Here is a 288,358-nt window from a genome sequence, read left to right as displayed (position 1 = left end):
TTCACAGAGACTGCACATGTTCAAATACTCCACTGCACACGTATGCATAGACACTGAAGTGCACACAGTCACATACACACACAATACAGCAATCTATAATTCAGTGCATGAATAATTAAAACGCTTGTACAAAGTTATTGATGTGTATGGCTGGCAAGCTGGCTCCCTCAATACAGTCCTGCACCATAATACATTACGTGTTTGTGTGTGTAAGTGTGTGTTCATTTGTGTGCCTACCTGCCTGCCTGTAAATGTGTGTTTATTAGTGCACTCCTGTGTGTCACTGTCTCACTGTTCACAGAGGTAAAAATGACTTCACTACACATGACTGGATTTGTGTTTTCAGAGAACAGCCCCTCACATCAGTCTGATCAGTGCAACATACCATGATACAGGTGGGAAGTGCTGAAGCAGGTTTACACAGAACTGCAATAAGACGAATCAGATCAGATGAAACTTTAATGATCCAGAGAGAAAGTTGGGTCTTTGCAGCACCCAAGGACACAGTACAGAACGAATAACTTCAGTTAATGTGTGTTGTCTCGCTAATGCAGAGTTCTTATTGACTTTAAATAATGTGAACTACATTTAAATTAATCAATCGCAGATTAAATTAGATTTAGGAATAATATAAATAATCTGTTTTGTTGATCCCAATTTATTTCATATTCCATGATTCACATTAAAGCTTGGATATAAAAACCAAGATCATTGGTAATATTGATAATTAATGTCATGTTTATCACCATATTGACAAGCAACAACATATACCATACAGACAGGTTACCTAGTAATGCTATTTTTAGAGCTGTGCCCACAGACAGAGGGCAGAAAAAAGACAACAGTATTATGGTGTCTTCAGACAGAGTGCATAGTGAATTTTTCACATGGCACAATTACATGAAAAGAAATGAGTAGGCGCAAATTTGTGCCAGGCAATGCAAATTGACATGAATAAAGTTGAAAGAAAGTTGAAAATGTTTCAACTTGAGTGAAAAATTCACTTTATGAATGTACTTCATTAACGCACAGAGGACGAAGGATTTCAGTCAGCAGCTAAACTGAACACAAACACACATAAATGTTAGCTAGCTTACAGCTAATGTATAGTAATGTATTTTGGCTGTTTGAGAGGGAGTGAACACTAATCATCCAGCAGTCAAACTTGCGCAAGTAACACAAGGCGAAAACACAGCTTTACAGATAGTGCTGGGATGTTTGAGTGTTGTGTTGCATCCGTATATCTAGGTTTGCATCTCTTAACATATAAAAAGGATAATAATTCGTATTGAGTGGAAGTAAAGCAATTTATGCTTTACTATCCCTCCACTAAATTAAGTGGTAGACTGCATAAAACTGATAAATTATTAAATTATATTGTGTTTTACTTTACTCCATGTTTTTCTTGTAAACAAACAAAAATATAACTCACATTTGTTTTAGCATGACAGTAGCAGAAATATACCGTAAAGACAAAATATATTATAATTATTTCTTTTTCAAATTTATTTTTAAAATATATATATATTTTGTATATTATTATGAGCATTCTTACTGTCAGGATTGTGTGTGGCAGCGCTTTCCAAGGTGCTGATGCTGCTGTTGGGAGCATTTATAGAGTAATCCTGGTGCTCTTTCCTCCACCCATTAGTGGGAGGGTTGCCCCCATGAAACTTCCAGCTAAAAACCTACCTGGAAGAGTAAAGAAGAATAATCTTGGTTCTATTGTTTTTAGTGCAGTAGATTGACACTTACTAAATGAGACTAGTTAGAAAGTCTTGTTGGCTGTAGTGTTTTTTTGCTTTGCCCAGACAATAAATGCGTTAACACTGCCTCAGTCTCCTCCCTCTCAATGTACTATGGTCCTCATTTCATTCTTACACTTAAAGGCATGTAGGTTCTCTTTAGTTTACACACAGACAGGTGTACTGTACATACTTCACAGTATATTGAGGATGCACTGCAAATGTCTAGAACAGCGCTTGCTTTCACATTTTGGGCACATAAAGAATGAACTATTTGACCTGATTTCCAAATATGATACACAATTTAAGAAAAAAATGCACTATAGTGACATAGAGAATATATGAATATCAAACATAAGGATGACTTTAAATGTGACACACTTATCATCCATGTTTGTAAGTTCTCCACTGTGTTTATACTGTTTATCATAGATTACATCCATCCAGTTGATGATTAAAAGTGACTGGAGCTTTCAACACTCTCTGAGTGATTGACTTTCTGGTTTGCAACACAAAGTCCTAAATATTTATTTAACATTCAAATTTAACTTTTAAAAAGTTAAGTAACTGGTGAGTCCTTAGTAATGATCAACAACCCCATCATCCCCTGCAGATATATAATGGCCATTCTGTGCTATGGGGCAGTAAAATCTAACCTTATGCATCTTTAAATAGATATCATCCCAGCCAGAGTGATCTACATCTGATGAGATAGAGTTTCCTCCCAGACCACAATAAGTTACCACAAAATATTTTAATCAACAGTCCATATTAACTCTGCATCAGCCCGCTACTAAACTAAACTACTACTATTTGGCTTTCTTTATCCAAATGCTCTGCCTGCTGTATTAGATTCTCCTGCACCCTGACCTGACAAGAATGACCTAAATGAGTAACCAGTATGTCTTCAACAGACACTCCTTCCTTTCAGCTTTCTCTTGGCTTTGACAAATCTGTCTCACAGATACTTCCTCTTTTGCTTGCAGGCATTTTCATCTCTCCCAAGGGTTTGTGCGATATCTGTCACCAGGAGTTTAACACCATGAGTTTCTTTGTATTCCTTTAAAGACAAAGTGTACAAATGTGGATAATGGCACAATGCACAACCTCTCTTCAAAACAAGCATCCATTTTGTTTTTCTGGTGCATGCGCAGTCAGCGCATGGATGTACCCTGTGGCGACGCAGATGCAGAAAGCACGAATTGGCCTTAGCAAGAAAATGAATAACTATATTTCCTGAAACAAACTATTTTTCTTTTAAATATTGGGTTGTTTGGTCTAATTTTACTGTATTGTCTTTTGAACTCTTGTCATGTAAATGCATTTTTTTATTGTCTGAAACAAGCACCTTGACCTACCAGTGCATAGTCAAGAGATAACCATCATTATGAACAGCTTCTAGCCTTTTGGCAAAGCACTTGCCAATGCACATGGTCGTCATGGTTGGTGTGATGTTGCATGGAAAATTAATCTTGAAGGAAATGATCTGAAACTCAAAGTGATAGAGCAGCAGTACTTTTTGTCTGTCAGAGACCCTGTTCTATCCTATTCTTTAGTAGGCCTACTGTTTGGGGGAGGAGGAAGGAGATGAACGGAAATAGATTCTGATTTAGGTCTGTCATTATAGTTTGTGTCTGCAGGGCAGAGGGAGGTCCTGTTACACAATATATCTTTTAATGTGGTCATGTCATGATACACATAGCCTCTCAACATTTTGACTTAAATAGAATAAAAAATATGAAGAGCACTGTTCTGCAGCTGGTTCAAATGCTGTGCTGAAATGATAGTTTTGTAGCTGCAGGTCTGGAGGTGCTGCATTGCAATGGGGCAGGATTACAGGTTTAGAGACATAGTACAGTTCATGAATAGTTTAAGAGCAAAGGTCCCCAGATATGTGTGCTCAATACCCACCAAGATGAAGGCACTACAACACTGTTGTAACCTAACATTACCTAAATGTGTGTGTGAGAAAAAAAGAGAAAGGAATCCATTTGCTTTTCTCCTCATTTGGCAGCAACGACAATGAACATGGAGGAAAATGAAAGTGTGAGGAAAGAGGAATGCATGAGTCCACATAAGCTCCCTTGAGAGGACAGAAGAGACAAAAAGGAAAAAAGAATTCAAAGAAATGGGTTTTCTAGTCCCATAATGATCATACTTTTTCAAGGGTAGATGGAAAATAGTTCATATTCAACCAAAGAATATTAATTGCCTGTATAATCAGTATGTTACAGTAGATTGTATTGTATTGCATTTTGTAATAAAAAGCCCTGAAATATGAATAAATGCAAGAAAAAATACTAAATAATTATGTTCAGGCTGCACTAATCAATGTTTTTATATTAACAATGGATCACATCACAGAATGACTGCCCAGCTCTGCCATTTCCCTCAGCTTTATTTTAGTTTAGCCTCTTTTCGAGCATTGTTTTGGCGTAAAGACATATTTACTGTTTAGTTCAGTCTCAGAACAGCAGGCAGCTGTTCTCAGTGAAAAAACTCTGATAAGCCCACTGTATTCTAGCTGCTAAGCACCAAACAGCAGGCAGATACAGTCAGACTAGCTGGTGAACATAGTGGAGCATTTAGCAGCTAAAGAACCAGATATTTCCCTCAGGAGCTGGCAGACATCATAACAAAGCTAAAGGGAGAGTGAATACTGGACTTCCATTCAACAGGTGGACACAAATATGACTCCTCATGAATGTTGATCAATGGGTATCAAAGCTGTGTAAGAGCTGACAGATGTAACACAATAGACCTAAACATCGAAGTGTCATTTGAAACAGCAAGTTATTGCATTTTAGAAATGGTGCCTGTAAACATTTCCATGTTAAAGGATACAGCTGGCCACAATCTTTATTCCTCTTACGCTTAACAAATCCCATGAGAGAGCTAAACCAACAATGTGTTAGTCTGTCTCTATAGATACTCTTTAAAAAGGCTCAGTAATTTCCTAAAACAGCTGGTCACTGTAGTTTTTAACAAACATTACTCAAACACAGTGTTGTGGGTAACAAAAAGTAACAAAAGTAATGACAACATTCTAAGTGATAGAGACAAAATTAATCACCTGCCCTTAAACAACAACGATTTACAATCAAACACAGGAACCTTGGAAACAGCTGTAAAACCTCATATATATTTAAACTGTTTTTCTCCAATTGACCTTCCTGAACTAACTTCAGCAATCTCTTCATCTAAACCATCAAACCATCTTTTAGGCTGCTTAAGCCTTAGCCTTAGCACTTCTTTACTAGATATGATCAATCTGTCTTTATTAACAGGCTATGTACCCCAGTCCTTTAAAGTAGCTGTAATTAAACCTCTTCTTTAAAAGCCTACTCTTGATTCAGGCATTTTAGCCAACTATAGATCTATATTTAATCTTCCTTTCTTTCAAAGATCCTTGAGAAAGCAGTTGCGAATCAGTTGTGTGGCTTTCTACATAACAACACTTTATTTTAGGACTTTCCGTCCGGATTTAGAGTGCATCATAGTACAGAGACAGTACTGGTGAAAGTTACAAATGATCTCCTGATTGCATTGGACAAAAGACTTCTTTCTGTACTTGTTAGATCTTAGAGCTGCATTTGACACCATTGACCATCACATCCATTACAGAGACTTGAACATTTAATTGGCATTAAAGGAACTGCCTTAACCTGGTTTAAATCCTATTTATCAGATCGATTTCAGTTTGTACACGTTAACAATGAATCATGTATGCACAAGTTAGACATGGAGTTCCGCAAGGTTCTGTACTTGGATCAAAATGATTCACCTTATATAATATTAATTTTAGGTAATATTACTCAGACACACTCCATAAATTTTCATTGTCATACAGATGATACCCAATTATATTTATCAATGAAGTCAGATGAATCCAATCAGTTAACTAAACTCCAAGCATGCCTTATGTACATAAAGACCTGGATACCTGCAATTTTCTGCTACTAATCTCAGACAAAACGGAAGTTATCGTGCTTAGTCCTAAACACCTTTGAAACACATTATCTAATGATATAGCTACACTAGATGGCATTACCCTGGCCTCCAGCATCACTGTAAGGAATCTCAGATTCATCTTTGATCAGGATATGTCCTTCAACTCCTAAATAACACATATTTCACTGGCAAGGACCACACCACCAATAAGATGCATTTAAATGATTTATTAAGGAAAACAATTGATGTTCATAGTTCTTCCGCTTGCTGATTGCGTTGTGGGAATGCTTATGGGGGATCCACCATAGCACCCGGACAACAACAGACCCCCTCAGGACCCTACAAAGAAGAGGAAGAATCAGGAAGAGAGAAATAAGGGGGGCGGGGCGCAGAATACAAGAGCGAAAGAGGAAGAGAGGGTTAGGCGGTATTTATAGCAATGCCAGAAGCGGCATAGTTGAGATGTGGTCTTGCTCCTGAAACTTGGCTGAATAAGCTTCAATTCACTAGCAAGGACCACATCATCAACAAGATGCGTTTGAATGATTTATTAAGGAAAACAATTGATGTGCATAGTTCTCCCACTCGCTGACTGCATTGAGGGGAAGCTTATGGGGAATCCGCTGTAGCATCTGGGCAACAGCAGACCTTAAAAAACCTCAAGTTACTTAAGATAAAATTGAGGAGATCTGAGATCTTTGAGATCTGAGTGGGTGAAGCAATGATATATTTGGGAGGAACAAACGGCCCATGAGTCGTATGAAGTGCTTCGGGATGCCATTATGTTGATCCTGAAGGAATGTCCAGTGAAATGAATGAGAGAAATGCTAGACAAGTAGACTATATGGTAGAAATGCTGGTGGAGCCAGAAACAAGTAGCCACTTGTATGGATTCAAAGATGAAGAAAGGATCTGTCAATGATAAACTCTGGGATTCTGGAATTGCAAGGAAGGATTCAGCAGAGATTGAACTTTGAAGTAAAACTGGGTATGGCTGACTGGATTGATCAGTCTTAGTTTGTTTTAAGTAGTCAAGTCAGTTATCTCAGTTATCTCATGACGTGTTTCATGTAGAGCAGGTCAACACCATACTCTTTAATCTACGGAGACTCAACATTCCCCCATGAGCAAGCACTTGGCGATGGCATCAAGGAAAAACTTCCCTTTTACAGGAAGAAACCTCAAACAGAACCAGGCTCTATGTGGGTGGCCATCTGCTTTGACCGGTTGGGTTAAGAGAGAGGGAGACGGTGTCATCTGAGAAACAAGATAAGTCTGAAAAGCAGGCGTGGCAGCTTGGGTTGGAGTGAAGAGTTGAGGTGGTGAATTCAGAGCATATGAGCAAACCAAAGAATGCAAGAGAGAATGTGACTTCTAAATTATGAGCAACATGAGAATGCAATATCTGGAGCAGATGGTGTGGACACTGACTGACAGCAAGTCGACAGTAAGAGGAAGGCGGCAAAGATTTTTTTAGCTCACTCTTGGTGAGGTCCTCTTGGGAGTGAAATTAAATGGGAATGGTTGGAGACCAGGCCCAGCTGCGGGTTTGGATTTTAGAGAAGAAGCAGATACCACTAAGGAGTTCAGAGAAGAAGGTGATCCCGCTTATGTAAACACGGATGGTATTCTGTGATGTGCCATAACAGAAGGGGCATAGGTAACAAAACGGTCATGGCGATGAGATCGAACAATGGGTAGGTTATGTTGTTCTTCTTGTGAGAGCAATGACTGGGTATATCTCACGACTGGGTATATCTCATGAACTGCTGGAGATGTTTGAAGAATTTTCTGCAAGCAAGAACTGCGTGATCTTGGTTGGCCATTTGGCGGAAAACCATCATCCACCATGGAAGCCCCCAAAACTGGCAGAAAGAACAGCGTCTATGTAGAGGTGATGTTGTCTGGGTCTGTGTCTGCTGCAATTGCTGGGAGTGGGCAGCAGGGGACACTGGCATAAGGTGACAGTGGCCCCGGGTGAAATGAGCTGCAGGGATTGGTGAAGCTGGGGGATGGGGGATTCTTGCAGGAGACAGGAGCCCCAGCTATAGCAAGCTGCTGTGGTTGCTGGATGTGGGCAGCGGGGGGGGGGGGGGGGGGACAGCTGGCATGCTGGTGCCAGGTTTCCTTGCTAAGGCTGGCTGTTGTGATTGCTGGAGCTGGATGGCGGGGGCACTGGCATCCCAGTGCGAAATTCCCCTGCTAATGATGGCTGTTGTGATTGTTGGAACTGGATGGAAGGGGGCACTGGCATCCCAGTGCCAGGTTTGCCTGCAGAAGGCCAGCACTGATCAGGCATTTGGGGTTTGCAGGGCAATCAACACCTTTTCCCCACAGCTGGTTAAGAAGACATGAGCTGCGCAAAGCACAAGAGGAGCTGAACCTCCCTCACACACCTTGATCATGGTAACTAGAGAAGTGTAACTAATAACTAACTACCAAATAACTAGTAACTAATTTCAATATTAAGTGTGAAATTTACAAAATGTAAAACCAATAATTTGCAATATGCATACTAAATAGCTTTGCAAACAAAGCCATTAAAATGACACAATAGTCTGTTACACCAGTGCAAGTGTGTGAGCAGCCGATGTGCACACAAACATGAATGACTAACCAAGCTTATATGTTAAGGTGATTTGACGGTGATCACCACGCCCAAGGCTGAATATGTTTTCTTGACAGGACTGTGCAACACGATGGGGCTCAAAACAGTAAATGGTGGAGAGAATACTGGAGCAGGTGCAAGCTATTAAATGGGTGTTTGCTGAGGACAAATCAGTGATGGGACAATGGCATTGTTCATGGGACCAACCTTAATCTGAAGTATAATAAGGTCTGCAGTCCAGCAGTCCATACAAATAACTGGTTTTAGGTAGTAAACTGCTACCAGACCCTTAATAAATTCTCCTTGATGTTACACTTGGTCTCAGTAATTATTTTATGGTAAGCTGAAGCAGTGGTTACAACTATAGTAGTAGAAAAATTTGTATAAATGCATGGCATTCATTTTGATTTGGCATGTTGTGGAGACTGGAACGGGGGTCGAAGGCGGGGGTTTCAGTGCTCATGTCCCACCCCTAGAACCCCCACACTTTTAAAATCACTGCTCCACCCCTGAGTAGAGGTATGAACAGAGAGGGAGGCATGGAGAGGAGAGACTGGCTGTGACCACAAGCTTGAAGCAGAGAGAGAGACAGAGGAAGAGAACAGAGAAGAGGGACAGGCAAAGAAGTGAGAGAGGAGACGGCAGAGAAGAAGAAAATCGCTCCTGAGGCAGTTGGATGCCACAGCTTATTTCCGACTGTCTGTCAGCTGAGCCAATGAAACATGAAATTGAATTATCTTCTCAATAAGTTACAAAGTCAACGGAGCTGAGAGGGGTTCAGGATGGAAGAGAGTGAGAGGGATAGGAGGGTGTGGAAAGAAGGAGAAAACTGGAGGAAAAGGGAATGGTGAGAAGAGATAGAGGATGGGATGAGGGAAGGGAGGGAAAGAGGAATAGAAAAACTCGGCCGCTGTCATCTCTCTTTGTTAGTCTCTCCCACAGCATTGTTGATTCACTGGCTACTTTCTGCTGTCAAACTTAGTTCTGAGTAATATGTCATGTGTAATAGTGATCTTCAGAATCATATGTCACGTGGACACAAAATAAGGTCTAACATACAGAGCTTAAAATTACATTATTACTATAGAGGTGGATCAGATGGAGAACAGACATTAAAAATATGAAACTTGAAACATGGAAAACTGTACAATCAAGGGCTTACAGCAGCTGACAGCAGTGTATGTGCTTCACTGGTGAAAATCAGATAAATCATCTGAGCGCTCTTTTTAGTTTAATCATTTATATGTTGTGTTATTTTAAAGCGGTTCTAGTAAATAATCATTTTGTCACTCATTTTTCTCTTCACCTTCCATCTGTTGTGCACTGTATTGATCAGCATCTTCTTGCAATAGAAAACAACTTTTGGATGGAAGGGCCCGATGGACCACTTTGGTCCAGACTGAAGTATCTCAACAACTATTGGACAAAATCCTGAATCTGACTTGCTGCATAAAAGATTACAGAAACCACTTTTTTCATTAATGATCTGACTTCAAAATTGAATGTACTTATTTTCTTTGGTGTAAACAAACCAATCCACAGTAGCAGCAGCAGTAGAGAAGGGAGGGACTGTGAATACTTAAAAGCAAGAGACATGACGTCCTATCAATATTTAACCAAATACCACTGTATAGTCACACCAGTAGTTGAGCTCTGTGTGTTCTTGTAAAGTATGTCTACACTGTATGGACTTAAGATCATTGTGAGGTTTCCCAGCAATCTGAGTCGTTGGTTGGTTCTATGACGGTTCAAAAATAGCTGTGAAATGAAAGTTGTTTCAACATCTGGAACGTTGCCTGGCTGTCAGCTGGATGTCGTCCCTGGGTGTTCCACCAGTGTCGATATATGTTGTTACCATCATCAACGAGTCTATTTAGCTATTCTGCTAAGATATATGAACATGGTGTGTACTCTGCACCTTTCAGCAGCTTTTCTTATATGTCTAGCTCACTATGCTTTCTAAAATGGTCCAACCAACGTCTTCATCTGCCTCTGTCTCTTGGCTATTACAAGACATACAATAATTTTTACAGAAACAGACTAGACAGTATTGACTAGAAGTCAATACTATCATGCAACAATACTTCAGAATGAACTGAATGGAATACAGCTTCTTGTTGGTGATCTAACAGTTCTTAAATCTTTAATTCCATCCGATGCACTTTGCTCCAGTTTACACTGAGATGCTGCAACAGGCGAATGCTAATGCTAACTGCTAACTCCAGGATGTCAAACAGCCACTGACAGTCCTCATTGGAATTCTGTAAGGAAAACAAAGGCTCTAAATCACTGAACCTTTCATCCACAGGAGCATTATAGAACATAGACCCCAACATAAAAGCAAACTTTAAAATCAAACTTACCCCACAATGTTATTTCTGTACCGTTTCTCTCCTCTTGTTTCTGTTGCTTTTCAAACTCAGCAAGTGCACAACTCCCATCTCATCTCAGCTAGGCATATTCTCTTGAGGCGGGATGATGCTTCAATTATATCACACACGAATGAGAAAATTGTGAAGATATATGATTCAATAATAAATCCTTCATAACTCATATTAACCCAAATAAAGCTTGCATTGCATTGTGGGACTGATATTTTTAAAGAATATCAGTATAAAAATAACCTCAAATAGTACTCCTAGTAATATATTTTATCCACAGCAGCAGAAATCAATAAGCTAAAATATTTTAGCTTATATTACATCCTATGTTTATGCTGTTGTCTGTGCCTTCATCTCATCTTGCCTTGATTATTGCAATTAATGTACCTGCCCATAGTCTGCAGAACAAGATCTGTGACAAACACTAAACACAGAGACCACATCTCTCCATCTCTTGGCTGGATTATACAGGCAGAGTTCACTTTAAGATTCTTAAAGTTTCCTTTAAAGCCATTCGTGGTTTGTCACTGTTATCATTTGTGATTTTCTATCACCTTATTCTGCACCAAGTCCCCTCAGGTCTGATAACTAAATCCTGTTAAAAGTTCAGTTTTTATCATTTAGGCTGTTTTTCCAAACAGGTTTATGTTGTTTTAATTTTCAATGTTTGACCATTCACAAGTTTTTGTGTATTTAATAATATTGCATTCATATGTGCAGAATCTTGCCATTGACTGGGATGAACCATATCTCCCTCACCCACAAGGAGCTGCAAAAATTGAGGACTTCAGTAGATGAGAACAGGGTGATTTGAGCCTGTGGGGAAGTTGAGCCACCCCCTGTTTCTAGGCAACCATAGACAAAATTGATCATATGGCCACACATTTTAGAGTCATTTTTTTGCCATTCAAATTGATTTTTTTACATTCAAGGAGTCATGATTCTTGTATCTGAACAATTACAGACACAAGGCGTGTGGGAACCCCCACTTATGATTATTATTAAAGTATTACGGTCGCAGTTTATTTTACAGGACACTAATAAGACATAATAAGCCGTACTTTGTATCAAATTAGACAAAAACTAGGAATAATATATTCTTTATTAGACAGTAAACAAACACAGTTATACCCTAATTAGACACCATACATCTAAATTATGCTGTAATTAGAAACTACATACAATGCTGCATTAGACCAAAAATATACTACCGTATTTTCTCTAATAGTGGCTGGGGCCTTTATTTACCTCAACTGCAGGGGGTACTAGGCCTGGAAGCAGGCTTATATTAGAGAGAGGCCTTTATTCCTAATTCCCTTGTTTGATAAGTATATTTGCTCATATTTTAGTATGAAGCCTCCCTGTTTTCTGATCTGCTTCCATTTGCTCAGTTAAATTTTTGTTTCTGCGTTATGCTATTAATAAAATTGAAAGCCTTCATTTCCCGACTTTTATTGTGAGACATTACACAAACATTTCAATATAACTTGTGTGAAGTTTGACCGGTCAAGTACAGGAGGGGAAATATGGCCAGTGTCAGTTAAAAACTGAGGTAATGTTATGCTGGATATAAACATTAATAGCCAGTTAACAGCACAGTCAAATATCAAATATCAATCAGCTGTCTCTCTAGCTCCCAGCCAGCTTTCTTCCTCCCACCTCCAGCTAGCCGTGCTCTCCTCTTGTCAGCTAACAGCAGCTCTCGATTCTGTTTTTTCCAGTATCTGATTCTTTTCGGGTCAGTGTCAAAATATCTTGCAGTTTTGCTCAGTAATTTTCCGCCGCATATTGCAAAACTTTCTCTTTGAATTTGACATCAAACTTACATCTGGTGGGTGCTATGTTCGCTCTCTACAGTGTTGTGGCATCGGTGTTATGGAAAATTTAGTCACTGACACTTGCACAGGTCCTATATGCTACTTCAAATATAGCTACTGCCATCTTGTAGCACTTGTACAATACTACAAACCACAGTCACATTATAACAGGCACCAAGAGGAGGGGGGCGGACATTTCTTTTCATTCGATAACGTTAAAAGTAAAGTTAGGCTTTGCTGTCAGTCTCCCAACTCATTTTAAAATAAGACGAGAGAAAAAGAGGGAGAGGGGGCTAGAGAGTGAATGAAGAGATGGAGCTGGTACGAAAGCAGTGAACCAGATCAATAAAAAAAAAATCTAATCGTTTCACAAGGATTACTTTCTAGAGCACAAATAAAAACACGCACACCACCGCACAACCCTGCAGCGGTGCGCTGCAACACCTGATTTGGTCTGAATACGGCCTTAATCCACCTTTGTTTTTTCCCTCTCCGGCCTGTATTTGGGGTCGGCCTTTATTTGTTTGTGTCGACCACACCCCCAGCCATTATTGGAGTTTTGAGTTATTTGGAGGCTTTTAATTGAATACCGGTCACTATTAGAGAAAATACAGTATACTTAGACACTATTATACCAAATAATAATTATAAATTTTTAACAGTTTAGCAACGATGTGATCTTTATCTGGGTTAATAAAAGTTATGAGGTATTATTGAGTCATATATCTTCATCATGGATGTATTATCTTCATACTTTGGATATAATTCATGTTTGATGAAGCAGAGACACATCCATGTCTCATGAGAATACACACAGTTCACCACAAGAGTTGAGAACTGAGGCCGTACATGCTGCTCGCATCAGGACCAAGAGGACAGAAACCCTGTTGGGTAAGTTTGTTTTATGTTGGCATGTATGTTCTATAATGCTCATCATGATGAAGTGTTCAGAGATTTAGTACCTCTGTTTTCCTCAGAGAGTTCCGACGAGGACTGCTGGTAGCTGTTTACGCTCTGAAGTTAGCATTAGCATTAGCATTAGACTGCTTTAGCACCTTGATGGAAACTGGAGAAAAGTGCATCAGATGGAATTAAAAGAGTTAAGAAATCAGCTGTACTTTTGATGGTCATTCTTGTCTGTGTTGTTTATCCAAATAAAATACTGCTGCATGTCAATATTGACTCTGTTTCTGTAAAAATGATGCATATGTCTTGTATTAACTAACATACTTCATGTGTTTTCTGTGTGTTTTGTTATATATCATTTATTATCAGGATTATCTTGAAAGTGACATGTTGTTAAGATGTATAACAGGCGACCGGATCTGACAGGATGTTGGTTAGACAATTTCAGAACATAAAGCATATTAAGTCATTAATCTGGACATATAGGATGTATAAACCTGCAGAATGCACACTGTGCTCATAAACTTTAGCAGAATAGCTGAAAAGGCACGTTGATGATGGTAACAATTAATTTTGACGTTGCTGGTAGACCCAGGATTGACGTCCAGCATGGGACCAGCTTAAGAAGGTGTAGATATGTCTCAAGTAGCAGATATGTGATTTCACTATAGTTTACGGTACAGTTCTGTTGTAATGTGTCAAATTACCCTCTAAGACACTCTAATAATGGTCTAACAGTGGGAAATAAAGATGCAATGTCCTGGCAGTTTCCATAGCCTAATGTTACTGGGGTTGGATAGTGACATGGCATTAAATGATCTGATGTCATAACTGGTATGGGAGTAAAGTGTCGAGGAAGCATGTATTAGGCCATGTATTACTACCAACAAACCCCATGGGACTCCGGAGATTATCCAGGCTACAAGGGACGTGTAAATTAGTAACCAGATGTGACCCAATGTGGTTTGACTTCAGTTTACGATAGTTTTCTTTCAATGAGCAACAAATGACCCTGTAAGCTAGGCCAAATAAATGTATTGTCCTCTGAGGTCTCAGTGTTTTAAATTTGTCTAATTACTAATTCATTATTAGTAAGGGTAGAATAGCGTATAACTATTGCATATTTTGGATCTGATATGGCATTGTATTTGATTTCTAATTACACTATGATATGTCTAGTGTATTAGGATCTCCTTTTTGGTTTCTAATTAGAGTATAATTTGGTATAATAGTGTCTAAGTATAGTATATCTTGGATCTAATACAGCATTACATGTGGTTTCCCATTACAGCATAATTTAGGTGTGTGGTGACTAATTAGGATATAACTGTGTTTACTGTCTAATAAAAACATTTCTAGTTTTTGTCTACTTTGATACAAAGCGCAGCTTATTACGTTTTATTAGTGTACTGTAAAATAAAGTGAAGTTTTACTTTAATTTAATTCTACTTTGCATTCTTACATTTTATCACTGAAATGATGTGGCATTTTGAATTTTAGACCAAAAACCGTCATTCCACGCTTCTATAAACAGAAGACAGGGCTTCAACTCCTTTTTTGGATTGTGGGAGTGGGAGAGGTACAGAATGGGAAGTCAGGTGGCAAGGGACATAAAGATCGACAAGATGACTTTAAAACAATACATGGATATAAAACAACTAGGAGAAGTAAAAAGAACAGGGTATACAATGTTTCATGGTCTAAGTGCCATGAAATGTCATGAACTGGCATTTGAGTTGGCACAACTAATCCCAAACCTAACCCTAATCCTCTTTAAGCAGCCTCTCTCGTAAGTGAGAGGTTGCTTCACTAACCCTAACCCTAACCCAAATGTTTTATATAGACATTTTAATCAGCATGGCAAAGAAAATCTTGAATATAGAGGCTTAGAGAGCAATGTTCATTGGTCAAGAGCCCAAAGACAAAAGGCAGAAAGGATGTGGATTAACAAATTAAATACTTTCCACCCAAATGGACTGAATAAGCGATAGAATATTGTATTAGTAAGGTTCCTTCTGAGCAAGAATTTAGCCACATAGCACTTATAATTGTGTGTTTTGCTTCCCCTTGTATATACTTGCTTTTAGCAGGGGACCCCTACCCCTCCTATATTGGGTTTGTGTTTTAATTTTTGATTTACAGTACTTAATTCCTTTTGGGACTTCTCCTATAGACAGCTGTTGACTGGGATTAGAATTTTGATTTTTATCCAGAAATATCTACTAATATGTTAATGACATATTTTGGCAATAACACTACACCTATCAATACTTGAAACCAATTAGATACAACATTACCTTAAACCCCTACCTTCTCTTGGGGAAGTGGTCTTTTGGGTCTGGTGTTTTGTTAGATGGTCTTGGTACAGCTGATCACAGATAAAGTGCTCTTCTTGTATTTGCTGCTCTGCTGTGTAGGACTGGATGTCTGGTGGCCCTTGTGGGCAGATGTTTGTGATCTTTAGATATTGTTCTCAGTGCTCCACCTGGGGCCTGAGAGCAACACACTTTGCTGTGGTGTTGCCATTCTGTCATCTCACGCTAATTAATCCACAGTCAAGACCCTGTCATGATGAAAGTGGAGGGCCTGGTGGATGTGAAGTGTTTTCAAATGGTGAATAAGTTGAAGAAACTTGAACTGTGTCAGAGGGTGGCTAAATGATTGTATTTTTGGAACTGTCTGCAACCTCTGAAGGCTACAATTGTAGTTGATGCTCCAACATGTTCCTCCTGCATTTGAATGAAATTAAAATTACCTTGTAGCCTTTGTATTCAAGCTGCTAACTATCTTGCCAGGTTTTCACTCTCTTTCTTTACAGGCTTATGATATTGTTATGGCATGTCTAAACTGGGTTATATACTGTTACTTCCAGGATACAGGTGGGCTACTCAGGCAATGCTATCAGTTGCCATGTCAGGGGTACTATACTTTATTAGAGATCTGATGAGTTTCATTTGAGAGTTCTGATGGCTTTCATTTTGGATCTGGTTCTAGGTTGGCAAAATACCTGATTTTGCTCAATCCTGACACTAAGAAATCTTTTATCTTACCTCAGACCTTATCTTACCTCATGAACAAACAGCAATAGCAGCTTATCATTTTTAACTGACTCTTGCAGTCTCTGTTCAAAATTAAAAAACATCAGCAGCAGATGATATCACCTTTATCTAATTAACATTAATTTTGGTGTTGTGCATGCTCACTCACTGACATGGTGTGTTCACACTATGTAAGATGGATGAGAAGGATCAGAAAGATGTTACCACTTTAGTAGACAGTAGATGTGTGGTTCTATTCAACATGTGTTCATACTGTGTGGAACCCATTCATGAGACAGCTGTCATCCTGCGTCTCCCTGTTAGCAGAGGCTGCAGTCTGCTGTGTAGTTCATACACTTCACTGATAAACCTGAGAATTACATTGACTAATTAGCAGATCAAAGCATAGTTTTCATTTGATCTCTACTTTCTATTTCTCTCTCTCTCTCCTCCTTTGTCTCTCCTTCACATTTCACGCCAGATCATGAAAGCCGGGCAGCCTCCGACCCACATTCAACCCTGGTCGTGAAGGAGGGTTGGCTGACCCATACAGATAGAACCATGTCACTGAGGTAAAGGTTGTCCGGAAGAACACAGCGAGTATTTTTCAATAGAAACTTCTCTGACGGCAAAAAAGTCTGCTTTTATTTAGAGTTTATAAATTATATTGTTTTTTAAAATGCTGATGTGGTTAGGTATATAGATGACTCAACTCGGTTCTGTGCTTCACCATCATAGAGACATAAGAGAGAATCTACTGTACATGTTGAGCTGCAAACTATTACTAAATGGGTAAAAATGGACAAATTAGGATTGAGCATTGAACAATGAACACTAAACACATTGTGTTTGGTAGTGAGAATGTTGCTGCTCAACCCACTCAGCTATTTTTCATACATCTTCTGATGCAAATGCTTGAACACATCATCAGTATTGTATCCTGAAGTCAGGTGTTTCGAGTCTTGCAACAGACACCCTCGTCCAGGTGACCCGACCAAGGTTGATCAAGCCTTGGGTTGTGTCCAAGTGGCATTCTACTGAACCCACTGGTCACCCTTTTTCAGCCAGAGCTATCTAGATGCTTTCTCTGCCATGTCTATGTTGTGGTTGATGGCTCCTCTCCTGCCTGCTACTGTAATGCTCAGGGTTCTGTAGGCTTTGCTGAGGGAATGACTTGCAAACCCCTAACTGCCCACCTCCACTGGCATGTACCTGGTCCTCCACTTGTTCCTGTGGCAGTCCTACACAGCTCCTGGTACTTCACCTTCTTCCTCTCTTGTTCCTCCTCCACCCTCTCCTCCCAGGGCACAGTTAGCTCCAGTAAGATGAGCTGTGTTGTGGCCTCAGAAACCAAGATGATGTCTGGTCTCAATGAGGACTGGATGATATGTCATGCAATTTTTAGCTGCCTCTCCAGGTCACCTGTCATCACCTAGTCTCATGCTGTGGAAAGCAAACCAACAGAGCAGTTCCTGGGTCTCTTCTTCGGCTGCTCTCCCTCCTTGACAAACACAATCATCCTAGCTGTAACGTGGGCCTATCTGCTGTCACTGATCCCTTTGCTGATTGCCTCAGAGATGGTCTTGAGGACCTGGTCATGTCTCTAGTGTTAGCGCCCCTTGCTCAGTGCTTTGGAGCAGCTTCTCAGAATGTGTTTGAGAGTCGATGTCTTGGAACACAGGGGTGCGAGTGCGGGTGTTTCTACTCTGCCCCATGTGAACAGGTTGAATGGGCTAGGGAGGACATTGTAGATCCCCTGAATCAAGAATTTGATCCTCTGGGGTTTCCACTTTCAGATGTCCTGCCAGGTGACATTCCACTCCATTGCCTGTTCCCACTTCATCCAGGCACCCTGTTGTTTCATTGCCACTGTTCTGCTTGCTCGCTCTTCCTCCACTCTTCCACCTCTCCTTCCTGCTGGCAGTGTCATATTGGGTTAATGTTAAGCTCTCAAGTCCAGCCCTGCCCTTTGCCACATTCCCAAGAAGGGCCTTTTGCTTCAGCTTAGCTCCTGCCTGCTAGACTGCCCCATCTTCCTCACAGTGATCCCTGCACCAAACACTTTGGTGTCCCTAAATCTGGTGTGCTGCAGGTGTTCTTGTGTCCATGCCATGATGAATTCCTCCCTGACAGAGCTGAATGGGAGCCTAAGCTTATTGCTGTTCCCGTACAGCACAGTGCTGCTGAAGCTGTATGGCAAGCCCAGCCATCTGCGGAGATAACTGCTCACCTCATATTCAAAGCCTTCCACTACAGTCATAGGGGGCAGGGGCCAGAGGATTCTTGGGAGGATCCTGTGCTGGTAGACCCAGGCCTTGAATCTTATGGGGAGCCCAGACTTGTCTACAGCTCTCAACCAGCCCTCCTGGTCAGCGCTGATAGCCTTGATGGAGTCTATGTGCTTCAGACTGCAGTTAAAGACCTTCCTGAGACGCTTCACTGGTTTTTCTGTGACGGACAGGATCTGGTCTAAAGTGGCATTCTACTGACCCCACCTTTTTTTATCTCAATTTATCTATTGATGGTCTATCAATGATGACCAAGTGAACATTTCACAAAAATCAAATTATTGGGCAGAAAATTTGAATATTTACTGTCTTGGTAAGATCATATATATTACATTGTTCTCTGTAAGAAGAAATGGCATTGTGGTTTGTTTTTATTGAAAGGTTATACCTTCCCATCTTTTCATATACAGTATAATTTCCCTTATTTTGTGTGGCATCAAGGAATAGTAGCAACTCATTTGTGAAGAGAATGAAGAATGCAGTGCAGTACCATAGCTACCAATGAATTAATTCAGCATAACAGTAAGAGCTCCAAAAAAAACAACAACAACAAAAAAACATCCAAAAATCCCAGACCAAGATCACAATTAAATATAAGCAAGTGATGTTAGCACAAATGACCACTGAACTTCAGCCTGATCTGAGGCTTTTAAAAATATAATCTATAAAAACATCTCTATTAATCATTGGTATAATATGGTGGGAATTCAAATAAAGATGTCATGCATTGCCACATACTACACTCACCATGTGTTGTCTGTTCACAACGTGGATTTCCTGCTCTATAAGTTAATTAAATGGTGTATTTTATCAAGTAGCCGAAGTCAGACATTAAAAGATTTTTTGTCTTTTCATATGAAGCAGAGAGACAAGATGAGAGCCTCCAATCTTTTGATGATATCTCCTTTGGGAGGTGTTTTCTCCAGGGAGATTGGTGAGAAGCAATTACAGTGACAGACACACATACACACTACATTGCTACAGACATGGTTATATAATGTATGCTTTCAGAGCAAATGCTTACAGATAAAATACCACTGTAAAATATATGCTTTGTCACTGAATGGTTAGGTTTTCAAACCAACATATACACAGGGTATAAGTGTTGTTTTGAAAAGGTTTTTAATGCTTAGAAATATGATTAGTGATAAACAGGAGTGCCAGCAAAGTAAGTGAAAATAACAAAGGTATAGACAATCCCATAGAGAACTGATAGACACACAGCACAGCACAGCACAGCACACATGAAGTCAGATACAGGCAGAACAACAGAAAAAGAGACAAAGAGAGATGCTTTCAAATTAAAAGTCAATTCCCTGAAAAACAAGCAGGCGTCCCCCCAAACCCCCCAGGTCATTCTGTTTCCATGATAAAGCTCAAGCTGGGCTGCTGTCATTAAAAACACCAGGACCCAGCCTTGTAATTATATGGCTTAATGATTAGGCTGCAGCAATTTCATCTAGCTTATTTAGCTGATAAAGGAATTGGAATGAACACTCAACCTCCCATATCCACACACACACACACACGCATGCACGCACACGTACACACACACACACACACACACACACACACACACACACACACACACAAACAAACTGTTAAAACAAACACACATATTCAGACTGCCAAGTCATGTATACACAAACACTCACATAATAAATCACTGGTCAGACATGATTTCATATACTCGTATGCAGACATTAACATATAACATATGTCGGCTCATGTATGCACATGCCAAATTTCATTATTCATGCACACATGCAGACTCGCATTGTGTCTCAGCTCCTTCTTTGCTTAAATATCTCCTCTGTAAGTGTGATGAGACAAATGTCCGACTCATATTTAATCTTTAATCATCACATAATGCATTCATACAACATACTGTTGCATCCACATAAAACAAGCATCAATTATTGGTAAAAAATAAATAAATAAATAAACAAAACCTTGTTACCTGAATGAAAAACTTTGTAAGAAAATAAAAACCTAAACTGAAAAAGCAATGTGTCTACACTAAATTGCCAAAACAACAGGAAAATGGTTGAATCTCCTCAAATACTGAACTGTAGATCACAGCCTACATCTTGTAAGGAATGGGACAGTCAGTAATCTTATCACAGGTCATACTACCTGTTAACCAGGTGAACAGAAATTCCTGCACTGACATGTTGATCAAATCTATATTTGTTGATCTTCTTGACAAAATGAACATAAGTACAGCTCAACCCTTAAATGCATGCCTCAGGTCTCACACTGTGTCCAATTTATTCAATTCATTATTATATTTTAATTAAGACCTCAACTCCTCTGTTGATTTTTTTTAACAGTGGTTGAATGTTGGAAATCATTGTTTTTCTTTGCTTTTCCTCTTACAGTAGCTCTGAAGATGAAGATATAGCTGAGGCTACTGATTATGCAAAATTTGTTTTTGTGCAAAGTGATGAAAAAGATCATGTAGAAGCAGATCTGGAGTAAGGTCCCAAGAGAAGGACTGATGATGAAACCTCATATAATTATCTCAACTGTCACAACCTTCCCACCATAAATGTGCAAGTAGTTTTCCTGCTTGGGAAGCCAGAAGATCTCCCACTTTCCTGGAAAAACCCCATGCCACAGCTTCCCAAAGCTGAAAGTTTTTGGTTTCTCCAGAAACAGAGCTGAGAAATTCCCTCATCTGTCCCTCTACACTTGACCATAAAACAGAGGAGCGGTTTGCGATAGCAATGTTGGAATGAGCAATTTGTGCTGTGCTGACTAATTAATGTTTGTTAAAAAAAAAAATGCAGATAAAGAACTCAGTCTAAAAAACTGCTGCTTCTTAAAAGATTTGCTCTGCTTCTGTTTTATGTAAAGGTAAATTATACACGCACTACTACCAGAGAAATAATAATTGTAGAGCACATAGGCATAACTAAACTTGTAAACACACCAATATGACAAAAACTGTAACATTAAAATCACAATTCAAAACACATCACTGCTGCATCCAAACTATAGTTTCTCAAACATCTTGGGAGTCTTATGCAAGGTGTCCAGCTGATCAGTACATAACAGTAAGAAGCACACATGCAGAGAGAGAGAGATGTGCTCATTGACTTAAATGTTTGTGCAGGATACACTTTTGTTAATGTTTTATGTTCTTTTACAGGTGGTACTCCATTAAATTGGCACACTTCCTGCCGCAGTACCACAGTGATGTCACAGCGGTAAAGAGGGGGGTTTAATGCAGGCTGGACTTGATAACTGTAGACGCTAGGTGGCAGCAGCGTGCTTAAATCCTGTTGACAGCGGCTCAGGGGAGAAGGTAATGGCTGCAGCCTGTGGGAAGGTGGAGTCAGACGGTACACCGACCCATAAAATTCAAGCATTAGGACTGGCCAAGCGTCCATGCTCGCACTGCTAGCCTGCCATTTCCTAACTGTATGTACAGTGGGTGTCTGGTGTTGAGTAATAGGAAATGTTAATTCTGAAGGACTATGACTTAACGGTTTGAGTCAAGCATAGAGGCTGTATTATGTGTAGTTTGGAAAATATGGGGCACTGAATTTTTCTTTCTTCCTTGTCAGATCTCTCTTCCCGGGACTGCTGCTACTGCACCAAGGACCCACACCGATGCATGCTGGCCACAGTGCACCACAGGAGGGATAGACATGTTGCAGAGGTCCGCCGTTTGAAATGCAGTTTCAGGGCGTTTTGGAGGTTTGCACTGTCCAAAAGTAAAAAAAATCATGGGGCAGCTCGGTGTGGTGTCGGTGCTGGGAGCTGAGGCAGGAGCTGCCGGTGCAAACCTCCAAAATGTCCTGAAACTGCATTTCAAACTGCGGACCTCAGCAACATGTCTATTCGTCCTGCGGGGTGCTGTGGCCGGCGTGCAGCAGTGTGGCTTCTCAATGCAGCAACAGCAGGAGTCTCAGGAAAAGAGATCTCACAAGGAAGAAAGAAAAGGGCAAAACGGGATCCATGAGCTGCCAGACAGTCGCCTTGCCTCTAAAACAGCTGACAGCTGCTTTCCGTCTGTTGTGCTAATTCTTGTCTTATTTGTGGTCAGATAAACAGTAAATTCATCAAATTCAGAATTTGACTTCTTGCCTACATTATGACTTCTCTGAAAACTGTAGCCAACATATGAGATATTTGTGCCTTTTTAAAGTTTGTGGTGAATGAAACTTGCAAGACTTTTCTTTATTCGAGCTGATATTCATCTGCTGGCCTTCAGTAAGGTTGTCCCTGACATTTAATCAGCTGTTTCTCTACTGTGGAACCGGATGAACGGTAACAGACAATGTTGTCATATTCATAACATAACATTATTGATAATCCCTCCATGTGATGACATTGGTAATATGAACTGGTAATAACAACAACCAACAATAACAAATGTGACTGACAGTAAACCACTGTAGCATTATTATCTTTCATGTAGTCAGACAGATAAACTGGTTCAGATAAACAAAGCCATGTCAGGCTTTGTCAGATAAACAGTAGACACAGGTGTGCATGATGTAACTAAGTAAATAAATGATAATGATAGCTCAGTGATATTTAAAGTGTGAGTTATATCAATGAGTTGTGTGGGAATTCTGCACCTTGTTGTCTGAGCTGTCAGAAACTGATCTAGAATCTTTCCAGAGTGATACTGACACAAGACAGAGGAGTTAGTATAGGGTTTGTGCACACTGAAAATTAATTAAATTATTGAGATTCTACATTGAAATGTGTTATTTTCATTTAATTTCTCTCATCTTTACACCCTATCCCTAATTTCTGTCCTCTGTGTTCTGATAACAGGCTGCAGGTTCAGTAAATCCAGATTTTGTTAGTTTTGTCTTTCTCTGCCTGAAATCAGTGCAGTTCAGGTCCATTCAGCTGCTGAAGAACTATGAGGCAGCATGTGGAGCGGCAGGACTGATTGATATGTTGTGAATGCATTAATGTATTTTCTATCTGTGATTATATGTTTTCCTGGTAAAACCAGAGTCACAGACAGCAGGATGAAGTGGCTGCATCCGGAGCTACAGAAACAGCCGATACCTGCTCAGCCTTCTCATCATCACCGCTGACCCTCAGCAGTGGCCTTCACTCAGGTCTGATGGCTGCAGGATGAGGATGAGGATAGCACACTGGGTGAGTACTTAGTTTCAGTTCAGTATCATGCTTTTTCCACAGCTGATCTGTACTGATCAGTGCTAACAGTCTAACTGGGTTGCGCATGTTTTCTTTACAGTCACCAGAGACCCAGCCTGATCTGAACCCAAAGGTTTTCTGTGATCACAGCGAATGGACATCATCTGTGACATCATCAGGTGGATCAATGGACCTGATGCTGCTTGTCATGTAAATATGCACAAGTCTTTTCAGTTAAGTAATGTTTATTTTGCTTGTCTGTGTGTGTGTGTGTTTATTAGCCTGGTAAAAGCTCCTGTGTCTCTTTGTACTGGTCTCATCTTCTGTCTTTCAGTGCATCAGTGCAACATGGTGAGAAATGAAACTTTTACTGCTGTTGGTTCATAAACAGACAGTTTATGTTCATTATATCACAGTCGTCTCAGTCGTATTGACTTCTGTCTCTCCAGAATCTGTCCAGACTCTTCTGGTTATCCTCTTTCACCTCAGACCTCCATACTAGGGATGTGCAGGGGGCCCAGTATTTGTATTTGTATCTATATTTATTGAGGCAACAAAATATTTGTCTTTGTATTTGTATTTGAATAAAAGTGGAAAGATGCTTAAAAATCCTGTTTTTGTTTTTGTTTTTATTACACTTTTAATCTAGAAAATTAAAGTGTTAGAATAAGTGTTCATGAATAAACTACCTTAAAAGGAGGTCCCCACACTGGATCTCGAACTGGAGTCTTCCAGATCATAGATGACTGTGCTGACTACTGAGCTAAAACTTAACTCATCGCCTCATTGCAGACAGACCTCTATCTATTTATACACCCATAACACAGAGACAGCACAGCATGTAACGTGTAGAGAGGAATTTCAAAGGCGATTCTTGCTTTGCGCTTTTCATTTATTGCCTATTTTTTACAACCTAACTTTGTGGGAAGGAGAAGGGGAACAACAGGTTATAGAGAGTCCCTTGGGAGCACTTTGCATGTGTCAGTAGCTCAACTTTATCTCTGGGGAACACCCCCAACTCTGGGAGTGATGTCCAAATTAGGAAATGTGCGTCATGTAGCAGGTGGATGTGACTACCCTTGTTGAGACCTGCTGATAGGTGTAACAGCAGAGCAGATGACAGACTGAGATAGCAATATAACTGACCTGTGCACTGGTATTTGTCATGGGGTTTTTTTTCTTCCCGAAAACAAATAATTTTTATAATACCTGTGTGAAACAAATATTCATATATAAAAAAAAACAACAATATTTGTGCTTTGCTGAATAACTTACTGTATTTGGGCACACCCCTACCCCATACATCCCTCCCCTGGTCAGACTGCAGCCTCAGCCCCCAGCTCTGACAGTACTACAACCAGTCAGATTTGTTATTTGCCATGTCTGTGTTTTCTGTATTCATCAACATCAGCAAAATGTGCTTAAGCAAATCATATTGGCTGTTTTATGTATGATTTGATAAAATCTATTGAATTATAAGACCAATAAATGTCTTGATTCTATCTATTGTCTGCCTTAATTTGTTGTGTGAATAACAATCAGTGGTTTTTACACAGACTACATCATGTTTATCAAAAATGAAAAAGTTAAGAAAATGTATGTATGAAACGAAGAGAACCTAATAATAATTAATAATGATAATTAGTAAATAGTAATGATCATCGTCACTCTGCACCAGACACTGCTGAAAAAGATTGTTAATCTCAATAAGGCATTTCAGGTTAAACAGCAGACCGCTACTTGCCGGTCAACATCCTGATCATAATCAGCTGACTTGTCAAAGTCATTCACATCTCATTCAAGAAATAAAGAAATTCAAATAAAATGAAATCATTTTTTTCTCAAGGTTGAGAACATCACAAACATGACAAACACTGACCTCATGGACACTGATGGCATGACCCCATCCCAGAGGCGGATAAGATCTTTTTTAGGGATACTCTGGATACTCTGCCACCGCCAAGCCACTCTTTGATCTGTTGAAGGGTGAGAAAAGAAAAGGCAGGCAACACAAAAAGAAACTGTCAAGCAGGAAGTTGTGTGCATCTGACTGGACACCAGAGCAGGAAAAGGCTTTTGAAAACCTGAAAGTTTCACTGGTTTCTAGTGTCGTCTTGGCACATCCTGACTTCACCCGTCCCCTCATGCTGTCAACTGATGCATATTTGGATGGCATAGGCGCTGTGCTGTCTCAAATTCAAGAAGGTGAATCACGAGCCAGACCCATTGCTCTCGCCAGCAAGTCGTTATCTCAGTCCCAAAAGTACTACCCAGCTCACTGTTTAGAGTTTCTGGCTTTAAAATGGTCAGTCTGTGACAAGTTCAGCCACTGGCTGAAAGGCCACAAATTTACAGTCTGGACAGAAAATAATCCATTGACTCACATCCTGACAAAGCCAAAGCTGGGCTGTTGTGAGCAACGCTGGGTAGCTAAGTTGTCAAGTTATGACTTTGATGTCAAGTATGTCCCGGGTCAGCAGAACATTGTAGCTGATGCCCTAAGCCGTGTGCCATTTGTCAAGGAGAGTGTTGGCCACAGGCTGCTCACGGAACCCTATGCAGGTCCTCTCACTGAGGTCAAGGATGTGTCATGTACTTCTGTGCAAAATGCCTTCTGGTCATCCAGTGGTCACAAGAAACTCTCTCCAGACGAGTTACAATGCCCAGTCCACATGCAGTCCACTTCGTATGCATGCTCAGTCTGTTGCAGTGGAGGATGTTACTGCTGTACTACAGTCACACATCAAGTGGGATGCTGGTCCGAGGGCCCGTGCTGTTGAAGTGTTGCAGTACCTACCTCAGTTGGTCCCACCTGGACTGGACACCTTACCTGCTTACACTGAAAAAGACCTCTGTGATAAGCAGTTGGAGGATAGAACTCTCTCTTGTGTTCTGCCCTATGTTGAGAGATGTCGGAGGCCCTCTAGGAGAGAAAGATTTAAATAGTCTGTATCAGTCACAAGATACTTGAAGCACTGGGGTAAGCTCACTGTGACCAATGGTGTGCTGTACAGGATTTCAAAGGACCAGAAAACCAAGGCAAAGCGTCTCCAATATGTTGTCCCTGATGGTGATGATGGTGATTGCCCAGGACCATGCTGCAAAAGAGCAGAATAGACATGCTCAGCTGTACAACAAGAAAGTAAAGGGATCCAAAATCGAAATAGGTGACAGAGTGCTCTTGGCCAATAGGAAGGAAAGAGGTAAAAAGAAGCTTGCTGATCGGTGGGAATCAACCATCTATACTGTGGTGGACATGAACACTGAGACACACATATACAGGATTCGCAACACAATCACCAGACAGGAGAAGGTGATCCACAGGAACCTGCTGATGCTGGCCAATTTCCTCCCTGTGGGGGACACATGTGACATGTCTGACTCTGCTTCATCTGTGCCTGTTACAAAGTCCTCTGCTCCAGGAACTGGAGAGGCAGGAGAGACCTTATCTGAGAGAGAGTGACACTCTTTGTGGAACTAGTGACAGCCTTGACGCTGAAAGTGACAGTAATTCACCTGTTACTGTGGGCGAGGGACAGGACCCCTTGACTGATCCAGAGCCTGTGGACTCTGAGAGGAGGACCATAGAATGGATTACACAGTTGTCTATGCCAAGTCTGTCAGAGGCGGATGTTACTGACCTGCCAAGTGTGACCTCTGACCCCCAGGATACCTCAGTCCCACCAGAGTATCACATGACTGATGAGTCTGTGACCTGTGATTGTAGTTCTGTGGCTGCTGTGGACGTTTCAGCACATGTGAAGCAGCCAGACCCTGGTCTCAATACCACGACACAGACAGACAATACATCAGACACTCTGTATACTGTTGATCAGACCCCACACACTGTGGTCATCCTAATGTTCAGACACAGGTCAGGTTGAGATTCGGTCGCCTAATCAAACCTGTGAACAGGCTTATTCAAACCATGTCCAGGCAGGATGTTGTTCAGGACACGTTCAGTGTTAGGGCTGTCTGCAAATCTATGTTCCAAGCTTTTGCTGACTAAAACCTTAATCAGATAGCCTGTGCCCTTGTGGGTCCACGTTTTTTTTTTGTCTTGGTATGATGTTCCATTGTTTTCATTTCTTCTCTGTCATGGGCTTGCACTACATTATGTGTTAGGGTCTAGTGGGGTGTACAAGGCACCCTGTTGCCAATTGCTGGGTTGAGGGATAAGCGCTGCTCTCATACCACTTCATCCTTATGGGATACTTTTGGTGTTGGCCTTCTTGATGTTGACCCTTGTAATTTGTTGATTTGTAGTGTTTTCTTTAGTGCATACTGTGTAGACAGTGCTCAAATTTAGTGGATGTAACAGAGTTTAAAAAAGGCACTTTATGATCCTTAGTTTCACTTTGTGTTGTGAATTTTATCTTAATGTATAATTTTTATTTACAGCTTTATTAATGTTTCTTGTGGAAATAGATTGCTGCACATCGCCTCTTCTGTACCTCCTAAGCTTCTGTAGCCCCCCCCTTCTGTCCCTCACATTGCCGTTTTGCAGTGCTGAGGGTAAGTTGTGCGGAAAAATGCTGCTGCACTATTTTATTGTTTTTTTTGGAAATTTAACCGTTTATGTTGTAACATTTAATGCATATTGTTTATTGTCAATACTATTACTTTACTTAGCTGTTTCGTGTTGTTTTGACCGCTAATTTGAGTTTTGTAGATGTTTTCATTTAACTTTCTTGGCGCCATGTAGTCAACGTAGCTCAGAGATATTAGCATCCATTTCTGAGTGTAAATTTCACTATTTTGCAATGCTGAGGCGCTGAGGGAGCAGATGTGCAGCATATACTAGAATGCAAATTATATGTTACATTGTCTTCTCCAGGTATGTGTCTTGTTTCTCTTAAATGTTATAATTTTCGTTGTCTTTGTTTAATCATCCAACCCCCCACGTAGTTGTTTACTTTACCCACCAGGCGGCACTCTTTGTCTTTTTGTATGTTTTTATTGGTTCAATTTAAGTTTTGAAGAGCAAAGTCATGAAAGTTCAGAATTTGTTGTTATAATTTAGGACAAGGAAAAGGGGAAAAGAAGAGTATCCTGTCAATTTTAATGGCACTTGGTTAGAAGTTTAATATTGTGTTGATATGTGTAGGTGTGGTAATACCCAATTAATGAATTTGTATACTTTATTTTGGGAAATATAAGTCAAGTGAAGTCAAACATTGTCGTTTTGCTGAAGGAGCAGATGTGCAGCATATACCAGAAGGCAAATTATATGTTACATAGTGTCACACCCTGCCTGGACTTTGGGTGTTTTTTGGTCTTTTTATGTTCTTGTGTTCTTTGGGGTCTCCTGGTTTGCACTTCTGTTTAGTCCTTCGGTTCCTATGGGTTTTCTTGTTATATTTTGGTGGTGGGTTTGGACTGCCTTTTGTTGTTTAGCCTGGTGTGTTGTATACTTTAGTTTAGGTTCATGATGGTTCTTGGACAGGTTGGTGTGGGTTGTATTAGAGTATTGTGTTTTCTGGGTTTTAGTTTTGTTACTGTGTTTCCCTTGTGTGTTCATGTACTCCTCCTCACCTGCCCTGCTTCACCCTCGTTAACCCTGCTGTGCTATATGTCTTCCCCACACCTGCCATCCACGATTAAAGGAGATTTTTCATCATATCTGCATTCCGGCCTCTGCGTTTGGGTCCACTCCTGCTTCCCCACCTGACACATAGTCTTCTCCAGGGAGCTAATAAAAAGGCTGGAAACCCACCCTCTGAGTCTTCTCATACCTGCCCTAACCTTCACCGTTACATGAGCTCCCCCCCAACCCTCCACCCAAATTACCACTGCAGCAGTCATGCCAACTGAATGGAGTGACATCTGTAGGGTCAATTTTGCTGTTGTGTTATTATGAGTTTTGAGAGACTTTTATTCAGTCTTTATGGACTTGTTATTTTGGTGCAATTCCCAACAATGTGAGTAGGTGGTAGCAGGACATTGGGAAGCCAACCAGAACTGTTTTGCGCTCTTGTTGGCTGTCTTGTCATTCTGCGACGAGGAATCAGTACAGCAACAGCCTAACATAATCCTGTCATTGTCCTCATCGACCTTTTTATCAGGTTAGAGTTACGTATAAGCATGAAAAACACTTAAGTATATGTAAGAATATTTGAATGCATTTCAAGGGGCCTGTAAATCACTTTTGAGTAGTGTTTTGTTAGTTTTGTGCCTCTGAACTGTAGTCCATCAACATGGGCAGGTCTTACTATCATGGCGGTCTCACAGTTTGTTTACTTTGGGTGTACCTGCTCCTCACTTATTTGGGTAGAAAACTCAGAGCTCCAGGTTTACTAGACTTATATTGCATGTTAAATTGATAACTAATATACTGAATTCACTAAAATATTTGTTTATTCTGCACATTTACACTTGTTAATACATTTTAAAGCCTGAAGTTGCATAAAGTAATATGTAGGGAATTTAATGTATTTTTATATCGTTATTGTTGAAAAAGTAACTGTTAGGCTGTCTCAAGTATGAAAATACAAATAAATTCTGTAACGAGGAGTCAATGCAGCTACAGCCTAATGTTGTCCTGTCTGCTCATGTAACCTTTTTAGACTACCTGTTTCCATGGTCGCATGCCTGGAACCTGCAAAACACACAATCACCAACACACACACACACATATTCACTATAGGCTAGCTTTTCTAATCTGTGTGCATTGGGTCATTACAATATTGTTATGCTGAGCCCTTAAGAGGGTTAGAGAGGCACCCTGGTATTGGCTGGGATTAAAGGGCTATTACACCAATAAATCACTGTAATGAAAACACAGGGTTGGCCAATTCTGGAGGAATTGTAATCTTCTTGGGACAATAATGAGTAAGTCCTTATCTAAATGTTTACCGCAGAGCAGACACTGGCCAGCAGTTAGCTTAATCAGCAGCATTCTCTGTCCTGGCAGATTAAGATAGTGTTTGTCACAGTGTGGGCTGGGGGCCAGAATGTTGGGGGGCGTGTTGGTCATTTCATGGTAAGAGGACAAAGATGAGATAGGATGGACTGTTAATGGTTCTGCTAGGGACACTGGGTTAGTGCTGCAGCAAAATAGTACTAGGATATCCAAACATGGACATACAAGCAACAATAACCAGTTAGAAAAGTTGTAATGGAAGTTTAAGGGAAAAATACTGCTCTGTATTCTGATTGCGTTCAGCGTCTTCACAGTTCAGATGTTAACTGGAAAGGTTTCAGAAATGGAGCATCAAATTTCAAGTGCGTTGTCAATAAATTTCAGGATGTTTTCACCACACAAACTTTCCCAGGGGACCAAGAATATTTTGAGGAACTCATGAACTAAACCTGCATTTCAACTAGGGAAGCAGGGACTAAACATAGTTCCTGTAGGACAGTTCCAGTGTGAACCTCCGGCAGAGATCTCTTAGTAATTCCTAGGTCAAGGCTAAAAATGACCTGCTGGAGGAGATAAGGGAGGCTAGCTCTGTTTCCTCTTTTAAATCTCTTAAAAATGCACTTCTCCAGAATTGCTCTCTCTTGAATTGGTTATTCTTTTGTTTTTACTTTACTTGTTTTTACTGTGTTTTAGTAATTCATACCTTGTCACTTGTCAGTATTACTGCATCAACTCAACTTTTATTTTATATTTATCTGGTAATTTCTCTTGTTTTTATGTCTTTGTAAAGCATTTTGTAACTTTCTTTTTGAAAAGTGCTGTATAAATAAAGTTATTATTATTATTATTATTATTATCACTGTATATCCGGTATCTTTATCACTGTATATCCGGTATCTTTATAAACTTTGAGGTCTCCACTATATGTGAAATGGAATTCAGTGGGTCGGAGCAATATGTGTCAAAATAATGAAGTTTGATCTAGCAAAATGAAAGGTTGCATTGTCTCTGCTACACAGTACAGTACAGTACAGTTGTTACCGCAGAATTCAAATTGAGGAGGGTTTCTCAGCAGAGCTCTGACAGTACCAGAATGTCAAAATGTTCTCTGCGTTTCATCCAATGGCACCCTCTTTACCCAGACTTTCACATGGCCAATCTAATCTTCATCTTTACTAAACTGCCAATTTGGCCCCAAGAATGTTGGGTACAAGGTTTACACTGATGTCAGTGAGGATAAGAAGCCGCTTATCTGCCATTACTTTGTCACCTGGCTGCCGGATGGTCAGCAAGCCTGACTCCTGAGTAATTGTACTCCTCTGAGACAGCCTTGGTAGAGGTTACTGACACACTTTGGATCTGCTGGCTTCAAAGTGGAAAAAAGGCATTGATGTGTTACAAACAAAAGAGGAAGAGGCAGTGGCTGTGTTCTTTCTCAAAGAGTATGCTTGTGTGTGTGTTTTTGTTTTTTTTAAATGATCATTTCTTACAACTCTAGCTGCTGACCTTAGGTTCAGAAACTAATCCTGACATCAGTTGGACTACAGCCCTTATGAAAGCACACCTTAACCCTCTGATGCACAATATATTCAAAACCTTTTAATGCACAACATGGGTGAAATATCTAAGCAAAATTATGTCATCACCAACACCTATTTTGAGTAATGATTAATTACTTTGTTTTTTATTATTATAACTTTATTATATTCATTTTTCTGTCTTGCTATGTAGAGAAAAAAATGTTGGCTACACATTTAATTGAAATTTGCAGACATGGCTCAAAAATGTCCCGCCAGGATGAAAGTCAACAGTATGCTTTTTTTCTAAAAAGAGACAAAACATAATCGTATTTGTTTCAAATGTATTATTTTTGCAACAATTCTGACTGTACAAAAACAATTAATACTACAATGTATTCATGGCGTGATTCAAGACAGGTACATCCCCTGTCCTACACAGCCAATGACATTATCCAAAGGAAGGGGAAGCAAGGCTTAGCCCAGGCTGTTTTCAGCAGGGGTGGAGAACTGCTGACCTTGACTGGGGACATTGTCGGGCAGTGGAAGGAACACTTTGAGGATCTCCTAAACCCGATCAACATGCCCTCTGTGGAGGAGGCAAAGTTGGATGACTCGGGGGAAGCCTCACTCATATCCCTGGCAGAGGTCTCTGAGGTAGTCAAAAAGCTCCTCAGTGGCAAGGCGCCGGGTGTGGATGAGATTTTCCCTGAGATGCTGAAGGCTCTGGACATTGTTGGGCTTTCATGGCTGGTATGCCTCTTCAGTGTTGCATGGAGATTGGGGACAGTGCCTGTGGACGGGCAAACCAGGTTGGTGGTTCCCATTTTCAAAAAAGGGGACCGGAAGGTGTGCTCCAATTACCGGGATATCACACTACTCACCCTCCCAGGGAAAGCTTATGCCAGGGTGCTGGAAAGGAGGCTCCAGCCAACTGTCAAACCTCAGATTCACAAGGAACAATGCAGATTCCATCCTGGAACCATGGAATCCATGGAACAGTGGACCAGCTCTTCACCCTTGCAAGGATACTTGAACAGTCATGGGAGTTTGCACATCCAGTCTACATGTGCTTTGTGGACTTGGAGGAGGCTTACAACCCATGGGGCACCTTGTGGGCAGTACTGTGGGAGTATGGGGTACTGGGGCCATTGCTGTGAGCCATTTGGTCCTTACACAACCACAGTGAGAGCTGTGTATGCATTCTCAGCAGTAAGTCAGACTCATTCTCAATGGGCTTTGCCAGGGTTGTCCCCTGTCACCGATTCTGTTTGTGATTTTCATGGACAGAATCTCAAGGCGCAGCCAGGGGGAGGAGAGTGTCCAGTTTTGGGACCTCAAGACTGCTTCTCTGCTTTTTGCAGATGATGTGGTTCTGTTAGCTTCAACACACTGTGACCTCCAGCAGGCACTGAGACAGTTTCCAGCTGAATGTGAAGCGGTTGGGATGAGAGTCAACGCCTCCAAGGCCATGGTGCTCTGCCAGAAAAAGGTGTACTGCGCCCTCTGGGTTGAGAGTGAGTTACTGCCCCAAGTGAAGGAGTATCTAAGGGTCTTCATGAGTGAAGGTAAGATGGGGCATGAAGTTGACAGGTGGATTGGTGCAGCATCAGCATTAATGTGGGCATTGTACTGGATCGTTGTGGTTAAGAAGGAGATGAGCTAGGGGGCAAAGCTCACAATTTACCAGTCGGTCTACAACCCAACCCTACTTATGGTCACAAGCTTCGGGTAGTGACTGAAAGAATGAAATCGCGGATACAAGCGGCCGAAGTGAGGGTGTCTGGGCTCAGTGTGAGAGATGTGGTTTAGAGCTCAGACATCAGGGGGGAGCTCGGAGTAGAGCCGCTGCTCCTTCACATAAAATGGAGCCAGCTGAGGTGGTTTGGGCACTAGGTTAGGATGCCTCCTGGACACCTCCCCCTGGAGGTGTTCCACGCATGTCCGACTGGTAGGAGACCCCGGGGCAGACCCAGAACATGCTGGAGGGGCTACATATTTTTTCTGGTCTAGGAACACCTTAGGATCCTCCAGGAGGAGCTGGAGGGTGTTGCCGGGGTGAAGGATGTCTGGGTTTCCGTACTTGGTCTGATGCCACTACAATTCAGTCCCGCAATGGAATAGAAACTCTACTCAGAGAACCTGAGTTACAATGTAACTTTCCAATCTGTAGAATAGACAGAATAAATAGGCTATATAACACAGTTTTTAAGGAAAATGCAGGTGCTTATTAAACAGTTTAGGGGAAACACATGCAAAGAGACTAAAAACACAAATAACACCGCTGGCAGTGGTAATTGTGTGTCCAGTACATCAAAAGTCTCCAGAGCTGTTACAGCCAACTGACAGTTGATCCAGCTGTGATCCAGCTGCGATCTAGCAGTTTCAGCGTCACTAGAAACTGCCATCATGGAAAACAGGATGCAAAATAAGGGAATTTGTATGTACCCATATTCTGCAAAAGGCATGGTGTGCCAGTATTTCCGGTATGGATGCTCCAGTCAGTTTCTGTCTCTCAAGTTATTTAAAATTTAAAGTAAGAAATGGTCTGAGTACTGCTTTTAAATGTACATTTTGTGGGCTTCCACACGATACTCTACTACTAAAATATAAGGTGTCTGTGGGTGGCTTATGTAATGGGAAAGTGCTGGTCACTCAAAAAACACACAAAGAGAGCATTGTTAGGTTATGAAATAATGTAAATAATACAATCAGAAGTATAATGCATCATAGTTCTGGAGACAAAGATACATACCACCTAGCTATCTTTTCTTTGTCTGAAAAGTTGGCACTTAACCAGTCCCTTAAATACTACTTGTACAGAATTTAAGACATCTGTTTACTAACCTTACAGGTCAGCAACCAACCCTCAGATAGAAACACAAGTCAAAAGTTAAACTAACCTAGGAACAGTCTTTCTTCACGACCATATATGACAGTATATGACAGATAAGCATGCACCAAGTAACATCACAAAATAACATTACTACTCTATTAAATTAAGGGCAAACCACACGATCTTCTAAAAGCTTATCAGATTTACACATAAACATACTACATAACTATAGTTTATCTTATCACTGGCTCAGGTAAAAGTACAACAGAATAAACTAACTGTTAAACACACAACTGCCTCATCTCACACAGCAAAGAACTAAGTTTAGAATAGACATAGCACAGAGGAATCTAGAACAGGTGTGAAACACAAACTAACACTAAACTGAACTTAAACACTATCTGAAACATGTATGATATATACAAGAAATACATCAAATGATAACTTACTATTCAGTTTTCTTTCACACTTACAAGAGCACCAAAACAGATACTGGAACTGTGATATTGAGTTCAGGACTAGCCAATATATATGAAAATTAATTTGAATTTTTGTCTCTGAACTAAATTAAATGAATATCTAGTTATCACAATGTGCACAAAAAGGTTACTTTCAGTCAAAAAGTAGAGTCGATAATAACTCTCTACATTAGCTGTCTGGAATCACAACAGTCACAAGAAGTAATAGTTCACATACAGTTACACTACACGTGAACTGCTGCAGTTCACTGGTGACTCCAGGTGGCTAGCTGTCTCTGGCTATCTCATAGTAAATTTAACAGTCACATCTATGAGACAGACTGAAAATGACTGCACACTGATATGTGCTCTCAGTTTGTGTTAGTTGACAAGGTATCATCTCTGGTTAAGAGAGTTAAAGTTCTGGGATTCAACTGAACAGTTTCCAGATTTCTCCAGCTTGTCCATACCTGCTGGGTAGCTAATGCCAGCTAGCAGCAGTCTGCAGATATCAGGAATTGATTGATTGACTGATTATTAATCTATATATGATCTACTTAGTTGAAGCATCTGGTACTGACAGTCCATAGCTGTGTCTGACAACCTGTACTTTATGCAGACATTAATTATCCATTATAGAGATTCTGGCGATGCACAAAAAGATGTACTGTATATCACAGCATATTTATTTAGGCCAAAGGACACAGAGGAGCTAAAACAAACAGAAGAGGAAAAACAAAGAATTGAGGCAGAAAGGCAACAGGACCATCAGGAAAGTCAACGCACAGTAACGTTTACCTCACAGAAACTGCCACTGTTCCTGCAGTCACTGCTCTCCTCCTCTGCCGAATGAGGCAGAGTGGGACTTGCTGCTGTCAGACTCTGAAAATCTAAAAGGGTCTACCGATGTAATATATATCCCAGCTGTGTGACCACTACAAATGGATTTATCAACATAGTCATCCTGTTGTCCCGACTGTTTCACCTCCACAAAACCAACTGGAAGAAGAGAGCAAGGCCAGCTGAACCAAACCTTCAGCTCCACATGGTAAGAAAAATGCGATTACAACACATTAACTGTGTGATGAATTACTGTATGTAAGTCTCTATCATCCAGCAGTAGTCCATGAAAACTGCACAGTGTGTATCATGTCATTTTATCCTTGCAAATTGGAAACTTGCAGGCATGAAGAATGTTATTTCATCTATTAAGTTACTACTTCTATAGCAGGAATTGTTGCTGACCTATCCACAGCCTCAGACAAAAACAAAACTAATGTGCAAGCTGCTCCAGATATATATCCATATGCAGTTAGCCATAGTGGCTGCTACAGGTGGCTAGTTTTTGTGTTTACTTTTGTCAGACTCAGAAAGAAATTTCTGAAGCATTTCATGTAAAAATTCATGTTTATTTGGAAAGAAGTAGGAGGCTCAGCAGCTTGCCCCAATATTCATCGTTGTGTGCGATAAACGTTTTTTTTGTAAATCAGTGGAACCTCTATAATGGAGCTAGAGAGAGCAAAGTTAGCATGACACATAGAGCCACAATGGCCACATATGGGAAATACATCAGGTTGAAATAAACTGTAATTTTCCATTAAGTGAGGATGGAGAGAAATCCTACATATGTGCACTCTGGACAGGACTGAAATCTCTGACCAGTGCATGTGACTCTTTACTTTTTCCAGCTTCCAGCTCCATTAGCTGACTGATCAGATCAGGCCACAGCCTCTCTGAACCAATCGCTGTTGTCAAATGTTAAAACTGTTCCTCTCTCTGCTGTTGTCACAGGTGTCCGTGGAGGTTGTGTTGTGAGAATTAGAGGGAAAGCATTCTCTTGTCCCAAGCAGAAGCTTCCATCTATCCATCTATTCTAGCACATTTAAGCTATCTGATTCCTCTCTGCCCCTCCACTTCCTTATCTCTTACCAGTGACAGGTTAACAGTGATAGTGTCAGGTGATAATGTACACCTGAATGAATATGACTGTATGTTACTTGGCACATGTGAATGAATGGTTGTGAAGCATAGCCTATTAGAAATCAGCCAACACAAGTGCTCTGCCTGAATTAACACTATCTTCATATAATACTAGAAACACCACAGGGTCAAATGTACCCATTTTACTTTTTTAATATACGTGATTAATCAGGCCCATATATTGTTATTGTCATATATTTTAAACATATCCAAAGGTAATCCAGTTGTAGAGCAAACGAACCAAAGTATTAAGTACCCCGTGGGTCACACTTGGAGTATTTCCCCTGTGGGAGACATGGCACAGTGAGACCTCAGAAGCAACACAACATAACAGGCTGACGGATATCTCTCTGCTGCTTCTATGACTATCACTGTGCATTTCCTGAGCATTATCTGATGGATGTGTAGAAGTATTAATACTTTATTAATGAATTACTTCATTATTGGGGCACCACCTCCTTTTTGGTTAGGATTTGTTAGTACCAGGAGGGAGCACTAACCCTTGTTCAACTTAATCAATGAATCAGTCTCACAATCGCAAGTTCTTGTCCCAAACAGTGACCTCTGTTTGCTGCAGCTCAAAGAAACACTTTTAGGATAAATGAAGAAATTTATTGATAGCTAAATGTCTTGAGGATACATGATAAAGTATAAGATAATGTACAGACGATAATAAATAAAAAGTAAGTAAAATAAATAAATAAATAAGATCAATGAATGATAAAAATAATAAAGAAAATTATTCAGCAAGCGTGGCTTGAAGTGTATGACTTGAGGCTTAACGTATCACATTGGGGAATGCTAAGGGGACACTAATTCATCTTCTCTAAATAAATTATTTTAATTTTAACACTATTCGACATCAACTCTTGATCACAAAGCCATGTTATGCCTTACTGTTGAGGTGTCTCATCATGGTAGAGGTGTCATCTTGGCGGGTCCAGCGTTATTTGACGCAGCATCACCAGCAGTGTTGCAGTGAGAGAGCCCGGATCAGCTGCGGGTTGTGGCACATGTCCGTAGATGCATAGAATCAAGCTGTTTCAGGCCACTCTGAAAGAGTCTTTTGGCTGGCTAATCTTGTAGTTTGCAATATTGCTCTCAGGGAGCAGGTAGAGGTTCAGTTTCAAGCGTTCTCCTTCTTCTTCTTCTTTTTCTTTTTCTTCTTCTGGAGTTTAAGTTGAAGATTCAGGGCCCTATCTTACGCCTGGCGCAAAGCAGCGCCAAGCACAGCGCAAGTGTCTTTGTTATTTTAAGACCGACGCAGTTGTCATTTTCCCATCCAGCGCCCACGTTGTTAAAATAGTGAGGGCACTTATGCCCATGGGCGTGTTGGTCTTAAAGTGAGGTGTGGTTACGCGCATTGTCGGCACATTGCTATTTTGAGGCAGCAGAGAGCAAAACCTGGTCTAAAGTCAATGGCGCAGTGTTTCACTGTTTTAAGGGCGCATTATCAAGACAGTAATATGCGGCTACACAACATACACTCTGCTTGTTACACACACAGGATGCGCAGCAGTGCACAGACATGCAAAAGGTAACAAATAAAAGGATTACAATGTGAAAGATTATTATTGTGTATATTAACATATTTTAAAAAATACATGTCATAATGTTTAGTCATAATATTTATCAGAATTAACTAATTTCAGCAATGACGGATTAAATTGTCTAATTATTTGACCAAATCGTGGCAATACATGTAGGTAATTAAACAGACGGACAACAACGGATCAGACACAGATCGACTTTCCTGCGTCATCAGTACATGATGACATGAGGAACACATGAGGAAATAAATGAGGTGAAAACAATTATTAAACTAAAAAAGGAAATAAATCTGCACATCTTCTAGCTGCTGCCAGCAGCAGGATCAGAACCTTGGAGAGCTGATCAAGTCCTGATAACTGTGTTGATGATTCTTCTTTTTCTTTCTTTTTCTGTGTTGATGTCATTAAAAAAAAAAACCTTTTCAAAAATCAAACAAGATAAATTTGCAACAAATTAATGAACAGGATCTTAAACTGGTGGTCTGGGGCCACGGGAGGGTCCAGGAGCAGCAGGGGCCAGTGTGCTCATTATGGATCGTGCACTTTCACTTTGCGCACGAGCAGATCCGTTTCCTCTGCAGAGAAGCGCTCCTTCTTACCACTTGGCAAATGTGCCATTATAATAGTAATCCACCAAGGTGCAAGCGCACCTGGCTCTTAAAGGGAATAGGAGATGACACTGTGATTGGTTTATTGCATGTTACGCCCAAAAAACACTCATGATTCATTAGGAGACTATGGACAACCCCTTTGAACCATGCGCCTGGCAAATCGACCATTTTTCCGCTGTTAAAATAGCAAAAGTGGATTTGGATACACCCTAAATGCAATTGCGTCATGTGCTTCAGACTGTGCACTTTAGATCGTTAAAATAGGGCCCTAAGGTTTTTGGTTGGCTTGTGGAAACTTGAGTTGAGTGTCGAATAAAGTTCAGTCTGACTACGCTCAAATCTTCAGCGGTGTCTACTTCAAAATAAAATACTGTATGTGTCTACTTGAAATTAAATTACTATACGTGGAAATACGAGACTTAATGTTTCTAATAAAACAAAACAAATTAACTTGTTGCAATTATAGATGGATATATTTAGTTGAAAAACAAATAGAGGAGACGTCTTAAGAATTTTCTCAGTGCTTGGAGGCCAGCTTAAAGAGGAATCTCTTTGAGGCTGTTTTTATACATTAGGATAAAACGGGAGGAGTTTGGATGTGTTCTAAAGGGTTTTGTGCCGAATTATTGATGAATATTGAATTTCTTTGTTCTAGGGGCTTTAGGTGTGGCTGATGCTTTGCAGCCTGCATCTCCTGGAGTAAAGGAATTTTGTGGAAGTCTAATTCTGAGTTTTTACATGCAAAAATCACACTTCAGTGTCACTGTGGCCTAATATTTCACATTAAAGCTGTAAATACATTCTTTTCATAATTTCCAAGCATTTCATGATATTTTCTGATTGATAACAGTTAAGGTGTCTACATATGTTTCATTATAAGTCAGTTTTTCTAATAACAAACATTAACCTTCAGATTAACACTTCATGATGTTTTGTTGTAAAGCCCAAATATAGAAAAAAATGAGCAAATTTTTTTTTCACCTTTTCAGATGTTGTTGTAGGAGGCCTCTGATGCAGAAATTAAAGGGTTTTTGAATTTTTTACGTTTTAGTAAGTTTTTAGGGAAATGGAAACAACGTTGGGCCTAGGTGGGAGCAGAATTTCTGTATTCTTACTCACATTCTCTGAACAAATATACAGAACAACTAAGGGTTAATTTGCAGGGTTGACTTCTTATTTAGCCCCATAACAGTATATACCATGAATAATAATCACATAATAGTCATATTTTTTATGAATAGTCATTTATTAATTTTAAAAAAAACAGAATAAAATTGTATTTACAAAACTGAATTTCATCTCCATCCCAGTGTTCAGCCATGTTCATTTGCAGTGATGGTCCCAAAAACACTTCTTTTCTTCTGAAAAGTAAAGCTGAACATCCCACTTGCTGCATAATGTGTTGGTTTATCCTTTATTGCAGTGTCTGCAGCGTCCTCTCTTCATCTTCACTGGAAAATGTGCAATTTTTCAGCAAGCGATACCTTGTCACAGGGCTTGGTGTGTTTGTTTGATTGGGGCTCAATGATAATCACTGGCTGGGAAGTCAGTGGGTTGTTGGGTTTTTTCGTCCACTTCACTGGCATCTTCATCTGCCTCTTCGTCACTTGCATCAGTGTTGTCTGATTCCATTTCAAAATCACTCTCTCCATTTTGGATGGCAACAGTCACATCCTGCACATTGTATAGAAGACCTGTCTTTGCTGGTTGCATTCAGAAATGGAAAAAGTAAAAACAAATAATAATAAATATATGTATTAATGATACATATAAGTATTACATTGTATGAGATAACGTGAAGGAATAGATAGGGTGGTGGACCAAGTGTTCATGATTGAGAGCCAAGTATTTTCCAGGCTAAATAATATCAGTGCAAATTACTCCTAATTAATTTACACATTTCACTAAATTCACACAATACTGTCTGACTGGCCTATTATGCTCTCTTCTTATCACACCTAAAGGAGTACTTGCCTTACCCCAAAACATTTACATCCCCACACCAGGACCATTCACACCTGTCCCTGAACAATGCAACAACCATCCCCAAAAACATTCAGAACAATCAGAACTTGTTGCTAACTAATGTAACAGGCAACTATTTGGGCAAACAAACAAAGCCCAGAAAAAGCCCAGGATCAGATAAATCTATTTTAACTGATAAGTTACAGATACAGTTTCTGCTACAGATAGAGCTTCAAATACTGCAACCAGAAACAGTTCATTCATTTGTTCAATTCTTGTCTAAACTCAAAATTTTAACAGAGAAAACAAATTTAGAACTTAGTTATAGTGAATCATCAAAGAAATTATATTTCCATAGTATTTTTTCCATATGTGAACATGTGAGAAGTGCAGTGTCCCCATGTCATGTGTAAGGTGCACATGCTATTTTGACTACCACTCTAACCCAGCATTGTAGAATTACAACATAGACATAACAAGCTCAAAATCAAGTTTGATGAATGTATTCCACAATAACTAAGTGTCTACATGTTCTAGACATTGTAATCATCACAAAAAAATATTCAAGGCATGTTACTTACTTCTTTCTTGACAAATCCGGTCCAATAAAAGAAGAAGATGAGCTTGACAGAAAGTTTGCAGGTAGTGTGAGTTCATGGCCAGATGGCCGGACCTATAAACGCATTTACTATCCAATGGCATGGCAAGGATAAACAATAGAACCCACTAACTATGTAAATGTGGTCTGTAAAAAAAAAAAAAAAAAAAAAAAAAAACATTTACAGATTTTTTTTAAGGAGAGCTAAAAGTGATTGTTGTAATATTGCAACAGTGGGCTTTACAGGGTTAAGCCATCTACTGAAATGAAGTTTAATACTATAGTGAAAGGAAATAAAGTTAGGTAACACTTATGTGATAAGATGACTTTCAGAAACATATTTAAATACAAGTTCAACATAACTCTTACTTCATAACATAAAAACATTCAATGTGACTATTGTTTAACAATAAAAGAAAATTCTAAACTCATATCATTCAAACATTATATCTTTACATTCCTATTACTTCACAAACATTCATTAACTCTTCACATAAGGGAATTTAACCCTGGTCAATAGAGGTCTTAGATCTCTTTGGTACACACCTGGTCACACCTATGAAAGTTATACCATTCTTCTTGTATTTACATGAAAAATAACATGATATAAGTTGCATAATGATATGACATTTAATTTACATGAATTTCATGTTTGCCTCAGATTTACAGGGAGGCTTCACAAAGTCCTCAGGAATGTGGGTTAGTTTGTGGCTTTGGTGACAAGAGTCAGTGCTCCATCTTAGGTGGGAGTTGTTTCCCTCCAGTCCAAGTGGCCTTTAGGGTCAATTCATGTTTTTAATTTGTGTCATAATTCAACTTATTGAAATGGCTTCTTAGGAGGTCTTTCTGAGTCTGTTGAGCATCACTGATCAAACCTCCTAGCTAATATAACAATAAGTCATTACCACACCAGCATCAATACACTTATGGTAGGTTAGGCAGGGGCCATCACATTAAAAGGTGATTCTTGTTAAGTGTGGTCCATAGATGTTGTTATAATATTCAAAAGCTAACATTTGATGTTTTAATCTGTACTGTCACATCAGTATGTATCCACTGGAGGTTGTTGTGACACAATGATGTTTCATTTTCCATTGTTATTTGTTTTGGCTCTCAGGTGGTGTAGGTGAAGCATACAAAGCAGCAAAAAGAAAAAGAAAGTTGTATGCTTTAATGAACATACAATATTTGTCTATAAAATGAATAATCATGTAAGAAATAAAATTTGGAATCTAAGATCCACTCTTAACCACTTACTGAAATCAAAATATCATTCGAATATGAACATAACGAACAAAAACTAAATGAAACTTTTATTTATTTATTTTTAACCCTTAGAAACCCACCATAGACATTTTTGTCTTTTTTAGGGGGGGCAGGGGATCTTTGGGGGGAGATAGCAGATCAACAGTATATGCCACATAGAAGTAGTATACACCATCTGAAAGCTGAGACACAAAGATGAATTTGAGATATTCAACACTGTGTGTCAAGTTTTTCTAGCCATGGATCTGTAATAAACATTGTGTTTTGGTTGTATATTAGGGCTTAGAACATTATAATGGAAGTAGTTATTGCAGCAATTTTGATTGATTTGATTGATGCAATTTGTTACACAGATTTGGTACAAAAATCTAACAATTTTTGACCACTCTACAATTGATTAAAATGGTCAAAAATCCCTCCAAAATACCACATTAAGACACCAAGACCTTGAGGCACACCAAAGAAAAGTTCATGCTGTGATTTGGTATCAAAAACTTTTGACATTTGGAAATTTCTGTATGAATTGCATTTTTTTGGTGACTGGAGTGTTATTAAGCACTCTTTTCAACAAACTAGCATGACATGGTTGGTACCAATGGATTCCTTTGTTTGTCTAGTTTCATATGATACCAGTATCTTCACTTTAGCTTTAAGCCTCGTAGACAGCCCCACGGGTCTCAGAAGGGTTTATAGTCGTGAACGTGCAGGTCTTCTACCATCCACCAGGGAGTGCTGCAGCACCCTCCCCATCCCTACTTTCCACAGCCTTGAATTAGTGTAGAATCACTTGAAAATAAAAATAATTGTGTTTCCTTTACCTTAGAGTGAGCCCTTTATATCTATATGGAAAGCAGGTCCTCTTCCACAGAGCCCACCATGATGCACCGCCATGTTTCTACAGTAGCCCAGAATGGACAATCCAAACACTTGCTCTAGAGAGGGCCTTTTGCATTTTTTGCGAGTTTCGCAGCCACCGTAGGTTCTCCTACATGCTTGGAGAGGGAGGAGGAAGGGGGGGGGGGGGGGGGGGGGTATTCAGTTGGTTGCAATCTGCAACCTCACCACTAGATACCACTCAGTCCTACACACTGGTCCTTTAACTGCTGCTGCTTTCACTTCTCCGCTCTGGCAGTGACTGAAGAGTTCCCCCTTGTGGATGCTTTTCAGCCTGAGTGGGCTGAGTTTATGAATTCATGAGTGAATTGCTATCCAGACACATAAAGTGCTGTGTGTCTAAAAATAGCACACTGCAGACTGGATGGTGTGACTCACCCCTCCATACTGTGTGCCTCTATGGCATAAACAGTGTTGAATGATTTTAAGATTAAGTGCTCTTCTAAGTCCTGTTATCAAAATTCCATGTGAGCTTTTGTCATATTTAGACAACTTTATCATTATTTTTTTAAAATAAAACTCTGGAGTATTTAATCTTGTCTTAGTGAAAGAAAACTATGAACATTTGAATTCTAGTTTTATTCAATACCAAGTATGAGTTGTCAGCTATTTTTCAGGAATAATATCACATTGAGATTTAGACAGTTTTTGCCTCGTCTCTTTTGTCTCATCAGTGCCTGTAACAAAGGTATAAACAGTAACAAAATCAATGAGAGGTGAAAGTTGTATTTTAAAGTGACAACAAAATGAACAAAACACAAATTATTCCTTTATTTTAAATTTTACTGTTCTGAAAACAAACTTCATATCTGATTCAGAATACAAACATAGTTATTATTAGTGCTTAACATCTTACATGTATGTCACTTTAAAGTTACAGTTGCAAACCTTTCACACTGAATGTTCAAACATGCACAAACTGAACTAACATACATACACATACAGTATCTTTCAACAGGGGCCAATGTGTTTGGCCAGGATTAAATGCTCCCTCCTGTATCACTGCTATCTGTAAAAATCTCACACAATGAGAGAATAAGCTTTTTAGGGATTAAGGTGAGAATGATTATTTTTCTTCCACTGCTGTGATGTTCTTTTAAAATTATGCATTTCATCTGTAACAGCTTGTGTTTGCTAAAAAGCTTAGAAGATCACAGTCTTCAGTTAAGTGGAATATGTGCTCGCATATAATCCTAGATACATTTACACAAAGCATTATCCTTCTCTTCAAACAAGAAACCAGAGTGCAGGTTTGCCTCCATGTGGAGTCCCGGGAGGAGCTCGGCTTTGTTCAGTCCCCTACAGCAGCCTGACTGGCTACCACAACAGTGACTACAGCCTGGTTCCAGTCAGAACATGACACATGAAACACTCAACTGTCACTGAATGCAACTACATGCACACTAACATTCATTATTATTATCCGCCCAAAGTCTTATTTGGGATACGTGTTAACAAGGGAGTAGCAGTAAAAAAAGAGTTAGATATTAGGGGTGTATTCACAAGATTCACAATAATCGATTCACAAGAATCATGATTCTATTCAGTTTTAATGTAGGAAAAATAAGATGGGCTTGAGAACACCCCTTACACTTTTTATTGGGACTATTATTATCATTAGAGTTTTTAAAAAATAATTTACACTTGGGAATGAAACTCTGTATATGTGTGTGTGTGTGTGTGTGTGTGTGTGTGTGTGTGTTTGTGTGTGTGTGTGTTTGTGTATAGAGTGATTTCTCAGCAGCATATAAAGCATACAACTGAAACACTGCTTTACAATACAATACGTTCTGCTAACATTATATTAAACCTTTTCCTTTGGGTTGTGCTAGAGAAAAAGAAATGGGTTCATTAAAGACAATCTGCTGTATGTATAATATACTGTGTGCAAATTTGACATTGTTTTGTGGCTGGTGTCTGAGGAAAGTGTCCATAATGAAAAAGGTTCATCCTCTGGGTGTACTCACTAAACTTAAGAGAAATCAGGGGTCTCATTTATAACCATTGTGTAGACACAAAACGGGGCCTGAAAGAGGCGTACGCCACTTCCCACGCAAAAGTTGTGATCTATAAAAACAAACTTGATGGGACAGTGTGCGCACCTGTACGTAAACTCTGACCCATGCATACGAACATTTTGGAGACGGAGGAAATCGACGATGCAGATGATGAGATGAGGTGGTGAACTGAAGCCAGATTGTATAATAATCTTCTTACACATTTAATTTCACTTAATAAAACACCTGTGTGCTGGATTTTGGAGTAAATATAAAGGAATACGTGTTTATTGTATTGTAGATATTGAGTGTGTGGTGTAAAAACTACTTATAGCCTACTGGTTCATGGGAGCTGGCCCGCTGCAGGTTGTGGTGAACATTTAACCAGAGGTGTCTGACTTCACGATGCACAGGATGTTTATTGAAGTTGTATACGGTTGTTTTGGGTTACACACATAACTTCAAGACATCTGAAAAAGGGGAAATAAAACGGTAAAAGTCCGGTCATGCCCTCTGTGGTCCTTCCTCTGCTGCTGCTGAGCGCAAGTGACTAGAGAGGGTCTGATACACTGACTCTCGACACTGATCGGCTAGGCATCTAGAGACAGAGAGAGTGATTGGTGTGGCGATAGAGACACATATACATCAATAGTCATGAATGCTTTTGCATTGACCATTTATGGTTTAATGTGGCGTGTGAAGGGCTGGATATGAGGCTGATCCATGTGCGCATATTTCCAGGTGGACTGTGATTTATAAAGGGAAATATACGTGCATTCGTGCGTACGCATGGTTTAATAAACGCCATTTTTGGCCTTTGTGCACACATATACTTTTAGTATGGATCCTATACACTGTTTTATAAATGAGACCCCAGATCATTAGAATTTTGCAGCTGACATTTTGGTAACGTGGTTCCAGACCTTTTTCATCAATTCAAATAGGTCCAGTGCTGTGCTCATTGGTTGCTGTTTTCTATGTTGGAAAAACAACAAGGCCAATTAGATTTTTGTAGGCAGGATTAAGAATGTCATCTCTCTGTGCCAGAGCCAGAAGAAAATGGCACAAAAATGGTGACAACCATGGAGGAGATGGGCACAGCAGTACACATATTTGTATGTCAACTCATGGATATAACAACTCTTTGATGTCTACAGCAAATTTCATTGACTGAAGTGTTGGTCAAGGATGGAATTTCATTTGATGGTACAACTGGAGGAAGGATATGAGGGTAACAATAATCATAAGAATCACCCACCATGGAGATCATGAATATCTGTACCAGACATTATCAAGATAATTAAGAGACAGACACCACTGCCGGGCCCCACCACATGTGGGAGAAATACAACCACCTTTGTCATGTGGGGTGGTGTCAAAAACAGTCAACAACCACAGCACTGCACTAGACCACACATGAGCACTGAATTAATTTTTGATTCATTATTGCACTACACTATATTACAATTTACTGGTACACCCCAACTGTATACAGAGACAAAGTCTAACATTTACAGGTTTCCTGCAGCACATCATTGTGACTCTACAGAACCTGTTCTGATGAACACCAGCAGATCCTGGTTCACATACTGAGGTTCCTTCTATTTGGAAAACGAGTGTTTCCAGGTGATTTGAAAGAAGGTATGGTGTTTACATGTGTAAACTCACAGTGGAAAATTTGATTATACAGAGAATGTTAATGTGCATGTACGTGTAACGGATTATATATCAACCACCTCAGTTAGTCTCTACCCCATACCCTGATGGAAATGTACTCAACACTCTAACTTCAGGTCATCATTTGTAAACAATAAAATAAGTTATTTGTGTGTGCATTTTAAAATCCCTGTGAGTATTTACTAATCCTGTACCTTCTCTGTTAAGTCTGGTTAAGTTAAGGCAACTAAAACACAGTAAAGAAAACCAATATTGATAGTTGGCAGTTGATAAAGGATGGGATACACACCCAAGCCTCTAGTGTTGAAATCACACTTTTTACACCCATTCATCAAGTTGACCTCCATTCTCTTACTTTTTGCTGCCCCAGAGGAACACCTAATTCCTACTTTGGCACAGCATGTAAAAATACTATAGGTTACCTTGAGCTATTTGAACAAACAATCAGTGTTGTTGTTTGTGAAGGCACCTTCATACTTATAAGTATGTGGATTTACAAAGTATACACAGCAGAAATACTCAAAACTACAGTTCAATCTGCTAAATACAGACCAAATACAACCAAAGACCAAACCAAACTACTATAAATGTAATCCAAATCCTGTGCACTCAGACAGAAATACACCAAAAGTCATTTGATTTTCAACTTCATTAATCTTTTACAATATGAGATCACTTCAAGTGTTCGTGGTTAACTAGGTAGTTACTTAGGAATAACACTACAGTATACTGTAATACTACTGAACATCTAGAACACACCGCCAGCTGGTTTTTCAGCTTCTTGGTTCCCACCCAATCATTAAAACAGACAAAATAAAGACCACAATCAATCTAAGGTTTGCAATTATTTCTTGAAAGATAAGAAAAGTTTTATCTGCCACTAGCTGGCAAAAACAAAAGAGCTACTTCCTCATGAGAAAAAATACTATGTAGCATGTTGCTAGTTATACAGTTACATTATCTAGAATGCTATCATGTAGCTAGGAGGAATGACCTCACTCTATTTGTTTGTTGATTGGTTGCATGAGACCAATCCAAACCATTAAGACAATAATTGACCACCTATAAAATACTGTTGCATTGACCAATGGTTAATAAATCACTGAGAAGCTGGTTTCCATTCTGGGCTTTTTGAAATGTACTGTAGTCTGACATCTAGTTATTAAAAGGTATGCTAGCATTGTTAGCTTTCCTCACTGAGAGACAATTTACATACTTTGTTGTGACTTGAACGTGTGTTGACTTGATTTCAGGTTTGATTGAAATCATTACTTTAACAAAAGAGATTTGAAATGCACAGCTCTTAAAAGAATCAATAGCAATTTGAACGTAGAAGTTCATTTCTGACTGTGGTAAAAATATCTCAACCACTAAGTCCACTTATAAGCTTTTTTCTTTTGAGCTTTTAACCTTATGCCAGACTCTACCGGGCCTTGAATTTCAATGATTTAATGATTAATTTAAATTATTTATATTTATTATTTTTATTCATAAATCTTGGCAACATCTGTAGTGCTAAGCATAATTTTCCCATCAGGCTTTCACTCCCTTCACAAACATTCATGGCTTTGTTTGTGTAGGAAATCACTTGCCTCTTCCTGTGTTGTGCTGTAAAAAAGTAATTCCTTTTTGAACTGTAAAGCAAAAGTTGGAGATAATTATTGTAGTTATTGTAATGCCTCAACATTATTGTGATAACTTGAAAGTGAAAGTTCATTCTTGACTTTGGAAATAGAAGTTTGTCAAAATAATCTTAACTGAAGTTCCACTTACTAGGTTTTTTTGGAGCTTTCAATAGCATGTCACATCTTCATCGTGACCTAAGTATTAGACTTAGGTCAGATGATGTTTCCTGTGTGCATATAAAATATGCTATATGCTATGGAGTCTTCAAGTCACAATGAGTCACAACTTACCACAAACCACTCAACACACACGCTAGCCCTACTCACAGTATCTACTGTGAAGAGGTCAAACGTCATGGAGCCAGTGGACAACCAGAGAAAGATCAAGGAGGACATTCACATTTGACACCAGAGACAGGAGTTACCATTTCTACCCATATACCACCGCCTGTTATCACATGATTGTTCCACAGTTCCACTCTATGGTCATGTGATGACTGATGATGATGATGGCAACTGAGCAAACTTCATTAAGTGATGAAAACTGAGAAGCACATGAAAGCTCCATAAATAATTGAATTTCATATTAATATTATTCCTTAAGCTGGACTTCTGGTGTAATATTTTAGTATTCTCACATTTAGTTTTCATCAGTTCATTTGAATTTCTTCTCTCTCTATAAAGCAAGGAATCTCTGTCTGTCTGTCTATATGTATGTTTGTCCTTTGTATATCTTGCAAACCGTTCATCCAATCTACTTCATACCTGACAGGTGGTTTGCTGGGAAATCCAGGAAATGCAATGTCAATGTGTTAAGTTATTTGGATGAGCGGTTCTCGAGAAATATATGAAAATACCTCATGAACAAGATTTGCCTCTTCTTCTGCCTGTGGAGTCAATGAATGGAAATACGGAAAGCACCACTCTGTCATTGTGGTCAGAGGTGGGATTACATCCATAGTGTTAGTGATTTGAAGAAGTTAAGAGACTTAAGCTCTACTATTGAACTGTGTACTGTGAACGAAACTTTGCATGTACATTCAAGACTTAGTGCTGGATGTGTCAGGCACCTTCAGAAATAATAAAAATAAAAATACCTCATAAACAGCATTGCTTCCACAACATTGATGCTTCTTCTTTTGTCCGTGGAGTCAATGAGCAGAAATATGGATAGTGCCACTCTGCCATTGCAATCCACATTGTGGTTGGAGGTAGGATTACATCTGTAGTGTCAATGACTTGAAAAAGTTTAAAATTGTAGTCTCCAGATATTCTGTGTAATGGGCGTTTAGGGAGCATCGGTCAATTGTAGCGTCTACCAATAGCCTGCATGTGAGGTGTTTAGGGAAAATGGGTATTTTATAGCCTCTACTGATAGCCTGCGTGTGACATGTTTAGGGAACAACGCTAAACTGTAGTGTCTACCAATAGTCTGCATGAGAGGTGTTTAGGGGACAGGCACTTTCTCTCTAGCTATTGAGAAATCAGCCTGTTCCGAAAAGGCACGTTTTAAACAGGCACTGCCCTAGTTTTACAAAACCTGAATTTAATCATATATTTAAACTGCGTTTTATTTAGGGATCAACTGAGTTTCATCTCTTGGTGCCTTTTATCTTAAGTAACTACTGAGATTGGATGATAAATGATAAAACCTCTTTAATTTAGTTTGTGTGTATCATCTACCTGGGTTTATGTTCAGCCAGTTGGAAAGCTTACAATGCTTATGTCTAGTAACAACTTAAAATTCTGTGTAATTCTTTGGAATTTTAAATTTTAAGTATGTTTTATATATATATATATATATATATATATATATATATATATATATATATATATATATACACACACACACACATACAGACAGGTGACAAATTAAAGGAAAAACCTTCAGTACAGGCCGGAATGCTACAGTGAGGGGATCTGGTGGTTCCGTTATGCTGTGGGGGGCATTTTGCTGGCATGGTTTGGGTCCACTTAGAGGGAAGGGTCACTGCAAATCAATACAAAGTTGTTCTGAGTCATCATCTTTATCCTATGATGAAAAATTTCTATCCTGATGGGAGGGGAGTGATCTCTTCCAGAATGACAGTGCCCCAATTCACAGGGTGCAAGGGGTCACTGAATGGTTTGATGAGTATGAAAATTATGTGAATCATATGCTATGGCCTTCACAGTCACCAGATCTCAACCCAGTTGAGACACCTATGGGAGATTTTGTACTGAGGTGTTAGACAGAGCTCTCCACCACCATCATCAAAACACCAAATGAGGGAATATCTTGTTGAAGAATGGTGTTCATCCCTCCAAAAGAGTTCCAGAGACTTGAAGAATCAACGCCAAGGCTGAGGAACACAATTCTTCCAAAAGATGTTCCCTCATTTGTTGTGTTGATGATGGTGGTGGTGAGCAATGTCTGACACGTCGGTTCAAAATCTCCCATAGGTATTCAATTGGGTTGCGATCCGGTGACTGTGAAGGCCATAGCATAACAGAGCCACTGGATCACCTTACTGTAGGGTCAAGCATTCAGGCCTGTACCAGTTTTTCCTTTCATTTGTCACCCGTCTGTGTGTGTGTGTGTATATACATATACATAAATATATATATATATATATATATATATATATATATATGAAAGTAAATGGGAAAGTAATTAGCAGTATGAAGGATGAAGCAGGATGGAATCTTCAACTTGTGTTCTACAGCTGTTTAAATCCTGCTTCCATAGCTGCTCCCAAGTAAAAACAAGTATAATAAACTCCTCTCTTAATTTGGGCATTTTTCCCACAGCTTTCAAGACTTCAATGGTAAAACCTCTCCTTAAGAAATCCAATCTAGATTACTCTAAGCTAAACAATTACAGACTCAATTCTATCTACTTGTAGACTTGTAGAGAAATTGTTTTCAATCAACTACTTGTTCATTTAACCAACGATGGCATTTTAGAAAAACTTCAATCCAGTTATCAAGCAAATCACAGCACAACATCAATTACCCTTTTTATGCTGACAACACACAATTGTATATCTCTGTATTCCCAGATGACCCCAATGCACTGCATGTTGTTTTTGCCTTTCTCACTAACATTAATGTATGGATGGGTACAAACCTTTTAAATTCAATGAGGAGAAAACTAAAATTATTTTAATAGGTCCCAAAGCAGCAAGAGAAAAACTGAAATCAGTGCCTGGTGATCCTAGCAAACAGATTTAAAACACAAGTCACAAACTTGTGAGTGATTTTAGACTCTGATTTAAATTTTAATTCTCATTTTAACAAGGTTAAGACATCCTTTTTTTATCTCAGAAATATTGCCAAAGTCAGACCTTTTTTTATATCAGAGAGATGCTGAAATGTTTATTCACAATTTTATTACTGGTCATTTAGACTATTGTAATTCCCTTTTTTACTGGATTAGCTAATGTCTATAAGAAAACTACAGCTAGTTCAGAATTCTGTGGCCAGAGCCTTAATTAAAACAAAGAAAATGGATCAAAAAACCCAACTGCTTAAGACACTGCACTGGCTACCTGTATCTTTCAGAACTGACCTTGCTCCTCCCTACATCAGAGATTTTCTTTCATTTTATGTTCCAGCCAGATCACTAAGGACCTCCACCACCTCTCTTTTAAAAGTTCCTTATGTGTGCCATAAAAGTACTGCTGAGGCTGCCTACTATTTTATGGAACACACTGCCTCTGGATATTGGAATAGCAAGCTCTAAAGGAAATCAAAGACCTATCTTTTTAATCTGGTTTTCAATTTGAAGTAATGGTATAGCTTTATCTTTAGTTTTTAAGTTTTAATAATTGTTTTTTTTATCATTGTATCCCACAGTGTTTATTTTATTGGCTTTTATTCTATTTTATACTGTTTTCAAAACTTTGTTTTGTTGTTGTAATTTTAAGTCTTGCAAAATTGTATTTATTGTTTCTTTTTTGCTTTCATTTATTTTTGTTTGTCTGTGTTGTTTTAACCCTGTCATGTGAAGCACTTTGGGCTGCATGCTTGTATGAAAAGTGCTACATAAATAATGTTGAGTTGAGTTGAATATTCCTTTAACTCAAGATTTGTCCATCAGTGATGTTCACACCATTACACGTATTTCTTTTCTCATTGAGTGTCTCAATGGACGCCTCTGTGATCAGGTGAGGGAATAGGCGGCTCTTCATGCTTGACTGCTGTGACTGGCCAACACTGCCTCGCCGTTGTTGTGCTCCCTTGTGTCCTTCATCGCTCTCCTCCTCTCCATCAGCGCTGTCCATGTTGCTGTTGACATCTGAATCCAAGTCAGTGCCTTTAAGCATGGGACAGTCTATGGAATATTCAATCTCCTCGACACATGGAGGCTCATCATCTTCAAAACAGCTGCATGAGGGGAGAGGAGAGGAGAGGAGAGGAGAGGAGAGGAGAGGAGAGGAGAGGTAAATCATTTCTTTTACTATTTATTCCATGTGTTCCATCAGTTAGCAGTGTCTCTTTACCACCCCACCTTAGCAAGTGTTAAGCAGATACAATAATACATTCACTATGTTCACCATCTTAGTTTAGCATGCTAACATTTGTAATATTAGCAATAAACACAAAGTACAGCTGAGGCTGATGGGAATGTCATTCATTCTGCAAATATTTGGTCATAAACCAAAGAATTGGACAAAGAAATTTTACCTGATGGTGGTGCTAGATGAAAAGTCAGGATCACCAAAGTTATTGGCATCATTGGGAATGTCTGTACAAAATGTTCTATCAATCCATCGAATAGATGTAGATATTTAACTGAATAAGTGAAAATTTTGACCTGCTGGTGGCACTACATAAAAAGACGAATGAATGAATTCTAAAGTCAGTGGGATTCAATATTCATGAATATTAGAAGTTTCATGGCAAACCATCCAATAGTTATTCAATAGTTAGTTTCAGCTTGGACCAAAGTCATGGACAAACATATCGTCTCTAGAGCCTCACTGTAAGCATGGCTGAAAAACATACCATTATACTGTATATCTTAATCAGAAATATAAAAGGACTGGGGAAAGATCAGTAAGTCACTTTATCCCTCACTATATGTAAATATCACATATATATTCTGTTCCAACATGTCATGATGTTTACACTGATTGAAATATTCATGACTAAGATGGAATGTTTGTATGGCTGCACCATTCCATCCAGTAGAAATGTTCTGTTACATTATTCTATACACATTTCCCAGGATTCACCCTGACATATTCGGTAGCTTTTGACACTTTGAGATCTCCACTAGAATGTGAATATGAATTTTATGTGACTGAACACAGCTTGGCTGCTCAACCTGCATCTGTAATGATGGACAACACATCTAACAATTTGTTGCATGGTGTTTGCATTTATTTCATGTTGAGGTGACCTTGAGCTCAGCTACAGTCACTGTGATTCACAGCTGATAGAAAGCCCCAGTAACCAATAATCTAATTATACACACACTTCGTGGGAGGCTGTGTGTGTGTGTGTGTGTGTGTGTGTGTGTGTGTGTATGTGTGTGTGTGTGTGTGTGTGTGTGTGTGTGTGTGTGTTAGTCAAAGAGAGAGCATGTAGAGACACACTGGGACTCTGTTGGGACAGAGAGGATGTGACAAGCAGACTGATCTTCTTCTTACTATGGGGGAGAGAGACAGAGGGAGACAGACAGGGAGAAGAGAGAGCGGAAGGAAATGAAGGATGTAGAGAGAGAGAGACTGGAGATTGGGGAGGCAGGAAAAGGTAGGGAAGGGAAAAGAGAATGAGCAGGAGTAATAAACAGAAGTGAGAGGTACATCTAGCATACTGATGATTGTGACTCGTGTCTTTGTGTGTGTTTGTGTTGTCTGTGTGCTTTGAATGGCAATGAGGCAGGACAGCTTGTCTACAGTGTGTAGTCAATACAGTGCAAATGCTGATTCTCTGATGGCCCAGTGTGTAATTGCTGTAAAGCACTGACTGCAGCTTTGTTTACACACTGATTTATTGGATGGGATTGATTCTTTTTTCATTCTGAAATTCATCATCGGAGCTGTAATATCAGAACCGGCAGTGTGTAAAAGCTGTGCGTGAGCTGGATATCCAGTTACACGACGAACAGAGCATTGTAAAAAGCCTGTCTGTGTCAATAAAGAAGTCCTTATTTGATCTTGGAGGTTTGAGAATGCAAATCTAGTCTTCAGTTGTGTTTAGGGGGTTAACAGTATGCAATGCTAAGTTAAAGAAAACAAGAGTTTATAGTACAGTACACTACAGGAAAGGTCACATTCGACCGCATCCTATGTGGAGAAGGAATATCACAGTAAATTTCAAACCAAACCCCCTCAGCAAAGCATCTCTCACTCCCAGTCAGTAAGCCCCCCCCCCCCCCCCCCCCCCCCACCCCCCACCCCACTTGCTGTATGTACTAGGGATGTGCAGAGAACCCAGTATTTGTATTTGTATCTGTATTTGTTGAGGCAGCAAAAATATTTGTATTTGTATTCAAATAAAAGTGGAAAGAGGCTTAAAAATCCTGTTTTTGTTTTTCTTACGCTTTTAATTTTAGAAAATTAAAGTGTTACAATAAGTGCTGATGAATACACTACCTTATGAAGGAGGTCCCTATACCGAGTCTTGAACTGGAGTCTCCCAGATTATAGATGACTGTGAAACTTTACTCATCGCCTCATTGCAGACAGACCTCTACCTACTTATACACCCATAATACAGAGACAGCCCAGCATGTAATGTGTCGGGAGGAACTTCAAAGGTGATTCTTGCTTTGCACTTTTCATTTATTGCCTATTTTTTTACAACCTAACTTTTTGGAAAGGAGAAGGGGAACAACAGGTTATGGAGAGTCCCTTGGGAGAACTTTGAGTGTGTCATTAGCTCAGCTTTATCTCTGGTTAACACCCCCAACTCTGGGAGTGATGTCCATATTAGGAAATGTGCGTCATGTAGCAGGTGGATGTGACTCCCCTAGTTGAGATGTTTTTTTTCTTCCCAAAAAAAATTAATTTTAAAAATATCTGTATGAAACAAATCACATAAAAACCCACTATTTGTGCTTTGCCGAATAACATTTTTGTATTCAGGCACACCCCTAGTATGTACTTGAAGTCGCTTGCTCACACACAAACACACACACAGAGGCTCCTGCTGTGCTGTGACAGCTGGCCGGTGACAGCCAATCTGCACTGCCCAACTCGCAAAAATATGCATTAATCAACCACCTGAACCTGACCCGACCCGCAAACCGCCAACTTTTTTTTACCAACCGTGTTTACTAAACACCAGTAGGCTCAGTGAGCTGTGAGGAACAACACGCATCAAACACAGTGACATGTCTATCAATTAAAAGATAAACAATTACTAAATCAAATATCATAAAGTAACTTTGATGTCAACATACAATTCATGTGACTTGTTCTTGTGCAATATGCTCTGTATCAGAAATGAGGCACAAATCAATTTTTAGATCTTTTTCTTTTTTTTTCATATTGCCACCAAATTTCTATTTAGCAGATTCATGGTTCAGACTTCCATGGACAGTGGAATCCAGAGCTTTTATTTTGACAGTTTGACTAAACTTGATGTGACATTTTCCATTAAACCCAGGGCCTCAGTGTTTGGTGAATTGCCCCAACACTGATGATGCAAAGCTATCTGAGCCTATTCTTTTAGTTTTGTGGAGAAGGGGTCATCTAATTCTTCAACTCTGCTCATTTTCCTAGAATGTGGGCATACATGTGACTGCCCTGACCCAACTTGAACATTTTAGAGCTGTTACACAGTCATTCAATAAGGCAAAGTGCGGGTGACCTACACTCAACATTGTACCTGAACGCCTCCTGTGTAGTCACCCTGTGCTGATCTGCTAAACATGCTGCTAATGCTATGCATTCTGTCTAGACTCAGGGTCAGAGTGTCCATTCTTTAATAAAAGCTCTGTTTTTGCTGTCTACTTTTCTCTCTTTAGCGCACTTTTCTCTGATTTGTGTCACGCCTCGTCTTTGCTCTCTCCTTGACATGTGGGAGATGTCAGTCAGCAGAGCCCTGAAGCTCCACCCTGCCCCTGCACAGAGCGGAGCAGCTCACTGATGGTGGTATTCAAAGTTTATTAATATTAAATGTATCATTTGTCCAAATTGCACCAAGTTTGACACTGCACTCCCTTTGTTCTCCAGCAATGCACTCGCCAAGTGTGGAGTCAATTGGATGAACAGTTCAAGAGATTCGTGAAGGACATACAGATATATAGAGATTCTTTCCTTTAGTGGACAGATACTTCCACCACAGCTCAACAGGGAAATACTGTCCAAGGAAACACAAAAAGGGAATTTGATGCTAAAAAGACTGTAAATGTGGCAGATATCCACTTGATATGACTAACTCAGGATGCTGAAGCCTCATATAAGCTTAAGATCAACTTTTAAATGCATTTTTGCACAAAATGATTTTGGTCCCCAACACTTACATTGAAATCACATTTGAAGGAGATCTTTTAATAATCAGTATGAACAGGAGGAATAATTACAGCGAGGAAAACCTCTTCCACTGTTCATATGGACACCTGACCTGTGAACCTATCCTTTAAGGATAGCAATGTCAATTAGCATTGGTCAGTCTGTCTGACCAACACTGTTACCTGACAGTTTGGCTGACAGTTTTTGTGTTTCATATACTGAAAATATGATTGCAGCTCATTTAGATGGTAATAGTGACAGGTGCTTTGTGGCTGGACTTTGATTTTTACTGTCCGCAGCACACTGTCTTTCCTAAATAGTGTATATTTTGTTATAAAAACATCTGCCTCTCTCCATTTTTTACCTTCTCTTTCTCACTTCTCTCTCTGTTTCTTGCTACTTAAAACAAGAAAAACTACTTTTGTATGTGTTAAAACAACATCTAATAATATATATATATATATATATATATATATATATATATATATATATATATATATATATATATATATATATATAATTCAGAGTCAACTTTCAATAAATAAGTACATTTATATTCACAAGTGAACTTAAGAAATGTTTTAGAAAAAAAGTGAACAAAATTAACAGTCAAAGACAGGACAAAGAATGAAATGAATATGTAAGCTTTGTCAGTATCTATGACTCATGCACTGGAGAAAGGCACATAATTATTGCAGTGGACATGCTCAGTTTCAAACAACAGCAGAATGGGAATATAGTGGGCAGGTACAGGAACAGTATTTAGAATACAATCATAACTTTTGTCCTACAAAGTGCCTGGTGTCTGGTTCAGCAGTGGAAAGAGAGTCTCAGGGCAGAGCTAAATGTATTCCATCGAGTACAGCAGGTTGTAGGCCCTGGCAGGCTGCCATACTAGTTATGAATCATAGTGCTGTGCTAGAGTTCTAACAGTGTTTTTTCAAAGACACTGAGAAACTCCTATGGGTGTAATAAGAGCGAGAAAAATGCAGCAAAGAGAGGCGGGGTGAGAAAAGAAAAAAAATGAAGTGGACAGAGAGTATGTGGCATACATACAGAGACAGATGCATGAGAGAGACAGAAACCCTGAGAGAGAACAAGAGAGGCAGTTAGTGTCTTCTGTGGCCAAGTGAGAGAACAGGAGGGGAAGGCACTGGAGGCTCGGTCCTTAACTCCACACTCAGTCCCAGCTAAGACTTTTTAAATATCTCCTCCTCTCACAAAGATATCTTTTATATCCTTGGGTCTGCTTCCGCCAAAAGTTTCCCAAAGCTGAACTCTCAAGAGATCCTCTGCTCAAACAGAGAGAGAAAGTTAACAGTCCAGAGGTATCTGAACAGACTGGAGGCTAAGACAGAGTGGTGTTCAAACCCAGCAGACGATAAGCAAACATGGATTTTGTGAAAAAGACAATTTGGTAGATTCTGTAACCACTACTTGCTATGAATTGGGCTAAGTGTCAAATAAATAGCTACACCAATATCTTACGTACAGGCCCTTTAAGGAGGATGATAAGCAAAACACAAGTTCAACTAGTGAAAATAGAGAGAATGAGTTTATTCCACACAGGGAAAAAATTTAAACCAAGATTTCTTTCACATTTGGCCAATAATAAAATAAAATAAAAAAATATATATATACCCCTTTAAAATAAAACAATAGACCAAATTAAATGTATTCATTTTTTCCAGAGCTCTTCAACTGTTAAACCAAATAAATAAATCAATAAATAAATGAAATGAAATTGACCACCCTTCAGTCCTTTTGTTAATATCATATTCAGTTCAATACAATTTTTTAGTCCTTCTTTATGTCCTCCTCAGATGCAACTAGTTTAGTTTACTTTATAGTTTTGTTCAGTTCAGTTAATTTAAGTTCAGGGGCCCCCTTTTTCCTTTTTTTTCTTTTCTGTATTTTGCTTAAGCTTATCTGTAATCACACACACTGGACTCCGTTCATTTGTTTTTCTGCCTCTCTCACTCCCCCTCCCCCACCTTCTTTCTCGTGCGCATCGCTACTGACAACAGCTCATACTGCAGGCGCTTACCGCCACTGTTTGGACTGTTAATCAAACTACAACAATAACTCTAGCATTGAATTTGACTGAATATCGGTTAAATGTAAATAAATGAGGGTTACATATGAATCAGTGTGTATACAAAAAATCAATGAAGGTTTAACTAACTTTCTTATGCCACTATAAACACTATAAACAGCAGAGTTTAGAGTCTGTTAAATTCATGGGGGTTACACTTGCATTGAAATATTTCCAATTAATAGGCAGCTTCACTGTTTTCCAAGTCGGTTCCTATGGTCCTAATGTGAGAAGTGCTTATATGTGAATGACTATTCAGTGCCTATATATACTTTCCTCTGTCTTCTTTGTATTGAAATATCCCTCTTCATCCAGCTGACTGGACTGGAAATGCAACACTGAGGCTGTCTACAGCAAGGGACAGAGCTGATTGTGGTCAAAGCTGGATGCAGCTGCATTCCAGGTAACACAGTTGCTGTTGTTCTGTATTCAGAGTTAAAGTCTATTCTATTCTGTCAGAAAACGAAGTCAGGTTTACCAAAACACTGCAAAGTTTGTTGCAGCATGGAATTTTCTGTTCTGTCTCCGTTCCCTCTGCACAGGGCACTGGTTGATGGTGCAGCTGCCTGTCCGGCTGCAGGCACGTCTCTCTCAGCTGCCGCTGTAATGTAGCTCTGGTCCAGTGGTTGCTTCCTCCTCCACAATGTGTTGTGTCTGATTCCACAGCGCGACATTCGGCCTTGTATCATATCATATCAAGTATTTAGTAGTATGATATTTTAGTGTCTGCTTTTCCCTATCGCTAGCATAACATGGTAGGCTGAGTGTTTTGGGAGACCTGCTTTTGACTGTCCTTGAAGGCACCACTACTGATATAGCCTGTAGTTCTTCGTTGCCCCCAACTACGTCACTGTACATTTCAAAGAACAACAAATTTTGTAACTGCACCCCAGAGACACAGAGAACATTAAAAACAACTATTGCTGTTTTTCACACTATATTTCTCCCTAATTTGGATAGACAGAGATAAGCTGAAAATTGGCAAAGTGGTCCTTTAAGTAAAAGTACATAGTAGGTATTATGAGCTTGATGTAGTTAAAGTACTGCAGTAAAAGTAGTGGTTTGGTCCCTCTGACTGATATATTATTATATATGACATCATTAGATTATTAATAGTGAAGCATCAGTGTTAGAGCAGCATGTTACTGTTGTAGCTGCTGGAGGTGGAGCTAGTTTACACTACTTTATATACAGTTAGCTAGTTTAGTCCAGTGGTTCCCAACCAAGGGGTCAGGCCCCTCCAAAGGGTCAGCAGATAAATCTGAGGGGTCATGAGACAATGAGAGTTCTGATACACAAATCTGTTCTCAGCTTTTCCACTTTTTCTCTAATCTTTGATTTTTGGTAAAATATCATTTGAACATTTATTGAGATGAAATCATGTGATGTAACATTATAATCACATTATAATGACTTATAACAGTGATTATAATGCATTATAATATGATCAAAATGTGTTACAACTATAAGAATTATAATGTACTAAGGGCTAAATCCACAAAAGGATTGTACAGCTTTTGTGGCCTCTAAATCTGTGCAAATGAGACAAAAATATAGCGTGTAATTCACAGAGCAAACTGAACTGCCGAGCAAATAGCGTCATGGTGTGCCTGTGTCATTTGCATGTATATAAGTTAGGTAATATTCATACATTTGGTGCAAAATTGGCCCCTTTTTATGCCAATAAACCTGGTTGCAAAAACAGTCTAATTCACAAAGACCAAGCTAATTGCCACACGCAGTTAGGGTGGAGTTACGTGTAGTTAACTGTGCGCACATTCACTTCTCACTCACTCTCTCTGTTTCTCTTGCTTTCCCTTCAAATCTTCAAGTTTGTGAGGCTTGAATGATATCAAATTAATATTGAATGATATCAAGGGTGAAATCTTCAGTCAGACATTGGGGGGGATCAAGTGGGTATGAGGTAGTAGGCTTATCTCAGACTTTCAGTTACTTAAAAATAAAAACGTCTTGACAGCTCTGATGGAGCTAAGGATTCATCCATAAGGGATTAGATTAGAAACAATTCCATCATATAAACATGGAATCTGTGTGTAACAGCTGACCTGTATAGATGTGTAGCAGAACACAGAACATTAATTACTGTCAGATCCTGACTGATCTGATGTTGATGAAGTTACCACTGCTGTGCTGCTGTGTGTGTGTGTAAATGCGCACAGCCTCTCTCTCAGTTTGGATACACACATATCATTTTAGCTGCTGTGTGATGCTGCAGCCAGCTGTGACACACAGCCAGCTGTGGGCACAAAACAGAACATCAGTGCTGATGTTTCTGCGAAATCCTGGATACATTCAGTGACACCTGAACAACATTATTGATTCAGACATTACTCTCATTTCAGACCTGAGTCACTTAATAGCTGTATTTTGACATTTAACTTCAGCAGATCATGTTATAGATGCAAAATACTAGAGAAGTAAAATAAGCAAAATACATGAAAGTTGGTTTGTGATTGTGGAGAGCTCTGTGTGTGTGCAACTCTGCTAATTAAAGACACACAACTGCTCCGCTCACTCAAACAGATGCAAAACAAGGGCAAATTGCACTCAGCTGCAAAACTTTATGGGTGTGTTTGAGCCATCATATCATTACCACAAAATCTTTTGTGAATAGGACCTTAAAACAGGGAAGATTGCAGGTGCAAATGCTGCGCAATTCACAGTGCTATTAGGGACTGTTTGTAATTTATCAGAGGGAGGGGGGTGCCTGGGGTGTGACTTTTATTTTATTTTTTTTATCTTGACCCCCCCTGGAGGTACAAATATTTTTTCTTGAGCCTCCCTAGGTGACTGGGGAAAATGCATGACCCTCCCTCCACCATAAATAACCATATTTTATTATATTCACATCAAAGATAGGTAGTATCTGAGAACATAAAAAGCAAAGGCTGCCCTTTTCAAACTACATTTAAAAGCAAATCGTGACTCTTAAACCTTGGCCCTCTGACGTCCCCTCCCTTATTGGGAAAAAACGCAAACTACCAGCACAACTTACTGCGTCCTCTCCTATAATACTGCAAAAGTTACCTACAACAATTCCAGCTCTGAAAAAAAAATAAGACGCTAACTTACTCCAGCCAATGTAACGAGCAAACAGCATGGAGGGAGTGAGCGCTATCACCAAAGCATCTAATTTCTTAAGAAAAATGCATATCCTCCTTACAAATAATCACATCATCACACAAACTGTGCACTTCAGCGGAATGAAGGTGCATGACAGCCACTCGTCCTACCACACAAAATCAACATTACTTTGACCCCTGCTGATTTGACTTTTTTGATCCTGTCTGAATGCAGCACCCCCTCATGTTTTTGCCCCCTTGATTTCACCTACCTGAGAGTTGAGGGTTCCCTTAAGTCTAACATACTACAATGCCGAATTTGGTTCCCATTCAATGAGTAAAAGTGCCCTACAGAAAGTACTGTATGAGAGAAAACATGGTGAAGTGCCATTCCAGTGAAGAACATGAGATACTTTGCCCCATAATATGCTCTTATGATGGAGTAAACTGGCCGTTATGGTAGAAATTAATGTATGCTTTATGTATGCTTTATGACCGTTAGGAAAAAGCACCCTATTAAATAATTTATAGTTGCTGACATTTATAGCTGACATTATTCCGTTCAGTTGATTTTGGTACAGTACTACTCACTAGTTTGCTCATTCACACCCCCTTTAGATTGTTTGGGTCAGTGCAGTCTAAGCTGTAACCTTGATACTACTACGGTTTGTGAGGTAGGTCACATAGCAATTTTTTAAATTAAGTCAGGTGTATGGATTAAATATTTTTAAGGATGCATAACTAATTTATGTAAAATGTATTTAAGTTGGTTTTATGTTTAGGCCTGTACAAAGCTGCATAACATGCTAAACAATAGGCTATATGGATAGTAGCTAGCTAGCTAGATACATACTCAGCCATCTCTATACTTAATATTCAACAAGTCCTCCAAATTAAATGACCACATAGGTTGTTTATACCATGCACTCCAGAACGACCCATTGGAGTGTTTTCAGAATGACCCATTGGAGCGTAATATGCCACTTTCCAAAACCGTTACAAATCACTATTAAAAATAATGATGTTTTATGGTGTGACAACATTGGTTAAGGTCTGGTTAGCTTTAGGCACAAAAACCACTGGGTTATGGTTAAGGAAAGATCATGGTTTGGGTTAAAATGATCACTTGAAACGTGGTTAGTACTTCTTTAAAGTTAGTCAACCTTCATCATGGTAGACGGACAACACAGTGAAAGACAGACAGGGCAGTGTTCCTCCTCACAGTGTGAATGTGTCTGAATTTAACAGTCAAATGTTCATTGGTGGAAACCAACTTATTGAGACAGGCTACTTTGTTTTAGTTTCAGTCAGACTTTGGATGCCATTATTTAGATATGAGGATATTTTGCTCGGTGTAATGATCACTCCTTTCATCCAGCCGCTCAGAGCCGCACTTTTTCTGTCTGCAGCAGAGTTTACATTAGCCGGCATATGCTTGCTTTTTGCTGATATCATGTGTTCGGCAGATGAAAATATCAACGGCCAAAATGTCCGGTGGGAAATATGCCAATTGCCAAATAAATAAATAAACAAACTCATTAATAGCATATTGAATAGTCTAATATTGTGTGACCCATAAGATATGTCTTCTGCCCCTGTCTACCACTGCACAGAGAGGTAGAGTTAGAGAGAGTATTACACAGGGAGAGGTAGGCAGTCACACATCAATGTCACAGGCAATAAATGCTTCAAGCGTAGCATGTAATTATCTGAAAATGACAGAAATCAGTGATGGATCTTATTTCATTCACATTTAAATGGTGGATGACATTTTATGAATAATACTGCTTAGCTGTTCTGACAAGCATTCAGCACATCTAGAAAAATTTACATGTTGAAAGAGGACAAAGGACAAAGGAAGACAAACAAGGAAAAGTGGTAATCTGTCAGATTACCACTTTTAGATTACTACTGTCAGATTACCACTTTTCAAAAGCCAAAAGAATGTGAGAAAAAAGAAAGGGAGAAGAAGAAATGGATGAAAGAAAGACAAATGACATTAGAGGACAGTGAAAGGATAAAAAGAGAATAGTGGGAAAACAAAGAAAAGTACTGAGAGAATTAGATGAATTTAAACAACACATATATATCAGACGTGTATTGTATTCAGGTGAGGAGATCTTCCCACTCTTGCTGTCAGAGCTCACTGGGGAGATTGAACAGGCATCTGAAAATCAATAGAAGCCATTCAGCTCTACTTTAGATCCACACATCAATCAGTGCGGTAATGGATCCACAGTACAGAATATCTGAACCAAGATGTGTGTGGACCAAATGCCAGTGTTCATGTCTCATGCTATACACACATACACACACACAAATTATTCTTCTTGTTCTTATTGTTCCTTTGTTGGTGAGATGTTCTCTACTTCAAGGGCCAAGAAAGAGCTTTCACATGATGGGAAAAATATGTTGCATCTTAAATTGTTATAAAATGATATGCACTGACATCACTTTTCCATACCCAAGACCAAGCGGCATTGGAAATTTTGTACAGTCGGTAGAACCAGGGCCTGACAACCTGTGAAGAAAAATGCACTGTATCCTGTTGAGCTTATGCACTTTACCGAATACACATGGCAGCTTCATTCTATTTTACCCAGAACCCCAGAAACCAACCAGTACTCCTACCCTAGAGTTAGACATGTGTGCTGTATGTCAGTTAGTTTGTATTCAATCAATAAATACAAATTCATTTATGAATATACTCCATGTATGCACAATGTCTACTAAAATAATAAAGTTGTGAAGAATCACACAGAACCCCTCTGCAACACAAGGCTTCAAGATCAGGTAAAGTCCCTATCATTTCTGTATATTTTGTGCTGTAGTGGTGCATATTACTGTATTCTTTGATTGTGATATTGATTACATTACCTCAAAATAACTATTGCACAGTGAACTCGGGGCCTTTAGAGCCCCTGAGGGTAAGAGATCCCTAGGGTAGTTGCCCACTTGGTAATCCAGTCTTGAAAAAGTAGCTGTCAGTGATCTGTGGATAGTGAAGTTTGGTACATTTAAACCATACATGTTACTATTCTTCTTCTTTTTCACAATGAATTGCATTTTTGAGTGGCTAAACATCTTGAAAACTCTTGAAATTTTGCACATGCATCAGAAGTGGGGGGAAATTGTATCTGTTGTAGTGATTGGGCTTGGGCATGCAGGCTCCGTAGCGCCCCCAAACACAGGGCCATTTTGGAAAAAGTTTCTCTAATGTTCATGAATTTTGATGGGATCATTGCTCTCATCATTATTCAATTAAATTCAATTTTATTTATATAGCACCAAATCACAACAGAAGTCATCTCAGAGCACTTTTCACATAGAGCAGGTCTAGATTGTACTCTTTAATATATAGAGACCCAATAGTTCCTCCATGAACAAGTGCTTGGGGACAGTGGTAAGGAAAAACTCCCCTTTAACGAGAAGAAACTTCAAGCAGAACCCGGCTCTAGGTAGGCGGCCATCTGCCCTGACCGGTTGGGTTGAGAGAGAGAGAAGAGGTTGGGGGGGGGGGGGGGTTGATTCTTCTCCGGGTATGCTGTGTATGGTTCTTCCACACACTACTGAGGCTCCTGTTTGTTAAATGAATAAATTGTTAAATTGCCAACATGTCTTGTTTCTTCAAAGTTCAATCATCCTATCCACCAAACACCAAACAAGAGTCAATGGCAGAATCAGCTGTTTGTCATTGGCAGAGAAGATTTGGCATATTTTTCATGGGCGCAACCCACATACTCATCCCACAAATGCATGTTCCTTACTAATGTGGCACCATTTAAAAGGGAAATAAACAGGCTTTCCAACGGTATAAGGTTTATTGCCAAGAAGCATTATTACAACGAAGAAATAATCTACCAAACACAAATTTCCTTACTTTTTGTGCTATCCTTTCGCAGCTCTACACCTGTAACATACTTGGACTGATGATGGTGAGCACTTCAGACACATCACAGTACATGTGTCCATGAGGGCATTTGTATTCAACTTTAATTACATGTGATAATGCTTAGTTAGTGATTACATCAAAATGTTTACCTGTGTTCCCTCTGATTTAGTTTATTCAGTCAACTGCACAACAGCTCTTTACCATCTTCGCAATGTTTTTCATCTTTTTTTACAATGTCAGTATAGTATATAATGGGCAGATGCTGACTGTTGCAAGTTTAACACTTACAGGGGAGTGCCCCCTCATCTATAGTGTCCAGTAGCACCCTTAAATCCAAAAACTGCATTTTGCTGTGGGGGTGGGGCTTTAATTGCAGTAGTCTTAAGGTACATTACAATTTAATTCATGTAACACTCAGAAGTGGCACAAATACATGCAAATCAAAGGTGCATGGATATGGCACAAACTAGGGTAAAGATTTATACATTTGACTCATCACTCTGAACATCAAATGTCAACCTCATGATGGGACTAGAGGACAAGTCAGGTGATCACTAAAGTCACTGGGATTCATCCTCTGGACACCATGGATATCTATAGCAAATTTCATGGCAATCCATTCCTCTTTTGCTGAGATGTTTCAGTTTGGACCAAAGTTTTGGACTGACACAGACTGACATTGCCATAACTACAGCCATGCTGCTAGCATGGCTAAACATCAAGTTATCTTGAGTTGTATGACTCATCATTTCAAAAGCAAAAAGAAGAAGGAAATGAACCAACTGGAGTTCCTAAAATCAGACACACACACACACACACACACACATACTAATACACGTCAGTCAGAGAACAATGTTAGCTAGCTGTCTGTGGTGAATAAATAGACTGATCAAATCAGCCATCTGAGTGCTGAGGTCGTGAGGAAGGCACAAGGCTTTGTGTCATATTTAAATGCAGTTTTAGGCTCACAGGCTTCTGGAGCCACTTGTACGGCTGAGTTTTAAACCACTGATGGTGAGCTGGAAGAAATAGTTGGGAATCTCACACTGGTATCACTGATGTATGATGTTCAAGCATTCCAGAAATTTCCTGTAAAAATGTTGTGACTGTGGTGTACCAACTTTAGCCTGTCGCATTTATCCCAACATGCTCCATGATACTGGCTGATTCAAATCATTTAGTGAAGAGGACAGAGATCGATCTGTGAGCTGCAGTGCATTCTGGTCTTGAGGCTGCTTTCAGTGGGAAAAGCAGGAAAACTTCCCCTCTGTGCCCCCTAAGCAACCCTGGCAAGGTCTCCTTGAACTGAATCCTAAACAGAAGTCACTGATCTCCAAGATCTCCAAGTCACTCAATGAATATTCTATAAGTAAACAAGGGAGGCATGGGAGCATGAGCAGGGCGCTGACTTCACTAATGAGGGCTAGAGGTTCTATATAGGGTTCACTTTTCTAAAGCTTTTCCTCTTATGAAGTCTTATAAATGTCCTTGTCAGGATGGTTTCTTACTTGTGTGACTTGTGGTCCATGTTGATGTGGTTGATGAGTTTCCTGCTGTACAGGGCCTTCATGTCTTTGGTTAAAGACAGCAGACTGTGGCAGAACTTCATCCCCATCTCCTGCAGCTCCCTGGTACCTGTCTGCAGGCCCTACACACACACACACACACACACACACACACTCGTTTAAACACAATTTTACAATTTACTAGAACCAGAGCTGTGTGCTGGTAATTTGTGTATTTTCTGTTCTTTGCTACAGCTACAGATTTTGATAGATTACCACATACAAAACATATTGTCTACTGTCTGCATTTATTCTCCAGTATGCCTTTAATATTTTTTTGTTTATTGGGTCCCTCTTTTTTCTTGTGTTTTATTTGTGAATCTATGCTTCACCAGTTTACTCCTTCATTGCATATTCTGCATTATTGCCCTTTCCCTCCAGTGACCACCCCCCTTTTCTTTATCTTCTGCTTTTATATTTCATTGACTTTTTCTCCATCCAGTGCCTCCTTCCTCTTTCTCCACTTCTATCCTTCTCACCTCCCACTCTCCAGAAAGTGGTATACTGCTCAGTGGTCTGCAAGGAAAATGACATAAGGAACACTACTGTATGTGAGTGTGTGTGTGTGCGCACGCGCATGCATACGTGTGTGTGTGTGTGTGTGTCTGCATGTGCATTTGTGTGTGCCAGTGCTGGTGTTTTTAATTACCTGTCACATAAATTCTTATTCTCAGGGTATCAAATACTGACTATTGAAGCTTTGCGATTGACTGACTGGAGGCACCACTCAGAAGTATTTTACTCACTGTCACCGTGTTAAGGTTTTCTTTTAATGATATCTTTCACATTTCTTAACACAAAAACACTAAAGTGTCCTGGATAATTCAACAATAGGTTAATGTTAAGGCCATCAGTTTTAATTGCTTCTCCTTCGATTCTGAGAAATTCTTATTGATAGCAGAAGGGTAGGAAAGTGCACTGAATTATAGGCTGACTTGGTGCATTCGACTCCTGTTTTGGCTAAAATATCTGACATAAACCAATGTCTTTCCTTTTTCTTAACATAGATTATCTAAATGCAGTGTACTAACTAGTTCAGCTGTACTAGATATTTGATATATTCTGTAGATATATCTTCTTATGACCTTATTTAGAACCCTACTTTGCAAACCGGGAGAACTACACCTGTGGTGTTGATTTGTATCAAGCTGAATGGTGTAGCTCTAGGGAACTGTAGTTTTTAAAAAATATTAGTGTTTTTTTTTTTTTCTACAATTGGAAGTTGTAAATACTGAATTAAGAGTAAACTGGGGAGTTTAAGGGGATGGTAAACAGATTTCAAATTTTCAATTGTTCAATGGGTGAAAATTAATTTTAATCATATTTTACCCATATTTGACAGTGCCCCCAGTTGTTGACTATACTCCCATGATAGCTGAGGTCTATAACACTTGGTCCCATTGGCTTGCTCTTTTAGTTAACATGAGTTAAGTTTATGATATTGCACTGCCACACTTCAATGATGATGGCAAGAATAGCATGCATGGCGGCATCTTTATTGAAGTGAATGAGTGATGAATCACTCTTCGTGCATGAATCACACATCAATAATAGCTTAATTTTACACATGATCCATGATGGTGAAAATACAAATACATGGCAAAAATAGCATACCGTCGATATTTTAGAGAATCCCCAGAATTTCATAAATCATGTTTTCAGGAGAGCTCACGTCTTTAATAAGAGGAGCCAAGCTCCCCCTGGCTCCCCTGTAATTCACACCTTGAATGAACTGACTGTACAAAGGAAATATGGACTGTGCTATGAAAAAAGAAATGAAGTATATTAAATATATGAAGGCGCCAAGAGAAAAGATTAGATGTGCATAAATAATTAAATTATCTAACAGTGGAGGTTGAATGCAATGCACAATCTAAAGTCCAATTCGATAAAAAAAAATATATGACAGTGACAAGTGCAGGGATTAAATGAGGGATGTGAAATGTAAAGTCCAGTCTTCATCCCAATTATATATGGCTATGGTACAAGATTTGATTTGATGCACACACACACTCAGAACATTGGAGTGCTTTATTGGATGACATGGCTCAATATTAATTGAGCAAGACTCTATTGGCAAAATCCACAAAGAATGGATTGTGCCCGCTAATAGCACTGTATATTGTGCAGTATTTGCACCCGCAATCTGCCCTTTTCTAAGGTCCTATTCACAAAAGATTTTGATAATGATATGCCGCCGCAAACACTCCCATAAAGTTTAGCAGCCAAGTGCAATTTGCCCTTGTTTAGATCTGATTGAGTGAGCGGAGCTGTTTCCAGTGTTTCAGGCTTTTCTCCACATTCTAGCACACGGATTGTTCCTTAATGAGAACTGCAGAGAGCACAAAAGCCTCAAATGGTGTGTCTTTAATTAACAGACGTATGCACACACAGAGTTCATGCAACATCAAAAACCAACTGTCATGAATTTTACTTCTTTTACTTCTCTAGTAATTTGCATCAGTAATATAATCTACTATAATGTCAAAATACAGCTATTAATGTGACTCAGGTCCGGAATGTGTTAGATTAATGTCTAAATCTTACAATAATGTTCAGGTGTCACTGAATGTATCCAGGATTTCACAGAAACATCATTGTTCTGTTTGTTGCCCACAGCTGGCTATGTGTCACAGCTGGCTGCAGCATCACAGCAGCTGAAACAATAAGTGCGTCTCCAAACTGAGAAAGAGGCTGTGCACATTTACACACGTGGCACAGGATCTAACCGTAATTAATGTTCTGTATTCTGCTACACATCTACACAGGTCAGCTGTTACACACAGATTCCAGGTTTATGCAGTAGAATAGTTTGTAATAAACTTATAGGTGAATCCTGAGCTCCATCAGAGCTGTCAGGACATTTTTATTTAAAGTAGCTAGAAGTCCAAGATAAGCCTAAAACCCCATACCCACTTGACACCCCCCCCCCACACACACAATGTCTGACAGAGGATTTCATCACTAATATAAATTCAATATCATTCAAGCCTCACAAGCTTGAAGATTTGAAGAGAGAGAGAGAGAGGCAGACAGAGAGAGCGAGTGAGGATTGAGTGTGCATGCAGTTAACATGAACTCTCTGAAGATGCTAATAACTCCACCTTAACTGCATGTGGCAATTATTGCTGGCTACAACAAGGCTTATTTGTATAGAAAAGGGCCAATTTTGCACCAAATGTATGAATATTAATAATAAATAATAATTTACATGCAAATGGCACAGGTGCATCACAACGCTATTTGCTTGGCAGCGCAGTTTGCGGTGCGTTTCATCCTTTGCAGGTGCTTTGTGAATTACACGCTATCTTTTTGTCTCATTTGCACAGGTTTAGCAGCAAAAACCATGCAATCTTTTTGTGGATTTGGCCCTATATTTTAAGAAAGATGATTTCATATTAAATATCCTCAGCCACATATTCTTGGAAATATAAAATGAAATGAGCAATGTAACATTTTACAATCACAGGCTATAAAATGCCTTTTCTTAACAGAGATAGTGGTGTTTGGATTCAAGTTGCGGCAGACAAGCGGCAATTTGAAATGGAATGAAGCCAACTGACGGCAGACAACCCAAAACAGTGGTCAAACGCGCCAAGTCCACCCACAACACAATACTCCTCCATAGCCCTCTGCTATCAAAAACTGAAACAAACAAACAAAAAAATATATATATATTTTTCAGAATTGAAAGAGAAATAATTAAAACACACAGTGGGGATGCACCAGCAGTCAAGCTATCCAAACTATCAAGCTAACATTACATTAACATTACTGTAAAGTGGGGTAAAGCAACAACACAAGATAAATTGGACGGTTAAAACACTAATGTCAGTTTAAAAAACTTAAGCTCCACTTTTTGCTGAAAAGTTTTTGCTAGCTACTTACTTTGTGGTCCTTTTTCTGACATTGTTATTTTATGCTGCACATATCAGTTAGTGTCATCAACTCTGATTCATTCATCTGTGTCATGAAAGCGGCTCCACTCTGCCTGCTAGCTTCAGCACAAAGGGTTTGTTTGATTAAAACACCCGCATAGGAGGGGTGGGTGGTGGATTGTTGGTCACCCCTTGTTAACAGGAACAGCTGTCTCCGTGTCTCATACCAGGATACAATGTTCAATCGGAAAACAAAACCAGCGCTCCTAGAAGATACAACAGAAGCTCCGGGCCTTTGACAGCTGTAAAGGGATGTCTGCGTAAACGCCATTTGAGAAGTGGCTAAACAGCGTTGCATTAGTTTCCACTCGACAAAATAGGATTATCCATAGTCATATTCTTGGTCAGGGTGGCATTATTTAGCATTTGAACACCTTTCTGGGCTTTTATCTCTTGTAGTTCTGAACAGTAGATCTTGGTTTATATTTTAACATGAGAGGTTATCTTGTCTTGAGAAGAGTCTGGTATCAATTTCAGTTTCAACAATTTCAGCAATTTGTTTCCACGTCAGTCTTGATTTTTAAGAATGGTGGTGAGTACTGGGAAGCTGGAGACCTCAATGATCAGCTGTTTCTCCATTTTGTTCTTTGTTGTTCCATTTTCTTTTTTTTCATTTAAGTTCTTTCACACATTTGAGTGGAGTAGTAAACACCTCTGTGCTCCTGTGTCCATGTGAATCAAAACAAGTTTGCACTCCTCTGGTTGTCGCTTGCATCGCTTCAGATGACATTTGCATAAAGTTGAGCCTTATACAGCTCTCCTTTGTTATGTAGCTGCAGTAGTTGTTGAGTCTGTATGTGTGACTTCCACTGTGCATCTAAAGATCATCTTCTGCCTTAATATAACTGTGGATATTGAGATAAATCAAAGCTACAGTAAAAGGGCTGCATGGCTGTAGATGAATGTGTCCTATAGAGCAAATAAACAGAGAAACCAAACTCAGGAATAGACTACACGTCTTCTGCACAAAGTCCCTCTGAAATTGATTGTTGTCTGTGCACGGTGTGAAGCCAAGATGTTGACTTGTACAAGACATGCTGTTCAGTAACATAAACACTAATGTGACTTTAATAAGCACAAGCTGAGAGAGAACACACTGAAACATTAATGATATGGGAGGATTTGACTCTCTTTTTATCCCTCATTCCCTCTGTTTCCTCAGCTTTGATGAATAACTTAATAAGAAACTGACTCCTGGCTCTGTTCACATACACTGCACAGGAGGATGCACACACATATATGTACTTCTGGCTGATGTCCTCATTTGTCCATTGCAATGAGCTCCTAGATAAACATGACTATATTTGCGTGTTTATTACAAGCAAGTGGAATAAGTCTTTTCACCTAATCTTCATAATTATTCTAATTTCATTTCATTTAATCATAGTGTAGTCGTGTTTGTTCTTGAGGTGTCATTTACAAGAAAGACATGAGACCCAAGACATTAATAGAACTACCAGAAAATGCTAATGGTGCAGTCCATACCGAGCCTCAAAGCTCCCCTACCCCAACATATTTAAATATGTCCAGTCTATCAAATCCATTATGTATAATCAAGGTTAAACTGAAAAACCTATCCACTTATTCTGATGAATACTTTCTCACTATTTTATCATTACATAAGTGCTAACTAAGTTAAGGTCATCCTGTATTTGTAACAAGACAGGTTGACAGGATAAGAGCACAAATCAATTGTCCAACTGAGCTGAGAGAAGGAAAAACACATCAAAAAGCCTCTTCCCTGTCCTATGACTTCATGATCTGTTCTTCCTGTATGAGTAAAGAGGAGCTAATAACCCAGTTTAACTCTATTTGTACAGACATCTTGGACTCTGTTGCACCACTCAATATTAGAAAACCTAAAACTAAAACTCAACCATGGCTGAACGACAATACCCATGCTCTCAGGCAATTATGCAGAAAAGCATAAAGAAAATGGAAAAAAGACAGACTTCAAGTTTCATACGAAATGATGAGAAGCTCTCTCATTATCTATCAACAATCTGTTAATGCCGTGAGGGCAAAATACTTTACTGACATAATCTCAAGAAATTCCCACTCTCCCAAAGTACTCTTCGACGCAATTAACTCTGTCCTAAACCCTGCTGATACTGGTCATCTGCCAACCGCAATCACCTGCGATGAATTTCTCAACTTAAGTAAAATCGATAACATCCGATCTGCTATTTCACCTCCTGCCTACAACGCCCCCGTCTTCCCTCCATGTTCTGCTGTCCTTAGCAAATTTGAGCCTGTGTCCCTTGCTCATATCATAGACACAGTCACACACACTAAGCCAACTTCTTGTCATCTGGATATCCATTTTAGGGCCCATCTTATTCACCTTATGCATGCTCCTTCTTGGCTCCATCTTCAATAAACATAATATCTCCTATCATTGCTACACAGATGATACACAGCTATACCTCCCATTAGAACCTGGTGATATCAATAATAACGCAGTTAGGTCCCTTCTTGACTGTGTCCAGGATGTACAAAATTGGATGGCACAAAACTATCTTCAGTTAAATGCTAGTAAGACAGAAGTGGTTTTATTTGGTCCCTCCAACTCCAGTGGGGGTATCAATCAATCAATCAATCAATTTTTATTTATATAGCGCCAAATCACAACAAAAGTCATCTCAGGGCACTTTTCACGTAGAGGTAGGTATAGCAAATCACTTAGGGCCCCTGGCCCCTAACCTTCATACCCATGCCAGAAATCTTAGTGTCATTTTCGATCCAGCTTTAAAATTTGACAAACAAGTTAACTCTGTTGTCAAAGGTTGTTTTTACCAGCTAAGAAACATTGCTAAACTGAAACCGCCCCTCTCATTTCCTGATTTGAAGACTGTCACAAATGCTTTGATTTCCTCTCGACTGGATTACTGTAATGCCCTTTATTTGGGTATTAGCTACTCATCCCTGTCTCGCTTGCAGCTAGTGCAGAATGCGGCTGCTAGGCTACTAACTGGTACAAGGAAGAGAGACAGCATCACACCTGTACTGGCATCCCTGCATTGGTTACCAGTCAAGTATAGGACTGAGTTTAAGGTCCTTTTATTTGTTTTTCAGGCTCTACACAGCCTGGCGCCCCAGTACATCTCAGAGCTCGTCTGCCCTTTTCCAACACCAGATCTCTGAGATCCTCTTACTAACTGCTCCTTGCTGTCCCTCGATCGAGGCTGAGGGGTAAGGGTGACCGTGCATTTGCTGTAGCTGCCCCAAAACTTTAGAACAGTTTACCTTTTGGAATTACGTGTTCCCTTTCAGTAGACACGTTTAAGGCCAAACTTAAGACCCACATGTTCTCTCTCTTGTGTGTCCTTAAAAAAACTCAAAACTTCAAAACTCTGTGTTGATTGGCTTTTAGTCTGCCTCTCCTATCCTATCCTACATTCATAAGTTAGAAATCAATTCCACGCTGCATCAACACATCGGTCATTAATGTGAAGAGGTTGAGTCCTTGATGATGCAATCAGAATATGACACCAGTGCAACCAAATATTTGTATGCTGTTTGGTTCAAATGTTCACTCCGTTGTTCCTCTGAATGTTATTTTCTGTACAGATCGCTTTTTCCTCATGTGTTTTGTCCTTTTTACTTATAACTATCATCACATTGCTATTAGCAGCTAGACTAATTATTCTGGGCTTTTGCACTTACTCTATAATATGCTGAAGACACTTTATAGCTGCAGTTTTATGTGCTCAGTTAACAGTTAAGATAACAGTTAGAACTGGTGACTGGAGGCTACCTCTACAGTACAGTAAGATACATGCTCTCTGAGGCCGCCAAGTGATCAGCCTGAGACTTAATTATACCCGAAAGAGAAAGAGAGAGAGAGATGTTAAATGTTTAAGACTGACAGGATGTCTTTGGGGCTCTTGCACACAATCACAATCACAATTGCACACACCTTGTATATTCCTTGATTGCACCCATTGTAAGTACTCTCCATGGTGTAACTTCTCAGTACGCCCATTTCCCTCCAAACAACCACCCTGGCTGTGGAAGAGCGAGACTTCTCCACCTGATGAGTTCAAATTAGAAATTAATCTGGAGTCAAAAAGAGAAAAGCTCAAATATGATTTGATTTAATGTGACATTAGTTGTTTTGTAATATTACTGTAAACAAATTCAGAATACAGGTAAAAATGAATTAAGCCCATATGATGTAAATGATATTTAAAGGATAGAATCACAATTTTTCAAGTGTCTTAAAACAACAGTCAGGTGTCCATAGTAACAGTGAAAGAGGTTTTCCTCGCTGTAATCATTCCTCCTGTTCATACTGGATATTAAAAAATCCCTTTCAAAGTTGCTTTCAATGGAAGTGTGGAGGCCAAAATCCACAGTGTGTCCACTAGGGATGTACAGAGAGCCCAGTATTTGTATTTGTATCTGTATTTGTTGAGGCAGAAAAATGATTTGTTTGTATTTGTATTCGAATAAAAGTGGAGAGAGGCTTAAAAATTTTTGTTTTTATTACACTTTCAATTTTAGAAAATTAAAATGTTACAATACGTATTTAAGAATAAACTACCTTACGAAGGAGGTCCCCACACTGGGTCTTGAACTGCAGTCTCCCAGATCATAGACGACTGCGCTGACTACTGAACTAAAACTTTACTCATCGCCTCATTGCAGACAGACCTCTACCTATTAATACGCCCATAACACAGAGACAGCACACCTTGTAACATGTAAGGAAGAACTTCAAAAGTGATTCTTGCTTTTCACTTTTCATTTATCGCCTATTTTTTACAACCTAACTTTGTGGAAAGGAGAAGGGGAACAACAGGTTATGGAGAGTCCCTTGTAGCACTTTACTTGTGTCAGTAGTTCAGCTTTATCTCTGGGGAACACCCCCAACTCTGGGAGTGATGTCCAAATAAGGAAATGTGAGTCATGTAGCAGGTGGATGTGACTCCCCTTGTTGACACCTGCTGATAGACATAACAGTGGAGCAGAGGAGAGATACTGAGATAGCAATGTAACTGACCTGCACGATGGTATTTGACATTTTTTGTCTTCTCGAAAACAAATAAATTTGAAATACTTGTATGAAACAAATATTCATAAAAAACCCACTATTTGTGCTTTGTTGACTAAAGTATTTCTATTCAGACACACCCCTAGTGTCCACACAGTCATTTTGTGCAAAAATGCATTTAATAGTTGATGTGTAGCTTATATGAGGCTTCATCAGTCTGAGTTAGTCATATCAAGTGGATATCATTTACAGTCTTTTTAGCATCAAATTCCCTCTTTGTGTTTCCTCAGACAGTGTTTCCCTGTTGAGCTGCGGTGGAAGTATAGTAACAAAAAGAGGGACTTTGGCACTAAAAAAGACTGTAATGTTGAAAGATATCTACTTGATTTGACTCATTTGGATGACTGAAGCTTCATATTAGCTTTAGATAAACTTTCAAATACATTTTTTCACAGAAGGAGGACTGTGGATTTTGTCCCCATCACTTCCATTGTAAGTGCATTATGAGGGGATCTTCTAATGGTCAGTATGAACAGGAGGAACATGTTTCAATGTTCATTTGGATTGACATGGATATACACTAAATGTTATAACAGTGATTTTGATGGTGATGATAACAATGAGGATGATGAGTATGATGAGGATGTAATAAGGATGAGGATTATAATGATCATTCATATACCAAAACCAAAATTATTACAGACATACTGATTATGCTAATTGTCAAAGACATTAATTCAGACGTATGATAATGATTAGGATGACAGAACCTATTACTATCATCATTATAACTGCTGTTATTAATTATTATTACCAAATAGTTGCAGCTGTTGAAAGAGAATGCCGGTGAGATGCGATCCAAAGTCTTTGCAAGGGTCTAGAGAAGACAGACAGACGGACAGAGAGAGAGAGAGAGAGAGAGAGAGACATTTAGAACCCACAGCAGAAGCAGTAGCAGACATTGTTCAGCCATTTCCATGGCTTCAGACCTTTAACTGCAACTGTTGCAAATGCAGCAGTGGGACATAAAGAGAGGACCACACAGCATTTTGAACTGAAGCCTCTATGGTTGTGTGTGTGCATGTGTCTTACTCTATATCCAGGGTCTTCTTTCAACCCTACAGTGTCAACAGTAGAGCCAGACTGCCAGAGAGTCTCCTTCACACTGCAGCCATACAGAAAGACATTCTTCTTTCGAGAGTGGCCATGGTAGTCACAGAAAACCTGACAGACAAGCACAGGGAGAGAAACAAAGGTTTGTCTGGAACACACGGCGGAAAGAATGGCCATAATCAAATGTTTACATCTTTGAATATGAGAAAACAAAATCGCTAACTGTAGTTTATGGTTGTTTATGTCCAGTGGATGTAGATGTTATGTTACACATACAAAATGTTATAACATCAACATGTACTGACATGTCTAAAAGCCTTTATAATTCCCATTAGGTCCTTGTTGGCTAAAATACTTGTGCTAGCATAAACTCTGCTTGTAGAACATGCTCTACAAGCAGACTTATTTTTATTCTCTGGCTTTTAACTGTGTTTAATCTTTTTTATTTCAATCAGGTTTTTGGGTTTTAATTTGTGCTTAAAATATTCCTATTTTACTCTTGCTCTGTTTTTTACAGTTATGTGTTATGCACATATATGTCTTTATGCTTGTATGTGTATACATACGCCTGTCTTTGGGTGCAAAACCTGTTTGCTAAATAAATAAAAGAAACTTGAAAACTTGAAACTTCCTGCCAGCTGTGGAAGATACAAGCTAACCATCATCAGTCAGAAACATAGTAGATTTGGGCAGATTAGGTGATTCAAGGGCAGAATCTGTCGTAAAATACTCAGAAAGTCCTTCAAACTAAATAACTGAAACAACCTCGATTAATGTTTATTCACACCTTTTGTGTGTGTGTGTGTTTTCTGTATTAAATCAAGACCATGGTCTTTCCCTAACCTTAACCAAGTGCTGACAGAGCCTAAGACCAAAAAAAGAGATCAACAATGATATAGTTACTATCAGATATTATACTGCAAGATCAGATCATTTGCAAAAAACAAGAAATATCATGTTACTTAACATTTTAGATATACATTAAGTATCAACATATTTGCAACTTGCCAGATACATTAACAACATTCTCTCTTTCTGATGCAATGTAGTAGTAAACACAGTTTCTAAGAGACAGGGTTGGCAGTGAGCACCACTGGAGAGCATGCTTGGTCCTCAGTATACTTGCTTGCAGGTCTAATTCTGTTGGTCATTGACTTCTAAAATCATGACAAATGACACAAATGCAAAAAGGATTGATATAAGCTTTTTCTGATCTGCCACAAGGTTTGTTTGGTTTACTCACAAAAACTACTTGGTTAAAGTCGGGGATAAGATCGTGAAAATAAAACTGTTTGAATGAAGGAAAACTATGAACTTATTACTGCATGGGTTTTATTCTGTTGCACTGGCCATCATTTCTCTTCAAACAACACTGAATTCACCAGAGTAATTGGTAAGATCTCCAAATGTGGCCAAATAAAAATAGGTCCAACGGGTCGAGAAACACAAGCAGTCAGTCAAACTGATTTGGAAGTGATTACCCAAACTATTAGTTTTACTGTAAACTGTTTGTCTGTCACACTTTTCAGACCCACTTCCTGCTTCAGATTTGGCCTACAGTACTGTCCTTACCACAATTTCCTGTGCTATCATTAAAATTTACATTTTAGGTGTGTTCACATTCAGTTTAACCTCCAAATAAACTGCTTTAGATAATCTAGATAAACTGTTTTATGTGTCAGCTACTCAGTTATTCTGTCCCAGCTACTCACTCTCTCTCAGTTACTTTGTTGAGTACAATGTTGTCATAACTGATAGAGGTGCTGCTAGTTTAGGGAAAGATCATGGTCATGGTTAATAGAACTCAATGCTGACAGCTGGTAGGAACAGTATGTAAACATCTGTGTCAAAGTCACACACTTTGTTGATCTGTCCACCCTGATTACTTCCCTGAGAGGTTTCATGGCTTTTTAATATCACACTACTTCCTCCTTTGCCTCTGAGAGACAACAGCCATCATTTGCGACCACAAGAGGTTCCTCTGCTTAAAGCTATGCAATTCTAAGCATTGTGTTTTTTCAAATGCAAATCTCCAGGCAGTGAAAAGGTTAACAAATCCTTGATGATTGAAAGTTCACATGTTTTTCACCCTATGTCAGTCTACAGCAACAGTTAATTATGTAAATTAGCCTGAAAAACAACCTCACCACTCTAATTTGGAACAATTAAATAAGCCAATCAAGGTCAATTCATTATAGGTCTTTCTCATTAAAGCCTCATTACATTACATTTCAGTTTCAGCAAGACACATACAAACACACACTTACAAACGGCACGCAGCACACATTCACACACTGTTAGTCTTAGTGTTTGGCTCAATAATGTGCTGCAGGTATTGTGAGGGGAAATTGAAATGATCAGGCATTAATTTTCTTGATAATTAGGTTCCCATTGATTTGAAAATCAACTCTAATTGTTCAGCATTGCATCTGGAATCAGGAAATAATAGTTATTGCAGGGGTAGGCTCCGATTAGTATGAGATCGTTCCAGCACAAAAAGAGAATTTTAATTTTTATCCAGACCAAAACTAGACCTAAAGAGACCGCAGAGGGACTCACCAGTGGAGTTCGTCCTATACTGTTGAGATAGTACAGGAAGCCCTTGGTATGGTAGATGGTTGGACTGAGGACGGGGTCTGGTTTACACCATTGACGATTCAGATCCTCACTGTTCAGATCACAGCGATTCCTGAGAGGACATACAGCAAAACAGACGGACAGGACATTTACACTGAATGTTTTTTGCTCAGCCTATTTACGCTCACAGAAGGATGGTAAATTGTTATTATGTGCTTCTTTTAGACTCCGGGACTTATTTAATTGAAAAGATAGATAGATAAACGTGATGCAGGTTAGTTGAAGAGCAAATTAAACTCAGTCTCTTCCAGATGTAGACTGAATAAAAGAAGACTACAATAAACATGCTGCAAACACAAATACACAGCAAGTTCTTGTACTTCACATATGGATAACAATGGTTATATAATGAGATCATCTCCGAAACAGTTCGAAATGATAATCATATTTCACATTTATACAAACAGATATTTTAACAAATATAATACATGACTCTGATTATTGAGATCCTTGGTGTTGTGGTGAATCAGATGAGTACTAGCTAATGGTTTGCAGAGCTTGTAAGGGCTGTACACACCCAAGGCTTAACTTCTTGCCTGAGAAGACAACTTCAGGGGACATAAAATGCCTCAAGTATGAATGTATTTACAGAAAATGTGGTTTGTTTTGGTCAAGGTTTGATTTAACTTCTCCTGGAGTTGTAACTGAGGTTGTAAGGTAGATTATTTGATGTATACAAGTGCACTGTTTCATAAGTTTTATAAGATATTTGATGTGTTGACACTTCTTGTAGGTTGGTTGCTCATCAATGAATCTTCTATTGAATTCTCTCAATACCAGATTTGCTGTTAGGTTGCAAATTCCTGGTTGGACTGAACAGTGGTGACTCAGGGATGTTTCTTGGAAAGAAATAACAATTGTAGTGATTCTAGTTCTGGAAATAACCCAGAAGCCTGTCTGCCATGTGCTTTGGCTGCTGAAACAGAGGTGGGATTTTACATGGTCTTCTTTGGCACCGGAGCCAGTCAGCCAGTTTCATCATGAATATTTATAAGCTGGTCTGGAAATTGTCCATATTCCTGAGAACACATATATACAGACACACAGTGCAAAATATAGAAGTTCGAGAGAGAGATAGAGAGGGAGGGGATACATCCTTTTAAAGATCTATTTAGCCTCTATAGAATAAATGCCTATGACAGTCATTCTTCTGTAGTATTGAACAGGTTTATGCCAGAGAGATAAAGAGGGAGATGGAGGGAGGGACAGATAAAGATAGATAAAAGATAAAGACAGAGGCCAAAGAGAGGATTGAGAGGAGAAAAAAAAAATTAATTTAAACATTGTCTCAGATTTCCCACAAAAGGTTTAATGAGGTAAAAGAAGAGGTCTTTATTCCGTCAGCCTTAAGACTATTTGTCCACTATCCCAGTCCATTAAAACTCAACCAATTACATATTTGTGGGCCCAGCATGATACTAACCTAACAGCAAATCTGGTATTGAGAGAATTCAATAGAAGATGCATTGATGAGCATCCAATTCATATATAAAATCATAGTCAGTTCCATGAATTAAATGATCGTTTTAGCAGTTTGAACGTGTAAGAATTATATACACTAATTTTAATTCCAACCTTGTCATGTAGACATTTTTTATGTTTTTTAATGTAAGAAAGTTAGCTCAGTTTTACACGTTGAGAAGTATGGATGAAGAGATGAAAAGATGAAGCCATGACTGGAGTTTTCAGTCATAGAGGTTCAGGTGACTGTTTATTTGCAGTCGAATGAACCTGTACTCTCCAGTAAATAACATACTAAACATATACATTCGTATACATTCACTGAACAAAGATTATGAAAATCAAATGCAAATTTCTTGCTAGAAATGTTATCAAAATGCATTTCAATGCTGAAAAAAATAAAATAAAATCTTAAAATATCGCACTTTCCACTGAGAATAACAGGAATGGCAGCCATTTTGTTTGTTTTCGCTGAAGGAAACATGACAATCACGTGACATGGACGCAGACTTACATAGGGGTTGTCCCTGCGGTGATCCAGCTTATCAATAGATGATCAGTGATCAACCACATGAATAGATGATAACAGCTTTCTGAACCTACTAGCAGGTGTAGCAGGCCCCTTCTAACCCATATCTGAGGCTGATAACCACTGATAACACCATTCAATTGAGCAATAACATTCGAAGCAGGTGACAACATATTGACAATGTTGGTATTTGCAGAGCCTTACAGTTTTTTTTACAATTGGTTACCTGCATGGTTCAATTCTGAGTCCACATCTTCAAAACTCTCCACATAGTCCACACAACAGCAACATTTATGGAGCAAACTGTGACACATTTGCATAGTTTTCACACAGAAAGCATTCAGTGACTACAGCCTCAAATGTTGTGAATACTTTTCTCACTCAAACACGAACAAGCAGCAAAACTCTGTGGATATACAGAACATTTTACACGCTTCCAAACTCTTCAGTTTATGTTCAGATACTGTATATACACTGTACACATGTATTCATATAGACAGCAATCTGCCGAATCATAACCACACTGATATACATCTATATTCAACCAAAAAACAAGACGTTGGTTTCAGAAATAAAGCCCATTGAAAGCTTTCCTGCTGCATTTCTATGACTTGTCCCTGTAGATATACTGTAGTACATTCTATAGAGAGCTACACATCTGACTGTATTTATACAATATACACATTGCTAATACTATCAACCTCTAAAAACTACATATATACAATATACATATGTCTGACACTATCAACCATTAAAAAACAACTTATGCACAATAAAAGTTATTAAACTTTGACTGCCATAAAAAGATCATCTGTTAGTGTTTTTATCTCAGTGTGCTCTGACACGACTTGTGTTTGTGTCTGCTGGAAAGATTTGCTTTTGTGTGCAAAATGAGCAGCTGTGCCCAGCAGTGTGTTGGTAAAGTTGACTGCATGAAAAGTTTTTGAGATGCGGACTCAGTATTGAACCAATAGTAAAAAACTGTAATAGTAATGGGACTAAAAATATACATTTCATTCTGAGGGTTGACAATCAAAGGGCTTTATCCCCTGGGGAACATGAAGGCACTCTATAAACTTTACAGTAATCCGTCCATTAATTTATGAGATAATTGACAATTTAGTCTGAGGGTGGTGCTCGATAAAAACCTTATATAATCTGGGGATGATGAACTCTTATTCTTCCATATTTAATGGAAATCCAGCCAATAGATTTAGATATCTTCTCATTTACTTAAGTGTTGGACAAGGGGACATATTTTCCTGCTGGTAGTGAGGAAAGGTTAGGGGGTCACCAAATCCATATATCATCATCCTCTAGGGACAATAAATATTCAGGCCATGTTTCATGGCAGGCTGGCAACAACAGTATAAAAATACCCCATTACAAGTAAAACTCCTGCATTGAAAATCCTACTACAGTAAAAGTACGTAAGTATTATCAGCTTGATGTAGTTAAAGTATTGCAGTAAAAGTAGTGGTTTGGATTATTACAATATTTCTCGATTCCTGAGACACATCTTCTTGAAAGTATGCTCCATTTCCCAAAATCCTAAACACAAATGCATAACTGCACACTCATCTTCACAAACTTCAAACTTCCATGTCAAAACCAAACTCTCCACTCAAGACCATGAAATCTTACATCTAAACCAAACTTTACCTTCAGACATCACACAAAAGCCATCAAATACACAAACACTACAAAATAGGCATCACACACTGATGAGATCAATTCAAAACACAAACGTAAAATGAATAATGGCACTTATGGTTTTCCCCTCAACAACCTCTTTATATGATGAACACAACATAAAGAAAAATATACATTTTCATTTTTTTTAATTCCTCAATGTACTGTAGTAAAATAAACTGAAACTGAGTGAAAAAGTAAAAATATGCAACAGATAAAAAAAAACATAGAATACAGCAAAATAATTGCCATGTATTTACCAATATAAACCAGTGGGATTGGTTTATATTGGTACTGATTGGTGTGTGAACAATTTTGACTCCACCTGGAGAATTGTGTGTTAATTGGTTTCCAGCTGTGATGACTTGACTTGAGTTAATGATATCGAATACCAGTGCTTTCTAAATGAGCACATGAGTGAAAACAGGGGAATAGTGTTTATAGGTTTGGGAAATGGGTCTGTCTTTTGGAAGATGGTGTCATAGTTTCGGGTGTTTAGTTAATAGGCCCAGTTAAAGTGTGTAAGCAATCAAGAAAAACTTAATACTGAAGCATCAGTGTTAAAGCAGCATGTTACTGTTGTAGCTGCTGGAGGTGGAGCTAGTTTCAACTACTTAACATACAGTTAGCTAGTTTAGTCCAGTGGTTCCCAACCTAGGGGTCGGGTCCCTCCAAAGGGTCAGCAGATAAATCTGAGGGATCGTGAGATGATTAATGGGAGAGGAAAGAAGAAAAAACAAAGTGCTGATACACAAATCTGTTTTCAGTTTTTGGACTTTTTCTCTAATCTTTGATTTCTGGTGAAATATTGGATCATTTGAACATTTATTGAAATGAAAGCATGTGAGAAGTTTAGAGGGAAAAATCACTATTTGGTGGAGCTGTTAACAACTCATAGACATCTGAAATGTGACCCTGACAACACACTGCTTTTTGTAAGACGTCAAAAGCCAAAAAGGATGGAAACCACTGGTTTCATCTTTAACAATGTGTTGTATTTTAAAAGCTTGTTATATTATCCATTGTGTCAAATCTTCATCTGAAAAGTAACTAAAGCTGTCAAATAAATGTAGTGGAGTAGAAAGTACAATATTTCCCTCTGAAATGTAGTGGAGTTGAAGTATAAAGTAGTATCAAATGGAAATACTCAAGTAACGTACAAGTACTTCAAAATTGTACTGAGGTATAGTACTTGAGTAAATGTACTTAGTTACTTTCCACCACTGATAGTTGATGATATCTTGCTCAGGAATTAAGAGCTGGATGTACAGACCGACTGACCATCTTCACAAAGTCCAACACAAGCAGGGTCAAAATACTAAGACTTTGTCTCCAGTAATGTGTTACATAACACAAGAAGATAGCAATCATGACACATCTGAGGACCTTGGCTACTAAATATAGCTAAGGCTGCTGTACACGAGACCAACCAGGATACAAGGGTTTGAGCCCCCTTTCAGTAAGACCCTAATGCTATACTGCAGTGTAAGTGACAGTGATAAATGTATTTCAGAAGGGTGGACACCTGTGTTTGTGTATGCATGATGCATTGATGCATGACAGAGCATCCCCCATCTTCCTCCTCCAAGGAGTCTGTCTTCTCATGGGAAACAGTTTTTCTACTTGCATTTAAAGTATGTGTGCATGTGTGTGTAACGCATCAGCCTGCCAAAGCTTCCTTCACTCTGAGGGAGGAGGTTTGTGTCACATTACAGCATAAAAAATCTACATTCTGACAGCTCACATTCAGAGCCACACACAGTTTTCACACTGCAGATTTGTATTGCAGAAAGTGGAAATGATGTGTATGCAGAGTATATGTGTACAATTGAATTTGTACATGTACATGCTGGTGTGTATTGTACAGGTGTGTGTGTGTGTGTGTGTGTATGTGTCAGTTGGTAAGCTTGAGTGAGCTGAGTTGAGTGTAATCAAAAAAAAGCAAATAAGCTGTAAAACTATTTAAACAAAGTGTATGAAGTTAAATTAATGACTCCCACACAAGAGATGAATGCCAGGGCTACTAAGCAACAAAAAAAGGGTCCTGAAAGGGAAACAGCATTCTGTTTTACAATTCCCACTTTTACAAATCCCCTTGCTATGGCGGGGACATTTCAATTAATAAATTAAGTCAGTTGGTGAACATGAACAGCCTTCTCTGGAAGCCAAAAGAACACAGGAGCCAGACCTATATCTGTGATACAATCCAGACTTTCTCAACTACATGTTCATGAAATGACAGATTTGCTCTCCATTTTGAATACAGAGGACACTGAATAGCATAATTTGAAGTTAAATTTATTATTTTGGAGCTGAATTCCAGCAAACTGAATGTAATAACATTACATGAAATTTAATTCACTTGGTCTGAAACTGTATTTGATCTTCATTGAAAATTCAACTCTATATACTCAGGGTCTCCGCAAGTGTAGCCTAGTTTTTGCAAGCCACCGCTGAGCCAAATGATCGGGAATTTTTTTATGTATTTACAGCGGGGTGGATCTGTTGGAAACATAGATGTAACAGTTGGAAAGCTACTTAATGTAGCTTAAAAGTTAAGGACAGAACTTTTTGTTAGCAGTTGTGTTATACAGCAGTCTTGACAGTTTGAGGCACCACTCGTGTTTTAGCTGCAGTGTACAAGCTAACGGCTAATGGTAAGCTAGAGGAGTGAGTGAGAGAGCGGTGTGTGGCTGATGTCAGGGCGGACAGAGGTGTTCTGATCGGCAGAGCTGGGTGAGCAGTATAAACTGTGAATGTAGCTGTACATGTAGGCTATGTTATGATCCACATTTTACAATAAAAATAAATTATGCAGTCCATCAAGCAAAGCAGAGTTCCTGAATTTTGTATAGATACATTTTGCTGATGGTAGTGACACGAATGAGCTGCAATTTATTCCATGGAGCAGTAAAAGTGTCTCAGAACTTTTGAACCAGATATGGTATAAACTTTGATTATTTATTTTAATTTATTTTGTTGTTGAAATGTGCCCAGCAATCCAAAGCTGTAAGAATCAGTAGCCAAATGTATGTAAATATGAGTTGAATGGCCTTTGTTTAATTTCACTTTCTTGCAGGGTCATTTGTTGCTCATTAAGAGAAAAATGTACTGTAATCTTAAGTCCACACATCTGGACACTACTGCATACATCCCACCTGGATGTTCTCCGGAGTCCTGTGGATTTTGTAGGTAATACATAGCATAGTACATGCTTCCTCAATGCTCAACTCCCATACCAGTTAAGACATCAGACCATTTAATGTCATGTCACTATCCACCAGGACATTGCATCTTTATTTCCCACTGTTCGACCCTTATTAGACCTTCTTAGAGGGTAATCTGTGACACATTACAACAGAACTGTACCATAAACTAAAGTGAAACTTTTCAACATGCCCAAGACTTCAGAAAGTGATAAAGACTTGAAACGCATCTCTTATGTCTTTAGGCTGGCCCTCAACAAGTTCTTGAACTGTGTCTTTATTTTACTTTGAGTTTTACTTAGACATCTGTTAAATTAAATTTAAATAAATTTTGTTCTTCAAGTATGAGCACATTTTAATCCTTTATTGAGAAATGCAGTTATATTTCCTTTTATAATTCTTAACAAGAAAGCTCACGTTTTAACATGTAGTATTTTCCTTTTGAAGTTCATCTGACCAAAGTAATTACTCTAGCCAACTAAAGAGTAAGAACAGCCAGAGTAAATTTTCCAACACTCAACAATATCACAAAGACTCAGCAAAAGCCTGAACTCAGCACTGGCTCACGTTGTTCTGAAGAAGACAGCAACACCTCAGCCGGACCTCTGGTTGCCAGCCCAAACTAGACAGCCACACGGACTGAAATTACCATCTGTCAGGCTCACTAGCTCAGCGACAGACTCTTTCACTACGTCGACTGGGAGCTCAGCCAGTAACAACTGCTCAGCTTCACCCTTGGTCCATCATCCCCGCCCAAAAAGCCTGCACAATCCGGACCTGCAGAGACGACATCAGCTACAACGAAACTCCTCAACAGTAAGGCATAACATGGCCTTGTGATCAAGGTTAATGTCTGATAAAATAAAGTGATAAATAATTTCATTAGATAAGCTGAAGCTCTCTTAGCATTCCCCGTTGTTATAGCATTAAGTTAGGTTCAAGTCACTCACTTCGAGCCACTATTTCCTAATATTCAGTGTTCCTACTATGATTTAAATTTATTATTCTTTTGTTTTATTATTCTCTTTGTCATGTACTATTACGATGTTTTGTTATATTAATAAATGTCTTCATTTATCTTAAGAAGTTGTTGCTGTGGTTTCATTTGAGCACAGCAGACAGAGGTCACTGTTATGAAAAGAATTTAGGATTAATTTGAGACTGATCAATTAAACGTTTCCTTCTAACATGAAAAAGGAGGTGGTGCCCTGACGAGTGAATCAAAGAATAAAAGTAGAGATTGACCCCTACACTGTGTTTGTTTACTGTCAAATAAAGACCATATTAATTCTAGAATTTGTCTAATTTGTACAAATTAGACAAAAACAATAGATACAAAGTACGGTTTATTACGTCTTATCAGTGTACCATAAAATAAAGTGCAACTGAGATTTATTTGTCTTCTGTGGCAGTAAATACAACACATGGCTCCGCTGCCATCTCAACTATATTCAGAGTTCAACAAGATATTTAAGGCTGACAAACAGTAACGTTAACTTAACAATGATTAACAGCAGGACTATGACTACGAGCTGGCACTTCCCCACAGATACACACAGGCTTGGTCTGGCAATCTGGCAACTCTGACAAATGCCAGATGGGTCAGCTCACCTAGTGGGCTGCAAGGCTACCAGCAATGTGGGGAAAAAAAATTGTGGGGAAGAAAATTTGACCTGCCGGCCGCAGCCCACCTGATGTTGGAACAGCCCATCTGATTGTTGGTTACGCGGTCCCAATTGTCAAAAGGCTATGTACCGTAAGGCTGGTGCAGGAAGCACTGCTGTCATCCTTCCCTCACCCCTTTAGTGTCTATATAACGTTAATGTCAGAGGTCAAGCAGGAAATAATCAGATCAAGAAGACAGAAAGAGTGGACTTTGAACTGGAAAATACAGCTAGGTGATACAAATGGATAAAGGTCCCAAAAAGTGAAGGTGGAGTGGAAAAGGTCAGAGAGAAAAAGAAGAAAAAAAGCACAGTTGTCCATGAGTGAGTGACTGAACAAGTGAGTGCCTGAGTGAGTGATGAAGTTACACCACTGGTCGGCCGGCCCAGTGTTGGAGTTTCCCGATTGGCCGTTGCTCTTTCAAAATGAATTGATCGAGATGATGGAAGCAGAGGACAGCAGTGTGATGCAGAGTGACTGTGTTTCCTGCTCCAAGCTCTGACACTCTCAGCTCTGGTGTTAATGCTGTGAAGTTGGCTAAACTCCTCTTTAAACAGATACGTACCAGCATCTCTACTGTCTCCTCCTCTACTGTCCAGTGTGATCGACTTTCCGGCTGACAGTGCTGTCAACAGCCAGCAGCAGAGACACTTGATTTTATAACTGAACTAATACCAGGATGCGTTTTCATTTCTCTGATGTTTTCACGTTACAAACAATGAAGAACAGCATTAAAACAAGTTTTGCAGGTTAAACATGAGACTCATGTAGCTGTTATATCAGGTTAGTGCGGGGCAGCTGCTCTGCAGGTGCGCTTGATTTGACTGTAACTGCGGTAACCAGGCAGAGATGAGCCTCCTGAATTGTACCCAAAGTGCTGTCAAAAATTTCATTATAATTTTCACCGCAGCCTCCATGATCAACGGGAAAGAGGCAGAAAAAAGGTGCATGCACAGTTCAAGCACAGTTAAAGCACTCCAAATAACCATCACTCTGACAAAACATTCAGTGCAGAGTGAAAAACCAGAGACATCCACAGAGTGAAACAGATGAAAGAGCAGGGGGAGTTAACAGATAATTAGAATAGTTACAATTAGAATTAAAAGAAGGTCTCTTTCACATTAAACATCCCAAGATAGGAGTGGAAAGTATTGTTCTTGCAACTGCATTTACAACCTTTTTTTTGACTCAAATGTAGTTTAACCATGTCATGTGATATGCTACTTCAGTACACTACCAGCAAATATTACTGGAACAGAAAATTGCAGTTAAACATTCAATATCCAGGAATTCACATTAAAACACTACCGCGGACTATGCCTGTGACAAATTGGCCACAATTCCACACACTGATCATGCACGGTCCAGCCATATACTAGGTTTTTGACCTAGTCTTGTTTTTGAGGTTTTTGAGATTTTTGCCTGCTCCCTTGGATTAATTTTCCTCAATTTCTATTTCTGACCCTGTTTCTGCGTATTAGCGAAATTAAGTGACTTTTGCTTTTCAGTCCACCACACCACCCAGTCACTACACAGTTTTTGCTTATTATTGTTTTTAGACTATTGGGGACCACTGACTTCATGGATAATGACGCATTTATTCAGGGTTTTTCTCCTAATATCAAGTTCAGAACAGTTTCTTGAGTCTGTCTCATAGTCTGTATATGAAGATGGATGTAGTGAGGTGTGATGTCAACCACTGGTTTACATTGGAGCCAGTTTGAGGCTCGGAGTTGTAGCTTATGGTCTGTGTTGTCTTTTCCATCTGGAGCCACAACCTTCTAAATGAAGGGTGTGGGGTGTTGCTTGTCACACTCTTCGAGGTCCTGAAGTGTTTGAATGATTGAGAGTGATTGAGACCATAATGACACATTGTAAAAATGATTGACTTAGTATTTCTAGAGAGAAGTTGAGGCTTTTTGAGCAATTAGAGCATCTAGCAGCCATTGGTGGCATTGCACTTTAAGATACCTCTGCATTGGCTTCAGTCTCAAGCCATAGTAGCTGCTGCTTGGTCTGTCTTCTCTCTGTTTCTGTCTTGCGCTGATTGTCTCTGCCTGCTTTCCCTCATCTTTCGTTTTTTTTTTTTTACTCTGTTTCCCTCTGTCTTGCTGTAATCCCTCTCTCCCTCTAAATCTCTTGCCTTGTGCCGCAGCCTCCCAGCCTCAGCTGTGTCCCAGGGCAGCAGACACAGGGATCTAACGAGTTAAAACTCTTTGTAAACTGTTACTTTCTAACACCCCCTTTGCCTAGCACTGCTGCTGCCTGCCCTCAGGCGTGTGTGCATTTTTGTGTGTGTGAGCGACGGTCTGTGTGCATTTGTGTGCGATGTCATTAGGAATTTGCTGCCAGATAATGTTTTATTCTATGAGCTTCAGTTCAGCCTATAGCTCATATTAATTTGTTATTTAATTTCAAACAGGCAGCATTCAATCACTGTATGTTTATCCAGCCTTTATGTGTGTTCGTGTTTATCAGTGTAAAAATTCACTGTGACATTCAAATCTGCCTGTATAGATGGATCCCAGATGCTCTTAGAAGTACAGTGTGCACTGTGTATTAGTCATTTGTTGGCTTTTGTTGCATGGTATTGATGGCAAATGTGCAAATGAACACATGAATGTAACTACATGAGAGCTGTAATATTCCTATAGTTTTCATAAAGTGCTAGTGTCTGTGTTCCTGTCAATAAGATATCCACTGCTCTCTAGACCTTCAGAGATGAATCACTGTCAACTGGAAACACTCCTCAACACCTGAGAGAGTAATTAAAAGATTGAGTGAGTGAGTGAGTGAGTGAGTGAGTCTCTGTGTGTGTGTGTGTGTGCGTGTGTGTGTGTGTGTGTGAGGCACACTGCCTCTGCTCCCTTTCAAACCGACTCTTCTGAATGAATCACAGGAAACATCAGTTACTGAGCCAGAGATAGTAGAAGTTGTGAGCCAGAGCCAGAGTCCAAGTAGTTGTTGACTTTTTCAGCATTAAACCAAGACCACCATGTTTCCCTAACCTTAACCAAGTGTTGGGAGTGTCTAAACAAAACCATAAATATGTTACTGCCAGCAGATATACTGCAAGACTGTATGAAAACAAATGAAACGCCTTATAAGTGCACATTTTCAGATACGTTCACTACGAATAGTTTGCAATTCAGCAGATATGTTAATTAAGTTAATTGGTTTTCCTCACTATATTGGTCAAAAACAATCATAATATTTCATAAAAAACAGATTTGCTGTGCAAAGGATTAGTACATAGATGGTTACCTTCACATAAACTGTTTACAGCTGTATAGTGAGAATTTGTGCATTACGCACTAACCCTAACCCTAACCCTAACCCTAACCCACTTCAGATCATTATACACATGGTTTTCTAGAGTGAGGATGAGATGGTGAAGTGGAAATGAATATAAAATCTCCAGTCTCACTGTGTGTGTGCAGTGTGCGGGAGCCCAGAGGCTGCTTCTAACACATTCTGATATTGAGGCTACTTATACATCTTTGTGGGAGAAAGAAAATGCAATTGCATCATACACTTAAAAATAAGTATGAACTGCAGTGCTATTATGCTTTCAGTGTAGAGTGTCACAACAAGTATTTAAGGATCCACCATAGTAACGTCCACAATAGGCTTGTGTCTCTTACCTCATGTTTCCAATAGTTATAGAGTAATGATCAGTATGCTTAAACAAGGACATAGAGATGATTATTTCACGTTTTAATGTTAATTACACTGTCATCTTGGCAATATCAAGAGATAAATCAATTGAAAATCTTGAAGTCTATTCTACCATATTGTAAATGAAAACAAAACATAGGTTATTGTAATTTTGGGCTTGGAGGGTTATCTGCATCAGATTGAGCTGGGTTTGTATCGGCTCCACCACTGTAGTTAAGTTCAGCAGGAAGTTACTGTACCATGAGATTAGTCCTAGGAAGGACCGTAGTGAGACTAGGTTGTGTGGGGCTGGGGCATAATGGATGGCTGATATATGATCTGTGTCAGGCAGAATTCCTTCTTTGGAAATGACATGGCCCAAGAATCTGAGGCTTGATTGTTTGAATGAACATTTTTGTGTGTTCAGTTTCAGGCCTGCATCAGGAAGAATACCAGCTTTCAACCTTGAAACCAAAGATCTTTGGCTTCTAGATAGACAAGATGTAACATATAAATCAAGGCCAAAATTCTGTTTGATATGAATAGATGTTCTTAATTTTGGCTTTGACAGAATGTTTTCAAGCCATTTTTCTTCAAATTGCAGTAAAAGCTAATGGAATTCACATTGCAAGCACAGATTATTCCTGTAGATATACAGCGTATCCACTTCCTCTAAAATTGAGTGAAGCTCCTTTGCCCAACTGTATGATTTGCTCCACATAAATACTTTCTTATTTATTTTGTTCTCTGCCATTTTGATTAGATGGTCCCACAGTTGGATGATTTCACATTTTCGTTGTACAGATCCTGGTACCCAGCCCATGTCTCCCTGAACTGCTGGAATCGGAGCAAATCTATGAACCTCCAGAAAACATCTTATAGCTCTATTCTGTATGGAGTCTATAGTTTTAGATTCTTTTAAACCGCACACCCCTGCAGCATAATTCAGTATGGGGGAGACACATGCATCGTGGAGTTGGGTATATGTAGAATAACCAAGATCATTACATACTTTCAATTTGTTAATAACTGATCCCAAAGCTCTCCCAGCAGAGTCAGTGAGGGACCCAGTTCCAACCTCATAAGTCATAAATTCATCAAGAAAGAAACTCAAGTATTTATAGATACTAACATATTGTAAAGCGACTGAACCAAAACTAATTATTTGTGTACTTCTTTCCATACCTTTCTTTCTGAAATGCATTATTTGTGTTTTGCTCTAATTTATTGTTAATCTCCACTCATAACACCACAACCTAATCATGTTTAACATATTCTGTAGATCAAACTCAGACTCAGCCTGTAAAATTATATCATCCATGTGTAATAAAATACCCGATTTAATGTCATCTATACATACGCCTAAATTAGCTTCCTTAATCTGTAGAGCTGAATCATTCACAAATAATGCAAAAAGAGGTGGAAAAAGTATATCATCTTGTTTTACTCCAAAAGGTGTATCAAACCAGTCAGTAACATATCTTTGATCTCAACACAGGCAACTGGACAACTATACAGGGTCTGGATTGCTCTATAGAATCTACCATCCACACTCACTTCCATAAGTTTAAAGGCAAGCAAAAGCCTTTTGAAAGTCAACAAAACATGTGAAAGTAGGTTTGCCTTTGGCAATTCTATTTCTAATAATACTTGATACTGAATGTGTATGATCAATACAGGTTTGTTTCTTTCTAAATCCATTCTGCTCATTGACAAGATACTTTCCTATTTCTAAATGTTGTGTGAGCCTTTTGTTCAGTATATTAGAATACAATTTGTAAGGTGTACTAAGGAGGCTGATGCCCCTATAATTGAGGGGTATTATGGGATCATTTTTTGATGACTTTGGAACAGGCTTAATAATGGACTACTGTCAAGATTATATTATGTTCTAAAAATGTCTTGAAAAGAAAAAAAAAGAGGACCTCTAAGAGATGTGGAGATTCCCATTCCAGATGCCTTATTCAATTTTGCTTTGTTTATAGCCCTTTTAACTTCTTCTATAGAAATATTGTGGTTCAGAACTGTATTTGGGCTATATCCTGGTGTATTCATAGCCATCTCCAGCTTACATTTTATAGCACAAATATATAAGAACGTGTCATCAAAACCAAGTGGAATATGGTTTCCTAGAAATAAATCTACAAAATCTCTCTCCCATTTTCCAAATACTACCTCTTTTTATTTTCAATGTCACCATTATCTAGTATAATTTAATTAAGATTTTCTTTAATTTCAAAGGGCCAAGTTTATTTATTTATTTCCAAAATTGTTGTGAGTTATTTTGTAATCAATGCAGCTGCACTGCTTGTCCTTGTCTAAATTGCTTTTTATAGATCTCTATAAAATAAACTGAGTTTGCCTGCATCGTTCCCTAAGTTGTCTTTGGGTCAGTGGGTGCTTACATTTTAGAAATTCCCTCTCTGCCTGTCCTTTATTATTCGACTCCATATTAAGTTTTTTTAGTTCTGCATTCCAATATGGCTTAGTCCTACCCATTTACTGATATGCCCCTTTTTTACTTGAGACATAAGTTTTTGTCACTAGGTATATTGCACACTGTATCACAAAATAATTAGACTATATTGCAGCTCCTGGTGTTCCATACATATTCCTATTATCCATGGTCATCCATGGTTTTATCCATCACATTTATTCTAAAATGTTCCAACAGATAGTTTTTTAACCAAGGTACCAACTCCTCTTGAGGCTTTTTTGGCTCTTACATGTAACTTCCTATTGTTACCAAACCAGCAGTAGTCTGGAAAATCAATCTGATCATTGCGTGATAGATGTGTTTCATTTAATGAAATGATATCAGGGTTTAGAGTCTACAGTAGTGAGATTCTGGTTGTCCGTATTTTTTTTTTCAAGCAAGTCCAGTTGTGATTTTAATAAATGTGTTGACAGATTTGTATTGGACCTGATGTTTTTATTTATATAATAACTATATCGTGATATTTAAGTCAATAAGCGAACTAATGACTTTTGTAGTCTACACAGCTTTCTATAATCTGCCAATCAATGGTGCATTCATCATATTTGTTTTATCAACTGCTCTTTGTAAGCTCAGTTTGATTAGTTCATTGAGCTTTATTTTGGTTTTCCTTTATTTCATCATTTTATTTATTTTCAGTTTTGCTCTTTTTATTTTGTCCTCTTTTGTGTTACACTTTGCAAAAATGATTGATTGTCTTTTGGGACTTTAATAAGATATTACAGCTGATAATGATGAATTATGCTTTCTATAAATGTGTTGTGTGACACAACAGCTGCTCTGTTGTTACATTTTGACACAGATTGTTTTTCTTCTCCGCTGTTCTTTTCATTGCTGTTGTGTGTCTACAGACTGGCGGAGAAGGTAAGGTGAGTGATTTTTACTCCTTCTTATGTTGTTTATTTGTAGAGGCCTGATATGTGCACAATGACATAATGATAGATTTATCAAACAGAACCATGTATACATGCAACTTTATTAATCTGTTACAAACAGTGCATATGCTTATTCCTGTGTTTTATGTATCTGGTACTGTAGTTCAGGGCTTTAGAATAAAAAGAGAAATGTGAAAAAGAGAATGTGATTATCACAAATCAGGAGCACAAATCATATGGCATGTGTTCAGTTTCATTTGAGTGAAAGTATCTATGTCCCCAAGTCTCACTTATATATAACAAAGAAGGGAGGGCTGACCACATTGAGGGAGAGGAGATCACATTTCCCTGTCAAAGCTTCAGACACATGGGACTATATTTTTGCAGGCAAAACAGAGAGGCAGCCTGGCACAGATGCCTGTCTGCTCACTCACTTCTCAGCTTCATGTAGCCAGATTCTGTTCTGTAGACTCATTTTACAGTTCCACTCACTGTTTTCATGGTCATGTTTTTTTTTTTTTGTACTGTTTAAAGTAATTTAAAATGTCATACACCAGTGTTTCTCACAATGAGCTTCATCATCCTCAAAAGATCCAGGGCTGGGCACAAAGACCCTCAGCACTATAACTACATCACATTGGTTCCACCTTTCTTTCTGAGGTACACACGTCATTACTCGCATGAGGTTGCTTGTTCAGAAAACATGAACATTATTATTCTAAGGATTTAAACAAAACACCAGTGCAGTTATTTTTCTCTGGATACAATCTTGGATAGTTATATATAAGACCTCTCAAAGATATTTAAATAAACAATCAGAAGAAAAAAATCATTCTCTGATTAAGCTAACAACAAGTGTTATGCAATCTGTGACCAGGGGTCACAAGTCACAAGTTCAAGGACTAAGCTGTAGTATATGTGTATTAGCAGGGTTCTATCATGGCAATAATCATACTTTGCAGCCAAATATACAGCTGTATAGACTTTGAACTGCACAGATTTCATTCTTTTCTCATATTTTCCACACATAATTTCACAATTTCAGACTAGCGGAAGACGTAAGTGAAACAAACAAATAAGGCCTTACAGACATGACAGAATAACGGGAGCTATTGTCGCTGCAAATCTTTTTTTTCTCTTGGCACATAACATGAGAAAATGAATCAAAGAAAAGGAAAAACATATACTCAGCTAAAACTTATGAGAACTCCCCTGCTTCAAATGGTTCATATGCCTTTAAGGACTCAAAATACAAACACAAACCAACAGGGAATGGGATCTGAAGTAGCAACCTTTGTTGATGCTTTGGAAACGTTGTTCCAGTTTCACACTAAATTCAGGCTCAGAGAATTGACCTGAGAGACAATGAGAAAGTCAGAGGAGAAATGAGAGATGGAGGAGACAGAAAGAAACCTGACGGCAGGATGAGTGAATCCCTGCGGTGTCCAACTTAATTCCTGTGAAATGTCAGACTTGTATTGCAAGACTTACATCACACACACACAGACACACACACATACTACTAAACAAACATGACTTCCAGAGAGCCAAATAAAGAAATAGTCAGGTAGAGACAGATTCAGGTAAGTCAGGCTGCTTCAGGTCATAAGGACAGAGCATTTTGATGGTATATTGCTCATGTCCTGTCATCTTATTGTTTTTTTTTTATCTCCAGTTGAAACAGGGTGTTAACGCTAGACACATCATGTAGAGGGAATGCACTTAAGATAATTTACGGATTGATTTGCCTAAATTACAAAACAAATTACAAGAAAAAACTTGAATGTATCCTGCAACTACAGTATGCACTTGCTACAGTACCTTGTGGCATGAACATAGTTTTTGTCATAGGTGAGTAGGTTGTGAGAACTTTGGCTGAACTAACCCTTTAAACAAGAAAAAAAACATCAACAGAGAAAAAGCAGAGTAATTCACTGTATACCTGACATGTGTTCCACACAGCAGGTTCAACAAACTCTGGATCTAACCCTGAGTAGACTAACCCTGAGATGAAACTCCTGAACAGGCCCATGGAGTAGTTTGTAAAGCTACTTTATCTACTGTACTTCACCTTTGCTGCTCAGTAGTCAATGTGGCACTTGTGTGAACTGTTTTTAACAATCCATTTGTTGTCTGTTTGTGTCTTCAAAACTCCCTAGCTTTGGCCCATACTGTCTCGTAATACCACTTTGTACCACAGGGGTGATAGTGAGTCACTGTAGTGTCCAGTCTGCCCTCAGTCCAACATGAGAGGAGGAAGAAGTAGTGCTGCCCTGAGCCTTGGCAGTAATGGCGTAGCCAGGTTGAAATTTTCACTGTAGGACTCTTAATATGTCACTTTATTGAGTTTTTTTTTTTCAGGCGAGAAAGTAACCATGTAGATTCCCAATATGTAGTCAGTTTATCCATTTGGAAAGTTGCACATCTATAGAATAGATAATGGACTATCCTACTGAACTGGACTCTGTACATATTTCTGGGACTAAGTGCAATATATAGACTATTTTATCAATTCACTTTTTTTAAGTATATATTCATACTTGTTTAATAATTATTTATGTGTGTAGTCTTAAATATGCAGTGCATGTGTCTGTTGAAGATTCTACTGCTTGTGTTTTGTTTTATCTATATTGTATGTAACGCACAAGGGACACACTAAATTTTGTTGTACAGCTGTGCAATGAAAATAAAGGCATTCTATTCAATTCAATTTTATTTATATAGTGCCAAATCACAACAAAAGTCATCTCAGGGCACTTTTCACATGGAGCGGGTCTAGACTGTACTCTTTAATTTACAGAGAGAGAGACCCAACAATTCCCCAATGAGCAAGCACTTGGTGACAGCGGTAAGGAAAAACTCCCTTTTAACGAGAAGAAACCTCAAGCAGAACCCGGCTCTAGGTAGGCTCTAGGTACAAACAGTTGTGGGCAACAAACAGAACATCAGTACTGATATTTCTGTGAAATCTTGAATTACATTCAGTGATGCGATTATTGGTAAGACTCATCTAACTCATTACAGACTCGGCTTTAATCATGTTAAAAGTTATATTTTAACTGACATTTCGATCTGTAATCCATGTGGATTGTAGGGAAAAATGAAACAGGTTAAAGGCCAAACCAACAATGAACAGATCTACTAACAAGTATTGTGTGTGTATCCAGAGCCTGATAGATCTTATTCCTCTGTGCCGTAGACCTCTGATGTTGTCCAAAATATATTAAAAACATGTCAATGAGCCACACCGCTGCACTGGCATGTGCATGAACATGGTTCCGTTTACAGAGCTTTGCTAGCTTGTGCTAACACAACGTCTTGACTTTGTACTAAAGGTTAGGGACTGAATTCAATACTAACCGTCATTGTGGTTTGCACTGTATTTATTGTTATGAAAAGAAAAATAACTTATTTTAAAGGGGGCTTATCATGCACATTTCCAGGTCTATATTTATATTCTGGGGCTCCACTAGAATATTTTTGCATGATTTGAAGTTAAAAACTCTTTATTTATCTTATACGGGCCCTTTATGCAGCCCCTCAATTCAGCCTCTGTCCGAAATAAGCCGTTTTAGCGCCTGTCTCTTTAAGGCCCCCCCTCCTGATGAGCCCACTCTGTTCTGATTGGATAAGTCCCTGAAGCCGCCGTTCGGCAGACTTCTATGAGAGTAGGCAATGTGAACAATCTGTGGAACAACCTTAGCAACCAAGGCTACGAAATGGACGCTCATTTGTGGGCATGTATGTACGTATATTTTATATTATGTCGAAGGGCTTCAGTCCTGCTGTGATATTTTTTGAGAATTTTGTGATGTTCTCGCAGACCGTCTGCGTATGTGAATCTTTTATTTTTAAATATAATAATAAATCTGACTCTCTGCAATACTGTATCTGCACTTGGCAACTAGAGGATGAAGGTTAGTGAAAGATAATGGTCCTGTCAAATAAATATGGTTCAGGTTTGGTTAGGAAGGAAACTAAAATTTCATAGTTTCAAAAGTCTTGCTTGGTGCAGCTTGATGTCATCAGACATTCAGTCATGTCTGCACAGCTGTGTAGCAGCCAATTCATGACATCCCTGGAGCTAACAGGTTGTCATAGCAACATCTTTTCAGTATCTCTCCAATTCTGTCTCTTTGTGTCTAGATCTGAGGTCCAGAGGTATGATGCAGAAAGTTGAAAGTGGGAAAAAGGACAGATTTTGTCCACTCACACAACAACAAACTGCAACACCTGACTAATGACAATATTTGCCTGAACCTCATCTTCATGTATCAGGCTTTGCCCCAAAATGTCATTCTTAGCAGCCATACTCGCATGTGGACCAACCAATATGACTTTTCAGACACCATGCCAATGTATATTTTTCTATTATTTTTCTCTCTTCTTCTGGTGAGTTTCTGTCTCTTTCTCACTCTCCTGGTTGTCATTCAACATTCATAGATTTCCAGCATCTCCATCATTTCCACTTCCACATGCTGTTATAGCTCTCCATGTCCCATGTAGTGTATACATAACACCAGTCTACTCTTTATTCACAGATTTTATTAGCTGAGTGACTGGAAGATGCAGATATTAATATTCCAATGCTTGATCTGTCACTCCATCTTTCAGATCAGGCACCCAACAGCTCTCCATCACTGCTGTGTTCTTCAGACTGCTCCCATCATCCACCTGCTGGGTCTCCAACATCCTTATCTCTTATCTTCATACATTTATGAAGCAAATTCACCACCAAATGTATTCTCTATATCTCTATCCATGATGTTACCACTCTGAATAAATCTTACCTCATTATATTTACACATGGCTATTATTAGAGTGTGGATGGAGCAGTCAATAAGTGATGTTTTTGTTTTTTTATCAATCTTTATTTCTTTGTTCTGTATGTGTCATTTGTGAGTTATTAAATCAGAAACTGTTGGACACTGAAGTATATATGGGTGATTGTATACATATTCTAATGCATAGTACTTCTCTCTCTGATCTGACATCCTTATAAGAAGGACGATTTCATTTGTCTGTGCCTTCAAAAACTCTTCCAAATCACTACTGAAAAATAAATACAGTATGTTTTATGATGTGATGACAAGTTTGGTTAGGTTTAGGGAAGCGTCATGGTTTGGGTTAAAATAAGTCCTTTGTTAAATTAGGGGATGATTGTGATCAATCAGTGTTGACTAATGGTTGTAAACAGGAAGTTGAACCGCAATCTCTATTGTTTAAGTCTGATGTTTTGTTGATCCATCCAACCCGACCTCCTTCCTACATGGACTCTATAATAACTAGGGGTGGGAATCTTCCAACAAGGTGCAAACTAGGCCATGGCTTTCAGGGGAGCTCACTTTTTTACTGGGGGGGGGGGGGGGGTTTCTGATCTTTGAGTTAAAGTGAGTTAAGTTTATGATATTGTGCCACCACGCTTCAATGGTGATGGCAAGAACAGCATGCATGGCAGTATCTTTATTAAAGTGAATTAGTGATGAATCACCCTCATGCATGAATCATACATCAATAATAGTTTAATTTTACACATGATCCATGATGATGAAGATACAGAAAAATAGAAATGCATGGCAAAAATAGTATATTGTCAATATTTTACAGACCCCCCAATATTTCACAAATCCTGTTTTCAAGAGAGTTCATGTCTTATTAAGAGGAGCCAAGCTCCCCCTGGCTCCCCTGTAGTTCACACCCTGAATTCCAATTCTTTGGTGTCTGATTCAATTTGAATTGATTCTCGAATAAATGAATAGGGGGCACAATTTTCAGTTTCAGCTCTTTCTCCAGTTAGAGGCAGATAAGATAAATGGTCCACAGCCTTTTTATTTAAAAAAGTTAACTGCATTATTTAATGATTTAATTAATCTGGAAGCATCTTACAGTCTCCTGCCTGTATGAGAATGACAGAATGAAGGGGAGGAGGAGGGCTCTGCTGTGTTGTTATTAATGTCATGTCTCCAGCAGTGGAGAGCAGCCTCTCTGCTGCACCGTTAGCTCCGGGAAAAGATATCGCTGTCCAAGATATTTTTGAGGTGAAACAGACTGAGCACTGAGTTATTTTCTGCACCTGAGAGTTGGTTTAAATTGTTTAATGCTGCAGTATGTGCTGGTTAGCCAGTCTTGTTTGTTACTGCTGGAGTGACGGCGTAAAAGTATTCACAAAGTACTTCATGTTTGTCTTGCAAAGGTAATTATTTAGTCATTAAATCAAGAGGAGGAGTCTTGGGAGGAGAGATTCTATGTGACATACCTCTCTTGCAGGAACCTGCAGTCAGTGAGGGTTGTTGGCATAACATGGCGGCACCTGTTCAGCCTCCACCAAGCTTAGAGAAGCCAGCCCTCCTCTCAGCATCTCTCTCTAAGCTCCATATCTCCCACTCTTTGGTTTGGTTTGATTTGTCATTTTGCTGCCTTCAAGACTGTCACACACATTATCATTTATCCGTACAAGTAGGGACCCAAAAATTCATGGAAGCTATCGATAGCACTGGAGGAGAGTGTAGTTATTGGATTTGCCACTAGGTGGCGTATGCCTACAGCTTGGTGAAACTAAAATTGGGACTGAAAGGGAGAAGAAATCCAGGAAGAATCACAGGGGGCTCCAGACACATTGACAAAAGATGGCTGCAGGAAATGGGAGATGCTCTGGGACAAGTGTATCACATCTCAAGGGGAGAACTTTGAAGGGGATTATAAAGCTACTGCTGAAAAAATTATGATGACAGTTTTTTAACAATTCTGGAAATGTTTGGGTCCCCCCTTGTACAATTCCTACACTACTGATGCAATTGATCTCCACAACTCATGGTTATCCTTTTGTAAATAGTTCTGTTCCTTTATTTCAAATAAAAAAGTAGTAATGTGATGTTCTTAAAGCAGAAAGTCTTGAAAAGCAGGATTCATACTTTAGACTTTAAACTAGGCTTCTTTCATAGAATTAAGGGCTGTCTGTCTTTTTCAGTAATGTTGTAATGTTGTGTTTACAAACACCAACTGACAAATCCTGCATAGTATACTTTTAAGAAAATTCCCTCCAAATTGTAAAACACATACAAAAGTGAAAACACAAACATAGAGAGCTATAATTGTGCATTTTTGGATATGAAGCAAATTTTGTGCCTTAATTTTTGTATGTGTATAGTCCAAAGCACAGTGGCCCCAGTGGATAAGACAGAGATATAGCTTGAATAATGAACACTTCTCAGCCTTAGAGCCTCAGGCTGAATTGATCAGAGACATTTTTTATACTCCATGTAATGACTTTTTTTCCAGTAAGAGAGAAGATAGTAAAACTGACTTGTCTTGATTTCTAATGGGAAGACAGCATGTGTACCATCATTTATTTAAATGCACCATTAAAACAGTGCAAGAGACTGCTGTGTAGGAGAACCAGTACTGTTCTCTTTGTTTTCTGACATTCTCTGTTAATGCCCAAAGAAGAATATGAATGTATATTCAACTTTGTCTGGAAGTGTCTTCAAAGGTAAACTGAGAATCCTTTCTCCACATTAAAGTGTCAGTTTTGACCCTCCACAGGACCATCCCCTCTCACTCTACCTCCAGACACTCCCCCAACTGTGTGGGATAAATCAAAAGTGAAATTTATGACACAAACTAAAAAACTACTACATTCTTTATCAACTCGAGTTTCAGAGAACACTGAACTAAAGGACTTTTCCTTGGAAAAATGAAAAGAGACTGTTTTACCACAATGTAACCTCATCAGTTTGTTTGACGAGTTAGGACAATTCTATCTATTCCAAATTCTATTTTCTCTTTCTAACCCAATACACACACACACACACACACACACACACACATATTCCAAAACACATCTTTGTTTTTCACTCTGGTGCAACTTCAGATAGTCCAGACCTGTGTCTTGAATTTCTGTGTTCCCTGCCAGAAGTCTGATCCAATGTTTCCTAAGTATATAACCATCTTGCAATCTATATATTATTATTCACAAAGTAATGCCGGTCAAAGTGGTCTAACTCTAGCCCTGTTTACACCTGGTATTAACATGTGTCTCGGATGATCCAATCACAAGTGGACAGTTCTGAATACAGGTGTAAACGCACCCAAGACGCATTGAGGATGGATTGAGATCCGATCACTCAGACCACATTCGGAGGTGGTCTGGGCCGCATGTGGCCACATTAATTTAGTAGTGTAAACGCAATGCATCTTAGGCCACATTGAAGGACCGCTTACTCAACTGACGTCCTCTATTTTCCGGCAGAAGAGGCACAGGATATAAAATATCAACATCTAATCTAAGACAAAATATGTGGTGTGGATATTTCAAAAGTGTTTCTGCCTTCTACTCACGTGCCATTGATGACTCCGTCTGGGTTGAGCATGGGGATGATCTTGAAGACAAAGGCCTCCCTCAGACTCTGGGCCACTGGGTCACTGCTGCACAGAAACTCCAGGGTGCCCTTCATTACCCAGCTGGCATTGGACTCACCGGGATGGACACGGCCTGTCAGCACGATACAGGCACGATTACCTGGAGAAAGACAGATAGAGATCCATCATTGTGCCTGTTGATATAATCTATTTGGAGAAATAGAGATCATAGAGTTTCAGCATCTTGCCAGGTAACATTACTTGAAGTTTTCAGGGATCATACCTGTGGAATCGTGGCTACAAGACTGCTTCTAACCCCCCACTTGTCAATCACCACTCACTACAAAGCTGCATCTATATTGTTATCTGGTTTCCTGTTTTCTCTGAGTGGCTGGCACAATTCAATTATCCAGATCAGGTCTTTAATTAAAGCTGTGCTGACATTGTGTGCTCTACACCCATCACAACAATCTAATAAGCCCTGTCAGTGATAGTGACAGCTGGGCAATTATATCGGCAACCAGAGGTCACGAGTGATAATTGTACTGTTGTGCAAGGGTCGTCATTAACATTTCTGAGTGTCAGTGATTACAATGTGAATGTTGAACAGATAGCATGCCAACAGATGGGACAGTGTGTGATAAGTCAGGGTTGTTCGAACTCAGTGACAGTCTGCTACTGCGGAGATACTCAAGTGTGTGAATGAGCAACATGTGGACAGAGAATGGTCTGTCCTGGTTCATCTGTAATACTGTAAATGGATTGTATTGCAGTTGTCAGTTTACAGCTAGTTCTGGCTAGTATAGATGAGGGATTATTACAATTCTTCAGACATGTTCGAAGTGATTTTACACAAAGATTTTCCATAATGCTTAGGATCCAGAATCACCTCCAGCTCAGGTCAGTCAAACCTATTTAGAGACAGAGCGACTTCCTGTTTCAGCCTTAACCTGCTGTACATACTGTAGTTGTGTGTTTTCCTGTGCAATGAGGAATTTCTCAACATGTCAGGTATGTTCACTTTCAGTTTGACTTCCAAATAAACTGCTTCACATAATCTAGATAAACTGTCTGATCCTCTGACCGCTGGCATTCAGGCTCAGACTTTGTTTAAGGAATGTCACAAAGATCAACACCCATATTATCTCTGTGTGTCCAAGATAGAGCATATAAAAATATGTCAGTTTGGAATCTGTTGGAAGCACCTGAATCCAGTGGTTATCTGGAAAAAAAAAAACATATCCAAACTTCTGAAACACAGCAGCATGGTGTGTTAATTGTGATGTAAAGTCACTGGTATGTTCCTTGGAGGCAGAGTCCAGTCGCACCTACTGTCCTGCCAGTGTCACATGGGGGGGCTGTGGCTCAGGAGATAGAGCGGGTTGTCCGCTAATTGGAAGATTGGTGGTTCGATTCCCGGCATGTCGGGTGTCCTTGGGCAAGATACTGAACCCCAAGTTGCTCCTGATGGCTGTGTCATTAGTGTATGAATGTGTGTGAATGGTTAGTTCCCTCTGATGGGCAGATGGTAGCCCCTGAACCCATTCAGCGTATGAATATGGGTGAATGTCACTTGTAGTGTAAAAAAGTGCTTTGAGTGGTTGGAAGACTAGAAAGGTGCTATACAAGCACAGTCCATTTACCATTAACGCAATATCCCTCGGTTTGATTCCAGCCAGGGTCCCTTGTGGCATGTCATACCCATCTTTCTCTCCCCTTGTTTCCCGTTTGCCTCTTCGCTGCCCAATAAAGGCAAAAATGCCAATCAAGATAATCTTAATAAATAAAAAAGGACATGTTTGATGCAGGTGAGTTCAGTCATATCCTGAAGTCATTGAGCTGTATATCGTTCTGGCTGCATCATTTTCAGTAAATCCTCACATTCCCTTTTCTCTTGGGAAGGTATCATTGCCTCAGTTTCATACCAGCACAGACAGCAACAAAACTGCAGCTTTGCAATATAATAAGACATTTAATTGACAGTGATTTCTTTGTGATATGGCAAAACAACAGCACACACTGAGGACAGAACAAGGATACACTGATAAAATACTGAAAACATTTTCAGGGGATAGTACCAACAATCAGACACAGGCTGTTTAGAAAAACAAAAGTGTTCAACTGGTAGTGGAGAATAATCTCTTTTATTTACTGTATATAAAAATGTATGGATTTATTTTTTGTTGTCCATATACAAAAATTAATATACATTGAAATTTTGCCTCAGTGACATTTTTCCACCTTTTTCTGTTCTATTTATAAAACTGTCAAAACAAGCAAGTACTGAGAGTTGTTCAGTGTTCCAGAAACCTCTGATGTTTCTCTACTTGAGATCAATTTGACTTCAGGCCATTTCCGCACTGAATTATTTAAAGAAGTGCTTTGACAGTCTTTGACCTGATTTTTATCTGTCTCCGAAGCTTGTCCCCACAGAGATGTTGAATGAACAATTTTTACTGAGAGCACAAGAGACCATTCATGAGTGCGTACGTACAGCAGTTCAAATCAGCCATTGAGTATGTGGCCCAGAATGACAGCGCCAATGAGCTCAAAATTGTCCTCACAGCTTGCACACAGTGCTGAGACCCTCATCGTGGCATCTTGAACCTTCTATCAAAAGATAGCAGCATGGCTGTCATTGTTCCAGGAGCAACAACGACAAAGCAGTCATCCAGCATATGACCCATTATCATACTGTATTTTCTCTAATAGTGGCTGGTATTCAATTAAAAGCTGGGTCTCCAATAATGGTCAGGGGTGTGGTTGACATGAACAAATAATGGCCGGCCCCAAATACAGGCCAGGGAGGTCAGGAAAAAAACAAGGGTGGGTTAAGGCAGTATTCAGACAAAATCAGGCATTGTGGCGCACAGCTGCAGAGTTGTACGATGGTGTGAGGGGGTGTGGGCGTGTTTATTTGTGCTCTAGAACATAACAGTTGTGAAATAATCAGATAATGTTTTATTGATCTGATTCATGGCTTTTTTACTACCACTCCCTCTCAATGTTCACTCATTAGCTCGCTCGACCACAGTTGCTCTCTCTCACTCATTGGTGTTCTCGTTTCTCTCTCTCTCTTTCTCTCCTCTTTTTTAAAATGAGTCGGGAAAACCAACAGCAAAGCCAATTCATTTCAAAATTATCAAATGAAGAGAAATGTCCCTGCCCTCTTCCTGTTGACTGTTAACGTAACTGTTACATAACATAGCTGTAGTTAGTAGTAACGTACAATTGTCACAAGATGGCGGTAGCTATATTTGAAGTACCATATGGGACCTGTACAAGTGTCAGTGACTAAATTTCCCACAACACCCATCCCACAACACAGAGTGCACATGGTGCCCACCAGGAGGAAATTTGATGTCAAATTCAAAGAGAGAGTTTTGCAGTATGCAGAGGAAAATTCAGGAGAGAAAGCTGCAAGGCATTTTGACATTGTCCCAAAAAGAATCAGGCACTGGAAAAAACAGAAGTGTGAGCTGCTGTTAGCTGACAAGAGGAGAGCACGGCTAGCCGGAGGTGGGAGGAAGAAAGTTAGCTTGGAGCCATAGAGATGACTTTCAGAGTGGATTTACTCGGTGCAGGACAAACATAACCAGGTATCAAGAAAAATTATACAAAATAAAGCGAAGGAGATCTACCCTTCAGTGAGTGATGGAGGCAAGATGTTTGTGACTAGCAGTGGTTGGCTACAAAAATTTCTACAGTGCAACGACCTCTCACTTTAACGTCGCACCACCATGGTGCAGAAAGACCCAGATCCTCGCTGCCAAGGCTGACGGCACCAAATTCAAGCCATATATCGTCTTCAAAGGGACTGTTCATGAAGTGAAGGCAATGCAGCAGTAGATCTCCTGCGCAGTGATCACCACATCTGTGAATGGCTGGATGAATGATACTCTCACCGCAGATTGGCTACAATATGTGGTGGGAAAATTCAACTTCACTCCTGGTGTGGGACTCATACCATTGCCACATCAGTGCCGCCACCAAAGCTGAACTGAAATGTGGCTACAATATCACAACAGCAGTGATTCCAGGAGCCTGCACTTAATATATCCAAGCCCCTGATGTGATGTGGAACCAGCCCTTCAAGCAGAGTCTGCTGATACCTACGATCAGTGGATGGCTGGGGACACAGATAAAGAAAACACAGCTGGAGGTAACTTAAAAGCCCCCACCAGCCGCCTGCTTGTGCACTGGGTTGTCACCGCCTGGGACAAACTGAATGAGGATATGATCAGAGTACTCAGAGTTTGTGGACTGTCTGTGAAAATTGATAGGAGTGAAGACATCCTTATTCTCTGGTTCAGGGAGGGACAGCCCTGCGCCGCCGGACGGGAGGCTCTCACCTAGCTCCGACAGCGGGGCCAGGAGAACAGGTGCCAAGCGGCCCAGGATGAGGAAGATAAAGAGGAGCTGTTTAATAATGAATAATTGTTCTTGATGATGATGAGGAGGACAATGTTAATGGTGAGGATGGTAATTTTGAGGACGACGAGCAGGATAGTGACCACTTGTAATTGCACTGTTTCATTTATCAAGGTAAGCTTCGATTATGTTTGAGTTCAGATTTTGCTTGCAGCTCAACCTGATTAGATATTTGATTGTGCTGTAAACTGGCGATTGATGTTTATCCAAATTTGGTTTTATGTTGGCACACAATATCCTAATTTTTGAGTTTGGATTTTGCTTGCAGCTGAATCTGATTGTCATTTTATATTTGATATTTGTCTGTGCTGCAAACTGGCTATTAATGTTTATATCCGGCATACTTCAGATTTGTTTTGTGTTTATATGAGACTGGGCGTATTTACCCTCGGGTATGTGACCGGTCATACTTCACATAAGTTAAATTGAAATGTTTGTGTAATGTTTCACAATAAAAGTCAGGAAATGAAGGCATTATGTCCATGGGCTTTTAATTTTATCAAAAGCATAATGCAGGAACAAAAATATAACAGCGTAAATAGAAGCAGATCAGAAAAGCAGGAGGTTTCATACTAAATTATGAGCAAATATACTTATCAAACAGAGGGAAATAGAAATAAAGGCCTCTCTCTAAAATAAGCCTACTTCCAATAAAGGCCTGGTACCCTCTACAGTTGAGGTAAATAAAGGCCCCGGCCACTATTAGAGAAAATACGGTATGTACTTCTGTTGCCTTGTGGTTCTGAGGTTACCACACTGAGATGGAAGGAATCACACCAACATCCTTCTATTGCTACCATCTTCTGTGGTGGGAAACTGACACAGCAGTATGTATGTGATATGATGGCAAAAACTGAGTCACACTGCCTCAACTGGATCCACCACAACCAGAAGCCCAACAAAGCTGAAAAGTACAAGGTCATTGTTGATGCCCTCAACAGTGATGGTGAAGTGATACCTGGATGCCTGACCATCCTGCCGCCGCCAATTTATGGATCACCACAGTAGTATGCCAAGGAGTTCCAGGATGCGATGGCCTTGGTCCGAGTCAAGGGAAAACCTGACTTCTTCTTCTTGACCTTCACCTGCAACCCCATATGACTGGAAATCACAGATCACTTTTTAAGGCTCAGCCAGCCAATCAGAGACCAGGCATCATCGCTCAAGTGTTCCACATGAAGGTAGAAGCCCTCCTCACAGACCTCCTAAAGCATGACATCTTGAGGCACATGGATGCCCATGTGATGGTGAAGGAAACACAAAAGTGCCATCTTCCACATATCCACATGGTGCCTCATGAGAAATCCAGGACCTCGGCCAATATTCGTTAGGTCTCTGCTGAGATTCCTAACGAAGACACAGATCTGGAACTACATTGCATTTTCACATCACACATGATTCGCCGTCCATGTGGGGAATGGAACAATGACAGCATGGCAGACCAGAAGTATACAAAGGACTATCCCAAAGTCCTGTGAGAGAACACAAGCTTCTCTGCTGACTCCTATCCTCTCTACAGGAGACGAGCAGAAGCAGCACCTGGTGCTCCCATCACGAAGACCATCAGAGGTGATGTCAACACATCAGTCAACAATGCATGGGTTTTGCCTTACAATCCATGTAGTCTACTCTAGTACAATGCTCACATCAGCCTTAAGATTGCGTGTGCTGTCACCAGTGTGAAGTACCTGTGCAAATATCTTCAAAAAGTGAACAGATCAGATGAGGTGATACAATATGAACTAGAATGGTACATTACTGCATCTGAGAGCTACTGGCGCATGTATGACTCCCCCATTCAACACAAGCAGCCACCAGTGGAGATGCTGGCGATTCATCTGGATGAGCGGGTAATTGCATTCAGTGACGAAGGCGCTGCCACAACCTGGTGGACTCAGACCACCTTACAGCCACACTCACGCCTTTTTCAAAGCCATGATTCTACATCCAAACATGCCCCATGTTGTGTATCCAGATGTGTTTCAACAGTTCACCTATGTGCAAAAGTGATTTCAGTTGCAGAAGAAAAGACTGAGTTCTCAATATGATCAGATGGCTGATTGGTGGACGACTCCCCATGATTGCCTTAAACCCTCATACTGCTGAGTTGTACTATCTCTGCATCCTACTGTACCATGTGTCTGGGCCAACATGCTTCCAGGACCTCCGACATATTGGCCATAGGGTCATGTAAACCTATCTGGTAGCCTGCATTATGCATGGCATTGTTGACAATGACCAGGAGGTGGATTCTGTTATGGAGGAGGCTGCAAATGTTGCATCTGGCCTGGCAGTGCATGAGGTATTTGCCAACATGCTGTTTGTTCTCAGAGGGGAACACTTAAAGTTCTGGGAAAGGCACAAGCATGTGCTGCATGAGGACTTAATGTGCACAGCAGGTGTGAATGATGATGTTATTGTGACTCAAGAGCTGCTTGAGCTGAAGGACCAAGTTGAGAGGCATGGCTTTATGCTGAGTGAGAACTTCAGCCTCCCTGAGCCTGATACAGTTTATGTCCAGCGTCACATACCCCATATCTTTCAGCACAAGATAGAGCACAACATACTCAAATCACTGAGAGAGAGGATCTTCTTAATGATGAGCAGTGTGTAGTTGTCAAGACAGTGATGGAGAGTGTGGAAAAGGGGCTTGGCAAGATAATCACAGTTGATGCAAGTGGTGGGACTGGGAAAACATTCACATTGTCCAACATCCTTGACAAAGTCCGAGCACAGGGCAAGGTAGCCCTTGCAACAGTTGCAAGTGGCATTGCAGTGACCCTACTGCCTAAAAGGACCACCTTTCTTAGTAGGACTAGTGCCTTCTCATTCCCACTGACAAGCCTACTTGCAACGTGAGCGAAGATGACAGTACTGCAGCACTCATCAGAATGATGCATGTCATGGTGGTGGATGAAGTGTCAGTGATGGATCAACACGCATTAGACGCTGCAGATCACATTCCAATGGCTGCAGGGTTCAGAGAAGCCATTTGGTGGCATCACAATGGTATTCAGTGGTGCCTGGAGGAAGATCCTTACCATTGTGCAACATAACATGGTAGCAGCACTGAGATTGTAAGAAGGTGCTTGAAGAGCTCATGCCTGTGGAGGAATGTTGAGATTCCTTGTCTTACTGAAAACATGAGGATCACTCTCACACAACTTGTTGAGGGAAAGATTCCGGTGGTTCCAGAGGAGGGTGAATTTGCTGTTGAGCTCAATGAATCATTCACTCTTCTCGGTGAAAGACTCAAGAACAATGTCAGTTGGGTGTATGAGGGCATTCAGACCAACATTGCCAACCCCAAATGGCTATGTGAGCATGTCATATTGTGCGCGGCCAACTCTGTCGTTCACCATGTAGTTGATATGGTGAACGAGTACATGGCAAAGATGTTTCCAGGAGAAGAGCATGTTTGCATCAGTGTGGACATAGTGGAATCTGAGGGTCACCATGTGTACCCACCTGAGTTTCTAAATACCCTCTGCCCATCTGGTATGTCTCCCCATTACATCACTTTAAAGGTGGGAAAAAATATTTCATCTTCATAAAGTGAGATATTAACAGTCCTAGAGTGAAAATTACAACAGTCTGGCTCAAAATCTCTGCCATGATACCTCGCTCTGGGATATCCAATCTGCATCACATCGCAAGGCACACTGGGTAATGTAGGCCCAGCGAGGGCCCTCCTCCCTATGCCAAAATGGTGACAGAAAGTTGAAACTGAAAAAGAGAAAGTTGAAATTGAAAAAGAGAAAGTTGAAACTGAAAAAGAGAACGTTGAAACTGAAAATCGGTGACACTGAAAAAATACTGATAGCATTAAAGAAACCTGTCACTGACGAAAGACAGACATGAAGAAAAAATTTTAAGATTGACATTGAAAAACACATCATCATGCAAAAAATATCAATATAAAATATGATAATAAGATTGAAAGATTGTAATTTTTGAAAATGCCTGTGTTTTATTTTTCAGTGGAACTGTTTTCAGTGCCAATACTTGTTTCAGTGCCAATATATGTTTCTTTTTTCAGTGCAGATTTGATTTCAAGGCCAAATTTTATTTTTGGTGCCAAAATGTAAATGTCACTGTTCTGGCCCCATAGAAGGGCAGGTGGATGATTTTGAGAGCAAAACAGTGCGTTCAAGGTTCGACAGAAAGATTTCATTACAGTGGGTTAATGTTGAAGGTGGACAGGAGTCCACATCAAGTTCACTTAATATATTGTCAAAGTGCTGCTGAATCTCTATTGCTTTATTGTAAAAGTAATTAAGAAAATCCTTGCATCTCCCTGGGGAAGATTCAAGTGGCTGGCTAAACGAGGGACCAATAACAGAATTTACAGTTATAAAAAAGATTCTGGGATTATGACCCTGTTTCACAATCAGTTCTGAAAAAGAAGCGTTCCTTGCTTCTTTGATTTTACGTTAACATTAAATCTTTTAAGGAAGCAAGGGAGACACTGAGTCTATCCTTTCTACCATTTTCGTTCTGCCCTCCTGCATTGTCTCTTTAAAATCCTTACTTCTTCATTTAACCATGACAGAGAGGAAAGCTTCAGCTTTTTATATCTAACTGGAGCTATAGAATCTAAAATATTTGTGCAAGACCTGTTAAAAACACTAACAAGCTCCTCTACTGTGGGGGCATGTTGTTCACTGGTAGGTCTATTAAAAAATGTGTTTGAGGCAGTGAAGGCTTAACAGAAGCCAGGAATAGTGTATTTAAGGGGCGGGAGCGAATCACTGCGGTGATTTTAGGGTCAGGGGAGAGGAGTGGAACCTGGAAGAACACTGTGTTGTGATCAGAGACAGCAAAATCAACCAAGTTCACATCATCCAGACAGAAACCATGTGAGAGCACATGGTCAAGAGTGTGCCCTTTGTCATGGCTGGGGTGCTTCACATATTGGGTCAAATTAAAAGAATCTAAAAGTTTGATAAAATCAGACATGAATGAAGAAGGGCAACAAACATGAATATTAAAATTGCCAAGAATAAGAAATTTAAAACACATAAAATGGGCAATTTATTCTTTAAAATAAAACTCTCATATGTGGAGAAACAGCCAAGCAGGACTGGAGAACAACTAAAATCATTTCTGTGTGTTACTACAAGGCTACCCCCTCTATTTGTCATTCGTGGGCTCATTCATCAGGATTTATACAGGACTCAGTGATGATGAAAAAGTCAATATTGTTGGTGGTGATATAATCCTGGCAGATAAAAGACTGATTGGCAAGGGATCTTACATTGAGTAAACAGAATTGAGCTGATTCAACAGCAGGAATTAAGTAAGTGGTTTTAACTGTGATGAGATTGTTTCTGTGTGGACTGTGAGGAGATTTTGGTATTGCACACTGCCTTTCAGTGATCCTAACAGGAATGAATGAATTAGTGAGGGAGACAAAACCAGCACCAGCAAGACCCACATTGTCAGCGACAGGGCTATGAAATACAGAGCCAGGATGCTGAGCAGGGTTTTGTTGGGGAAACCATCAGGTAAGGCTAAAAGCAATAAAACTAATAAAATTAAAAATCAATTTTCCTGTTCCTTTTCTGTTAGGATGTAGTCCAATAAATTTAAACAGGTACCACTTCATCCAGAGTGAATCAGAATGCCTAATAAAACCAAGTCCAGTTGCAGAAATTTTTCATCCACAGGTACAGATTAAAAAGATGGCTAAAATGTTCAGAGCTCTTGGTCATGGTGGGAGTGGGACCAGACAGGACATACCTCCTCTCCAGGCTTTCAACTGTGAAGACTAGAGACTCAAGTTCATTATGCAGCTTAATAGAATAGATGACAAGGAGTCTGATAAGAGAAATACCAGAGCCCAGCCATAAAAAGTGACTGCATTCTTTGGTAATACACCCCGAACTTTTCTTATTGTTTAAGAATGAATATTGTTTGATTCAATGTTAATTAAGAATGTAATCATCTTGTAAGCCAGATAATGTCAATCAAGAAGTTTTTTCCACCACAAGGGTCCAACTTTGGTATTTCAAATGTAAAAATTGACCAAATTATTTTAATGTGATAAGTGCTTTATATTACCATGCAACAACATTACCTCCCAGTGACCACCCTTAAGGTGAGTTCATGTAAGACTGTGCTTGGGTTTCACTTCTGTTATCTCTCTATATAAAGCAAGGAATGTCTGTCTGTCTGCATGAGAGAGGAGGGGACGACATCTTTCTTTGTATGATAACATTAAAAGTAAGGCTTTGTTGTGAGTTTCCTGACTCAGTGACAGAGAGACAGCACTGGAAAGCTTTCTCAAAGAGAGAGAGAAAACCTGTGAATAACAGAAATACAATATTATTTTCTGAATGTTTCACAGCGGTTACGTTAGAAAGCACAAACAAACAACCATCAAAAACTCAACAGGTGATTTACTGTGGACACAGACGCTGTTTTGGTGCAATTTGGACATGCAATATGTTTAATATTAATAAATGCTGAATAAACTAGTGAACAGCGAGTAGCTCAGCTCCATGTCTGAGTGCAGCGGTGGCTGTTTGATATAAACACCATCACATCCCAATGGGCTCTGGGCTCTGACTTGCTGAGTGGTACAAAGATACAAGCCCTGCTCAGTTAAACTGCAAGAGAGAGAAGAACAATCACACATAGGAGAAAAAACAGAAGTGGAGGAAGTAAAACAGACTTTGCAACTTTGGGGTACACAGGAAAGGATGTCTCCTGGTTCGAGACAACCAGGATACATGAGGATCTCAAACTGCAGAATCATAATCAATAAGGGCTAAAACATACTCAGTCTTTGTTGGCACTGGTGGCTTCTTTCAGTTTATTTTGACTCAACACAGAAAGACAATAGACAGGATGACTGAGAAAGAATGAGAATTAAACTGGAGAAATAAAAAAAATAGTTCCAGACAAAAGAATGTGAGAGAGCGCACACAGTGTGACAGAGGGACCACCCTAGTCCAGCTTCAGCTACCTTGAGGCCATGCATGTCCTGCTAAATGAGATTATGTTTGATAATTAACAGCTTTCAGAGATGAGCTGTGATTGCACTGGAAGCTTTTTGAAATTAGAGACAAGAGGAATGAGGCTGCTTTGTCTAATCCATTCCCACTGAAGAAAAAGCTGGTATCTCCAAGAAACAAGTGAAAGATAAAGAGCAGAACTCATAGTTTAGGCATCATCACAAACTATTTTTAACACGAAGGGGAAATTAACGGTTTCACATATGTCAGTATGAGTTTATGAAATCAAAACATAGTTTTCACTGAAATGCAAGGTTACAAGGAGTTTTTCATTCAATAGGATATACTCTGCAGGATAAAGTCTGGACTAAACTAGCTAACTGTATGTAAAGTAGTTGAAACTAGCTCCACCTCCAGCAGCTACAACAGTAACATGCTGCTCTAACACTGATGCTTCACTATTAATAATCTAATGATGTCATATGTAATAATATATCAGTCAGAGGGACCAAACTACTACTTTTACTGCAATACTTTAACTACATCAAGTTCATAATACTTTACTTTTACTGTAGTAGGACTTTTCATGCAGGACTTTTACTTGTAATCGAGCATTTTTACATTGACGTATTGGTACTTTTACTGAAGTAAAGAATCTGAGAACTTCTTCTGCCTCTGCACCAGGGTTAGCAGATACTAAATGCACTGGATGAGCCACAGCCTGAACCTATCACAACTATATGCCTGTAGAATTTTTTGGTGATTCTAAGTTCTAATACTTAAGAATTCACAACAGAGATATCTGTTCCATCAAAAGCATGACTAAAAGATGTGGCTGCGTCGCAATTCTGCAACCCAGGCCGCCCTTGCAGCACAGCTTCTGTTTTAATGTCCACTAGAAATGTTTCACAAGCGGAGCCTCTGTTCTTCAGGAACCACATTTCTAATATAGTTCAGAGATGTTCTGCAACATTTTCCGGGTTTTACGAGCATGTTGAACACATGTTTACAGCTAGTTTAGATGGTTACAGATGCTTTGTGACTGTAACTGAATATGACAACCTTTGTTGCCTATAACTTCCTCTGTGATCACTCATTTTAACTGTCAATATAGCTGATCTCAAAGCACAGGTGCTGTCAGGTGCTTGTGTTTTTGTTCATTTTTTTCATGACCTTATCTGCAGCACACCAGCATGGTAATGACTACAGGTTAACATTATTAGTATTTATGAGCGGTGATGAAATTTCACACTTGTGCTGCATTAAAACACAGTATAGGTGATCACACCCTCCAGTTTTTTCTTAAATTTGCCATGAAATCCCTATACAATGTTATATAATCATAATAATAGATTTATATCATTTTGTAATGTTAGGATTGTTATTTATACTGTGTCAGATGAGATTCTATGTTATTTTTATAACTGTAGTTTGTGAAGTAGTGAGGTGGATGAAATAGAGACCACGACTTCAACAACACAGTACATTCTCAAAAATTACTATTTAACTGAGGCAAAACACAGTGAACTAAAATAGTATCAACCAAACTGGACATTGATAAGTAAGGTAACTGGTGATTATTGTAGTTCCATTTGTATTGTATTGCAATGCACAGATATTTGTATTTTTCAGGTTACTCTCTCGACACTACCTACAAGTATTAATGTATGATTAGAGTTCGATTAGAGTAAGCTGTTCAGTCAATATTCTATGAACTGACTGATTCATGTTAACAGACCAAATCAATAAGTTTCATAAAAACGGATTAATCTGAGGAAACACACCTGTTCATGTGAACATATCTGCTTCCTCTGAGAAGTTGAATCAGAGCAAAGGCTCATATTTAAACATTCCAATTAGATTGTTTCATATTAAAATGCATGAGTATCAATGGTGAAATCAACCAGTTATTTTCAATTCCTGAAATGCTGACAGTGTTAAAGAATTTGCAGGCAAATGACAAGATGAAATGGCATAATTTCTATGTGTAAATGCCCAGTGTGTAATAGAAACTACAGTGGTAGGGTATAATATTATGCTAATGTGGATATGCTATGATGAATCTCATACGCTTTTCTCCTAAACAAATTATTTTGTTTATATTTCCAACTGCTAAGGATCACTGAGTTTCAATTAAGCACTGAAAAATAAACAAAGTATGGGATATCTGTCTCTGTCAGGATGGAGGACTGGCTGTTTGTTTCCTTTTGTCTGCACACACACACGCACACACACCTGCATGCTCTGCACAGTGTGTTTGTGTAAGCATACACACAGCTATATATTCTGAACACACACACCAACACACACACACACACACACACACACACACATTCCATTAACTTGCTATCAAACAGATGCTTCCTTGGTTATATAAGCTACAGCACTCTGACCCCTCGTCTCAGCTCATCACACACACACACACACACAGACACACACACACACACACACACACACACACTCATTCATCAGTTTAAATTTCACCAATGAAAACTGATGAAAGTTATTTATTGATGAGCTTTTTTCAAAACAAGAACAAGATAAAACTAAATACAAAGTAACCTTTGAAAACTGTAATAAAATGTTTTACATTTTTTGTCAGTCGATAAAAATCTAATAGTAATGTAAAAGACAGATGAATAGACAACTGAATCATTATTGTTTTAATGTAAAGACTGACTGAAGGGGCTGCAGCATCTGTGGAATCACACACTGTAGCTCCTGAGTAGGAAAACTGTTTCCTCCAGTAGTTGATTTAGCTGTTTGACCTGTTGCACTACCGTTACAGTTATTTATGATTGGTAACTTGGGTCAATTCTAAGTCCACATCTTCAAAACTCTTCACACAGTCGACACAACAGTAGCAATTATGGAGCAAACTGTGACACATTTGCATTGTTTTCACACAGAAAGCATTCAGTGACTACAGCCTTCAAATGTTGTGAATACTTTTCTCACTCAAACACGAACAAGCAGCAAAACTCTGTGGGGCTTATTTAAACGATCTAAAATGCCCGGTCTGAAGGGTATGGTGCAAGTGCATTTAGGGTGTGTCCAAATCCACTTTTGCTATTTTAACGGCAGAAAAATGGTCGCTGCGCCAGGCGCATGGTTCAAAGGGGTTGTCCATAGTCTCCTAATTAATCATGGGTGTGTTTTGGGCGTAACATGCAATAAACCAATCAGACAATCATCTCCCATTCCCTTTAAAAGCGAGGTTTGCGGGTTGCTATTATAATGGTGCATTTGCCAAGTAGAAAGAAGGAATGCTTTTCTGCAGAGGAAACGGATCTGCTCGTGGACAAAGTGAAAGTGCACAATCCATAACAAACACACAGACCCTCCCGTGGCCCCAGACCACCAGTTTAAGATCCTGTTCATTAATTTGTTGCAAATGTATTTCCGTTTGTTTTTTGAAAGGTTTATTTTTTTTAATGACAGCTTTGGTTTCTTTAAAATCGTTTTGTTCAGTCATGGAGTGACAGGTCAAATCAGCGGGGTTTTAATTGCTGAAAGTATGGAAACCTGATCACTGTACTCTCAAAAATATTAAAGAATATTTATTAAATATTGTTTGAAAATTAAATCATTAATTTTAATCATGTAAAGAATCATTAACACAGTTATCAGGACTTGATCAGCTCTCCAAGGTTCTGATCCTGCTGCTGGCAGCAGCTAGAAGCTGTGCAGATTTATTTCCTTTGTTTAATAATTGTTTTCACCTCATTTATTTCTTCATGTGTTCCTCATGTCATCATGTATTGATGTAGCAGGAAAGTCGATCTGTGTCTGATCCGTTGTTGTCCACTTGTTTAAATACCTACATGTATTGTCACAATTTGGTCAAATAATTAAACAATTTAATCTGTCATTACTGCGATTAGTTAATTCTGATAAATATTATGACATGTAAATGGACTGTACTTGTATAGCTCCTTTCTAGTCTTCCAACCACTCAAAGTGCTTTTTACACTATGAATCACATTCACCCATTCACACACTGAATGGGTACAGGGGCTACCATGCAAGGTCCCAATCTGACCATTGGAGGAAATCTAATCATTCACACACATTCAAACACAGATGAAACAGCCATCAGGAGCAATTTGGGGTTAAGTATCTTGCCCAGGGACACATCGACATGTAGACTGGAGGAGCTGGGAATCGAACCACTGATCTTCTGATTAGTGGACGACCTGCTCTACCTCCTGAGCCACAGCCGCCATGTATTTTTAAAAATATGTTGATGTACACAATAATAATCATTCACACTGTAATCCTTTTATTTGTCATCTTTTGCATGTCTGTGCGCTGCCGCACGTCCTGTATGTGTGAAAAGCAGAGTGTACACGTGTTGTGCACCCGCCTATGTAGCTGCATATTACTGTCTTGATAATGCACCCTTAAAATAACAGTGAAACACTGTGCCAGTGACTTCAGACCAGGTTTTTGGTCAATCGTGCAATTGCTTTCCACTGCCTCAAGATAGCAATGCACCAACAATGTGCCTAACCACATCTCATTTTAAGACCAACATGCTCATGGGCGCTCAGAAGGGAGCAAGTGCATTTGCTATTTACACAATGTGGGTGCTGGATGGGAAAATGACAACTGCGTCTGTCTTAAACTAGCAAAGACACTTGTGTTGCGCTTGGCGCCGCTTTGCACCGGGTGTAAGATAGGGCCCTGTGGATCTGCAGCAAATGTTACACGTTTACATCCTCACTTCCAAACTCAAAGCAAAAAACAAGACGTTGGTGTTAGAAATAAAGCCCACTGAAAGCTTTTCTGCTGCATTTCTATGACTCGTTCCTGTAGATAAACTGTAGTACGTTCTATAGAGAGCTACACATCTGACTGTACTCACACAGTATTCACATTTCTGACACTAACAACCAGGAAAAAACAACATATACACAGTAGAATATTTAAAAAATAGAGATCACAAAGTCATTTACAACTTCAATTGTTAGTGTTTTTTTCTTTAATATCAGTGTGTTCTGAATGACAGTGAGTTGTTGTATTTGAGTCTGCTGGAAGGATTTGCTGTTGTGTGTAAAATGAACTGCTATTCCCAGCAGTGTGTTGGTAAAGTTGAGAGTTTTGAAGATGTATTGAACCATGCATGTAATCAATTGTAAAAAACTGTAATAAGAAGCATCTTGCATTCAGTAACGTTCTGCCTTTATCAGTAATTATATCTGACATTAGAACTTCTTGGAAGAAACAGATTTATGGGATTTATTTTTATCTTATGAGAATTAGACAAGAAGCAACAACGAAACAGCTCACAAACTGGCAACATGGCCACATTCATAAAAAGCTAAGCTAATGTAACATTATCAAGTTAATCTTACTTTCAGTTGGCTATCTCTCCTGTTGCTATCAGAAGGAATGAGTCAGTTCTAGAATTAATATTGGCAGTCAACCATCTAAATCTTCCTCTACATGTTCTCTAAAGAAATATCACTACATTATCCCACGTTTGAGCTTCTCCTCTGAAGCTGAACCCAGACAGTAACAGGATTTTAGCGAACAGGTTAGTGAATGATCAGCTGCTCTGCAGTGGAGGGCACAGGTAGCTGTGCTAATGCTAATGCTAAGGAATGTTCTGTTCAAACACAGAGGAGAGTCAGTCTGCTGTGTTACTGCAGAGCGCAATCACATGGACAACACTTCTTATAACCATGGTAAATGTACACAACAAAGATGGCAACGGTGAGAAATGAAAATGAGAATAAAATGTCACAGATGACAGCCAGACTAAATACTGAAAAACTAATACATTTTTACAAAAGACTGAAACTGAATCAGTATCAGTTGTCATAAGTAACACTGGTACTCACGCAGCTGGTGCAGATCTTTCCAGCCCCTGCTGGCAGGACAGGCAGTGATGGTGACCACTGGACACGAGTTTCCAGCCAAAGAGCAACAAAGAATCTGCTGCCGGAAAAACACCTTGGCAGGATCCACTGATTTCTGCAGCACATTCAGATGAGCCTGACAGACACAATATGTATACAAGAGTGTATATGAGTACATGTGTAGGTTCTGATGTATATATGCATAGATGCTTTAAAGCTCAGTTATCAAGATGTGACATCCACCATGTTTTCTTTAGTTTAGTCTCTGTTCCCAAAGACATCTGATTTAAAATGAAACTATGATGACTGAGAGCTGAATTTCATGTGTTTGGGGATAGTCACATCTGTAATGGACAGTTTGGAACACTGCAGCAGTGGCTGGTGATTATTTACCAGTGTGGGGCTACAGGCACTGAGGGTTTCTGCTTTCACACTTGCATTGCTGTCTTGCTTGGTGCACTAAAGGAAACTGTTTTCTCAACAATTTAATTAATTTATTTATTCAGAAAAGTAAATACACTTCATCCAACAGTTAAGCTTGGCTACTTAACTGTCTTATTCCTCACCAATAAGAAGGATTCTCTGGAAAACAACAACAACAAAAAGTCTTGGTTATCATATTCTGCTTTTCTGCTTAATACTTAAAGGCCTCCTGCTTCTGTGATAGTTGCACTGATGCAAATAGTCCATATAAAAGTGCCAACAGCCTACAGTGAAGCCTTTGGACCCTATTTTATACCTGGCGCAAAGTGGTTTGCTAGTTTAAGATCAACACAGTTGTCATTTTCTCGTCCAGCGCCCACGTTGTTTAAATAGCACATGCATTTGTGCCTGTCTGAGTGCCCATGGGCGAGTTAGTCTTATGAGGTGTGGTCAGGCGCATTGTTGGCGCATTGCTAACAGAGCGTGATTGCGCTATTGACCAACAAAAACCTGGTCTGAAGTCAGTGGCGCAGTGTTTCACTGTTATTTTAAGAGCGCATTATCAAGACAGTAATATGCGGCTACACAGGCGGGTGCACAACATACACTCTGCTTGTTACACACACAGGACGCACAGCAGCGCACAAACATTTAAAAGATGACAAATAAAAGGATTACAGTGTGAACAATTATTATTGTGTACATCAACATAATTTAAAAAATACGTCATGATGCTTAGTCATAATATTTATCAGAATGAACTTATCGCAGTAACGACGGATAAAATTGTCAAATTATTTGACCAAATCATGGCAATATACGTAGGTATTTAAACAGATGGACAATAACGGACAGACACAGATCGACTTTCCTGCTACATTAATACATGAGGACCTGAGGAACACATGAGGAAATGAAATGAAATGAGATTCCTACTTACTACTTGGCAAATGCGCCATTATAATAGCAATCCGCCAAGCTACAAGCATACCTGGCTTTTAAAGGGAGATGACACTCTGATTGGTTTATTTCATGTTACGCCCAAAAACACACCCATGATTAATAAAGAGACTATGGACAACCCCTTTGAACCATGTGCCTGGCGCTTCGACCACTTTTTCCGCCGTTAAACTAGCAAAAGTGGATTTAGACACACCCTAAATGCACTTGCGCCATGTGCCTTAGACCGTGCACTTTAGATTGTTAAATTAGGGCCCTATGTGCCATTTTGCTATTGACTACTCCTTTTTTGTCGTGTAATGTCGCCATCTGCTGCACTGCACCAGTGAAGCTAGCATGGCTAATACTGTGCTAATGACTACATGTAGCTTTTGTGTCCTATGGGCCTAGATGTTCAGAAAGAAGTCGAGTAAAGTCAGAACTCAGACTACCGCAATGTGTCCCCCTCATCTGGTAACACAAATATTAGACCTGATGTAATACAGTATTTCCTCCACTGAGAAATAAAGAGGCTAAATGTCTCAATCAACATGTTGACAGCATGAGAAATACAATATGTTACAGACTCCCTCTTCTGGGCTTTTGATTGGCCACTCAGCCATTCACTCATGAATCCCATTGTTTAATTGGTTTTAGGACGCTGTCATCTGCACACATTTTACATCCATTTACTTGTATTGGATGGAGGCAGATCAGGAGGAACTAGTGTTGAACTAGTGTGTATTGCAGGCTTGGAGAAACAGTATACTATGATAGATTCATTTATGCAGTTCATTTCTTCCAGTAGAACTTCATCTGTAGTAATATCAAAATGCTTAAAAAGTAAAAACTATTTCATATTTTCAAATATTTAATAATAATTTATTAAGCTTGCTGACTCTGAAGTATCTTTGGTGGGGGGCAGCTGAGATACTATACAGTCCCCCAGTTTTAGGACAATGCAGCAGAGCAATTATCCTTTACATATTAAAATTTCAAACAGAATGTTCAGTTATTCTGAAGGTCAGAATGAAGGCAACAAAAGTCTGAAACAAGTGAGAGGTGAAAATGGCATCTGTAATACAGAGCCGGCAGCATCAGCAGGGATCACACCTACAGTCTGCTGATGTCCAGACAACTCCTGTCCCCTAGGATTGGAGTGCTATGCATGAAAAATTATTCCTATACTGTTCATCTAATGTGGATGAAAACAACCATGAATTGAACCTGCGAGTCATCACTTTAACCTCCTAGACATTATTATATTTCTGTCTTCGGTCTTTGGTCTCTGATCCATATGGTGTATTCAGTGCACTTTTTCATCCTACATAAACAATAATCTTTTTTTACATGAAATGATCCAGAAAAGATTTTCTCTGATCACTGTTGCAGTGGAAGGCAGACAACATTTATTCTTTAATATACACATTTTCATTCATCTGGTCCCATGCAGGAGTGACTTGTTGGCTTTGTGGTCACCTCTTAATGTTTACTGTTATGTGGCAGCAAAACTACAAAATCAAATCAAAATGACCATATTGGCTACAGGAAATCAGTATTATAATTAATGTCCCATGACCAGTACACTGATTTCCTGATTATATTTCCATACCTGCATGTTTGTCTGAAACTTGGCAGGAGGAGATATGTGCATACAAATTATTTAAATAATTAAAGAGCAACTTTTGAAGTAAGCTACATCTATGTGGACAGGGACAGAAATCCATTAACTTTAACCTGCAGAATGAAGATGAAAAGAAGGCTCAGGCTAACATCTAGGGCCTGTATAACAAAGTGAGATTAGTGTGTGAGCCAGTTATCTTTGGACTTAAGTTAGGTTTTCTGGTATCATGGAGCTGGTAGATCACCATGGTAACCTGCTGCATGACTAACCTGCTCTAGACAGAGGATCAGATCAATACTGCCAACAGCCCAACTAATGACCAATCAGATCAATGGAAAAACTGAGTAATCATTCATATATTTTACATATACATATGTACATATACATATTTATTATATTATTCACCTTAACTCTTATTATTTTCTATTTTCTGTTGTGTCTTGTATGTTTTCAATGTTGTAGCACTTTGAGATTCACCACGAATGAAAAGTGTGGTACAAATTAAATGCATTATTATTATCATTCTTATTCTTATTTTTATTCTTATTCTTATTCTTATATGGGAATGAGAGTTTCAATAAAGTGACAAGTAATAAAGAGCAATAAATATTTTATAGATCAGAAAAATCACATTGCTCTCTATTATGGTGCACACAAAAGAAACATTTTTACACAATCATGTTCCCAGTGTGGATTAAAGCAGAGCTTAATCGGATTATAGCATAATGAATAACAATTGTGTTTGCCTTTTAACTGTAGTTAAGTGAGCTTCTTTCATTTCTTACAGGAATACTGACAGAGATTGATTCAGTGTTGATGCTTTTACATTGTTATTTATCCCTTCAGCTTAAGATCTCATCAGGTGACAGCCAAAAAAAAAAAAAGAAAAAAGGAAAGGAAACTGTGTTTGGAGCTCGCTTTGTGATACAGGCCACATCTTCTCAGACCCAAATCAGGTCCATGATTCTATAGAATCTACAGACACACAAGTGACATTTTAGTACCATGTTATAGATGCATGCCATTTAAAAACTAGCCTGGTGCATAGTAAGGATGTGAACTTCACTCCAGTTATATGACAGGTATTATTGGAGTTTACAGTCTGCATATTGTTAGTTTGAATTTGTTGCAGCAGGGGCTGCAGAGCAGCAGCTGGACAAACTACCTTCACCAGAAATACCACCAAACTATTTGTGTGTTGAATGACAACATTAATATTCAACAGGCTACACATGTACATTTCAGAGGGACACAGAAGAAAAACAGGGGCCAAGAATGTCTTTTATTCCCCCACTGCACATTTGTTGTTTATATAATTTACAAGTTAATGTATAGAAACTAGGAGGTTTGTGTAATTTGAATGCTTCATTAGGCAGGCAAGAGAAAAGAATGTGTTAAGTGTAAAAACTGGAGGTATTTGCAAATTCAGTCAGACAGATGAATGTATCAGTACCTTCAGAGCAGAGTATGTGTAGGGATAATGGTAAGCCAGGTAGCAGACGTCCTCATTGTGTTTGAAAGTGATGGTAAAGGTCAGAGTATAAAAGGTTGTTCTCCGTCTGCCACGAGCTGGACAAAAATGGTTTCTGGAGGAGAAAATAGAAGCAATAACAGACTATAAGTTATGTTATGTGCTGATAAAAGGTGCATCATTTTTGCATTGCACTTAAATTGTCATTCAGACTCTGAAAGCTCTTTGTCATTGAGCTCTCTTTCCTTGAGGTTTTAGTGTATCTGTAGATGAATCAATATTATTGCGCTTCATTCATACCTGAAATAACAAATTTCAGCTCCGGTCCTGACCCAGTGTGGTCTACCTTCCAGAGCTTCCCTTACTGAGTACAGCACCGGCTGCATTCCTGCACATACACATACACACACACACACACACACACACACACACACACACACACACAGTCAGCCACATGGAACAGACATGGTGTCTTTGTTAGGTCTGTAGTTTTACCTGCAGCAGTGTGTGTTCTCTCTGGTCTGATCAGAAATTTATTCATTATTTATTTCTAAAAGGAGAAGTGTATAGCAAGGACTAATGCCACATAACACAGTATTTGTAAGCTAGTTTGCAATGCCTGTCCTTAGATGGGCTTTTATACAAATGCACAAAACTCAACAAAAATACACACAAAACAACACAAACAATAATACAATAACATGGCCATAAAAGTCAATGACAAGCTCAAAATCATACATGACTGCATGTCAGATCACTAAAAACTGATTCAACTTGAGTTTTAAAGGATTCCGTAGTTTCACATATGGATCCACCTCACAGAAAAAGACATCTGTCCTAAGAGAGATTTACGTCAGAGTTCCCCACAGACATACCCCAAGCTACTGAGCCAGAAACCCTGAGAGGCTCAAACCATGTAGCGTTTAAAGAGCCTGCTTATACAGGCATTTGTGGATGAGTTTAGTATTAGTAAAATTAATAAAGCATAACATATTTAGTTTCTTGAGAAAATGGCAGTGATGATATCTTATCGGCTTCCTGTCCCATGATTACATATCATCATCAGAGGCATGATTGCATTTTTTACAAAAAAAGGCTGTATTTCTTTCATTACTGACTTTTACATGACTTTTAAAGCATGATAATACAAAATGCACCTGTGAGATTCATACTGCTTTGTCAAATAGATTTTAAACATAGTTTGATGTAGGCTTAAAGGTATACTATGCAGGATTTTCCTAAAAAAAAACAATGTATAGACTCATTCAAAAGTAATCCCATTCAATCATCACTTATGACCCGCCAGAAGTGTGTGGCAGTGTATGTTTCTGCTAAGACCCTGCCCCCTGCCTGTATTTTCTTATTGTGTTATTATTTTGCTGTGTCCGGGATATCTCTGGGCGTCAGTCTTTAGGCAGCAGGTGTGAAGCCCCCAGCCAATAACATCACGCAGGGTGTGAGGTTGGGACTAGGCGACTAGGGTACATCGCTGTCTCTGTCTCTCTCCTCTGCTCCGCTCTGCTCTCTGTTCCAGTGTCATGGATGTATAAAGAGCTGTATGTCTGTGTCTGCTTGACCGAGGGCAGGGCTGAGCTACACACATGCAGAGCAGAGAGGCCATAGTGGACAAGAAGAAGCTATGCATTCACACAAAATCCGGCAAGTGGCACCTTCCCGTCGGGTTGTGCAGAGGTGAGCGGAGGTGTGAGCATGTTTATTTGTGCTTTAGAACATAACTGCTGTGAAAGACTCAGAAAATAACCTTTTATTTCTCTGATTCACAATCTTATTAACTCACTCTCACTTGATTCACTCTCTAGCTCGCCTGACCACCGCTGCTCTCTCTCTCTCTTTTTCTCTCTCTCTCTCTCTCTGAGCCAGGGAGGAAGGGCCAACTTTGAATGCTGTGTGTTTACAAACACCAAGGGATAAATCCTGCATAGTATACCTTTAGGTGGACTGGTTTTGTGTGTATTATCTACATGACAAACCCTATTCAATCACTTATTTACCTGGCAACCAATACCATGAATTGATTCCAGCTGCTTTCTCTGACAAAAGAGCTGTATATTGTTTTTTGGTATGTTTAGCTAATGATATTTGGCACAACTAGCTTATTACTCCTTGCAAAGTGTCCCGTCATTCCTGCCTCTATCCATGGCTTACAGGGACAAATTATGGTTTTTGCTCATGTTACTATACTGACTCCCAGTTTATCCTTCTAATGACCGATATCTACATTCTCATGATACCCTTAAGGTGCACACAAATACAGTGCTGTAAATTCAGTTTACACGACATCCAACAACCCATATTAATCAGCTTTAACAGGACAATGTATCTTCGCAGGGGAAAAAATTTTTACCTTTCTAATACTTGTGTAGTTGGCATGCATGTGGGTATATACACTCTAAACTCACAAAGACACACAAAATTCACATCATAAGGACCCTTGCAACTACACTGATGCACTGACCCCTGGCTAGGGAAACTGTTTTTGGGTATATGAAGTGAAATCTCTCTGGTGGGGAAAGAGTTGGAGCTGGATGTGACCAGTACCAGCTAGATACAGTTAGACACAGCAAAGGTTCTTGACATAACACAGACCCTGGAACCAAAGTTGTGGGTTTTTCCTTTTCTGTTTACATGCTTTGAACTGGTATGTATGTATAATTGGATTGCACCAATGATATAGTTCTAGTAGGTGAATATTAGAATATGTTTAAATTTAGTTTGAACATGTTACTACAGGGCAAACTCAAGCCCTGGGTGTGTATAGTCTGGGCTTATCTTAATATGTTTCATATAAATGTGAAAAACAAATATCTGCCGACATCATTGAATCCCATATAATGTATTAATTGCATTGTTTAAATGATTAAAAAATGACTTTGAATGAGGTATACAAAATTTGCAACAGCTGTCATTAATGTTTACTTTAAAAAAAAAACACGCACACACACATACACAACCGCTCTCACCATAGTTGAACTGGCTGTTGCTCTTCTCACAGTTGATGACATTAAAACGGTAGGGGACGTCAGCCACCATGTTACTGACTTCAAAGTAAAACCACTGGGTGTGCTGGGAACAGTTAGCATCTGCATTCAATATGAGGTCATATTCATATCTACAGAAGAAAAGAGAATTTATTTTCTCAGTTAGGATATAATGTAACAAACAATGATTTTAATCACAGTAATGTTAGTAGTTTGTGTTTTCCTTTGTTATTGTACTCTTGAAACATCCAGCCTCATACACATCATGTGTAGGCACTATCCCATAATCTATAATGACTGTATCCCAGTTTCTTTGAAAACAGAAAAGCTGACTATTACTGCATACTTCAAAAGTTTCATTTAATTTAATTCATGAGTGTTTACAACACAAAATATTATTTTTGAAGTAATAATATTACATGAGATTCTCCTCAACGTCGTGTGTGTGTGTGTGTGTGTGTGTGTGTGTGTGTGTGTGTGTGTGTGTGTGTGTGTGTGTGTGTGTATTTCTGTGTGTGTCCATACCTGCGGACCTGAATAGCCTTCCTCAGGTTCCCGCTTTCAAACTTAGAGAAAAACCTAAGGGAATCTGGCCTATCAGATGGATCCTGTGGACTAACAAACAAACAGACAAAGAGATAGAGAGGTGGCATATTATAACAACACATTGAAATACAATTTTCACATGCTATTCAATCTGAATAAAAATTTAACATAAATGTAAACTCCATCTTGTAAAATAGCTTAATAAATGTTATGTTTGTGTATCCATGTGTTGTTTACCTACCTGCTGTCTTCCAGGTCAAAGACTACCTGGTTGATGATGTCATCAGTATTTAGGAAACGCTGGACATCTTCAAACACTTTCTTCCTAATAAAGACAGTCATATACATTGATAAAGTATTAAGATAAAGAATTAACCTTAAAACCTTTTTTAAATACCTTGTTGTGACATTTAAACCAGCTGGAGAGGGCAGAGTGAGGTTTTGTAGGAGTACAGGGAGGTGCAGAAGTTTCAATAAGAAAAAAGAAAGCATGAAAGAATGAAGGTAGGTAGGCCTAAGCACTTAAACTGCTCTTCAGCAGAGCCGCAAATAACACTGAACATCACCACTGTGAAACAAAGGGCCAAAAACATTACAAGCATTCAACATGTTACTCTAATAAAAGTATAGGACACATTCGGGCCTTGTCTTTAATTTCATGGGATAAACAACCTCAAATCAAATTGAGGAAGTGAGTGTATTCTACAGAGACATGGCTTGACCTCCGAACTGACCTCTTTGCCAAGTGGGGTGTGACAACATGACACTGACCAAAGTTAAACACTGTGACAAAATGGAGATTGAAGAGATCTTCTGAAAGGAAACTGGTGACCAGCAACTAAATTATGGCCTGAACTAAAAGCATGAATGACCTTTGGGGTCATCACCTCCTGCCCTCAACAGGCATTGATTTATCCCCAAACACAGGAACCTTAGAAACAGCTGTAAAACCTGATATATATTTAGACTGTTTTTCTCCAATTGACCTTCCTGTACTAACTTCAATGATTTCTTCATCTAAACCATCAACCTGTCTCTTAGACCCCATCCCAACTAGGCTACTTAAGGAAGTCTTACCCTTAGTTAGAACTTTTTTACTAGATATGATCCATCTGTCTTTAGTAACGGGCTATGTACCACATTCCTTTAAAGTAGCTGTTATTAAACCTCTTTTCTTAAGAAGTCTACTCTTGATTCAGGCATTTTAGCCAACTATATACCTATATTTAATCTTCCCTTTCTCTCTAAGATCCTTGAGAAAGAAGTCACTAATCAGTTGTGTGACTTTCTACATAACAGCTGTTTATTTGAGGATTTTCAATCAGGATTTAGATTGCATCATAGCACAGAGACAGAACTGGTGAAAGTTAAAAATGATCTCCTAATTGCACTGGACAAAGGATTTCTCCCTGTACTTGTATTGTTAGATCTTAGTGCCGCATTTGACACCATTGACCATCACATCCTATCACAGGAACTGGAACATTTAATTGGCATTAAAGGAACTGTATTAAGCTGGTTTAAGTCCTATTTATTGGATCGATTTCAATTTGTACACATTAACGATGAAAACGCCATGCAAGTGTAACCCTGTTAAAAAGGGACAATAAATAGTTTAAATATGTTCATGTTTGATAAAATGTGATTAAAAGTATTAAGAATGATATTTCATGAAGGTTGATAAAGTTTGTTTAAAAATAGTTTAATAAATAAGTTTAAAAAGTTTAAAAAGATTCAAATATGCACTTTAAGATATTTCATGTTATTTTGAAAAGTCTCAGGGTTAAAGAGGAAGTACCGATTGAGAAAAGTGTAATTCTGGTAATTAATTGGTTAAGATCTGGCTAAACAGGAAGTGTGTGTATTTTGTTGTGTGAGCGAGAAACTTGACATGCGAGAGAGAGCGCGCGATACGGAGCAGAGAAGGGAGAACTGCCTGGCGTTTAATATGTTACAGTAAAAAAATATGCAGAGTACGGACACTGTTTATGAATAATAGGTAGAGATAAACGGACAGTGAGTCTCAAAGGACTGTTATTCAGTGCAGCACCGTGTTCGAGTTTAAAGGAGTACTTTGGCAAAGAGTGTTCAACGAGGAGCACAGCTAACAGCTAATGTAGCTCACATTAGCTTAGCTACGGACTTCATCTGCGTGCAGCTAAACCAGCTACTCAACTGATGAAGTTAGCCTGCGGTGTGCCGGACCTGTTCAGTGTGATCTGCGGTGAGTTCTACCGGGAGAGTGGGAGAAGTCATCTGCAGCCGACGTGGCCGCAACACGCTGGTCCTGACAGGAGGAATCGTCTACCTCATCCCATGTATCAGCAACCCGCTGGTATCGCACAGGGAACGAGGAGTACGCCATTACTGCAGTGAGTTGCCATCTGTTTTATTTCAGCGCTTTAGCGTGAAGCAGCCATTTTGTTTCTGGCTACAACGCACACAAGCATCGCTTCAGGCCTGCATCATTAACACTGGGTACCCATATCCTTTTCAGTTAGTTATAACTGCCGGCTTTAGGTGTGTTTCATTATTTGGTGGTTTTATAATGAGTGCACTCAAAAGGGGTATTTGAATATTAAGAAATTGATCATTTAAAAGGTACTGAAAAGTCTTTGGAACTTGAGTGTTATATTTGTGTTTTATTTTCATTATTAAAAGAATATTTGTGTTTACATTTACAACAGTAAATCTTTAAAACTTACTTTTTTCTTGTCATTTGTATAAGTGTCTGAGAAATAGTACTGTTGATGTTTACCGACATATTGAGAGTACTTTTATTTCAATTGGCAAGTGTTTAGGAGAAAGGTATAAACTTAAAGGATACTTTAATTCTTATTTCATTTATCTACAGTTTTGATTAAAAACATTAAAAATTAGTATTAAAACATTCAGTGAGTAAATAAAAGTGTCTTACATTATAGAATAAATAGAACTTAGTTCACCAATATTATATTACAGTGTACTTGTCATTCAGTATTAGTTAATCTTAAAGAAAGAGATTTCTAAAACATAAAGAACTTGGGAAGCGTACCTCATAAAAATAGACCAGCCGTCTAGAGGGCGCTACATAAAATGGAGGCACCGCTGGGATTGTGGGTTAATTAATGCTGAAATTGGTGATTTGTGACTGTAAATTTCCTAGTGTGTGAACTATTCAACTGTGAAAAAAAAAAAAAAACTAAGAAAGACAAACAAAACAATATATGGTGATATTTAACTAACAGCAGCTAAAGTGTCACAATGTACAGGAACCAGCTGAAGAACTGGTGTCGAGGTGAAAACCTGGATGAGAGCCATGCCTTGCTGACCATCGTTCCTGAGAAGACAGAAACAGCACACATAGTAGAGACTTTGCAAACTGTAAAGTGCTTGGGACGGGTACAAGTGAGAGGAAGAATGTTAAACGAAACTACAAATGAAGTGCTGGTGCTTTGCGAGTGCAAAGAGAAATTGACTGATGCAGACGTCCCAAGTGAAGTTTTGAGCTCAGATGGACAAACTGCATGGAAAATATTCACTGTGGCTCAGAGCTCAGACCCTGAGTTGGAGTTTAACCGTAAACTGCATGCTCTTCTACAAGCAGAAGGAAAGTCCACAGAGGATGTGCAGGCCTTGCTGACCCCGCACATACCTCCCTCTACAGAAGCCATCCTTCGTGCTGTGGGCGATCTGTTTGATAAGACTGTCAAGCCCTCAGCAGAAAGTGGAGGATACCGCCGCCTGCGGATCTTTTCCGGTATTGTGCCTACACCAGCAGGAGAGGAACAATTCGACCACTGGTTAGAGCAAGCTTACCTGATGGTTGAAGAGAGTGAGGGTTCTGCTAAAGACAAGAGGAGAAAGATAATGGAGAGTTTAAAGGGGCCAGCTCTGGAAGTGATAAAAGCAGTGCGTCTCTCCAATCCTGACATTGCCCCTGACAAGTGCCTGGAGGCTCTGGAAAACGCCTTTGGATTAGCAGAGTCTGGAGACGATTTGTATTTCACATTCAGAATGCAGCAGCAGCAACCTGGTGAGAAGCTATCTGATTTCCTCAGGAGATTAGAACGTTGCCTGTCCAAAGTGGTACAAAGAGGTGGTCTCACTCCCCTAGCCATGGATGGTGCACGGCTTGAGCAGCTTCTGAGGGGTGCAGTTAATGCTGATCTGATGTTAATCCAACTGCGACTGAGGGAGAGAAGAGCTAATCCCCCAACTTTCCTTGAGCTCCTGAAAGAAATTCGTTCAGAAGAAGAATATGAATCTTCTCGAGCAAAGCTGAACCATTCAGTGTATACAGTTCACACCAAGCTTCAAGAAGAAAACAAACACTCAGAGATACAGAGTTTGAGAGCTGAAATTAAAGAAGTGAAATCAATGTTTGCTGCGCTCTCTACACGGGACAAAGAGACACAAAATGAGAACTTTCAAACTAAAGTGAGAAATGTCCCAGAGACTAATGCTGATCCAGAAGTGATAGCTCTGAGGAAACAACTGAAACAGTTACAACAAAAGGTGAACTCCAGATTACCTCAATCGTCTACACCTTCTCCCACAGTGATGACTGTAAACACTCAAAACAGACAAGGGGCTGAGACAGAAGAGCGTTTCTGCTATCGCTGTGGCGAAAATGGACACATGGCAGGGAAGTGCAAAAACCCTGAGAACCAAAGCAAAGTGATCCAAAGACTCATTCAAGCTCTCAAAAAGGCTAAGACCCATAGCACTCAACCTACTACTGATGTCCCCTCACCCAAAACTGACTGCACTGTGAGGAGGAGTGTAGTAGATCAGCTTGCCCCAACAGGCCTACCAGAGGGTCTAATAGGGCCACCATCTTTGGAGCCTCTGAAAGTTAATGGACATTTGTGTGATGCATTACTCGACAGTGGCTCAAGAGTTAGCATCATCTTTGAATCCTGGTACAGGAGACATCTTGCTGATACTCCTATTCGCCCAGTAAGTGACCTTAACATTTGGGGTTTAAGTGACTCTGATTACCCTTATCTTGGCTACGTGGCAGTGGACCTAGAGTTTCCCAAAAAGGTAGCAGGTACCCCAACAGCCCTGTCAGCCCTGGCTCTCATTTGCCCCGATCCACCTGGTCCTGATCAGACACCTGTGATCCTCGGGACAAATACCAAGGCTAACCTATCCAAGCGGCTAGCCCAGCTGCGTGACGATAGAGTTGAAGGCACTGTAGCCCACGCCTTTGGCATACAGAACACTTTCCCAGAAACAGTGAAAGAAAAAGCCATTGACTTGTCAAATGAAGAGGATGACGAAATAGGTTGTGTAAAGTTGGAGGGTCGAAGCTCACTTGTCCTACCTGCAGGTGGCAGCATTAAAGTAGTCTGCAAAGTGGTGCTTGGAAAGTCCCTGCCAGATGACATCTTGATAGTAGAGGCCTCCAGTACAGCTACTCTCCCATCAGGCGTCATGCTCCAACCTATGGCAATACCCAGTAATGCTGTGGACATTAACCGGCTGACAGTTGTGGTTCATAATGAGTCGCAGAAAGAAGTGACCATTCCTGCCGGTGCTGTCCTGGGTCACCTGTGTGTAGCTGATGTGGTTACCACAGTGCCAAAACAAAAGCCAGAGACTGAGGATGCTTTTGATGTCCGAATGATCGACTTTGGTGAGTCACCTGTCCCCGAAACATGGAAAGCAAGGCTCAGACAAAAACTGTCTGAAAGAGCAGATGTATTCTCTCTTCATGAACTCGATGTGGGACTCGCCAAAGAAGTGGAGCACACGATCCGCTTATCTGATTCACGACCCTTTCGTGAACGCTCCAGACGCATCGCCCCTGCGGATATTGACGACGTGAGGCATCATATTCAAAAGCTACTAGCTGCAGGCATCATTAAAGAGTCCAGAAGTCCATATGCATCGCCCATAGTGGTTGTGAGGAAAAAGAATGGGGATGTAAGGATGTGCATTGACTACCGCACACTAAACAGCCGCACTGTACCAGATCAATACACTACCCCACGCATCGACGAGGCTCTTGACTGCCTGTCGGGTAGTAAATGGTTCTCAGTGATCGACTTAAGAAGTGGTTACTATCAAATAGCCATGAAAGAAGAGGACAAAGAAAAGACTGCCTTTATCTGCCCTCTCGGGTTCTACCAATTTGAGAGGATGCCTCAAGGCATAACTGGAGCTCCTGCAACCTTCCAGCGCCTCATGGAGAAAGCAGTTGGAGACATGAACATGCTCCAAGTAATAGTCTATCTGGATGATCTGATCATATTCGGAAAGACCCTGGCAGAACATGAAGAGAGACTCTTAAAGGTGCTGGACAGACTCAGAGAAGTAGGGCTCAAGATTTCACTTGACAAATGTCAGTTTTGCCAAACAAAGGTCAAGTATGTGGGTCATATTGTGACTGCTGAGGGTGTTGCCGCTGACCCTGCAAAAATCGAAGCTGTGACCACTTGGCCCCAACCTTACAATCTCAAGACCCTACGATCCTTTTTGGGTTTTTGTGGTTATTATAGACGATTTATCCACAACTACTCCTCCATCGTCCGCCCTTTGACTGACCTCACTAAAGGTTATGGCCCCCCTCAGCGTAGCAAAAAGCCAGTAAAAGGGAAGAGAGATGTTTATTTGGATGAGAAGGAGCTGTTTGGAGACAGGTGGGACGAGTCATGCACTGAAGCCTTTGAAAAAATCAAACAGTGTTTGACAAACGCCCCTGTGCTCGCCTTTGCAGATCCTGATAAGCCCTACACACTGCATGTCGATGCTAGCCTTACGGGACTGGGAGCTGTGCTTTATCAGGCATACCCAAAAGGCTTGCGACCAGTGGCGTTCGCAAGCAGAAAACTGAGCTCGTCAGAAAAAAACTACGCCATCCATCAGTTAGAGTTTCTGTCGCTGAAATGGGCAGTTGTGGAGAAATTTCACGACTATCTCTACGGAGCCCACTTTACTGTGCGTACAGACAACAACCCTCTAACTTACGTCCTGACATCAGCAAAGCTCAACGCCACAGGACATCGGTGGCTGTCGGACTTGTCAGTGTACGATTTTAACATTATCTACAGACCAGGTAGAAATAACATTGATGCTGATCTGTTGTCACGCATAGAGGCAAGAGATGAGGAGACGGAATGGCAGAGCATCTCGCAGGCTGGAGTCAAGTCAATATGCCAGCGAGTCGGTGTTCTTGGCCCATCGGCAGACTCCCCCAAGTATGCTGAGCAGCTTGGAGCTCCACCTGACTGCATTCCTGACGTGTATGCTTTCCCCACACGTCTTCAGCTTAACTCACTGGAACAAATGTCCAGGCAGGACTTAATGGCAGCCCAAGCCCAAGACGGCTTGATAGCACCCACCATACAAGCTTTAAAGTGTGGCAAGTGGAAAGACAACCCAGAGTTACTCCCTATGAAAAGAGAGATGGGTAAGCTAGTCATGACTGACGGGTTACTACATCGGGTGAGCACATGCCACACAGGGAAAAAGACACAGCAGCTAGTGCTACCTGCCAAGTTCAAAGCAGTAGTACTCAAAACCATGCACGATGACCTTGGTCATTTAGGAGTGGACAGAGTCACTGACATGATCAGGAGCCGATTCTTCTGGCCAAAGATGTCAGTCGATGTAGAGCAATATGTGAAAAACTGCGGAGAGTGTGTGCTCAGGAAGACTCCATGTCAAAGAGCTGCACCGTTACATCAGATAGTGAGCTCTGGACCTATGGACCTCGTCTGTATTGACTTCCTGTCTATGGAACCTGACTCAAGAGGAGTGAGTAATGTGCTTGTCATAACTGACCATTTTACGAGATACGCCCAAGCTTTCCCCACTCTCAATCAAAAAGCTCTCACAGTGGCAAAAGTCTTAGTGGAAAAGTACTTTGTACATTATGGCTTGCCATCTCGTATTCACTCTGATCAAGGCAGAGACTTTGAGTCTCGACTCATTAAAGAGTTGTTAAAGATACTGGGCATACAGAAGTCAAGGACCACCCCTTACCACCCCCAGGGTGATCCCCAACCTGAACGCTTCAACAGAACTCTGTTATCCATGTTGGCCACACTCAACCAAGAAAAGAAGCGGCAATGGAGTCAGCATGTAGTGCACCTGGTGCATGCATACAATAGCACCAAGTGTGACGCCACGGGATACTCCCCGTATATGCTGATGTTCGGCCGAGAGGCTCGACTCCCGCTGGATGTATGCTTTGGGACATGCCCAGATGGCAAAGTTGACCAACCACATTCTGCATATGTTGCCAAACTGAAAGAGGATTTGCAGACAGCCTATAACCTGGCCACAGAGGTCTCTAACAAGAGACACCAGCAAAATAAAAAGGCATACGACAAGAGACTTAGGTTCCACAAACTAGAACCTGGCGACAAAGTATTGCTGAAAAACCTTGGATTGAAGGGAAAACACAAACTGGAAAATCGCTGGTACAATGTCCCTTATGTTGTAGTGGATAAGTTGCCAAACTTGCCTGTTTACAGAGTAAAGCCACTAAACGTCAAAGGGAAGGTCAAAACATTGCACAGAGATAATCTCCTTCCCATAGGAGATCGAGTGAGGATACCAGTGCAGGAGGAAATGGAGAATGTTCCAAAGAGACCTGTGACTCGAAGTCGTGTCCCCAACCGACACAAAAGAAACTCCACAGATCACACTGTACAAAGAGAAAGCCATACCTTGAGTGATTCTTCTGATCTGGAGTGTGAATGGCCGACCAAACCCTATAGGGAGTTCATGGGAAATCTCTTGCGAAGGAGAGAAAGACATAGTGCTGAAGGATCAGAGCAGTTGGAAGTCCTCAGTCCTTCAGAAGAGAGTCACTCAGAGAGAGACCACTCTCCTGTAGAGCATATTCCAGATGTCCCTCAAGCAACCGACTCTGAGTCAGGACCACTCTCCAGTGAAGATGAGCAACTACCCTCGAGCTGTTCTAATGTACATGTGACACCAAAGCCAAGTAGGCCAAAAAGATCATTGAAACCAGTTGTAAGACTTACCTATGATGAGCCAGGAAAGGCCAAAGATCAACCCATTACCATTGTACATAGAGGGGTTACTATAAAAATTGGTAAGCACTAAGCTGGGTCTCATAATCTCACCCTTAATACTTTGAGTAGAAACTTAAATTAAGTTTTGTAATCTGATGAGGACATCAGACGTTTAAAGGGGGGAGGGTGTAACCCTGTTAAAAAGGGACAATAAATAGTTTAAATATGTTCATGTTTGATAAAATGTGATTAAAAGTATTAAGAATGATATTTCATGAAGGTTGATAAAGTTTGTTTAAAAATAGTTTAATAAATAAGTTTAAAAAGTTTAAAAAGATTCAAATATGCACTTTAAGATATTTCATGTTATTTTGAAAAGTCTCAGGGTTAAAGAGGAAGTACCGATTGAGAAAAGTGTAATTCTGGTAATTAATTGGTTAAGATCTGGCTAAACAGGAAGTGTGTGTATTTTGTTGTGTGAGCGAGAAACTTGACATGCGAGAGAGAGCGCGCGATACGGAGCAGAGAAGGGAGAACTGCCTGGCGTTTAATATGTTACAGTAAAAAAATATGCAGAGTACGGACACTGTTTATGAATAATAGGTAGAGATAAACGGACAGTGAGTCTCAAAGGACTGTTATTCAGTGCAGCACCGTGTTCGAGTTTAAAGGAGTACTTTGGCAAAGAGTGTTCAACGAGGAGCACAGCTAACAGCTAATGTAGCTCACATTAGCTTAGCTACGGACTTCATCTGCGTGCAGCTAAACCAGCTACTCAACTGATGAAGTTAGCCTGCGGTGTGCCGGACCTGTTCAGTGTGATCTGCGGTGAGTTCTACCGGGAGAGTGGGAGAAGTCATCTGCAGCCGACGTGGCCGCAACACGCTGGTCCTGACAGGAGGAATCGTCTACCTCATCCCATGTATCAGCAACCCGCTGGTATCGCACAGGGAACGAGGAGTACGCCATTACTGCAGTGAGTTGCCATCTGTTTTATTTCAGCGCTTTAGCGTGAAGCAGCCATTTTGTTTCTGGCTACAACGCACACAAGCATCGCTTCAGGCCTGCATCATTAACACTGGGTACCCATATCCTTTTCAGTTAGTTATAACTGCCGGCTTTAGGTGTGTTTCATTATTTGGTGGTTTTATAATGAGTGCACTCAAAAGGGGTATTTGAATATTAAGAAATTGATCATTTAAAAGGTACTGAAAAGTCTTTGGAACTTGAGTGTTATATTTGTGTTTTATTTTCATTATTAAAAGAATATTTGTGTTTACATTTACAACAGTAAATCTTTAAAACTTACTTTTTTCTTGTCATTTGTATAAGTGTCTGAGAAATAGTACTGTTGATGTTTACCGACATATTGAGAGTACTTTTATTTCAATTGGCAAGTGTTTAGGAGAAAGGTATAAACTTAAAGGATACTTTAATTCTTATTTCATTTATCTACAGTTTTGATTAAAAACATTAAAAATTAGTATTAAAACATTCAGTGAGTAAATAAGTGTCTTACATTATAGAATAAATAGAACTTAGTTCACCAATATTATATTACAGTGTACTTGTCATTCAGTATTAGTTAATCTTAAAGAAAGAGATTTCTAAAACATAAAGAACTTGGGAAGCGTACCTCATAAAAATAGACCAGCCGTCTAGAGGGCGCTACACAAGCAAAAGTTAGACATGGAATCCCACAAGGTTCTATGCTTGGACCAATAGTATTCACCTTATATATGCTTCCTTTAGGTTATATTATTCAGAAACACTCCATAAATTTTCATCGCTATGCAGATGATACCCAATTATATTTATCAATGAAGCCAGATGAAACCAATCAGCTAAAGAAACTCCAAGCATGCCTTAAGGATATAAAGACCTGGATGACCTGCAATTGTCTGCTACTAAACTCAGACAAAACAAGTTATTGTGCTTGGCCCAAAACACCTTAGAAACACATTATCTAATGATATAGCTACCAGTGGTGTAACAGAATGTAGTTGATCTATGATCCACGCAGATCGCCCCCCCACGGTTCGGCACGCATGTGAACTGCGGATTAACTGTCAAATTTAATGTATCATTGGAGACCAAGTAAACAAACTGCTGTAAGTACAAGTCATGGACAGACAGGGTATCACTAAAAGGGATTTTGAAGTGCAATGACCAACCCAGCATCTAACAGGTCTGTAGTGACATCTGCAGATATGTTTACACGCTTTTTAATGTGCTGCAGATGAGCAGTTAATTAGCTATCTAGCTGCTAACTGACATTAGCGGTGTACCTTTCCCCGGTGAATGTTTGTTTGGTGGCTCATTCAACAAGCTAAGCTGTAGGACAAGACGTGTGTTCATATTTGTAAGTTATCATCAAGTTTTGATGAAGTTTCATTCACTACTATGCTTAAGGGAGGAAAGTATCATGCCTCCCAATGCAATTTAATTTAACAATTGAGGTTTGAATATTTTATATATTTTAAGATTTTAATTAAACATTGGACATCTTGTTGTTTTCTTTTAAGACCATGAGCAAAAGTAATGATCCAATCCATGACTCAAATCCGTGATACGATCCGAACCGTGAGTTTAGTGATCCTTTGCATCCCTAATAGCTACTCCAGATAGCATTGCCCTGGCCTCCAGCACCACCATAAGGAATCTGGGAGTTATCTTTGGTCAGGATATGTCCTTCAACTCCCACATTTCTTCACTTATGTAATATTGCAAAAATCAGGTCTCAAGAAGATGCAGAAAAACTAATATATGCATTTGTTATTTCTAGGCTGGATAATTGCAATTCCTTATTATCAGGCTGCACTAACAAGTCTCTAAAGACTCTCCAGCTGGTCCAGAATGCAGCTGAACATGTACTGACAAAAACTACAAAAAGGAGAGAATTTAAAATCCTTCTCACCTACAAAGCCCTTAATGGTCAGGCACCATCATATCTTAAAGAGCTTGTAGTACGCTATTACCCCACTAGAACACTGTGCTCCCAGAGTGCAGGCTTACTTGTGGTTCCTAGAGTCTCCAAAAGTACAATGGGAGGCAGAGCCTTCAACTATCAGGCTCCTCTCCTGTGTAACCATCTTCCAGATTCTCCCTGGGGGGCAGACACCCTCTCTACGTTTAAGAGTAGGCTTTAAACTTTCCTCTTTTGATAAAGCTTATAGTTAGGGCCAGCCAGGCTCGCCTTGCCCTTAGTTATGCTACCATAGGCCTAGAATGCCAAGGGACTTCACGTGATGCACTGAGCTCCTCTCTTCTCCTCCTCCTCTCCATCTGTATGCATTCATGTACAATTAATGCATGTTTCTAACTTGACTTCTTCCCTGGAGTTTTTGTGCTTTCTCGTCTCACAGGAAACTCCAGAGCCTGTGTGATGATAGCTTGGTCCTGCCTTGACACCTTCTCCAGCTATTATTGCTATTATTGTTACTAGTCATCTCTATTATTATTGTTGTTGTTATTGTAATTTATATTATATATAATAATATATAATACATATATAATAGATATATAATCATATTATGTAACTGATCATTATGTAAATCCTGTGATGTTGTTTGTTATAAAAATGATAAAGAATTGTTTAACTTTGATAACTATGCTATAATATATTGGGGAGATATTAATTTTTGATTTTATTATCAATATTGCCCTCTATTAAAAGGTTAGGAGTTCATATTGAATTTCAAGTGTTAAACTTGTGTATCACTACTAGAATGTTAATGTTTGGTATATCGCTAGAAGGATTAACTTATGAAATGATTGTATAATGCTGAACTGTTTTTCTGTTACTGTTAAATTTAGTAATTTAATTCCTCATTGTAGAAAAAGAATTTACCATCTCAAATCAAAGGCAGCCACACCGTAAAAGTACTCCAGAGCAAAGACATTGAATATTCATCAGAAATTTGTCACAAAAAAGTTTAAAATGCACCTAAAACTGTATCCGTTTTATCCAAACTCATAAAGACAACCTGAGAGGGATTTCCCTTTGAGCTGATCTCCAGAAACTCATGAGCACTCATGAGCACAGAAACTCAAGACACAATTCCTATTAACACTTATTTCTTTCCTATTAAGAATTTTTTGTTTTTCGACAAAGTATGAGCATATGTTAATCTTTTACCAAAACAAATTCAGTTTGTTTTTGTTTATTTGTAACATTAAGTCTCGTGTTCCCACAAATAGTATTTGCTTTTGAAGTCACGTCAACTCATATGGAGTTAGTTACTTACAGAATAAAGATTTGAGTGTAGTCAGATTAAACTTTATTCAGCATTAAACTAATATTACAAGAAGCCAGCAAAAGCCTGAATCCTAAACTCAACTGATACGTTGCTTTGAAGAAGACAGAGATATTTAAACTGGATCTCGGCCCGCTTGCTGAAAGCAGCACAGCCCAAACTGGCAGTATAGCCGACAGAGACTCTTTGATGGCAGCCTGGAACAAGGCTTAACCCCTCTTCACCAGTGGTTCAACACTGCTGCCTCCACAAAGACTTGCCCACAGCCCACAGCTCAATATGGGCTGTGCAACTACTAAACCTCGTTGGTGACTATACACCACTGCTAACAATGGCTCAACCCAAACAATGCCAGACCTGCTGAGACAACATCAACTATGACAAACTTGTCAACAGCAGGTCATAACATGGCTTTGCGATCAAGAGTTGATGTCGACTAACGTTAAAATTAAAAAGATAATTTCTTTAGAGAAGTTGTGTTAGCTCTTACGTTAGCCTCGAGTCACACACTTTGAGACACTATTTCTAAGCAATTTCCTTTATTATTTTATATTTTATGATCATTTAAAAGCCCTATTATTCTTTTTATTTATTATCTTCGTTATCATGTATCCTCAAGACGTTTAGATATTAATTAATTACGAAGTTGTGACTTTTTTTAGCACAGCAAAACAGAGGTCAGTACTTTGAAAAGAACTTAAGGTTAGGAGACTGATTCATTGATCAAATTGAGAATTAAATTGAAGCTTTCATGTTTCCTCCGGACATTAAAGGTTCTTTATAGGAGGTGGTACCCTGCTTATATGAGGTTTTATGTTGATCAATGCCTAATTTTCCTACACAAGTGTACTTGTACATAAAAACATACATAACAAGAGATAAAAACACAAATTTTTAGCAATCTGGTCTGTGTCAGTGTTATTATAAATTGCATTATTATTACTGATAATGCACCACTACACTGAAAATATTGTACTTTGTATTCCACTACATTTATTTGACAGCTATAATAACTTTGCAGATGATTTTAAAAACCTGTAATGAGCATATAAAATGAAAACATTGTTATACAGTAAAATTAAACAATTAGTTACTTCACCTCCATCCAACATTAAAATGATGTTTACATGTTCATACATCAGTAATATTAATTCAATATATAATAACACTGACAGAGACCAGTCTGCCGCACAATGAGTACTTTTACTTTTGTTATGTAAAGTACATTTTTCTGATAATACTTTGTGTACTTTCATTTAAGTCTGTGTACGCATGTACATGGTTTCCTTTTTGATATTGGCAGAGAGATGACAGGAAATTTGGAGAGAGGAAGGGGTTAACATGCAATAAATGTCTGCAGCCAGAATCAAACCAGGGATGTAAAACCCTTAATAACCACCAAGGCACCCCAAGTAACATAATGAAAGGAATGTTAATGGTTGGCTGCTTGGATAGTGCAAAACTGCACCAAAAATCTGAACAACAACAACAACAAGACCTCCCAAATAGTTTGTGCCTTCCAAAGTGCATACTGTGTGACTGCTTCAAAAATAAGCCATATAACTATTCTCTTATGGTTAGGACAAATACTGCAACAAGAAACGGATATTTAGTGATAGAAGGAAATGGGAAATGAACAGCAGTCTGCCATGTCAAAGTCACATGTTTTACTGATCCTTCCATCCACCCCATCACCTCTCTGAGAGAGTTCATAGTTCTCACAACAACATGACAGTACTTCTGCCTTTGCTTCTGACACACTGTAATCAGCTGTAATTCACAAGACAACTAAAGCACTGTACTTGTCAAGTAAACTTACACAGGTCATTTAAGACATTTGAAAATATGACAAATGCTATCATTTTTCTTGTTACGGCAGTCTTCTAAACAAGAACAAATCAGTAGGTTGTAATATGCAGGTCTGAAATATGAATTGTCCTTTAATTGATGAAAAGAAAATACATTTAATCAACCACTAGCCTCATGAACATGATGTTGACAAAACTCAAAGGCATGATTAAGCTATTCATTTGATTTCATAAACTGACAACTGCTTAACAATATCAGCCCTCAAAGAGCAGTGCAGTAGCCACTTTCTGTCCTCTGGGATTCAGTGTTTACCCTCTGCATTTCCATAGCACAACTTATTAACAAATACAGCATTAACATCAATCTGACCAGTTTAAATGTGATGTTACCATCTTTTTGAACAAAAGACTGCTTAGCTCCATGATGAGCAGCCTGCTCTGTAAGTACTTTGGAAAAGTATTTTACAAAACCAAAGTAGTCCCAGAGCAGACAGAGGCAGAGTCAACTGGATGAGAACATTTGGGTTTGAAATGAGACAGAGCTTAAAAGGTCCCTTGCATTAGGCCTAATCTTATTCTACACCCGAGACAATTTACTCACAAAGCAGCCCTAACAAAAATGGCATTAACATTAGTTCTGTTAAGGGACTGCCGACTCAAAAAATGTTCTCTTTTTAGAGGAGCACCAATATACTGGCAACATAATAAGATTAAGTTCAGAGGGAAATTGCATCTTTAACATTTTTAAATGTCAGCGTCTGTTGGCCTCTTGAAAGTGCTGAGAAAATGTCTCAGACAAGCGACGTTGAAAAGTGCCGTACGTACCGCACACACACAAATACACACACACATTTGTCTACATACACACATATATTTGTCACCACATAGATGCAGATTTAAAATACACATGCATACACATAACCACACACATTTCAGAAGGTGAAATAAAAACGAAAATAAACAAAGTAAATGAAAGTTCAGTAAATGTTCATAATGATAATGGTGATAATTTGCTCTGACATTCTGTCAGGACGACACATTCTCAGCATTTCTCACTTCCCCCAGGTGCCTTGCTCTTCTGCATCCTTCTACCAACAATCATGTTTTCCCACCAGTCCCAGTCACCTGACTCCCACAACATTCCCCTGCCAGAAATACTTACTAGAGCACCAAATGTGGATTAATCCACGGCTGAAAATAGTCCCCAACAAATGCACTATTTCCTCCTGTCTGAGTTTATTCAAGCTTTCTGTTTTCAATTATTCCTCATAATATCCTCGATTTGAAATACCATGGCCATAAGCTTCTCCTAAAGACATGTTTGTACAGTGCAAGAGAAGCATGTTTGTTTTGCCATCTCATCAGCAAAATCTGACATTATCAAATTAATGCAAACAGAAATGTCTAGCCTCGTTGTTATTTTTCTGCCATGTTTCTTACACAGACAGAAGGTAAAACTCACAGAAAGTAAGGCAGTAACAGCATATTCTAAGTCAAACTTCTAACTATGTCCTACTAGCAATGAAAGTGTAGCTGTAGTATCAGCCTAGTTTGACACATATTAGCCAAGGCAGCCACATGTTTCTTTACCTATTGCACTTTATCTACAGTAAGTTGCATGATGAATGTTGCTGAAATGACAAATGTCCAAAATGGAAAGAATTTCATGACATTCAGCCTATTATATTCTGATATACCTTGTGTCTATGGGGAAATATAGGCCTGGTGCACATTCATCCCTTGGGGACCATGAATACTCATGGAAATCTATTTATTCATTTCAAAATCTTTGTCAAGTAGAAAATATGATGTAGCAGTAGTGCTACAGCAAAGAAAGGTCAGGAGGTCATAGAAATCAGTTTCTAGTGAGAATAAATATCCAAGCAAATTAGAAAGAATGTGGCCAACGGCTGTCAGGATGACCTTGCTCTGGAAAGTGATGGACATACTGACATCTGTTTACTATGGTTGGGACATCATCATTGTTGAAGTGCTTTAAGATGAAATGCCAAGAGGAGCTTCATCTTGAATTTGACTGTTTTTGTTGTCTGCATGTTTATTCACAATAAACAGCCACTGGACGTGCTCCCGAACTAATAGGACAAGCATCTGCTATAGTTCCACTCTGACGAATATTATCCTCTCACCGGGGAAATCTATTCTTGACAGGGTGGAAAGCCTCAAGAACAACATCTAAACTATCATGTTTACATGGGCACTTAGGTGAAATCTGAGCAAAATGATAAAATCTGTGCAATTTCTAATGAATTCAGGTTAAGGTGTAATGTGATGATGATGCAATGTTGATGTATAATCTTTTCTTGTTTACAACAACCTGCTGGTACTTAGGGACTGAAATGCACAAGTTGAAGTTGACTCTGGTGCCAGAAAAAAACAGTGGTACTCACTATCAGCAGCAATCAGCATAGAAATGGAGAGGGCCTCATTGAAATGCAAAGAACAGTGTGGAGAGTTTTAGACACTGGTTTAAACAAACATTTCTCTCTGCTCACAGCTCAGCCTGTCTCCTCTTCTCTCTGTCATCATCATTCCATTCAGTTTGACTTATACACAAAGCACATTTCCTCTTACATGCATCAGGTGTGATTATTACCTGTTGTAAACATGTAAGTTCAAATGAATATACCATTTAAACATGTATCAGAGCAATCTAGTGTTTAATCACCTATTTCATCTAAAGTTTATGTGATCTCATTACTGTCAGAAAGCTGTACAGCTCTCAGTGCTGCCATGTATGATTACAAAAAGACATATAACACACTCAAGAAAGACAAGCGGGGTAAAAGAAGGAATGTGAATAAAAAAGAGCAAAGACAGAAAAAATGAGAGTAGAAATAAAGAAAGAAATAAACTCACAGAGACCAATTTCAAGAAGACACAGCTACAGAATAAGGCTATCATGGCTGTCACATCTGCTGAAGACGGGGAAAATGGTGTAATAAAAGAATAGATGAGGAAATAATGGAATGTGACAGGGAGACTGAGAAAGACTGCAGGTGTGTGGGAAGACAGTAATGAGTGGGAAGAAAATAGAAAAAATGAAGGTGGTTGGATAATAGAAGAGCAGGAGAGTAAAAGAAGAAAAGAGTGTGTGGAGGGAGAGATCAGATGTGAGGAGGACAGGGAGACTGATCCTCGGCTCTGTGTAGATGCAGGCTCAGTGGATTGCTGCTGGTTTGCCAGTGACAACATCCTTGCTGGGCTTCTCCTCCCACGGAGGGGCACAGTAAGTCACCCAAAAACCAAACCAGTGCATGCCAAGAATAACATCAAATGCTTCTTCTCTGAGTAAAAAAAAGTATTCCCTTGTGTCCAATCAAATACACTCTACTTGACCATGACACAGTATCTACCTACTGTGCACATTTATGCCAGCAAACACCTTTTTCCAGCCACAGGTCACCATCCACAGACCACTGACTGTACATGGCACAGATTGTTGATTTGGACTTTAATTTTCTTTCTATTTTGCTAAACCATGTTGTATTTGTTAGGCTCTTTTTTTTCCTTTTTCTTTTCTTAAATGGAGGTCCCTCAGCCTCCTGACCACTCCTGTCAATCTGGTTTTTATGCTGTTACATGTGTGAAAATAAAAACATCTAAATTATAGCAGCCACCCTCTTTTACACCCAGTCACCTACAAATCATATAAGATATTTTGCATTATGTTATGTTCACTGACAGTGTTCAGTACCACCCCACCAGCAGTTGCCATTATTTTGCCTGATTTTAACTCCAGTAAATGGTTTTAGTTGTTAACTTAAAGCCAGTGTCAGGTACCAAGCACATATTGGGTATTGAAAAATGTTGGCAGGAACATTTTGCACACATTTTTGAAAAGAAAATTCAAAATTCTAAATAAAATTTAATCCAGCATTAAGTTCCCCCAAACATATATTAATGCAATTAAGTTGCATAAGTACTTAATTTATAAGAAATAAGATCGCTAACCATTTAACTAAGTATTTTATCATACAGAGTTTCATAAATCTATCCTTCAGAAAGGCCAGATAAAAAATGTTGTTCTTTTTTTCTGAGTGTGCCAGAAGATCTGTTTCCAGAGACCATGAAAACAACGCAGATACATTTTAAACAATATGAATATTGATTCAGCTGCAATTTAATATTGAGTCAGAACAGCAACAACAAATTACATATAAACATACAGTACTGTTGGTAGTGATACAATAGATTCTTAGATCTTCTTCTTAGATTAGTTGCAAGCTTTGTGATGCCACTAGCCTATTTCATGATATTGCTGCACGTTTTTAAGATGACATGTAGTGTAAAGATTTCAGGGAGCTCAGAGTCTGAGATTTCTTACAGAGCTACCTGGCAGTAGAAGCCTCTTCCCATGTCCTCTAACATGAAAGAGCTGTTCAATTGACCTTTCTTAAACCCATCTATATGTTCATGTAATATGAACTACATTAGTCCTACACAGCCATCAGGTACATTGTAAGATGTTGTAATGAGCATGGAGTACCTCTGTATGTTGGGTCTGCGTGGAGCCATGGATTCATGTCCTGGTGGTGAGAGGTGACCCCAGAAATCAGGGAAAGCCAGGATGCTGAACCCTGGAATAGATTTGGTTTTAGTGGCTGCAGCATGATACATCTTGGGTTCGTGGTGGGGGACACAGGCTCCATGTCTCTCCAGTAACCTGTCTATCATGGTATGACAGTGGGATTCTTCTGCTGCCTCCTCATCATCATCCTGCTCTTCCTCTGTCTGACCTGGGCTGGCTTCTCCCCTAGGAGCAAAATCCAATAAAGGCACAGACTACTGAGATCAAGAATGAAAGGAAAACATCAAGCTTCATAGAAAGAAAGGTGAAACTGTTGAAGGTGTTGAAACAGAGGACGGGCTATGTTATATTGATCCAGTGATATGCTGTATGAGGAGGGGTCAGACTCCTAACATCAGAAAACAAGCAGAGGTCATGCTGAAGTATAGTGTGACATTACTGCACAGAACATGGAAGGATGAAGACAAGCAGCTGTGTTTGTTGTGTGAGATAAACATATAACAGCACTACAATAGTGGAAAGTAACATCTACTCAAGTATTATATTTAAGTACAATTTTTTATTTTTAGTATTTCTATCAACTTTATACCTCTACTCCACCACATTTCAGACAGAAATATTGTACTTTCTACTCCACTACATTTATTTGACAGCTTTAGTTACTTTTCAGACTAAAATTTTATATGAAATAACATAACGATGAGTTTATAAATCATACTGCATTGCTAAGCAGTGGTTCCCACTTTTTATGACTTGTGGCCCCTTTCAAAAAATCAGTGGATTTGTGTCTCCTTGTCACGTTTCAGATGTCTATGAGTTGTCTGCAGTTCCACCAAAGAGACATTTCCCCTCTAAATTTCCCCTTGAAAGAGAAAAAATTCTCCAATATTTCACAAAAATGTAAAGATTAAAGAAAAGTTTTGAAAATTAATTTAAATTTATGTAGCAGAACAGCAGAACAGTTTTTTCTTCTTTCCTACCAATCTATCATCTCAAGACCTCAGATTTATCTTGTGACCCTTACAAAGCAGTTCAAACTAGCTCCACATCGATCAGCTACAGCAATGAAATGCTGCTTATGCATCAGCTTATCTGTAGCAATAATGTACTGTGTTAAATTTATTTAATATATCAGTCACAGTCCCATTTTCTGCAAAACAAGTACTTAACTTCAATACTTTAAGTAAATTTAGCTGCTAATACTGTGGTAGGTACTAAGTAGGATTTTCATGCAGGACTTTTACTTGTAATGAAGTATTTTTACATTGTGGTATTGATACTTTTACTTAAGTAGAGGATATGATCACTTAATCCACCACTGCAGCACTATAACCCACTGACTGCCAGGTGACTCCAGGATGAAGGACACACCACACAAGAGGTTTCCTCACAGGGCTCACCTCTGCAGACTTGGACTTAAAGACTGAAACACAGTGCTCCACTTTTCTTTATCCATATATTTGCCATGTTGTGTAACTCTTGTGTGTGTGAGATTTGTGTCCGACTATCAAAATATGTTATCAACACAGATGTTTCATGATAAACTATACAATAGTTAATAAAACAGCGTACTGCAAGGACAACATAACATAACGTTTTTCAAGTTATGTGCCTAATAATGTTGTCCTCAGTTGTGTTGACTCAGTTATTCAGCATGTAATCCTCTGTTTCAAATTAATTTCAAATAAACGTATCTATGCTAAAACAATACATTTGAAATAATAAATGGAGTGTTATGGTAAATGAAAGTGAAGAGGTCAGTGGCAAAATATCAGTCAGCTAGATATGTTCATCATAGCCCATCACAGGTGTTGAGGTTTTACACTTAAGTCAAGACTAATTTAGTCAACCAACTTTATATACTTTATATTTTATGTTCCCTTGGTATTTCATTAAGTAAAGATAAATTATAAAATAACCTCTTCTTGAAGCTAGGAAATGACTGAGGTCACTTTTATTGATGAATTCTTTCACATCATTTCTTTTGTGCAGTCAGATTACATTTCCTGTCATTATCACTAGAAACACATGCAGAGAAACTAGTGACTTTCAGCCTACCTTGCCTCTCTAACCTTGCTCCTAAACCCAGGACTGGTGCTGAGGATGCTGCTGTGACTGTGGAAGTCTCGGGCTTCTAACGGGACAGCATCTGGAAGACAAAAGATAATAGGCGGAAAAGGAAGAAAATGACCATGATGTGGTTCTTAAATCAGGGAAGACTTGTGCAGCAATGGAGGATGGATGATGAAACTAATGGTCATGGATTTTTTTTTCAATATGTAAAGGTTCTTCTGTATAAGTTGACATGTAGGTGGAATTAGTGAAAAGTAAAAGCATTTCCAAATCTTCCACATAAAACAATTTACAGTATATACATGCTTTCAAGTTAAATGATTAGGACTGGTCTGGAAAATATGCATGAATATTATTACACGTATGTTAGCTATGATAAGCAGCAGGCTGCAGAGTTTGCTATAATGAGTAGTAGTGTAAATTTATGATTTAATGGTTTGTTAGGATGAGATAGATTGCTGCAGAGAGTGTGACCAACGTCCAATCAGCAATGTCCATCACTCATTAATAATCATTTTTCAGAGAGGGGTCATCATTATTCTGTTACCACAGCAAATTCACAATTTATGCTTCAGTATTTTGTATTAAAATGTGTTGTGTGTTGTAACTGTCACCACTAAAAGTAAAGTTTTAGTATCTGAAAAGATTTACATTTGTGTGAATGTATGGGATGCATTCCCAACTGTGAGAATACACTGAATTAATATTCCATTTCTGTATGAATATATTTTGCATGCATAAAAAGATATGTGTATATAATTTTAATACAGATGTTATTTGTTCTTAGACTGTCAGGATTAAAATTCCAATTGTTTGTCTTGGTTAAGTGTAAACAACTGTAAGAAAAAATCTATTAATGCAGATTTAAAGGGGACCTATCATGCTTTTCCTTGTCTTCAATTATATATATAATATTACAATATCAGATGTTCATATTAAACATGGAAAAAACGTATAAGAAGTCCCTGTGAGCAAAAAGCACTGGCTTCAGACTGCTCTGAACACTCCGTTTCCAGTGTTTTTTTCTACTCTCAGCCTGAGCTGACATCAGCTTGTGACGGATTTCTTTATATGGTCATCTGTTCACTGCTCCACTAACATTATGGCATTTTTCCATTGTATCGGGGGTAGTCACGCCGAGCCATGACTCCATTACCCAGCAGGACAAAGTAAAATTAGTTGTTTACCTGTTGGAGGTGTGCTAGTCGTCTACAGCTCTTCATCAAACATCATCATCACTGTGGCTGTCTCTGCTTGTACTACTCCTCCCTGCATTATTTCTAACTGAACAAAGAGCTACAAATATCTACATGCCTCATTGTTTCCACTCGTTTTTAGCGCCGCTAACAAAGCTCCATTAATTCAGTGAGGAACGTTTTTAATTTCCTGTAAATTCTTCACAATAAAAGTTTCCTGTTATTTAGTCATTATTTAGTCAAGCTTTTAATTTGAAGCAGTAAAGCAGGAAATTTTGAGTTTGCATCGGCGGTAACATAACATGACTCTGATACAGCTGCCCCTCAGCAGGCTTCTTGAAAGCTGGGCAATTGGAACAGAGTGGGCCCATCGGAAGGCTGGCCTTAAGGAGACAGGAGCTAAAACTGCCTGTTAGCATTAGAGGCTGAACTGAGGGGCTGCATAAAGGGCCAGTATAAGATAAATCAGGCGTTTTTTGAACCGTGAATCATGCAGAGCTACTCTAGTGGAGTCCAAAAATAAAAATATAGAGCTGAAAATTAGCGTAATAGGTCCCCTTTAAATACACAACAGTGAATTATGGAGCAATGGTACCATGTAATTCATCAACAGGTTTTTTGACTGCAGAAAGTATTAAAACACATTTAATAAAATGTTAAGATTGTATCTTTTTACAAATGGAGTAGCTGAATGCAGACCTTGTTTTGCTCTTTAAAGGGGTGATTCTGATGGACAAAACTATTCAACTCACCTTTATTTGTGATTAAGAGATGTATGTTTGTTGAATTGATTGCTTCACTTTCTTATGCTTTTTTGTACTACAGTAAGTTATCATGTTGTTTTTGTCTCAGCGTTAGTCGTTAGCAAGTCTTATTGCTTATTATAGTATGGATGTTATGTGCATTACATAAATACATTTGACATGGTTTGGTTTGACCTGGCTCTGACCTGGTGTGTGTCTCTCTGTGGACGTTTCTGTCTCTGAGTGAGACTCAGAAGAAGAATTGGACGACTCACTCCTCGCAGTACTCTTCCTCCTGTCCCTCCTGGATGAGTGAGGAGGCAAACTGCTGAGCAGCACAGTGTCCTCATCTGATGAGGATGATGATGATGTCGAACTGTCCTCTGGCTCTGAACTCAAATTCAGTTCCTGGGAGACAAAGACATTGCCTTACAGTCACATGATTTGCTCAAAGGCCAAAATGTCTTCAACGTATGCCAAAAAACCAGTTTCACACTTCACGCTTCATTTAGTCGATTTTGGACAAATATTTGAACAATAATAACAGATGTTTCATCATGTCATAAGAGGCAACACGTAAACCAACCTTCATCCCTACAGACATCAGCTCCACACACAGAACACAAAATACTAAACGGCATGTATTTGTTGGATAAGTTATAAGAAATTAATCATTCTTATATATTTATTTTTTCTTGTCTTAGTGAGATTTTTGCCGGGAAAGAATTAGAGAACTACACATAGAAAGTGTTTATGGATTGTATCTAAATAAAAACTGTGGTTAAAAAGTAGCTGTAAAATTTGTGCAGTTAAACTGCATGACAACATCTTCAATATGGTTTTAAACCAGAATTAAAGCTGGAGTGTGGGACTTCTGTCTCCCCCTTCTGGCAGTGAAAGTAATTACAAAAACACTGTCAACATCTGTCTATGTCACAGGCTCTGCCATAGCCTACTCTGTTGCGGCTGTAAAACGGTGGATAGATTGTTTTGAGCGTCACCACCAAAGCATACTGCACGCTCTGCCCATAGAGCATGTGCAGTACGCATTCATCCGGCCAGCGTGGGAACGTCAAAACCGACACCAGATTAAAAACTCTGTATACTGTGAAATATAGAGAGATTTATCTGGTGGGGATAGGCTTAATCAGCATTGTGTGAACTCATTTTGCAAGGGTTCCATAATACTAAAATTCAATCAGCTTTATGTTTAGCAGTATGTTTGTTGACTTCCCAGGAAAAAACGGAATGATTACTTTTAACAGTTTTAATATGAACGACATCAAACAGTCACAATAAAAATCACTGAAAAAAATCATCTACAATAAATAGAGACATTTCTAAATCAGTGCATGTGTCTTTTAATGGAAATTAAAATATGACTCTACTAGTGCACAAAGATAATATAACTAAAACAAGAATAGCAGCTTTAATGACTGTTTATATACAGTCTATGTAGCTGATATCTGACTTTCACTCTCTAAAGATAACAAGGCAACACAGTGGGCTTGTCTACAGCCTGCGTGATCATCTGTTCTCTGTTGGACTGTTGTTGTGACGGCAGATTCACAAATCTCAGCAACTAACTTGGAGAGTAAAATGTTATCAAAACTGACAGGAATGATGGCCAAAGCTAGAAAAATAAGACCCAGGTGGGAAAAAAAGAAACATTTTTCCTTCAATGAGCTGCGAACCTGTCTAAAGGTGTTGTCTTAGAGTCCTGTGTTTATAGGCTTTTACCATTGTGGAATAAAGAGTTTGTTTAAGTTTTACATTTTCCTGTTTGAAAAAAATCCTAACTTAATCAGAAAACACTCTGAGGGAAGTGAAAACATGCAGCACTTTTTAAAAGGGAAAGCTTCTGTCTTCAAACTAATAACACAGAGTAGTGCACACTGGCAGTATCTTTCAAAGACAAACTCCTAGAGGACAGAGGAGGACAATATTATATTGCTTTATAGTTTTTTATTGGCATTGGAGAATTATGCCATATATTTTAATGTACACATTCTGCAGGTACTGCAGATGTTTCAGGACTGTATCAGGGGTGTGGAGGAGACAGTGGCATGGTCTCAGCTGAGTCCCTTCTTCTTCTGATGAAAAAAATAACTTAAATAAAATAATAAATAAATAAATAACCTTAATAAAAAAAACTTTAACACCTACATTTCATTATTACAGCAAGTTTGTGCAGTAAAGAGTGGTTTGCTGAATCTGACTTGAAACATTTGCATGAACAAACCTGATGGGAAAAAAAGAAAGGTTTAGGATATGAATGCAACGTCAAAACTAAACTATTGTGTATGCTGCATTATTATTTACTGCTTTTTATTTACCTTGCCATCTCCTGCAGGGATCATGTTGTCCTATTATCAGAAAATGTGTCTCCTGAGAGGTATGTTTTTGGCTTTGTTGCAGCTTCTGTTATTTTACAGCACAATTCATTATCTGTGCTTTGGTTTCCAGCCAGGGGCACAAACATGTTTCACTCATGACAGAAACAATATCAGTTGTCAGCTAAATGAACTGCAGCAAATTTAGGTTTCTGCAAAACACTGATAGGTTTCATTTTCATCATGCATTAAGATATAAACTAACAAGTCTTCTCTGTGGGAGAAGATCACATGGTGTGTTTGATTAAGGGAACATGCCTCCTGCTATAATATTCAGTCACTGTATAACAGAGAACATCTCAGGATAAAAACCTTTCATCTGAGCTGCTTTAATCCTCATAATATATTCTAACATATTAGCATGAACATGCTACCTATTAGTCAAATATTCGCATATTTATCATGAGTCAAGTCAGATGGTATCCTGTGTTTTATGACATGAAACATTATCATGAACTGAGATACTCATTCATTATCTCCCATCTATCTCTGACAAAGTCTATTTCTGTCTCTATTTCTCAGACCCAACCTCCTCTCCTTCCTTTCTCTGTAACACACATGATTTTTTTTCTCATATTCAGGGCTGATATTTGGAGAAATCAAGACAGGCCTGTCACAATATGTCTACAGTACACCTTCAGTGTGTTTATTCATGTATTTATTCACACCAATAAAATGCATTCACTGTAGAAAAACATGGCCACCTGTGATGTCGCCTACACATTCCTGAATCTTTGATTAACCACATACCACTGTCTTTGTCAGTTATTGGAACCAGAAAATACAAATTATGAAAAATGGGTACAAAGCCTGGGTGAGACTGGGATGCAGCAATCATGTTGCAACTACAGCTCACATTAGGCTTAGTCATGTGTCAGTCATGCAGACACACCTGAAGCCATATTTTCTTTAAGCCCTATTCAATGAACAACGATTCTGAAACTCACCAAAAAGACAAATGAAATGAATGACTTACTCCATAATATCTCTTGGTAAACTGTGATAAACTGCAACATAAGCAGAGCTGTTACTTCATGCAGCTGTCTTAATGAGGTATCAAATACTTACACCTTTCTCTATGGTGGCCCCTAACAAAGCAGATACAAGGGCGAAAGAGCAAACTTTAAGGGAAACACAATCCAAATAAAGAAATGCTACAAAAACCAAAACACATACAAAAAGGGAAAACACATACATCAAGAAAAATACTACAAGGCGTCTACTGGGCGTGTTCTGGACTGCTAGAGGGAGTGATGGGATCAATTTGAATAAGCAGCAGCAAGTATAAAGATGCTGTTGTCATGTTGTGTGTTAAGGATTCACTGCAACAAGTCTGCTAAAACAACTTCCTGTGTCTAAACGACAGCAACCTTTCAACATAAGATCACACTGCATTAAATCAGACACCGCCACATCTCCCTTTCTTTGACAACATGCAATTGACATAAATATTCATTTCTCATGCTGATGCAAAAAATGTTTTTGACTGAATTTTTGTCTACTGGTGTCCAGGTTGTGCGGTGAAGCTGAACAGGGGGGTCCGGTGGCATGTTCCAATGCAAAAAATTTTTAAATGGTGCAATTTGATGCATTCTGGTCATGATTTTTATCCCTGGCAAAGGCAATAGTTTGTGCATGAAAGGTATAAAATAAACCATTTTACCTTCAAAAAGTATGCTATTTCTCTCCTTACTGAACTTACTGAGTCTTATTTCTCTCATACTGAACAAAAAAGTTGTAGGCCTACGTATTTTAACTATTCAACTATATTTTAGAATAAAAATAATTCAGCTATCTGTACTTGTTATCTTCATCAACTTTAAAGACAACCAGAATCTACATCAGTCTATTAAAGAAAAAACTTGTCACTTTCATATTAACATATGTTATATTGATTGTTGATATGCACACTGACTCTTATTCCGACTGCACACTACAATCACAATCACTACTCTTATCGGTTCAATTTGATTAATAAATAATTGCTTTTTAAAAAATATATCATTTTAAAAAAGAATTTATTTATATTTTAAATATAACTAAATGTTTCTAGAGCACCAACAGTAATGTTTACAACAGCAAAGTCACTATATACACTCAATAATGTAAATAATTAAAATGTCAATAACATAAATAATATTTCTGACATCAAAATACTGAGTAAAGTTTAGAGAGAATGAAGAACATTGATCATTGATCCTGGCAGACAGAGGAGGGGCTGGTCTGTCTCAGCCACTAGGTCAGTTTACAAGAATCTGCCAAATTTTAAGACAAACTAAGATAAACAGTTAGACAGCTTTTGTTTTAGCTTGTTCATAAGAATTCGCTATTAGCCGAGCTAGCGCGCTGTTGTGTAAAACATAGCAGTGATGGAGGAGAGACTGCAGCCAGAGCAGATTGAATTATTTTTTGTACTTTTGTACATGTTTATGCTTGTTGAACAGGTGTATTGATAAAGTATTGGCTTTTTACTTGCAAAGGTTTTATTGCACTTTCAGTAACAGGCGTTGCTCCGTGTGTGTGTGTGTGTATGGAGGAGCTCAGCTCCAACACAGAGAGCAGAGGAGAGACTGCAATGTGATAATAAATTATAAAAACACATTACAAAGTACCGATAAAAGAACTGGTAAAGTTGGAGCTTATCAATACTACAGTCTTTAATAATTCAGCCCTGGGGTCCGTTTAATACTGAGTTTCAGTATCCATCCCTACAGGGAAGTAAGTGCACATTAAATAAACTTGCCATACCTTTGATTATTTTGGAGAAAACAGACATATAAATCAATGCATATACAACTGTGGGGAGCTGGAACAAGCATTAATGTCTGGAACAACAGCATCTCTTTCCCTTGCTGTTTAATCATATACAAAGTGAAAAATGGAAATGCCGTTGCAGAGTAAAATCTTTTTTGCATTAGCAGTAAAAATAAACAGACTTCGACTGAACAAATAATTCACTTTTGACGGAAATCTGTCTGTAGACGGAGGTCTTGCACCAATGATCTGTCTCAAAAAACATGTTAAACTCAACATAAAGCATTCCTAGACATTTCATCTTCAACATTACTTAACCTCACAGATAGAACACAGATAGATTCTTTTTTTTTAAATTCTACTATAGTTCCCCTACACACAAGTCCAGTCTTTTAGACGTAATTAAAACTCTGCCAAACCTAGTCCTGATGGGGACAAGTGAAAAGCTTTTTGAAGTCTGTAGTGTTGGAGACTCGTGAAAATCTGGAGTAAGCAATGGCATCTCGTCTTGCTGAGCTGGTGTGCAGGGTGTCTCTGTATGAGATGTAGTCTCTGACAATGGTTGGCATCTGTTTCGCCTGATGGAAACTTTTGGACTGTCCACAAAATATAAACAAGGTGTGGAGTGAGTTGACACCACTGTGCCTGGAGAATTAGCATCTGTGACCCATACTGGCTGTCCTGGTGTCCTTTAACCACCTCTCCCTTTCTTGAATGGCAACAACGGCTCTGTCAGGAAAGTCTGGTGTGAGCAGCAAGGGATGCTAGGGTATTGGCGTTCGTAGTCTCCGTCCCATAAGAAGTTGAGCAGCCATTAGACAATGGGGTAGCTCTATAGGCTAACAAAGCAAAGTATGGATTCTGAGCTTTCTTTAACAGCCGTTTCACAGTCTGGATGTGGCGCTGTGCCTCTCCAATGCTTTGAGCAAACCTGGGGCTACTGGTGATGTTTTTGAATCCATAGGCTGCTGCAAAGTCCACAATGCAAAGTTGATTTGAAAACTGTGGTCCATTATCACTGTAGAAAAGTTTGGGGATGCCGTGAGAAGATGGATTGGCGATGCACTATCACATCGTCTTGTCGGAGTTAGTTTTGCAATCTCCACAAATCTAGAGTAGTAGTCCACTATTTGTAGGTAGTTGCTGTTGTTCTGCCACAATCTCTCTGGAAGCTCACTAGATATTAGTGACTCCACAGGATTAGTACACTCTTTGATGCATGTTTTGCAGTTTCTCACTAGTTCATTTAATTGGCTACCCAGGCCAGGCCACCATACTTTTTCCCTGGCTTATGCTCTGCAACTTGTCATCCCTTGATGTCCCTCATGTAATGCATCTAGGACAGCACATAGCTGTAGGAATGATTAGCCCAGAGCCTCTGAGCAGAAATCCATCATGCACAGTGAGTACAGGTCTTTCTGGCTAGTAGGCTTTCACTGGCCCAGTGAGTTGGCTATGGTCAGGCCAACCTCTTAAGCAAATTGAGGTGACCTCTGCACAATAATGACATCTTTGAGCTGTTTCTCTGTCGTGTGAGGTATGTTGAACTGGCAGGTAGGCTGTTTACTATCTCATCTACATCATAGACTGGAATAAATAATGGACATAGCCACCCTGATGCCACCCGTTGGTTTTTGGACTCCCGTTCTGAAGACTTGAGTTTGCATTTTGACCGTCGCAATCTTAGATTTTTGGAGCCAGAAGTGACCATATTTGAACAACAGTGTGAAGATGACCCTAACGCTAGCTGCTAGCTGCTAGCTGGCATTCTCCTAACGGCCCAAGCACATCAGGTGCAAAGCAATTCGTTTTGTAACATTTTTCTAGTTGCATGTGTTTTCCCTTTTGTATCTGTTTTGGTATTTGTTGCATTGTTGTGTGTGCTTTTTATTTAGGAGCCACTGAATTTTTCACACCCACTCACTATTCATTTAGTCATTTTTACTGATATAATGTGAGAGCTCCACTCAATACTTTAACAATGAATCAATTGGTTATGTGAAATGTAGCAACAGTCTACAGAGTGTAGCAACTCTGTGAGGATGTATGAGGCACAGCTGTGCTTTATATATGCAGATATATCTAAGTGCACAATTATGTATATATTATATGTCTGCTGAATGTGTGAACACGTTCTCATCCCAGGTTGTCAAATACCAACATTTTGTCATGCCCCTCTGGCCCCTCTCATGCAGGTGCACAAGGCACCCTTTGGTGTCTGTGTAGCAACGCACCAGGCTTTCAACTAAATCCAATGCAGACCCATCTGTGGCCATACTACATGCTCAGAGCAACTGGTGTGGTCTGGTTAGGTTTAGGCACCAAAACACGGAAAGCTTAAGGGAAAGATTGTGGCTTGGGTTAACATGATTACTTGAAACATCGTCATGGCAACATGAACACTTGACCTCTCTCTGGCCTTGTTTAGTGCTGCAATGCTGCAATAACTTTACTAACCTTGTTCTACTTAGGCAAGCTCTACAACTTTACACTGACAGATCCTGAGTAATACCCAACAAAGTCATTAGAAAAATGACCATTGTGTACCTGTCAAGTTAACATGACTGAAATCCGTAAGGTCAGTGATTGAAATCCGTGAGCAACCCCCACCGCCTACACACACACAAAAAAAGACAACATGTGCAAATATGGGCACCTGGTTATGTTTAAAAATGGTGGAGCAAATTTGGACAGATACATAATTGGCAGGCGGTCTGGGTGTCCTCCCCCAGAAAAAAAAATGTAATTTCAAACAAATTTCCTGCATTTCTACACCACTTAACCTCTTGGATTAAATCAAGAAACAGCCACCTGCACTAGTGTGGTGTGAGAACGTCTCACCGTCAAAACGTTGGCAGCTCTGTGTTACAGCAGGGGCCCATCAGAATGTCTACATTTGTCCAGAGGTTTGTCAGAAGGACAAGATTCTCACTCGTCTCTGTCTATAATTAGTCATTTCTACCTCTAATCATCAATAATTCATCATAATTGATAAGTTTGATGGGCACATAAGCATGGGGGTTTCTGTGGTTATTTGACATTGCCTTGAGAATATGCAACATCATTCCAATAGAGACAGTAGGTGGAACAGATACCTGCCGCCTTCAGATGGCTTTACAGAGTCACCAGGGTAAAGAAAGGCCTTCAGTATAGGATGCTAGGTATTGTGGATGACAGATGCTAGTAAGAATCACCCGTTAATCTTTACTCTGTCTCGCTGACATTAATACCAAAACCAGAAAAAAAACAGTGGAAAGTGACCACAATACTTTGTAACATAAGTGCACTGAGCTTTCGACATCATGGTCCACACCCCGCGCAAACGCCATAATAGGGCTCTTTATGTTGAGTACAAAGAAAAAAGGTCTCATTCACAAATGATTTTTTTCTCTTAAAGTCTCCCTCCAAAAATGTGTTTTTCTTCTTGTTCCTTCAGTTGAATGTTTGAGCTTCTCTGTGCAGAATGATGTAAATGCACTTTGTTGTTTTCACATTCAAGAAGAAGAAGGGTTCAAGGTGTGCACCTAAGTGCAACATTTGTGACATCACAACTAGTTTAGAGCCAATCATGGTCCAGTATGCAACTTACACAAGTGTGATGTTAAAACTTGAAGCCTCCAGTGCACATACACTGGGAGTGGACTTAACACTGAAATAGGAGACATCTTGTGTTCAGCAGTTAAAGTCTTGAAATATTGAATATTGAAATATTTACATATTGAAAATTCTGTATTTTTCAATGATGGAGGAGAAAGATCATGATGAATCTGACAGAGGTTGAATTAGGCTCAATGAGCCCATGCAGAAAATGACACAGTGAATATCCAAACACACACACACACACACACACACACACACACACACACAGACATGTAAGTACTGTACCTTGAAGTCATGTGAGAGTTCAGGACAGAGGCAGCTGTATGGTGGCAGCAGCTCTTTAGGTCTGTCTGGATCAGGACGAAGACGAATTTTGTTTAGGTCACTCTCCAAGTCATCATCCTGGACAGAGAAACACAAACACACACACAAACACACTCCTATAAAAAGTGTGATGATTGTAGGCCAGTCAGGGGAACCAGGGAACCAGGCTAGGTAGAGTTTACTGAATGTCAAATCACCCTTAAACTGGGTGATTTGAGTTGGAATTTATCATTTCTCTTTCTTGCTCCACTCTCCTCAATCACTCACTCTTTTCAGTGTACTCCCTTTTACTAAATCCATCTCATCATCCCCCTCTCATTTCTTTTTCCATGTCCTCCTCTTTTCTTCCCACCCATCATTCTTTTCACCTTCTAATCACCTCACTACATTTATCTCACTGTAAATAATAGCGAGTTTAGGGAATGACTTAGTCTTGTTTTCAGGCTCAATCAAGCTGTCTCCATCTCATTTTAAACAAACAAGTGTAAAAACACTGAGTTACCCTGTGTAATGACTTCCTCTTCTAGCGAGGCTGCTTTCCCAGTGTGAAAGTATAAATTATGTTCAGCAAATGGAACATGACTGTGACTGAAACATCTTCTAGATCAGGGATCCTCAGGCATTTTCTGTCACACCCCCCTTTGGAAGCCAAAACAAAAATGAATGCTCGCTGGTGTAAACTAATTTAATTTAATAAAACATAAACTAACACAGCCAGCAAAGTTGAACAGTATTGGAAGAATATTTTCTAGAATATGAAGTAAATTGCAAGTTCTTCATGAGATTCTGTGCAAGTTCCATTTTGCCCAGTTTTACTCACATTAGACACAAAGCTCTCCTGCTATATTGACAGTGATCTCAAGAGCAAGAGACATCTTTTTATTTTGTCTGACTTGTTTGATCAATAACTATCAGCTGTTGTTTCTTTACTGTCTGAGCTCTGTCCATCGTGTACATCACATGTTGATTTGCTGTCACAATACATCTCTCTCTTGATAGGCTTGAAGCATCAGAGCACTTTTATTATTCCTTCATAAATTAGATCCATTGAAGATGTGCTCAACACTCGACCCCCAGCTCATGTGCACCCCCTGCAGTGGCCCTTCGCCCACCCCCAAGTTTAACCACGGTTTTAGTGAGTGTTTTAATTTGCTCTTATTTGTCTGCACTCATTTTCAAACCATGTGACAAGAAGAATTCGAAGCAGGATGGCTTTAGTGACCTTTTAAGTGGCTGTACAGACAAGGTGTCATCTGCTTTGTCATAACTTAATTATGTGCTGTGTAGCTTATGCAGTAGGTAGAATACTTAGATTTACTAACTCTTCTTTACTAGCAAACACTTGGGGCCCTATATTTGTGAACCCAGCAGCACGGCGCAGATTGCAGTCAAGTGCACCCTGCACAGCACGCCAGGGGTGTGCCCAGCACACTTTTGCTATTTTTGTGGCCAGGTGCACCGGGCATACATGTGGCACACTTACATATGGGATGGGATCAGAAAGAATACATTATCATACATTAAATGTGGGCATGTTGGAGGCTGTGACAATCATGTCACATTCGCTAAACACAGGGCTTACCTCATCATGACACACTGACAGTTTGAGAGTCCTGTGGAGTTTACCTCAGAGGAAGCTTATTATTGGCTGGGATGTGAAAGGTGCAGTGTTTAGAATTTAGTGGCATCTAGCAGGTCAGAGTTGGCAGAAATAGAATATAATATTCATAAGTATGTTTTAATTAGTTTAATTAGTTATTAGAGAATAATGTATATATAATATATAAAGAAGAATTGTGTTTTCGTTACCTAAGAATGAGTCCTTCATATCTACATAGGGAGCGGGTCCTCTTCCAGTAGTGCCTGCCGTGCTGCACCACCATGTTTCTACAGTAGCCCAGAATGAACAAACCAAACACTGGCTCTGAGAGAGCATTTTTCGTGAGTTTCACAGCCGTCGTAGGTTCTCCTACATGTTTGGAAGGGGAGGGTGAGGGGATGGGTATCCAGTTGGTTGCAGTCTGCGACCTCACTGCTAGATGCCACTAAATCCTACACACTGGTCCTTTAACAGTTTCAAATATGAATACAGCAGCTCAAATATGTCACCAAGAGCAGTGGATGAGTCTTGAATTAATTTTTTTGGAGACATTGATGATCCAGTAATCACCATGTTTTCTGTGTGTAATAGCTTGTGATTTTACTTATCATCACAATGAACCATACAATAACCAACTGAAGTTAAATACCTCTTTAGTGCCATATGTAAAATGACAGTAGAATTTAAAATGTGGTCTAGTATTTTGCATGTTATATTTTATTTGACTGTTTTACATGCAAAAATAACTGCTGACAGTTTGGTAAGGAAATAGTTGTTTGTTTAATCTTCATTTTGTGACACACATGATCCTGGTGCAGTTGAGGAAATAATGCCAGTTCACCACTACACTTTGCGTCCTACACCAGCATATAATTAGGGCCCTTGGGATTAGATTTCCTTTTTTAGCTTTTATGTTTTTTTCCAGCCACAGATGTGAGGCATTCTGTCCCAAATACAAGGGTGCGTATTTATCAAACAGGTGCACCATGGAGAGGTCTTCACAGGTCGACTCGACTCATGAGTCTGGGGTGTGTGTATCAATATGTCTAATACCCAAGTGGATAAGAGTGTACTCGTTATTAGCTTTGATCATCATGTCTCATAAGAGCACTATAGTTCCTTAAAGTCCCCCTCCACTCAAAAATGTGTTTTTCTTCTTGTTCCTTCACTATGATGTTGTTCTCCTCTCTGTGAATTCATCTGCTGAAGAAGGGAAGTTGTTCTGTGCTCACTTTAAGGAGAAATTTAACAGCAAGCTTAAAAGCAGTGTGTCTCTGCCCTCACAGCTTGAAAGTTTCAAACCTGTTTCACCTCTGACCAAAGCAATAGATGGGTGTGGTTGGGTGTGGTAAGTAGTGTCCTGGAGTACACCTGTACATCACAGCAGCAAGGTGAGAAGTCAAACCACTGGAGCTCAGCAAAGACAAGATTTAAGGGGGTGTGAAGTTACTCTTTAAATCTGGGTTTAAGACGTGTACCTACGAGCATGATTAGTGACATCACAACTAATTTGGAACCAATCATGGCCCAGTATGCAACTTGTGCAATATAGAAACTTGAAGTCTCCAGTGGACATACACTGAAAATGGACTTCACAGTGAAGTAGGAAACATCTTGTGTCCAGCATGAAAACTTTAGAAACTAAAAATACTTGTATATTCATAGATTCTGTATATTCATAGAGAAAACTGCTGGCTATAATCCCTACTATGAAAAGACCGGTAAGAGAAAAATAAAAATATCAAGCCAAACCCAAATCTCTGATCTGTCAGAGACCAAAATAGAAAAGCTGCTATTTGATTTTTGTTGGGAGCTGAGACAATGAAAGCATTTGGACAAATAGTTTATATGTTACTGATTCACCAAGATGTTGGAACATTAATGGAACTTTTTTCTGACAAGCTTTATCTGTGGGTGTCGTGGGTGGCACTTAGCACTATTGCTGGAATAGCTATTGTCAGTCCCCTGTTGAAAACAAAGAACATCTGTCTTTTCCTGTCTGCCACTTACTGCCACACTGGGAATGCAGCATTAGTCAGTGACTGAATCACTGTGTGCTATAAACAAATTATTCTCTCCAAATTACGTCTGTCCTCCACTGAGTAGTGTCTGCCTGATCAAAAGAGAGAAAAACAAAGATGCTTTCACAAATGCATTTTACTCCATAAATAATCTGGAAATGTTACATGTTGGCACCATGTTTTTGTAAAAGTCACTCTGAAGGTCTACTTAGGACCTGGTAACCTAAGCCCCTTTCACACATGCAGTCTATCCCTGAAATGTTCAGGAACATTTCCTGCATGGGGTCATGTGTGAATGGGAGCAGGCAACGATATTCAGGGAAATCTGTACTGCCAATTTCCCACCTCAAGACCTAGCAACATTTCAGGCTAGTAGTACTGGCTTATAAAGCATCTCTACAGATGCTTTACTAAGCTACTGATTTGTGGAAGGTACAACCTCACAAATAATGATCAGTGATTACCATAACCACTGACTGGGCCTGGTTTTAATATGCTGAAAGATATGTTAAACATTGTTTTGACTGAATTCAGACCAACAAATACAGTAGAGTTCAACTGCTCTCTCTCTCTCTCTCTCTAAAAATTTCCCTCCCTTCCATTTCCATGTAAGATTTCCATCCATTGCTTTCCATCTGTCTCTCATGTGCCTTACTCTCTGCTCCACTTCTCCCATCATTCCAGTTTCCATTTTTCCTCTTCTTATCTCTCCCACCTCAGCTTTTGTAGTGTCTGTCACTCTCTCCCTAGCCTCCTCATATTCTGGTTTCTCATTTTAAATCCTCCTCTTTTTACTTGGTTTTTTCATCTGCCATACCTCTTCTTTCATCCACTGCCCCCACAGCTCATCTCACTCCATTTCTCCCAAGACCCTCTCTCCATACTGGGACCGCCTACACTCTATTTTCTCTTTCATTAGCCACCTCTATCCTGTCCTGTTTTTCATCATTCTCTACCTCTCTACCTCTACCATGTTTGCCCTGCTCCCATCACTTCCAAAATATGATCTGCATTCCTCTCCTCTGATAGTCTCCCACTCTCTTCTCATTAAAGCATTTGATTGTCCTCTGTAATTTTGTTTTTGCCCTTGTCTGAACACAGAAATGCTCTTTTGTTGGTTGGAATGATAGCTATTAATAGCTTAAACTCCATTAATATTACAATTTTGTAATAACTACATATTTGTTTTTTTGGGTAAACATTTAGGCAACATAATGTTGGTTAGGGTTAGTTGAGATTTTGTTTCATTACTAATTGAACAATGGACATTTCTTTTCTATCAAGTTAATTCAATTCAATTTCAATTCAGTTTTATTTATATAGCGCCAAATCACAACAAAAGTCATCTCAGGGCCTTTTCACATAGAGCAGGTCTAGACCATACTCTTTAATTTACAGAGACCCAATGATTCCCCCATGAGCAAGCACTTGCCAACAGTGGTAAGGAAAAACTCCTCTTTAATGGGAAGAAACCTCAACTCCTCAGCAGAACCCGGCTCTTGGTGGGCCATCATCTGCTTTGACTGGTTGGGTTCTTTGGGTGTCCAAAGAAATGAAGGATTTTTTTTTTATTCAGTCCTAACACTCTGGGAGGTATATAAATCACTGCCTACAAAGATAAACCTTTTCAAAATTAGTATTTCTCTTCTGTAATACTCAGATTTTCAATCATCCATTGCCCCTGAGTGATTTGGACCATAACTGTGACAGTCATGCTGTGTGTATTTCTGTTATGTTGTTGGATATTAAAACATGAATTGTGTCTCTGTGTTTGAGTAATGACTTTGCTGTTACACAGCATATCTGTGTCATTAAAGTGAATTGATGTGAATTGAAATATTTTATGTAACTCCTGGAAGAACAGATCCCCACTGACCTCATCTTGCTGCTTGAGCTTAAGGAAGGGGTCTGTGAATAACAGCCTGTGAGACAAGTCTCTGATCAGGAGTAGAGGCTGTGACTAAGCATAAGCATAGTTATTGTTTCATTTCAAATCCAGTGTGCCGTAGGACAGTGTCACTCTACTAATACATACCTAATACTTTGTGGATAGGCATTTTTAGTGAGTCATCCTTGGCATGGTATTGAATAATGTCTATACTATGTTTTTCTTAGTTCTAATGTAAGTGGAGAGTTTTTGTTCCAAATCATAGAACATTCCACAAAGTGAGTTTTGGTATTTACACCTGAGTCATCAGTAGACATTGATCACTAACGTAGGCAGAGCTTTGCAGTGTCAAAGTGGCATTTACATCAGGAGTATTCCCCTCACCTGAACCTGTGTGGTAGCCGGTAAACTTACTGTGAACTTGACTGTACTAAAGGAGCAGCAGGTTGTTTGTCAGTAGTGATTAAGGAGAAGTGACAATATCAAGGATCACTGGGATTTGCATGTGGACCTGCTGAGATCAGGTGAATTGTACAAAGCTCAGTCATGATTTCTGCTGCATGTGTATATGTGTATTATTACTGCTTATCCTTATTTAGTCTCTTCACACTATAGTCTAAAGTTGTCATTGACATCGATTCCTAATATGAATCAACAAACTTAAATTCATGATTTGTGTTGGCATTGCAATTAGATGAAATACATAATTTCCTAAAAATTATCCATCCTCAAAGGTGGCATTTATGGTGCCATGTATTATTGCTTGTGAGGCATCTGCACCTCAGGCAGAAGGCCCATGTTGGACCATTTAGAGACAGCACATACAAATTGAGATAAATGAAAGGCACAAGAACACAAAAATATCCTTGTGGTGTCCTTTAAGGGATTTGTGCTGTACTTACATGCCTATCCTTGACCTGAATATATTTATCATTGTAACTCAAACCCATAGCTCAGGCTCTGAACTTAAGATGGTGGAGTGTTTTTAAACTGATAGAGGTAGGATTCTTCCTCCTGCAGTAAATGACAGCTAAAATATGAAAAAAAGCTAACTGGAATAGCATATAGCCCACTGCAAATGAAAGCATATACGTGCAGTTGCTGTTATTAAATGTTATATCTGTAGTGTAGGTTGTCAATCAAAAGAAGGGTTCCATTTTTTTTTTCTCTATTTTGCAACCTAAAGGTAGTCTGTGTGGCCTACAGAGTCAGTGGGCTCTACCAACATATTTAGGAGTCATTATTTATGATTTCATTTTTTCACAACAACAAAAGATGATTTGGATTTATTTTGGTATATAATCAGCAGCTGAGTTGAATTACTCCACATTCCTCTCATCACTCTCTGTCAGCTGAAACAAACTGTAAGCTGTCTTCATCAAAAGAGGATTTTATTACTGTTAGCATCAGTGAGGTGTCTTCTTTCAACAATAAATATGAAGCAGTGTATGAAGACATAATCCTGGTGAAAATCTGTTCCAAAAGATCGACTTTTGTAAAAAGAACCCAGATATTTTTGGGGTAACAGAAATTAATTTGTGGATAAATTATGAAAAACACACTCTCAACACACTGATCTTTAAAAGAGCAGTGTGGAGGATTTAGTGGCATCTAGCAGTGAGGTTGCAACCAACTGAATACTGAATACTTTCAAGTGGCCATGAAACTTGCAAAAAAACGTGAAAGGCCCTCTATAGAGCCAGTGTTTGGTTTGTCCATTCTGGGCTACTGTAGAAACATGATGGTGCAATGTGGCAGGCTTCGTGAAGGGGACCCACTCCCTCTGTAGATATAAAGAGCTCATTCTAAGGTAACAAAAACACAATGATTCTTAGTTTCAGGTGATTATACACTAATGAAAACATAATTATGAACATTATATTCCATTTCTGCCAATAGGTCCCCTTAAATCCTACACACTGGTGCTTTAAGGCAATAGTGTTCACATCTGTTAGAAATCTAATTTCAATAATTATGTTATTAAAAACCTTTCTTCTTTGTGATGCAAAACACATGTGATGAGGGATGCTATTAATTACTTTTACCTACTGACTGCCAACACTGGTCCTTATGATAAAGGACTAGTCCAGAGGACTAAAAATATAGAAATACAAACCCATAAACACAGAACCACATGTGCACACTTACATAGTCTTTGCTGTCTGCCTCTTGGTTATCTTCAACGTCCTCATCATCACTCTCCTCATTGCACTCATCTTAATAAACAGACAAAACACAGGTGGACATGTCAGTTGGTGTGATTGGTGCTGAGTAGCCCACTGACAAGCTTCAGTAAAGTGGATCTGCAGAACTGCAGCTGTGGTTTGGAGGAACTCCACATCCAAATATACGTCATATCCATCCAGTGTTAATATCTGCACACAAGTATCTATTTCGCAGCAAAAGTACAATAAATAAATCGAAGGTGATTTCAAATTAGCGGGAAGAATCTGAACATGCTTTCTACAGGCAACTGCTACACTGCATCCAAATACAATTAACAGTACATTAGGAATACACCACCAAACAATGTTTATAATATGTAATTTTGTTCGATTGTTGGGAGAGTATGGGTGTTTTGGACTAACAGCTGTTAAAACCACAGATTCTGCGCTAACAGCTGCCAGTGGTGCTTAGACTAAATATTGACTGAAAGAAGGTGAATACTGAAACTATACCTAATGGTATGTCAATATCAGGGAAAGCATGGGGTCTTCCTGGCAGGGGGAAGGAGTATGCAGACTGATCTGATGTCAGCAGTAGAGGGGTTTTAGGAAGACACTTCCTCATCAGCTGGACAGAGGGCTCCACCAGACACTCCAGACTTTTACTCAACAAACATGTCTGTGGATACAAAGATAAATAACATGTTAACAACATGACAAACTTCAGTCAGTTAACAGAATCATCTGTAGGGAGACAACACAGTTACTGTGCAGCTCATTCATGGACTGTAGTGTCTTGTATAAACAGGTAAAGCAAACTGCATCTTCAGGAATATAACTGTCAATTTCAAAAATGGAGACAAAGAGTTTATAAGTGTTTTTTTAAGCATTCAGCCTTCTTTGTGTTTGTGTTACAAGTTCTAACTTCATTATCTAACTTCATTATTCAGTGGTTAAAGTGGACCAGATTGGCAGTTTCATACATAATAATGTCAAGCAAGTTCATTTTAGCGGAGATGGGTCCAGCTGCTGCCTGTAAACCGGGGAGGCGACATGAGTCTAATTCCCCTTCCAACCACAATGTGGGCTGCAATGGCAGAGTGGCGATGTCCGTACTTCTGCTTGTTGATTCCAGAGGCCTGTACTATGAAGGAAGTTCAACATACCCAGGATATCTTCTTGTTAGCTGGCTTTACTGAGCCTCACATTAGCCATCCAGATAACCAGCACTACAAAGCTGGCTATCAACTAACTCAGTCAACTCTGGGTTTTCCGGCTACGAGCACGAGTGACTGACTGCTGACTGACTGATTGACTGCTCTGGAGCAGGTTAGCTGTTGAGCATAAGTTACCATGGCGATGTACCCCAGTAAGAAGTGAACCACCATTGTAACCCTGAAAACCCAGGGTCAAACCTGAAGTTGCCTTGCTGACCCCAAATCCTGCTTTGTAGAGCAGGCCTGGGGGAAAGTAAAGACTGCAGAAGCAGTGACTCAAAGACTAACTTTGCTGAAAACTTTAGCCAAAATATGAGATATTTGTGCTTTGGTATGTTTGTGGTGAATGAAACTTGCAAGACCTTTCTTTGTTTGAGCTGATATTCATCTGCTGACCTTCAGTAAGTTTGTTCCTTACATTTAATCAGCTATTTCTCCACTGTGGAACTGGATGAAGACAATTTTGTTTTATCTCTGAATTTTTGTCATATTCTTAACATAACATTATTGATAATCTCACCACACAATAACATTGATAATATTAATTGATATTAACAACAACGAACAACAACAAATGACCATACTGCTCTGTGTCCTGTATTTGTGACTGACAGTAAACCACTGTAGCGTTATTATCTTTCATGTAGTCAGACAGATAAACTGGTTCAGATAAACAAAGCCATGTCAGGCTTTGTCAGATAAACAGTAGACACAGGTGTGCATGATGTAACTAAGTAAATAAATGATAATGATAACTCAGTGATATTTGAAGTGTGAGTTATATAAATGACTTGTGTGGGAATTCTGCACTTTGTCGTCTGAGCTGTCAAAAACGGATCTAGAATCTTTCCAGACTGATACTGACACAAGACAGAAGAGTTAGTATAGGGTTGGTGCACACTGAAAATTAACTAAGTTATAGATGTTTTACATTGAAATGTGTTATTTTCATTTAATTTCTCTCATGTTTACACCCTATCCCTAATCTTGTCTGTCCTCTGTGTTCTGATAACAGGCTGCAGGTTCATTAAATCCAGATTTTGTTAGTTTTGTCTTTCTCTGCCTGAAATCAGTGCAGTTCAGGTCCATTCAGCTGCTTAAGAACTATGAGGCAGCATGTGGAGCGGCAGGACTGATTGATATGTTGTGAATGCATTAATGTATTTTCTATCTGTGATTATATGTTTTCCTGGTAAAACCAGAGTCACAGACAGCAGGATGAAGTGGCTGCATCCGGAGCTACAGAAACAGCCGATACCTGCTCAGCCTTCTCATCATCACCGCTGACCCTCAGCAGTGGCCTTCACTCAGGTCTGATGGCTGCAGGATGAGGATAGCACACTGGGTGAGTACTTAGTTTCAGTTCAGTATCATGCTTTTTCCACAGCTGATCTGTACTGATCAGTGCTAACAGTCTAACTGGGTTGTGCATGTTTTCTTTACAGTCACCAGAGACCCAGCCTGATCTGAACTGAGAGGTTCTCTGTGATCACAGTGAATGGATACGTCTATAACTCTGTGACATCATCAGGAGATCTGGATCAATGGACCTGATGCTGCTTGTCAAGTAAATATGCACTTATTTCATAGTGCAATTTTATTTTGTATAAGTTGTTTTCAGTTAAGTAACGTTTATTTTGCTTGTCTGTGTTTTGTCTTGTCTGTCAGCAGTGTTGACTGTGAGACAGGATTCTATGAAATGAACAATACAATAACGCCACTATGGACACAACTACAATCAACAAGGTCCCAGCACTGACGTTCATTTCTTTGGTGTTAATGTTCTCACTCCCACCCCAGACACAACTAATCAATAAGAGGTGTGAATGTTCTCACCTGGCTTATAGTGATGCATTTTGGTTCGCTTGGAATTTTCTTGGTGTAAAGAAACTGAACCAGGAGCCTTAAATCATCATTTATTTATAAAAAACTGTTTGAGGTCATTTTAACCAATGGTTATAGGTTATAATGAGGAGTGACTTAACTCGTAACATAGAGTGACGCTTAAGGAACATGGAACTGATGAGAAATGCTTGTATTCTGTGGCCATGTATAATTCAATTTCAGGGTCACATGGCACAAAGTGAAAAGTGTTTCATTGAGTGTGACATCTAAATCATTGCAGGGAAGAATATTCTCATAATTTAATTAGAAAAAGGTTTTCATGGATGTCCTGCTGCTGACTGAAGCCACCTGTGTGCTGTCGCCAGCACCTTTAGTCATTAAGTTACTGTAATTTAATATTTCCTTTTATTTCAAGAAATAATTACAAAACATACTACAATGGTGTGAATCCCTTGATTTGTTGGCCATTTTAAGTACACTCTGTGGTGTTGTTGAATGAGTAAGTCAAAACATTACAGTAGCTGTAGGAAGAGACAGGCTGTTTTCCTGTTGGAAATGATTTGTAATTGCTGCAAATGATGTAGAGAAGAAACTTTGCTGTGTGTTCAGATGTTCTAGAAGGACTGGGACAAAGACTGGGACAAAGACGATGTGCCACACCTGAGTCCCATTGTGACACTAATCACAATACTTACTAATTTGAGCATAGGTACAAAGTTTCATGAGTTTTCATGCATCCTAAAGGCCTTAAACATGGATTATAAAATAAAAATTGAGTATAAAATTAAAATTGATGCACAAAATCCAAAATGGCTGACTTCCTGTTGGGCAAAAAAAATGAAAAAATGTAAGCACAGTCTTCTATCCAACAAAAAAAGAGAATGAAACAGAAAGAGGACAACACCTTCTGAACGTTACCTGTGTAGTCTGATGCAGCAGTCTGATGCCTCCGTGGGACACCAAAGCGTGTCTGGCTGCAGCACAGTGGGTAGCCTTATGGAGGCAGCGCAGCAGCGCATGGCGAATTGCTACAGCAACATGTTCAGTATCCTTGCTGTGCCAGTCTTCGTAAAGCCGCAACAGGCCTGAGATGTAACCCTTAGATACCACTAAGCAAACATTAGCCCCTGTGAGGAACAGACAGAGACAAACATAGGAGAGGGATAGAAGGCATCAGCATGTTTCACTCTGTGATCCCTTTCCTGTTGACATCAACTTGAATAGCTGCTGACTGGACAGAATGTGGACTGAGCAAATCCACACAATGTCCAGCAATGTAAATAGTCAAGATATTTGTCACATAAGTTTTAATTCATACTCAAACTCAACTTTGTTTGTGATATCTTAAGTACAGTGTAGGAGTATTAATACTTTATTAATGAATTACCTCGTTACTGAGGGTACCACTTCCTTTTTGGTTAGGATTTGTTAGTGCCAGGAGGGAGCACTAACCCTTGTTCAATTTAATCAATGAATCACTCTCATGATCATAAGTTTTTGTCCCAAACAGTGACCTCTGTATACTGCAGCTCAAAGAAACAACCAAACACTTTTAGAATAAATGAAGACATTTATTAATAGCTAAGCTATAAATCAGTAAGGTCTAAGAATAATAATAAAAATTAAAGCTGCAAGCAGCGTTGGTTGGGACCTTGCACTCTGGCCCGTTGGAATCAGATCATTTTGCTTTTTAAAAATAAGGGCTGTTTCTTTCAAATGTGGTGTGCTTTTATTTTGAAAAGTTTGATTGACGTGTACTGTCAGGTGTGTAGACACAATAAGTAACTGCAGCTGGACATAGAAAAATACTCATATATTTGACCTACATACTTTGACCTACAAATCTTGAATTTATATGTTTTTTCTATCTTTTATAATGAGTGTGTATTGCGGAATGTTTCACAGCACTGAGGGAGTGACATCATCAGAAGCAGGTGGAGAGGAGGATTTTAGAGTACGCTTCTTGAAATCCCCACATAAATCCCATGACTTTGGCCAAATCTTACATTCAAAATCATATTTTAGTAGGAAATTTCGTGGTGAATCCATTGATACAGGTTTGAAAGTGGTCAGACTTATAGTTTAGATGTCAGAAGCCTCTGTTTGACACAAAGTTCATGCCTCCCCATTGTTTTACATTGTAAGGGTGATGTGGCACTGCAACTTTGACAGCTTATAAAATCCAAACCATTTGAGTTATTACACAAGTTTTTGACAACTTTTTTTAAGCATGGTGTCATAAATCATCTATTAAAGTTTGAAGCTGATAGAAGTTTGTTCAGGGGCCAAAATTGGGGCAAAGTCTTATTTTGAAAGTCAAATTGCAGACTTCCTGTTGGATTTAGGTCAGAGGTGTCAGTGTTTGATTTGTAGTTCTTGATGAGATGAATAATTGAGTTCTAGTTTGATCTCTCTAAGACATTCCTACAGGCTGTGGTGGCCATTTTAGTTACATAGGTGGCACTAGAGAGCACATTTTGGCACTTTGGGGGTTGATTTTTACATTTTAACAAATTTTTCACCAGACCTGATGTGTGTGCCAAATTTGGTGAGTTTTTGAGCATGTTTAGGGGGTCAATTTAGGTGTGAAGTCTGTAATACTAAAGAAAGAAACAAACAGACATGAAAAACAATAGGGTCCTCACCCTCAGGCGAGGACTACTGTTTTACAGTACAGAACAGTACGGTAATAATAAGGAATTTCTCAGGTATGTCTTAATATAATAGCCCAGTGCCCATATGAACAGTGAAAGAGGTTTTCCTCACTGTAATCATTCCTCTTGTTCATACTGGCTATTAAAAGATCCCCTTCATATGTGCTTTCAGTGTAAGTGATGGGGGACAAAATCCACAGTGTGCCCACACAGTCATTTAGTGCAAAAATGCATTTAAAAGTTGATCTGAAGATTATATGAGACTTCCGCAGTCTGAGTTAGTCTGGATATCGGTCACATTTACAGTCTTTTTAGCATCAAATCCCCTCTTTGTGTTTCCTCGGACAGTGTTTCCCTGTGGAGCTGTGGTGGAAGTATAGTAACAAAAAGAGGGACTTTGGCACTAAAAACTGTTACTTGATTTGAGTCATTTGGATGACTGAAGCATCATTTTAGCTTCAGATAAACTTTTAAATACATTTTTGCACAGAAGGAGGACTGTGGATTTTGTCTCCCATCACTTACATTGTAAGTGCATTATGAAGGGATCTTCTAATGGTCAGTATGAACAGGAGGAATGATTACAGCAAGAAAAACATGTTTCAGTGTGGGGGCACCTGACTGTTTAAGACCCCCCACCCAACAGTGTTAGTGCCTTCAAATAATAGTTGTACTATCATTGTCTTAAAGTTGAAACAGAGGAACTCTTATCTGTGAGTCCTAAAACCACCAGCAGATATTTTTTCTAATAAGTGCTTGGCTAATTTTGTACATAAGGATAAGCTCAAAAAATATAGCTGAATTGAAATAATCAAGGAATTAGTGATTATGTGTAAATAAATCTGAATCAATTGGATTACTACAAAATGAGGCAGTGTAAATATAAAGACAAGTGTAAATATTCAAAAATGTGTTAAAAGCTGGTTTTGATTTAGAGTATTTGGAATGTTTAGCTATATTTCTACAGAGACAAACACTGCAGTTTAGTAGGTTAGATGGCAAACACAGAATATGTAAGTGTTGTTAGATTAGCCTGTCCCAGAACAGTTCAGAATCAGGAAGGAAATTGCATTCAAAATACTGGTCATCAGGAAGAAAAATATTTCATATCTACAAATATGACTTGATATTAGGGTAATTGGTGCCTTTATGTTCACTCCAAACATTGCATTATAGATCAAAGTGAAACACTGAGAGCAGGCTCATTTCGATGTTCCAGTTTATGAGGAATGCAGTCCTCTTGATGTTCTGTGCAAATTGGCACTTTGACATAAGCGCAGCACAATATTGCATAAATCATGAAAAAGCTCAGAGCCCTCCAAATCTCTCGCTGCCTCTGTAGAAGTGACTCTCTGTCACCACACAAAATGTGTCCATGAGTCTGGTAAGTCTGTACACAACAAGAATAGAGGACGAGTTTAGACAGTCAGAGAGAAAAAGGAAGCATAACTGTTTGCTGACTATTTTCTGAGTTGATCTGAGTTTATCTGCAGCTCCAGAAGGTTACAAACAGTGAGGACAATGCATCCTCTCTGAGGAAGCCCTGCTGCTGCCTTGGATCCATTACAGAAGAACTCATGTCTATTCACTTATATTAATAGAAAAGAGGTTGCAGTTCAGGTGCATACAGTGTGTGCACATGCATCAAGGACTCTGACTGGAAAGAATAAATAAATGGCTGTGTTTAAAGCATACATTTGGTTATTTTCCATAGTTTCTAACTCTAAACAAATCTCATGTACAGAGCCAAACCAACAATGAACTGATCTAACAAGCAGTGTGTGTGTATCAAAGCCTGATATATCTTATTCCTCTGTGCCGTAGAGCTCTGTTGTTGTCCAAAAACTATTAAAACACATCAATGAGCCACACTGTTGCACTGGGTGACATGTTCCTTCATCACCATGAACACACACACCGTAGATTATTTTCTCTCAATTCCATACACACTGTCCTACTGCCAGAAATACTCACTAAAGCATCAAATGTGTGTATTAATCCACTGCTGAAAATAGCGCAACAACTGCAATATTTTCTCCTGTTTGAGTAACGTTTGTGAAAAACTACATTGACAAGTTGTTTTAGGAAATTACTGAGCCTAAAAAATGTAATTGATGAATATATATTTGTGAGTCTTTTTTAAAGCTTTATATCTTCAATAAGAACCAATGGGCTTGGGGCTGAGTGTCAGAAGGTATTGAGAGACGGACTAACACATTATTGGTTTGATTCTTTTAATGGGATTTGTTGACAGTAAGAATATACAGTATCTGCAAAGTTACACTTTCAGGTCCTTGTGCTTCAATACAATCATGGGAGAAGTTGTCCTTTCAAAGAAACAACTTTTAAGTGTTCATATAACCTACAATAATCCTTTCATATATGAACTAAGCAGACCTTTTGATTTGATATAGCAAGAGAAGCCCAGGTGGACATAAATGATACAGGAGTGGATACCTAAATGGAACCAAGATATCAATGTTTCTAGTTCCACCTGTGCTTTTCCTGTAATGATATGTCAAATGTTGCTTTGAAAAGATGTATAACTATACTGTCCAGAATGCAATGAAATCACATCCTGGATGTGACATGATCAAGATCAAAAACTCCTAGGGCCCTATTTTAATGATCTAAAGCACACCATCTGAAGCACATGGCGCAAGTGCATTTAAGGTGTGTCCAAAGCCACTTTTGCCATTTTAACGGTGGAAAAATGGTCGATGCGCCAGGCGCATGGTTCAAAGGGGTTGTCCATAGTCTCCTAATTAATCATGGGTGTGTTTTGGGCGTAACATGCAATAAACCAATCAGACAATCATCTCCCATTCCCTTTAAAAGCCAAGTGCGCTTGCACCTTGGCGGGTTGCTTTTATGAGGGCGCATTTGCCAAGTAGTAAGAAGGAACGCTTCTCGGCAGAGGAAACAGATCTGCTCGTGGGCAAAGTGAAAGCGCACGATCCCGTGGCCCCAGACCACCAGTTTAAGATCCTGTTCATTCATTTGTTGCAAATGTATTTTCATTGGTTTTTTGAAAAGATTTAAAGGCTTTGATTTCTTTAAAATCGTTTTGTTCAGTCGTGGAGTAACAGGTAAAATCAGCAGGGTTTTAATTTCTGAAAGTATGGAAACCTGATCACTGTACTCTCAAAAATGTTAAAGAATATTTGTTAAATATTGTTCAAACATTAAATCATTAATTTTAATCATGTGAAGAATCATCAACACAGTTATCAGGACTTGATCAGCTCTCCAAGGTTCTGATCCTGCTGCTGGCAGCAGCTAGAAGCTGTGCAGATTTATTTCCTTTGTTAGTTTAATCATTGTTTTCACCTCATTTATTTCATTCTTTAGTTTAATCATATGTTCCTCATGTCATCATGTATTAATGTAGCAGGAAAGTCGATTTGTGTCTGATCCGTTGTTGTCCATCTGTTTAAATACCTACCTGTGTTGCCACGATTTCGTCAAAGAATTAGACAGTTTAATCCGTCATTACTGCGATTAGTTAATTCCTGATAAATATTATGACTAAACATTATGACATGTATTTTTTAAAATATGTTGATGTATACAAAAATAATCTTTCACACTGTAATCCTTTTATTTGTCATCTTTTGCAGGTTTGTGCACTGCTGCACATCCATGTGTGTGTAAAAAGCAGAGTGCATGCACGTTGTGCACCAGCCTGTGTAGGCGCACATTACTGTCTTGATAATGCACCCTTAAAATAACAGTGAAATACTGCGCCACTGACTTCAGACCAGGTTTTTGTTGGTCAATAGCAGAGACTCTGCCCTCTGCGTGTATTTTCTTATTATTTTGCTGTGTCTGGGACATTTCTGGGCCTCAGCCTTTGGGCAGTGGGTGTGTAGCCCCCAGCCAATAACAGCTAGGGCTATACCCGCATCCTGGATGTGAGGTCAGGATGTGTAGCGTAGCAACTGGGTTACATTGCTGTCTCCATCTCTCTGCTCTCTGTCTCTGTGTCATGGATGTATAAAGAGCTGCAGGTCTGTGTGTCTGCTTGACCGAGGGCGGGGCTGAGCTACACACACGCAGAGCAGAGAGGCCACAGCCGACAGGATGAATTATTTGTGCTTTAGAACGTAACCACTGTAAAACAATCAGAAAATAATGTTTTATTTATCTGATTCATGGCTTTGTTCTCTCTAACACCACTCCCTCTCTTCATTCACTCTCTAGCTTGCTTGACCACCACTCTCTCTATCTCTGAGCCAGGGAGAAAGGGCCAACTTTGCATGTTGTGTTTACAAGCACCAAACACCTTTACACTGTGTAGTGTAATGAAGACTGGAGCCTCTAGGGGTCAGTAACAGACTTCAGGTTGTTAATCTTACCTATGAAACAACCCATTTCAACCCAAACCTTGAAATCACACTTTTTTTTTTGCTCAGATTTTGAGCAGCACACATCGGTGACCACTGTCACTTAACAAGATAACAACCACAGCTAACAACCAAGAGCTCTTCACAGCACCACAGGCCCCGAGACACATACTTCACTGTCTGTCCGCAGCTGAGAATCAAAGAGAATAAATTACTGCTTCACCAGACTGGAGGAAAAAGGATGTTTAAAGATCCTGAAGAGGGCAAAGAAAGAGAGATGGTAGAGGGAGGTGTATGTGTGATATATACTGTACATGAAACCAAAACAGAACAACAAATGTGATGTATGTATGTATGTATGTTTGTGTGTTTATGTATATGGGAGCTATTGCAATACTACAGAAACAGAAAAAAAACATCTCCTCAATTCAGAATGTCTCACGCTCAATGAGAATATGCGTGTGTGAGAAAGAAAAACAGATTCCATCCCCTTCACATTTCTAGCAGTTGGGGAAATAACAGACGAGACTTTCCTTTGTCTTGAGAAGCTGCAGCATTTATTTACTGACAGCCTATGCTGTACATTTACTGCCAGACTGACAACTTACTGCTAACCTTTTCCTCTGCTCTGCTCATATTCACCATAACTTTCCTGCCGCTCACTCTCTCGCTCAACCACACACTTCCTAAACACACACATTACACGCTGCTCTATTCCTTAACAGAGCACACCACCAACGGTTTCCACACAGGGGCTGACTAATGTTTTGGGACAGCGCTGCACAGAGGCTCCTATTGATTTCTGAATGAATAGATATTTGGCACTATTTTTGACATTTTAAAATTAAAATTAAAGTTTTTTTGGCCTGGCGGGGGTTCTTGTTGGCCTGGCGGCCCACCAGGCCTGTACATTATAGGGGAAACACTGAACAGTGAGCCCTGCAGGACAGATCTACACATTGCAACACACAAGTTCTGCTCTGCGTCACATTACCAGACAAAATGTAGCCTTTAGAAGACCAGTGCAGTGCCCATTCTAAACGTACCTGTTTGGAACAGGCTGATTGCTTAGCCTCCAGTATTGCTGCTTGCAACTTTCTTGAGAACCACTCATCCAAACAACTTCACGCTCAACACTGCACTTCCTTGGGTCCTCGGCAATACACCTGCCAAGAGTGAAGTCGACCGGATGAACGGTTGACAAGAAAATCGATTCTTGGAGCACACTAAGTGTATGCATATTTCAGCGTTCTAAATTCAGTCATGAAAAGTTCAGCTGATGAGAGTGTCATTAACATGTAGGAATTATCTAAAAGGGGACTTATTATGCTTTTCTTTATTTTCAGTCATATATATCATGTTAAAATGTCAGATGTTCAAGTTAAAAGTGGTCGACAAATAGTGAGGTAAATGTATATAGAATTAATTCCTGTGAACAAAAAGCACCAGCTTCGCACTGCTCTGAACACTCCAACATTTTTTCAACTTTCAGCCCGAGCATGCGAGTTCACTGCTCCACTCCACAAATATTATGGCATTTTTTCATTGTTTTTAGGAGTAGTCATGCCGAGCCTTGACTGGAGTGGAGCTGACACGCTGTGAGTGTTTTTCCATTACACAGCAGGGCAAAGTAAAATAACTAGTTTACCTGTTGGAGGTGTGCTGGTCGCCTGCAGCTCTTCATCAAACATCATCATCACTGTGGCTGTTTCTGCTTGTACTATTCTTCCTTGCATTATTTCTGACTGACCCGCTCAACAAAGAGCTCCAAATATCTCCAGTTGTTGTTGTTTTGACTGATTTTTAGTGCCAAAGACTCCTGTCCGTCCACGGATTCAGAATTAAGTGTCATGGGGACAGGGCTTTCTCTATATCCACCCCAAAATTATGAACTCTCTCCCTCCAGCTGTGATTCTCCCCCGCTATTGAGATTTTCAAGAGACAACTTAAAACTCACTTCTACATGTTAGCCTTCAACTGTTCCTGAAGTCTTTGTATGTCTGTGTGCCTTGTTTGACCATGTGCCTTTATTATTATTGTGATTTCCTTCAGTTTGTTTTTATTATTACTTTTCTCTTTGCCTTCATTGTCTCTTCTGTCTTTTAGTTTTGTTTCCCTCTATGTGCTGTAAAGCACTTTGGATCAACTGTGTTGTGTGTAAAGTGCTATATAAATAAAGTTGAGGTGAGTTGAAATTGTCAATGGCAGGATGATGACAGTGAAAGTTGACAGTGATTTTGAGTCATGTTGATCTTTTGATGATGGTTAAATGAGTGTAAATTACAATCATTCATCATGACTTTCATTTACTGTATTTAAGAGTCATGAAGAATATTCTGAAATAAACAGACCTGAATTTATACATAAATGAATATGTAAACTATCATACACTGTTTTAGTGGGTTTATGTCATCTGTATGGTTATACTGTAATTTCATCCTTTATATTTACATTCCATGTGTATAAAGCAAAAATGCATGAGAAAAGAGCAGGTTATTTATAATGTATGTCTGGAGCTACCTGAGGGACAGTGTTATTTGGAAATGTTACACAGGGAAACAATTTGCTGTGGCATTTAGAATGTTTTAGCTCAGACATTCTGCTGTGGAGAATCCTGTCTCACAGGGCACAGACAGACAAGTACAGGTGTTATTACAGTGAGACAGAAAGTGCATTCAAACCTTTGTTTTATAAGATTGTGCTGAACATCCTGAAATGCTTCCACACAGTACACTTTAGTCTCTGTGCTGTACCCTGAATCATCAGATCACCTGAATATCACTGAAACTCTCTCTGTAAACATTTCCAGGTTTGCACATTCTTCTTCTTCTTCACTGAGACCAAAGTCATTTGAGTCAGTCGCTTAGTTTTTGATATCCAGTTTGAGATCAGCTCTCAAAACATTTGACATACCATAAATACTCAAATAGTGGCTATAGCTTTTATTTATTTCAACAGCAGAGGGAACCAGGCCTTTATCTGAAATAGGCTTATTTCTAATTTCCCCTGTTAAAACAAGGTTAGCACTTCCTCCATGTTTACCTGTTGTCTCAATAATAATCTTTATTTATAGAGCACTTTTCTAAGTGCTTCACCCAACTTCAAAAAAAGCAGATCATAAAAACAAAATAAGCAAATAAAACAAATAAAACAAAGTACAGTGTCGCCAGCAAAGGTACATGAAATAATATATTTGGTATAATGTCCATTTCCACATCTGTAATTCTATCAGTACAACAATAAAGTCACCTCACCACTCTGCTGCTGTCTTTCTCTTTTCTAAAAGAAATACTGATTTCATTCACTCATTTTTTTTCTTTTTTGGATTATTGTTAAGCTACTATCAATGAAGGTGAACATGTTCTCTCTTTACTCATGTAGAAATATAAACAAACATAATATTACAACAACATTTTCAAAATGTTTGTCTTCCTTTGCGGTTGAAAGAATGCAGAATTTGCTTCTTTGTATGATAAATTGGAGATTATAACTCAAAGCGGTACGGCTCTTTGATTGTTTTTAGTAGTTTTTAGACAACAACGGAGGTCTACAGCACAGCGGAATAACACATCAGACTTTGGATACACACACAACACTTGTAAGTAGGATAAGTTCATTGTTGGTTTGGCTCTGCTCATGAGATTTGTTGAAAATGAGAAAAATATAGAGACTCACCAGCTGAATGCTTTAAGGAGGAATTGTGGATTACTGCTACTCCTCCACCCTTCCTATTTACTCAAGCAATATGGGAGCTTGCATAATTAGGAGGGGAGGTTTCATTTAGGGGTAAATAATCACCAGGTTTAAGCAGTTTCACACAATCCCATTATATCTAGTTTGTGTTCAGTAATAAATTTAGAAAAAGCAATTTTCAGAGAAACTGAGGGGACTGAAATGAGAAGGGGTCAACACATATTACGTTTCTTCTGTCTATGCGGTCTCTGTATGACATAAGTTTGGCATAACAGCCAGACTGTCTGTTAGTTCATCTAATAGAGATAATATGGGAGATAAGTAAGTAATGCAGCTGTTAACATGGAAGTAAGCACTGGAGACATGGTAGTGTGATAATTAATCAGAGTTCGGGTGGATGCCATCTCTTTTATGTAGGTCATTCCAAGTCCAGAGGGAATGAAAATGACAAATCCAGGGCCAGCAGCAGTGCAAGAATTCATCAGCAGTAGTAGCTTTTTATTGCTACTTTCTAAAACCTGTAAGCTGCTCCTGTTAAAGATATTCTTATTTCCTTTAACTGGACTAAGCAGTTTACGTCAGCTATTATAAAGACAACTTACCTCCTGCCTTTGGAACCAAAACATATTTACTTTTACATAAAGGAGTGCTTCTCCTATTCAAGCCTCAATGCACTGCGTACTGTACTGTTTCTCAATGAGATGCCACACAATCACCAAATGACCACGTATCCATGGAATAAAAGAAATACATCATTAAACAAGAAAATAGTCTCTGAAATGCAAGCATTGCATGGAGATAGGGTTTGAGTGCTGTTGTTTGGTTGTGATGATAATGGTGTATATCCAGTATGATGGAAACCATCAGCTGGTGAATGATGAGGCTCATGAAAAACTTACTTGTGCACAGCAGAGCAGCAAAGGCATTAATGGATGCCCTGGAAAACAAACAGAAAGAGAGGTTAGTCTTTCAATCACTTTAATGTACACATCACTTTAATATGCAAACACAAACTGTACATTAGACACAAGTGTGAAGATGCACGCAACTGAGTGTGGTTTTAGTAGTTTTGGTATGACAACTAAATTGAATTCATCGTATAGTCAGACAAATGTATGTATTTTCTGTGGCTCCTGTGTAAGAGTTATACAGCTTTGAGGCATCCAGTTTTATGAACAGTATATTTTTGGACATAATACAATGTACATAATCTGAAAATTAAAGAAAAGTCAAACCCTTCTTCAAGTTTTAAGTATCAAACATTATTTACCAGTGTTTAGAAACTGATACTTCATGAAATTACTGATGTGCTTTATAAACTCTACTTAATGAATGACTCCTTTGTTTGCCATCACACCTTCATGGTACCCGAATTACCTTTCAGGCAAGATATGAACGTTTTTAAATGAAGGCTGACGTTGGATTACCGACCAAGTAGGTCCCACAGACTGAGGAGCCCAGATGGCTCACTGTGGGGAAATCGGTTTCTGCTAATATATATTTTAATTGTGATTACATGAATATGCACTAGTAAAAACACAATGTCAGCTGACATGATGAGCACTTTGACATGGATGCTGCTTAAGGCCCTGTGTCAAAATCTAGTTTTGAGACCTTCATTACAGCAACTGATTCTATGTTTATATGGCGCATATTCCTAAATTAATCTGCATTTAATCAGATTACCACATAGAAAACCTGGGCTCACTGAGAAGAAGCATAGCCAGAGTGTCAAGGAAGGTGATAATGGGCAGACTCAGAGATGTGTTGAATGACTAAAAAAAGTGATGTATTCAGATCGATGTAACCAACAAGTTCCTCCCGAAAATGAGATGAAAACAAGCAAATCAAATTTAAGCATAGGCAGAACCATATTTCTCACAGGGGTGTCTATTGCCTTACACCAACAACTGGTATATAATAATGTCACTTGAATCAGTTAACATTGTTTACACACTCATCATCCAAAACATAGTTCTCACCTTAAGCCATAATGCTGAGCCAAACAACGCAAATACTAAACCAAACATTTAACTAAGTACAATAAATTCCCCCATACCTGATCCAACAGCCAGTCCTCACAAGAAAAACGACAATATATGTCTGAAATTCAGGCCGGCAAAAATGACCTATAATTATATTTACGCAATCTAGTGGCTGTAGTAATTATGGCCTGGGAAGTGACGCAGTTCAGATGATGTCAGTATAAGGTGACTTGATGAAATGATTTTGGCTTTAGAGAGTTAGATGTCAAAAAATGGAGTTTGCTGCAGGAGACCACTGGCTGGGACATTTTTTTAACAACCGTAACGTTGTGGTGTTTGCTGTTGCCATGACGATGAAAGTGCATAACTTTAAGGAAGTATAAACCACATCTCAAGTGATCATTTTAACTCAAACCATGATCTTTCCCTAACCCTAACCAAGTGGTTTTTGTGCATAAACATAACCAGACCTTAACCACAGCATTGTCACACTGTAAAACATCATTATTTTTTAACAGTTATTTGTACCAGTTTTGGAAAGCGGCATATTACGATCTTATGGGTCATTCTGTTACGTGCATTTCCTCAGTGACATCCACAACATGTGACTTGATTACACATCTCTATCCATCTTCACATGGCTGGAGATGTGGACTGAAGTCTAAACAGCTCATAAGGCTAACCTTACATGATCTGTGTGGTAGTGCTTTGGGAAAAGTAGCTCCATTGATGTTACTGTTGGTACTGCTGTCTGGCAGTGAATCAGTTCATCAAGCAGCTCCCTAGTGATCCACAACTAAGTGATTTTTAATTAAGACTCAGTCAGGTTTGCTTAGTGGAGGGCTTCTACGTCTGTATCTGACCTGTGTGTATGTGTGTGTGTGTGTGTGTGTGTGTGTGTGTGTGTGTGTGTGTGTATGTGTGTGTGTGTTTGTGTGTGGTTTGCGTGCATGCACACTGAGATAAAGAATGTAACACTGTCCAGTGTAGTGATACTAACAGTGAGTAAACCAGGGTTTCACTAACAGGGGTTACAAAGGGTGACAAGAGGTCAGGTCCCCTGAGGCCATTAGCAGCCACTAGAGTCCATGCTAAGTTTACTGAGGATGGGAAATACTACTCTCTTAAAAAGTATCTGTGTCATTTTCACACGTTCAAAGGGACAACACACAGTTTTAATGTTAAATGCAAAATATGTTAATCTCATTTGAAGTTGAACTAAAATGAAAAAAACAGGAATGGAATAAGAATAAAAATTCTAATTTGCCATGAGTCTTCCAAATCCTCCAAATCCCACAATGCACCATGCCCAAAGAGAATATAATGTTTTCATAATGTTTTACAAGATATGGATTTTATATAGTGTATTAATCTGAAATTAGCACATCAGTTAAATGAATTCAGTATATAATTAATGAATCCATGGCTCAAAATAAAGACAGTTCAAAGAAGAGCAACCATTACCCAGGCTAACCTTGTGGGAATTATTATCTGGACATACAGAATTACAGTCTGATAGCTGTATTTAGTAAGCTGCTATGCTGCTTTTGAGGTAAATAAGCCAGCATTTCATTTTAGAGGTGCCAAGCATTTGACAGATGTGAAGATACATGCTATAAAAGAATTGATTTACTGCTTGATGCAGTAATGTTTGAACATGGTGTTGGACTGCGGCTGGCAGGCAGCCACATGACTGAAGGACTGTGTTTCAGTGTCTATTTCCCCTCAGAGAGTTGACTAACTGCTGTCTTCTACTTGTCCTGATTAACATGGAAATAGTTTTTTTTTGGAGAAAATAATATGAATAATATAAACTAGAACTAAATTGTTCAGGATTTGATTCATAGCTTACCACAATTATGCATTTGCACATCCTTGAATTACAATGTATTCATCTATAAAAAAAATGTCAGGTATGTCAAACTATCTCCTCTGCTACAGGTGAGGTACAGTAATGCTCACACCTGGTACAATCAGAAGAGAGTCAAACAGACTGAAGTGAAGGATTAACTGCTGCTGACAGTTGAGAATAGATGGATAGATTTAGTTGTACAGCTTTGGACAGTCTGACTGACTTTGCTGCTTTGAAAGTGTGGACGGCAGCCAACCGGGATATCTAACAGCCGCCATATTACAGCTATAATTGGATAAATCAGTGTGACAGACATGTCTAACTGCCTCTCACACTTAAGGGAAATAGCATATCTCCTGCCTCGTTGCTCTCATTACATCACAGGAATTCACAGCTGCCAATTCTTACAAATTATCCAAAGTAGCAGCTGGCTTTGAAATCGCAAATCCCAGAGTCTTCTAATTGTGTTAGAACAATTAACAGCTGGCTTCTGCATGTAAAAGATATAGAAATCTCACCCCAGGGCTATAAATTTGTGATGTCACCACCGGGGAGTTTCATGTTCACTAGTGGCTGATCAGGGACTGGTATGCCTGGCATTGAGCCAGGCAGAGGGGTCGGTACTCCTGGTGCATTTGGCATGCTCCACTGGGTATACTGAAGGATGTTGGCTATTTGAGCCAAATGCCATCAGTTCTGACAGAGACAGATGGGAAGATCATATTCAATCCACAAGGAGAAGGATTATGGCTTACGTAACAGCTCAAGATCACTCTTTAGTTCAGGAGAAATACGATGATGTGCCAAGAATATGTTGATATAATGATGATGTTTCTCTGTAAATTGTAATGCTGCCATACAGTTTGTGTGTGGAGATAGTGCAATCTCACAGACATTGTCCTGTTGGATACAGAAATGTTGGGTAGAACAAACAAAATACTTGCAAATTCAACTCAAAGTCCAATCACAAACTGTTTTTGTCTTTTTTTGAGCAGCTGATACTGCTGATGCTCTTGGCATGTCCCACTGGGTCTACTGAGGAAGACTGTGAGAGGTGCTTGAAAGTTCTAAGGGAAAAAACTTGTAAGCAGACTTTAAATCAAATGTTAAACTGTTTCCAAGTTAAAGGTCCAGTGTGTAGAATTTAGTGGCATCTGGCAGTGAGGTTGCAGATTGCAACCAAATGAATACCCCCTTCCCTTCCTCCTTCCCTTCCTCCTGCGTAGGAGAACCTACAGTGGCTGTGAAACTCGCAAAAAACACAAAAGGCCCTCTCTAGAGCTAGTGTTTGATTTGTTTGTTGGTTTGTTCAGGGCTACTGTAGAGACATGGCAATGCAACACGGCGGGCTCTGTGGAAGAGGATTTAGCTCCCTATGTAGATATAAAGGGCTCATCCTAAAGTGACCAAAACACAACAATTCTAGTTTCATGGGATTATACACTGATTAAAACATACTTACGAATATTATATTCCATTTCTGCCATGTCCGTGCCACTAAATTCTCAACACTGGTCCTTTAAAGCATGAACTTCAACGCTCAGATAATTGACAATTTTGTTATTCTCTGAGGATTACCAGCCGTGGGACTGAAATGCCACGTTTGTCCTGAGGGTGGCATTAGGTGAAAGGACACAGAATCAATAAATTCAAAAGGCTTTATCAACATGAGAGAATGAATGTGCCAGAAACATTCACTTCAATATTTATGTCATCAAAGTGGGCATCATCATTAAGATGCTTACCATGAGCGCAATGTCCCTGATTTGATTCCAGCCTTTGTTGCATGTCATTCCCACTCTCTCCCCCCATTTCTTGTCACTTCTCTATTGTCAGCTTTAAATAAAGGCAAAAAAGGTCAAAAGTCAATTCTTTTACAGAAATCCAATTTTGACTGATGATCAGGAGATATCAGCCATCACCAAAAACATAAAGACTCATCCTCTGAGTATGACCAATATCTTCCTCCGGGGCAGTGGCTCCCAACCCTTTTTTGTTTGCGACCCCTTAATACAAAGAAATCGAAGGTTACGATATTGTAACTCTATTTCTATAAGCAGTTGCAGCCCTCTACTGGACTCTATGGGTAATACTCCTCTCCAATCATATGCACGCAATCGCCTACTGAAATTTGTACGTACATAGCCGGCCAATCAGGACGCACCTACCGATTACATGCATTCCGCACCCTATATAAATAGCGTCTCACTGCCATTTCACCATCCAAAACCACTTCAGCTGACAGCGTGGGAGCGGCAGGATCCCCTGGTAGAGGGCTCCATCTGTGCTTATAGAACCAGGGTTACAATATTGTGACCTTCACTCTATCTCACACAGGCTCCACCCTCTACTGTACTCTATGCGTACAGTAGGCAGAGCCCGATGAATGTACGCTCTGCCGTGTCATATCATCAGACTGCCTCACTGAGCCCGGCTAGCCACAGGTTAGTCGCTGCGACCCACCTACTACTTTATAATCCAAGCCGCTTAGCGGAGCAGTAGGGGGCCTAACCCAGTCCAGTTAACATGGACCAGAACTGGATGAAAAAAAATGGCCTAACCTCATAGGTCATAGGACATATACCAAACACCCTTCACTCACCATTTCACGAGTCATCTTGGATTATGGGACAATGTGTAAAATTGCCCAGAGGAGGTCAGGTGAACCAAAGCTGACACAAACACCACCCTTTTCACAAGTCCTGAGTCACACCTGTGAGCACAGAGCTTGGAAAGAAGCCTGTCATGTCCAAGAGATAGAACCTTATCAATGGACAAGGCGTAGACCAAGATAACACTGTGCAGATGTCCTCGACACTCACCCCACTGAACCAGGCTGTAGATGTTGCCACACCATGCATGGAATGCGCTCAGACCACAATGGGGGGGTCCTTACTCGCCTGCCTGTAGGCGTGGGAGACGCACTCACAAAGCCAACTAGCTAGGCACTTCTTGGATAGGGCTTTACCAGCCACTCCCTCTCCATAGCACAGGAACAGCTATTCAGTGTGCCAAAAGGGGGCCATGCCAACACACATACTGGGCACAAAAGGTGCAGTTTAGCCTCCCTAGTGTTCCCATGGGGCAGAGGACAAAACGCCTCTATCTGAATAGTTCTCGACCTAAACAAGCTCCTTACTTTATTAGGAACAAAGGAGGGGTTTGGTCTGAGAGTAGCACCACTGTGGTCACCACAAAGCAGCAAGCCCACAACCTGGCCATATCGAGCATCTGTGTGCTGGCGTGTCTGGAGGGTGCTCTTCTTCCAGTTGATGGCAAAGCCTGACTGAGTTAGGTGTAGCACTGATCTAGCAGTGTGGAAAATGGCCCATTCTTTGGACCTGGCCATGACAATGAGGTCATCTAAGTAGAAGAAGACCCACATACCATGGTTGCAGCGCCATGTCCACACACTTGCTGAATGTGTGAGGAGCCAGGAAGAAGATGAACAGTAACCTGTTGTACTTGTAGGCTATCCCCTGGAAGGCAAAATCCAGGAGCTTCCTGTGTTTTGGCACTACCTCAATATGCATCTTTCAAGTCGATGGTGGTGAATCAGTCACCTGGTTGAATCAGTTCCAGCAATCTCCTGATGGTCAGTATGTGGAACATCTTTCTGGCGATGCATTGGATCAGAATGTGGAGATTCAAATTGGGTCTGAAACCTCCCATCTTCTTGGGAATCAGGAAGTATGCAGAGTAAAACCCCTTCTGTCTGTTGTGAATGGGAACGACCGAGACAGCCTGTTTCGATAACAGGTCCTGGATCTCTGCGGAGAGTAAATCTATTTCCTCTTGGGAGGAAGAGGAGGAACACAGCAGAACTGGAGAGAATAACCCAGTCTCAGTGTCTTGTCCATCCACTCCGATAACACGCAGCTGTGACGCCATTCCTTGTAAATCTGCCTCAGAGGATGGGTGGTCAGCTGGGGGGCAGCAGCCAGGAAGCCATGATACTCCACTTGGCCCTCTCCGCCATCTAACCTTCCATAAATGGAAGTTTGGCCCATGGGGGGCCAGCATCAAAAGGGCCAAGCTGACAGAGGGGTCTGTGAACACATCACCGTCTGCTGTCTCAACACAGCTTCAGTGTTTGTGTCAGTGCATCCGTCACTCTCCAGATTTCTCACAGAAATAACCGGAGAGGAGTGGAGCAGGCTGAGTGTCTCCTCTCCACGGTGAGTGAGTGGGCCTGCGGCTTTACTCTTTAATGAGAAAGTAACGCTGCCGTTTCAGTTGAGGTTTGTCTGCACTCCTTGCTGCAGCATGTGCCGGCCGCCCAGCCGGAACATTTTTTTCAAAATATTCCAGCGTGTCTCTGTCCTGCACCAGTGGAGGCTGTGGCCATCTCACCGCTGCCCACCCAGCCAAGTTGGGAAGAAGGAGGGCTGAGAGGGCCTCTTCCAGGGGGCCACATCAGGACAGCCTGTCTCTGTGTGGCCCTCTCAGAAAGGATACCAGTCCCACCACTGATGCCTTTGTTTTCAGCGGCTCCTTCCAGGATGCTTCAACACACCGCCAGATCTTCGCTGCAGAGCTCTATCTCGAGCTCTGGCTCACTCTCGTCACAGTGGAGTGAGACATCACATTGTCAAAAATGTTCATGGAGAAAGTGCGGTAACACTTCATTTTACGGGTCCACAAATTTCATGGTAATTAGGTGGTAATTAGCAACTTTTTTGAAATTTCTTTGAAATTACCCCAAAATTTACCTCAAATTTCATGGTAATTAGGTGATAATTAGCAAGTAATTTCTTTGAAATTACTCTGAAATTACCTCAAAATTTGTCTCAACTTTCATGGTAAGTAGACATAATAAGCAAGTAAGTTATTTGAAATTTTGTTGAAATTACCACAAAATTACCTCAGCATTTACCTCAACCATTTCATGGTAATTAGGTGATAATAAGCAAATTGCTTGGAAATTAGGCAGCAACAACTCACTTCAATTTAGGGGTCCGCTCAATAGAAATTAGACAGAAACTATGAAATAATTACAACCGATGGCCATAACACTAAGCCATTGTATTGCCAAGTTAACCAAGGACACTTTCATGTTTTTGTATAGAGAAATGTTGAGAATATCATTCAAATTGGCAGTGAGGGAAATACTTCCTGGCACAGGACTGATAAAGAAATAAAAACAAGGATAAAATCCTGCGATTAAATGTTGAGTAATATAGCGGTGATAGTTTAAAAATTAATAACAACTGAGAAAAAAACTATGCATCTCCTGTGCTCCCTACTCCAGTAAAAACATGCTGCAGGCATGAAAGGTACTTCCTATTGAAATATATTAGTTTGAAAGTTGTGCTGAGTAGCACGCAAAAAAACAAAAATTCGTGTCTGGGACATGAATCAGTAGATTAAATTTTGTGACTATTTCACAAATTGCCATGAGACTGGGTTGTGTCATCATGAGAAATGTAAATGGTTAGTGCAGAATGCAGGGATCCTGGGTACATACTTGATAGTGTGCAGATGCTTGGTAGTATAATGAGGGATGAGGCGGTAGATGACATCCAGCCCCTGGTTTTCCCCAATAAGGTTAGCTGTAGAAACTGTAAGAGAACACAAGATACAGAAAATATTAATTCTAACACAGAGGAATGACGAGCTAATCGTTGATGAATTAGTTGAAACAAGTGTTCTGCTAAGGACAGACAAAACTTTAGCTACTTTAGCTAAGTACTTAGTATTGTGTTAGGATGGAAGTTTCTCTGTCAGATGGGGGGAGAGTTTAGCAATTTAGTGGTGTTTTATAAGAAGCCTGCCTGTTTCTCTCTTACCTGGCAAGGCAGCTTGATTCTTTAGATCACAAGATCATGAGAGAATCCATCTTGTCAGGCTTCAACTTATGTGCTTGTGGCTTTAAACGTATTAAACACTTCTGTAGCTCCAACTGGATTTCCTGGATCGTATTTCATTGTCTCACCTTCAAAGACACGCCCACACCAACATAGCCCCTTGCATTGTTTTAATGCAGGGCTGTTCAGTTGAATGCAGCCTGACTCATAGTTTCCCACTGCATTTAATCATACAATTTGATACTCAGCCTTGTCTTCATTTGTTTGTATTAAATTACTATTTTGTTCCTCTTTGTGAATCTGTTCTTTATTTTTACTGTTGCTGTAACAAATTTCCCTGTAAAGTTACAGTAAACTACTGGCAGCTGTGGTTACCAGTATTTTACTGTTTTGTTTGTTTGTTTGTTTGTTTGTTTGTTTTTACAGTATCAGTGTATCTGTACATTGTTCTGCTGTAGAATGTGAGGTTTACAGTTTGATACTTTAGCAAGGCCTGCAAGCAATACTTTTTTTACAGTGTTGCTATTGAAATCTACATTAACAGTTTGTTACTGTAAATGCTACAGTGAACCACTGAAAAGTTTTCTTCTTATTCAGATTAATAAAAACAGCTATAAATTGCAGACATATACTGTAATTAACAATGCGTCTTCAGTATTAATGGTCCAGTGATGAGATCAGCTCAGTTTTACATTCAAAAACACATAACCCTTAACATCTATCACAAAAGAGGATGAGACAAGTGACAGCTTTATGGAACTGAACATTTATTCAAAAGCTTTCAAATCTGCCAAGTATATTCAAGTATACATGTGCAAAATGTGTATGTGTCATATCATTTCATTATAAATTTTATTTATATTTAGTTTAGACAGTAAAAGGTTAAGAAGCGTGCCCTCAATTGTGAAAAATAAATAAATAATATGTGAGGTGACAGTGGCTTTCTTTCTGACGGGCATGGTGGGGTCTGGTTGGCGATACTTCTTGTCAGCCACATACACTCCTCACAAAGGGCGGGGTTTTTTTTATTGATTATATTAATTATTCCGCCAGTTAAGCCCCTGCTGTCACCACTGCAAGTGAAGAAAAATTCAGATAGTAGGCTATTATAAATTATGAAATGCAAGTGGGATAAACAAGGTGTAGGTATAGACCAGGCCAGTCTAAGCTATAATAATCTTTAAACTAGACTTGCAAGCAGCAGTGAAAATAATGTTTAATTAAAGCTGCAAGCAGTGATGAGCGAGCCCTCCCAGGGAGCAGCAGCTGTGGTATCACTATTGGAGGTCTGTTGACTCTGAATTGTCAAGATTATCAGACACTGTATGAATGGGTAAAATATTATTTCCTGCAGTATGTGGCACTGGCGATGACTCCGCATCACAAAGATCTTTAGATGTAACCCGCCGAATTTGAAGTCACTCGGGTTAAATCTTTAGGAGGAGTTTATTAAAATACAAGGTCTGTCAATGGCTTCACTTTGCGGAAAAAAAAAAGCAGTTTTTTTCAAAATGGCTGACTTCCTGTTGGATTTTGGGTATGGCTCCAAGAGGCTTTTTTTAAAGTCTGGAGATGGCACATCTGCCAACCAAATTTTGTAAATCTACATCAAATTTAATGGTGGGGGCTATGACTTGAAATTTTTTAGGAGGTGCCCTTGAGCCATTTTGCCACACCCATCCTCAAGACCTATATCAGATATTGCCACTTCTGATGCATGTGCAAAGTTTTGTGAGTTTTCGAGCACCCCTAGCACCTCAGAAATGCTAATTAGGGGATACTGATACCGAAAAGCTAGAGCTGAAAAACACCACCCAAACCCAATTGTGATACTAACTGAAATATCTACAAGTTTGAACATAGATGCAAAGTTTCGTGAGTTTTCATGCATCCAAAGCATTCAAACATGTCTTTGTAAAATGAAAAATGATGCACAAAATCCAAAATGGCTGACTTCCTGTTGGGCAAAAAAAAATTGAAAAAATATGTACTCTTTTGGGAATGATGAAAGCACTGAATTTCATGAACATCAAAGAAACTTTGTTCCAAAATGCCCCTGCATTTGGGGGCACTATGGAGCATGCTGGCCACAACCAAGCCCAATCACTACAGAAATTTTGTGTGCCAATTTATGTGAGTTTTTGAGCACCCTAAGCCCCTCAAAAATGCAATGGTGTGGGGAAATAATAATAATAATAATAATGATAATAATAATAATAATCCCTTCAAAAACAATAGGTTCCTCGCAATTTCAGTGCCAGAGACAGTTGGGCCCCTGGCACTTTCATGCTCGGGCCCTACATACCAATAATTCAAACTTCCAACTGCTGAAGAACACAACCTGAAAATGCTCTCTTGTGCCTGCCAGGTGTCTATCATTTCATATATATATATATATATATATATATATCGTTATATATTGTTGTGACGCAAATCACAGAAATATTTTTCATCATTTGGAGTCTGTCCATCTTTTGCACAGATTACAGTGATAAATTACTCTTCTCGGTTTTTTACTCGCAAAGCTTTTATTGCACTTACAGTAACATAATGAGTTTAGTTGTTGTCAACAGACTGCTGTCTGTCTCTGCTGCGCTGCACACACACGCTGCACACACTGTCAAATCTTACAGTGGCCAACTGTTAATGTCTGTTCTTGATTTTGGCTCCAAAAAGCATCACATTTATAGTGTTTTACCATATTTAGAAATAACAATGGCTGTATTTTTACAGCAATTTATTACAGTGTTGTGTTCTGTTTTTGCTGTTTTATCCGAATGCTGTTGTTTTCTGGTTTTATTTTCACTTGGCAAACCATTTTCTGCTACTTAACTGAAAGTTATTATTTTTTTTATTACTGTTACATAATCACAAGGTGGTTTGAGATTAGTTTTGGATAAAGAATATTATTCACCCTGCCTCAGCAGTCATTTCCTGCTGAAATTCAAACATCAGTTTGGCATAAAGCTGGTGTGTGGTTTGAATGGAGAGGTGCCCTCTCTATTTATGTGGACAGGAAGAACCGCTTTTATGGACTCATAAAAACATCAACCATTAAAGTGCCTGCAGTTGGGCCCAGATTTCACACACAGGCCTCTATCGCTCTCACCACTTCATGTGTAACCCTGGACACATTGTTAGTGGAAATAAACACTTAAATTGACTCATATTTGACAGATTAAAATTACACTGACTTCATCTTAAAGGGTTTGCCTCTGCTCTTCGTTCTGGCCACTTCAGCCACACTAAATGCCATAAAAAAGACTAAATTCTGATATTTTCCCTTTTTTAAATTTTAAACATAAAGTCTAACAATAATGATATACCATTATCTAGCTTTATATGGAGTAAACTCTGTGCTACATAACCATCAAAGTGCTCCTGTCTTACAATATATATAGAGGTCCAGTTCTGCAAAACAAGCCACAATATCATCATTACTGTCAAGATGGATGTTTCAGTTGTGTCAGTGGTCAGATTACCACTTATGTTTTCAAAATCCTAGTAATCCTAGCATTTAGTTGTTGATAGTTGATGTTGATGGCTGTAATATATCAATTAATCATATCAATCTGAACTAATACAGAGGATCTTTATACATATCTGTGTTGTAGTTTGTGGTCTGTGGTTGTTGAGGTTTGTATACAACAGAGGTTCTTCCACATTAGTTTTTTCCAACTACCACCTTCCTTTGTAATACATTTTTTCCATAAAATTACAATACAAAGAGCACCCGCACACTGGACTCCCAGCAACCTTTAATTTCATTAGTAACATTTAGACAAGCTACAGGATTTCCTCTGGCATGGTAATCATGTGATAAGGAATATACAGTACCAGTCAAAAGTTTGGACACACTTTCTCATTCAAGGGAATTGAATCAAGTTGATATCTTTCAACGTTAGTCTTTTGTTACTGTACTTTCACCGCAGCTCAATGGGGAAATACTGTCCTAGGCAACACAAGGGAGGGAGCGAAGGAATTTGATGCTAAAAGGACTGTAAATGTGTCAGATATCCACATGATAAGACTAACTGCTGAAGCCTCATATAAGCTTCACATCAACTTTTAAATGCATTTTGCACTAAATGACCCTGTGGACACACTGTGGATTTTGGCCCACATCACTTATACTGAAAGCACATTTGAAGGGGATCTTTTAATAGCCAGTATGAACAGGCAACACATCCTCATAATTAAACGACCACATAGGTCGATTGTACAATTCACTTTAGAATGAGCCATAGGAATGTTTACTAATATGCTGCCTCTATCGGTGCTCTCCAGAACCATTACAAATCACTGTTAAAAAATAATTATGTTTTATGGTGTGACAGTGCTGTGCTTAAGGTCTGGTTAGGTTTAGGCACAAAAAGCACTTGGTTAGAGTTAGGGAAAGATCATGGTTTTGGTTAAAATGATCATTTGAAATGTGATGAAGGTTAAACTTACTACTTCCTTAAAGTTAGGCAACCTTCGTCATTATGGCAACAGTAAACACCACAACAATCATAGTTACCATTGTTAAAAAACTGTCCCGACTCGCAGTTGGAAACGTGACACTCATAGTTAAGTCCACTTTTTGCCGTCTATCTATCTAGCCATCCAATAGCCCAGTCTCACATCAAAGTGTGATGTTGGTCCACAGTGCAAAACATATTAGACCCAATCCCAATGTTCCCCCTAAGCCCTAAACCCTCAACCCTCGTGGACTTAACTGAGGTCATCTGGTAAGTGATTGAATGTGATAGGCTGCAAGGGCTTGAAATGGTTTAAATATTAATAGGACAGCACTAATGTCAGTTACCTTGACGACACCAAAACATGTTACGTATGATTGTGGGTTTGGGATTTTTTATTCAATACTTTATCGCCATATCAACATGACTGCTTGGAATTTTTCTTAGTGAGCTCAATTAAGCAAAAACAGAAAAAGACAAAAATAGCAAAACCATTCACTCATAAAGCTCATAATACATTTGAAAAAGTGTAAAACAGATAGTTAATATCCAATCCATAAAATAATCATGTGCGCGACAGTCAAGTAAGGGACCAACTGCCTGATCTGAACGTCTTCCAGGCTCTTGCCTTACAGAGTGGACAAGACGTGATTGTCAAATAATCAATAATGAAAGGCATTTTTGTCAAAACAGCATCATTAAGCAAAAATTAAAATAAATGGTTGATGAATAAACTAAGTGTGTAATATAACCTATGCTTGCATTTTTCAGATTTCATGTCTTTTTATGTATCTGAAATCCTTTTTAATATATGTGTGTTTCTTTGTAAATTAAGGCATACTATGCCAGGCTGAACACCCACATGCCAGTTTGTTTACTGTGTTTTGTTGTTAACACTTCAGGGCTTCCCCTGGTAACCCCGTATTTAACACTGATTTAAAATCACAATACTGTGAACTGTCATTCTGTAGAGTATGGGCTCAAAGCCAATGAAATACAGTTAGCATCTAAGCAGAAGTGCAAAAATATAGTATTATTTACAGGTGAGTACTCTTTTAAAGAGTATGGTCTAGACCTGCTCCATGTGAAAAGTGCCCTGAGATGACTTTTGTTGTGATTTGGCGCTATATAAATTGAATTGAATTGAATTGAATTGAATTGAATTGAATTGAATTGAATTGAATGAGTGCAGTAAAGTAAACAAGTGATGCCATATCTTCCAGTATGTACAATGATGGACAGTGGAGAGAATTAAATATGTATATAGAGAGGAGAAGTGGACAGTTAGAGAATAGAGAATGCAAATGTTAAGGTGTACAGTATGGACAGCATATGTGCATTTGGTTAGTAACTAGAGTCAGATGAATGTAGAAACATCAGGAGGTTGATGCTGTACATCCAATTTGCCTTTTGGATTATTGTAACATCACTGACATCTAGTGGGTGAATACTACTCATACTGCACACAATGGTAAGCCAGTGATGTATCAGATATTTTCCCAGCTACTTTGAACGCAGCCTTCTCTGTATCTGTATCATATAAGCAACTAGGACAACGACAGATGATAAGAGGTAGAAACATTGGTTTTAATTTTCATCACCAACTGTTTAGAGTTATGTAAGGCTTTTCATTGCCCTAAAATACATTGAAATCAATAAAAACATTGATTTTTTTTCACAATTTTTTTTTTTGATTTTCTGTTCATGACATTTGTAAATAGGAGTGTATGTATTAAGTGTATGTGTGTGTTGGTACCTGATGTGGAGAAGACTTGGATGACCCAGAGGCAGGCTGCAGCCCGCCTGGCATGACTGACGTTGTGTCTTAGAAGATTCAGAGTCAGCAGCACAGCTCCAGCCTCCTCTGCCTTCATACCTATACGACGGTCTGCAGAAACACAAACATACACACACACTTATAAATGTACTGACAAAGTAAGATCAAGATGAATAGTGTGCAGATTTCAGGAGCTTAATTTGCATAATTCTTGTAATAATTTTGGCATTTTTTGACTGGTGAATTTAATAATTATTGTGATTTTTTTGCTGACATCCCTTCTGCAATATACTGTGTATTTAACTGAAAGCAAATGAGTGATTTGCTCAATCTAAACAGCTATTTGGGAACTTAACCCTTGTGTCTCACTAGGGACCTAATAGGGCCTTTAATGTTTTATTTGTTTAATCATTTTCGCTGTGATTATGCTATAGTCATGATTTTTTGACAAAGGTGTGCATTTTTATCCAATTTTGGAAATTCAACCACAGATCCCATATTAAGTCTATAACACTGTGTGCAGAAACAATACTAACTTTCAGCATGTTAGAGCCCTTTTAGGTCCCATTATCCAACAGGTTGTTCCGATCAAGTGATCTGATTGGTGAACTAGACATTTAGAACATGATCAGATCAGCATGACAGCACACCTAGCTGTGCTCAAATGAAAAATGCCTCATCACCATAAATATTACGCCATTGATTAGAACTATAGACCCTGACGTCACGCTAACAACAACAGTCACTTCCAGGTAGATAGCTGGCAGTTGATTTTAGTTGCGGAGATATGTGAACCCAGCAAACTTGTTTATTTCTGTTGTCATTTTCAGCCGTAACTGTAACATTTGAAGATATATAGTTAAACACAGTGGTCCAACCTATCTGATGTTCCTGCTGTGCTTATTTTATTTACTGTGTTGCTTTTCTAGCATCTTTAGTTTGTTTTGTTTTGTCGAGATCAGTGTTAAAACCCGGAACTGATTTTTTCACAAAAGTGTGAACAATTCAAATCAGATTTTTTTCACAATTCAGTTTAGGACCTCAACAGTGTTCATGTCACTTACCCAGTTACTCCAAAAAACGAAAAGATAAATGACTAAATAATATTGATGTTACACATGACTACTGAACACAGTACTGACCTATCAAAGCAAAAGTATCATGGCAAGATGTTTCGACCCCTCGCATGACAACCCCAAACATTACGGGCAGTGCTTCTCAATCTGCCACCATATTTAAAAACAGAGCTGTAGACTGTTTAAAAGTGATCCGCTTTAATTGACATTGTTTAACAAAATAACAATAATGAAATCAACAAGACCACTTATATTCTGATTAAGCTTTCTGAAGCATTCAATCAATGTGAAACAATTGAAAATGGTTTGCTGTTTTGAAGCATTTGATACAGTCAAAATGGCGACATCTGCTGGGCAACTACTGGTATTTAACTTGTATGGATAGATTAAATCTGAGACTGCGATGAAACAGTTAGTCTGAATATAAGTGCTGTTATTCATTTCATTATTGTATTTGGGAATCGTTAAGCTACCTCATGCAAGAAACTCATGATAAATGATGTACAAATCAAAAGAGTGTCTGAAATCAAATTTCTTGGAGTAATAATAGACATTAAATTATGTTGGAAGCCACACATAAATTATAATAAAGCAAAAACATCAAAGTCAACTGCAATATTATATAAAGTCAAAGATCTTCTAAATCAACCATCATTATACACCTTGTACTGTTCCTTCATACTCCTACCCCTACTGTGTAGAAGTGTGGGGGAACACATACAAGACAAACACAGATCCAATTTTTATCCTCCCAAAAAGAGCCATAAGAATCGTAAATAAAACCACTTACAGAGAACCAACAAACCCACTCTTCATCAAATTAAATGCACTAAAATTTAAGGACCTGTTTGATTCCAAAACTATTCAAATCATGTACAGAGTAAAAAATCAGCAGTTACCAAACAGTATCCAAAGGTTGTTGGTGGGAAAGTTAATATGACTTCATGTATGTTCAAAAAACAATTAGTGAGGACATTGTATCACAACAAAGGGAGCCAATCTATGGAACAACTGTAGTGAAGAAATTAAAACATGTAAGACATTAAACAAATCTTCAAAAACAACATATTGAACATAGAGGTGGACTGGAATAATATCATTTGGTAGAGAGTGTCTTTTTGACTTGTGTTGTTTTTGTTTGTTGTTATTGTTATTGCAAGTTATATTTATTCTCTTGTGTTATTTTGATTTTGATTGTTGTTTTTTCGGCTTTGATTTGATCGATAAAGTAATTAAAAAAAAATTAAAGCTGCAAGCAGCGATGGTCAGGACCTCGCATTCTGGCCCGTCGGGATCAGATCATTTTGCTTTTTAAAAATGAGGGATATTTCTTACAAGTGTGGTGTGCTTTTATTTTGAAAGTTTGATTGACATGTGTACTGTTAGGTGTGTAGAGACAATAAGTAACTTTACTGTCTGTGTCAATTTAAAATTTGTGGAAACTAATGAAATCTAGAGATGCTGCACTAAGGAAGGCAATTAAAACTAGAAGAGACTGAAATTCTGCTTTATAACGAAGGAACGAAGTTATCCAAGAGCTAAGTGAAGCTAAATCTTGTTTTTATCTCAATATTTTGAATGAGGCAAAAGGCAACAGTAAATTGATCTGGAAAAACATCGATAATCTCACAAGGAGGGACCCAAAATTTTTTGGGTTTTTTTAGATTTTAAACTCAAAGTACAGGGAAAGTTAGTTGAAGATCATCTTATTGTTGCTTCTGTCTTTAATAATTTTTTTCTTGAGTCTGCAAATGAGTTGGGAAAAAAAATTACGAAAAGGAAACTGGATATTGTTCCTATGGATGCTACACGCCAGGTTTTCGAGCTGGTAGAAACTAATGAATCACAAGTAAATAGAATCATCAGCTCCTTAAAAAGCTCCAAAAGTAGAGATGCTTTCCAATTCGTCACCATGTTTGTCAAATCACACAAAGATATTTTAACTCCCCCCATTGCTCATTTAATTAACTTGTCTTTTAAACACAGCTCCTTCCCTGATGACTGGAAATGTGCCATTGTCACGCCTATTTTTTAATATGGAGACCGCCTTGAAGCCAGTAACTACACACCAATAAGTATACTGCCAGTACTCTCAAAGGTTGCTGAGAAAGTTGTCATTGAACAACTGACAACATTTCTTAATACAAGCAATTTTGGTCTACATTGTATGCAATTTGGCTTTAGAGCAAATCATTCCATCGAAACTGCTACCTTGCACTTAATAGAGCAAATTAAATCAAGACTTGATAAAAGAGGAGTAGTTGGTGCTGTATTTTTAGATCTGCGTAAAGCATTCGACACAGTCAATCATGATGTTTTAGTATCGAAACTTTTGTTTTAATGGTTTTAGGCCTGTTTTTCGCTAGCAATAATAAGCATCAGCATTAGCATGATCACTGTTACCCATAGATAGTAAATGCACCATGCTTACCAAGCTAGCAGCTAGTGCTATGGTCAGCTCCACCCTCTCGTCCAAATATGGTCACTTCTGGCTCCAAAAATCAAACATGGCGACTGCCATATCCAAGATGGCAATGGTCAAATTGCTACACTCGAGGCTTCAAAACGGCAGTTCTCAAACGAATGGGTGACATCACAGTGACTATGTCCATATTTTTTACAGTCTATGGGTAGGATTAGAAAAGTTCTCTCCTTCATCCTATGCCCTTTTCGAATATTGATAGGTTATTATTTGTGTGGCTTACTGAAAGTTCAGTGTTATTTTGGGTTTTTTTTTGTTTTGTTTTGTTTCGTTGCCTATATATTTTATTTTGTTATTTTAACATATAAATAATCATATATATAATATAATATATATAATCAAAATAAATAATCTAATCTAATCTAATCAATAACAATGTTATTTTGTTCCATACAGTCTTTACTATTAAAATGGCTCCCTTTTCAACAGAGTCTACAGCTCTGTTTTTAAATACTGTGGCAGATTGAGAAGCACACCCCATATCCAAACCCAGCATGACACCTCTCTGATAGAAGTGTGATGTAACAAGGCCTCGTTTGGGGGTGATAATGTGATTTTTGGCATGGTGAAGCAAGGTGTGGAAACATCTTGCAGCTTTCGCTTTGAAAGGTTGATATTGTGTCAAATAGTCTGCTTTGAGTGTGACATCACTACACATATGTACATACAGATAGGTGACAAATTAAAGGAAAAACAGGTCTGAATGCTTGACCCCTACAGTGAGGAGATGTGTTGGCTCTGTTATGCTGTGGGGGGCATTTTGCTGGCATGGTTTGGATCCACTTGTCCCCTGAGAGGGTAGGGTAACTGCAAACTAATACAAAGTTGTTCTGAGTGACCACCTTTATCCTATGATGAAACATTTCTATCCTGATGGGAGTGGTCTCTTCCAGGATGACAATGCCCCCATCCATAGGGCACGAGGGGTCACTGAATGGTTTGATGAGTATGAAAATGATGTGAATCATATGCTGTGGCCTTTGCACCAGATCTCAACCCAGTTGAACACCTATGGGAGATTTTGGGCCGACCTGTTAGACAGCGCTCTCCACCACCATCATCAAAACACCAAATGAGAGAATGGCGGCATCTGAAATTCCATACTAACATGCTATTTAGTACGCTAAAATAGTATGTGAGATTTTTTAGTATGTCTGAAACCTTAGTATTTGAAGTGCATACTATTTCTGGGGAAACATTACAGTATGCAAGCACTGGACACTTGCATAAATATCCCACAATGAAATGCAGTAGTGATGATAACAACAACAACACAACTGACGATGGCGGAAAGCAACCAAGGCAGCTCTGGCGTAACATCAATAACGCTTCAATTTACATAAGGTTACACTTTGCTAGGTGTAATATATTTTTTAAATTACTTCAGACTTTATGATTGGCACCGGCTACCACGGTTATGCGGTTACTCCAACTAGCAAGAAGGCTCTCAGGAAGTGATGTGATAATTACAGCTCGGTGTATCTGAAAAGATACATACTACTGTTTATTCACACAAAAGTAGGTTGAATGATAGTACACATATTGGGTATGTAGTGTATAGTATGCAATTTCAGACACAGTGAATATCTCTTGGAAGAATGGTGTTCATCCACCCAGTAAAGTTTCAGAGACTTGTAGAATCAATGCCATAGTGCATTGAAGCTGTTCTGGCTGCACGTGGTGGCCCACCACCTTACTAAAACACTTTATTTTGGTTTTTCCTTTAATTTGTCACCCATCTGTATGTAATATGGGGGACTGTGCTGAACAATATGGAACATATTAAAAAGTACGCAAATAAGTAAAAGAATAAATGGGACAAATGGTTTGGTCTCACATTGTGTATATATATATATATATATATATATATATATATATATATATATATTTCTGTATAGCCTTTGTGTTTATTTGTGAAATGTTGCACGGGCAGGAATTTTGCATGGTGGGGCTCTGCTGCAGGGACATACAATACACAGAATGTTTGTTAAGGGACCATGTAGTAGAATATTTAGTCCCACACAGGTCCAGCTACCTGAAGATCCTTATTACAGCTTTTAAAATGAATGGACTTCTCTGCTATTTTTTGACATCTGCCGATACATAAGATTAATTTTGTTTGGATAAATTTGTCTTTTTGGCTTGCAAACCCAAGTATCTGCAGTGTAAACCAACACTGTGTTGTAAATACATGCAATTATTGGATTATTTAATATATATATAATAGTAAGCTAAACAAAACTAAAGGTTTTGTTACCTCTTTACAGTCTGTCAGCAATTACTGTAAAGCTGCCACACATTCCTCTGATGTATCTAAACAGATTCTCGTTGAGAATCTCATCATCTTGCCCTGGTTTTTTATCATCAACATAACATTTATACTATTCATTTATTTATATGTCCTCACCTCTATGTCCAACTTTAGCCAGTAGGTGCAGTAGTGGCAGCAGGATGGTGTAGTTGGGACTGAAACTGCGGCCTGTGTTGACCAGTGCAGTCAGCAAGGCCTCGCTGCCACCTTTACTGATCATGTAGTGGATACGACGATCAGTACCTGAACATGGAGAGAATCATGGTTGATTGAATACTGATGTTTCTTTTACTGGTGAAGACATCTAGTGCTTTGGCATTGCTATTATAAATCTGAACAACCTGTTTGGTAAATGGTAAATGCACAGCATTTATATAGCGCCTTTCTTCTGACCCCTCAAAGCGCTTTTACACTACATGCCACATTCACCCATTCACACACACATTCATACGCTGATGGCAGAGGCTGCCATGCAAGGTTTCAACCTGCTCGTCAGGAGCAGTTTCTAATCGTTCACACACACACTCACACATCACAGCCTTTGACACTTCGACATGCAGACTGGAGGAGCTGGGGATCGAATCACCAGTCTTTCGATTAGTGAATGACCCGCTCTACCTCCTGAGCCACAGCCGCTTTTTTTACATATGACTAGTGTTTACTGGACTTCACAATGAAACAGCATCCATATTTGTTTTATTTCCTGCTGAAACAGAATGTCAGGATGACAAATAATGCATGAAAATGCTCAAGAATCTGATAAATGTATGTGTAAAATGGTAAGTATTAGGACATTAACACATTTTTGTTGTGCTGGATCTGTAAACATATTGGATTGAAATCAAACAGTGACTATGAGGTTGAAGTGCTTACAGGTCTACACTGTTCACCCAATATGGCTGTGAACAAACTCAAACACCTCTGAAACTGAAAGTCAATACGTCAACCTCATCATCAGTTTTATGTCAAATCCAATATGCTGAAGTACAGGGGGAATATAATGCAAATCACATCACTATCCAGGTACTTTTACTGAAGTGTACTATATACTACAAATAATGGAGATATGATTGATAAACATACACTGTTGATAAAAATTGTAGGTTTTGTGGCAGTTATAGATAAATTATATTACTTAAATATGATGAATATAACATTTGTAAACAAGGTTTAAACAATTTAAATTTATACAGTTCATTATGATTTAAAACTATATGTAATTATTCCGCATTAAAATGTCTTTTAAAATGTATTTTATTGAGTTGTGTACTTACATTTTCCCAAATGTTTCCAACAATTTTCAAACCCCGAGAAACCCATAATGTTAATCAGCAGCTCGGCTCACAGCCCCTCCCGGACATCCTGTGTTCACCAAACAGCATCAGAGAAACACTGATTTTATGTGTGAAAATGCTTTATTCAGCGTTTTTACCGGTTTTAATCCCCATGTATATTTGTCACTTTTTTTACCGGTTTTAATCACCAGTTCTGTTTCTTTTGGAGAGGAGGAAACCTCTGCAGATTATTTGGCTCCCAGTAAAAACCTCCTGAACAATGAACACTGAAGGAATCCTTACAGGGAGAAGCTGGTTGTTTAACAATGACAACAACGCCCATGGTCCTGAACTACTTCACAATGTCATCAAACTTGGTCTTTTGGTATTGTTTTGATGGAGAGACCCCTAGCAGTACAAATTATATACTGTGCGTTTAATGTATCACTTTTAATAATATTTTCCCAAGGAAGTCTTTCCGTGCATTGAAGTGTGAGATTTGAAAAGTTTGAAACATACTGCCACCAGTGTGGCTGCCAGTTCAAGTCTTCATGCCTGCATTTGTGCACAAGTTAAGATTACAGATAACATTTCTCACTTTTCTGTATTGATCAGCTCCCCTCCTTTTCTCTCTGTTGCCAAAGACCTATTTGGGTTGACTTCTTTTACATTGTTTTTGTGTGTATACCTGAATACATATATGCTACTATCATATTAAATGCAATGGAGTGTTCAATCTGAGCCTACCTGCTGACAGAAGTTCATCCAGGATATTGAGAATATTCAGGGTGCTCTCCACATCCCCTGCATTCTGCAGAGACCAAAAACAGACAGAGCATATACAATGAATGCAAAAAGCTTAGTGTTTCTGACAATAAAGAATGACCTCAATCAGAATTTAGTTTCTCTGTGACCATGGTATGAACCACATTTATGTACCAAAATGTATTCTTTGGTTCCTTCTACATGGGACAAAACATTTATGTGACAAAACGTTTAAAACATTTGTGAAAGCATTTTTTCGTTTCTGTTTTGTAGTTACATCATGATGAAGAAATGAATGGGATCATGGGCACCTGGTTATGTTTTATAATGGGGGAGCAAACTTGGAAAGATACATAATTGTTAGAGAAGTCTGGTTCTCCAGAAAAAAAAAATTGTAATTTAAAACAAATTTCCTCCATTTCTACACCACCTAAAGTCTTGGATTAAGTCAAGAAACAGCCATCTGCACTAGTCTAGATTAGTTAGACTGATGGTGCTATGAAAACCAAGAATGTATCATGAACAGTATAATAATAATTGGGTGGATCTGGACAGGAAATGATTATCAGAAGAATGGCTATTTCATATTTTTATAAAAACATTATGTAGCCTAAAATGGCAGTAGGTAGAAGGCTACTAGGTCATCTTCAAGGTTAAACAAGGTTAAACAAAGACAAACACTTTATATAAATGAAATAGTCTTACAACACATCACAATATGATTTTGACAATTAAACATAGTTTAACAATGTAAAACCTGAGGGTTGTTATTAGGGGTGTGCCTGAATACATATACAATATTCGGCAAAGCACAAGTAGTGGGTTTTTCACGAATATTTGTTTCATACAGATATTTTTAAAATTATTTGTTTTCAGGAAGAAAAAAAACCCATGTCAAATACCAGCGTGCAGGTCAATTTCATCGCTATCTCAGTCTCTCTCCTCTGCTCTGCTGTTATGTCTATCAGCGGGTCTCAACGAGAGGAGTCACATCCACCTGCTACATGACGCACATTTCCTAATTTTGACATCACTCCCGGAGTGGGGGGTGTTCCCCAGAGATAAAGCTGAGCTACTGACACACGCAAAGTTCTCCCAAGGGACTGTTCATAACCTGTTGTTCCCCCTCTCCTTTCCACAAAGTTAGGTTGTAAAAAATAGGCAATAAATGAAAAGTGCAAAGCAATAATCGCCTTTGAAGTTCTTCCCTACACGTTACATGCTGTGCTGTCTTTGTGTTATGGGTGTCTGCAATGAGGCAATGAGTAAAGTTGAAGTTCAGTAGTCAGTGCAGTCATCTATGATCTGGGAGACTCCAGTTTGAGACTCGGTGTGGGGACCTCCTTAATAAAGTAGTTTATTCATGAACACTTATTGTAACAATTACATTTTTTTTAAATTAAAAGTGTTATACAAACAAAAACAGGATTTTTAAGCCTCTTTTGACTTTTATTTGAATACAAATACAAATACAAATAATTTTGCTGCCTCAACAAATACGGACAATACTCACAAGGCCATTTTCAAAGTCTAACAATTGCAACAAAGCACAAATAATATGGACTCACAACAACTGGCTAACTCCAATCTCACCTGTTTATCTTACACAAAGGCTCTAGTGGTAACTATTCTCAATAGCACCACTAGCTGATGTAGCTGATGATGTTATACAGGAATGAATAATCATAACTTCAAAAGCAGACCATTTTAACCCACATTATCTCAAATCAAGGACTATTTTAATGCACAACTCAGAAGGTGATTTTTGCTCTTTAAGACTTAAACTGGCCATTTGGGCCAGTGGAGGACTAGACCTTACTGCCAAACCACCCCTGAGAATAAACTTGCGCTTGCAGAGTGAGGGTCTCTGGCACAACTTCACCTACTTCCAAGGTGCACAGGGAAGGGAAATAAGTCTCCCCTTGCCTCTGTAAATCTTGGACTACGATTGGCCTGAAACCACATGACCATATATCCGACCTATCTTTGTAGATGTCCCATTGGCTGATATGTGTCTATTTGTATATGATTGGTTGTCTTTTATACATTTTTTAACTTTTTTTTTACCTTTTTTCATACCCAACTTACTTTATTTAAATGGTGTTTGCAATGTGTTTTATGAAGACCCTGATGGAGGCCACAAGCCGAAATGCGTCGGTCAACTAATAAAGTTGTTCCTCATACTACAAGTGTTGCGGGAGTTCTCATCTTTCTTCCTTAATAAACTTGCGCTTCTCATTTACCCTGTATGAGGAAATGAGAGAATAATCGTAATAATGAGAGCACATGGTTTTATGAAATAAAAAGGTTGCAAAATTGATTTAAAGGGGTTATATTATGCTTTTCCTTGTTTTCAGACATATATATAATGTCACAGTGTCGGATAGTCATGTTAAAAGTGGCCGACGTGTCAAATAACGAGGTTAACATATGTAGTAGTAATCCCTGTGAGCAGAAAGCCCTGGCTTCAGACTGCTTTGAACGCTCGGTTTCCAACAGTTTTTTCTACTTTCAGCCCGAGCTGACGTCAGTCCATGACGGATTTCTTTATATGGACATCTGCTACAGTGCACAGCATGTGAGCTCACAGCTCCGCTCTGGGAGTAGTTACGCCAAGCCACGACGCCATTACACAGCACAGCAAAGTAAAATAAGTAGTTTCTCTATTGGAGATGTGCTGGTTGTCTGCAGCTCTTCATAAAACATCTCACTGTGGCTGTTTCTGCTTGTACTATTCCTCCATACATCATTTCTAACTGATCCGCTCGACAAATAGTTCCAAATAGCTCCATATGTTGTTGTTTCAACTGGTTTTTAGCGCCGCTAACGCTAAGTCAGTGAGGAACACGTTTTTACTTCCTGTAAATTCTTCACAATAAAAGTCTCCCATTAGTTAGTCATTTAAAAGCTTTTAATTAGAAGCAGTAAAGCAGGAAATGTTTGGTTTGCATTGATGATAAAGTTACACAACTCTGATATGTAAAACTGGCCAATCAGAACAGAGTGGGCTCATTGGGAGGGGGGCCTTAAAGAGACAGGAGCTAAAACGGAGTGTAAGAGAAACTGTGTATATTGAGGGGCTGCATAAAGGGCCAGTATAAGATAAATAAGGAGTTTTTTGAACTGTGAATCATGCAGAGCTACTCTAGTGGAGTCCAAAAATAAAAATTTAGAGCTAAAATGAGCATAATAGGTCCTCTTTAAATACAGTCACTCCACTGTTACATCTGTCCCAGTGTACAGGGACAGTTGTAACACATGCCAGGGACGGTTGTAACATGTCAAAAATATACATAATTAATCAGTCAAATACTCAAAATGAAAAAGATTATTTATCATTCATGTCATTGTGACTACTAATTTCTTTTTTTAATGAATAAAGGTATTAATAATGAATACCTTTTTCACACTACATGACAAAAAAGAGGGGAAGCCATCAAATTATATGCAAGAAAATTATTTAATGGGTAGAACACACAACCTCAAAAAAGTTTAAACATGAAATCAAAATGGATTAGTTTGAGGACAACATTCAGTACAGAGTCACATGGCAAATGCTGTATGATTTGGCCACTGTCCTGACTGATTTGCCCTGTTTTATGCCATCTGAATCCCTCTCCAGCAAAGGAAGTGGGACTCCCCTGTCTGTCTTCCTCTGTCTGGTATTTGGCATGCTGTAAGCAAACACGTGTTTCCACTGACTAGTAGCAACTGATTATCATTAACTTAGCATGTAATTTTATGACATTTTACATTTAATATGCTATCTATCTATCTATCTATCTATCTAGTATATGCAGGCCTTTAGGTTTTTAAAATATAAATGAAACTTGGTCCAGGGATGGTAGTAACAAGACTTTACAACTGTCCCAGTATCACAAGCCATGTTTTCACCTCATGTGAACTAGCTTGACTGCTAGTTTGACACATGTTAGCCATTTCTATTTTTAGCTTACAGAACAGTGATTCTAATAATACTTGTGTATAATACTTGGATTCCTAGACATTTAATCTCAGGACAGTATCCAAAAAAATACATCTGATAGAAAAATTAAATTTTTACCTCAAAAAACACTTTTGCTGGTAACTTTCCCTAGGAGTTTCAAATGTGGCTCCTTTTTTGTAAACAACAAGATAATCTAACAGCGCATGTACAGAGTGAGTGTAATCACTGTAGCTTGCTCAAGGTGTTACAACCATCCCATGTTACAACTGTCCCTGGTCTCCCCTACAGCTGCAGGGTTGAGCGGAGGTGTGTGGGGGTGTTTGTGCTTTAGAACATAACCGCTGTGAAACGATCAGAAAATAACGTTTTATTGATCTGATTCACCGACTTTCTCACTACTAGTGCTCCCTCTCTTCATTCACTCTCTAGCTCACTCAACCACAGCTGCTCTCTCTCTCGCTGGTGCTATCAACTTTCTCTTTTCCTCTCATCTTTTTTTAAAACAAGTCGGGAAGCTGACAGAAAAGTCTAACCTAACTTTTAACGTTATTAAACAAAGAGAAATGTCGTCACATCCTAGTAACGTCTTTTTATTTCCTCATGGCAGAGTTTATAGCTCTGATCAGTCTGATCTCGTCACACCTCTGAATCCAGAATGCTGGCATGCTATGTAAAAGCACACATAGAGGCAGCTTTATGCCGGCTTTGTGTGGTTCAGTGTAAAGAAATCAAATGTGGCTCTAAGGCGGATCCTCTTTACAGCTATGATGCGGGTTCTCTGTATAAAACAGGCTTCTCTCTCACTGTGAACAACTTTCTTCATTTATTAGAAAGATTCTTCTTTTCATGATCTGTTATTTCCCCCATTAACTTTTATTATGGATAAACTTAAAGTAAGGTAGAGTCCATGCGTCAGCAAGAAACACTTTTTAAACACATTTATATTTTACATCATTTATCGTCATTTCCATTCAGTCACATGTGGCCCAAATACTGCATGGAATGATGGCATGTCAACCAAGAACGAACCAAATAAACAAGAACTGGCCCACATTCCTAATGTTCATATGGCCCACATCCTGCATGGAATGGTGGGATTTTGGCAATGCACTCCTGTTTGCTAGCAACAGGCCTAGCAGCAATGTTTTTGCAGTCACCACAGTCAACATGGTTTGCAAATTTCAGGAGCTGTGGATAAAGCATTTGTGTGTCACTGGAAAGACAGCTGCCAGCCCCCAACAAGGTGCTATCAGTTAATCAGTTCAATTAGGTACATGTGGGGTTCAACCCTAATTGCACCAAACAAGGCAGTGGATAAAAGTTCATAGACTACAGGTGGGTTCTGTGGCTGGACTGTTAGGACAATGATCCCTGGACTAACATGGAACAATAAATTCCATGTTTATAAGGAGAGGAGGCCAGGGCACACTTTGCTGTGGAAAAATAATCTTCTGGGAGCATTTCCAGAGAATCTTACCTTACCAGTTGTAAACATTATCGGTGTGTATACACGTACACTGAGCTTCACCTCTAAAATTTTATAATTTAGAACCACGGTAAATCATATATCATATCATGTCACATCCAGATTTGCCAGTTCTGAGTGTGCCGTATCTTGGCCAAAACTGACCCAGATGTGTTTTAAGATGACCAGGCCACATTGGCTGCATCATATGTTGGCCACCTCAGTCTCACTTCCAGATTAGCCAGTACTAATTGTGCCACATCTTTACCTATAGTGGCCTAGTACTGTTCAACCATATTTGGGCCATATTCACCATTTCAAACATGGGCCATACTAGGCTCACACCCTGATTAGCCAGTGCTCACTGTTGTATATTTGCCAGAACTGGCCCAGATATGTTTAAGATAAACAGGCCACATTTGCTGCATCATATGCAGGCCACTTCAGGCTCACATTCAGATAAGCCAATACCAATTGTGCCACCTCTTTACCTAAAGTGGCCCGATAATGTTCAGCAATATTTGGGCCATATTTACTATTTCAAATGTGGGCAACATTAGGCGCACACTATGACAGCCAGTGCTGACTGTGCCATACAATTGCCAAAAATGGGCCAAATTTCTTGTATAGTATTTAGGCCATATTTGCCATATCCTATGTCGGCGACTTTAGGTTCACATCAAGTCAAGCCAGTGCTTACTGTGCCGTAGCTTTGTCAGAACTGGCCTAGGTATGTTTTAAGATAACCAGGCCATATTTGCTGTACCATATGTGGGCCACTTTTGGTTTATACCCACATTAACTATTGTAAACTGTGTCAGATCTTTGCCAAAGATGGCCAATATTTGTTTTGTGATATTTGGGCCATATTCACTATGTATCACATGGGCGACTTTAGGATCACATCCAGCTTACATATCACTGAGAGCACCACATCTTTGCCAAAAAATGGCCCACATTTGTTTTGGGATATTTGGGCCATATTTGTTATTTTACAGGTAGGCCATTTCAGGCTCACATCCATTTTGTCCGGGCCAGAAGAAGGCCAGCAGTGCCGCATCATTGCTTGAAGTGGCCCACTTCTGTGTGCTATCTGGGTGTAATACAGTAGATCAGGAAAATTACCTGTGGAACAGGAATGAAAGCACCAACAGCAGCTGACCATATATATTCATAAAATAAAAATTACTGAACCATGAATCAATCACAAAAAATGCTCTTTTAACTTTTCTTCTTTTCTGTTTCAGTGTGTCTTCTATAATATCATCCTGAGCTGAAAAGGACGTCAGACTGTCACAAACTAGATAAGAAATATTTTATTTAAAAATATTCTGCAGACTACAGCTGTTTTTAATGTTCCTTTTCGTACATTCTGTTCTCTCAGTAATCAACAGATTAAATTGGCTATTTGTGTTTTATTCTGTGACAGCCAGCCACTGTCATAGATCTATACATAGCATTTATCAAGTGTTTTCCTTCCAGCTATCATAGAAATTATCAAGTAACATTGTTACTTAATAATGTTAATTATGTGTTAATTATATGTACATGAATTGTAATTGTAAACTTTAGAGTTTAAACATTTACTTAATAATTTCTACATACTGATAGCTGACTTCTACATATTTGACAGTTGAGGTTCTGTGTGTCATGACAACTTGTCGTCTCCTCAAAATGATGCTGAAGTGAGTGAGGACGTCCCATTTGGTGAATTAAATTCCTCCATCCTCGCATCTCTCTATCACATCCTTGTTGGAAGGAGCTAAGATATGAGGAAGAGACACAAGTGAGGGAAGTGAGGAGACACATTACAATAATGAAAAACACCCCTCATTTCACTAAAAACATATTTCCTCATTTCCTCTCACTGCGCCTAGTTTCCTTGCGTCTCTCCATTTATCCTCAGTGGCAGGGACTAAGGAAAAGATGCAAGTGAGGGAAATGTGGATGCAATTAAGAGACTTGAGATGTACCCAATTCTGCAGCTTCAACAGAAATCTTCAGTGGTGACCCATGGATGTATTATAAGAGCTGGATACCAGGCTGAAAATGGTGCCTATTCATTCCAATAAGAACTGCTCACCCCGCACATTGTTGTGACATCACAGATTTTTAAATCTCTTTTCTCGGCTCAAGGAAAGTTTTACTAATAATTAGTAAAGTACTAAGTGCTAATAATTAATATAAAACCTCAATGGATCAAAAAATTCATGATAGAAAGAGTCATAACTGACCTTGTTTGCAGTTCGATGTGTCCTGTCAAACGTTTTACAGTCATCACTGCAATAGCACGAGTGGCCACTGGGAAAAATTGGCTGCAAGGCTGAGTGGCAGCGCCATCTCCAGCTCTTATAATACATTCATGATTTAAACGTGTGTTGTATGAAGGGACCTCTTCCAGTGGCCAACTATCTGCCTGATATAAATAGCTAAATGTGTTGCATGCAGACAGCCTGTTTAGGTGGCCAACAATCTGCCTGATTAAATAGAGACAAACCATGATGAGTTGAGTTGAGCAACTGTAATGAGAGACTGTTGCTAAACACAGGAGTAACAACATCTCTGATTATGGGACAAGTTATGTAAAATGTACCTATCAACTAACAGTAGCATCCTGCCACTCACTGATGCAGCCAAATAAAATGCAGAGCAGTTTGGCTTGAATCAGCATGTCACTGATTGGACATAGGGTTTTATATTATGAGTCAGCTCTGTTTTTAGAGGAATTGACTGGAGTTATTTCTTTCCTGAGGCAGTTAAAACTCATTTATTATGACACCATTATCACACAGCTACTGCTCACAAAAATGTGATGTTTCTACAAGGAGACATTCATGTACATAAATTTCAGCTTCTACAATTATGATTCTACCCTGTATTCATCAGCATCTTCAGTTGCATCAAACCATGCACAAATTCAAAAACAAATCCAATGTGTATGAAAAAAGCTGGACGAGGTAGATACAATGAAAGAAATATCTTTGGAGGATGAGAGTATAAATTGGCCCAACCCCAGTGTGGAGTGTGTTCATACTGAAAAAGTGTCATATCCAGTTGTGTGGTAGAGTCAAAGATGATGACTCAAAAGCACATAGTTGCAGCTCTGCAGGATGGCATCCCCAAACTACCAGAAACGTGGTACAATATGAAGAAATACAATATGGAGAAGGTAGTAAGGCCAAACAGATAATCCCTGCAGCACCACCACACTAACAACCTAAAGCCACCTGACAATCTCCCATAGAGGCATGTGCACAGATAGACCCCAGGTGGCACTCAAGCACCTATCCTTTTGGCCTCTGACTAGATAAGTGCCCTTTTTGCAAGACATTTTTTTCTTATATATTAGTTTTTAAATTTGGCCCATGGCATCAATTCTCAATTAAAAGCATATTGTAATGCCCAACAACTGCATTTGAGTTCTAATTCTGCAAGACCACACAAGCCCCTGCCCATCCCTCTTTGACATCCTGTCACAGCCACCACAGTTAACGCACGCAAATCAAGCACCCTGCGGAAGGAGCAGCGTAATTCACATCATGGTGAATCATGCTGAAAGCAGCCTCCATAGCTAGATAAGGCAGGCTACATCTGGCTATGTGAGTTCTATAGTTTTCAGCAAATTATTTTATTTGAACCAGATGTATCTGTGTGTTTGATTAACTACATTTCTATATATTTAGCCATAGGAATGTGTATAAATGTTTATGGAGTGAATTAAGCCAGTCTTGCAATAAAATTAATTGTTGTTTCTGTAGCTAATGGATAATACAAGTTTGAGATGAAAAGCATGAGATGACTAGCTCAACTTCATCAACTATTATAGTACATTATACTTACTGAATTTTAGTTTCAAACTGTTTAAATACTTAATTTGCAACCAAGAATCTTAAAATTAGATTTGTTAATGGTCTTCTCTATTTCAAAGCAGAGACCTCCCATAAGTGGCCACCCATGAAAAAAGAGCCAAAAGACCAAAGGGCAATGAGGCACCATCACAGCAAGTCATACCACTGTGTCCTTAGACCTGCAGCCAAAGCTGCTCTTGTGTAACACCAACAGCAAAGAGGACCCATTAATCTGGTGGAAGGAACACAAGGGGACAATACCCAAGACTATCTGTGCTAGCCAGAAAATATGTTTCTCTTCAGACAGGGTGTAGAGTACAGAGGGAGGGAATATTGAAATATGTCTCAATTTCTCTCTGAAAAATGTTGATGGATAGTGTTCTTGGCCAAGAATCTACTACTTCTGTCACTTTTCATGTGAGCAACCAAGTGCAACACTATGAATCTCCATTTGTACAATTCCTTGCAACAAGAAGACACTTAAGAAATAATGAAGAGAGGTAGCCAGGAGGAGGAGGAGGATATGACAGAAGTTTTTGTTTTTTCAATCTTTTTATGCTTATAATGCATACAAAACAAACAGAAAGAGAAGAAAATATTAACAGCTTCCATTTTTTTAGAATGAGTCAACATAAAAAAGGGGAGAGAAGTACACTTAAGTCCATGTATACTTTATAAATGTATGTAAATGAACATTTCTTCTTTGGCAGACTAAAACAAGATGAACCCACAGGTCCAGGCAGTGAACATTCAAATTTGTTAAACAACAACACAAAAATATACACATACACAGAAACACCAGTATCATCAGTTGGTTGATACGAAGACAGCATTTTTGTAAGAATATGCCAAAGTGCATAAGTGGTAGGACCACGAAGCAGCAGCTGACACTGGGTGGAGGTCTTGTAGGTTGCCTCCCATATGTCAAGAAGGGGTTGCAAAGTCTCACAAAAGGTATTCTCTTTGTTCATGAATGTATAAAGAATGAAGTCTTTCCAGGTGAAGCACATTTGCCAGATATTTGAGCCATGTGTGTGTGTGGCTTTTTTCTGATTTCCAATTTTGTAAAATCAGGTGTTTGGCCAAAAGAGTACAGAGAGAAATAACTAATTTCATAGTTATTTACAGAGGAGGGGGCAGATATTAGGCCAAATATAGCCAGCAATGAGTCTGGAATGATGCTTTTTTTTTAAGCTTTTGACAAGTAATCAAATATGAGTGACCAGCAAGGTTTCAGTTTTGGGCAGGACCAAAGCTGGTGTTTGAGTGTACATGTTTCCTGTTTATATTTCTCACAGAGAGAGGACACTCCTGGGAAAATGGTAGAAAGTCTGAATTTGATGTAATAGGTTTTGTGCATGACTGGAGTGTCTGGCATTGACTGAATGACAAAAGGCTTTTTGCTCCGCCTTCTCATGCATGAATCATTGTAAGATTTTGATATTTGAATATTACGAATATTTGATAGAAATCCAGCCAATAGTTGTTGGTTTTTTTATGTACCTTGTTCACTAACAAAGACCACGCCATTTGTACAGTATAAAAATAGTTTATTTGGTTTGCAAGAGGATTTGGGAAGGGTTGGATGGGGGTTGTGTATGGTGAGATGATTGAGAGTCAAGGAGAGGGATGAAGGGGGTTGTGATGCATCTGGAACACTGAGGAACCGAGGGAGCAAGATTCAGGATGGGGGCATGTCCCAATAAGTTTCAGCTTCATCATCCACCTGTGGTTCCTATAATGAGAGGGAAGACAGAGGAGAAGACCAGGGTTTGGGGGGGAGGGTCATGGGAACTGAGACAAATGAGAGAAAGGGGTTAGACATGCCTATATAGGTAGGCACAGGTGATTGAACTGGGCGTGGTCTTGTTCCTGAGCCTTAGTTATAATAACTTCATTACTGGACAAAGGGGACATTTTGACCTGATAATGATGGTTTACCAGGTATCATCAGTAGGAATCAGCCACTGGGGGGCATTAACATACATACCATATCTTATGGTAATATGGCTAGTAGTTAGATATCTCACTCTGGACGAAAGTGTTGGACAGACGTATCAACTGACCAGCACCACCAGTACAAAGTTCTTTGTGGCAGTCACTCTTAAACTGCATGTTCAGTAATAAACTGAGTTGTGAATAAGTTTTTGCTTATTTTGAAATGTGTGCTAGTGCTTCACTCAACGAAAAAAGAACTACATGATACTTCGTGACCAGAGTTTAACTTTGAAATGTTGGTCACAAGATAGAGGTCATGGCTTCTAACACAACAACACAGCTATCAATATCTGACATGGTGTAACCCCACTTTAACAAAGATCCTAGCTGATGGGCATTGGATCCACTCCCAGCTTTTATCCAGACTTTGTGAAATGGCATTAGATTTACACAGACCAGTGAAAGCAATCTCTTACTGTACATCTCTTTCTCTCTCTCTTTCTCTCTCTCTCTCTCTCTCTCTCTCTCTCTCTCTCTCTCTTTCTGTCTGTCTGTCTGTTGTTTGTGTGTGTGGAGATAACAGTAACACCAACATATGAAAGTTACATCACATCGTTGATTTTCCAGCTGTGATCATTTTACCATGAAAATGTACATTTGTTTGATAAAATAAATCAAGATGATCGCATGTGCTGCTGAAGTTTTGAATTTTGTTTGTCACCCTTTTATCTGTGCATTAAAGTAGTATAAATGACCCAATATGCATAATCAGTGGATAACAGTGCCTATCTATTTAACTTTGTATCTGTATGGTATGCATTCAGTAGGGGTGAGCGAGTACACCATTATCTGTATCTGTATCAGTGAATTGGTATTTTAATCCTGAAAATTTATGGGTTGAAGCAGTTGCGAGCTGTTAATCCCTGTGGTCAGAGTGGCTGTGAAAATGGCAAGATTGTGTTGTGTGGTGCAGCAGCAGTGAACTTTGTACAGGCTCTGTGTAGGGGAGGCACTCTGTGTGTGGCTGGCCCATCACAAAATGATGTGGACAGAGTACAAGTATGGATATTGACACATTTCACTCAGATGATACTTGTGCTCGTAAAAAGCACATTTTGCGTACTGACCACTCATTTTATCCGAGTGTTCAGCTCAACCCTAGATTTCAGTATATCACCCAACCCTACAGTGTGATAGCACTATTGCATGTTTGATTGCACTATTGCATGTTTCATGATCCACAAATAAAAACAAGATTAACAAATGTGTATGATGATAATTGAATAATTTATGGTGTACACAAACTTTAGCTTTTTTTTAACTTTAACTTTTTTTGACTTTTAACTTCAACAAGATAAATATGAAGACGTCCATGCCAGTGCTCTAGGTGAAAAGTTAAATTTAGAGTGTTTCGATATGAAAACACCATGATTGACTGTGTCGAATGCTTTACGCAGATCTAAAAATACAGCACCAACTACTCCTCCTTTGTCAAGTCTTGATTTAAGTTGCTCTATTAAGTGATAGGTAGCAGTTTTGGTGGAATAATTTGCTCTAAAGCCAAGTTGCATACAACGTAGACCAAAATTGCTTGTATTAAGAGATGTTGTCAGTTGTTTAATGACAACTTTCTCAGCAACCTTTGACAGTATTGGCAGTAGCCTATACTTATTGGTCTGTAGTTACTGGCTTCAAGGCGGTCTCCAGATTTAAAAATAGGTGTGACAATGGCACATTTCCAGTCATCAGGAATGGAGCTGAGACAAGTTAATGATGAGTGATTTGACAAACATGGTATCATATTGGAAAGCATCTCTACTTTTGGAGCTTTTTAAGGAGCTTATGATTTTGTTTACTTGTAATTCATTAGTCTCTGCCAGCTCGAAAACCTAACCTGTAGCATCTATAGGAACAATATCCAGTTTCCTTTTCGTAATTTTTTCTCCTAACTCATATACAGACTCAAGAAAAAAATTATTAAAGACAGAAGCAACAGTAAGATGATCTTCAATTAACTTTTCCTGTACTTTGAGTTTTAAATCTCCTGAAAATTTTGGGTCCCTCCTTGTGAGATTATCAATGTTTTTCCAGATCAATTTACTGTTGCCTTTTGCCTCATTCAAAATATTGAGATAAAAACGAGATTTAGCTTCTCTTAGCTCTTGGATAATTTTGTTCCTTAAACCTTTATAAATCAGCATGTCAGTGTCTCTTCTAGTTTTAATTGCCTTTCTTAGTGCAGCATCTCTAGATTTCATTAGTTTCCACAAATTTTCATTAAACCACGATAAATTGTTTTTATTTTTAGATTTTATCTGTATCCTCACATTAAATCTTTTCCTCACAGAGTTGATTCTGTGAGTAAAAGTATCACAGCCATAGTCCAGATCATCAGAGGACAGTACATCATCCCAGTTCAAGCTGTTAATTTCATCAGTAAATTCTTCTTGCTTAGCTCTGGGTATGCATTGAAGGATCATTGTCTTAGTTGCCGTGGTCTTAAATCTACTATTAGTCAGTTTTCTGGCACATAGGGTTAGGTTATGATCTGATGAGCCAATGATTAAATTATAACCTTTAGTTATTCTTTCTGGTTTGTTAGTAAATATCAGATCAATTTGTGTACTGGAGCATTTTACAATCCTAGTTGGGCCTTTTACTAGTTGTTCTAGTTGGAATTTCTCTGTGATCATTTTTAGTTTTTTCCTCTTAGTTTTATCCTCCCAGTTCACATTAAAATTTCCCATAAGTAATAATTCTTTGTTGAGTTTGCACTCTTTCTTTCTGTGAGTTGATCATAGAAAGTGTCATCTGCTGAAGGGGGCCTATAGATACCTATGATGTTAGAAGACATTTGTTGGGATTACATTATTTTTATCCCAACATATTCTAATGTGTTACCCGCACTGTAAACCATACGTTCACATTTGATATCTCCCCTCCTCCTCTTCCATAAGGTCTGTCTCTTCTGAAACATTGGTATCCGGGCACCGTGAACACACTTGCAGGAGTTGTTTGTTTCAACCGTGTTTCAGTCAGACAGAGAAAGTCCAGATTTGAGTCAGACACGAGATGAGTTAGCTGATTGCTCTTTGTAGTAATGCTTCTGATATTAAAATGTCCACTGAATAGCCCCCTCAATTTCAGCTTCGGGTCCCATAAGACTTTTGCATGATTGACAGTTTGGAAGGTTTTGAATAACCTCTGCCTCCTCGCTGCAGAGCTTCGACACGCAGTGGTGTCAGCAGCCGGTTTTGTGAGAGAGACGCTGGACCTATCAAGGTTTCCACAGCCCAATAGCAAAAAGTTATTCATGGAGACATCATGCCTCGTGTTAACAGAGTTTAGTCTGTTAAGAGAGAAGCCCGGCTCAGAAAGATGCTGCTCATTCATCACTGGCACCAGAGGAGTCCCAGACACACTCGGGCACAAATCAGCATTGAAGTTCTGCAGCGCTCCAGGGGTCACTGGTCCAGGATTTAGCTGAACATCTCCTGAAAGCAGGATCAGCATGAAGAGGAGACCTGCTATTCTCCTAAATGGGGTGGCAGATGACCGGTCCACTGGATCGGTGATTCACTCTGGTACCTGGGCTCGTCCGTGCCGCAGTACAGAGGAATAGACTGCAAAATATCCCAGTAAGTTATGATGAAAACTCACTCTGGCCCCAGGAATGCATTTGACTATGGTTGCTGGTGTCGCTAACTTCATGTTTCTCACTATGGAGCTGCCAATAATCAGAGTTGGTTTCTCAGCGGGTGTGTCACTGAGTGGGGAGAACCTGTTTGAAACGCAAACTGGTTGGTGGTGAACCGTGGGCTTCTGCTTCCTCTGGACAGTCACCCAGCCACCCTGGCTTCCTAGCTAAACATATGACACATCGAGCAAGAGAGAGCAAGAGAGTGGGAGGGATGAGAGAAGCCATCTTTAATTGCTTAGCTAGGTTAGCTGCTAAGCTAACAGCTGAGCTAAAATAACTAACAACTGTGGGGTTAACGAGAAAAGTCACTAAAAGAAGGAGAGACCTAAGAGTGCTTGAGCAAAACTAGCATAAGTTTAAATGTACAGCAGGTAATTATCCACAGTAATGAAGAATATAGCAAAATTACAGCAGAACGTCAGCACGCCCATGCTGCACTAGTCACCACCAGCCATCAAATGAAAATATGTATGTAAACTGTGTAAATGAACAGGCCAAATTAGTGCTTGTAGCTAACAAGCTAACCTGCAAACTGGGTTGCCAACTCTCACACTTTTGGCATGTGACACACGCTTTTACCTTCAGTCTCAAGCTCTCACACTGCCCAAACACTACTCATGCCAAAACACTGCAACAGCAAAAGAGACGAACAGGCGAATGGTCAAAGTGTTTTTGGTAAAGAGAAATGGTTAAACCAAGCAAATTATTTTTACAGCTATATACAGAGCTGTAGTTGAGACTAAATGCACGTAAACGCCATTTACCCACCTCTCAAATTTCAAAATAGCGTTTCTGCACACTTCTCATCACTTGACAGCTGTTAGTGGCTCAGATTGGCTCCCTGCCTCAGTTTCTGTTATAGGTTGTAGGAGCACTCATTATGTTTTCCATTCAAACATTGTATCCTCATATAAGACACAGAGACAGCTGTTACTGTTAACAAGGAGCGACCAACAATCCACCACTCACCCATGCTACGCGGGTGTTTAAAACAAACAAACCCTAAAGCTTGCAGGCAGACTGGCGCCGCTTTCATGAGATAGACGGATGTATCAGAGTTCAGAGGATCATAGATGACACTAACTACATGTGTGCCATTATATAATAATGTCAGATGAATAGCAGCCAGTGAATACTGTTTCAAATGTGACTACACGACCAATAAAAATAAAACAATTCTTGTTTCTTGCTTCTTGTTTACCATATGATGATGTTGATAGGTCAGAATTTTTGAGTGGCAGTGCATTTTGCAAATGCAAGATTGTGAGCAGCAAGCAGCTCCTCCTCTTTCACTCAGTGTACTGTCAGTTTCTCCTCAACAAGTGCAAAGTAGTAACGACACATACTTGGCTGCTAATTCAGCAGTAACAAGCTGTTCTGTTCAAAGACTCTTTTCAACTGTCAGTTGGATAAAAACTAGCATCAGGGCATCAGTGATGACATACAGACTGAACTCTTTGTCCCTGCTCTCTTTTGAAAGAGAACTGACTGAATCTTTGGACTATAATGAAATAATGTCAGTGTTCAACACCAAGCCCTGTCTTCTCCTCCTTTTATCATCAAAAGTATGCTGATTTACAATTTATGACTGTAGCAGCCTATTGCCTATGTCAATATTATTGTGTATTGGGTATATTTTTTGCTGATGTTCATGTGTCTGCTGTGTGTGTGTGTGTGTGTGTGTGTGTGTGTGTGTGTGTGTGTGTGTGTGTGTGTGTATGTGTGTGTGAGAATATATGTGGCCACCCACATAGCCACGGATGTGCCTGTGCCATCTAAATCTCAAGCTGGCACACCCAGCATAATCATAGCAGCCTGTCACAGGCTGTCAGACAGGCTGTGATGTTCAAGCAATCACTGTGATGTGACTCAGCTGACGCACTGTAACAACAATGGCTGCACAAGTTTTTAATGTGTTATTTGAAAAAAGTTGAGGAGGAAGAAATTCCTCCACCTGTGACTGAGTCCACCAGACTCATCAGCCAACAATGAGGTCAGCCCAGCCGCTCTCTCCCTGGCAGTATAGTGCTTTCCCTGCACAGCCAAGAATGGAAAATCAATCATCACAGTGGTATGGATTGTTTTTTTTGATAGAATAGAGTGTAAGGACACAGTTTTCTGTAAAATGTGCAGATTTCAGTGATAGACACTATTATTTTTAATTACTGTTTTACACAACCACAGCGCACTGGTTAGGCTAATACAAGACCAATAAGGGATATCGATAAGAGTAGTAGTATCGATAAATCCTTACAATACCCATCCCTGATTATGATAATGCAGTCAATAAACATAATTCACAAGGATTGCAACAACATACTACAAATATAACATGAAGAAAGTCAAGGAAATGTATGCCTCTGCTCATCCCCGTATAAAGGTAAGCCTATTTTTAATTCAGATTGTATTGGCTGTATTACATATTATATGTCGTATGTAGGCAGATTTACCTCATGGTTAGTAAGGCTCTCCATCCTGCCACTGCAGCACCCATGAAAAAAATAGTTAAGAACACTGATGAATATACAGCGAGTGTGTTTTGGCTGTGAGAGTGAGTGAGTGAGTGAGTGAGTGAGTGTGTGTGTGTGTAAACCCTTGTTATTGCCTTTTTTACTGGTGAACATTCAATAAAACGTTGTAGATATTTTGATTGGAAACAACATGTCTTTGACCTCCATTAATGAACAAACTTGCGTGCCCTTTACTGGGTTAGCATACTGTATGTGTAATATTACACATGCACATATGCGTGATTAAGCCCTTAATATCAAAATCTCACTCCAGCCAGATACCCAAAGTTGGCAGCCCTGCTGCTAATGCCAGCGGGCTAAGAAACTAACACGCTAATACTAGCACCATTATGATCACAGCATCTACAAGCCAAGATAGACTGAAACTTTATGGGCCCTTACTGGGGAAGTACACCAGTAAATTAAAAATGGCACAGACAAGATTTAAACCAATGACTCTTAATTCAGGGGCAGCTGACTAACCCACTGAGCTAATGTTGTCTGTTTCTTTCTTTGAAAAGCAGAGAGACAGCAGTTTGATAGACCTCATGCAGGGCACCATTATGTTGCATCATATCTACTTTTATATTAAAATTTTTACTGGTTAGGGGCATCTTCTTTAAAGGGAACATTTGTTTAATTAATCAGTCAATCAGTCTCTTCAACCATAAGTTCTTTTCAATACATTGACCACTTGTCCTCTGCTCTCAAAGGACACAAACAAACAACTTCTTACTGATAGAATGAAGACATTTATTTATAGCAAATGTCTAAAGAATACATGATAAACAAAATAATCAAACAAAGTAATACAAAGATTTAAATTGTGAGATAACTGGTTACTGGGTTGGCGATAGTGATGATCTATGTATGTGATTTGAAGTTATAAAAGAACAAAGGGGCACTAGGAAAATTAACTTCTCTAAGAAAATTGTTTCTTATTTTATTCAACATCAACTCTTATCACCGGAGCCATGTTGTTATACCTATTTTGTGGAGTGTTGTCATTGTTGCCTCAGAAGGTCCAGGTTGTTGTACCATGTTTGGGCTCGGTGGCGCAGCCTACTTTGGGTCCAGGCCTGTTATCTGCAGGATGTCACTGTGAGGAGCTGCAGTTTTGAGTCACCAGCAAATTTCAGCTGATCTTGCTTCAAAGCTACGCCACAGAAGAGTCTTCACTGTTGGCTAAGCTCCCAGACAACACTGTGTTGCAGCGTGTCACTGAGAAAATGACAGCAGACTGAGGTCCCAGTTCTCTGAGGCCATCACATGTGACAGAAGTTATGGCAGATTCCTCACTGTCTCGGTTTCGGAGCGACATGGGCTGTGAGTTCAAGCTTTTGTTGGCTTCTTTTGAGGTTTATGGTTGAGTTGAATAAAATTTGATCTGGCTACACTGTCTTGAGTTAGGCTGAGCAAAAATTTCAAAAGGTGAAATACTAACTTACACATGGAAATTCAGGAATTAATCATTTCAAAAATATAAAAGACAAAAGAAAACTGAAACTTGTTTCAGTTAACGGTTAAAAAGTGTGTGTACATTTTATTCGAAGAAAAAAAAAGAAAGTAAAAGAGACATCTAAATGACGAGGAACTTAAAATAACTGCAGGAGTTGGGAACCAGCCTAGAGAAAAATCCCCTGAGGCATGCTTCAATCACTTCCTAGAGTTTTGGGCGTGTTGAAAATCGTTTTGCACCACAAGTGCTAATGAATATGTAATTCCTTTGTCTCAAAATAAATGTGGTGTTACTGAAATGGTGATTTCTCCTCTGTGGCCTAAATTTGTGTTTCCTATTTTCTGATTCTTAAGGAATTAAGTCTTGAATCTTACAGGCAAAAGTCACATACATCAAACATCACTATGGTCCAATCCATCGTGATAACATTGTATGTAGCAGTGTATTGTATAAAAACATAGTTTAATATTAGCTCTGCTTTCATAATAATTCAATCATCTAACATGATCTTTCTCAAACATTCTCAAGTCTCTAACATCAAAAATATAAAATTTCTAACACTACAGTACATAAAAAGGTTGAAGCAGCTGTAGGTTTACAACAGAAATAAATGCAGTCAATAGATGGCAGTGTTGTCACACAGTAAGAAATGTGATAAAATTAGATTCTATTAATTCAGTCATTTTATATTGCACAGTTATCAAAGTTATACCATTCTTAAGGGAAACTCATGCTAAGCCACACTATCTGGTTTCCATGATGATAAGCCCACCTAATTCACATTCATGAAAACTTGGCTGAAATAGGAGCTATACCAATGAGAAGTCACTAAGGAACGCACGTCTCAAATTTATTGCAGCCTCTGTGGAGATAAGCAAGGCCCAAAAGGGGAGTCTGTCCATGTTACTATGGAGTTGTCTGGTCCTTTCTCTGGTTCAAATGACACAAGGGTTATTTATTTTGTCAGCCATGGTCTCTCAGGAGGGTTTTTGAAAGCAACGGTGTTGATATGGTGAGCATCACTGGTCAATCCCCACTAGGTAATGAGGTCAGTTCATGGAGGTCTTGGGTGTCTGCACTGACCTCCATGTTTTAGTTATTAAAAAAGATTAAAGAAAAGAAAGCAGAATGTCCTCTACAGGAATTTCCTTTGTGAATTATCTGTCTCTGAGAGTCAGATATCTCAAAACCTTCTCTGCATTACATTTAGAAAGAATTCTGTCATGGTCTTATCAGAGGGATTTCATATGTCAGAGTGCTTACAGCATTTTTCTGTATAGGTCAGTCTGTGAGAAATCTTGGCTTTAAAAGGTTTAGAAAGCTATCTTTGCTTTAAAAAAGCGAAGATTAAAAAAAATCTTTTTAATCTTTAAAAAAGGAGGAAAAGATAGACTTTAAAGAGCATCAATGAATTAGAGAGGAACTGGTTGGTATGACATGTTCATAATGAGATGTCTACAGTCAGGATGCCTCACTGGCTCTTTTTTCACAGTGACCACATAAAACCAGTTATTCAGAGCTGGAGCATACTAGTACCGTAACATCTTACTTTTACTTGAGCAGGGTATTTCAATACCCTTTTGATAATGCAAGAGGTCAACTTTCAGTGAAGATACTGTACTTGGAATGTGAAACTTTGTTGCAAATGTCTTTGTTGCAGTTATTCAAAATGTACTCAGTAGTGTATCAATCAGTGCATAAAGAAGATAACTAGTAATAAAAACGTAAAAACAATTAAAATACAGCTCAGACATGAGGTTAATTTTGCAGCATCATAGTGGAGAAAACACATGAGGTATATTAAACAATACAAAAGAACAATACAAATAACCGCATGCAACCCCAGCACACACACAGGATCAAACACACATGCACAGCTTGCTCTGTGGATCCCTACCTGCAGAGTGGAAAGGAGGACCTCTAAGCCGCTGGAGGAGCTCGGGGAGGCTGTCATACTTGATCGACCTCGCTCTGTGCCGGTCAGTCAGACAAATATACAAGCAGACAGAAGGTAAACAGCTAAACAGACCGACAGACAAATGAAATCATTAATCAGGGGATGCGGACAGAAGAAATCCGAGGTGAGTCCTCACCACCATGCGTACACCGTCTCACACGCACAACATATAAAGCATCTGCCTCACTCGTTTTCTCACTCACAGCAACACAGACACACACATACAGCATTGCTGATGTGTGTAAGGAGAGAGAGAGAAGCGACAGAGAGACTCCCCCTGACTTAACTTCACCGGGATTACCCACCAAGGCCAGGAGGCTGTATGTGCATGTGTACAGAGTATGTTTCTTTTTTATACCATCCAACCACACATTATAGAAGAAATCTCCCATGTTCATGTACAATACAAAAACAATGTATTTGCACAGTTACACTATTAGACACATGGACATAAATAAAAGTGATTAAATGTGTGTGCTGTTGTGTCTAAGTGTGTGCACGTGCCTGTGCATGTGTAATCCTATCCCTCCAGGATAAAGCGCTCCAGAAAACATTTGTGCCGTGGTGTTGAGAAAGCTGCCTCTATAAAAAGGCCTTGACAAGACCAGCTGGGCAGCTGCAGAGCAAACTATATACAGTGGTCGAATTCAGCCAGCGAGGGTTAATGAAGGCGTACTGATATAACATAAACTTTTTGAGATTTGTCCATTTTTATGGCAATTGCCAGACTCTAACACCAAGAAAAAAAATCACAGGTATTCAGTGATTTCTGCAGAGTGTTATACTATAGGACACACACAAAGCCACGGTAACCAATGAAATATGTTTACAAGGCTTGACTGACATGTGACTGAACTAAATGTGAATAAATCAAAAACACTTTTCAGTATAACAATACAATTCAAGAGCTGCTCAAACTACTTCCAAAATGACAAAGTTGAGACCAACATTTCTACAATAGTTATAGCAAGGAAGGCCATTAAACCAACTGTACCACAATGGTTCTCAAACCTTCTGTCATGCCCTGATTTGGAAGCAAAAAATATCTACTGTATATAATGTATATCAATTGAAATTGTATCAACCATTAACAACATTAGGGATGTTAGTAAGAAATCAAGCCAAGCTTATTATTAATTTATTGAAATACCATTACCAAGAATATCAACTGCATGTTTCCTGTCACCCTCACATGAGTAACTACTGTGCTTGATCCTGTAGGTTTATATTATAACCACCAGTTTCAGTTATTTCAACTACTGAGCCTCAGCTGCCATTGCTATGGAGAAGAAGCCAGTCACAGGTGTGAATCAGGGCGATGATGAATTCAGAACACTTGCATAGTTGCTGAATTCACTCAAAAGTGACCCAGAAATGAAAACTGAAGTGATTTACACTGTGGATTGTAAAATCAGTTTTCTCAATGCCGTAATCTTTAGCTTCTGCCGACCATTGTGGCACGCCTGACTGAATTTTAAGATTGGTGATTGGCTGTTTCTTGCCAATATACACCATGGGAGTCGTAGATCAATCAAATTTTCTACGTATACTTACATAAAGATTTTTATGTACAGATACATACATCATGTGTTTTCCTGAGATGAACTGGAAATTGGCTTTCACAAAATGTCACACTGGCCAGTGTACTCTGTGTAATTTAATGTTATATTCTGATTGGTTGGTTTGTAAATGTGGGTTGTAGCAGCCGGGAATACTGTAAGAATTTGGTCTTAAATATCTGTCAGAATGTTGCCTTAAACTCCATACTGGTCATTGGTGGACGAGTCTCACAGTGAAATCTAGGGGCATCATTTTGGATTGACTGCCAAAATTTTGTTACATTTCTTTCACAGTTGTCAAGTTTTGCTTCAGCCAGCCCAAAATCCCACAGTATAAAAGGGGCCTGTTGAAGCAGATTGCTCTGCCAAAACTGGTCCAGCTGAACTGCAGCTAAACTGGGTGTCTGAGCCACCCAACGCTGTTGCTTACCAGCATACATTAGGACAATGGAATTATCATTATCATCATATTAGCTGTGTTGCTGCTCCGTTATAGTCGTTATATAAAAGATTGGATGTCAGCAAGCTTTCTGCAACTAAATTCCGATAAAACTGAAAATCTTTTAATTGGCCCTGACCATCTGCATCTACAAATCCAGTCATCACTTGCCTTCATCTTAAGCCTTCTGTCAGAAACCTTGATGTGATGTTCAATTCCAGCCTCAACTATGAAATACATATCAGAAAAGTTATTCAGACTTGCTTCTACAATCTCGAGAACATCACCAGAATTTGTTAAAGAAACTGAATCTATTATACATGCTTTCATTTCTTCACGACTAGATTACTGCAGTGACCTCTTAACTGGCATGTTATGACCCTTGGTCATTTATTTGTTCCTGATCCTGTATTAACTGCTCTCTCTCTTCCCCTCTTTAGTGTGTTCATTCTGTGTGTGTGATGAGTGAGCTCAAGTGACGGGATAGCTGTTGGCTGATTGGATAATGCAGATGATTTAAACACCAGCTGATGCCGGCTCCTGCCTCTCGTTTGTTGAGTGTATTTGAGTGGTTTCAGTAGGATTTGGATTTAAGATGCAGGTCAAGTGTGTTAGGCACTTTCCTACCATCTGATGTGTAGATCATTGTACATTGTAAATATTTAAAAACTAGGTAGCAGTCACAGTCAGTAGGAGTGAGAAGCCCTTTTTCTTTTTGTAAACTATTTTTCTCCTGTTTTTCAATTAGGAGTTAGGTTAAAGCTTTGTCTTGTGTTTCATCTTTATTTGTAAGGTGGTCAAAAAACTCAGACTAAGCTGTCTTAAGTCAGTCTTTTTCTTGTCTTGACATTCCGATAAAATCAAACATGTTTAATATTATCATAAGTCTTTTGTCTTGGCTCATGCAAATAGTGAAGGTCATTGACGTGAACATTGTCAACAACCAATAGGTGCGCTCTCCCCAGCACCAAACAGGAAGCAGCAAACCTAGTAGTTCCAGTAACAGCTGTAAAAACTCTTCAAATACCGTCATACACATGATAGATGGTGAATTAACAGTGTTATGAGTTGGTGTTGGCATGTATCTGCATGTATTATAGTGAGAAATCTTATTTTTTGAAAAGGTTCACCTCTCATTCCAACAGAATCATCCTTCTCCCATTAAAATAGTGCAGCTAACCATCGGAGGCTGGGGGCGAGTTGAGGCGACAAAATCCAAAATGCAAAGTTTGTATGCAGATACAGTTTATCTTTATGGATTATATTGATTCCAAATTGACAAGAAGACTGTCAACATATGACACCTTTTATCTTGTGTCCATATTTCTTAAAGGGAGTCGGTGTATTATTTTCCTGGATTTTTCTGGAGAGCGCAGGGAGCCTCAGTTTAATTCAAACTGCTAATATGTATATTTTTAACGTTTTGTCACCACCACAGAAACACTAACTAACTGCTAATGTATGATAAGGTTGTCTGACATTGACTGTTGTTAGTTATTGGTTTGATTAATGGTTTACAGCCTAATAATGTGTGTTTGTATTGATTGCTGATGGTGGCTGATCAGGCTAATTATCAGCTTACTGAACTGAGTTTCTAACCGCAGTATGCAGTAAATGGTTGCTCTTTGTATGTGTTTTTAAACTGCTTTCCTAATTAAACACAGTGTGCTTGATGGTGTTATTAATGACCCCTGATGACCTTGAAAGCTTGGCATTCTCGTTGCCCTTTAGCTTCCCTTTTTAAAATGCTAATATTTGATTGTCTGATTAATGTTTGATTTGAACTCCTCTTTCTGTCAGCTGCTGTGTGTCTGCAGTGTTGGGTCTCATACTCCATGAGACAAAGGCAGGCCTGAATGCAAGTTCCATGGCCTGATAACAGGAAAGGGCTCCCAGTGAATCAAAGGGAGCCCATTTCGGACTACATATCCCAACATGCACTGTTCAGTTCACACCTAGGAGCTAAACCGTACATGGTCTAAACAAACAGTCTCTCATTGGCAGAGACGCTCCAGCACAGAGGAAGTCACGGTGACACAGCCCTGACATCACCGCCCCTTTGAAAACTGGGGGCATCCAAGAAAACACATACTCCATTGTGACTGAGCTGGGGGAAGCTTTGTTGTCTCCATGAGCCAGTTTACTGAGGGAGGTAACCCGTGCACGTGCTTTTCCCCACCGACTGGAAGACTCTCCCCTCGCCAGACGAGACGAGACTTCACCCTGTGTTGCTGCAACCAGCGCTCTCACTGCCTGCAGAGGGAAAAAAGGGATTTCTTCAGGAAGACACGGATAACTTCTCTGCCCGCTCTTCCTCAACTGACTCGACTCTGCTGCTTTCTCCGCCTGCTGAGGATCAGGTTGACGGATGGGTTGGAGAACCTCATGAAGGGATTGGGGATGGAGGGATGAAGTGATAGGGTGGGGAAGGGTGAGGGTCGAGGGGTGAGGGTCAAGGAACGTGGGATGGAGGGTTGAGGGGATGAGGGTCAAGGGTCAACAATGGATGTATGGTATTTTGTCGATTAGACGATGATGGCTGATGGTGGGAAGGTAGGAGGGAACAAGGGGGAAGGTTGAGACTTGAGAGCTGTCTCGTCAGTCCATCGGCTGGATAGAGCCCCCTGTTCCCGTGGTCAAACAAAGGAGAGAGAATGGTTAATAAAAGGGGTTAGGATGGGAGGGACTTGCAAACTGAGACAAGAGGAGAGATGGATAAGGTGTGCCTAAATACTCTGTTGTGCAGAAATGGGATGTGTACGAGGCGTGGTCTTTGTTCCCAAACTTTGTTTATAAATCTATAAACTTCATGATGGGAAGTAATCTCAAAAGGAATCTAGTTGTAGTCTTGCAAATAGTGACCCTGCAAGATCCTTAGTCTTTGCAATTTCTTAGTCTGTGACTAAAAACTTGGTGACTTATGACACAGTGGACCTCATTCATTAATATGTGCGTAGCAATGTTCTTACTTGGAGCATGATACATGCACACCAGCCAATTTTGTTCTTACCACTGTGTGTATGTTAGTGAATCAGAATCATTCTAAATTTACAGGCATACTACCACGCCCCCATTTCTCTATATAAGGAAAGATCTATTGGAGCAGTGCGGCAGTGCTGAGAGCTGTCATGCATTTCAAAAAGTGAGGTGATGGTAAAAATGTAGAGAAACTGTACTGCTCAGAAGTAGAAGCCAGAAAAAGCAGATTTGGCTGGTAAACATGTCAGTGGTACAACCATTTGGAGCCCGATTGTAAATACAGCCTACATACCTGTTGCACCACTACGTCTATAACAAAAATAAAAAGTTAGTGAGTGTGAAGATATGCAGAACTGATCTAAACAAATCTCTCCTGCTGCACCAGGTGCACATCATGTTTCATCTCTGTCCACAACATGCCATGATGTATTGGAAGCAGAGCGGCCCTACCAGTGCCACTACTGAACTGACAGGCTGTCAAGACACTCAACAGGCTGCTGGTTAATCAGCTGCATATATCACGGCCAAATCTGATGGGGGGAGATTAATCGCTGTCACATTCCAATATAGAAACTCCAATATATAAGCTATTCTCATATAAAAGTGGGAACGGGACAATTTTAATATATTAATAATTTCATTACATTTATGATGATGATTTATGGATTACCATGTTTTAACTATTAATTTTATAATTACTAAATAAGTTGTGTATTATTAGCAATGTCACACTTAAATGTTGTATATTTAGGCCCAATCATTTTTTAAATAATTGTGGTTGTAATTCACTGTTTGACTATATCATTTTTTTAAGACCTTGGGATGTTTATGGATGTAATTCCATCCTTTGTTCTTTTTATGTCTGCCTTTTAAGCACTTTCACTAACAAAGACCATGCCATTTGAACGGTATAAAAGTAGATTAATTTGGATTGTCGAGAGGGTTCAGGATTGATGAGGATAGTGTATGGTGGCTGGATGCGGGTCGAGGAGAGGGATGAAGGGGGTCGATTGCCAGGGGATGAATGGGAGCTGAAGGTTGGTCCGGGTCATGTACAGTGGGATGATGGAGTCGAGGAGAGGGATGAAGGGGGTTGATGGCATGGGGATGACCAGGGACCAAATGGAATTGCAAAGAGGCTGAAGCATCTAGGAACCCGGGGGTCGAGACTCAGGGTGGGCGAAACATGTCTCAATGAGCTTTCTGCTTCGTCATCCCCCAAAATTAACTTCAGATTTATTTTATTTAATTCTAACAGGTGGTCTGGGATTTCTTATTTGGAAGCGGTTGAAGCGGCTCCACTGCGGAAGAATTAGCCAGAGTACGGTTAGGAAGGTGGACTGACTTTGTCGATGTGGGGAGACAGGTTGCCTGTGCAGAGAGTTTGGTAGTGAGCCAGGAAGTCTGAAGTGGCTGAACCGTTCAGGTGGCTGATCGGAGGTGAACCACCTACTGCTGCATCTGAGCACGGCAGGGTGTCGTGGGATTGGGTAGTGCGGTTGTCTCGGAAAGCACTTGGGGGCATCGGAGGATAAGGGGGTAGGATGAGAGCTGGGAGGTTCATAAAGGCTGGATGAAGGTCGGATACAGAGGGATGAATGAGGGTTGACGAGTGGCGTGAAGAAGGGTCAAGTGGAGGGATGCAGGAGCAACGTGGACTAGTTGGAAACGATGGATGGACCAAGAATAAGAAAGCGGGCAAAATGGCAGTTGGGATGGTCGGTCGGAGCATGGTTTTGGGCATGTGATGTTTATGGGTGAATGAGATATCAGCGTGATCGCAAACCGTGCGTGATGGTGGGATAAAGGAGGATTGAGGGGTTGGGATGAAGGAGGTTCGAGGACTGGGTGGAAAACATGATTGAACCAAGGGCGGGAAAGTGGATGGCATGGTGGTCGGGATGGTCCACCAGCGCATAGTGTAGGGCATTTAATGTTTATGGGTGTTAGAGATGATGGCATGATTGTAGACAGTGTTCAGTGGCAGGATGAAGGAGGGTCAGCGGAGGCCAGAGTGAAAGTGCCGGTGGGCACAGTGTCGAAGACGGGCAGAGCTGAAAACACAGAAAAAATACAGTTGGGTGTTGGGGAAGGGGAAGGGCGGGGGGTGGGGCGGGGAGGCGAGGGGAACAGGGATAGAACAGGAGGAAATGGAGTGGGTCCAGTAGAAGGAGCACCGTGGTTCAGTGCGACTGTGGCTGAGGTAACGGCAGGACCAGTAGTGGCTATGGGAAGAGAGAGAAGAAAAGAGCTGCGGGGGCGGGTGGGGCCAAAAGCGCTGAGGTAGCTGCAGCTGAAGGAAGGGAAGAGGAAAGGATGCCGGGATAAGGGAATGCATGTCCATGGGATGATTGTACAGCCTGCGAACGCAGGGATGAGACGAAACGAAAACAGTACAATACGGAGGGGGTTAGAGAGGAAGGAGCTCTGTGGCTTCCTTACATATCAACTAATGATGAGGAAAACCAGGCTCCCTGAAGCAATTAATTGATATGAAGAGATTGTAATGAAAATTGTTCACTGAGGCGAAGCAGTTGATACAGTCAGTCAATGTCACTGAAAATGAGGGCATGGCCTCAATTATACCTCAAGATGTAAATAAAGGTTGAATGAATGAAAAGAAGCAGGCGAGTCAAGGGAGCTATAGTAGCTGTGGCAAGAGGAAGCGAAAAGGGGTGCTGTAAACAAATAATATCGATGGAGGAGAGCCAGGATGCTTCCTGAAGGACGGATCGAGGGAGGGATGAAGGGATGAGGGTTGAGGGTCGAAGGGTGAGGGATGAAGAGATGAGGGTCGAGGAGTGAGGGATGAAGGGATGAGGGTCAAGGGTCGAAGGGTTAGGGATGGAGGGATGAGGGGCGAGGGGTGAGGGGTGAGGAATGAAGAGATGAGGGTAGAGGGGTGAGGGATGAAGGGATGAGGGTTGAGGGTCGAAGGATGAGGGATGAAGAGATGAGGGTCGAGGAGTGAGGGATGAAGGGATGAGGGTCGAAGGATGAGAGATGAAGGGATGAAGGTCGAGGGGTGAGGGATGAAGGGATGAGGGTTGAGGATGAGGGATGAAGGGATGAAGGTCGAGGGTGAGGGATGAAGGGATGAAGGTCGAGGAGTGAGGGATGGAGGGATGAGGGTCGAAGGGTGAGGGATGGAGGGATGAGGGTCGAGGGATGAAGGGATGAAGGTCGAGGGTGAGGGATGAAGGGATGAATGTCAAGGAGTGAGGGATGAAGGGATGAGGGGTGAGGGATGAAGGGATGGAGGGATGAAGAAATGGAGGGGGAATGAGGGGTTCAGGGTTGAAGGAATGAAGGGATGAGGGTCGAGGTGTGAGGGATGAAGGGATGCGTGTGAAGTGGTAAGATGTGCGGCTCATAGACCCAGGGATGAAACAAAAACACGAGGCAATTAAGACGTAGGGAGCAGGCACGTGGGGCTGAAGCAGTCTGTTGCGGCAGGATGGAATCATCAATGTGCGAGTGCAGGGAGTGCTGGGTAGGGAACCTGCAAGCGAGTGGTCGGTTGGAGCGGTGGTGGAACTGGCGGCTGTGCAGAACTGGAAAAGCCTGGCTTTGTAGGCCATGGAGGGGCGGAGTGGCGGAGGCCAGAGAGTGCTCGCAGGCACTGTGTTAACGACAGCTGGAGCAAGGGGATCGGTGACGGGGGGGTGCTGAAGACACAGAAAAAACATTTGGATGTTGGGGAAGGGAGGGGAACAGGGATAGAACAGTAGGAAATTGAGTGGGTCCATCAGAGGGAGCATCGTGGCTTGGTGCAACTGTTGCTGTGGTAACGGCTGGACCGGAGGTGGCTGAGGGAAGAAAAATAAAAGAAGGAGCTGCTGGAGCAGGTGGAGCAGAAAGCATAGAGGCAGCTGCAGCTGAAGGAAGGGAAGAGGAAAGGATGAGGGGATGCATGTGCGGGGGTTGATTGTGCAGCCTGCAGACGTGGGGACGAGAGAAAAGACGAAAAACACGAGACAGATCAGACAAGGAGGGAGCAGACACAGGGGAAGATACGAACTGGCCCTGCGAGAGGGCTGAAGCGGTTGGCTGCGTCGTGACGTCATCAACGTGCGACATACGGGTGGCACTGGGCAGGGAACCCGGAAGTGAGTGGCCATCTGGAGCAGGAAAAACCTGGCTTTGTTGTCGGTACGGCGAAACGGGATTTGTATCTGGAGTTCAGCCTGGCCTTCAGCTGGGGTCTGTTGTAGTAGGCGGTGTTGTGACGACATTGGTGTGCAGCGTGCGTCGGCCCGGCAGCAGACAATGAACCCAGAAGAGAGGGAGGATTTGAGCTGCCGGCGAGAGTTGGAGGAAGTGGAGTTGGTACTGCTGGATATAGTCGTGGGCAGTATGTTGCTGAGGAATGTGAATCATGGAGCACGGGCAGGAGGTAAGCTTTTGCGATGCAAGCGTGTCGTAGGTCGCGTGAGAACTGAGACGAACGGGAGAGAAAGGGGTTAGACATGCTTATATAGGTATGCACGGATGATTACATTAGTGAGGTATAGGTGATTGAATTTAGTGAGAGAGAGGGGCATGGTCTTGTTCCTGAACCTTTGTTATAATACATTTGTAATTGCTAGTTTTGATAAATAAACTTTATTATTATTATCATTATTATTATTATTATTATTGTGATCTGTATTATGTTCTGCAATGTTTCCACTGATTTCACATTTCCACATTGTTGTGCAGTTAGTTTGGACTGAATGCAGTTGCACTACAAGTGATGTGTGCAACAATTTATTCACATTCTAACCCTTGACAGTAACTTGATTATTTGATGCAACACTGAAAGTGAATTTAGTCCCACCAATGAAACACATGTGAGAAACTGTCTCTCCACTAAGTTTTGTCTTTTTCTGAGAACCTAAGACATGACAGAACATGTTTTATATTTCATAGCCTACTTACACTTGTGATAGTTGACTATGACTACCATTAAGTAATATTGTTCTAGATATTTCAAACTAATGTACATCATATCATAAAACATTTGCTTGGTTTCCTTTCAATCTACTGCAGTATCAGTTATAAGTATTAGCTTACACTGAAAGTGCAGTGGGATCCGGTCTGACAATATGATTGACATATTACTGACATATTACTGACAAACTGAGCACATGTCCCCCTCATAGGCACCTGGACCTGTGGACTTTAATTAACTACTAATGACATGATATGACTAATACAGACTCCTGCCTCATATAAGCTACAGATAAACTTTTATTTTTGCACAAAATGACTGTGTGGACACACGTGGATTTTGGTCCCCATCACTTACACTGAAAGCACATTTGAAGGGAATCTTTTAATAGATCCTAGATTTCATCTAGGAAAACCTCTTTCACTGTTCATATGGACACCTGACTGTTGTTTTAAGACAGACTTAAAGCAAAATCGTGAACCTGTCATGGTTCACAATCTGCTCTACATCCTGAGCCACAGTTGTGTGGGTTGTCCACTAATCGGAAGATCAGCAGTTCGATCCTCCTCCAGTGCACATGTCGAAGTGTCCTTGGGCAAGATACTGAACCCAAAATTGCTCCCAGAGGCTGTGCCAGCAGTGTGTGAGTGTGTGTGAATGAGTATTAGATTAGATCTCCTGATGAGCAGGTTGGCACCTTGTATGGCAGCCTCTGCCATCAGTGTATGAATGGATGAATGTTGACATCCAGTGTAAAGTGCTTTGAGTGGTTGGAAGACTAGAAAGGCCCTATATAAATGCAGTCCATTTACCATTTTCCTTTTAACCTGTCCTTTAAGTTAGCAGTGACAGCTAAATGGCACCGCAACAGCCCTTGTACCTTGACAGCAGACATGTTTGTTTTCTGCTGCGTGTCCTAACTGTTCAACATGTTTTGCATTCTACTGTTTTTGCTTTTTGGTGTTGAAAAATTAAAAACTTACATCTATCCATTGTAAGAGATTGTTGTTGTTGTTGTTTGGTATGTATTTGAGCATGCATGTGTCCAGTTCATTAGAGGTGACAACAGGGAGCTGCTATCACATTCTAATGACTGCTTAATGACTGTGTACATGTGCTCACGTTTGTACTGTGTGTATGAGTGTGTATGAAACTGGTCCTCCCTACCCCCTCCCTCCACAACTGACCCAAATGTTCTATACTCAGTTGGTGGTGTCAGGTTCATCTGAACCCCTCACCCTCTTCTTCACCTCCTCTTGTCCCTTCACGCCTCTCTGACAGGGACAGAGAGGTGTGAACCTTCTCTAAATGCTGAAATTACACATCAGAAGCCGTTTTCCAGGTGTGAAGCCTAGAATATGAACCTTGTGTCAGTTACAGTAGTAAACCTGAGTAACAGTGCGTGTGTGTGTGTGTGTGTGTGTGTGTGTGTGTGAGTGGCTAAGACAGCCTGTAAACTAGAACTCTTTAGCATATCCAAAGGACTTCTTCCCTACTACTGTTGGCATGAGTAATCTATTTTTTATTGGGGTGTTATTCTTCAAGTTCAGGTCTTTGGAGAAATCCTGACCACTTACCACAAAATGCTGATATATGATATATTCACACGGCTTTGGACATGAATGGAAGATTCTATTTGTGGAATATTAAATGTGCTCTGTGAAGTTTTCTTGGAAACAAACAAGAGTTATGTTTACATTCAGTGTTACTCCCTCGGACCAAAACTGCCCACAGCATCCACTGTGAAGACGCCAAAGGTCATTGAGAGAAAGATCAAGGAGGACATTCACATCTGACACCAACGACCATCTCTGAACAGAGACAGGAGTTACCATCTCCACCCATATACCACCACCTGTTATCCTGTCACACAGTGACACTTGAGCCAACGTCATTCACTAAAGGATTATGAGACGTGGTTAAAAGCTCAACAAAGCTAGTAAATGGACCTTGAGTGGAGATTATTTTGTCAACCATACTGATCCCTAGTACTATGTGTTTTAAATGAGCATAACTTTCAGGCTAATGTAATGTTCATTTAGAATGAAACAACACACTGAATCTAAATCTGATTGATATAGTTTATGTGTTATGTGTTTGGGGGTTTTCCTTTCTGTAATTGCACTCACTCTTTTTACAAAATACTGTGATTTTGGGGGACTGTTTTATATACAATCATTCTATATCCCAGGCCTTTTCCATTGAACGGAATCTTACCAAATCCTACCACCGGAGGGCGACATAATGACTGTCTGTTAATTGGAGCCAGACAATTGGGGTCAGACAATTTGATAAATAATAAAGTTTTTAAATCTTACAGGAGTGATTGTGTTCAGTTGCTATATGAGAGGGAATGCCTGTGTGTGTGTGTGTGTGTGTGTGTGTGTGTGTGTGTGTGTGTGTGTGTGTGTGTGTGTGTGTGTGTGTGTGTGTTCATGTGAGCAGTAGAGACGGTCTGGGTCGAGTTGAAGGACACACTGCTGGAGAATACCCATCCTTAATCCAAGCTTTCAGCCAGTGAGCTCATGACCTTTCCAACTTTCCAGCACTCATGAACTTTACAGTGGACTGACTGTCTTCACAAGGTCACACACACAAACCCAACATGGCATCAAACACACACACTTTCAGACACATGGAACTACTCAAATAGGCCACATCATTCCCATCAGGGATAGAATGTTAATCCACAAGTGATATCATACAAACACTTCTGTCCCAGACAGGATTCCCCTGGCTCGACACACATATACTGCGCACACCAAACACACACATTTCCATTTCCTCAATAATGAGGGAAGACCCAGTGTGTTGCTTCAGCTGTCTAGTTAATCTATTTCACTGATGTCTACAGACAACAGGCTGTGACAGTGATATACATATCTGGACTCTCCATCCATAACTCTGCTAATATTACACTGCAAGCAGAGCAATACTCACACAGCTGCTGGGTTGCAAGATGGAGTGTCATGACTGTAGTTTGCATTATGTTTACATTGTTGTAAGATGAAGCATTTTAACATTTATATTACATATATTTATGACTGTTTGTCCTTTAACTTATCCTTTACGTAATTTTCAATTCTTACTTTTAGTCTTATGCTCTTATTATAATTATACAGTAGATGGTTACCATAGCCTCAAGATGCCAGTCTGCATTTCACTGCAGATATTGTATAAGCATGAAACAAATAAATTCTTTGACTCTCTCAGAAATGTGATATTTCTACAGTTGATAGTATCTTTATATGATCATTTTTATCCTACTAGCAGAGGAGTGTAAGGGTGGATATTCATGGTGATGCAAATGTTTTTGATAAAAATGCTGAAAGACAAAAGGTAATAATGACAAGCTAAAATCTACCCAATAAAGGCCAAAGTGCTTCTATCAAGGCAATTTATTTCTTTTTTCAAATGAATATAGTGCTACATTTATACATCACACATTGGAACTGGAGCGAGGTGGTCGGGGTGGATGATGGCTGCACAAGATGCAGGCACCACAGATAAGGATCACAGCAGTTCACACATATTAGTCCGTGGTTAGGTTTTGGAAGCAAAAGCACAGTTAGTGAAAGACCGTGGTTTCAGTTAAATGTTAATAAAACACATTGTGATGAAAATCATTGTGGACAGAAAGATCTGGTCTTGTATTAAACCAAGACCAGATCGTCCCCTAACCTTGTCATTATGTTGAGAGTATGTCTGATTAAGCCAGCATTTAATTTCTTATTTCATATATTTTTCTCATACATTTCCTGCAAAACGTATTTGTTGTTGCAATTTGGTGGTATATAAATGTAATTTCTAATTTGGGTTGTCTAAGCAACTTTGTTCTGTTACGTTCCTAATCTAACAACAGCAGAATGTCTTGCAGCAGAATTTTGTTTCGAATTCAGTCAATTTCCTGTTATTTCGTTGTATTTGTTTATACATTATAAACATATTAGATTGTTGTTAATTTCACATGTAAATTTTTCCTGGAGATTTGCAATATGGAAAATGTATGGTCCACTCATATCTCTGATTGGCTATTCTTTCAGGTGATCAATCACATGGTCACGTGAAAGTTGCTCTTAAAAGTTACTGCTACTATCAGCAAAGTGTAAAAGTAAGGCACTTGCTAAATGTGACTTATTGCTGAAACACAGCCAAGAACACTTTTACACTTAAGTTGGTTCTTTATAGCATTCTTAAATGCAATTCTTAGAAGTTTGATAAATACGGGCCCAGGCCTGTGAGTTGACACAGACCCACTCTTTTTACGTAGATGGTGAATGGAAAACAAATAAAATCTATACACTGGGAGTAATTTTACACCATTATCTGTCTACACCAGTATGAGATCAACATGTGTGTAAAAGGGACAGCCAGCACAGCGGGACAGGGAGCGGCCGCTGTTGTGTTACATGTCACACCTCTGGATCCAGAACGCCGGCATGCTATGTAAAAGCAGGCACGGGGGCCGCATCATGGCAGCTTTGTTTGGTTCAGTGTAAAAAAGCAAAGGCAGGATCTCAGTATAAACGAGCCCAGTGATTCCCAACCCTTCCCTACTCGTACAGGTTGCTAATTCTACCAATTTGCATTACTTAACTTCCATGACCTTCCTTCTAGCATCACTCTCAAGACAAGCGTTAGATTTTTAACTGGTGAGTCCTCTAAATATAGAAAAAATCTCATTGTTGTTTCTCCTGTCTAACTTTCTGCACCGTTGAGTTTAATGAACACTGCAGCCTCTAAGGGCTGTTAATGAAACCTTTATTCTTGTTTCTTTATGATGTGACAGCTCCATGTCATCCTAGACCATTTCTGCTTTAAAAATAACTGAAACTTGAAATATGGAGGCCATCAGTGACAAAATTCACCCATATATCTGACAACAAACAAACAAAAACAGGTGGGAGAGAGGCATACCACCTCCACTGTAAAGGCCAAATGATCAAGACTGAGAGATGGTAAATGGTAAATGGACTGTACTTGTATAGCGCCTTTCTAGTCTTCCGACCACTCAAAGTGCTTTTTACACGACGAATCACATTCACCCATTCACACACATTCATACGCTGAATGGTACAGGGGCTACCATGCAAGGTCCCAACCTGCCCATCAGAGGAAATCTAATCATTCATACACATTCACACACTGATAGTGACAGAGACAGCATGAAAGAGGTAAATTTGTTTTAATCAACACACTTTCTCTCAATCTTTAGGTTACATTACAGAGGGTGAAATCTTATTTATCAGTTTTGCTTTAGGCACTGAAAGAAAGAGACTGTCCTCCCAAGAGATACGACACAGTAGGTCATAATGTCAGTTACATTTGAGTGACAGATGCCATCTAGCGGCAGTAGTAATTATGACCCAGAGCAGTGGTGCAGTTCAGATGATGTATATACAGTAGGGTCCAAAAGTCTGAGACCACTTTCCCATTCACTTGAATGCCGACAATTTTTTCCTCATTTGGAGGAAGAAGGGTTGTTGGAGGCATTAACAGAGCAGTGGACAAAGCCTATCCTATCGCTGTTTTTACTCTTTAGAGCCATTTCTATAAAAGCTACGGAAACCACTATCTTCAGGGACGAAGGAACATGTCATCCAGTGCAGCAGTGTGGGTCAATGATGTGTTTGTATGGTACTGCATTTGTAATGGTTTTGGAAAACAGACAAATGATGTTGTCCTGCCGATTACTGCCGACATGGGCACCAGATTAGAAAGATCAACATCATTACTGAAATAATTCCCTTCTGACTTAAGAATGTATTCAAAGGAGACTGTGAATAGGTCATCAGAAAAAATCAAAAATCACTATTTTCCAAGCTACACAATACAGCTTCCAAGCTTGACTCAACTCGTAGTCCTTCAGAATTAACATTTCCCATTATTCAACACCAGACACCCCCTGAACATACAGTTAGGAAATAGTAGACTAGCAGCGCGAGCATGGACACCTGGCCAGTCCTAGAGCTTGAATGCTACGCACGGCATGCCTTGCCAAGAAAAGCAGTGGGATCCACAATAACACGTTGTCAAGCCAAGTGAACCCAGGAGTTAAACCAGCTGAAACCAGTCAGAAACAGCCGTAACCATGGTTACATTTTAGTAAAAACACTTCCAGACTAACGCAGGTCAGTAACACAGTAACTTGGGAAGGTTGGGGTCGCATACTATGTGAATTTGAATGTATATGTGGGGCCGGGATGTGTGTATGTGCTGGAAGCAATCGCAAATTGCTCTAGCTGTTGACATTAGTGATTCTGGGAATAATATTTGCATTAGTGATGTGTGTAATTCAGTCTAATGTGTGTTAACAGACAGCACTGATGGCCATTTTGAGTCAGTAAAGTCTGTGAAATGTTTAGTTTATGTACACCCACCACAGAGGTTCACTGAGAGTGTGTAAAAGTGAGAATATTGTTAGGATGCAGGCATTTAACCAGCCAAGTTAAACCTGTGAGCCTGTTGAAAAGTGGGCTGGTTTATTGCATTTCCCAGCCAGCACATATAAAAGGTAATATGGCTAGTTACTTGCCTGGGTCATTCAGTAAATAGAGTTTAAAGGCATAATATGTTTTCAATTAGTTAAACTGAGTAACTGGAACATAAGAGAGTGTTACTCATGCAGATCAGAAAATTTGTTCATGATTGTGTGTGCTCCATATTGTTTCTGCATCTAGTCGAAAATGTCAGGTGCACCTTACACATGTAGTATTGGTAGCATTTTGTACGGTATGTTTAAAGTGTGTGTAGTCCGTTAAGAAGTTTAAAGCAGGACCGCCTGAGCAATGGAGCAAGCACAGCAAATGCATCCCCATTATTCAGTTAGGGGGAGCAAAGTTATAGTTTTGCTATCCCACTTTTGTCTTTTTAAAAATAAGCATATCATCATACAGTCACTGCAATGAGGTGATTATATTTAAGCAGCCTATATCAATGATCATTTTACTATTTTCAGCAACTGACAAAAACAAGTAATAAAAAATCACACATTTTTTGACCCCCCTTTGAGTTGTTTCAGTCCAACCCATCACTGATTGATCGGAGTAGCCCATGGATGTGTAATAAGAGCTGGATAGGGCACCGCTGCTCAGCCTTACAGCCAATTTTGCCCAGTGGCCACTCGCGGTATTGCAGCAAAAAATCCCCCTGCAGCCCAAAAAGGATTTTCCCCATAGACCACCATTGTAAAAGAGACGCTTGTAAAACTGTTGACAGGACACCTGGAACTGCAAACAACATCAGTTATGACTCTTTCTATTATGAACTTTTGATCCATGGAGGTTGTATGTTCCTCGAGCCGAGAAAAGTGATTTAAAAATCTGTGACATCATCACAATGTAAAGTCTATGAGCCGAGCAGGAGCTCGCGGGCAGGGTCAGCGGGGGAAACACTACTGTGCATATTCAGTGGGCCGCACAACGTGGAAGCAAACCCAGAAGCTAGAAACTTTTTTTGGTGTATGCACCAGGCGAGCAATTCCTATAGGACTGAATGGGCGCCAATTTTAGCCCGGTATCCAGCTCTTATAATACATCCATGGAGTAGCCAGACAGCGCAGTGAGAGAGAAGCCTCTTTTATACAGAGAACTCGCATTATAGCTGTAAAGAGATTTAATTTGATTTCTTTACACTATGTAAAAGCACACAAAGCCAGCATAAAGCCGCCTCTATGTGTGCTTTTACATAGCATGCCAGCATTCCAGATTCAGAGGTGTGACGATCAGACTGATCAGAGTTATAAACTCTGCCATGAGGAAATACGCATTACTAGGATGTGGGGAAGACATTTCTGTTTGTTTTATAACATTAAAAGTTAAGTTAGACTTTTCTGTTGGCTTCCCAATTCATTTTAAAAAAAGATGAGAGAAAAAGAAAGAGCTGAGAGCACCAGCGAGAGAAAGAGAGCAGCTGTGGTCGAGTGAGCTAGAGAGTGAATGAAGAGAGGTAGTGAGGAAGTCAGTGAATCAGATCAATAAAATGTTATTTTCTGATTATTTCACGGTGGTTATATTCTAAAGCACAAACACCCCCACACACCTCCGCTCAACCCTTCAGCTGTAAGCCACACCGCCTGATTTGGTCTGAATACAGCTAACACAACAGCGTCAGCGCCCTGTCCCACTGTAACGTAGTACTGTAAAAATGATCAAAATCATTTTGTGATGTGTTGTAAGACTATTTAATTTATATAAATTGTTTGTCCTTGTTTATATTTGAAGACGGCCTAGTAGTCTGCAACCTACTAACATTTATACATACATACATACATACATAATGTTTTTATAAAAATATGAAGTAGCCATTCTTCTGACAATCATTTCCTGTCCTGATCCACCCAATTGTTATTATACTGTTCATGATGCCTTCCGGGTTTTCATAGCACCTTCAGTCTAACTAATGTAGACTAGAGCAGTTGGCTGTTTCTTGACTTAATCCAAGAGGTTAGGTGGTGTAGAAATGCAGGAAATCTGTTTTAAATTACAATTTATTTTTCTGAGGGAGGACCCCCAGACCCCTCCAACAATGTATCTTTCCAAGTTTGCTCCCCCATTTTAAAACATAACCAGGCGCCCATGAGCAGGACTGTAAGCTGAAACTATTACAGTGAAGTTCACAGTTCAGAGATAGAAGAGCAGATGCAAGCTGAGCTAACACCACAATGATATGAATAGGCCTAACATGCTGACAACTGTTTTAAATATGTCTTGCACAGGTAACCCTGTGAATAAATGTGTTGCACCAGTTTGGACCAGAGCTTTATTCTGAATCTGTAACACATTCAAGCTAACTGGCTAAGATTTAGCATTAGCTAATCTTTGTTGCTTTATTTAGCAATCAGCTATCAGTTCGCTAGATAGTAACTGCTTGTTGGTAACTCATACACGTCTGCCTTTTTGTCTCACAGTAATCTTTTACATTTTTTATGTCCAGCAGTTTACTCTCAGTGCACATCCATCAATGTTATACAATCCACCAGATTAGTATTAACATGACATGCCAGACAGTTTGTCATACTGAGAAGTTGTCCTTGGAAACTATTTGGAAAAGGGCAGGCACTTTCAAAATATACTTGGCAAGTAAATGATATAGAATATGATATATATGATAGAATTAAACCATCTGTCACCATCTATCGCCGTCTTACCTTGCAAGGCACCTGGATCCACAACATCATGAGATCATGCGAGAATCCTCATAGGACGCTGATTGGTCCCAACCATCAGTGGTTTGTACACAAGCTGTAACTGGAAGCCTGACAAGATGGATTCCTATGTGATCTTGTGATGTCATGATCTTGAGAATCCAGCTGTCTTGCAAGGTAAGATTAGTATAGCTTCCTAAAAAATAAAAAAGTTCTTAAAAGTTTGACTGCAATTTGACACTTACTATTGATAACCAGTGATATAACTAAACAATATTTGAGACCCACTCCTGCTTAATGAGGGATAGTTTAGAATATATTTACTCATGAACAGTTACTACCCTGTCTACATGAAATATGTCATATTTAAATTTTGGAACATCTTGTGTTATACTTCTGCCCATCAACAGCCCCACACCCTGCAATGAAGGGTAGGGCTGCATCACAGTGGGTGATGAAGACTACAACAGGAATGTAAGGGATGCATGAAGAGAGCGACGTCTGATGCAGGACTGAAGCAGCAGCTGCCTGCAGGACATCCAGCAACCGTTCCTTAGATGAATATCATCCTCTCAGTCTCCCAGCCAGGAGAGACAGCATGATGGCACCCTGTGTTTGAGTGTTGATGGGAGCATCAGCTTGTTCAGTAGTTTCAGACAGAAGCATCCAGGGTTTGGGCTGTGGCTACTGGATATTAGTGTAATCCTTCACATGCTCCTTTTGTTTTATTTTATACAATTTGGATGTAGTGTTTTTTCTTTATATTTATGAAAATTGTCTAATGCTGTTTGTGTTGTTTGTGTCAACGAAAAATGTAATAATAATCCATAATGACAAGTCTACTAGCCTTGTATTACATTGGCTTTAATGTTGTTACTGTACATTACATTCAAACTATTAGATATCTGTGTAATATGGGGTTAACTTTTCACATTAACACTGAGAAGAAGAAGAGAGGAACCACTGCGAGGTCTGCTCAGGTGACAAGTACATTCATAAAATATAAATGTCTATGATTTCTGTGGATGTTCAAACTTTTGTCCTTCGCTACATTTCTTTCAAAGACTATGGCAGAGTGGACATGAACAGTAGAAGGTCCACTGTCAAAGCTTGAGGTGTCTTCATCTTCTGCACTGTAGCGTGGCACAAGCTGCTTCTGTTAATACAATACAATCACACGAGTGAATTAAATGTATATAGATAAGTTTGAGCTCAATGTAAGTATATGTGAACACTGAAATACAAAAGATAACTAACTTTCCTCCTTTGTTCTGTATGATTATCATTGTCACTTCACAATAAACGTAACTTAAGTTCAGAAAATGATTGTTCTTAATGCTGAACAGATGCTTCATCACTGTCTGTCCTTTAACTGTCTAGTTTATATGTTAATTACAAAGCTTTTCAAGAACTATGGCTGACTGATCATTTTAATATTTATTGAAATACGATTTTGTGGTTATACTTATTGAGTATGTTCTTGCCAACTCAAAATCTAATTTATAAACAATGGTTATCTAGCTAGCTAAAACAGGTTAACTGATGACAATGATAAACTTACTAAACAAAAAGCAAAGAAGACACTCAGTATCTGTAAGAACAGTCAACAGCAGCTCCATGCTGGTTTAAAAATGCTGGTAGTGAATCACAAATGTAGACGTATATTAGTGTCCTTCAGAAACTGCTGTGAGCACTCGACTCATCTGCCACTTCAGACAGAGCTTTGAGGGCCGCAGTCAAGATGAGGTCAAGTAGTAGAGCCAAAACCATCACTGCTCTGGAATCAATCTGGCTTTAGACTCAGTTTAGGACCGCCAACCTTATTAACACACAGACACAGAAATACAGAAATAAATAAATGAAGAAAGGTAGAAATACAGAAATAAATAAATAAATGTAGAAATACATAAAAAGCCTGAATAAAAGATTATTTGTGGAAATGTAGAAAAGAAATCCAAGATATTCATTTAATTATGTCCTGTTTCATTACCAAAATCTATTTATTTTTTATTTATGTATTTAATCATTTATTTATGATTTTTTCTATTTATTTATGCTTATGTCATTTTGGTGTTCCATAATAGAGTGTCTCTCAGTGTAACAGCTTTCCTGCAGTATCCAACGCTGACCACACATGTAAGTATTGCCTTTAACCCCTTAACATCTACCCTATTTATAGAATTTTTGCCTATTCGGCACAAAAAGCTTATAACAGAAGAACTGTAAGGCCACGATGCATGTATTAGGCTTCATTTGACAAGTGACATCTTCTAGGTTCTGGAAATGTGCTTGTTTAGCATGTGGCTAAAACACAAACAAAACTACATCAGTTCAAATAAGGCTCAAAAAAGTCATTATTCAGTAACCCAGAATATGATCAGGGTGTCTTCTGAACACTGGAAAATATGTATTTGGCTAAATGTGTCAGGGAAAATGGAAATTATGAAACTCATATCAAACCCCATGCTCAGGAATATGCAGGCTCACATGTGACTGAATGGAAGTGACAATAAATGATTTAAAATATAAATGTGTTTAACTGTTATTACGGATCAAATTAAAGTCAGGAAGAGTCTGTCTGTCAGTAAGAAACACCTGCCCTGTTCCCAGAGTTTTCCGTAGCCAATCAGCTCCTTGCCAGTCCTCTGTTGAGTCACCTGTTCCCTATTCCCTCATTAGTTCTGTCTATGTTTAGTCCTGGTTTTCAGTTCAGTTTTTGTTGGATCCTTGGTTTTGTTATATATTGTTTAGTTTGTTCTGCTCAGGTCTGTGTTGTTCAGTTTTTGCTTTGACCTGCCAGCTTTATTTTTGGCCTGCACGAGTCTTTAATAAAGGAGGTTTTCTTCAGCTCCTGCTTTTGGGTCCATCTCCTGCTACTCTTCATGACATACATTTCAGAGGAAAATATTGTGTTTACATTTATACATTTATCTGAATGCTGTTGAAGAGTAAAACATACATTGATCACATTAAATATTGTGAACTTGCAGAATTCAACTAATATGTTACTGAACTTTAGAGAATGTGCTGATCTTCATTATTCAGGATTCATGGTTCAGTAGTGAAGGCAAACTGTGTCTTTTTCATATGAACTTGTTCCCCTTTAAAGGGTCCATCACTAGCTGTCAATTGAGAAGCTATGCCACCTACAACATTAAAATACAACTGAGAGCTTAATAATGTAGCATTGAACAGAAACATTCTTTTCACATGACTTTCATCATTTTTTCCAATGTTAATAGGTATGTGATTTTACCTTTTTAATCCTAGTACTTGTATATTTAAATAGCCTTTATTGAGGAGATAGTTAACATTCCTTTTAAAAAGTAATGTGGTGTAACACTGAGGGTTTTAAAGCTTGGTGTGACAAACTACATATTGGCATCTACAGTATATTTGGTTATTAGAAATATTATTTCCTTTTAAACCAATATGTGTATGTCACCTAACAGTTCCATATAGTTTCTTTATTTAAAGCATGTTCATGCACACTGGCAAATAAGTTCACTTATGGTGTGGGTATATATATATATACTGTACTTCATAAACTACAGCACTGCACCATAGGGATAGCAAATGTAAAAAATAAGCCAAATGTCAAACCTCACTGGAAATATCATCTAACTTGCAATAACTAAGTGTGACACCAGTTAATGTTCAAGATCACGAGATCACATCAAGGTCTTTTCTGTATTCTCATTAGAAAACACACTCAATTGTGTTTTTTTGTGAAAAATATAAACAACAAAATTATTTAGTCCCAGTTGCTTATCCCCATTACAGCAATATTACCCTGCTAAATGCAGACTGTCCTCTCAACAACAAATGGTAAAATGGTAAATGGACTGTACTTGTACAGCGCCTTTCTAGTCTTCCGACCACTCAAAGTGCTTTTTACACTACAAATCACATTCACCCATTCACACACATTCATACGCTGAATGGGTACAGGGGCTACCATGCAAGGTCCCAACCTGCCCATCAGAGTAAATATAATCATTCACACACATTCACACACTGATGAAACAGACATCAGGAGCAATTTGGGGTTAAGTATCTTGCCCAAGGACACATCGACATGCGGACTGGAGGAGCCGGAAATCGAACCACCGATCTTCCGATTGGTGGACGACCCGCTCTACCTCCTGAGCCACAGCCGCTCCAACAACAGTACTACTGAACACTTGTTCATTCAGCCTAGTACAACCAGTGACTCATTCAGTGCCAAAGTAAGAAGTAGTGTGATGTTGACACAGCAACAGAGAGGCTGTCAGGCCTGGATGTTTGAATGGGAGTTCAGAGCTTTTGACCTCAATTCCAGATGCCAGAGTTCATGTCCTGCCTCCAACCAGAAGTCAAAGTTGGTTCATTAAACCATGACCACAGTCTTTTTCTAACATTAATAAAGTAGTTTTCATTGCTGAGACTTAACATCATAGGACCGTCATGCTATGTATCATGATCCTGGATGGCTACTATGGAATGGTTTTCAATGTTAATGACAAATCCATCATAGACAAATAGATGGATGGGTAATTTTGGAATGTGATAATCAATTAATTTTATTCTTTAGGTATGACGACTTGTTGACATTCCTTTCTATTCCAGTTATACTATATGATAATTATGCAGCCAGTTGCTCATTTCTCTTTGATGGGCTGACATTCACCCTGTATAACACTATGGCTTACTGTGGTAAAGTGTGTTCTATATAGACTAAATGTGTCATTAGGTGATCATGGTCCTGCTGTGACTTGTCAGACTACATGTTAAACCCCCAAAAACATTGAGTTGTGGTGATCAGACCAAAGGGGCAAGAGGCAAACACTTTGGATGACATATGTCAACTAATCTGGCCATAGTAGCATTCCAGAGCACCTCAGACACATTGTCAAACAAGGAAATGAGGGCAATGACATGCTAGCCTTTTCCACTGGGCCTCATTAAGCATCCTATGCCCCGTCTGTTGGATTTGGCAATTTTTGGACCTTTAACCTGCTGTCTTGATGTTGTGCCAACCTAGTCATTCAAAACTGTTGTAACTGCCAGGAGACCAACCTACAGGTGTCAGGTAATGTTCCAAAGGTCTTGAAAATATCAGTTATTAAGCCTCTCTTTTAAAAAAATGTATCACTAGATAGATAGATTTGGCTATTGGCAAATGTTATATGTATCAGAAATTAAATGGAACCCGAGCATGTGTAAAACAAAAAAACTCTGCTCTTTGAGTCACAGAGGTAACATTCAAACCTAGAACTTAACTAGAAAAACATGTTCTTCACCAAAGCCTCCAGACTCAGCTTCCCTATGTATTATTCAGCTATTCAACCTTTTTGTAAATACAGAGGGCAATTGTTTTCAACAGAAAGTTGAATAAAGATTTATAGAAAATTTTGAAAAAAAGGAAAGAAGTGGCATTCACTCCCAAAGGGTTACTCTTTAGACCTCCTTTATTGAACCTCCTCACACTCCAATTAGCTGAAATTATTTCAAACAACTTACTTTTATCATAATCAAGCTGATGATCAAATTTACATATGTGACTCCATAGACTAGCCATAAAACTGACTATTAAACTCATCCACTTATCTCAGTAAAATTTTCCTAATCCAAAAGAAATTTTTGAGAATGATTAGCTTTGCAAAAAGTTGCGACACATCTGCTCCTCTCTTCAGAACAAAATATCAGTTTTCAGTGTGAACATATACCAGACTTGTGTATTCATGTATAAATATGTCCACTTAGCTCATGACTTGCCTAGTGCTTTTCAGAATTTCAGTCTTCCTCAGACATTGACTTTCATCTTCCGTATTGTGGGACTTCCCTTAATCAATATACATTGAAATACAGAGGGCCATCTCTTTGGAACAATCTACTTCCATCATTACAGTCACCATCTACATTATCATTATTCAAAAAACATCTGAAAAGGAATCTAATTAGCAAAGACAACACTTCATGGATTTCATTGTAATGTATCACAACTTTGTAATAATTCACAATTTTGTATTATTGCTTAGTCTTGAAACTTTGATGATGAAACAATCATTGTTTTTATTTATTTATTTATTTTTTAAGTATGGCCATTTTAAATATATCAGAGGCTGGTCCATAGAGGCAGAAGAGGTTGCTCCTCTTCTATTTTTTGAGAGGCAAATATATATATATATTTACACATACTACACATACATATTATTATACACATGTATATTATTTTAACTTTACCAGTTTGCAGTGTAGGGTGCACAATAGCCAGTACTAAATTTAGGGAAGGCTTAGCCTGTTTGCCAGTAGTTATTGCCCAAAATAAATCATGCTTTTGTTGAAGGTTGAATTTTTTTCAATGATAATTTTGGAAAAGCTAAGCTTCCCCTAGCCTCTTAATAGCGCAGCCTTTGAATATGATGCAGAAATTACCCTTAACTGTCTAATTGGATATTTTTGAAGGTGGGAAGCCCTCCACCTGCAAGCACTGCTGAGGGAATAACAACCCTCTCCTTTACATATTAATAAGAATCACTCACTGATTTATAGGCAATAGCGTGTTATCATAATATGCTCCTAAAAACGCACTCCAAATTAACATAAGTAAATGTCCCAGTAAAGCCCAGTGCCTTGATGAAAGAACTGATTGCTGCTAAAAAATGTTCAAAGTCTTTATTTTGAATCTTACATGCTGTATGTTTTGATTAGAGATCTCTAGTCTGACACCTCTGTCAAGTGAATTAATTTGATATTCAGTACACCAAGTGCCTGAATAATTAATGCAGTATTTCTCATTTTTATGTCCCACTATAGTATAAAAAGGATGATTGATTTAATGATGATGTATACATTGTACATTGCATATGAACTGGAGGTTCATTTCAAAACTGACCTCCAACAAGTCTTATATGTTAAAGCCTTTTGTGTACTGTAAATACTAAGGACAGATTTTATGACGGCTCTTTGTCTACTTAGGGACACAAGCAAACAGTCAGTAAAGACAGCAAGGTGACTGTGTGCATGCATAAAGTAAAAGTCACAATGTCCACTTGTGGTACACCAACACACACACTCATGGTTCTTGCACATTCTTGCTCTCAAACTTGCCTTGGTGTCTTTAATACACACTCTTGTGTAACGTCTCCGTGACATTGCCATAGCAATATAACATGGTGTGTGAGGAACGCACATGCATCAGCAATGTCATGGTAGTAACTGCTGAGGTTAGGGTCAAACCACTTTACATTCCAAAACAGCTGAGGAATGTTTTAGGAGCAAAAATCACTGTAACACACATTTCCCCTTTTCCTATCCCTGTGATCATGAACCTCTCATTCAGTAGCTGTGAACATAAACAACTCCTTCCCAAACATAGAAGCTAACCACCATGTCCTCAAGAGAACAAAACACGTCACGCAGCAAAGCCACAGTTTACTTTGGTTTTACAGTTGTTGTTCATATAACCTTTAACATTATGAGACAGTAAGAAAACCTTGGCTGGACAGAAATGTACAGGATGTGGCCAAGTGAATTCAATATTTCAACAGTGTTCATATTTAAAGCAATGCAGACTGGCCCTTTGTGGAGGAATGTGTAAATCATTGCCGCTCATTGTTCTTTCAGTACAGAAGTTTTGAGTTATTCAGTCAGCTTTAGTCAGCATTCTGTTCATCAGACCACTGCAGTATCACTGCATATATCAGTTATATAGTATATAGTAAAGGTAGTCAAGTTTAAAGAATGCAGTTGACACTGAAAAAATACACAAGTATACCTGTTATTGCCAGCAGGCAAACTAAAACAACAGTGCTGTGAGTGTGGTTTTGGTGGACACTGCTGTCCCATAATGCAATACAGAAAAAAAATCATGGAGCTACTAACAGCTGAAAAATGGAAATAAAATCTGTTTTACCTAGCAGGAACTTAACTCATAAATTTGTGTGGCTTTTCTTGCTTGAGTTTTGCCTGTATTTACAAACCAGGACATTCAGACATTTTTGCACACTGTTTGGTCAATGAGTGAAATTAGTGTTGGACAAACAATGTAAAAAATGGAGCTGATATTGTCATTTACATGAACATGGGATACAAGTTTTTACACTAATGGAGAATCCAGCACTCCCCAAATGGTGTCCATTAATTTGTACTATTGTGTGTCTTGTGATGATCGTGATCCTTCAGCTCTCTTTAATTTCATTTCAGCATTTTTTTCAGCACTGTTAGGCTATTGGTTTTTAAAGGTATTTTAAGGTATTATGCTTTTCCATATTTTCAGACATATACAGTACTGTATACAGACATATACAGCAAAAGTTTTAGGCACTAAAAGTAACATGAGAATTCTTACAAAAATATTGCTATAAATTGTTTTAGTTTATCAATTAACTTCTTACAAAGTTGAGTAAACAGCAGAATCCTAAAGTAAATCAATATTTGCTGTGAGCAGCTTTGCCTTTAAAACAGCAGCAGTCCTCCTCAGTTCACTTTAACACAGTTTTTCATGGTAACTTGCAGGTTGGTTGTTGTAACCATCCTGAAGAAAGAATGTTCTTCTGTGGATTTATTATTCAGGCCATCTCAGGTGCTTCTCCATGTAATCCCAGATTGACTCCATGATGTTGAGATCAGGGCTCTGTGGAGGCCATACCATACCATCTGTTGCAGGACTTCTTGTTGCTGAAAATAGTTCTTTATGACTCTAGCTGTATGCTGGGGGTCATTGTCATGTCATGAATAAATTTGGGAACGATCAGACACCTCCCTGATGGTATTGCATAATGGATAAGAATCTAAACATCTAGGGTGCCTACAACTTTTGCACAGTACTGTATAAAATGTAACAGTGTCGGATGTTCATGTTAAAAGTGGCCGACGTGTCAAATAACGAGGTAAACTTATGTAGCAGTAATCCTTGTGAACAGAAAGCCCTGGCTTCAGACAGCTGTGAGCACTCAGTTTCCAACGGTTTTTTCTACGTTCAGCCCGAGCTGACATCAGTTCGTGACTGATTTCTTTATATGGACATTGCTACGTGTACAGCACGCGAGTTCGCTGCTCCGCTCTGGGAGTAGTTACGCCAATCCACGACACCATTAAACAGCACAGCAAAGTAAAATAAGTAGTTTACCTGTTGGAGGTGTGCTCGTTGTCTGCAGCTCACAGATAAAACATCTCACTGTGGCTGTTTCTGCTTGTACTAGTCCTCGCATTATTTCTAACTGATCCGCTGAACAAATAGCTCCAAATAGCTCCATATGTTGTTGTTTCGACCAGCTAACAAAGCTCCACTAAGTCAGTGAGAAACACGTTTTTACTTTCTGTAAATTCTTCACAAAAAAAGTTAGTCATTTAAAAACTTTTAATTTGAAGCAGTATAGCAGGAAATGTTTGGTTTGCAATGACGGTAAAGTTACACAACTCTGATACGTAAAGCTGGCCAATCAGAACAGAGTGGACTCATCAGGAGGGGGGCCTTAAAGAGACAGGAGCTAAAACGGCCTGTAAGAGAGACTGTGTATATTTATGGGCTGCATAAAGGGCCAGTATAAGATAAATAAGGAGGGGTTTTTTTATTTCTTTGAATCATGCAGAGCTACTCTAGTGGAGTCCAAAAATAAAAATTTAGAGCTGAAATGAGCATAATAGGTCCTCTTTAAAGTCCTCTTGGGCCTGTTACTTTTCGCCCTTGTATTACTCTGCACTAATAACAAGTGCTTACAGTAATTTTCAATGTTTGTTAAGTAATATTCAAGGGGAAACATGTCAAATCAAGAACATATGAACAGTTCCACTTTGCTGCTGCAGTACACAGGCTCATAACAGGGAACATGATGCTATGATATGATATGTGAAGCATATATGTGTGTTAAAATAAGAAAATAACTCATTGGTGTACAGTATAACTGTATCTGCTTGTTAAGCTGTTTATGTCAGGGCTGAAGTGGAAAAGAAGCTAAAACAGTATCTGTGCTTTTACTTCTCAGAGGTCTGCTTATAGCAGCTTAACATGATACAGCAGTTAAGCAACCAAACACCCCCCCGCCGACACACACCCATATGTTATACTGTATACAACACGTGCTGCATGGTGCACACACCTACTGTATACACCTACTCTATGTAACAAGAGTATTCTATACAACACTGCTCTGCACAATATGTGACTGATGTTGAACATCATAGATAGTGATCAAATAATCTGTAGCTAGCTGAAATACAGCAGCTGACAAAAGTGGGACAAAAAAAAAAAACATTGGCTGAGACATATCATTCTTTTTGTGATATTCTGTTATTTCTATACTGTTATGATGTGTATGTTAAACATGTTAAAATTTGAGCTGAATCTGACAATATAATGTCAAAGTAATCTAATATTTGTACAGGGGGCAGGTGGTGGACCTTATAAGAGATTATATCATAAATGTGGGAGAGAGACACAGGCTGAAAGTCATTAAGGATAGCAGAGGTAAACAGTGTAATATTATATCATATGTGATCAATTTTTGTTGAAAAAAGTCGGCACAGGACAGTTAACAGCAACAGGGTTGAGGGCTGAATTGTGTGGAACAGAACGCTGGGACTGTGAGATTTTTTTGAGGTAATGGCGATAAATTATTTTGCTTTGAGAGCTTTGAGAGATTGCTGATAATTTGCCAGACAACCTTTCAATATTTCAAATGAAACCTGTAGCCTTTTTCTCTCTTTTTTCCATCTACGTTCTGCCTTTCTACAAAATTGACTAAGAGCATAGGTGTTGTTGTTCTGGCTCTTGGTTTTCTGAGCAACAGAGTCCAAGATGTCTCCACAGATTGAATTAAACATGGTGATCAATTGGTCTGTGTTCAGGGTTGGGCCTTAATACTGCTGAATAGAGAGGAGGCTATTTAGGCATCTGAGAAATTACTGGCAGTAGATCGATTTATAGAACGGGAGTAACAACAATGTAATTGGGGATTGGGAACAGCTTGAAACAAGGTGGAAATCCTGATACACTGATGGTCTGAGACACCCAAATCCTGCACAGCCAGAGAGGCAATGGTCAGAGCTAGCATAAAGACTAAGTCCAGGGTATGGCCACAGTTGTGAGTTGGGCTGGCATCAGGCTGTACAAAGTTAAGAGTCCATAGTTCCAAGAAATTCAGTGGTGCTGGCATTAGATTGAAAATCCACATGAATATTAAAATTTGTCAAAGTTTAAAACAACTGATGATAGAAACTCAGAGAATTCAGTCAGGAAAATGGCATACTGTTTGGGCAGGTGATACACAGTTACACATAGGATGGGATTTGTACCACCTGTTTTAAACATAAAAACCTCAAAACTGGTGTAAACATTAAAACACCAGTGGCATTTTGTAAAAATGACTGTGATACCTCCTCCGTGGCCACTAAGCCTGGGTGAGCTTATAAAGTCATAATCAGGGGGAAGTAGTTGACTGGTTATATTCACCAGACTCCAACCAAGTTTCAGTGAGGAACAAGAAATCTAGGAGGATGGAGGAGATAAAATCATTTAGAATAAGAGACTTATTTGAGAGAGACTTCAGATTTAAAAGGCCCAATTTACACAGAGTGGCTGATAATGGGACAGCAGTGCATTTTATGTAAACCATAGAGTGGTTTCCAGTGCTAGGGTGGGCTAGCACTGGAAACAATAGCCTGAGGTGAAGCCAGAGAAGAAGAGGGAGAATCGGAGGGCGTGTGTGGAGTGTAAACAGTCAGTCACAAGGATAGGACTGCACCGCATGCTGTATGTTAGCGGCTAGCATTCGAGTGCCTAGTTTGTTTTGGTGAATTCTGTCTCTCTTAAAAAGAGACAAACAATCCCAAAACAGATTGAAACTGTCAATAAAACCCACATCATAAGTCCTAAAAGTGGACTGAAGCCAACTGTGACCGCTAAGGACTTAAATGACCCGTACCACGGCACAGTGTGGGAATGGGACTTGAGATAAAAACAGACTTTCCACACTGTTTTAGAAAGTTAAAAAGATAGTTAAAATCGATTCTGGTCAGGTCAGACTGTTGACAGACTGTGTCATTTGTTCCCACATGAACAATTATTCTTTTAATGGAGGTCTGGAGTGAAGGCAGTAGACCCTGGAGCTTTTCCAGGATAACAGAGGCCGTGACACCAGGGAGACAGTTTGTGGCTGTGTAGAAGAAACATACTCCTGATTATCGATGGCCGAAGAGCAAAACCTCCTATCTGAAAAATGCACTTTTTTGAGAAAACTTGTTTAAAATAACTTGTTTTCTTGCAGAATACTATTTGTTAAGGATACCCAGTACATAATACACTGTTTTTGGACTATATTACTATATTATGTGTGTTTACGGTATGTTTGTATGGTTATTACAATATTGTTAACACATAATATAGTAATATAGTCCAAAAACAATGTGTTATGTACTGAGTATCCATAACAAATAGCATTCTGCAAGAAAACAATAGGTTTTTTTTAGTTTTCTCAAAAAATGCATTTTTCAGATAGGTTTTGCTCTTCGGCCATTGTTATGGAATCACCAGCTATCAGTGTAGTAGGAGAGAAGAGCAGATGGAGGGATAGGGAGATTGAGTGCTGTCAAGACAAAACGACGCACATTCAGCAACCACTGTACACAGCAACCTCACCAACTGTGGATGGGCAGTCTGAACTGGAGAGTGTTGTGATGAGGGGATGGGGTCCGTCTGGGGAGAAAGTTTCTTTTTTGGCTCTGGGCATGGGGAACCTCTAGATTATCTGATCACAGCTTCCCATCCAGCAATGGGAGGAGGAGAGCCTAACCCGTTTGTTTGGCTTTCCCGTGTTGGACCAACAAGCCACCCAATCAATGCCAGCAACAGGTGGAGTGCAGACAACAGTATCGTCCGTAGCCAGAGAGCAGTCCAGGTCTAGTGGTAGCAAGACTGCAGGGGCATCTGCTGGGTGGACTGGAGCCTCATCTGACAGAACTGCATAGTGGTTTGAGGGATCTAGGTGAGGTTGTGGTCTAGCCTCCACCAAGTCTCTCTTTCTGCCACGAACCACCTCAGTTCAGTACGGCTGAGACCAGCCGAAGGTCCAATTAGGTGTAGAACTAAGAACAGGGACCTTGAGTCTGGCGTCTGTTCAAACCTATGCAGCATCTGGCTGGGCTGGGACAGCCGCTGGTGGTGAGGTTGCATCCAGGTCCACGGTTCCTGCAGCAGTGGTGGTGTTCCATAACATTGCCTCTCGTCCACGCTCAGAAGACTGTCTATTCTCCATTCTCCACGATACTGGTGGTATCGGTACCGGTACCAGCATTGATCGACACTAGCCATGCAACGGTGGCAGCAGAGTCCAAGATTAAGGCTTGTGACATTTGGGAAGAGGGAGATCGGGCCACCAGGATAGCAAGCGTAGACGATGGCATATACGAAATATGCTTTGCCTGAGTAGAGGCAACCGATACAAAACCATTGATCATCCTGTCCTTTTCCCTAGTTTCTGTCTCCAGGTGGTGGATATTGTCCTTCAGTTGTGAGTATGCAAGTTTACAGTCCTCACACACAGCCATGTTGTCTTTACCAACTGTCATATAAGGTGATTGAAACACCTTATTGTTAAAATAACTGCACTGGAATAAATTTCATGGAAAAGTAAGTAAGATCAGAAAGATCCACTGAAAAAAATGGCTTAAAATCAGTTAAAAGTCAGTTTTTAGTAGAATTGTTTGTGTTTGATACAACACTGGTGCAAGCTCACTATAAGATTTAGCATGAGTTTGGTGGATGTCCAAATTATGCAGATTGGCCTAAGGCAGGTGCTTGACAGTACTGACAGCCCAAACTTCAAACTCTGACACACTCTAACTGCTGCACCATCAGTCTAATTCGGAATTTGGACACTCGTAGTCTATCACTGACAGTTGCCCTGGTTTTCCTTTAGCACAATCAAGTTTGAAACATCTCTTATGTCTCATAAGACTATTGGTTGCCGCATTGCTCCTCTCTGCTATGCCTCTGATCTGACATCCCATCACTCTGGAGAGCGAACACAGAATGCACACCCACATTCAGGACATAACAGAGCCACATAGCACAGATGGTAGTGCTGCCTGACTAGCACTGCATACATTAGCCCTGGTGTGCAGGCAGGCTTTCTATGACAGAGCAGGGAAAAGCTGCTTTCCATAACTGTTTGTGATTCATTGCATTCTGTCATCAACAGCAATGATTTGTCAGCTTAGCTACTAAGTACAATGAAGATGATGATTTTGACAATGAAGATACCTTTGGGATTACCACTGTCAGGTGAAGTGGTTTGTATTTACGTACTGTAAGTCATTAAGAACCTCAGATTAATTAAAGGTTATGGGTTATGTGTGTGTGTAATATATATATATATATATATATATATATATATATATATATATATATATATATATATATATCAGTGCTCATGTTCATGCTGAAGTGGTTCTGGTGTCAAAGTCCTGCTTGGCCCTTACGTGTACAAGCACACAGAGTCCCACTAGTGACTCATGCCAGCCTCACAGAGGCTGCCAAATCAACTCTGCAGTGCTCTCTCTCTTCCTCTATCACTGTACATAAATAAATACATATCATTAACATGCATAGACACATACACACTCATACAAACTATGCCTACCTGTGCAGATCGCTGGGTAGCTCCCCTCCAGCTCTCTCAGAGTTCCATTCCAGGTAAAATTATTACGCCTATAACCAAACATAATGACTGTTTCCACGGTTCTCTGCAGGTATTTGTGTACTGTCTGTTTATCTGCTGGTTTATCTGATCCAGCTGGTTTAGGATTGAATGAAAAGACAGGCAATAAAAAAGAGATTCCTTCCCTGCCTTCCTTTTCTTCTCCTTTCACTGGGAGCAAGTGTGAGGGAACCCCAGGCTGGTGTATATGACTGTAGGGAGAGCAAGTGTGAGAGCAGCACTTATAAGCACCTGTCTTAGCTTTAAAAATGCCCTTGTGCCTTTTGCCTGCCCATTGGTTAGAAGCCCAAATGTCAAACAGCACTGAAGAGTGTGTTTGTGTGCAGGGGATAGGTGGCGTGAACATATAGCCCTACGTGTGTGTGTCTGTCTGTCTGTCTGTCTGTGTGTGTGTGGTATAGGGTGAACAGAGCTGTGTCTGCATGTAAATCACCCCTGTCAACAGCGTGAGTTAGAAGCTCCACTATTTCCGACTCACAACCTGCTGTGAACATCAAGCTGAACCCTAGTATGTGTGTGTGTGTGTGTGTGGGTGGGGGTGGGGGGTGGGGTTCACTGGAGAGAGTGGAGGGAATGCATTTGTGGTGTTCATTTGTCTTTGAAGGGATTCCAGGGGTTTAGTGTTGCACCCCCCATACCTCACTTGTTGCCCTGTGGTGCTACATAAATAGTCTGAAATTCAGAACAGGTATAAATGGTGTGCAATAGACATACTAAAGTCTCATGAATAGAGTTTTTCCTTTTAAGTGAAGCTGTACTTTTTTTGGTGGGGAGGGGGGGCTTAAAATATGTATCATCATCATTAATGTGAATTACTTTAACCATTGCTTTAACATGCTTTAGCCTAGTCACACCTTTATTAGTTCACCCATGCTAGTAGTTCAGTGAAGGTGCTAACAGCAGCATGGCACCATACTTGCACTGACAATGTTAACATATTTAGCACTTAACATACACCACAGCTGAGGCGTATAGCAGTGTCATAATTTTGCAGGTATTTAATTTGGTCATAACCAAAGAATTGGACAAATGGACATTTTACCGTAATGATGGTGCTCAATGAAAAGTCAGAGGATCCCCAAAGTTATTACAATTTATCCTGAAGAGGAAATTAATATCCATATCCATACCAATTCACATGCCAATCCATCCAATTGTTGTCATGATATTTGAGTCTGGATCAAAATGATGGACCAACCAACTGACTTATTGATAAACTGACTGACATTGCCAACCCCACTGCTAGTATGGCCCAAAACTATTGAGTTGCTAAAGACAGCACAGAACTCAGTTGCTAGTCTTATAATTAGAACTAAGAGCTCTGACCACACCACACCTGGTCTTTACACTGACAGTCAATGGCATCTGCTTACATCTGTCTATCAATGCGAATAACATTGCTCACAAAAACAAAAACATGTTGTGGAGTTGCAAAGACAGTAGCAATGTTTGCTTTATTCAGTATTGAATGTTCCAAATGCATTGGGATTGTTAAATCATTCCACAAGAAGCAAGTTTGCAACAACTCAGTGCTGTTGCTCATGTGACCTGTGTTGTGTAGACAAGCAAAGTCATACACTGGACTCAAACTCACAACCTCAGGCATGCTAGCAAGAAGGCTAAAATCCATGGTTGCTAGCGTCCGTCGCCAGCACATCTGTTAAGGTGTCAGGGAGTGAGGTTTACTCACTGCACAGCATTGTACCCGCTGGCTACCATTACACTTAGTCACCTATCCATGTTATTTTGGCAGTTGTGCAGTGCTGACATCAGCTGGAGAGATCCAGCATGTGTGTCGCTGCAGACTGTCATGCTGTCAGTGGTCTAGTGATGTGTCAGTAAGTGGGTATACTGTGGCTTCCATGCATTCAGATAGGTAGACTGTAATTCTGCTTAGCCTTAGTCAGTGTACCTGTCCTAATGCACCACTCGACCTCTGAACTTCACAGAGGGACACAGAAATAATAATGATAATCATATTTGAACTTTTACAGCACCTTTAAAAAACAAAAAACAAAGTTACAAATTGCTGGATAGTAAAACAAGGAATAAAAAAGTATATTATCTCCAAACCCTAAAAATAATCAAATCAGATGAAATGATAATGGAAAATAATTCCATGGCGAGGGTTGGGGTCCAACTGACAACCGTTTTTAACAGGAATCTCTCTGTAGGTCAATCACCTGTTTGCGTCTGCTGCCTTTCTGCCTAAGCAGATAGCAATGTATTTTAATGTACACACACTCAGCCCCCCGCACACAGACAGCCAGTGCTGGGCTACCACACATCACAGAGTACCAATGCAGAGAACTCAAATCATTGTTAGACACATCCAGACAATGCTGTGACATTGACATGTCTGCAGCTGAGGGATCAGCCAGGGTTCAGCACTACTCCATTTACTCACAATGATGATGACAACTGTTATATATATTGCAGGTGAATATGAGGAGAACATGCTGAGTATAATAGTATAATATACATTGGACAGTTAAACATTTGTTGTTCTTTGAAATAAAATAATGGATACTACACTAAAGTACCAAGTCTCAGCTTTATTTTCAGTAGGTGTAAATCAATGTCGGAATAACTGGACAGATACACATGAAGTCGAACAAAATCCTTAAATGTAATATTTAGTGGAAAATTCTTTGCAGTCAATGACTGGCTGGAGTCTTGGACTCATAGACCGCGGCAGATGCTTTGTATCCTCCCTGGTGATGCTCTCCACAGCCTTCACTGCAGACACATTCAGCTCTTGCTTGTTGTGGGCTCTCTCTGCCTTTAGTCTAGTCCTCAGTAAAGTGGAATGCAGTTCAATCAGATTGAGATTAGGTGATTGACTTGGCCAGTCAAGGATATTCCACCTCTTCAGCCTGAAAAGCTGTTTGGTTGCTGTGGCCATATGTTTAGGATTGCTGTCCTCTTGAATGATGAAATGTGGTTCAATGAGTTTTGATGCATTTGGCTGAATGTGAGCACACAGAATGCTCTTGTATACCTCTGCATTCATCCTGTTTCTTCTGTCAGTAGTGAAATCATCAATAAATGCCAGTGTGCCAGTTCCAGTGGCAGCCATACATGCCTAGGCCATAACAGAAGCACTATCATGTATGACAGATGAGCTGCTATGGGCTCATGAGCTGTTCCTTTTTATCTCCACACTTTCCTCTCTCCATTATTTTGATAGAGGTTGATTTTTGTTTCATCAGTCCATAGAACTTTGTTCCAGAACTCTGCTGCTTTCTTTTTATATGTTTTTGTCTTTTCTTGATCGTTGACAAGAAAACATGTCCGCCTTCATCCTGGAGAACATTCCTGACTTGTTGAACTTCTGACATTAATAACACAAACACAAGGACAACATTACTGCTGACTATAGTTAATGCAGATCAATTTGACACTAGAAACTCAAATTAATTTGGATAACATTGAATAAACCTCATTGGCTGCTTGTTACATAAGGGAGGAAAATGAAATTGCTTTGTATTTCTTAAGTGTATCATGCTGTCATTATCTTATAGCTTGTGCAGGATAAAGATGCGTACCCTTTTCACAATTTTATAAGTAACTTAACTTGGAGAAACGTGTTGCGTGACAGTATCCATGATCTATACCCACTTTGCATGGGATGAGTGATGACAATCATTAGTTGGAATATTACTTTTATGCTACTGAGTTCTGTCAACTTCAGTCACTTTATCTCACGGTAATTGCAAACACTATTAATACTAACATACTAATATAAATTATCTGTCAGCTAGACTCAGAAACAAGATATGACTTACTGAGTATATTGTGTCACACTGGATGTAGCTTTTGGTACTGCATCTGGAGCTGGAGCTGTGTAAGCCCGCATTTTCAGGCATTCGCCATACTCACTTACATGGCTAGTTTTCAAGTGTGCAAACCATGCAAACAGTTTGCTTGTGTTGCCACCCTTTGCTGTTGTTTGCAAATCTTGCAGACTGTATTCTTCTGTGCAGTGTCTGTTTTTTTAAAGTCAAACCATCTGATGAAGCACCAGTTTTGGGAATTAAATCCTCATGGGTTTCAGTGCTGGTACTTGCCTTGGACTGCCTCTTGTTCAAGGTAGCTACCTTACCACATAAGAACATGAACTCAAACGGCCACCATACATGAATGACATTGTTTGCTACATTACATTGCCTTTTTATTTTTACTTTCTAATGAAATTGTGCTACTTTCTTTACAAAAATATTAAGTTTAGATTGTTAATTCTATTGTACAGTTGCCTCTATTTTTTTTTTTTTAGCAAACTGAATTGTGTGATGACAAAATACCATTTGACGAAGGTATTACAAAAATGCATACCTTCATGTGAATAATACCAGTAAGATAACCACCCAACTCCTCGTAATGTCATCATCTGACTCAGGACATAAAACTCAGATTGGATTAATACTGCAGTGACCTGGATTCCGTCAATATTTTTGCTCCCCACCACATGTCAATAAACATAAAGCTCAACTTGTCCGAACAAATGCCCAAAGAAATCCTCTCTTCTTGATTTATTTTTAACAAATGCTCATACATATTCTGATGTTGGTATTTTTGCAAATGATTTGAGTGACCATTGTGTTATAGCTACGGTCAGACAAGCTAAGCTCCCAAAATCAAAACCACAAATTGTTTGAAAATTACACTTTAGCGTTTTTGTGAGCAAGCTTTTCTTTGTGATTTGTGGTACTTGACTGGAACAACATTTTTCATTAATGATGTAGAACTGGCTTGGAATTACTTTTATGATGCTTTTACTAGTATTATAACATGCTCCCTTCTACAAATTTAGAGTGAAAAGTGGAAAAAACCCTGATTTTCCCTGAGCTGTCCAGTCTACTAAAAGAAAGGGATGTTGCCTGGGCTAGGGTCCAAATCTCAGACTGACTGGCTGAGTTTTAGACAGCTCCATGATCGCTTTACTTCCCTCATCACAAAGGCGAAATCTGAGTTCTATGAAACTACTAGAAACTTAAATGATCCTAAGAAATTTTGGAAAGTAATAAAATCCTCATTTGGGAGCATCCTCCCTTCTCTTCCTTCCTCTCTGTATCAAAGCCCCAATGGTCCATACTAGGACCACTGCTGTTCTCCATACATGTAAACAATCTTTGTGATAATTTATAATTCCATTTTTATGCAGATGATACAGTTATCTATTACTCATCCCCTTCAGGAGTACAACCCCTTGAATTCCTGCAGTCTGCCTTTCCTTAGTACTCCACTATCCAAGGGGTTGAAATTGAAATGGTCTCAACATATAATTTAGGTATTATTATTGATCAGAACTTCAAATCACACATTAAAAACCATGTTCCCAAGCTGAAACTGACATTAAGTTCCTTCTTTAGGAATGTGACAAAGTGGATGAGAACACACCATTTGTCACTATTTTCATCATCTATGCCATATAGCTTATTCATTTAACCATGCTTGTTTGTTTTAGCCATAGGACCAGCATTAATCTGTAACTTGCAGACACATACTATCCCGGGTTTTTGTTTGTGGTTTGCATTATGTTTGGTTACAGTTTACATACCAGCAACATTTTTGGTTAAAGTGAAACACAGACAAGTGTTAAGTTTAGTTATTGTTCATTGGTTTAGTTCTGCATTCCATAAGTTAATCATTTTCTTTGTTACTTACTATACCCACCATGTATTCCACACACAAAAGGAGGAGGCACCCAACTACTTCCTGTATTTATACACTGGGTGACATCATCAGTGATGTTACCGGGTTAGACCAAGTACAGGGGGGTTTATGTTACTTAATTAAATGTTTGGTTTAGTATCTATATGATTTGTACTTGTTTTGGCTCAGGTTGAGGTTTAATGCTGTGGATGTGTTTTGTGCAAACAATGTTGACTGATACAAGTAGCATTGTTATATGCCAAGTGGTATAAGGGAAAGGACACCCCTGCAAAAATATGGTTCTGCCTGATAGAGTGGAGGGCCTATTTAAGGGGAGAGATGTAGGTTTAGGGGGAGCAGAAATTAGAGGATGACAGTGTAGCTGTGTGCATGTGATCATGCCTTAGTCTGCGTTACGCTGAGTTGAGCTAGTTCATTTTTATTTGCTTGTGTTCATATCATTTTTTGAGACACCTTTTGTTTGTTTTTTTGGTACACTGGACTGAATAAATCAGTTTTTACTCATTCAACAAAGGTCTGAGTGTGCCTCCTACCACCTTCCTGGCCACTATGGTCAGGCTTCCTCACAAGGAATAAATCCCATTTCTCCCGCCAGGGTAGGAAACACTCGATTTCAGAAACTTTTTTACCTTTACTGGATTATGGCAATCTGCTCTATGAATGCACCTGACCAGTGCCTAAAGAAGCTGGATACTGTATATCATTATGCTTGACGTGTTATTACTGACTGTGGCTGTCTTGTACACCATTGTACTCTGTATGCTGCTGCTAAGTGGCCATCTCTGTATGTCCACAGACTTTCTCATTGGCTAACTTTTTATATACAAACCTCTCCTTGGGCTGGTTTTATTTATTTATTTATTTATTTAAGTATTTACTGGGACCATGTACAGTGTTAAACATAAATGTTACCATTTGATGTACTGTACCAGAGTTAGCTTATAGCTGTTTTTCAGTTCCATAGGCAGGTCACAATCAAAACATATAACAGCACAATAACAAACAGTGTTAAGCAAAAAACACACAGGACACATAATACAAACTACAAAGCTACACACAATAGCACATCACATACACCCATAATGTAAGCTTGTCATATTAAAAGCAAGATTATTTGCATCCATGAGAAGACCATGAGATGAAATTTAGAGTCGTGGTTACACAGCTGAGTAGTTTTTAGCAGAATTTTTAATTTGGTGTTGAAAATACTGATGGAACTGCAGCTCTTCATATCATCAGGCAGGACATTCCACTGAGTTGTGGCTTTCCCAGAGAAAGCTGACTGCCAAATGCAGTGTGATGAAATGGTATGGTACAATCTTGTTTAGAAGATATCCTGGAGGATCTAATAGAACTTACTGAGCGAGTGTACACAAAGTCACATAGTGAAAGAGGGGCCAAATCATTTACAATTTTATAAACTAGGCACAAATTTGAGAATAATCTAAAATTCTCAAAGCTCAGTAAATTGTATTTCTCCAGTATCCTACAGTGATGGAAATGCATTGGCTTTTTGTCCAGACTTTTTAGAGTTTGTTTGTATAAGGACTGCCTGCCTGCCCCCAACATGTGATGCAATAAGACATATGGGAAAGAATCATAGCATGCATAAATATCTTGGCTGCATCCAAAGAGAGACAGTTTCTAATATGTCTAAAATTTGCTAAGTTATACTTCATGGTTTTAACCGTTGTTTTAACGTGTTTCTTAAAGTTCAAATTTGGATCCAGTGTCACACCAAGATATTTAAAATCAGTGACTATGCCAGTCCTTTCATCTTTGATAAGAATATCAGCGTTAGGAGGTTGTATCATGGTTTTAGAGAAAAACATACCCTTTGTGTTGTTTACATTTAGACTCAGACATGATTGGTCAAGCCAATGTGTGATCCTTTCCAATGCAATTGTTAGCTTTGCAGCAGCTAACTCAGCTGGTTTAGTATGTGTGTACACAACAGTGTCATCTGCATACATTTGCAGTTCTACATCATGACACTGTTGAGGGAGATCATTAATATATAGGCTAAATAATAGGGGACCTAAAACTGACCCTTATGGAACACCCATTGTGCACTTCATGTTACTGGACAGTGTGTCACAACCTTTAACACATTGTACCCTATAAGATAAATATGAAAACATCCATACCAGTGCCCTAGATGAGAAATTAAATGTAGGGAGTTTCGATATTAAAACATCATGATTGACTGTGTCGAATGCTTTACGTAGATCTAAAAGTACAGCACCAATTACTCCTCCTTTATTAAGCTGATTTAATTTGCTCTATTAAGTGCAAGGTAGCAGTTTTGGTGGAATGATTTGCTCTAAAGCCAAATTGCATACAATGTAGACCAAAATTGCTTGTGTTAAGAAATGTTGTCAGTTGTTCAATGACAACTTTCTCAGCAAACTTTGAGAGTACTAGCAGTATACTTATTGGTCTGTAGTTACTGGCTCCAAGGCGGTCTCCAGATTTAAAAATAGGCGTGACAATGGCATATTTCCAGTCATCAGGAAAAGAGCTGTGTTTAAAAGACAAGTTAATTAAATGAGCAATGGGGGGAGTTACAATATCTTTGTGAGATTTAACAAATATGGTGTCAAATTGGAAAGTATCTCTTCTTTTGGAGCTTTTTAAGGAGCTGATGATTTTGTTTACTTGTAACTCATTAGTCTCTACCACCTCGCTATTTCCTAACTCATATACAGATTCAAGAAAAAAAAATTAAAGACAGAAGCAACAGCAAAATGATCTTCAATTAACTACACTTTCCCTGTACTTTGAGTTCAAAATCTCCTAAAAAATTTGGGTCTCCCTTGTGAGATTATCAATGTTTTCCAGATCAATTTACTGTTGCCTTTTGCCTCATTCATTATATTGATATAAAAACAAGATTTAGCATCTCTTAGCTCTTGGATAATTTTGTTCCTTAAACCTTTATAAATCAGCATGTCAGTGCATCCTCTAGTTTTAATTGCCTTCCTTAGTGCAACATCTCTAGATTTCATTAGTTTCCACAAATTTTCATTAAACCACAATTGTTTTTATTTTTAGATTTTGTTTGTTGCAATGTCACGATATTCTAGAGTTGTTGGTTCCCCAGGTTAGGAAGGAGCTGGTCAAAACGTTTTTTCAATATGCTGCCCCGTCCTCCAGGAACAATGTACAGGACTTGAAATTGTCAGAGCTGATTACTATTAGGGAATTTAAGTCATTTCTAAAGGATCAGGAAAATACTACTCTTGGTCAGTGTGGTTGCTCTTAAATTTTCCGCTTTTACTTTGTTTGAGATAGCTTTCAAAAATTATACCTGTTTATGCATCTTAACTGGATTTTGTCCATACTCTTGTATTGCATATTGACTGTTATTGCATATTAATATTGTATTCACTTGTTTGTAGTATCTGACAGTATTAAGCTGTGTCTACACAGAAAGTGTAGTGCAAGCAGCATGTTTAGCAGAGCAGCAGCAGCAACATGCTCCGTCTGTGTGTCTACAATGGAGGCATTCAGGTACATTGTTGAGCGCAGGTCACCTGCAATTTGGAAGCACTCCGAGCCGAATATATAATTACTGTAGTTACACACATAAAAGAGATAAAAATAGACATGAATCCTAAAAATACACTTTGGGTCATGGTTATACTGGCCATGTAGACAGCTGTATTGATTAAAATAGAAATATACTGTTCCGTCAGACACATGTGACATGGATGACTGAAAAACACAGCTAAGATGCTTTCAGTGTAGACATGGTGTTAGTCTGTTTATGTTGTTTGTATTTGTGGTTGTAACAGTGTTTAAATCTCTCTTGAAAAAGAGAGACTTTTTACCTGGTAAAATAAAGGATAAGGAATCCAGATAATAACCTTTCAGGGTTATTTCAGAGACCTGGTTCCAACACAGCAGCCCAGGTCAAACCATGGCACTTGATGGGTGGACTGCATCTCGCACCGATAGAACACAAGACTTTGATAAAAAGAGGGGAGGTGGAATCTGTGTTTATATAACTGATGCTCAGTGCTCAAACACAGTCAGAGTAGACCATCGAAACCCAATAGGCAGCCTGCGGGCCCAGACCCAAATGCCAACCCATTGGCATTTTATGTGTCATAAGATATGAAATAAAGTGCGCACTGCTCTACTTTATTTTGACCTGCACGTATTCTACGGTCCTCAACAGAACCACCCACCAGCTAAGCCACCATTATCCAAGCAAATTATTACCAGTAAGTCACAGATAATCAATAACTGCCCCCAACCAAGCACGTCGACCAGGAAAACCATCAGTTCAAATCTGACTGGGCTGATTGGTTTTGTTTTATTTTATTGGACCACGCCAATGCTAAACAGACATGCTTTATGTGCATTCAGACCGTAGCTGTCTGTAAAGCACATAATCTAAAGTGGCACTTCAATACTATCTATGCATGCAACCAGTTTTAATGCCAACTACCCTCAGGATTGCCACAGTAGAACACAGGCCCAACATCAGAAAGATTGCCTCATCTTACTTCTCTCAGCGTGAGTGAACATCCATTTATTTCTGTCCATTTGTCAATCTTATTGTGGTACAATGTGTGTGTGTGTGTGTGTGTGAGAGAGAGAGAGTGTGTTTGTGTGTGTGTGTGTGTAGTGTGTAGGGGAGGCAGGAGAATTTGGCTGAACTGAATATTCATATCCGAGCAGACAGAAATAAGCTAATTTTGAGCAGAAAAAGCAGTTTTTACACATAATATGTGTATTGTTGGAAAAATCACCTGTATTAACATCATATGCCACCATAACAGCTAACACCGTAAAAAAAAAAAGGTTTAGTGTGTAGTTACCCTTTGAAGTTTCCATTGGCTGAAAAACGTGTTGTCTTATTTTCCTGTTGCTCAGGTTTTAGCACTTTGAAACTGCACTCCTCAGCTGCCTCTTGTACCTTTATCATTATCTCACAGGCTTTCCAGCTATTGCCATTGTTCACTATGAATCATGCTCTCCAGTTGCTTGTTTTCTGTGATATAGGGGTCCAGTGCTGAGGAGCATTTGAGCTGCGCCATAATTGGCAGGTGTTACTATGGTAGAGGTAGGATGAAACAATTAAGCACATATCATACTGAAGGCCATGGTTGGATATTTAGGATTGTTCTTTTAATTTTCCTTTTCTTTTTTTTTTAGGATAGTTTGCTACTGTTTTGCCTATAGTTTATTTTGCCTTTTGTTTTTTTTTGTTGTTTTCTTTTCTTTGTTTCTTTTGCTTAGTTGTATTCAGTGTTGTTTTTGCCTCTTTTGGTTCAGTATATTTTTAATTGATTTGTGGTATTGGTTGACTTTGTGAGACGAACCCACTGCACCTGTATGATTTTGTTAGGTGTATTAATGCTGTCTCTGCACTCCCTTATTTAGCCTTAGGTATCCAGGCTGTACTGTTGGGGGCTCTAGCTGTATGGTTTGCTGTGCACCTGCATGCAGATAAGTATTACACGGCACCTAGGGCGTTAGTTTGCTGTGTGTGTGTGTGTGTGTGTGTTTGCAGTGGTGGCAGTGCTGTGAGCACATGGTGAAATAGATGTGGAAACAAAAGCTATCCTGTACCAGTCAGCCTGGCTTGTTAATCATATTTTTTTTTCTTTTTAGAGTGAGGAGTAATTTGAATATTTTTCTCATTGGCTCAGAAACAACATGACATGTGAGCGTGTGTGAGGTATTTTAAAATCTCAAATACCTACTTGACAGATATTATCCTGTTTTATATTAATAAATTGGTCTCTGGTTGTATTACAACATCACTGCTTTTTAAATTGATCTTTTTAAATAATTTTTTATACAACTGTACTCGAAGCTATGTCTCTATTTAATTTGCTTTAGACATATCTGTGTGTTAACCTGTATAGAGTAGTTGGTCTTGGGGGGAGCCCAGGTTAAGGTGTGGTTAGCAGTGCCTTATCCTCCAGTCGGGCAGGTCACATACACTATAATTATTACAATAGTGGTTGTCACTGAGAATTTAATTAGAACTAATACAATCCACAGAAATCAAAGAAACTATGCTAAACTCATAGTAAAAAATTAGATTTTACTGATATTTAAATATGCAATATTTCTACCTGCTGATATTGATCTCACCACTAGCATTGGAATCACCTGAGTAGCTAGGCTGTTCATTTTGCAGTCTGCAGACTCAACAGTATAAATGGGAGTCAGTCTAGTGCTCATCAGCTTCTGAGCTGCCACTGTGACTGAGAATCATTCACTTTCATGTACTGTTGCTGTAGTTTTTTCATCTCAGCGAGGCATTGTTGTCCTTCAGTTTCTTACTGACGAGTTTGAAAACCTCTTTATTTTTATGCATTATTTCCAGAAGCTGTTATTAGGAGGGTTAACAACCCAGGTATCAGACAAGTGTGGCAGAAGTGGTTGGAGTTTTTAATAGTGTCAACTACACCAAGGAAATTCTTGAATTTAACCAATTTGGGACCCAAAAAAAGAAGGTTACACAGGCTAGAAAAAAACACTTGACCGAGATGTGATTCCAAAAAATATACACAAAATTTAACAATATATTCTTTTTAAAATGACAGTCACTACAAAACTTTAAAAGTACAAAACGGCACTGTAACCACTTCAAACACACTATTTACAATTCAAAGTCAAACCTCGACAGGTGCTGTAAGCAAATATGGGAAAAACATGTGGTATAGATATGGTGAGAACAAAAGTTATACACTTCCCTTTAAAGCTTGTCCCATAATCCTCAGTATTTCCTTTATTTAGGTTAGATCATGCATGAAACAAACTTGGGACCATACCAAGACCACCTGTGGAGATTTTGATTAACGTGTTTGCACTTAAACTAATGAGGTGTTGGACCTCATACTCCATGTGCATGAGACAAAGGCAGGCCTGCATGCAGTCACAAAGCCTGATAACAAGGAAAGGCGCCAAGTTAAACAAAGGGAGTCCAAAACAGACTCCATCTCCTTTCATGCTTTGCTCCGTTCGCACCTTGGTGTGAACTCTGTGGGAAGCCCCAAACTCTCATCTCTCATTGGCAGAGGTGCACCATCACCATCGGGAATCATGGCAACGCAGCTGAGATGTCACTGCAGCTTTAAGAAATGGCTGCACAAATTGAACATCGCCTTTCCACTGTAACTGCATCAGAAGAAGCTTTGCTCTCTTTGTGACCCAGCTTACTAAAGGAGGTAACCCTGTGCACATGTCCCCCTCACCAAGCTGGAAGTTTCTCCCCTCACTGGATGAGCTGAGACTTCACCCCGTGTTCACCCAAACACAATCAACAGATTCGAGAGGCAGCCTGATGCTGTACTCAGCGCTCTCATTGCCTGCAGAAAGAAGAAAGGATTTCTTCACAGAGACACGGATAACTTCTATGTCTCGCTCGCCTGCTGAGGATCAACTGCTGTGAAACCTGCCAACAGAGTGCAAGGAATCAACATCCGAGTCGAGGAACTGAGCTGGACCGAAAGATGGACTGAAACACACATCCTGCTCAGCTAGGATGTGAGTTTTCACTGTACATAGCTGTTGTGTGTGTTTGCTTAGTTAGAATTATATTTTAGGATAGTGATGTATTGATCCAAGCATCGGCTAACTTTGTTAACTTAGCTATTGTTTAATAAACAGTGTTATATCTTTAAAGAGAAGTCTTTTGTCGTTATTGTGTTTATATATTGTGAAAAGTGGCTGATTGAGAGAGTCAGAGCTCAAATTCAAACCGTCTTCATTCACCTGTGAATGTTGATATCCCTCAGATATTAACATTCTAAACGAACTCTTATGAGACGACCTCTATGTCTGGTTATTCGTCCCAGGTTCCAGGTGGTGCAATTGTGGTGTTATTATTCATTCTTTTTAATAATTTTATTATTTTTTATTATTACATCTGATAATTAATAATTATTGCTAATAACCAGCTGTGCTCCTCCCAGATCCAACACAGGCAAATGCCTCAGGATTCAAAATGACTGGAACAAATATACCAGATTGAATTACTGGACTGTTTGTCTATAAAGTACTGCATGGTCTCTCCCTTACATAGATGTCTAATGTCCTGTCCTCTTCCAATAGTACACAGCTAGAAACCGTTCAGAAAAAACATAAAATGGCAAGAGTTTTCTCAGTAGCTGAACTAAAAAAACCCTGCCTATATTTGACCTCAGACCAGCAATGTTTTTAAGAAGCAACTTCAAACACACTTGCTCATTATACCTGCTACTTGGTTCAAGTAGACTAACATTTGAATTTTTCACGTTTTCAATTTTTGCAGTGCCCTAAGTCAGCTGGGAGTACAATTTAGTACAAAGAGTTTATTTAAATACTAAACTGTCATGATTCCTGCTGAGGCCCTGTGTGTGTGTGTGTGTGTGTGTGTGTGTGTGCTACCCTTGCCATTTCTGTCTTTGTCCCTGCCTTCAGCCCTTCAGCACTCTCTACTCTAGTCTTTGCCATTTCTCCACCTGTCCACCAGATGCCCCCAGACTTTCCTGTTTACTACACCCACCTGTTCCTACCTAGTAATTGTCTGCACCTGCTGCCCATTCCCTCATCAGCTTCTCAGTACTTAAAGCAGTTTCAATCATCCATTCCCTGCAACTTTGTTATAGTTTCTTCCATGGACTCTTTCGTTCTCGCCACCTTGACCTTGACCTTGACCTTGACCTTGACCTTGATCCTGATCCTGATCCTGATCCTGATCCGGATTCTGATTCTGATTCTGCATGTTCCTGATCTTGCTTGATCCAGTGGTTGAGACCTTTAGTCTGTTTTTGACATGTTTGCCTGCATTTTCCCCTTTTGGACTTTGTTTGATTTGAGACTCGTTCCCCACTGACTAATTGTAAGCCTGTCATCTGTATTTTGAACATTAAAACCCCCTCATTCAACCTGTCTGTCTACTGAGTGTGCATTTGGGTCCTCCATCTGCCTGCCTCGTTCTCATTTGTGACACTAAACACATATTTAACACATATTCGTAGCTGGTGGTGGTTGGGTTTTCAGTAGTCCAAGCAAGTTCTGAAATGAACAGAGGTAGAGAGTCATACTGAGACATACTTGTCATCTCCGAGGCTTAACAGAACATCATCTTGGCATGTGAACCACGCTCTGGTCTGGTCTCATGTTGCCTGCAGCTCACAGTTGGACTCAACAGGTACGGGTCTGATGCTTAGGTTTCAGTATGAAATTAAGATTAATGATGGGTAAATCTGGAGATAAATCCAGAGATCATTCCAGGGTTAAAGGACTGTTAGCACATAAGTAGTATCATACCAGGTAGCAACAGGACCAGATAGGCTGCATAGGGAACTGCCAAAAACACATATCTCACTGCTCATACTCTAACATCAGAAAAATTTTTGTTTAGGTGTACAGTAGAATGTAATACCACAAGCCATCTGTTTAGAAAACTCTAACATGAAAAGTCTAATGTCATGATGGTTTCCAATACTTCTCAGTAGGCTAAAGTTACCCAGCAGTAAAAATAATTCCATCCAGTGAACCCAGTTGAGGTTAACAAGGTTGCTGAGCAACAATGTTTCTCACTATCTGGTATTATGGCCTTTTTTGACTGATTTTTAGTCTGAAAAATCAGTCTAAAATAAAATACTAATACTAATACTGATATTAGTATTAGTTCACCAAAAGTTGTTTACATTTCTCTAAATCCATTTTTTCCTTACAGCCTAGATTCCCATCTGTCCTCCAGCAGGCTGATTCAGAAGCTATTTACATAGTCTGCATTATTAATGAGCACCTACTTCAATTCAGTGGAAGTGTGGCCCCCACCTTCACCCCCAGCCAATCAGAATAGGACCTAATGAATAATGCAAGTTCACTTATGCTGCATCTTTAACTTGAGTAATGGCTGACATAAGACAGTTCGCATCACAGCCAACTGCGCTGCAAACTCTGACTGCAGATGTCATGTACGCTGTCAGCGTAGTGCTGGCTCAGCGGTGGTGGCCTCATGCTAAAGCTTCCTGCATATTTGATGTGACTGTTGGGTGTGACATAGTAACGTGTTCAGCCTCAACAACCGCTAGCTCTTGAGCCTTGAATTTCAAAATTTCAAATAACTTAAGACCAAGGAGATAGAAATGAATAATTTTACAGCACAGGAGGGCCCCCACCGTCACCCTGATCCACCCAAAGCTCATTGTTCCTGTTTTGCACAATACCAGCTCTTTAAATGATGCTGAGTAAAATGTGTTAGTGCACAATAAGACTATAGGATGTGACACAATTTTCAGGTCAGCTTTTCATTTGTTCTCTGTTCTAGAATAGAGCATTTTTCATCATGAGGTATTAAAAAAGCTATTGAAAAGTTTAATGGATTGAGAAGAATTAGGAGGACAGAAATAATTTATAGTTCTCCATCACTCATTAAAATTCAGTGTTCTCTTTGCTCTCTTTAATTGGCACAGTCCATTGCCAGCAGGACAAGGTTGATACTACTTGAAATAGCCTTTGGTGTAACTTAGTCCTGAGTGAAAATACTGTTGCTTCATCACTTGAATGGGATCCTTTTCAAGTGGATCAAATAAAATGGTGTTTGAGCTGACTTTGAAGATACTCAGGAACCACACTCCAGGGTGAACTAAAGCTGTGTATCTGTAGTGGCAACATGTATGGTGGAGTGAACATGTCTCAGTTTAGGGGCTTGTAATGAGTTATGAAGGCACACTTAGGAAATACATACAGATAGTTAGTAAGTAGATTTTCCTGTTAAACTCACTCTACTCTCTGCTGGACAACACTTCCCCTGGATGGTAGCCCAGTGTGTAAACGCCCACAGCAGGAGCTGTTATGAGCTTTTACTGTTGGTAGTGGATGTCTGTGTTGTTGCTCTCTGTTCTGGCTTAGAGCCGTCTTTTCCATGGAAAAAGATGACCACATGGAACATAGTGTCCTTTGAGCGGAGCAAGGTTAAATTGGCTGACTTGCATCATATGTCACATATCAAGGCTGAACCCAAATGCAAACACCAGACAAGTAAGTAAGGTGAATAACTAGTCTTTTATTGCAGAGACAGGCAGGGATGGTGAGATAGTGGCTTGTGTTTGGGCAGAGGTGAGAGGGAGGAATCCAGGAGGAGGCTTGGCAGAGGGAATCCCGAGGATGTGAGCTGACTGGCGAGCAAGCAGGCAGGTAATCCTCGAGACAGGGAGAACAGAGGCCTGTACTACAAAGGAAGTTCAACATACATGGGATATATTGGCTTGACGTTGGCCCTCCAGATAACCAGAACTACGAAGCTGGTTATCAACTAGCTCAGTCAACCCGGGTTTTCCTATCCAGCTACATTCATGTGAAAGAGGTGGGGTTGTTAATTACAAGTGACATTATCAGAACCGTGAATGAAGTACTTCATATGATATGAGATGAACGGTAATACCAAGTACCTACGGAAAACTTCTATTTTAGGAACAGCAAAAAGTTATATTCAATGAAGTGAAATGTTAACGAGCCCGTAATCATAGAAAAGAATAAGAAGATGTAGAAACACTAGAAATAATTTCCACATATTAAAAGTAGGTTATGGCTTAAAATACATGTAGGAATTCATATATATTGGTTAAGTATAGAGTGAATATTGTTTGCTATTTAGTTGGATGATGAAGAAAGCATTCTGAATATGTCACTTAAAAGTTATGCCAGACTGTTTCTGCTACTGAAGCAAAGAGTGGAAAAGTAGTTAGTGACTGATGAGGTCTATTTGACCCAAATGTCGCATTTATAATCATGGAGCCAATTAACAGTGTGTGGATTATTTTTCTAATAAAAGACAAGCTTTTGTTCTTCAGAAATTCCCAGTTATCATCATAAGGTTGTCTCATGTCATTCTGAGCTGCAGTGATGGAATCAGAGTGTAAAATCATCCACACTGTCTCTGTTTTAAAGCTAGAGTGGAAACAGAAAGTCTGGAACAATAAAATGTTTCTACTGATCTATAAAAATATATATTGCTCTTTTTTACTTGTCACTTTATTGTAAACTCAGGACTTTTGTCCATGTCGGGATCCTGTAGGAATGATGACTCTTTTTTTCCAGTGATCTGATTGGTCAGTGGTCAGTGTTGATAGATTGTGATCCAATCTTCTGAAGTTAACCTTCTCCGGAGCAGGTTAGCTGTTCAGCATCAGTTACCATGGTGATGTAGAAGAAGTGAACCACCGTCGTAGGACTGAAAACCCAGAGTTAAACCCAAAGTTACCTTGCTAACCCCAAATCCTGCTTCGTTGTACAGGCCACTGGTGTAAGGCAAGCTGGCAGGCAAATAAACAATTAGACAGGCAAGGACCTTTTAGGTTTGGGAAGAACTTACACACTGTTAGATTGGCTGTCATTTGATACTTTGTGTCCAAGTTGTGTACATGCATGTAAACACTACTATTGAGACACAAGTGTCATTAAAAGTTAGCTCTTTAAAAATTGGAAGTCCTGTTCTATAGCAGGTATAGAATAAAATGTACAGTGAAGATGATCTTGTTGCGGCTAAGGTCTTGATCCCTTTTTTGATTAACAGTTTCAGAAGTATATTCTCGAAGCATCTGAACTTTCTGAGGCCCCATGATTCATAGAGCAAAAGTAACAATTTTATTTCTTTATTTTATTTTACCTTTATTTAACCAGATAAGTCCTATTGAGGTCAGAAACCTCGTTTGTAAGGGAGACCTAGTCAAGATGGTGGCATAAAAAGTTTCAGATACGACAATACAACATCAAGAACACAAAACAATACAGAAATCAAGGTAATATGTTATGAAGGCTGAAATAAGCTAACAGCAGAGAAAATCTAGCTAACAATGGAGACAAGAGTTAGGAGTTATTTACTATAGCCTTGATTTTTTACAATTTTTCCAAGTGTCTGGAGCAGAAAACATGACTGCTGTCATGTCAGTGTCCCTTCTAGTTTTAATTGCCTTCCTTAGTGCAGCATCTATAGATTTCATTAGTTTCCACAAATTTTCATTAAACCACGGTAAATTGTTTTTATTTTTAGATTTTATCTGTATCCTCACATTAAATCTTTTCCTCACAGAGTTGATTCTGTGAGTAAAAGTATCACAGCCATAGTCCAGATCATCAGAGGACAGTACATCATCCCAATTCAAGCTGTTAATTTCATCAGTAAATTCTTCTTGCTTAGCTCTGGGTATGCATTGAAGGATCATTGTCTTAGTTGCTGTGGTCTTAAATCTACTTTTAGTCAATTTTCTCACACATAGGGTTAGGTTATGATCTGATAAGCTAGTGATTAAATTATAACTTTTAATTATTCTTTCTGGTTTGTTAGTAAATATCAGATCAATTTGTGTATTGGAGCATTTTGCAATCCTAGTTTGGCCTTTTACTAGTTGTTCTGGTTGGAATTTCTCTGTGATCATTTTTATTTTTTTCCTCTTAGTTTTATCCTCCCAGACCACATTAAAATCACCCATAAGTAAAAATTCTTTGTTGAGTTTGCACTCTTTCAAGACTTCTGTGAGTTGATCATAGAAAGTGTCATCTGCAGAAGGGGGCCTATAGATACCTATGATGTTAAAAGACATTTGCTGGGATAAGATTATTTTTATTCCCAACATATTCTGACGTCTTACCCCCATTATAAACCACACGTTCACATTTGATGTTGTCTCTCACATAAAAAAGCACCCCTCTTCCTCTTCCATCAGGTCTGTCTCTTCTGAAACATTGGTGTCCGGGCACCGTGAACACACTTACAGGAGTTGTTTGTTTCAACCATGTTTCAATCAGACAGAGAAAGTCCAGATTTGAGTCAGACACAAGATGAGTAAGTTGATTGCTCTTTGCAGTAATGCTTCTGATGTTAAAATGTCAACCGAATAGCCCCCTCAATTTCAGCTTCAGGTCCCATAAGACTTTCATGATTGACAGTTTGGAAGGTTTTGAATAACCTCTGCCTCCTCACTGCAGGGTTTCGACACACAGTGGTGTCAGCAGCAGGTTTTGTGAGAGTAACTATAGGTTACTTTTGCCGGCCTGAATTTTCGACCTATACTGTAGTTTTTTAATTAGGATGTGTGATAAAGTCACTGTCACTCTGTCTGAGGTGCTACTCCTTTCTCTCTAGAGGGAGAGGCATCCTCACCTGCATCTCAGACCTCCAAAATATGCACCCCCATCAAGACCAGAAAGTTATTAAATTATTGAATTTTTGGTACCTCTTTCTGATTAGTAAATCATTAATAGTCATAAATGTATCACTTTCTAATAAGTCATCATAAATGTTAGTACTGTAAGTAATTAATAAAGTGTTCCATGTTTTTTCACTTTTTAATGAGTCAAGAGTTGTGTTTCAACAACTTTTGACCAATATATCAAACAATTATCTATATGAACCTTTTCAATTAGCTTTCAGGTCCTGTCACTCCACTGAAACTGCTCTAACCAGAGTGGTAAATGATCTTCTACTCGCTATGGATTCAGATTCGACCTCTGTCCCTCTATTACTGGATCTCAGTGCAGCCTTTGACACCACTGATCAGTGTATACTCTTACACTGACTGAAATGTGACTCTTTCTTGGCTTAAGTCTTATTTATCTGAAAGAACACAGTGTGTCTGCTATAATAATACTACATCTACATTTTCTGATGTTAAACATGGAGTATTTCAGGGCTGTGGTCTTGGCCCTTTGCTTTTCTCTTGTTATATTTCACCTTTTGGCCAAATTATACATAGTCATGGAATACATTTTCATTGATAAGCTAAATGGAATTTGACCATATTACACCAATTATAGCCTCTCTTCATTGGCTCCCTATCCATGTTAGACTAGACTTTAAGGTGCTTCTGATGTCCTATAAAATCCCAAATGGGCATGCTCCTTCATACCTGTCTGATTTCCTTAAACCACTTCCCATACCACTCCGATTCCCTTAAATTCCATCCCAAACTCTCAGCTCTTAGAATGCATGCTCCTGTGTGTCCCCAGAGTAAATAAGAAGTTAGCAGGCCACAGGGCCTTTTCCTATTTGGATAAGTGGCTAAAATAAGAAGCTTGCTGCTTGAATATTTGAAATTGATCTTGGCTGATATTAAAGAGGGAGGAAAATAAAGATTCAATTACAGATAGCAAGGCAGCCTGCAGAATGTAGGTATTAAAGCCTGGTATCCTAGCAGAGTCACTCATGTTCACACAAATACTTAATATTTACACACTTGGGGGAAAAGATAGCGTTGTAGAGTAAACACTGCTGTTGAGTGAGCTCAACTTTATCAGTTTATGTTTATATTTTCCATGTCTGTACAGTAAAAGTGCAGAACTTTGAATGCGAGGTGCTTTAACGTGAGCCTGGACAGATATTTTTTGAAAGCTGCAAAGCTTTCAAAAAATATCTGAGCTTTGATTGTTGGTAATGAAGATCCATAATTTCACAGACAAGCAGTGAGTAATGGAGGCAGCTCGTCAGTTCAGATCTCGCCAATCTTACCAGGATGATCACACACTCAAGGGGCCCAGGATCTCTTCCTTCAATGACTATTTGGCTGAGGTGGTCCAGAGGCACAAGGCTTTTGATAACATAAAGGCATGACTAAGGAAAATGAAAATGGACGCGCTACTGTACCTGACAACTTTAAAGGTGACAGTGGATGGAACGCAGGGAAGATTCAACTGTCCAAAAGAAGAAGCTTCGCTTGTGCATTTGGTGGAACAGGAACATGGATCATGTTGAAGATTTGATTGGACGAGCTGATTTAATTAATACATATGTTGTATGAGTACTCCTGTTTATGTTCTGATTTTATCCATGCAGTGAGGCCACCGTGAGCAAGCTGGAGTTCTTGTTGATTCTGTTTGAGTGCCAGGGAAGAGCAGAATGCAGCCTCATTAATTTTTTACTGACTTGCGGAGAGATTCTTGACAGAAGGAATCTTCCTTTTTAGATGATAGAATGTGTCAAAGACAAAAATGGCCAATACGTTATTGTCAAAGGTGTCTTACAACATACAATTATCTCCATGCTGAATGTTTATTATCCTCCTGCCCATCCCTCAGATTTCGTAACTAAGGTGTTCTCAGCTTTCTCAGAGATCCACTCAGACATTGCCATTGTGGGTGGAGATTTTAATTGTATACTGAACCCCCTGATTGACAGACTCCCCCACAAAGCTGTGCCTCTTTTTTCGCAAGCTAAGTCAATCAACTGTGTATGTTAAGATTTGGGATCATGTATGGAGGACAATTCATCCCTCCCCTCCCCACTTTTTTTTTTTACCTGGGCTCTTTTTACATTCAGTTTTATCATTATAAAAGAAGATCAAACAGGTTTCATAAAAAGGCAAAATTCCTTTAACAATGTCAGACGCCATCTCTGTTATTCAGGCTTTCCAGCAAAGAGATGTTGATGGTCTAGTGCTTTCTTTAGATGCTGAGAAAGCCTTTGACCAGGCAGAATGTGTCGATTTATTTCATTCTTTAAACAAACTTGGTTTTGGTGACAATTTCATGATATGGGTCAAGGTCCTGTATGACGATTCCCAGGCAGCTATTTTGACCAATGGGCCTTGATCAGACAGTTTCCCAGCATACAGAGGAACAAGGAAAGGCTGCCCATTGTCACCCCTCTTATTTGCTATTGCCATTGAACCACTGGCAGAGGCCATAAGGGTGATGCACTCTATACATTGTTTGCAAGTTGATAGTCAGCATCATAAGATAAGTCTATATGCAGATGATGTTTTGATATTTATTTCCAATCCAGAGACATGAAACTGATTGGAAAATTTAGCACTCTGGGCTTGAGTACCACACAGTACAGTTTGGATTGGTGGTCAGACCTCCTCCACTCTAGTGCTCGTCACCAGAGCCCCCCAGCGTTGTGTGCTCAGCCCCCTCCTATTCACACTCTACACCTATGACTGCAGCCCCGGACTCTGTTGTGAAGTTTGCGGACGACACCACCATCAGCCGGTTTTCAAACTACGATGAGAGTTCATATTGGGAGGAAATCAGCAGTCTTGCAGAGTGGTGCACAGAGAACAACCTACTGCTCAATGTCAACAAAACCAAGGACCTGATTGTTTTTTTAGAAAAAAGGAGGCAAAGATACACATGCCTGTCTACATCAGTGGAACTGAGGTAGAGCAGATGAATGGTTTCAAGTTCCTTGGAATCAACATCACAGAGAACCTGTCATGGACATCACGTATCTCCACCCTAGTAAAAAAAAAAGCTCAGAAACGAAACCGAACGAAACTTAAGAAGGCAAGATTCCCGTTCCAAGTTCTTGTTAACTTTTTTACAGGAATAATAGAAAAAAATCCTGACTGGAAACATCACAAATTGGCATGAGATCTGCATGGCCCAAGACAGGAAGGCTGTGCAGCAAGTGATTAAAAGCGTCCAGAACATCAGTGATATCAGTGAGGTGAAGTGCCTGCACAGAGCCCAAAGAATACAGACAATGCCTACCTTAGCCACAGCCTGTTCACCCTGCTGCTGTCTGGCAAGAGATAAAGAAGTATCTGTTGTCGTACCACCAGACTACAGAGCAGCTTCTTTCCTCAGACTGTGAGACTCCTCAATAGTAGTTTTATTTTTATGACTTATTATTTATTAATCCATTTATATAATTTCTGTTTTTGTGAGTAGCATAAAGGGACTACAAACTACATTTTATTATACAACCTTGTGTTGTAAAATGATAATTATGAATGAATCAATGAATCTTGAATCAATGCCAGCTCTACTTAATGTTTTTGATTTATTAAGCAACTTTTCTGGGTACAAAATTAATTTGACCAAGTCTGAAGCCATGCCATGTGGCAGCCTTAATTTGATACCTGCTGCTTTGCCTTCCTTTCCCTTTGTGGTCTCTGGCAGGTTTTGTGTATCTAGGTATATTTATAACCCCTAAATTTAAGCAAATGTACAAAGCAAACTTTGTTCCCCTGTTTGAGAAGGTGAGGCAAGATTTGGCTTTGCCTGTCTCTTGACTGGGGTGCATATCCCTGGTTAAGATGAATATATTACCTCAATTACTGTATCCTATCCAAATGATTACTGTTTTATTTTTAGGGTAATGAAAGACCTAAATAGATAGATAGATACTTTATTGTCATTGTATTAATACAGCTTGGCAGTAATCTGTAGCAGCTTGGATAAAACTGAATACATAGAAAATAAGGATCAAGTTGTTGTTGTTACACCATGTAGACAGTATGTGGACCTCCTCCCTGTTGGCGGTTTCCTCGTTATTTGTAATCAAACCCACTATGGTTGTGTCATCTGCAAATTTGATTATGGCGTTGGAGCTTTGGGAGGGAGTGCAGTAGTAGGTGAAAAGGGAGTAGATGAGTGGGCTGAGGACACAGCCTTGGGGGGCTAGCTAAGTTCCTTTTATATGGAGTAAATGCAGACTAAGGCTTAAGATGGCTGCATTGCAACTACCAGGTTCTGTGGGGGGTCTGGACTTACCAAATATCAGAACATGTCAGCTATGTACTCATATGAGGTATATTTATGACTGGGTCGTAAATAATCTAAAGACTATCTGGCCAGGTGTTGAAGCTCCCCTTTTGAAATATCCACTGAGGAACTTACTGTTTTTTAAGAAATTTACAACTATTAGGGCGAGCTGTGACAACCCTGTTACATTTAATACACTTAAGGCCTGGAGATTAGTGTGCCAACTCAACGGAGAGTCAAAATTTGTTTCCACCCCTAGTGTGAACAGTCCTGATTCCCGCCTGGTTGTTTGATGCCGGTTTTAGACAATGGGGTGATAGTAGCAATAGGAGACTGAAGGAACTATTTTCTGATAATACAGCAATGCCATTTGAACAAATGATTGAGAAATATAGTATCCCCAGACAGGACTTTTTCATTATTTGCAGATAAGGCATTATACTGTATATTGCACAGCACAACATTAACTGACAACCTGGAAAGATCTCTTGTTGAGAAACTATTATTTCTAACAGCTGGAAAGATGTCTGTCCATCTATTCTATGAGGCTATGTGTTTTGCACCCCCTTTTACTTTACAGGGGTTTAAGGGCATATGGAAGAAGGAGCTGTCTGTCACAATCGATGATGAAGAGTGGCTATATATCTGGACACATGCTAAATCAATTTCAGTCTGCAATCATACCAAAGCAATACAGTTTAAGATTACACACAGACTGTACATATCCCCCTGCCATGGACATATTTTCAACCCCATTCTTTTAGCCATTTGCCTTAAGTGCAAGACAGAAATTGGTACTGTAACTCATTGTCTTTGGTCATGCCATACGCTGCAAAGGTACTGGTCTAATATGCTATCTGAAACAGAAAAAATAATGGGTTTGGAACTGGAGATGAACTCAGTGTCCCTCATCCTGGGCCTCCCAAGCAGATATGTGTCATCAAAAACAATAAAAGACTGTACTCTATTCTTACTTATGCTTTGAGGAACAACATTTTATTGCAGTGGATTAATGAAAAAAAAACTGTTAAAGGCTGGCAGAGAGTGCTGTTTGATTTAGTGCTATTAGAGTACATTACATGCATATTACATTCAAAAAGTAAGTAAGTA

The 288,358-nt window shown here is 39.4% G+C and overlaps 1 protein-coding gene and 1 pseudogene across 1 annotated transcript; both read right to left on the bottom strand.

Annotated features, from left to right (window-relative positions):
* Window positions 1-17,480: 17,480 nt before the first annotated feature.
* Window positions 17,481-22,129, bottom strand: LOC137183756 (uncharacterized; annotated as a pseudogene).
* Window positions 22,130-45,148: 23,019 nt separating this feature from the next.
* On the bottom strand, window positions 45,149-263,424 carry LOC137182449 (cytosolic carboxypeptidase 4). Its single transcript, XM_067588662.1, has 27 exons — window positions 263,051-263,424; window positions 229,315-229,388; window positions 208,534-208,597; window positions 206,609-206,755; window positions 200,623-200,754; window positions 194,067-194,160; window positions 185,662-185,699; window positions 174,988-175,196; window positions 171,521-171,686; window positions 170,991-171,058; window positions 163,295-163,411; window positions 154,469-154,670; window positions 152,309-152,399; window positions 150,209-150,475; window positions 130,904-130,987; window positions 130,642-130,731; window positions 130,099-130,247; window positions 127,418-127,505; window positions 127,100-127,232; window positions 122,643-122,796; window positions 105,386-105,566; window positions 81,389-81,518; window positions 78,809-78,940; window positions 78,531-78,593; window positions 76,640-76,753; window positions 68,726-68,865; window positions 45,149-54,068 (listed from the first exon to the last, which is right to left on the bottom strand). Exons 1-27 carry the CDS (start codon window positions 263,130-263,132, stop codon window positions 53,759-53,761), a joined length of 3,519 nt encoding a protein of 1,172 aa, XP_067444763.1. The 5' UTR covers window positions 263,133-263,424; the 3' UTR covers window positions 45,149-53,758.
* Window positions 263,425-288,358: the final 24,934 nt, after the last annotated feature.

Source organism: Thunnus thynnus, chromosome 5 (assembly GCF_963924715.1).
Source record: "Thunnus thynnus chromosome 5, fThuThy2.1, whole genome shotgun sequence".
NCBI classification, from domain to species: Eukaryota; Metazoa; Chordata; class Actinopteri; order Scombriformes; family Scombridae; genus Thunnus; species Thunnus thynnus.
Note: the sequence above shows the minus strand (reverse complement) of the source record. Positions and strands in the feature narration are given on the sequence as shown.

Bases quoted from the DNA above. Each gene is read 5' to 3' on its own strand.
- LOC137182449 (XM_067588662.1), bottom strand. From the start codon at position 263,132: ATGTTTGGTTATAGGCGTAATAATTTTACCTGGAATGGAACTCTGAGA. The intron at 150,476-152,308 runs GTAGGCTGAAAG...TTTTGCTCCTAG, and splicing joins AGCAAGGTTAGAGAGGCAAG to GGGAGAAGCCAGCCCAGGTC. The intron at 105,567-122,642 runs GTGAGTACCAGT...GTCTTTCTCCAG, and splicing joins GAAAGATCTGCACCAGCTGC to GTAATCGTGCCTGTATCGTG.